Here is a 288,358-nt window from a genome sequence, read left to right on the forward strand (position 1 = left end):
TTTATGCATATGAAGGTAAAATGAATTATCAGCTATTTCAGTGTAGGTTTGTTTATTTCATAAGCTATAAAATATATTATTACCTAGATGATAGATAGATAGATAAGTTAGCCCATTAAAGCTAAAAGGGCCATGTTCAAATTCCACAGCTACATTATAATCTTTTAACCTTTATTAGCCAAGATCATCTTCATGTCAGTATCAGACACTGGGTCATTTGATCCTTTCTTAAAGCCTGTTCGATCCAGTGAGACGCAGAGTGCCTTTTCCAAGGTGCTCCGCTCTCAATTGCTGGTGCTCAGTATTTTGCAAGACAGCACTTAGTATCTCACAGGATCATGCTCTGGGGCATCCTTATCAGAGCTAGAACAGTTTGTTTCCAGCCACAAAAAATAAAACCTATGGAGTAGTATATACTGTACTGAGTATTTGAGATGCCACAGCCACCTGCGAGGAAGTAAGAATTCTGAACTGGCAGGCTTCATTCTTCCGTGAAGCCTATGCTAATACACTCCCCAGAGAATATTAAAATCCTCAGCAATGACATTGTTGAGATCTTTACTAATTACTGATAGTTACATTGTTGTTTTAGCTGTGTCAGTCCCTGGATATTTGAGAGACAAGGTGGGTGAGGTAATATCTTTTATTGGACCAACTTTTGTTGGTGAGAGAGACGAGCTTTTGAGTGACATGGAGCTGAAGAGCTCCGTGTGGCTCAGAAGCGTGTCTCTCTCACCAACAGAAGTCGGTCCAATTAAAAATATTACCTTGCCTCTTTGATAGTTACAATGACGAACACAGCAAGACAGACACAGTTTAGGCCCAATTATCATTGGAGTCTCAAGCCAGCCTCTGTGTGAGCACTTTCCTGACACTAAAATTCTCAAAAGCAGGCAACGTGTTGTAATATGTGAAAATTCTACCACTGGTTATGCCCATTTGGGGCACTAATATGTGCATGCAGATTTCTGTGCACAGAGAGATGGAGAGGCCGGGGTCTGAAATATCAGACCCTTTATGCTCTTTGCTGCATGATTTTTATGAATGTTGTATCATTTCTTTTGTGTTTTCCATTGTCTGCTTATGTGCCATCATTCAACTTATTCTAGTCAAAACTTTTTTAAAAAGGGAAAAGTAAGGCCAGAGGACTTGGCAGAAGGCACCACGTCTGCCAAAATTTAGCTTTTACATTCAATAACCATTCCTGGATCCCAGGACACGGTAGGCACCCTGATTATAACCAACTACATCTTTACGTTTAAAGTTCATTCCTCCTAGCTCCTATAGTGACATCAGTTTTGTACAACTGCACAAAAGGGGGAGCCAGGAAGAAGGTACAAGGAACCTTTCGTTAGAAAATAATCTTTCTTGCACTCACTCTGTTTTCTAAGCCTCCCCCAATACCTTTGAGTTATTTTCTTTGGCAACAGAGATTTTTCTCTTTCAATAATTGCCTGGCTTGTGTTACAATACTCCTTTGTCACTTTCTCTTTACATCATCCCTTGTACCTTTCCCTTGTACATGAGCTTTGTAAATAGGCTTTACTGCCCTTCGAGAGGGCTTAATTATTTAACATTAGCCCAAGTGAATTTGTGCTGAACTAGCACTTCCACAGTGATCAACACGAGGAAGTGCCAGTGTCGTACTTCAATGGATGGAGCAGCAGGAGGGGGAAAGAAAGAAGACAGAAGAGGAAAGGAGCAGACGTGTGTGTTCACCTCCATCTTTCCAAGGTTGCTGTCTTCCCCTAAGGACCTCGCTGGTGGTTAATAAATGACTTTTGTGCACAAGTTTTCACCTGCTAATACACCTCACATATGCTTCAATCATTTACACAGCGCCCGATTCAAAAGATTCCCATGGATTTTAATGGACTTTGTTTGAGTCAGGTCCATAGAGAGAGGGTACCTGAAACTTTGCTGTGGTGGTGGGAACTGAAAAATGCTCTTGTCGTGGCAAGTGCAGTACTACTAATAAATAGCACTTTGCCTTTATATGGTGACTTTCATTCCAGGACCTCCATGCACTGTACAAACACTCGGTGAGACAGGGTATGTATCAGTATCCCCAATTTACAGCTAATGATACTGTGGTCCAGAGAGGTGAAGCAGCTTGGCCAAGGTCACCCAGCAAATTCACGGTAGAACCCAGATCTCCTGCCTTCCTCCCCATCCCTGTGCCTTAACCACAAGATCATCATTCCCCTTCAGAAAATGACAATCATTCCAGGTTAAAGTGGCACGTAATCCACCACGCTCATTAGCCCTTAGGGGATATGAAGCACATGTACTGACATTAAGTGAGGTAAACTGGGGAGTACGGCACATGTCTAAAGATTACAGCTCAGATGTGGGAAATGTACAGCAGCATCCCAGTGCTGCACAGTGTGTGATTTTACACCCCATGATTCATTGACTTGCGGTAACCAGAAACTATTATTGCTATGGGAAACAAAGGAAAACAGAAGGATCTTGGGAGAACACAAGCAGGTTAGCCAAAAACAATGAGGAGAACAGAGATCACTGCAACTGTGATCTACAGAACAAACATGTCTGGAAAGCACTTTAACATTTGTAGCTGCATGACACATGCAATGAGCTTAGATTTGGACAGGTATTAGATCAAGAGGCAGACAGCAGGTTTCTCAGCTCCGTATGTTTTGTGGCTATACCAAGTAATGGGTTTTGTACAGTGTTTGCTAGTTACCCTGTAACTGCAGCAACCAAATAACCCACATTTAGAGGAGTTAATTGTAACTTGTTCATCAGGAAGTTTCTTTTTCTGAGCTAGTAGGAAATCCTTAATTTTCATGACAATGGAAAGAAAAGCAAGTGCCTGGTACAAGATTCAAAAGCATCTATAGGAAACTAACTCCCAATTTAGAATATGAATAGGGGTCACAAATTACCTGGGATAAACATTTAGCCAGTGTTTGACTGCTTGCAGACTAATTGATTTTGCCAAGTGCACTTACATGAAAGTCAAAAAATGAGTCTTTAATGTTAGTTTCACTTCAGCATAAATGAAATATTTTGGAATTGTTTTAAAAATGGATGCTCAGTCCACTCAATATGTTCGTTATACGCATTTTATATTTATAGTTTTTAAATTTTGTGTCATTTTTGTCTGATGTGGGAATACTTAAAAGAGAAGCTTTAAAGGAATTAAAGCATCACCTGGAGGTTCTATAACAACGTGAAGACACTTACCCCCTCAAACATCTATTTCCACGCAACTTGCAAAATGTTGTTTGATTGTAATATGCAACACTCACTGCAACTGGCAGAAATTTCTTTCACAGTATGTATGCTCAGCGTAAAAACAATACTAAACACTGCTGATGATTTCATTTATCATAAACTTTTGCAATGACACTTCTGTGAACTTTCTTTGAAATTTTTTTCATAAATATTGGTCTATAGCTAAGCTATAAGCATAGTATGCTCTGACGCTCTCCATCTGAGGAGTTCAGAGCACTTTAGAAACATTAGTTAAACTTCAAGACACATCTCTGAAGTGCAGTAAGTGTTGTTTATATCCATTTTGCAGGCTGGATTAATAAAGCAGCGAGAGAAAGAGCAAAAGCCTGATCCAAAGTTAATTGGAGTCCATAGAAAGACACCCCATTTTGGATCAGGTTCTAAATGAATTTCCCAAAAACACAATAGTACTAGAACCCAGCAGACCCCCTAATCTTTTGCTCTAATACTAGATATATTAATTTTTTTAAGATACCTTGTACTTGTATAATAATACAGATAATAATATTTTGCATATAGGTAGTTAAAAATAAAATATCCACCCAAATTTTCAAAACTGGTTCTTTTCACAGAGATAAAGATTTATTTTTTTTTAGTTTTTTTTTTCCAAACAATTTTCAGGGATTTTTTTTAATTCAAATTTTTATTGAAAATGTTATCAACATGATTAATGAATCTTTTAATCCAAAATTTGATCCAAATTTAATCCAAAACTTTTCAAAAATGGCTTTGTAAGGATGAAAAATATTAAAATGATAAAATTTCAATACAAATATCAATTTTTTAAAAAAGACAACTTTTAAAAATTATTTTAAAAAAGAAAGACACACAAACCACATTTTGAGTAAAATCTTTTCATTCAAAAAATTTCAACAGCTCTGGTTGTTGGTTTTGCTGTGATCATGAACATATTTCATAGCAAGCAAATGACACGGATTCACTGATAACATGCCTGCTCAATATTTTTTTTTATGTCAATTACAGACTTAGAATAACTAAGAGCATCCTATTCTCTAAAGGGAAAAAAGTTGTGAGTTTGCAATCATAAAATCCTCCAGATGTTTACGTTTACTTCTCACTGACATGCTTCCAATCTTCCCACCAATATCTCACTTATAAGCAAAACTCCCACAAACGATCCTGGATTATGCATATTTCGGGCCCAATCTTGCAGCAAATAGCTAATGCAAATAGCCCCAGTGACGCTTACTCACCTAACGGAGCACTAGTCAGGTTGGCTGAAGGTTTTCTCTCTCTTTATCACCAGGTAAAAATACCTTCTTAAACCTCACATCTTCTAGCAATGATTTCTCCAAGATAGCAATTCCAATTCAAGTCAGATATGTCTGTGTGTTTTAATTGTCTTGCCTCTGACTGTTTTAGCCTCCCCAGACAAGCTGTCCCAGAGAACTAGTAGAAACTCCTAGAAGTAAATGCTGTGGGATTCGCCTTTAAGATTATATGCCTCTTGGGGAAGATACTGTGTATTTTATACAGTGATACACTCCAAACACACTGGTGGTTCTCTATTATAATTTGTATCGTGGTAGCTCCCAGAGGTCCCCATCAGAATTGGGGCCTGTGCTAGGCTCTGTACAAAACACATAGACAACAGTCCCTACCCCCAGGATTTTACAGTCTGAATAAATAAATACAGACTACATGTGCGTTCAAGAACACAAAGGCAGCTAAGGTTTACAACAGATGTGTAACACACGAGCAGCATCTACCAAAGCCATGTTGGCATACAGGAAAATGAAGGAGGCCTAACTGAATGGAAGTGGCAACAGTCCTAATTCAGGTAGATGAGAGGGGTCTATCTGCTTTGAGTGGTTTGCTTTGGAGGGTGCTTTTATGTAAGCCTATCAAGATAATAATGAGCTTACTGCGTGTTTGCAGCATTTAAAGGGTAGCTGGCTATTTGTTCACATTTATTGCAGGTTGTGTCCTATCCTTTACAAAATTCAACTGCCCAAAGCTATTTATGTAAAACTTATCCCCAAGCCTAAAAACTCCCCATACTTCTTGATTTAAAAAAAATTTTTTTTTTTTGGGGTTGCTAAACCCTCATTAACTCCACTCACGCTGTCTCACTCTGTCTGCCCCGGCTTAAGTAGTGCTTTTTTAAAAAAGCAACCAATTAGCACCTCATCAGCTCCAATTAGAGGAGACAAAAGCAGTGTAAAGATAACTCAATGAGAGGGGGTGGCACAACATCATGTAATCACTTAAGACAGCATTGAGCATTCACTGTGCTAACTGTGCTGGGCCTATTCACCTTTTTTTTCTTCCCTTTAGATGCATTTAAGACTGTTTTGCTGGGAAGCCGGGCCTCCCAGGAGTCTCATCGTTCCCCATTCAGGGGCTACCTGTTTACAGCTCACAGAGCAGAAGGACCTAAACAATCCTATATTGTACGCTTAGTGCTTCCTTAAACTTAGGCCTCAATAATGGCATGTTTTCAGTGGCTGGGCAGAATAAGTTAAAGGCTGGCTTTATACTCATTAAGTGTTCTAGTTGTACTGTCTTCTAATTACAGGGGAGGGCAACAATATATTTTTTGTCAATGAGAGTTCTTTGGAGCAGTTAATTTGGTGCCTGTACTAAATGCCCCAAACATTAATTAGTGTGGAAGGAACCCTAATTTCCTCAGTAGCTTTCCTCTCCATTTACTCCCCTTGTTTTCACATAGGCTTGGATGAGCCTCTATAATGAAATTACCTCATTAATGCCTTTATTCTTGCACAGCAACTCATTCAAGATCTACCATTTAGCTTTAATTTAATGCTGTCAAAAGCAAAAGGTGCATTCATGGCTTTGATTAGTGAATTTTTTTCTCTCTAAAGGGCGGACAGATTTAAATTATTAAGATGGCAAGTAGTGAGTTATAATTGGATACAAGCAGCACTTCAGCGAATATTAAATGCTTTCAAAGCCTGGCCTATGTAGTCTGCTGACTATTAACTGTGTCCAGCAGGTTTTTCTGTGGTTTCTGAATTAACGGCATCTTAACTACTGTGAAGCAAATTAAGTTTAATTTTTGTTTATAAAACCAGGGGCGATGCCTTTTATCCGCATGACATTCAGTTCAGTTTTTCCCATTGTCCTAGCCTGACTTCATCACTTGCTACTACTGGGAATCTGGGGCTTCATCCTGTACTCCTTATACATACAAAACTCCCACAGTGCCTAATGGGAGACTTGCCTGAGTGAGGAGTACAGGATAGGGCTCCTGAATTGCAACTGCCACTTAGCTCTTGATGCACCCTATAGGGTAACCAAAGCCAAATGAGCTTTCAGGTGGAATCCACCTATATGACATGCAAACAAGCCTGCGTTTCCTTTTTAAAAGTAATGATACTTAGCACTTATATCAGGGGTTCTCAAACTGGGGGTTGGGACCCCTCAGGGGGTCGCAAGGTTATTACATGGGGGGGTTGTGACGTTGTGCAGTCTATATGGTTTTATAAAAACATGATAATAAGTGAATATAATGTAACTGGGATAGTTTTAGAAAAATATGGTAATAAGTGAATATAACATAACTGGGATATGCTTCATGCAAAAGGTCTCTTGTAAGGTATCATTACAAAGCTTATAATCTACTAAGTGTGATCATCCAATTTGTATAAATGTACCACTCTTGTATCTAAAACTAGAAATATAAAATATAACTCTGAGGGCCTATTGTAATTATGTAAAGTGTGGGCCATTAATGATGGTTTGGAATCTTGATGACTCCCACTGTCTGCAGATGGCTGTGTTTACCTGTGAGTCTTCCTGTATATGTGTGTGCTGGCAAGTGGGTAATGAAGTCTTGCAGTGACATGTGATCATGTCACCTGAACTGGAATTCATCTTTAACCTGGTGCTTTTCCAGTGAGGGGGGGTGGAAACCCAGAGGGACAAAGGGTTCCCGCCTTATGCAAAAGATATATAAAGGGGTGGAAGGGAACAAAGGAGGAGAGGAGCCATCATGAAGAATCTCCTAGCTACCACCTGAGCTGGAACAAGAGCTGTACCAGGGGAAAGAATTGTGCCCAGGCCTGGAAGGTGTCCAGTCTGAGAAAAAACTTACTGAAGCATCTCTGAGGGTGAGATTATCTGTATTCAGTTTGATTAGACATAGATTTGTGCATTTTATTTTATTTTGCTTGGTGACTTACTTTGTTCTGTCTGTTACTACTTGGAACCACTTAAATCCTACTGTCTGTATTTAATAAAATCACTTTTTATTCAGTAATTTACTCAGAGTATGTATTAATACCTTGGGGAGCAAACAACTGTGCATATCTCTCTATCAGTGTTATAGAGGGAGAACAATTTATGAGTTTGCCCTGCATAAGCCTTATGCAGGGTAAAACGGATTTATTTGGGTTTAGACCCCATTGGGAGTTGGGCATCTGAGTGCTAAAGACAAGCACACTTCTGTGAGCTGTTTTCAGGTAAACTTGCAGCTTTGGGGCAAGTGATTCAGACCCTGGGTCTGTGTTGGAGCCAGACGGGAGTGTCTGGCTCAGCAAGACAGGGTGCTGGAGTCCTGAGCTGGCAGGGAAAACAGGAGCAGGGGTAGTCTTGGCACATCGGGTGGCAGCTCCCAAGGGGGTTTCTGTGATCCAACCCGTCACAGGGGTCACGAGCTGTCAGCCTCCACCCCAAACTCCACTTTGCCTCCAGCATTTATAATGGTGTTAAATATATAAAAAAGTAGTTTTAATTTATGGGGGGGGGGGGGTTGCACTCAGAGGCTTGCTATGTGAAAGGGGTCACCAGTAGAAAAGTTTAAGAACCACTGACTTATATAGTGCTTTTCATCCATAGATCTCAAAGGACTTTACAGAGTTGGGTTAAGCAAAAAGCTAGCACACTTAAAACTGCCTTCACCAAACAGGAGCACTCCACCAGAGGAGTAAATTGCATCATGGAACAAGCCACTCAACTACACTGAGAGAAGCTGCTTCAATACAGAAAAAAAAAAAAAGACAAAAAGCCCCCCACAAACTGCACACTCTTTGTTGTCACCTACCACCTCACACTGGAACTCATATGGGGTATCATTAAACAATTATAAGCCATACTTGATGGGGCCTACATCCTTAAAGAAATCTTTCCCAACCTCCCTCGTCTGGCCTTCAAATAATGCCCCACTTCACCAAGCTCAGCATCAGATGCAAACTCCCCACAAATGAGGACACACCAACTCAAAGCAGCACCAGACCCTGCCATAACAACAGACTTAAAACCTTGAGACAGATCCCCACGACTACAATGATCAACACCCCTCAGAACACACCTTTCAAGATCCACGGGTCCTACACATATCTATCACAACATGTGGTGTACCTCATCCAGTGCACTAAATGCCCCAAAAACAACGATGTGGGTGAAACCAATCACTACCCTCTCAAACTCACAGAGGAAAATGATAAAAGATAAAAACATTGTATCACCCAGGGATGAACACTTCACAAAACAATCACTCTCTATCTGACCTCTCAGTCCTCGTCCTCAAAGGAAAGCTTCACAGAACCTAAAAATCATGGCCTCAGTAAAGACATTGGATTTATGGCTCAATACAACAATCTGTAACCCACTAACCCCCTTTTTTTGTCTGGTGACTTCAGAGGTGTTAACTGCCCACTTCACCTTGAATGGTCTCTTGCAACATGTGCTAATGCCTTTACTTAACAATCTGTTCTACCTTGTATCTAGCTGTGACACTCTGAGGCCTGGTCTACACTGCAAAGTTAGGCGGATGTAAGCCACCTTGCGTTGACCTAGTTGTGCATGTGTCTACACTTGTATTTATTTCCCACCGATGTAAGTGCCCCGTTACACCAACATAGTAACACCACCTCCCGGAGCAGTCTTGAGCCAGGGTAGATTTATAGAGGTCAACGCAGCACAAGTGTAGACACTGCGTTACCTATATCGACCCCAACAGTCCTCTGGACGCTGTCCCACAATGCCTCACACTGACCGCAGTGGTCACAATTGTGAACTCCACTGCTGAGGGTTCAGGTAGACCTCAGCCAGCCCACCCCATGCCCAACTTTAAAACCCCTGCAATTTTTTGAAATGCCTGTCCCTGGTTGTCCTGTTTGGTGAGCACACCTCTATCTGGTCTCCATAAGTGTGTGCAACTGCCCAACTGCCCATGCTGGCTGGATGCTCCGGACAAACTCCGGCCTGGAGTAGACAGGAGATATTGGATCTCCTGGCCTGTGGGGAGAAGAGGCTGTGCAGACACAGCTATGGACCAGTGATATAAACTTCAACATCTACAAGCAGATTGCCCAGGGAATGCAAGAGAAGTGATATGACAAGGATGAGCGGCAGTGCCACGTGAAAGCCTAGGAACTGCAGCAGGCATACCAGAAGGCCAGGGAGACCAACAGTTAATCCAGTGCCAAGCCGCAGACCTTCTGCTTTTACAATGAGCTGCATGCTGTACTTGGTGGAGACCCCGCCTCCTCCCACCCACACAAACCACTGTGGATACCCCTGAGATGCCTAAGTCACAGGCCTCTGTTGGGAACAGTGAGGAGGAGGAGATGGACAAGAATGAGGAGGAAGCGTACAGGGGACAGGCGACTGGGCAGGCAGGGGCCAGCTGTGCTACAAGCCAGGACCTATTTTTGACTCCACCACAGTCCAGTCAGTCCCAGCAGTCAAGCATGGGCAAAGCCCAATGCAGGGGAAGGAGCCTTGGGTAAGGGTGTAAATAAATTTTCCATTACAGTGGTGGCACCCCCCTAACTTAGCAGGACACAGGTATTGACTTTCCATTAATTTACTTGTGCTAGAAGAGAGAGTGATACCATGAAGAGAGGTAGAGTTGCTATCTGCTTTTCATTCCCCTCTAGAATTGAGGGGGCGGGGGTCGGGGGCAGGCATGCGGCGCACTTTGTTTATGTACATAGCGATGTCTCTTGAATCCTGCAGAGAGATTTTGATGACACTTCCATGGAGATATTCTGCAATCCTCTCCCAAAGGAGCCTTACTTCTTCCTCTGCAGGAGGACCGTTTCCCATGCCAGTTGATGATAGCTTCGACAGGCACCATTGCTGTAAACAGTCTAGTGGCATACAGGCCTGTGCTCTCTGGGACCATGCTCACCCTGGCTTGAGCTGAGTGTGGCACTGGGAATCAGGAACTCCAAAGCAGAAGTGTCAATAAACTTGTTTAACACTTTCGGGGAGCAAGGGAAGGAAGGCAGCTCTAAATCTTGAGTTTCACGTTCTGTTCCTATTGTACTGACAATAGTATGTTTGTGTGTTTTATCGGAAGATGTTGCCATGGCGGGCATGAAGGGTACCCCTCCACACCAGCAGAATGACTCTCCCAGATAAGGATGAGGAAAAAAGAGGACATGGGAGGACATGTTCTGTGAGATCCCGCAAGCTAGTGCTGCATCAGACCTTGAACAGAGGGCCTGGAGGGTGAATATTGCAGACTGTCTGGAGAAGGAAAGAGTGGACAGGAGAAAGGTGCAGGAAAAGGAGAGGGAAATGCTTCCTGTGCTTGCAATGGTCATGACAGTAGTACAGAACTGTGCAGGCTCCATGCTTCTGTCAGAGATGGCAGATAACGACAAGTACCACGCCGATTCATTGGAAATAGGTGCACAAATTATGGGATGAAAATAATATTGTGGGATGTACAACACTGAATTATGGGAAGGTGATCCCTTTCTCCCGGTCACCACTGTGCAAGTCGTCTCTGCCCCACTGTGATTGGCCAAAACTACCCAAAAGACAGTGTGCTGGATGGTGGCGGGTTGCATACTGGGATACCTACCCATGGTGCACCACACTATGCATTGATACAAGCACTCCTGGTGAGTACGCGCACCGCCAACACAAGGAGCCATGTATACACATGTACAAACGATATACTAACTGTGGCAGCTGTATGCTGATGTAGCTTGGGTCAGCAAAACTTTGTAATGTAGACGTGGCCCGTGTACCTTTCCGAGATCTGAAGAAGAGCTCTGTGTAAGTGCCAAAACCTGTCTCTTTTGTTCCAATAAAAGATATTACCTCACCCACTTTGTCTCCATCCTATCCCAGGACCAATACAGCTACAACAACACTGCAAGCAAAAAGCTTTGTCAGTTTCACCAAACACAAGCTTCAGAAAAAATACTGATTGTGACAAGGAAATGACGTACTTAAAAGTGTTATGTGCTAGTGACTGTATATTTACAGTAAGACTTTTCTGTGCACAGAAAAGAGTGAAGTCCAGGGATGTTTCGCATTACATTTTATCTGTGTGAGGTGTATGCTCCTGTTGGTACTGGACTGGCATACCTAGAGACTGAAGGCCTGTATTTATCCACAGGCAAACTGTGCATGGATAGCATGCCCTTCCAATGTGTTTCAACTCTGTCCTAGAGGCATCACTTCTAGGCATAAAAGGATATTTGAGGATCCATGTGACAGTAATGTTTCCTTTTTATTTAGTGGCCTGATCCCAAGCCCACTGCCCTTAATGGAAAGACTCCCATTAACTCCAGAGGGCTTTGGATCAGGCCCTTGGTCATTAATTTGCTATTAATTGTTTGATGTTTATATGCTGCTTAGACAATGTGAAACGCTGTATTTCCTAAGAGCTGAGTCTTACTGTTTTATTTTCTCCCTGGAAAGAAGGCACAAGAAGATTTGCTTCAAAGGAAATCTTTGGTTTCGTTATATAAAAATAATAATCGAGTTTAATTGTTGCTGCAGTTTTTTGCCTACAAATCATTTGCAGGTGAAAATTAGGTAATTTGGAACACCTGAATACCTGATTTCTGAGCGAAACGGTAATGACAATAAATTTTGTCTACAGTTAAGTGTGGATGCAAAGTCACATGCTCATTCATTTGTGTCAACAATTTGTGGTCACAAAAACAGAGGGCAGATTTCAGAAATCTGGTCCTTGATCTTTAATCCATTGCTCATCTTCCCTCTTTTCTTCCTTTCTAAATCATCTAAGATGCTTTAAATGGAGGAATATTTACTTTGATGCTTTAGTGCTTAACCTGGCTCAACACCATCCCCCTGCTTCCCACTGAAAATTGTCAAAATTGCACACAGAAGAGATCATAATGGGAAACAGATAGGTAATACCTTATCCTATGCTAATCATTACCTGCTGGGACCCCCCAGGCATCCAAATTGGGTAATGGTCAGCTGGTTACTACCCTTGAAATCTAGCCCCATTACAAGGGCCTGCCTGTTATTTCTGGGGCGAGATAAGGGGGAAAGAGGTAGAGGAAATGGATTTGAGGGCCAGGAGCTTTTTATTTCCTGTCTTCATTACAGATTTTTCTCAATTTGGTTTGTTTTTTTAAATGGCTCCTTTAAGCCACATATTTGTGCTCTCTGATGTGCACTGGGGCGGGGAGCGTGAATGAGGGGCTCAGCTCTCTTCTAGCCCTTTTCAGTGATGCAGGCTTCCTCTCCGGAGCTCCTCATTGATAGATTGCCACTGGAGAGAGGACAACATGAATCTCAGCAAGGGCTTGCACAGGATCACACTGGCTACAAATTGAAATACTGCACAGTACATTACCAGGAGCCACTCAACCCAAGGAAAACCATCTGGCAAAGGAGTTCCATCTCAGCTGGATGTTCACAACACATGAAAGTCCCCGAGCATGTTCAGATATGAGCTCTTATAGCATGGTGCTGAGTAGGGCATTAAATCCCTATTTAGAAGCTATATACCAATTTTCCAGTAGACCTCCAAGCACTGTATTATCGACTAGCTAGCGAATAAAAGTTACCTTTCAAAAAAAACCTGAAAAGTGTGGCTGTAGGGAGCTTTGTGGGCAGGGTTGGGAATTTGGGGAGGGAGGAGTCAAAATGTGAAAGGCCATTAAGGTCTATAGACTGGATTAATGTCCAACACTATATTCAAAGTTGAATGTGAAAACAATGCAGTGAAACCAAGGCAAAGAAAATAACTTGTTGAAAATGTGGCTGCCCATTTCTTCCAAAGGTTAGGCACACACAAACACATCAGTACTGTTCTTCAGGCTCTCCCCTGATTCCTGGTTCAAAGCCTGGGTCCTGATCTTCAAATCCCTTAGTGGAACAAGTGCAGCTACATTAGAGGCTGCATCTCCACCTATGTATCAGCACCACAATTGTACTCCTCTGGGACAATGCAGATCACAGAGCCCAGTGCGAAGAATGTAAGAGCCAGGGGCAGGCCATTCTCCTTTGAATACATCGGCTGCAGAACAAACTTCTAGAAGAGCTGAGTCTAATCCAGAGAGTTTGACCACATGTAGGTCATGCTGCAAAATCTTCCTCTTTGCTAAAGCCTTCCTAACATAAGCAGATGGTGTTCACAGCAACAACCACTCCCTTCCACCAGCACCCATTCTCTCCCGCTCCAAAATCCCCCCCAAAACAAAAGAAACAAAACCAAAACCCAAAACCACTCTACTGCAAGAAGAGCCAAGCACTCTATGAAGTCCATCAGGGCCCTTGTTATACCAGGCACTTAGATTCTATGGCCATGGATGCCAGTACAAAACAGTAAGAGGAAGAAACAGAGCAGTGGAGTCAGAAATGCAAGAAATGTTATCCTATAAAGTAAGATATGCACCCCTCTTAAAACTTTTGGATTTGGTCAACTAACTAGCTTTCTCTAAGAGGACTATTCCTTTGTCCAAACTACCCTAGCCAGTTGAAAAAGGTGAATTGTCCAAGGAGCCTGATGAAGGTACCTGTCAGGTAACCCATCTGTAAATATGGCTCCATCATCCAAAGGGGAGTATTCAAATTTGCGGTGGAGATGAGGGACTTGTTCACTAAAAGAGCAAATAGTTTGATGTAGATCCAGTGGCAACACTGAAGGGAAGTACATTGTGCGTGTGAGAATGATTTGATGGAAAACGTAGTCTCTTACAATTGATGATCCTGAGCTTCAAGGTACCAGATCATGCAACTCTCATGACAATGTAAAGGCTCACAGTTTACATATTTTGAGAAGTGATCACACCTAGACTAGGACAGAGGGTTGAGTTGATGGTAGAGCAGTAGATCTAAGCTTCTTCTTCTTATGTGGCATCTCCATTACTGAAGGTTTGCAATCATGGTAGCCGATTCTGTATGGTCTGCTGTTAATCTCTTTGTGGATAAATAATCTTTTTATCCACACAGGATACCACATCGCCCATCCAAGATTTTTTTTTCTGCCTGTGTTCTTCTGCCATCAATTTTCCTGAAAGTGCCTGTAAGCATGCATCACCCACTGAACCTCTTAGGAATATGTCCTGCAAATAGAATCTCTTTTTTTCTTCTTCATACAATCTGTCACTAGCATTTGCCAAGTTCTAATAATTTCACATACTTTTTTGTTGGTTATGTGATCTATCTATGATATTTTCAGAATTCTTCTGTAACACCATAAATGAAAGGATTGTAATTTCTTTATTATTGATTGTTCTTTCATTATCAATTATGTCCATGTTTCACAGCCATAATTTAGCACAGAGCAAATGTAAGTTTTTAAGAGTTGGCATCTTGTCTTCAGATTTATGTCCCTTCTTCTCAGATGTTTATTCTTCCAGAATTCTCTTTCGCTCTTGCTATTTTGATGCTGACTTCAGTATCCAATTTTCCATGTTCCATAATGATGCTTCCTGAATAGCAAGCCCTAAGTTACTGTGAGCCAAAGAGAAACAGGAAGAGAGGAACAACCCAAACAAATAAAAGCACATACAAATGACATTTTTGAGGAAATAGAAGATTAGGAGGATGAAAAAGTGGGCAGATTTTTAAAATGAGGAAGAAAATGGTTAACAACAGGCTGAAGTAAAAATTGCAGAATGAAGGTATAGGGCAGACCTCAATAAGGGAACAAGTAGAGGTGGAAAGGAAAAGATGTAAGTAGCAGTGAGGCACCATAGTGCTGGCAGAAATACAGTTTGCAGACATGACCCTGGGTCTCATGTTGGCCTCATGGCTGGTACTGTAGGATAGAAAGCATCAGGTATAGATGAAAACAGAGCAAAAGCTACAGTGGATCCAGTAATGTTAGACTGTAGTAGAATAAACATATTTGGAAGTAAAAGTTTTGAGGAATTATGAGCTGTTTGGAGCAGGGGCTATCTTTTTGTTCTGTTTTTGTACATTACCTTGCACAATGGGATTCTGGTCCATGATTGGGTCTCCTAGGTGCTACAGTAAGACAAATATATAAACTAAACTAACTAACCCTAAAATAAATAAAATAAGAATAGGATGTACTCTAAAGAGCAGGACTTTCATCCAGAACAATACCTTGACCAGCCTTTGGGATGGGTAGACAATAGCAAATTGGAAAGTTGGCCCCCAAAAAATCAATGCTGATCATGGGAAGGTTTTAGATTTGTAAGGCAATAAGAGTCATTTTAAAGGTAATGTAGCCCATATTTGGGAGACAGGCAGCGTACTAGTGCCCTCTTCTGTTCATGGGTAGCCTCAAAAGAAGAGACAAAACTGTAAGGAGACCATACGCTGGGGAGGGGGAAAATAAGCATGTGAGGATGCGAAGGGTAACTTTACAGGGGTAATCAGAGGAGAAAGTGACAAGTATAAGAGTGGATGAACAAACAAGGAGGACATATTATGAACAGTAACAGTGATCATTTAAAGGCCTCAGGGAATTAGAAGAAGAACAAAGAGGAAAATCAGGTTAAATCACAAAAATGTTAGATGCAGTTAAAGTCTTCCTATAGCAGCTGCCTGGCAGGGCCAATCCTCCTTGTTTCCAGATGCTCATGGGGTTCAGAGTTCGGGGTGGGATGGGATGGGGGGAATCACTCCTTTTCAGCTGCAAGTTTCAATGCTTGGTTTCAGCCCAGAGGTGAATTTTTAGTCAAAATCCCTTCACTAGGGTGACCAGATATCCCGTTTTGGGGGACTTTTTCTTATATAGGCGCCTATTACCACCCACCCCCTGTCCCGTTTTTTCACAGTTGCTATCTGGTCACCCTACCCTTCACCCTTTTCGGAGTTATAGAAAAGTGAAAAAAAAAAAAAAAGAATGAATTTGATTTAAAATGGGGGGAAAATGGTCAGACCCTTTTAGCTCAAACGTAACTCAACACCAGCTGATCTTTACAATTTGAAATATTCAAAGAGGCTGGAGTCTCACTGAGATCTAGGCTCTTTCATTGTTTCTTCTTTTCCCCTCCAAGAAAGAATAGCAGTTATAAGATTTACAAACTCAGAGCCTCATCAAGTGGGTGGTAGTAACTTTTCCTAATGCTGGGAGCTATGATGCTATCTGTGGTTACAAGTTATTTACATGATACATCTGTCCCTGTGAGCCTATTGCTGTAGTCCCCAGGTGCTGTTAGGGCCACCCAGAGGATTCAGGGGGCCTGGGGCAAAGCAGGGGAGCTGCGGCGCTTGTACTCACCCGGCGGCGGTCCAGGGCTTCAGCGGCATTTCGGCGGCGTGGGGCGCCCTTCAGTCGCTCCACGTCTTCGGCAGCACTGAAGGACCCCCCAGTGTCGAAATGCCACTGAAGACCCGGACCGCCGCCGGGCCAGGGCTCGCGGGCCCCGGGGCAAATTGCCCCACTTGCCTCCCCCTCTGGGCGGCCCTGGGTGCTGTAGATGGATAATTGAAGCCAGCGTTCAGAAGAGAAGGTCAGATCTCCATCCCACTCTTTAGTATAATCACTAAGCACACTTGAGTGCACTTCTGGTCTCCCTCTGTGGAATGCTAGAGTAAAAGGTGAGTCTTTCAGCCTGAGGGATGGGATCAGACTAAAATGCCACATTTATCCAAATGTCCTTCTCATTGGATGGTAAGGTTGATAATGCATTATAAACAGGGATAGTCTGCACAATCACAAAATGTTCCTATTTGGACTTACTTAGCTCTCTTTCACTCCTCCCCAAACTGCTAATGCTCGAGAAAGTGATAACCTACAACTATCTGTACCTATTTCTGTCTGTAACTTAACATGTCAGATATAGATGCTTCACAGAGGATTAGGCAGCTGCCTTACTTATCACATGTGGTCCATGCACTGATTAATTCCTACATATGACCGGTGTATATGTAGAATACCTGGTCAAGTGTTCAATTCATTTGGATCAAAAGAGCTGTGGCACAATCAAGCATTTAGTTGAATGAGCAATTCACTTTGAATAGCACAAATATTTGGATTCAAGTGTATGTCAGTAACGATCAATTGAAATCTTAATAATGAAAGCCTGTGGGAACAAAATGGGTATAAAAGAGGGGAAAAGATTCTTTGTGGGGGGAAGTCATTGCAGAATGACTACCCAAGAGGTTTCCCCCACTGCAAATAAACTGGTTAGTTAGGTTCTGAGCTAGAGCAGAATGGGACACAGAGCTGGCAATGAATCAGTCTGGTCAAAAGACACAAGCCCAACCCACCTTAATATCCTGTCCTTTGTTTTGTTTGGTTTTAAAAGTCTAGGATGAGAAAAATGATAACCTCTTTATGGTAAAAAATGTAAGGAAGTTGCAGGACCTGCTGGTACCACTGGGTAATTTTAACTAGCCAAGCACTCACTGGTTGAATGGCCCCTGGGGCCTGGTTAGGGGAAGCAATTATTCTCACATGCTATTTGGGAGGAGCTAACTCACAACTCAGCCTTGTGAAATACATCGGAGTTAATAATGGCAGCAAGTGTAGGCGCTCCCATGATTAAAAGTGCCCTGTGCATAGTTAGGCGGGAGGCTACGTTTGGGGGCAACAGCTGGCTCAGAAAATGGGCTCACATTAATGTTGTATTGTCCCTTTCTTCTCTCTCCTTTGCCCCACATTCAACTAGGGTTTTAATTTACCTACAGTAGTTAGGAACTGTCTATCCAGGTACTCATTCAGTATCATAGTATCAAGCACTTACTTTATATCTGCAGGTGTCATTTTGGACATTTGATTGGTTCTGTTTTAATATTTACTTTTTGTATCTTCTCTTGATTGAAGAGATGGTCTAGCGCGCTTCTCCTGTTCATTCCAGTCAGACGGATTAATTGAGACCACAGGAGAGGGAGTTTTCCAGTTCTCACATGGGCGTGGCTGCTGCAGCAGCAGCCAGGAGCAGCAATTGCAGGGTTCAGCCCTGTCAGTCGCTGGGCTGGAGCATGTGCAGAGTAGGTGGAATCTTTGGAGCATTTAGCTGCCATACTCCAGCGAGATCATGTAAAAACTGAGATTTTTTGGAGCTTCTTAACTTGGCCCAATTAGGTGTCTTTTTTCACAAGAACTACAAAAGCCCCCCTGAGACCAGAGAGATCCTCCTGCCATATCTGAAGTCCCTGCTGGGAAGCGTGGAAATACTAGAGGGTTTCAACAAAATGGTTGTAAGATTTATTTTTTGTAACATGGGCCAAAAACAATGTGTTCCCCCTAATGTCATTCTTGGAACCAGCTGAACCAAATTTAGCTGAAACTTTCCAAAATAATTCAGCCTGAGGCAGACACCGAGCATGGAAATTGGTTAAAGTTTGTTAGAGTTATAAACAACTGAAGACAGGGTCTTATTCTACAGTGGCAAGGGTCAGGCAATCTTAACTAAAGGCATCGCTACCTGCTTCCACTAAAATAAACAACCCCAACTAGTAACTGTAACCCTGGCTCTCTCTTCTATCTTTCCGTTGTCTGTTATCACTTGTAAGATGACTACATTTAGATTGTCGTCTCTTTAGAGTATGGACCATGTAGCTCACATACTTTATGCACTATATAAATAAAATGAATAATAATAAATAATAATAATTAATAATTCCTTATACCTTTGATTGTGTACACTCTGGAACTACTAGCACTGTAGCACTATGTGTGGAATTGGGGACAAAGACAGAATGGACATGAAAAAACAACGAGGAGTCCTTGTGGTACCTTAGAGACTAACACATTTATTTGGGCATAAGCTTTCGTGGGCTAGAACCCACTTCATCAGATGCATGGAATGGACAATACAGGAGCAGGTATAAATACATGAAAAGATGTGAGTTGCCTTACCAAGTGTGAGGTCAGTCTAACGAGACGCTTCAATTGACAGCAGGATACCAAGGGAGGAAAAATAACTTTTGAAGTGGTAATGAGAGGGGCCCATGGTATGGCCATGGTAACCTTAGGGCAACTTAATCTAGGAAATATGGACAAATGTTGAAATTTTCCTAATGATTCAACTGTGCCATCTGCTGGGGAACCATGAAAATACAGCACGGTAATGGATTTTTAATACAGAAGGTAATGAGGAACTCTATAGCGTCTTCAACAGTTATTTAGCTGACTCTGCATGGGCTGATTATTTTCACCCAGTAATTTCTTCTTGTATTTTCATGTGCACCTGGATATAAAGCATTGGTCACCTGTTGCTTTTCCCATTATGCTCCCTGCCTATGGAATCTCCTTGCTCTGGCGAATTATGCAGAGTCTTCTACTGTTCTACAGCTTTAAATCAGCTGACATTTTATTTAGTTAGTTCTGCATTAGTTTATCAAAGGCTTGATCCCACAATGCCTAAGGTCAAGCTTGCCAAATGGCTCTCTGTTTGCACTGTTGAGAAGTGCTCAGAGGTACCTGCCCAAAGAGCACCCTATAAAGGGAAGTGATTGATTAATCATAGAAGCTAGAGGTAGAAAAGCCTGTTAGGTCCATTACTCTAGCTATATAAGTAAGAAAGGTGACAGTCAAGGAGAGTGAAAATACAGTGCCTTCTTCTGAGCTTCCTGCCCCCAAAACCCATGGATCCATAGCCTCACCCCAATAAGACTAACCCCCCCAAACATTCCCTTTTACACAGCTGATATGGAGGGATTATACTATAGCAGGACAGAATCAAACAGCAGTGGCTGGAGGTCAGGGAGCTGAGAGATTCCAGCCAAACTGAGGATCCTTCCAGGCAAAGGGTAAGGTAGGGGCTGGGGACACTTGCACTGTAGCTGTGTGTGCTGACCCTCTCCTCTGGCTGGAGGATTGTGGCTAGAGCCTGTCAAGCCAGATCCTGACAATGAATTCATGTATACTGAGAAAGAAAATAGAAATGGGGGAAGAGAGAGAGAGCAATGGACTCATGTCATACAATGTGCATTATTGTTGCTTCTGCTGAACTATTGAGCCAGTGCTGTGGATGCGAGCAATTCTGAGTGGCTGAAATAGACAATGGAACATCCTTTGTACACAGTCAAAAATCTACAGATTAGCACACACACGCACACACACGCCCCCGGTTAGGTCTGATGCCAGCTGCCAGGCACAGATGTTGATTGTGCTGTAGTTTATTATTCACAGCTCCTGATTAGACATGCCCCCTTTAAAAAATGTCTTCAGTCCCAAAATACATGAACAGTAAAAAATATCTTGCTGGAGTGAAATATCATTTCCTTCCCCCGCCCACCCACCCACCAAATCATGGCACCGATTTACAGCCACAGCGAGCCCAATCTAAAACCAGTGGAAGGGAAGTTTTCTTTCTAGTTACCCTCTTTCTGACTGGGGAACCCAATTCCAAACCAGTCTGTTCCACTGAAATGGATTTATGAGTCTCTTTCTGTGCCAAAGCACAAGTTGTACCTTTGTTTGGGTTTTTTTTTTTAAAAGGACATTATTACATAAAACCAAATGTAACACTTCATTTGTCACATGTCTTTAATTTCCTGCCTGTCCCCAACGTTTAAATCAGTTTTTGTGATACCATCTGGATTTCCCAAACTGTGCTCCCCAAGGTAACTTAAGTTGTGGCAGCACATGACCAAGTTTTTCGTTTTCTCTGGGAATGTGTTTTTGGTCTTTTGAAATTTTTGATGCTGTGTATCAGGAGGATAAAGAACTGCTCTTGATTTTATTACCTCTTTCTTGACAAGTCTCTGATCAGATACAGTCTATATGCCTTTCCAGATGACACCTAGCTCACAAAACCAGAAACCAAAACAGTAACATACAGGATACTACCCATAATCACACTCCATAAGCAAGTCAACATGGACAAGATGAATTTGATCAATTCAAACACGCTATAAAGTGCATAGTGTTACTTTATAGGAAATATGGTACAACTGTACATTAAAGCAAGACATATCAGAAATCAAAAGCATTTTCTACCTTAGATTGTTTCTTCTAAAAATTCTCACAGTTCCTACCACCAGTCCAGCTTCATCAGTGGTACCTACAATGGAAATGGTAGTGTAGATGTGGCCACCTGTATTTCAACCACCAAGGCCTAGATGCACAAAAGGAATTAGGTGTTTGTGACACTGCACATCACAGCATCTAACTTTTAGGCACATAGAAAATCACTGCAATTCACAAAGCATGAGTTAGGCGCCTAGGTTTCTCTATAATGACTGGGGAGAGATAGGTGCTTTAAATTGTGATTCACAAAATCCAGCACATTAGGCAGGGACCTGCCTAAGCTAGCTAATGGGAGATGCTAACCAGAGGGGTGTGCTAAGGCCCACCTCTCTCACGGAGATCGGCGCCTTAGTCCAGGTCATGGGTGGCGGGAGAACATGCCCTTAGGGGAGGCTAGCCCCCGGTCCCTCCCTCTCTGCCCTGCCTCTTCTACCCCCCCTCCCCTGCCGGAGCCCGGAGCACACTGCCCCCTCCCCCCCTTCCCCACACACACACGCAACCCCAGCCTCAGCACTGGGCAGGCGGTGTAGCTGGAGTGCCCCCAGCCCCCTCCCCCCCTCCCCCCCCCCCACACGCAACCCCAGCCTCAGCACTGGGCAGGCGGTGTAGCTGGAGTGCCCCCAGCCCCTGGGGGGTGGAGTGTGGGTGGGGCCATGCCAGGCTGTTTGGGGAGGCACAGCCTCCCCCTGCCTACGATACCGGCCACCCATGGTCCAGGTTGCAGGGAGGTGCCCATCTCTGCTTGCAATTCCCACCCAGGATCCCTCTTCTGGAGTTAGGAGCCAACACCATTTTTGCAAGAAAATGGGGGAGGATGGAGGAGGACCTCCCTTATAACTTTTAGCCTAGTGGTTAGGACAGTCAACTGGGAGACCCCCAGTTCAAGTGCCCTCTCTGCCTGAAGGGGGAAAGGATTTAGCAGGGCTCAGCCACCTCTCAGGTGAGTACTCAAACCATTGAAGCTGTGCACTCTGGATAAATAATTAAAGGGTAATTGGAGCAGGGGACTAGATCCTGGTCATCCACATTCTGGGTGAGTGCACTAACAACCGGGCTATAGAGGTGCTCTCTCTCTCTGGATCTAATGACTCCTTAATCATTTATTCACAGTGGAACAGCTTCAACAGTAGAGACTGAGGGTGCCCAATATCAGAATATCCTGCAGCCCAGTGGTTAGAGCACTCATGTGAACAAGTGGTAGATCCCTGTTCAAACCCCTTCTCCTGCTCAGATGGAGGTGAGACTTGAACCAGGGGTCTCCCACATTTCAGGTGAGTGCTGTTGTGATAACTGGGCCTACAAATTGTGAGTTCAACTGTTGTGAGTTCAACTGTAAAAAGTGAGTGAAAGTTCATCAGCTGTCATAATAACCTATAATAACAAATATTAGTGAGAAAAGGTACACAAGGGAGACACACAGAATTAGCCCAAACCAAAAGGCCTCCCTGACTAACTCAAGAACTGTGTTAAGATTGTGCCAGTAAACAATAAAAGTGTGGGATCCAGAACTCACTGAACCAAAATTGGTGTGTCGGAAACTAGGCCTAGTTGGTGGACAAAATAATGAGGAGATGGGATAGTCCACTCATCACTCCCTTTGTGGGTCCTTAAAGAGACTGTGGGGACAAAAATTAGCTATGGGAGTGGCTTCCTGGGACTCCAGACCTTCTTGGTCCTAACCCTGACCACACCGGGCAAGAGAGAGGGATCCCGATGACATTGTCCCCTCCTCTAGCTCCAGCTGAATCCTGAACACCACCTGGGATGAAATGGGATTGGACTTTAACAACAACAAGCTCCAGCCCATTTCAACTAACTTCTTCTCTTTTCCCCAAAAGGACAGGTGTTACCATCTTTGATACCATCTAAGAGACTGTCAAATAAGCGGATTTTTCCTTCTAAAAACTCTCTCCAGCTAGAGGCGAAGGGCACAAGGGAAGTTGTTAAAATGAAAGCCTTAGTTAATACTTTACATTTCAACATAAGAACATAAGAATGGCCATACTGGGTCAGACCAAAGGTCCATCCAGCCCAGTATCCTGTCCACCGACAGTGGCCAATGCCAGGTGCCCCAGAGGGAGTGAACCTAACAGGCAATGATCAAGTGATCTCTCTCCTGCCGTCCATCACCACGCTCTGACAAACAGAGGCTAGGGACAACATTCCTTACCCATCCTGGCTAATAGCTACTAATGGACTTAATCTCCATGAATTTATCCAGTTCTCTTTTAAACGCTGTTATAGCCCTAGCCTTCACAACCTCCTCAGGCAAGGCGTTCCACAAGTTGACTGTGTGCTGTGTGAAGTAGAACTTCCTTTTATTTGTTTTAAACCTGCTGCCCATTAATTTTATTTGGTGGCCCCTAGTTCTTATATTATGGGAACAAGTAAATAACTTTTCCTTATTCGCTTTCTCCACATCACTCATGATTTTATATACCTCTAGTATATCCCCTCTTAGTCTCCTCTTTTCCAAGCTGAAAAGTCCTAGCCTCTTTAATCTCTCCTCATATGGGACCCGTTCCAAACCACTAATCATTTTAGTTACCCTTCTCTGAACCTTTTGTAATGCCAGTACATCTTTTTTGAGATGAGGAGACCACATCTGTACACAGGAAGGACAGAAGAGGTTGTGCGGGGCAGGGAGTGGCACTATATGTGAAAGAAAATGTAGACTCAAATGAAGTAAAAATCTTAAGTGAATCCACATGTTCCATAGAATCTCTATGGATAGCAATTTCATGCTCTAATAAGAATATAACATTAGGGATCTATTATCGACCACCTGACCAGGACAGTGATAGTGACGATGAAATGCTAAGGGAGATTAGAGAGAGAGGCTATCAAAATGAAGAACTCAATAATAGTGGGGGATTTCAATTATCCCCGTATTGACTGGGAACATGTCACCTCAGGACGAAATGCAGAGACAAAATTTCTCGATATTTTAAATGACTCCCACAAGGGGAGAGGCAATTCTCGATTTAATCCTGAATGGAGCGCAGGATCTGGTCCAAGAGGTAACTATAACAGGACCGCTTGGAAATAGTGACCATAATATAATAACTTTTAACATTCCTGTGGTGGGAAGAACACCTCAACAGCCCAACACTGTGGCATTTAATTTCAGAAAGGGGAACTATGCAAAAATGAGGGGGTTAGTTAAACAGAAATTAAAAGGTACAGTGACTAGAGTGAAATCCCTGCAAGCTGCATGGACACTTTTCAAAGACACCATAATAGAGGCCCAACTTAAATGTAGACCCCAAATTAAAAAACACAGTAAAAGAACTAAAAATGAGCCACCGTGGCTTAACAACCATGTAAAAGAAGCAGTGAGAGATAAAAACATATCTTTTAAAAAGTGGAAGTCAAATAAATCTTAGTGAGGTAAATAGAAAGGAGCATAAACACTGCCAAATTAAGTGTAAAAATGTAATAAGAAAAGCCAAAAAGGAGTTTGAAGAACAGCTAGCCAAAAACTCAAAAGGTAATAACAAAATGTTTAAGTACATCAGAAGCAGGAAGCCTGCTAAACAACCAGTGGGGCCCCTGGACGATCGAGATACAAAAGGAGCACTTAAAGCGATAAAGTCATTGCGGAGAAACTAAATTAATTATTTGCTTCAGTCTTCATGGCTGAGGATGTTAGGGAGATTCCCAAACCTGAGCCGTCTTCTGTAGGTGACAAATCTGAGGAATTGTCACAGATTGAGGTGTCACTAGAGGAGGATTTGGAATTAATTGATAAACTTAACAGTAACAAGTCACCGGGACCAGATGGCATTCACCCAAGAGTTCTGAAAGAATTCAAATGTGAAATTGCAGAACTACTAACTATGGTTTGTAACCTGTCCTTTAAATCAGCTTCTGTACCCAATGACTGGAAGATAGCTAATGTAATGCTAATATTTAAAAAGGGCTCTAGAGGTGATCCTGGCAATTACAGACCGGTAAGTCGAACGTCAGTACCGGGCAAATTAGTTGAAACAATAGTAAAGAATAAAATTGTCAAACACATGGAAGAACATAAATTGTTGGGCAAAAGTCAACATGGTTTCTGTAAAGGGAAATCATGTCTCACTAATCTTTTAGAGTTCTTTGAAGGGGTCAACAAACATGTAGACAAGGGGGATCCAGTGGACATAGTGTACTTGGATTTCCAGAAAGCCTTTGACAAGGTCCCTCACCAAAGGTTCTTATGTAAATTAAGTTGTCATGGGATAAAAGGGAAGATCCTTTCATGGATTGAGAACTGGTTAAAAGACAGGGAACAAAGGGTAGGAATAAATGGTAAATTTTCAGAATGGAGAGGGGTAACTAGTGGATATTTTGTACCCTGGAATGATTGTGTCCCATTGATTGTCCTCACTCCACCAGGTTTCTGTGATGCCTATTATATCAATATCCTTTAACACGAGACACTCTAGTTCACCCATCTTATTATTTAGACTTCTAGCATTTGTGTACAAGCACTTTAAAAACTTGTCACTGTTTATTTGTCTGCCCTTTTCGGATGTGGCGGATTCTTTTTTATGTGAATGTTTCTCGTCTGATCTGGCCCCTACTTTATCCTCTTCCATCCTCTCCTCCTGACTAAAACCTAGAGAATTTCTATCAATAGACTCTCCTCTAAGAGAAGTCTCTGTCTGATCCACGTACTGTAATTGTTTTCCCCTTCTTTTCTGTAGCTTTAATAAATTGTCAAAGGATTTTAATGGTGTGTTTGCCATGGTATTAAGCAGGCTGAGGTCTCTGTATATCAAACCCCAAACCTTGTTTGAATTTTTTTATTGCTGGACAGCGGCTGGGTTATGTTAACACCTTTAGCCCATATATTCCATCTAAATTAATACAACAGTCCCTTAACCACTGAGCTAAAAGTTATGAGTGATCCCCTGCCCCTTCAGGCTCAGGGGGCCCCTACCCAACTGGGCTCCACATGTGACTGAGGCAGCCAAACACCTCTCTTCCTCTGCTTTGTGAATTGCTCTGGAGCTTAGGTGGGAGATAGGTTGTTCAGATGCCTAGAGGAAGTCAGAGTGCTCATGCCCAGAGGCCGAAACGTAGACACCTAGGGAACTTTTACTGCAAAAATTTAGGCTCCAAGTGAGTTTAGGCTCCTACGGGGTTTAGCGGGAATTTTGCGTTTCACAAGGATGATGAAACTGGGATTTAGGTGCCTAAATTCTTTCATGCATCCAGGCCTGAGTTGTCTAGATCTGCTGTAGATGACAGGATGTTAAGGCAGTGCTGATTGGTCTATTATTATTATGTGCATTGTGGTAGCACCTAGGAGCCCTAGACATGAACCAGGACCCAGTTGTTCTAGGCACTGTACAAACACAGACCAAAAAGGCCCCCGAGTTTACACTCTACACAAACGGTCCCACTGTTGCCACCATTGGTGGAATTGAAACAATGGAAGTGATGGTAGGAATTGTCACATCTAATGTCGACACAGACAATGAGGGGATGTGGGATCCAATTTGGTGAGGTGCTGAGTACCTATTTGCAGTGAGGGCCTAAGTTCCCTCTAAGCTGCACGGCCACGCAGCAGGCTTTCAAGGGCCGTGCAGGCAGAGAGACGCACCCTTCCCCTGGCCCGTTACAGCCCCGCTGGAGCTGCTGCGGCCCTGGAGAGGCACCCCTCCCCTGGCCCAGCCCAGCCAGAGCTGCTGTGGTCATGGAGAGACAGGCATCCCGCCCCCGCCCCGGCCCTGCCAGAGCAGCCATGGAGAGGTGCCTCTCCCCCCGGCCCCGAGCTGCTGCGGCGAGAGAGGACTGGGGGGAGTCCTCTCTCCCTGCCGCAGCCCCAGGGCAGCCTACACCCCAAACCCATCATTCCCGGCCCCATCCCAGAGCCCGCATCCCCAGCTGGAGCCCTCACCCCCCCTGCACTCCAACCCTCTGCCCCAGTCTGAGCCCCCTCCCGCACCCCAAGCCCCTCATCCTTGGCCCTACCCCAGAGCCCACACCCCCAGCCAGAGCCTGCACCCCAACCCTCTGCCCCAGCCCTGAGCCTCCTCCCACACCCTGAACCCCTCGTCCCCACCCCACATCACCTCCATATTGGTGCACATAACAAAATTCATTCTGCACATGGACATAAAAAATTAGAGGGAACACTGGTGAGGGCCATGGCTGCTGAAAGGGCTCAGTATCTCACAGGAAGGTCTCACCACCTTGCAGGATCCAGTCCATTTTGAATGCAAAGAAAGAACATAAATGCAGATTCAAAACAAAGAAGGGTCATTAGGATACTGAGATTTTGTGGTCTCCCTCCTGGAGCAGGGATTTGAACAGGGCCCAGCCACCTCTCAGGTGAGTGCCCTAACCGCTAAGCAAGGGGATAGTCTGCTATGGGGTTCCCTCAGTGTCTCCTATTAAAGTTGTTAAATAGCATTTGGGCCAGTGATAGAGTTTGAAAGACTCTATACGAGCTGTTTTGTGGCATTAGATGGCTTCTGAGCATGCCTACCGGATCAGGCCCCACACTTGAGTTAAGTGGCCAAACTCCTATCTTTCCACAGTTCATGGATCACAAGCAGAGGCCGGTCCCTTCCTGCCCAGAGTTAGGCACCTATCTCCAGGAGAGGGGCACACCCCCCTCTAGTCAGCATCTCCATTGGCTACCTTAGGTGGCTCCCCACCCAGCATGCTGGTTTTATGGCTCACAAGCTAAGGCAGGGGTTCTCAACCTTTTTCTTTCTGTGCCCCCCCGCCCCCAACATGCTATAAAAGCTCCACAACAACTATTTTTCTGCATGTAACAGCCAGGCTGACATTAAGGGGTAGCAAGCAGGACAACTGCCAGGGCCCCACGCCACAGGGCCCCCGCGAAGCTAAACTGCTCAGGCTTCAGCTTGAGGCCCGGTTGGCAGGGCTCGGGGCAGTGGGGCTTTGGCTTTCTTCCCTGAGCCCCAGTGAGTCTAATGCTGGCCCTGCTTGGCGGCCCTCCTGAAACCTGCTCATGGCCCCCCCAGGGGGCCTCGCACCCCTGGTTGAGAACTGCTGGTCTAAGGCACCTGTCTCTCCCCATTCATTGTATAGGGAACCTAGGCCCATAAGTCAGGCTTTGTGGATCACCGTGTTGTTCCTGTGATTTGTTAGGTCCTGTGACGCTCATAATCTCAATGCCTTAGTCCCTTTGTGGAGCTAGGCCTTTATGACTTCCCAGCCATGTAGGAAGCACCCCCTCCTACTTCTTCCTGAGGGCGGGGTCTTTCCCCTCTGGAAGAAGCCATGCAGGGAGTGTTTGTGGATGTGCCACACACAGAGATCCAGCAACTGTGCCACAACACGCTCCTTGAAATCCTTCTGGCAAAGAGTTGATAACTCTTCTAAAAATGGCGCTCTTTTCATGCCTGGCTGAAATAGGAACAACTTCTGTTTGGTCCAAAAACCAAGACTCAGCTAAAAAAATTATAAAGTTAAGCCAGTTATGGTTTACTGTTAGCTATGGAGGAAGTGTTTAAGGCCCTTAAGCATTATGTAATGGGCTTGGGGAAAATACTATGCTAAGGTTTATTATAACATTCCTTTTCTCTTCTCTGTACCTCAGCTTACCTCTCTACTGGGGTACAGAATAGAGTTTAGTCTTTTCAGGACTTATGTAAAAAATACAGAGTTAAATCTCAGAGGACAAAAGTGACACAAAAATCTCTAAAGAAAAACATTTACTAAATCCATCCAAATGTGTGTGTGTAAATGCAAAAGTTTACTTATAACCCATGAAACAATTGTGATTATTGCCAATAACAACTTTTTAAAAATAACACTTTCAGGATGTCTTCCTCAAGTTTTTTCCTACCCCACGTTTCAATGCAAAATATCAATTATGCCCATGCACAAACATATGGTCCCCTAGGACTCTTTTCTGGGAGGATTTACCCACTTCAGTCTCTGAGTTGTGGTCTCCAAAACCTCTGTAGAGCTGCAAGTTCCTTTAAGTTTCTACACTCTTCTTCAAATTCCCCTTGAATCTCTGCAATAATTGTCTGCAATTTGCACAGCCTGCATCACATTCCAGTCCTCATCTTCATCTACAGTGTGAAGGAACCTGCAGTCAAATCCAACAAAACTGGAAAGTCCCTGGAACACAACACTTACAGCCACTCCGTCTGTGGTTGCGCCATTACGGAATCTACAGTTTGGCTCCCATTCCTGCTATTTATAAACTCCTCCCCCTCCTGCTGAGTTCCTATTGGTTCCACTCTCATAGAGTATCGCTGGGTGTCTTCTGCCAGAGTGCTTGCCTACAATGGAAATCACTTAAGTGGCTTCAAACAGCTAATGAATATGCCTAATGCCTACCACATGCAATTTCTGGATCATTCTGGTCTATCCAGCAGAGTCATCCCATCCAGCTCCAGCAAGTGTGCGGGCACACAAAGCACCACAAACAAAAACATGAACCAAGTAATAAATGAACGTCACCTCTCAAGTGCAAAGACTGGGAATAGTACTGTTTTTATTCTTTGTAATTGCTGAAGGATCCAGCCTGGCCCCACTGGGCTAGTTGCTGTTTGCACACATAAGGAGACACTCTCTTAGTCCCATTTACCATCTAATTTATCCGGTCAGCCTGAGTGAGAATTGAATGTTTTAATTTTCTCAGTTATTGTTGGCCAACACAGAGAAACAAATTCCTGCAGCAGATGATGGATACTTGGAACTTCATTAGCTCAGCGGGAACAGCATGCAGATCCTTCTGCTCTTGCAGTTTGTGCCCCAGCCACTGTGCTAGACGGAAATCTCCGTTAGCTGCTAGCACTATCAGTAGCTGTGTTTCTTCCTATGCCATACCAGGGACCCTGTACTGGGAATTTGGCATGATCATGGCAACTAAGTCTGTATGGGCACAGGTCCTTGGAACACAATGCAGAGGTGTCAGGGTGTGCCTGCAGAGTCAGTTACAGGCTCAAGGCCTTAGTCATTGCCCTTGGTTGTTGGTGTGGTAATTTCACCCAGCCTCGGGGGATAGAAAGTGGGTAAAACCAGGATAACGTGATATCACAAAAATTGTATGCGGGCCTCTGGGCCCTGTGTAACTGCTTTTGACTCACTCTTGTAAATGGCCTTATCTGACACCTCCTAAAGCATGCTGGGAGTACACACAAGATAGTCCCCGCCTCAAAGGGATTACAGTTTCAGTTCAGCTGTGAGAAATAAAGGGTTAACAGAACAGACGGGAGGCCTTGTGAGGGGGGAGGGCATGACTTACAGCAATAGGATTGCACTGTTACCCAGCAAAGGTTAGTGCACAGCACAGTGAACATGTTTTATTATAGCAGCTTTGCTGAGTCCCTTGTTCTATACATCATAGCACTAGCTGTGCTGGGCAAAGTAATTGCTAAATGTCATGCTGACAGACAGCATCCCTTTCAGTGTTAAGTATGCATGAACTAGTGAAACAGTTCAGCACACAAACCACAGCCCCACTCTTCCCCCAGCCAGAGCCTGTTTTTGCCAGGGAAAATGTTCTTTCTTGGTCACAGAAAAATAAAAAACAAACAGCAATTGAAACGCAAAAATACTCCTCCCTCCCAGCTTGGGGTTTCTTACCCAGCCCCAGGAGTAACAAACAGCCTCACCCATCCTTTTCCTGGAGCAGCTGCTCTGATGGGCTCTCCCTGAAACACCTGTATGAGCCTGAGTGGCTGTTATTTCCCTGTGTGCCAAGGACAGCATAAAACCTCTGCATCCTGCCATCACACTGGGAAGGTGAGGGATGAGGGTGGGTAAATGACTTTCCCAAGGTCACTCAGGAAGTCGGAACCAGGATTCTGACAGAGCATTCCTGACTCCCAGCCCCCCACTCTAACAACTGGATAATAAATATTCCCTCGGACACTGACATTTTTCACGGTATTTTAAACTATAAGCTTCCCCTAACATAGCTCCTCTGTTCTGCTACACCACAACAAAATGCAAACCACGTTGGATACGCCAACTATAACAAAGAGACCCTATCACTAATTCTGTTTATTCAGACATAAAGCAAATTAATTTACATTAAATGCTTTCATGCACACTGTGTGAACCTTGTATAATGAGCATGACAAGCCTTAGGACTTCAAGATGCTGATAGTTTAGTTAACAAAACGCAGAAGAAATCTGAACATAGTTTTTATGTGGTTTTAGAATGGTGTTTTGAAGCCACTTCATTGTAAAATGATTTCCAGCTGTTATTTCCTCTTTAAATAACGTAAAACAAATTCAATTTGTGCAACTTTCACATTTCTAGACTTTCTAAAAGGAAAGTACCAGCATCTGGTTCTCTCTATTTCTTTTAAACATATGTTTGTCAGGTTTGCAATATACTTTTATGGTATATAAACAGCATAATCTGCAAACAGAGGAATGACAGACTGTAACTGTGCCATCTACAACTCTGGCAAGAATGTATCTGAGTGACATGGCCAAATTCTGCTCTTATTTACTCGCACGCATGTATATAATGGGGAGCAGAAACAGGTGCAGCATGTGTATTGTTACTAAAAAAAAATGTGACAATGTCAGTAATTAAGATGAGTCAGAGCAGTTCCAGTGATCCAGATTAAATACTGAATTACATTAAAAAAAAAAAGGAAAAGGAAAAATAGCCAAGAAAGTACTCCAGAATGTCTTTAACTTCACCTGCTGAAAGACAGCCCCTTGCCTTATCTACCAGGCACATCTATTTGTAAAAGCAAATGCAAACTACTTTGGGATCATTAGCAGTTTGATGTAACGGTTTCTGACCCTCAGAAAATGACTGGTATGTGTAATGTGGCTGTGAAGGGAGAGATGCGACAGTGCTGTAGTCCGAGGCTAAAGTCTCTTCAGGTGAGCAGTTAATTGCATAGCAGGTGACCATAGGTAGGTTGTGTTCTGAGGTTTCACAAATGATGGAACAGTCTGCGTGCTGGCTTAACAAGTCAGACTACTGCAGTGCTACATTCTTTGTTAAAACAGGCCTGTGATTATTGACAACTTGTCTTGGGACCCTCAGCCTACGTGACACACTAATTCATGTGGTTTATGTACCCTAATGGAAATTTTAGTAGACTGTAGAATCAGTCAACTTGCCTCTGCTGGTGTCAACTGTAGGAGTAGTAACAAGTAGCTTAACTCATTTGTTCAAAAACTTTTTTCCCCAACTTGAACCAATGGAAAGCAATTGTAAATTTCGATTTCTGGTAAAAGGGCCAGTTTCTCTCACTTCTTCTTGTTTATGGCCTGAGGAAACGCGTCTGTTTCTCAATAGGCAACGTGTTGTGCTGTTAACGTGACGTGTAGTGCTACCAAGCAATGGCTATTCATTTGCTGTACTTCGTGCATAGTTTAAGCCATGTCCTTATCTATCAGAGTCAGTAGGAGCGGTGTGGCTAATTCCCAGAGCAATAGCCATATGTTTTTGCAACAAAATCTGCTATCACAATATAGATGTTTCCCCACTGGCCTGTGTAATGTCAGAGTTCATAAATAGCACCTCAACTTCATAGCACTAAAACAATCAGTGTGAATCTTAACTAATAGCCACGATCACCATGACCTTTTCTGGGGGCTCTCAAGACAAACCTGGAGAACTGATTTAGACTGTGTCTATAATGAGCTTTCTCTTACTCATGCAACAGTGGAAGTTCCTAACAGTGGTAACTGTGGCAGGGTGCTACTGTAAAGTGCTGCCAGCATTTTTATCACCATGTCATCTAGACCTGTTCTGAGAAGGTGCAGACACTATGGGGTTACTTACCTCAGGAGCCAATCTCCATTACCATTATGAGCAACAGCTGGGCTGCACCAGTGGTAGTGCACTAGTGAGTGTGATGGTGGCAAACTAGGTGACAGGTCATGCCAAGGTCCACACATCTCAACTAAACACTGACAAGTACATAGCTGGAACCAGTCTTGCTTACCTGTGGATTAGTATTGTTAAAATAGGTATTAGAGTTATAAGAATGTGCTTAGTGTTTAGACTTAAGTGAATGCTTGTGAGTTGCTCTCACTTATAATATCTGTGACGTTGCACCCCATAATGCTTTATGGAAATATGCTTATGAGTGTATATATGACATAACTGGAATATATTTTATGCTACATATGCCATGTAACATATTTCTGCAAAGGTTATGATCTACTGAATATATTCATCCTATTTGTATGCATGTATCATTTTTGTATTAGAAATTATGAATATTAGCTGTGTACTTATTTGATTTTAAGTAGCCTTAGTAAGGCATTTGGTCAGCTTCTTTAGAAAGGAATTTGCAAGTTAAGTGCCCAGCCAAGAAACACTTAACGGACAATGGATCCTGTAAGACTCCAATCCACATAAGAAGTCTACCTGAGGACGTTCAAGGTAGCATGTAAACAATGACTGCCACTTGTAAGGAACTGAGTCATGCATGGACATGTGATTTGCCCATGTGACTCCAAAACTCCATCTTGTAGCTGAAATTCTACACAGGGGGAAGGAGGGGTGTCCACCCACAAGAGGAAGTCTATTTAAGCCCCTGGAAACCCCTCCATTTTGTCTTCAGCTGGCTCAAGAGATAGCCTCTCCACCCACAAAGGATACCTGAAAGAAACTGGAAAAAGGACAATAACCACGGGGGTGTGAGTGATTGCTGGACCCAGACTAGAAGGAGGCTAGTCTATAAAAGAAGCTTACTGGAACATCTCTGAGGGTAAGATTTCATCTGTAATCACTTTCTTACTGTATTAGGTTTAGACTTGTGTTTTATTTTATTTTGCTTGGTAATTCACTTTGCTCTGTCTGTTATTACTTGGAACCACTTAAATCCTACTTTTTGTATTTAGTAAAATCACTTTTTATTTATTAATTAACCCAGAGTATGCATTAATACCTGGGGGAGCAAACAGCTGTGCATATCTCTCTATCAGTGTGACAGAGGGCGAACAATTTATGAGTTTACCCTGTATAAGCTTTATACAGGGTAAAATGGGTTTATTTAGGGTTTGGACCCCATTGGGAGCTGGGCATATGAGTGTTGGAGACTTCTTAAGCTGTTTTCAGTTAAGCCTGCAGCTTTTAGGGGACGTGGTTCAGATCTGAGTCTACACTGCAGCGGGGGTCCGACCTAAGATACGCAACTTCAGCTACGTGAATACCGTAGCTGAAGTTGCGTATTTTAGGTCGGCTTACCTAGCGGTGAGGACGCGGGAAAGTCGACCGCTGCCGCGCTGCCGCCGACTCCGCTGCTGCCTCCTGCCGAGGTGGATTTCCGGAGTCGACGGCAGAGCGATCAGGGATCGATTTTACCGCGTCTTCACTAGACGCGGTAAGTCGATCCCCGAAAAACCGATTGCTACCCACCGGATCGGCGGGTAGTGAAGACAAAGCCCCAGGGTTTGTAACAGGCAAGCCTGTCTGGCTCAAAGCAGGCAGGGCACTGAAGTCCAAAGCTGGCAGGGAAAACAGACTCAGAGGTAGTCAAAGCACATCAGGTGGCAGTCCCAAAGGGGGTTTCTGTGATCCAACCCGTCACAACATCTGTATCCCATACTGTAAGGCCATATTTGAGCATTTGCATTGTAAGCCTCTGTAACCGTGTAAATCACCGGACAAGAGAGATACATTAACTAGCTTGAAATGCTGGCCTACAATAAAAGGTGTTATGACCTGACGCTCAGAGAAAGCCCTTCAGCACCAGACAAACTATTGTGGACCATCAAAGCAGACAAAAGACTTTATTGATTGCTCTCTCCCCCATGAAGAGGAGAGTGCAAGTAAATTCCTCCCATCAGCTGAGCTGGCAGCTCAGAGAACGGGAAAGGGAATTAAAATCCCTGACAAGGGAGAGAAGAGATAAAAGTTGTATCTCTATGCTGCTTAGATTCTCAAGGGCAAGGTTTTCTAGGCATAAGCAAGAGATCCCCAATACTTAGCTTGGGATAGCCCTAAAGGATGTATAGAGCTTGCTTCTTATAGAAGCTATTACTTTTTGAAACTTAAGATTGGAACTCATTTACAAGAGTAAAGCAGGCAAACATATAAACCCACCAATAACTCTCTTATTCCCTTTTCCTAGTTAATAAATCTGTATATAGTTTATTATAGGATTGGGTGCAAGTGTTGTCTCTGGTGTGAGCTCTAAGGTGCAATTGACCTGGGGGAAGTAACTGGTTCTTTGGGACTGGGAGTAACCTGAATGCTGCGGTGATATTTGGTGACAAGATAGATTTGGTGGCAAGGGGACGATCTATGATTCCATGGTTAGGTTGTTATAGTGCCTGAGGCATTTACACTTAATAAATGGTTGGTGAAATCAAAGTATAGAACTCATGGCCAATTTGGGTTTTGGGCCCTGCCTCTTAACAGCTTGCCCTTAGGTTGGTACTTATGCTCTTGAGCTACTGCAGGACAGCTTGACAGTGGCAACAGTGTGGAAACCACTATAGGACCCTTAAACACATAGCTCTACCTTTTAAAGATCAGCAGTGTGGATATAGCAGTGTATACTAATTCATTAATACCAATACAGTGTGGATACAGCAGTATCATACTCCCATTTCTTTGAAACTCTTGCTAGGTGGCTCTACTCTGAAAAGTGATTCTGTAAAAATGACTTCCTGAAGTTTCATGTTAATTGCCCTCCAGAATGTGGAATAAAAAGATAGTGGTGTGTTTCCCCCTCCCCTCCCCCCCGTCCCACCCCACCCTACCCCATCAGTCCTGCAAACTGGTAATGGAGAGTTAAGCTAAGTTCTTTCTTTCTTGTGCATCATCGCTAGTTATAAATGTCCTGGCTTTCACTTACACCTGTGTATCCTCATTGTCTTCCATTTTTGCATGGACACCTGTGCATTCCCCGTGGCTTCACCAAGTTTGCACAGGTGAAATGGACTGGAATTTAGTAAATAGTTCGGCTGGTGTTGCACAAGAGGGAGCATGGGCCAGCTCACTCCTTTGTTAGTGTGTTGGCTCTGCAGGGCTAGCCACAGTGAAAAGCAATAAACATTGTATTCCTATCACTAACAAAGTGCATAGACCTCTGAATACAAAAAAGGGACCAAGAAGCTGTAAGAAGGTGCCATGATTAAATAACCACTTTTTAGAACTGAACCATATTCTGTTGAGTTAAGATCAAAAGTGGAAAACACTATATAAGAGCTAGGTATTAATGAATTAGTATTATTAATGACCTCACAGGAACAGTCTCCTGCTGTCTCCTCCCAAATAACAGTTGACAAAATCAAACAGGACCATGTGTACATGTATGAATCCACGTGCGCACACACATATGTTGCCAACTGGCCACATACATGGAACTCCAACGGGAACTAGTTTCCCAAAAGTATAGATTTCTGTCCAGGGACAGCAGGCCCGTTCAGTCTGCTGGTAGAGAGAATTGTTATAAATGAACAGGTGTTACATATTGCTGCAAAAAGCAGCTTTATGTTGGGAATAATATTCATCAGAGGTTGACAACCTAGAAGGTCACAGTGCTACCAGGGTATGAGTGGTAAGGCTGGGTAAAAATATTCCATGAACACTATTTTTTGATGAAAAATTGTTTTTTGACAAAGTGAAATTGTTCACAAAAGGTGTTTGCTTTCCATGGAAAATTTTGACACTTTGTCAAAAAACTGACCACCTGAAAACCAAAAGGGGCCCAAACCCCCAAATTTTGATTTGGAAATACTGCCATAGAGTCTCATAAGAGCTGGGACTGCCGCGATGCACTGTGGCAGCTCAGCAAGAGGGGAGACTCTGGTGCATCATGGGAGATGTGGTCTGCTCAGGTAGTCCAGTCCATAGAAGATAAGGGGGGCATGAGGCACCTGAACTATAACTCCCAGGAGACACTTTGGTGGCATTTCTGATTTGAAATATTCAGCATTGATCTGAAAGATTTTGGCTGAAAAATTTCAGGTTTTGATTTTTTTTGTCTAACAGTTAAAATTTTTCATGGAAACCCCCCCCCCCCCCATTTCCTGACCAGCTCGAATGAATAACATTGTGCGCCATCTGAAAAGATTTACTAAATTTCTATTTTGATACAGAAGGGCCTGTATAACATACGTTGTTACATGTGAAATAATAAACAGGAGTCTGACTCATGTTTCAGGGGGCTGATATTCTTTTGTAACTCCCAGTCATTTTGTTTTTACCAAACAAAATCTGGAAAGTTTCAGGGAAAAGATTTGTAACAAAAACAACTACCAACAGCGTAAGAAAAATATCTTTGTTATTAAGAATACATCATATAATCATAATCATTTTTATACACATTTTAGTATTTCATATACTTATTATAAATAACATGAGTGGTGTACAAAATGCGTAACTGGAACAAAGTTGTGAGTCTTGGCAAATTAAAAACAAATTCATGGACCCAATTCTCATCTTCCATTGACGTCAGTGGGATTCTAATTTATTAACTATGAAATACAACCAGGAAGTGACTTGATTAGAGACTCTTTTACACTGTGATACCAACAAGCTATTACTTGAATGTCACTTCAATTTCTTTTTTTTTTTTCCCTGGTTTTCTGATTTACCACGACTACACTGGAAATTTTCAGGCCATACTTTTTGCTTTACTATTCCAGCTTTACAAGAATGGCTAATCTCATATTAACTTTGTACACTGTTGGGAGAGTCAAAAATTTCTTCCAGCTTTGTTGATCTAATTTTGTTAAAAACTAATACCAACGCATTAACAATAAGAATTCTGCCCATTACTACACATCTGAAAATGTTTCAATTAAATATTTATTTCAAATATTAATAAAAGAATGAACTTTTTACCTTAGTATCCTTCTCTTTTAAACTTAGCACATTTTTAATTCATCAAAATAATATTTATTTCTAATAAAATTATACATGGTATTTAGCTAGATGAAACAAAGTTGTCTTGTGCATGAGACTAAGTAATGAAACTAGCCAGAAGGGTGGCTGTTACTGTATCCATATGTTGGGATCTTGGTTTTTTTTTTTTTGGTTTTTGGTTTTTTTTTTTTTGTTATTTTAAGAATTATAAAGGAGTAAGTAATTTACAATTTAAAAAACCTCATCTTGAATCTGGAATCTATTTATCTTATCTGGATTTTCAATGCTTCAGGTAGGTCACAGAAAATACCTAATACCTTACTTTTTTATCTGAGGATTTGTGTGTGTGTACATGTATATAAGTCTCTGTCTCGGAATCTTAAACTGAACAATTTCTGCTCTAACGCCTTTATTGTGAAAAATATCATATGGTTAACTGAAAATATAAGAAGAAAGGTCCATCCAAAAGATATCTGCTCTGTAAGCACACCTAGGGCTAGATCATCCCAGAAGAAGTCGCCCTGCCAGAGGAACTCCGCCTGCAATGTGAAAATGGCAGACCTTGCTCAACAGCACCATCCCCGAGTCCCTGGGACCCAACCAAGGCACGCTCGGGGGTTGGGAATCCATGGGGGGATCGGGGGGAAGAGAAGAAAGTCCAACATGAGACCAGAAGTACTGGTCAATTAAATCTCCTACCCCAGAAACCTACTGGGTGTTTGCTCAAGAAGTAACACCTTAGGCCGCATAACATTTTCCATGGTTACCCTCCTTTTAAGGATGCCCCAAGGGGAGTGGCCAAATAGGGAAGCCCATTCAGCACTGCTTCCCCAGAACTGGACTGCCACAGATGATGTGGATAGAAAGCTGGCTAGATCGTCGGGCTCAACAGGTATTGATCAACGGCTTGATGTCTAGTTGGCAGCCGGTATCAAGCAGAGTGCCCCAGGGGTCGGTTTTGTTCAACATCTTCATTAATGATCTGGATGATGGGATGGATTGCACCCTCAGCAAGTTCGCAGATGACACTAAGCTATAGGGAGAGGTAGATACGCTGGAGGGTAGGGATAGGGTCCAGAGTGACCTAGACAAAATGGAGAATTGGGCCAAAAGAAATATGATGAGGTTCAACAAGGACAAGTGCAGAGTCCTGCACTTAGGACTGAAGAATCCCATGCCCTGCTACAGGCTGGGGGCCGACTGGCTAAGCGGCATTTCTGCAGTAAAGGACCTGGGGATTACAGTGGACGAGAAGCTGGATATGAGTCAACAGTGTGCCCTTGTTGCCAAGAAGGCTAACAGCATATTGGGCTGCATTAGTAGGAGCATTGCCAGCAGATCGAGGGAAGTAATTATTCCCCTCTATTTGGCACTGGTGAGGTCACATCTGGAGTATTGCATCCAGTTTTGGGCCCCCCCCTACAGAAAGGATGTGGACAAATTGGAGAGAGTCCAGCAGAGGGCAACGAAAATGATTAGGGGACTGGGGCACATGACTTATGAGGAGAGACTGAGGGAACTGGATTTATTTAGTCTGCAGAAGAAAAGAGTGAGGGAGGATTTGATAGGAGCCTTCAACTACCTGAAGGGGAGTTCCAGAGAGGATGGAGCTGGGCTGTTCTCAGTGGTGGCAGATGAGAGAACAAGGCGCAATGGTCTCGAGTTTCAGTGGGGGAGGTCTAGGTTGGCTATTAGGAAATACTATTTCACTAGGAGGTTGGTGAAGCACTGGAATGGGTTACCTAGGGAGGTGGTGGAATCTCCATCCTTCAAGGTTTTTAAGGCCCAGCTTGACAAAGCCCTGGCTGGGATGATTTAGTTGGGGTTGGTCTTGCTTTGAGCAGGGGGTTGGACTAGATGACCTCCTGAGGTCTCTTCCAACTCTAATCTTCTATGATTCTATGCGTGGGAGAGGCATGGATGGCCTTGGCCCCTGGCAAAGCCCTATACACAGGTTGTGGGGGCTCATCCCCATGCCTGTTCCACTGGGGACAAGGGCCTGCAGAAAACCTTGTGCCCAACCAATGGAGTGACATGATGGAAATTCCACAAGGGGAACCTCACTAAGGCTCAGATTCAGGAAGGTACTTAAACATGTGTTTAGTAATCCCCATAGATGTCAATGGGACTATTTGCCCACTTAAAGTTAGGCATGTGCTTAAGCAACTTCCTGATTCAGGGTCAGAGTTCTCCTCTCATGGGTACTGCTGTACACCAGGGCAATCTGTCCCTTTGGGTGTCCAGAAGCTTTAATTTGTTGTTTTCCTACAACTGAAAAAGCAAAGCTTAAAACTAAAACTGATGCCTTATTTTAGATCACATTTTCTTTGGGGGGAAAAAATCTTGATTGATTTCCAAAACATCCTGTTCAGTAGTTTGTGTTCCAAAAAACCCTGCAGGTTATTAATGTATGGAGAATATCAACCTGATCCAGCAGTTTAAGTGCATGACATAATTGTATGTATGGGTACATATATAGTTTAAGAAAGTGACATATACATAGTTGCCTACATGAAATTAACTAAGGGCAGGTCTACAATATAGGGCTAAGTCGACCTAAATTACACAACACCAGCTACGTGAATAACGTACCTTAGGTCTACACCATGCTGGGTCGACAGGAGAAACTCTCCCGTCGACTTACCTTATGCTTTTTGTTCCAGTGGAGTACCGGAGTCGACGGAGAGTGATTGGCAGTCGATTTAATGGGTTTTCACTAGATCCAGTAAATCGACGCCCGGTGGATCGATCACCACGCGTCGATTCCCCGGTAAGTGGACACAAGCCCTAAGTGGGCCATATAAGACCATCTAATGAGGGTGACCAGATGATTTTATAGGGACAGTCCCGATTTTTGGGTCTTTCTTATATAGGCTTCTCTTACCCCCCACCCCCTGTCCCGATTTTTCACATTTGCTGTCCGGTCACCCTACATCTAATGCTGGTTTAAGTCTTCCATTCTGATGACTCAAAGATTATTCCACTTCTGGACACACCTTCTTTCCCAGAACCCCAATCGCCATTGCTTCGTTCTCAAAATATTTCAATCTGCAGCTCACAGAACTCTTCAGAGCATTGAAGGTCCATGGGCTACTGTAATTAGCCTAATCTTTACCGATTATGTAGTCAGTTCTTTTTAATATGGGATATACACTCAAGAAAACAGGAATGAAGAAAAAACGTATTCCATATGATCTGCAGAAATATACCCATAGGACGGAATTGAAAAGGTATCTGAGGAACTGACAAGTCCCCCAGAGAAAATTTGCAAATTTCACAAATGTCAAGATTTCTTGAGATTCCCGGCTCCTCTGCTGACACACTGCAGGGCTAATATTAAGAGTTTGAACTACATGGTTAATATAATATGGGCATGTCTATACTGCAATTAGACACCTGCGACTGGCCCATGACAGCTGACTCGGGCTAACTGTGGTGTAGACATTTGGGCTCAGGGTGCAGCTTGAGCTCTGGGACACTCTCACCAAGCAGGATCCCAGAGCCCAGGTGCCAGCCTGAGCCTGAATATCTACTCTGCAATTAAAATGCCCCTTAGCCTGAGTCCTGCGAGCCCAAGTCAGCTGGCCTGGACCAGCCATGGATTTTAATTGCAGTGTAGCCAATGTGGACAGTACTACTGGTATAGGAATTATAGTAGTTGCCCTCAGGAAGGGAGACATGAAAGGGGACCCACCCCCCAAAGCCCCCAACCAACCCACGCATCTTGGAAAGGTGCTGCTTATATCACTGTCCATACTTGCTCTAGGAAGAACATACAAGCCCTGAAGATGAAGTGGAGCAATGAGGGGTTTTCTTTTGCATTTGTCACAGGGAAGCTGTCTTCTTACCACTACAAGTACTGTAGTAAGAGGAGCCATGCAATAAAATGTTTGTGCTTAATACACTGGAAAAACTGTTTAGACTATAATGGTGGCAAAGTGACTGCCAGGTTCAGTAATCTGCCAGGAGTGGTAATATACATTGTAGATGACTCTGGGTACACTAACCTGTTGATCCAACTTTTCAGTATGGAAAGGTGTGAGGAATGGGTTCCCTATTAATTCTTCAATCCTGCTTTCAAACAACAATTTTCTCTCTGGCCCCAGGGCAGCGATGTGACTTTCTCCAGAGTTCACCCATGCCATCCCAAGCACCAGCTACAGTGTTTGGTCATATGTACTCCTTTAACCACTCTTCTTCATTATATACTGAGTCAAAGATTCTTGTGACATATTACACTTAGAAGAACACCAGTTACCTTCAACTCATACAGCCGATGCTTGTGCTACAATCTGTAGAAACAAATTGGATGAAAATTCTTTTGCAAACATTAGGCCTCATTCTGATTTCATGTACATCAGTGTATCACCATTGAATTCAGTGGGATGACTTTCACGGGTGTGAGTGAGATCAGAATCAGTTAGTGTACCCCTAGTCATCTACAATGTATATTGCCACTCCTTTCATATAACTGAACCTGACAGTCAGTTTGCCACCATGAGGGTTAGTTGATTTTATCTGTGTGAATCAGCAAACTTGTCTCATTCACACCAGTTCTTCCTCTTAGTAAGTTTCCTGCTCCCTTGCCCACCCCCATATCACGTATAGACCATATTCTCTCATTGCACAGCCAGAAATCTGTTGCTGAATAGATCTTACTGCCTACACTGGATGAGCAGTGGGGTATTTTTAAGGGACAAGCAGGAGTAGTTTTAGGACACATGCATCTCCCAGGTTTACCTCAGACCTCATTGTATGACACTTCAGACTAACGCTTAGCCAACTAATTTCCATTACAATAATGTCTACATACACAAAGCACAAAAACTGACACAGGCTGGAATGTATGTAACCACCACTAGTAGATGTCCCTGTAAATAGAGAAAGCTACAGGACATGGGGACAAGAAAAGAGAAAACTGGAAAATTATATATATATTTTACATCATCAGTGCATTTTTATACTGTACAACTCTGAACATCTCTCCTTGCTATAAACCTAGCTAATGATGGGCTGTTTTGTGCATCCTAGAGTCTTTGGGTGCAATTCTTTGCTTATAGTCCTCTCCAGATCCAAAGTCTACTGTGTCATGGTAGTTTGTAAATTCCTGAGGTAATGGAAACTCCTCTGCTGATGAGTGAGTCCTGTGTCCAAACACTCGCTCCTGAAGTTCAGCAATATCATTTCTGATGTCTGCCATCATCAGCAACAGAAAATCGAATGAGCCTGGTGGGCCCTGCAAACATGACGTGTGATCATTAATAATACTTATTACTTAGTGCTTTGATATTTTCAGGAGCGGCACCAGGGTTTTTGCCGCCCTAGGCGGCAGCGCTCCTCCTCTGAGCATTCGGCGGTGGGGGGTCCTTCCGCTCCGCATCTTTGGGGCACTTCGGCGGCGGCTCCCGGAGCGAGTGAAGGACCCGCCGCCGAATTTCTGCCGAAGACCCGGAGCGGAAGGATCCCCCGCCGCCAAATTTCAGCCGAGGATGGCAAAATGCCACCCCCCAAATCCTAGGGTCGCCTAGTGGAAGCGCCGGCCCTGGATATTTTCCGAGCACTGCCCAAAATTTAACGTAGTTATGCTCGCTGGGGTACTTTGACAAAACGTTGCTTGGTGTTGGCTGTCTGAAATAAAACTTCTCCCCTTCAATCAACCTGGAATAACTCAGAAAAGCACCTTCAAATGGCAAATGCATTTAGCACACAGGGCTCCATCCTGCAAAATGCTGAACACTTCTGTGAGTAGCCAAATGCCTTCAACCTCTACGGGTATCAGCCCTCATCATCTCAGAAGACAACTTTGCACTGAGCAGGCACAGAGCATAATTCAGAGGAGATTCTTTTCCTCATGTTCCTTCTATTTTAAAAAATAATGACGTACTTTTTATGAATGGAAGATTTATAATAAAATACAATCGATAGGAGAAACTGAATTTTAAAATGAATCCGTTTCTCTACTGTGACCCAAATGCTGTTTTTCAATGACTAAATATGTTTCCATCTGTAAAAATGTTTCCATCTGTTTTTATCTCATTTAACAAAACCATAACGTTTTTTAAGTTCTCTTCACATGGATAAGTGCACAGTAGCAGATAAGTGCCTAGTGAGATTTTCAAATGCATGCCAGTGCCTAACTCCATTGGGAGTGCTTGGTCTGCTGCAGAGGGCTGAATTTCACCCTGACTGAATAAGTATATAGAGTCATAGACTTTAAGGTCAGAAAGGACCATTATGATCGTCTAGTCTGACCTCCTGCACAACGCAGGCCATAGAATCTCACCCACCCACTCCCGTAATAAACCCCTAACCTATGTCTGAGCTGTTGAAGTCCTCAAATCATGTTTTAAAGACTTTAAGGTGCAGAGAATCCTCCAGTAAGTGACCCATGCCCCACGCTGCAGAGGAAGGCGAAAAAACCCCCATGGCCTCTGCCAATCTGCCCTGGAGGAAAATTCCTTCCTGACCCCAAATATGGCGATCAGCTAAACCTCGAGCATGTGGGCAAGACTCACCAGACAGACACCCAGGAAAGTATATGAGAACAAATACTCTGCATTGCATCTCTCTCTTCCTCTTCTTCTTCTTATCTTTATTTGTTAATTGCACCAAATCCCAATTAATCCCTTCTTATTGGCTGGTGTTCCTTTTAAGCAAACTGTTTGCTAATGCTGTCCCAATCAAGCATCTGTTTCTGCCATTTACTATTATTAAGCTAACTAGTTCTATGGGAGATGTCCCAGGATAGTGCCTTCTAATGATGTACAGTACACCACGATGGCATGGCGATGCAGCGTATCCACTGAAGAGAGAACAGGGTACATAGACAAATGTTAGGCTTGATGACATTTAGGTACAAAATACTGATACAGTAACAGAGACATAGAGGGATTGCTTTCACCATAGGTATCTGACTGTGACATTGTTACTAGATCATGTCCTTTCTCTACTTGGGAAATCCTAGTTGGCTGGCAGTGATACTTACAGGTGGCCCTTTTGGTCCTGGTGCTCCTCTCTCCCCCTGTAATAAATACCATTTTAATTAGCTGTGATTAAAGCAAGCAGAAAATGACATAGCTTTGCCTCAACTGAGGCACTCATTCATCCCTGTGGATCAAGAATCCCTTGGTAACTATAGGCTTCATCCAATAAGGTGATGTAAACTAAGAGGAACAGGTAGGACAGCTTCCATCTAGCCTACGCACTGAGGATTGAATCAGGGACCTCCAGAACTTCAAAAAAAAGCTCCTAAAAGCTTGAGCTAAAGAGCCAACCCTCCCTAGTTCAGTCTGTAATAGACTCATATCCCAGGCACACTGGGGGACCTGCCACACTCTCTGACCAGTGGGTTACACAAGTGCTGCAGGCTAGTAGGCCAGCTAGAACATTTGCCCAGCATATGCCATGAGGGAATTAGCAGCTGGCTGTGAGAGCTAGGGGTTGCGTGGAAACCTCAGACACATTTCTTTGTCAGAGGCTGCTCTTCACGGCTGTCTCAATTCTCACTTCTATGTACAGCTCTGAAGCCTGTTTAAATATCCTATAAGTGGCTGCTATGCACCCACTTTGCAGTCACTGGATTTAAGAACCGTTGCCCTGGCTACATGCTCACCCACTTTCCCCCAGTTCAACGGGGCTTGTTCACTGTAGGTGTAGAGGTTTTCACATATTCCTCCTCACTAGGCAGAAGCACTAGCACAGAGCAATTACTCAGTACACGCATTATTGCTTGTGTCTCCATGCTTTCCACAACCACACTCAGAAACTTGTAAACATACACCCTATTAAATACCCCTGAAGGCAAAATTTCAAATCTTGGCTGGCACAGGGATCTACAGAAGCAGTCAATTTCTGAAAGGTTTGTAGAAAACAAGGTTGACAAAAGGGCACCAGTAGCTTTCCAATAGCCTGAAGTTATTTTAAAAATAATAAATAGTAATTGTCAGTCAAAATTGGTGCTGGTTCTTAAGGCCATTCACTGATTTTTATGATTTATAGAGTTCATCATAAAAAATACAACCAAGGAGAGAGTATTGACCACAGAGGAAATCACATTTCACTAGAGGAGAAAGACTTTACTCACTTATTATAACACCGTAATAATTATTTGATTGAAGACCTGATGTTTTGGGTCCCCAGCCACATATAAAACTAAGCATTTGTTACCATTTGTTATACATGTCAGACAAAAGCTTTCCAAATACAATTAGGTTTTTTTCTGAAGGTATTCAGATCAACAGGAAATGCCATGTTTGCACAATCTCTTAAGATAGAAAATCAGACTTAAAAAAGCAACCAAAAAAGAAGCCCTAGGAAAAAAGAGATCAGAAGGACATAGGCCCTGATACTCAAAGGTATTAGGTGACTAATTCCCATGGAAATTAAGCCCCTAAATACCTTTGCATACCTGGGCCATAGTCACCAAGAGAAAAGAGTGAGGAATTAGAAGACTTGGATCAATCAGATGGAAGAGGCAGAAATTGCATCAGAGGGAAGACAGAGATCAGAAATCAGTATGAAGAACTAAATACATTTCATGCATGTAACAACAGAAGTGAGAGAGACGTGAGCACTTTCTACTGGAATTTTAGGAAGAGAAGTTTCATATCATAGAAGTAATTAGAGCATATAAAGATAAATTGGTTGATTACTTCCAAAATGGCTGTGATTATCTTTTCTAAAATATGTTTTTATTTATGGCCCAGAGACAGATATCGCCACACACAATATGTATAAGTTTAATAAGATGGCCATCTCATTATAAAAACAATTAAATGTAGGAGCACTTATGTTCCAGCTGTTAAAAATGAAATTATCCACATGAATACTTTTTTTGAGCTCCATCTTTCCTTGAACACACAATTTGGAAGCACGTGCTAGAAAGTTTACATAAAAAAATTATAGTTTTCTTAAGATACCCCAAACTTGCCACCATGCAATGATTTCAAACCTGTGGGCCAGATCCTGAAGTAAACTGAAGTAGTGCCATTGACTTCAATAGAACTATATTGATTTACATCAGCTGAGACTATTATTAAGGACCCAGGGTAAAATTTTCAAAAGCACTTAAGTGACTTGAAGCCTAAGACCTATTTTCAAAAGTGACTTAGGCATGTTGCACCCAGAGTCTCTTAAAAAGTCAATAGGTCTTTGGCTGCTAAGTGTCTGTGGAGGATTTTCGGGGAACCCCATATGCCTTACTCTGAATTATAACCTATTGCTAAGCTAGCAACAGCAGGCCGTGGCAGGCCTGCTTGATATTAAAAGTATATGCTTTAAGTTATAAGCTTGTGTGACACAATGCAGGACCTGTATGGCTCAATCAAAAGGCCAACAGGAGAAAAAGGGAACCAACGCCTACTGGTAGTTGGGTAACCTGACCTAAGATAACAGTAGTTTAGCTATGGAAAAATTAATAAAGCAAAAAAGTCTTGTACAGTAAAACCGCAAGTAGGTGGGCACACAGTTAAAAAAGGGCTTGTTGTACAACTCTATTAGCAAATCAAACGCATTAGGTAACTTAGTACTCAATAAAGTAATGCAAGAAAGGTAATGCAAGAGGGGGGGGGGGGCCGTGCAGGAGCCTCTAGCAATAACAGGAAAAGCCCTAAATGGTATCAGGTCCGAATCGCGGCCCCAGAGAGGCTCTGATTGGTTTGCTGATAAATATACCAAATAAGGCTGATAAGATTTGTAATGCTTTATTACGCGTTGCGGTTTTTACCTTTATAAGCTTGAAATTGTGTAATTTATGCAAGGCGGCTGACCCCCTTGCATGGGGACACGCCGACCTTCCCTTTATGCATAATTGTATTGTGTAACCTAATAAAGGTGCAACAGTGTGTCTGACCCAAAATTAACGGTGTGGTCGATTTTTCCACGACAATTTGGGGGCTCGTCCGGGATCCACAGATGACATCCCTGGATCGGAGGACCGCGGGCAGTTCTCTTCCAACCCCGGGGCCCATCTAAGAGGTAAGAGACCTTTTGAAATCTCTGCTGTTAGGGGCCTGGGAGAGGACTGGTCCGTAGGCTCCGGCTGGGGTAAGTCACAAGCTGGATCCAACCTTGGGACAAAGTCAGACACGCTTGGCGCCTTTGTTCGGGAGTGTGTTAGTTTTCTAAGGTGTTTTAGACTGGGCGGGTCTCAGTCTCCGGGTTTGTGTCAGTTTCAGTCTCAGTCTCCGGTCAAGTTAGGCTGTGTTACAGTCTCAAGTTTCAAGTTAGGCTGTGTTACAGTCTCAAGTTTCAAGTTAGGCTGTGTTACAGTCTCAAGTTTCAAGTTAGGCTGTGTTACAGTCTCAAGTTTCAGTCTCAGTCTCCGAAGTGTTGGGCTGGGTTACGCGCCCCAGTCTCAGGAAGTGCCGGCCGCCCCCTCGGACCACGCTCCTTTGGTCCGAAGTATCCTGATCGCCTATTAGAGCTGGGCGTTCGGGGTCCCGGAGCCGACCAGGTTGGGAGGGACAAGGGGCAGTTTCGCCCTGGCGGCTGTGCCAGGAAATGTGCCTGTGTATGTGAGGCCGAGCGGCCTGTGTGTGTGTGTATAAGGCCAAGCGGCCGGAGTGTGTTGGTCGTGGAAAGACGCCCCAGACCCCCTGCGAAGCAAGTAATTGCTCGTGACCGGGGGTGTTCTGAAAGCAAGCTCCACGACCCGCTTAAAGAAAGATTGAAAAGCTTCCCCGACTGGCAGGCCTTGGTAAGTGGCTAACCAGTCAGGGTGCTTGTGTGTTCCCCATCCCGTTACCCCTTACCCCTCCACTTCCCCATGACCCAGTGACCGCTCTTTGAGCACTGCCTTGTAAAAGGCCACGGGGTCCCTTTTTGTTCCCCCCGGAGCAATAAGCTCCCTTCCCTACCTCGGAGAGGAGGGAAGCCCCAGGAAACCGTACCGTCGGCTCAAAAGCTACTGCAGCACCGTTGGCTTGAAGGCTGGTGCCCAGGGCTGAAGAGGGACGTACGGGGACCACGGGTTGTCCAGTCAGCCCGCCCCCCTTGTCCGCTTTCCTGTAGGTTCACCAGAGGAAAAATGCCTGGGAACCTGCTCCCTTGTGTTCCTGCCATGAAACAAGGGCAGGCCTGAAGATGGGCCATTAGTGTAGAACTGTGGTAACCCCCGAGTTAGCATCCTGGTGTAATTGGCTTGAGTGAAAGTGAGCTGTAAAAAAAATGGGGGCCAAAGGATCAAAAATCCTGCCGGTCCCACCCAAAGGCACGCCTGCTGCTTATATGTACGTACATTGTGGATCGTCGACGTGTAAATATTTAAATAAGTGGAACTGGTACACTAGAAATAATCCAAAACTGCAGTTTCCCCTGGAGGGTAGCTTTGATCTTGACAGGATGGTGCACCTTAGAGAAGCCCTTCTTGCCAACACGGTGCCCCAGGGTCAGTTTAATGCGTATTTTATGTGGTACAATAAGATGGGAAAGGATTTGCTGTGTAAACTGAATTGTACAATTGTTTGTACCCCAGACGGGGTGTTTCTGAAGGTGCCCGATCCTGCACAGAATACAGTTTTAGCTCTGCTGCAGGAAGAGCAGGCTCCGGTGGGGGACACCCAGTCCAGCCCTTCCTTGTTGCAACAGGAATTGCTGGCAAAGGTCTCACCCACGTTATGGGCAAAACATGCCAACCAGGTTGGGCGCATTGGTTCTACCCAACCGGTTAAAATCCGTGTAAACCCAGCGAAGCCCCTCCCCAGAATCCGCCAATATCCATTATCCAGACAGGCGAAGGAGGGTATTCGCCCGGTAATGCCCAGGGTTTATAATTGGTCCCCAATTTCTTAACTCATGACGTATTGTTTGTACCCTGTTTGTGGTTTAATGAAATAAAAAAAGCTGGTAAGCTGTTGCTGGTGTGTTGGTCTCCGGACCACACCCCAGTGCGCACTGGTTTGTATGTCAATAAACTGGCCTCAGGCTATAAGTCTGTGAACTAAAATGACTGCGTGGGGTCCCACCGGACCGGAGGACCGTGGACCGCTTCCACACCGATCCCAGGCGCCAGGTAAGAGACCCTTGTCTCTATTTGGGCTTCGGTGGGGAGCTGCCCATAGGCTCTGGGTTCAGGTAAGGGCGCGCTGTAATCCGAACCTTTTGAGGTAAGACTCATTTGCCTGACGCCTGTTCGTTTTGTGTGTGTCTGTTCTGTAACTTGTCTGTTTAAATTTTTGCATCATGCTGCGCTCTCTTAGGCTATAAGCTAGGGGGGAGGGCGTAGGGGACTGTCTGTTTTGTGGTGTGTACACGAGGTCTTAGACCCAACGGTTTCCTTGGAACAGCCTCGGTGAAATTACTGGGACATCCGTCTGGCAGTTAAACACTTTTAGAGTGCCAGCCCAGAATAAAAACAAGTTTCGGATGACAGGAGATTATTCAGGCAGGAACAGAGGCTAAATAGGCTAAGTGATCTCTCTGGGATATAAAGGAAACCACCACTGACTCAAGAACTAAGTGGCCCGAGGACTAGAGGTAAACAACTGAAAGGGTTTCTAATCTTGATAAAAACAAAAAGTATGCCAAACTCCTATGCTTTGCCTTTTTAAGCTTTCTATATTGTTGTTTGCTTAGCTTTGTGGCCATATCCCTCTGGGCAGTGGTGATCTCAGAGGGAGGTGAGGGACCGGCTGCAGGAGCACCCCGGGAAAGTGGACCCCATAGTGAGTAGGGGCGTAATCCACCGAACCTGTAGGACGCGGGTGGACCCCTTAAGCGAGGTGGGGTATAATCCCCTGAGTAAAGTAAAGGGGGGGCGGAATCCACTGCCTGGACTTCAACAGGAGTTGGGGCGTAATCCAGGAGGACCCGGTGCAGCCGAAGGGGCCGGAGTAGCTCCCACTAGCAATAGGCTGGTGGACCACACTAGCAATAGGCTGTGTGAACTGATAAGACCTGCGGTCCGGGGATTGGCAGGACTCCCACCAGCACCAGGCTGTAGGGCTGGAAAGGACTGTTATAGCAAAGATCCCGAATTAGGTGTGGTGTGATTGTAGGTCGTAAGGTGGTTCCGGGACCTGCTACGGGCGGGGTAAGGGACCGTGAAGTAAAGTAGCGGAGACCCCCGTTTTGTGTAAAGTAGAGTAGTAGGTCCCCACCCTTTTCTACCCATTTAAGTGACAATTGTGTCCCTTCTCGCTCGGAGAGCGGGAAGGCCCCGGGAAACCGTCCAAGTACTCCTAGGCAGTGGTGCAACCCATCCCGTTCTCTTAAAGACGGGCCGGTGCTCCCTGCTGGGGGAGGAGTGTACGGAGACCACCTCCTTGCTCGGAGAGCGGGGGGGCCCCTAAGGAATCCGTCCTAGTACTCCTAGGTAGTAGAGTATCCCATCCCGTACTCTTGAAAACGGGCCGGTGCTCTCTACTGGGGAAAAAGAGTACGGTGACCGAAGCTTTCCTAATTTTTGTGTGATTAACCTACGACCAAAAACCCTTCCCCGAATCTTATCTTCTTCTGGAGCAAGAACTCGCGTGTGGGTTGGATCACTGTGGAGTGAGCTCCCTCCCCTTGCTGTGTGTGAAGGGGAGCCCCTGAAAATCGTTTGCCAAAACCTGGGGCAATTGGGCATCCTACCCCGTTCCTCTCAAGGGCGGATTGGTAACTCATTGCCGGACAGGGTGCATGCGAGGACCTTCCTTATAAATCCTCCCCAGTGGTGTGAATGTTAAAAGGGGTAAGGCTACACCCAGGTTTAAAAAGGAGCATAGGGGAAGGATTGCTCTCCCCCGGAAAAGAAAGCAGAGCTTATTGCAGTGTTTTAATTTATGTAATATAAATTTTAGTGTTGTTTAATTATTCTTCAAGCATAATAGCAAGTGTTTTAGTGTTGTTGTGTTGTTTAACCACTCTTTAAGTATAATAATAATTGTTTTATTAAATAATTGGTCCTCTTCTACAAAAAAAGTTAATAAAAACAGCCCACCCTCCTTGCTAAATTAATAGTAAAACAGTGCCTGTGCCCATAAAAAAAAAAAGGATTGGGCCCAAGCGGGCAGACAACCGCAGTTTAAGAAAGTCAGGAGAGGGGGGGTTAAGGGGTTAACTCTGTAGTTGCTGGTAAAAATTAAGTAATTGCAGAGTTGGCTTCTTGTCTTTTTCCTTTCATAATAATAATTGCTTAAATAATAGTGTAATGTAAAGTCTATATAATTTTATAAAAACATAATAAATCAATGTAATGTAACTAAAATAGTTTAAAAAAAAAATATGGTAATAAGTAAATATAACGTAATTAAAATATGTTTTATGTAAAAGGTCTCTTGTAAGGTATCATTACAAAGCTTATAATCTACTAAGTATAGTCATCTAATTTGTACCACTCTTGTATCTAAAACTGGAAATATAAAATGTATCTCTCTATCAGTATTATAAAGGGCAAACAATTTATGAGTTTGCCCTGCATGGGCTTGTGCAGGGTAAAACGGATTTATTTGGGTTTAAACCCCATTGGGATTTGGGCATCTAAGTGCTAGAGACAAGCACACTATTGTAAGCTGTTTTCAGGTAGACTTGCAGCTTTGGGACAAGTGATTCAGCGGGGTCTATGTTAGAGCAAACTGAAGTGTCTGGCTCAGCAAGACAGGGTGCTGGAGTCCTGAGCTGGCAGGGAAAGCAGGAGCAAAAGTAGTCTTGGTACATTGGGTGGCAGCTCCCAAGTGGGTTTCTGTAATCCAACCCGTCACAAATGGCATAAGCGGTAAAACTATGAATAAATGTTAAAAAAAAAAATCTTGGTTTCTTTGCAGCCATTCCTTTGGGAGTGTCTGTAAGTAATCCAGGCAAAAAGTTATTAAAATAAAATCATTTAACTATAAAAAAAGGTTAATTAAATTTGTTAAAAAACACTCCTGGTGTGTATAATTTTTGTTTTATAAGTTTAAAATAAGTTAATGTTGTTTTGGGGTTATAAAACCAAGGAAAATATTTTTGCCAAACAAAATAAACTAGTGTTGTTTGGTTTAGTATTTAGCATTTGATCCTTAAAGTAATTTAGTGCTTTGCAAAGTTTAAATTGTTTTAAAATAAAAATTTTTAAATCTGTTTTAAATATTTAAATTAATTTGTTCAAATGTTTAAAAGTTATAATTATAAGTGTGTGTTAGTTTTGGTGGTGTATTTTCTTGCAGAAAGGGCAAATGCAGGATCTTGAATAAAGGTTTTGCAACAGTTTTGCATTGGTGGAATGTCATGCGGGGGCTGTTGTGAAGCTTTTGCTTAAAAATTTTTGTATCACGGTCTGGCATATCTGAATTAATTATAAAAAAGCTATGTGCAGCTTCACAGATCCAGTATGTGTGCAGCTTCACAGATCTAATATGGCCAAATACCCTTTAAAGGCCACTCCCAATCAAGGGACCAAATTTAGCCCTCATGAAAAATTTTACCAGGGCACCCAATGCAACTACCAACAGTGCCCTGCTGGCCTAGCTCAAATAAACAGTCATTTAATAAATGACACAATAGTCCGGCACTAACGAAATGTGTTAGGTCTTTTTATACACAGCAGTCCTGCCACTCGCTGAAACCAGAGACTGGGTTTGCATAAGGGTCCATCAGCAAAGAACTGCCCTCGCCCCGTGCTAAGGGACTCTTGTCCGCTGACCAATCCATTAAGCCTTCGGACCTTGCTAAGAAAACAACTTCTTCACCTGAGGCCATAATAAAGCCTCCAACCAAGCAAGGTGATTGTGCTGGTAACCCCTCCCTTGCAGCCTCATTGCCGGACAGCTAAGTGAACTGAGACTACGAAATCTTGAAAAATAGCTTGCGGAAGCTAGCCAAAACTACCTGAAAATAAAACTTTTAATATTTTTTAGCCTCTTCTCCTTAACGAACTTAGGGTGGGGAGGGAAAAAGTAATTTTTTTGTTTTGTTTTTGCTTTTCTAAATCTTGGCCAATCAGTAGCCTCCGGTTTAGCCTGTGTCGTATTGCAGTGTATTCCGGCTCTATATGGTTGCCCATTGTTGTAGTCCCCGTTCCCCAGCTACCCCCCCTTGTATCTTCTCCAATTCCCATACAAATCTGTCTGGCCATAGCCTCAGGGAAATTCAAGTCTCGGAACAACAAATGTGGTATAGCACATCCTACCAATAAAATTGTTGTTTACAGTGGTGAATTGTGCTAAATGCTACTATAAGAACCACCACTTTCTTATTTCCCTCTTTGCTTTCCAAATAACTACCTAGTACCCTGATTGTTTTCAGAGAGCGGCCATTCAACTGGCCCAGCTTGTGCAGTGGAAAAGTTTTTGTTGGGGAAAGGGAGGCGTAGTAGAAGAAATCTTACATAACCTAACTAGAGTAGCCGCTATTTGGACAATAAATAAAATCCGGGATCACAAAGAACGTCTGGGAATTTTGGAAAGGGCATCAGGCCTCCTTACTGAGGCAGGGTTAACTAACACCTATACCAATATAAAAGCCCTCCATGCCTTGTCAGGACTGGGAACCACAATTCAAACCCTTCTATCAAAATTAATAAACACCCTTGCCTTAGCAAAAAAGAACACTGTCTGGGATTCAGCTTGTAGTCAAATGCAGGATTTCTTTAACGGTCCCTTTTAAATCAGCGGTGGCCTAAAACCCTTACCACTACTGTGGAAGTGCCACCCAAGCTATAAAAGTAAAAAAATACGTAAACATTGTCAAAATAAAGCTGTGACTCTGTTGCATGTACCTTCCAAGCTTCGGAACCGGTAAATGGCACCTGGGTTCCAGTGCACTTACTTGTGCCAAAACCCTGGGCGAATTGTCTATGGGACTGAGTTATCCACCGGCAGGTATGAAAAGTCAAACCACCCCATGAACCTAGCCATTTCATCACCACTCCCTATGATTTCGCTGCTCATCATATCTGGGTGGGTATCGGAACCTTGTGGTCATTATGGCCCTTGGAACCCCCACAGCTATTTTGCCTCCGCAAATTGTATCCTGGGAAAATAATCAATGTATTAAATATGGCCTGTTAAAAAAAAAAAGCAATTAAAAAAAACCCCCCAAAAAAATTATTGTTTAGCAAAAAAAAAAATGGGTGTGCCCTGCCATCTCAGCCCCAAATCCCCATTCCATACAGTCTTAACTTAACCACTGCACAAGGCAGCCGTTTATTACCTGGCCTGGTATGCCCCAAATCTATGTGTCCCTCAACCCAGCCATCCCTCTTACTAAAAAATTGGCTCAGATTGTACCCAGCCTTTTCACTTTTATAGTTGTAAAAAAAAAATTTTGCTTGGTATTATTTTAGCTGCTAGTTGTAAATTGTTAATTGTCTTTTTGTGTTGTTTATGTAAAGTTTGTCCTATATCCCAGCCTCAGCCACAACCACCCCTCAGGGCCCTGTTCTTTTCCACTGATGTTAATAATCTTCCAGACCCAACTGTTAACCACCTTAGTATAAACTTGTGTGCTAAGTATTGCCCAATGACCTCCATTCTAAATAAGAATAGTAATGCCTACCTGAAGACCCTGAAACATCTTCCCTAAAAATCTGCCATACTAAGGACTTTCGTGGGTAATGGGGTAGGCCTAAAAGCCTGAACCAAAAATCAGTTTGTGAGGCTATGCCCAGTCAAAAGTACCAACAAAAAAGGAAATAACCCCCCAGCAGCACTGGTAAAATATGTTCATGGCTAATAAAATATAATAACCGCTTGTGTAAAGCAATAGGTAACTTTAGCTAAATGCAAACTGACTCATGCAATTTCTCCCTTGCATGATCTATGACCTATTCCGTAATTCCAGCTATCTGTAAACTAGCCCCCCCCTTAAGCCTTTGCTGAAATCCCCCGGAAAATAACATAGTCCAAGTCTTAAAAAATGTACCAAAACTAGGGCCGAGTACCACCCCTGCGGAAACCACCAAGCGCCCTTCTACCCAAACAAACACCCACTCCTCGGAAATTAGGTCAAAGGGTAGGGAGGGGGGTAAAAAAACTGACCCCAACCCCAACACCCTAGCTTGTGATCACCCCAAACCCAGCCTGTGATTTGCCCTCCACCACGCCCTTACCCCTTGCCCCTCGCCCCTTTACGGACTTCTGTGTTGGAACCAAAAAATCCAGTATATAACTCACTGAAAATACCCTACTGTAACGAATATAAAACGCCCCTGAAAAAAAGACCTAAGGTCCAAGCTTTAATAAACATTCATATCGAGGAAGTTGATGCTGTTGAATAGCATCAAGAGGAGGGAGTTGTGGAGGATTTTCGGGGAACCCCATATGCCTTACTCTGAATTATAACCTATTGCTAAGCTAGCAACAGCAGGCCGTGGCAGGCCTGCTTGATATTAAAAGTATATGCTTTAAATTATAAGCTTGTGTGACACAATGCAGGACCTGTATGGCTCAATCAAAAGGCCAACAGAAGAAAAAGGGAACCAACGCCTACTGGTAGTTGGGTAACCTGACCTAAGATAACAGTAGTTTAGCTATGGAAAAATTAATAAAGCAAAAAAGTCTTGTACAGTAAAACCGCAAGTAGGTGGGCACACAGTTAAAAAAGGGCTTGTTGTACAACTCTATTAGCAAATCAAACGCATTAGGTAACTTAGTACTCAATAAAGTAATGCAAGAAAGGTAATGCAAGAGGGGGGGGGGGGGCCGTGCAGGAGCCTCTAGCAATAACAGGAAAAGCCCTAAATGGTATCAGGTCCGAATCGCGGCCCCAGAGAGGCTCTGATTGGTTTGCTGATAAATATACCAAATAAGGCTGATACAATTTGTAATGCTTTATTACGCGTTGCGGTTTTTACCTTTATAAGCTTGAAATTGTATAATTTATGCAAGGCGGCTGACCCCCTTGCATGGGAACACGCCGACCTTCCCTTTATGCATAATTGTATTGTATAACCTAATAAAGGTGCAACAGTGTGTCTGACCCAAAATTAACGGTGTGGTCGATTTTTCCACGACAGTGTCTAAGTCACAATCATAGAAAAGTAGGGCTGGAAGCGACCTCAAGAGTTCATTTAGTTCATCCCCTTGCACTGCGGCAGGATCAAGTATATCTAAACCATCCCTGACAGGTGTTTGTCCAACCTGTTCTTAAAAACCTCCAAAGACAGGGATTACACAACCTCCCTTGGGAGCTTATTCCTGAGCTTAACTATTCTTAGTTAGAAAGTTTTTCCTAATATCTAACCTAAAACTCCTTTGCTGAAAATGAAGCCCATTACTTCTTGTCCTGCCCTCAGTGAACATAGAGGACAATTGATCACTGTCCTCTTTAAGGAGTGATATGGAGAAGGAAAGGGCAGATACTCAGCATAGAAGAGGGGATAAGCATTTTCAAGAGCCAGGGAACATAAATAAAAGCATAAAACAAAGAGTGGGATGAGGACACAAGGGATTTGTAGGTGGGGAGGATTCAGCAGTGCATAGGGACTGAGAGAGAGACTCTGAGGACATCAGTGCAAACACGTGGATGGTCTTGAAAGTGAGGCTAAGGAGCGTGAACTTGATGTGGAAACAGAGAAAGATGCGGAAGGGCTTTGAAGGGGAGGGGAACGTGGTCAAATATTGGGAAAGGAAAATTATCTTAGTATTTGGAATAAACTGATCTGCAATAGCAATCAGTGAGATTGATGATAGCGATTGGGGGATGTATGCATACAGGAAAAGACTAATACTTCTGGCCTCACCTTGGTACCATCTCTCCCTGGTGCCCCCGGCGGACCCTGCAAGACAAAGGAATGGTTTTCACTAGAATGGAAAGGCTTGTGTGTGCTTGTGGAGGGTGGGAGGACACACTGCATGTTCTTGACAGGAAAGTAAAATACTGACCACTGGGCCCCGTCTGCCCTGCTTAATATGTGATATGTCAGGCGATGGTCCAATGGGTCCCATTGATCCTCTAGGACCTGGTTGGCCTGGAGGTCCAGGTGAGCCAGGAAATCCTGGACTTCCTTTTGGTCCCGGGACCCCTATAAATTAAAAGTGATCCAGTGAAGGTTAATACCCAGTTAGAGATTTTCTGTTAGTATATCAATGTAAGCAGCAAAGTATACAATTTCCCTAATGGATTCCCCTTTTCCTTTCTCTCTTTTCTTTAAAATAATACTTCACTGATTAGCTGCAGTAATTCCACAAAACCAAAACACAGCAATAAGGCAGTCAGGGACAATGACATTATTCAGAGCAACAGCACCTTTCTTCACTTTCATCCCAGGATCTCAATGTGCTTCACAAACATTAATGAAGGAAACCTCATGAACAGAACTAGACCACAACTGCTATCAGACAGGTGATCAGGGATATCAAGAGTGGGAAGTGAAGGGAAAAGCAGAAATGTCTCAATACTAACACAACACAGAGCAAATGGGCAAGTTAAACTAAAGAAAAACCTCTTGTAAAAAAGGAAGCATCAGCAAACTTGCAGCAATGGAGGTGTGACGTTGCACTCCATATGCTTTATGAAAATATGCTTGGAATGTGAATATAATGTAACTGGAATATTCTTTATGCAAAAAGTCTCTTGTAAGGTATCATTCAAAAGCTTATAATCTACTGAGTGTGTTCATCCTATTTGTATGAATGTATCATTCTTGTATCTAAAACTAGAAATATGAAGTATTACTCTGAGGTCCTATTGTAATTATGCAAAGTGTGGGCCATTGATGGTGTTTTTCCATTTAGAAGGAGGGTGGGGATCCAGAGAGACAAAAGATTCCCGCCTTGTGCCAAAGCTATAAAAGGTGGGTAGAACAGAACAAAGGGGGCTGCCAGTCATGAGAAATTGCCTAGGTTACCACCTGAGCTGGAACTAACAAGGACTATACCAGGGGAAAGGATTGGGCCCAGACTAGGAAGGAGTCTAGTCTGTGAAAGAAGCTTATTGGGACATCTCTGAAGGTGAGATTTACCTGTATTCAGTTTCTTAATGTATTAGGCTTAGACTTGCGTGTTTTGTTTTATTTTGCTTGGTAACTTACCTTGTTCTGTCTGTTATTACTTGAAACAAATTAAATCCTACTTTTTATACTTAATAAAATCACTTTTGTTTATTAGTAAACCCAGAGTAAGTGATTAATACCTGGGGGAGCAAACAGCTGTGCATATCTCTCTCTATCAGTGTTATAGAGGATGGACAATTTATGAGTTTACCCTGTATAAACTTTATACAGAGTAAAACAGAATTATTTGGGGTTTGGATCTCATCGGGAGCTGGGTGTCTGGGTGAGATAGGTGACTTGCTGAGCAGTTTTTGGTTAAAGTCTGCAGCTTTGGGAGCGTGGACCAGACCTGGGTCTGTGTTGCAGCAGACTAGTGTGTCTGGCTCAACAAGGCAGGGTTCTGCAGTCCCAAGCTGGCAGTGAAAAACAGGCTCAGAGGTAATTCCAGCACATCATGTGACAGCCTCAAGGGGGTCTCTGTGACCGAAACCGTCACAGGTGAATTTAAGGCTCTACAGAGGAGAGGCACAGAAACAATTAGGACTTTCAAGTTTAGCCCACTTTTATTGGTGATGTGTTGCATCTTTCTTCTACCTGATACATGAACAGAAACGTGTACTGTTCTTACATTCCACTTCATATACTCATCAGCTACCAGGTGACTGTTGACTCAGTACAAAATATACTTTTAAGAGGCGAAGCAAGACAAATTAAGTATATATAGGTCAAGAGAAACATTGCCTTTCTTTGCCTCTCACAAGTAGACATCATGTCTGAAACAAACAATGTTCACATAATAAGCAACACTAATATGGTATTTGGCTGAACTGCTTTATAACCAGCAGATGATACATTCCTCTTCATAGTGCATGGACATGGGGAGCACAAGAAATTAAAGTCAAACAATGAAGTGGAAAACAGAACTAAAAATGTTTATGATTAGGGTTTGCAAAGGAGCCAGACACCCAACTCCCAGTGTGTCATTCCATTTGAAAATTCCAGCCTACTTGATCACTAATCACATAGGAAATAGGTTAGCAGAGATAGTTTTCAACTAGAAAAAGATAATTCTACAGTACCTTGGACAGCGCAGGTCATTGAGAAACTAGATGGAAGAAGTATAGAGACTAGAGTCAAGCCTTGTTCAGAATGATTTCAAGAAGATAATAAACAGTACATTGCAGTCAGAGTCTTAGCCAGAAGAAGGGTCTAAAATGATATTGTCTTTGCACTGATGACATACCGTAGACTGAAGACACTCTCCTCCAAGAAAATAAAGCAAAGATTTCTTCTACTCAGAGAATAAAAGAGACAGTAATGATAGGAATCAATTAAGTAGATAAGAAATCAAACCAACTAAGGAATACAGCTAGAGCTCTGCAAAACTTCCCAATGAAACCCAGAACCAGATAAAACTCTCTTGGGTTTGTTACTAATCCAAAATTAGACCTAAGTTAATCGAAGTTCGTGAATCTTTTAGCATATTTGACTTTAGCTTGAAGGTATCAGAGCTGAAATATAGTTTTATAAACGTTGTGATTTCTCATGGTTTCAACCCCAAATGAGACAAAATGCAGTGTCAGTGGAGTTTTGTTTCTGTTTTCTAATGCGTTTGAATCCACAAATCGGCACTAAACCAATGAATGAATCCATGCAAAAGTATCATAGGAAAAAGGTTTGTTTGAACCCTTGCAAATTAAAAGCACATTTCCTATTGCGCTAATGAGAATGGGCTAAAGTAACAGGCATTTCTGAAATGAGGTGAGGACAGTTTCAGGCTGAAGAAATGGTGACTGAAATATATGAGACACTCCAGGAAGATATGGGGGGGGGAAAAACATCTATAGGACTAGTATGTTTTAGATGTGAGGAAATGTTTGATGAAGAGAAAATGGGAAAGGCATAGAAGGCACTGTCAGATTGTGATGTGGTGGATTGGCAGATAAAACCAATTTTAAAAGAAAAATGTTGCACACTTAGAATCATATTAAATGAAAAGCTTTTTGTTCATATCACTATTTTATATTTGATTTCTCCTGGTTTGCATCTTACCTGGAGGGCCTTGGTGTCCTGGTTGCCCGGGGGGACCTGGTATATAGGCATTAGATGCAAGCACCTTTTCACCAGTGATTTGTTTGCTAAGGTCAGCAGCATTGTTTGGTAGCAAAGCAACCTGAGGGGGGAAAAAGATAAAGGGTTGTAGATCCACTCTAGTTCCCCAATTTCAATTACAAACCTTGTTAAGTTTCTCTGGAAACAAAGTGAGTGAAACTTTAAAGGTCTCGATGCAGATGAAGTATTTACTACTAATATTCTCACTATTATTTATATTATGGCAGTTCCCAAAGGCCCAGTCAGGTTTGGGGTTCCCTTGTACTAGTTGCTGTACAGACACAAACCAAGACATATTTCCCTGCTTCTAGGTGCTTACAGTACCAGGCCCCAATCCTGCAATACTAGACTGCGTAAGGGCAGACTGCTGTGCTAGGGTGCAGCCCCCCTGATGACTATGGGGCTCTGCCTGGGCACAACTGCCTGCTCACATGTTGTTCATTGCAGGATCAGGACATATTTTAAGACAACAGCCAATAAGTGAGTGCAGCAAACGATGCAGAAGGAAGGGGGCAGAAGGGGAAGAAAGAGGGCGACAGCAATAAGATCTCATGGCTACACAGCCTGGCAATGTGCATCGCTTGATGGCCCCAAATCACTGAAACTTTAAAAAAGTGAATAATTCAAAATATTCCCTATCAAACCATAACCCTGTTGTTGTGACCCCTTTATGTTTGCTCTGCACACCCTAGCCCCAAAGAAGTGACCCGTTGGCGCATGGTTGATTATTTCTGTATTATTAATTTACTCATTCATTTATGTGTTTGCTTCCCCCTTCTGCATAGACTCCCCCCATCTGTCCCTTTATCCAGCACCGTTAGTTCATTTAAATATACGTGAACTGTCCTCACAGCTCCCTCAGATGGTTTGCCTCACCCTGTACAACCCCTGCCCCCATCTGCCCCACATGGGACTGTGAGGTCACTATGGCCCTTAGTGTTTCTCCACTCTCTGCTGCTGTCTGGGGGTGGTGGCAGATAGCTGCAGCTACCAGGGTCCACTGATCAGTTCAGCATGTGCTATGATATCATGGCAGACTGGGGCTATGAAGATGCCGATGGGACCTGCCCATCATCTCTAACTCCCCTTCCCTTTCCCATCCCTGTCACAACCCAGGGTTCATCTCCACTGCAGCTGGCAACATGCTTCCCAGAGCCGGTAGACAGACACACGCTAGTTCTGCTTGAGCTAGTGTGCTAAAAATAGCAGTGTAGCTGGGGCTAGCACAGGTGACTGCTCCGAGAACAAACCCGCCCAGACCTCCTGGGTATGTACTCAGGCAGCTAGTCTAAGCCGCCACCCATGCTATCCCCTGGCTACACTGCTACTTTCAGCATACTCCCTTGAACAGAACTAGCATGTGTTTTTCTACCCGCATTGGGAAGTACCCTCCCAGACACACTGCAAGAGTCAGTCTCCCAGTCCCACAAAACAGCTCATAGAGCTCCGAATGGCAGATCACATCAGGGCTACAGAAGCTGTACAAGGGTTGTCGCCTAGTGCTGCTGGAAGAGGGCAGGAGGCTGCTGGGACCGTGTGTTCCCTAAGGGCTGGTCCATCCCCTCCCTGCTGGTAGCCACCACTGCTGCTGTTGAGTTTCTCCTTCCTGGAGGTTGCTGGGGCCTTCTGAAAGGACCACTTCCCTCTCCCACTGTGAAATTCTGTGGAAGAGTCCAGATGATGTGGGGCTGCTGGGAGGGACAGGGAATTGCTGGGGCCATGTGCCTCACTGCCTTTCTTCGGGGAAGGGGGGAGGAAGAGGAACTGAGTGGGGGGCAACTCAATTAGGCCCCTCTTCCTGCTCTGTGGATGGTTTTGCAGAGGTAGGCCTCTCCTCTACCTTCCAGCTAGAGATGTGGGAGATCCCAGAAGTGGGAAAGAGGGGATCCTAGGTGATGATTCGGGCCCAAATTATCATATATCCGGTAGGGAGAGACCAATGGTATTTACTCTGAAAGGCTGGTGAACAATGCAAATGGGGAGAAAGTAGAGAAGTAACAACAAATTTCTTTAAATTGGATGAAGTCTCATTAACTCGCCAGTCTCATGAGGAAACATCTCTCCTTCTGCCTTGCCTGCACTAAATCTCTTCCTTTCCCTCTCCCTCTGTTGTTCTTTAACCCTGTAACTGTAGGATTTAACTCAGAAAAGTGTTCTGGATACACTCTGTATGAAAGTAGCTGAACAAAACAAAGTTGGACTGCATGACGAGATGCACACTGTGTATCTGAAGTGCTGTTATGCATAAAACACTAGGCACCCTTGTCTAGATAATAACATTTAACAATGAAATGTTTTTAAAGATATTCTGAAAACCTTCTGTCCCCCAAAAATTGGCCCAGGGGAGACAACAATCATCCCTACTGATCTGCAGCCAAGAAAGTTACTAGCTGTGAGTGACCACAGGTGGAGTTGGGAATTTTGCTCTACCAAACCGAATTTAAAGAATGTTTTAAAGATACTTGGGGCAAATTCATTCCTGGTGTAACTCCGTTGACCTCCTGGATGAATTTGGCCGACTGGCTATTTCAGTGTTTGATTCCTTCACATTTGCATTAGAGAGCTGTATTCTAAAGCATAATGATTCTTGTTATCTGGCATTAATTTGACCAGCCACGTGGAATTCATTGAATTGGATGGTCTCAAGATTTCTCTAGTTATTGCTATTAATTGTTGACATATACTCACCTGCCAATGGTATAAACCTAAGGCTGTTAATGTAAGGAGATGGTAACGCTATGTGCCTGTAATATGCAGCAACTTTTATGCAAGGATCTCCATCAAGGGATGGAGGCATTTTGCAAGTATTAATGACTTAAGCCTGGGATGGAACTAAGTGTTAGTGTCTATTTTACAGCTAGGTATATTGAGACAAAGGCAGGTCAAATGACTCGCCATACGTCAAACAACAAGTCAAAGCCACCAGGGCCCAGGTCACTTCCTCTCCTCTCCTTCTCACTCATTGTAACGCCCCAGTATCTACAGCCCTAAGGCTGCAGCCAAGGCAGAGAGAGAGGAAATAGGACCAAGTATCCTAATTTTGTTTCTTTAAAGAAAAGAAGAGAACTGTATTTTCAAGGAATGGGAGTGTGTGTGTAGAAGGATTTGCTCATCTGACACTGGTCAGACCTCACCTGATGAGCCCCTGGCTCAGCTCCTTGCTTGAGGCCTGTTTTAGGGCTGTCAACCAGGGACAGTGATTGTGTAACCCAATCCAGTCTCTCCCTGTCTGTTAATCAGCCCGCTAAGCCTTCTTGCTGTTCACGCTCAGTGGCTTCACTGATGTCATTCCACAACATCTGGTTGCCACATACGGCAGCTGGGCTGTCTGGAGTCCAAAGGTTTTTCTTTACTGCAGAGCTAACGCAGGCTCTTACTCGGGTGTTGTTCCTAATCTGGCTCCCGTCCACACACCACACCTCTCAGCCGAGTGTGGTGGTGCTTTACACCTCAGCTAGCTTGTCTGTCCTGGGGCACAGGCTAAAACTCAAGTGCAGCTTACACTCTGGGAAGGGGGAGGAGTTGAGTGGTCAGGGATAGATCTTTCCCAGGAGCCCCAGAGGAAGCGCAGATGCTGGCAGGGCTTTGTACTTTTATCCTTTGTTTTAAATTAAAATATTTGCACTTCCCTAATTAATTAATTTATGGCTTGCAGGTGTGCCAGCCACTATTTTAGCTATTACCCAAGGATTGAACCTTGGACCTCCAGAGCCAAAAGGATGAGTTGCTACAGCTTGAGCTAAATAACAAGGTTCCGTGGGAAGGGGTCTGTAACAGACCCCCAGCCTCTGTGGATTAAGCATAAAGAAGAACACATAACACACACTGATCAGGGGGTTATACAAGCTTGTTATCTTGGGCTGTGATCTCTCATAAGGCGTGAGTGGGGTCGTGCTACCACTTGGTTGGGAAGCATAGAAGAACCATCTAAATGCTGCAGGAAGTGACAGTGGTGACTCTGTAAATGAAATTCTTCTCTCTGTGTAGGCATTAAACCAATGCCCCAGCACAGTTTTGGGGCTGCCAAAGATGCCATTTTTAGACTGAGAGCTAGAACTAAGTCTTGACCACTTGTGATCATTAAAATTTCCCTACCACTTTTGGCAGGAGGGTTCTAGGTGTCAGAACCAGCGTCTCTATAAATTCAAACTAGTAAGTAAAATTCTGCCAATCTCAAGTTTCACCTGGACTAAGCAGCTGTGTAGCATTTATATGCACTGTTGAAAAGCACGGAATGTTTCACCCCATTGATGGTCACGTTTGAGTGATGGATTAATTAATTTCCCCTATATAGATTTTATTTCAATTTGTGGCCTGGAGGTTACTTTGGGCTCTTTGAGGATCCCAACTGCTATATAAATGCCACTCATTATAGTCATTACAATGACCAATTCTTCAGTTTATGTTCTGAACAGCCAGACAGGAATCAATGTGTGTAACTGCAAAGGATCGACATGAACAGAATATAAAAACGTCTTCTGTTGCTTGGGTAAAAAAAAAAGACGTACTGTCAACAAGCTTTTTTATTAAATAATTTAGTAAGTAAAAAAAAATCACATATCTGCAAAGCCAGCATACACACGTGCCTCCTCACTGAGTCAGCTGGACCTGAGACATGCACTAAACATATCAAGTAAGTGAGTCCCGGGTCTAGTTCACTAACTTTTATATCTCCCAGCCAGAAATTTATACAAATTAGTGCCAAACCATGTGTTTTTTATGTTGACCATTATCCTCTTAGGGATTAACTACACTCACTGACCTAATTCATATTTCATTTTTTGGATGGACTAGGCTACTTGTCCAAAATGACCTTGGTTTTCTCCATCCATAACTCAAAATCCAACCTTTCCTCACACCCTTCCTTTTTCTGTCTCGGTGTAAAGATTTGTGTGGATATATTTTTAGGGAATGGCAGTGCTAGAAACAAGCTCCTCACACCATCAGTGTTTCACGTTACATATTGTAGCTTTGAGGGGTTCCTATGAGAACTGTAGACTAGTTGATTTTGACATGGTTTGACTGGACTGATGTGTAACACTGATTTCTAATAAAGATGCTTACATATGTCTGGGTGAGCAGATGTGCATAAGGTACTATGCTGCACTGATTCCAAGCACTGGATTGCTGACTTGATATATTTTTTATAAATGTTGACAACTCATTTTGCTTTCTTCAACTTGCTCATCCCAGTTTCACTGGAGCTATCCTGAATGCTGCAAGGTTCAGGGTCAGCACAACTTTGCAGTTAGGATGTTGCACTAGTACATCATGGTGACATTGAGTCCCACTGGAGAAACCATTCAAGGTGGCATCTCTGTCTTGATCCAGCCCTACTACTTCTTGGTTCTGCCATCTGTGATGCCTCAGCCTGTAGTGGATTGTTATATGAAATACTCCTGGGAGAATTCTGCGCCACTGCACATGTGCAGAATTTATGTCCCTCGCAGATTTCTTTGCTTCCCTGCAGAAAAATGACTTTCTGATGGGGAAGCCACAGGAGTGGTCATGCAGCTCTCCCAAGCAGTATATTTTGGGTGCCAAGAGCAGCTGGCAGAGAGGTGAATCACTGTGGGGCAGGACTGGGGAAGACCCAGCTGGTGGCTCCTATCCTGCGCCACCCTCAGTTGCTAGTCCCGGCGGGGCTGGGGAGGACGGGACTTCTTTTTCCCCTGCACGGCACCCGGGGCTATGTCAGACCCACTCCCAGATTTCTCCCCCGGTGGTAGAAAGCTCTGCAAACTCCCCCCACTCCTCTGCTTCCTGCTCCCATCGCTCCTCAGCTGCAGGGGAAGGGATCACTGTACAGGGAGCTGCTCCCCCATCCACCCAACCTCCACGCATCCAGATCCCCCTCATAACCAGACCCTCCCACCAAGCCTCACCCCCCTACACACCCAGAACCCCCAGACGAGCCCCACTCGCCCTGCACCTGGCCCACCCCGACGAACCACCCGCACCTGCTGGGCCGGCTCCAGGCACCAGCCTGGCAAGCAGGTGCTTGGGGTGGCCACTCCGGAGAGGGGCAGCAGGTCCAGCTATTCAGCGGCAATTCAGTGAAGGACCTCCCGCCGAATTGCTGCCGCAGATCGCGATCGCGGCTTTTTTTTTTTTTTGGCTGCTTGGGGCGGCCAAAACCCTGGAGCCGGCCCTGCACACCTGTTTCCCCACCCTACTGAGCCTCAACCAGCTGCACCTGTATCCCCACCCCATTGAGCCCCACTCTCCCAGCATCTGGACTCACCACACCCCGACCCCCTGCCGAGCTCTATCCCCCCCACAATCAGCCCGCCCCCCCGCTGAGCCCAAAACACCTTCACCTGGACCCCCCTGCACAGTCCCATTACCGTTGCACCCAGAACTCCCCAACAAACCCCTTTGCATCCAGATCCCGCCCCACACCCGGATCCCTCACTGAGCTGCTCACACCCAGATTGCCCCACCCAGAACCCTCTCAACCCCACTTGGATCCCCCGCCACTAAGCCTCTTCACACTTGGATCCTGCCTTGCTGAGCCTGCTTGCCTACATCTGGTGCACCTGGCATGGAGGGGCAGGGCCCTCAGGAGTTTCTGAGGCAGGCCTGGTCCTTGTGCTGTGTCAGGGTTGGGTACAGCTTCACCGCTGAGTCAGTGTCCCGGGGAAGAGCTGTACAGTGACCTCCCATCTTTGTGCAGTCAGTGGCCTGTGCTCCCCAGTGCCATGCTGGACCCTCCACACTTATTTGACAAATAAAATTTGCAGAATTTTAAAATATTGTGTGCAGAATTTTTAATTTTTTGGCACAGAATGCCCTCAGGAGTAATGAGATAAAGGCAACCTACATAGGCAGGGCCTAGGCATTAAAGTTATTGTACATGCCTCTGTTAGAAGGCCTTGTTTTCTGTTTGCTAACCTTTTCCTCTGTGCATACGTGCCTTATTCTCGTACAACAATTCTAAGTCCAGAAAGTCACTCCTGATCAGCCAGTATGTTTTGCAATAGACAAGACTTAATTACCAATAGAGATAATCACACAAGCTTAAGTGTTTACAATACCCACCAAATCTGAGAGCAGGATACTTAGTACAGGATTTGATGCCAGGTTTCTCAATTGGAAACAAATAACTGGGCAACCAGCCCATTCAAAGAGCCATATTTACTGTAAATAATTGCACATAGTAGCACACAAGGACTTGTCATTTTTTTTAACGTTGTTTGTTTACAGCCAGCATTGCTATTTTATAAGCTGTTCTCATTAAATTAATATTACTTCTAACGAGAGCTGGTTGGAAAATGGAATTTCTGTTCTGTGGGAAACTGCAACATTTCAAAATTTGTGGTTCCGAATCAGAAAGAAAAGCTAAAATTTCCAACTTTCCCACACAACAGAAATGCCTAAAAATTTTCATTCTAAACCATCAAAACATTTTGTTTCAATAATGTCAGATTACAAAATAAAAAATAACATATTAAAATTAGAATATTATAATATAAAAGTTGAAATGAAATAAAATTAAACAGGAAAGTCCAAATGAATATTACCAAAATGTAAGGAGAAAGTCAAAATGAATCACTTAGACCTCCTTCCACCAAAATGTAGTTGAAATTGACATGTTCCTGCTAGGGCCGACTCTACCATTTTTGCCGCCCCACGCAAAAAAAAAAAAAAAAAAAAAAAAAAGCCGCTCGAACTGGCGAAGCAAAAAGTAAAAAAAGCCGCCCGGACTGTGCCGCCCCAAGAATGGACGGAATGCCACCCCTTAGCATGTGCCACCCCATGCACGTGCTTCCTCCGCTGGTGCCTGGAGCCGGCCCTGGTTCCTGCAAAAGTTTCCACTTTGACAAAACTACAATTGTACTGGCTATACCTGTTCTGTGTAGGCTCAAGCCCTAAATGTTGTGTATTTGGAAGGAATTAAAGGGGAAAAGATGATGCAGCTTGTCAACACTGCTAGGTTCAAACCCTTGTATGTGGAACTGGATTTCATGGTCTTATCCTAGTCCATGGTGGGCATCTGTCCATATCTCAAAGCTATCACTGAATTTGAGATGATTAGCAATCTGTTTGGATGAGGTCAGTGGAATAGCAATTGCTGCCATTCACACATGATTTTAAAACTTTACACTCAGTTTCATGAACACAAGCCTCATGTGGCTGTGATTCATCAACATTGGTATGTTTAAAGTTACCCTCTAAGGAATCATAGAATCATAGAATATCAGGGTTGGAAGGGACCTCAGGAGGCCATCTAGTCCAACCCTCTGCTCAAAGGAGGACCAATCCCCAACTAAATCATCCCAGCCAGGGCTTTGTCAAGCCTGACCCTAAGAACAACTGCGGTTGTTTCTAGTCTCTAATTTATACTTTTAAAATATATAATGTAACGATGGGACTGACAAAATGTTTGTACCTTTTGCTTTAGTTGTAAAACCGTCTGCTTTATCTGGTGAAATTCCTTACAAGAGGCACAACAGGTTCCTGCTTTCACCACGTTGTCAGCCTTCTCAGAAAGCCCGGCTAAAATTAAAACAATTTCCAATACATTTTAAAAGGGCAGAAAACCCAAAGAAAAGCATACAGCAATTGCAAAAGCTACTGTGCCATAGAACAGCCTTTGAGGTTTTTAGACTACCCAATAGTGTGAAAGGAAGAGAGGCTCATGCCATTACCAACTTTTCAATTATGAATCACAATGTAAGGCTGAGCAATTTCACAGAGGCAGTGCAGCCCACATTTTAAACGCAGCTGTTTCCAGTTAACAGTCCTAAATCCCCTTTTCCTCTTTTATATCTGAAAATGTTTACACTTGTACTTTTATCTGTGCATTTACACTAGGCCAGCCCTATAGATCTGAAATTATTTACAATCCCCTCCAACGGCCACTTTTCATACATTGTAAATTACACTCAAACCCCATGCAATGTGACAGTCTTATTCAATTTACACAAAACTGGTCTTTATCAACACTGATTATTCTGCTGTGCAATGGGGCTGCAAGAGCGAACAGGGCTGAGAATTGGGATTCGTGGTAAAGGTTTACAGCCAAGTTAGAGAAAAGGTCACTATAATCGTTAGGTATGTAGGAATGAATCTGTTGCAGCATCGGCAGAATAACCCTGAAAATAAGCATTGCAACCTTATTATTGTTGGCCTCACACAGAGCTAATCACTTTAGCATCACAAACAAACAATTATTGTTTTAATAGTTGTCCCACATGTAGGCTTGCGTAATGATCAGCCACAAGAGCCAATAGTAGGGTTCAAACTCTGGACCTTAAGAATCGTGGTACAGACTTCTACTACTGGAGTTAATGGAGGAACTCTAGTAGCAATAGTAGGCTGTTTGCCTCTAAATGGACCAGCAGCAGCACACTTAGCTATTGTGTTATACTTGCTCATTTGAAAACATCCCTTGCCCGCGCAGCTTCCCGCCGCCCCCATTGGCCCAGGACGGCAAACCGCGGCGAGTGGGGGTTGCAATCGGCCGAACCTGCCGCATCAGCAGGTAAATAAACTGGCCCGGCCCGCTAGGGTGCTTACCCTGGCGAGCCGCATGACAAACGTTGCCGACCCCTGGCTTAGATGCTTATCAAGTGCCTCATCTAACACTCACTGAAGCCAATAGGAATCTTTTCACTGACTGCATTGGGCACTGGAACATCCCTCAAATACTCCTCTGAATTTTATTCAGTCCTTTTTTCGGCTTGAAATACCAGGCTCCTTTGTGAGCTTTCCAGTGCTTCCTAATAGTGTACAAGCTGGTAATACCAGGAGAACAGCTTCCCTCATCGTATTCTCCCCAGATTCATAGATTTAAGACCAGAAGGGATCATTACATCATCTAGACTGACCTCCTGAATAATGCAGGCCATAAAATTCACCCAGTTACCCCCTGCGCTGAGCCCAATAATGTGTGTCTGGCTAAAGCATATCTTTGAGAAAGGCACCTAATCTTGATCCGAAGACATCAAAAGATGGAGAATCCACCACCTCCCTTGGTAGTTTGTTCCACTGCACGGTTATAAATTTGTGCCTTGTTTCCCATTTGAATGTGTCTGACTTTAATGTCCAGCCAATGGTTCTTACTATGCCTTTCTCTGCTAGATTAAAGAGCCTTTCAATACCCAATGTTTTCTTCCTATGAAAGTACTTATACACAGAAATCAAGTCACCTCTTGATCTTCTTTTTGATCAGCTAAACAGACTGAGCTCTTTAAGTCTTTCCCTGCAAGGCATGTTTTTTCCAGACCTCAAATTCTGCACCTTCTCCCAACTTTCCAACATCTTTTTAAAAATGTGAATATTTTGGTGCCAGTATTTCTAGACAAAAGCAGGAATTACAGAGGCATGCATCATTTTAAAAATAAAAAGATAATTAGGTTTGTCTGTTTTTAAACTACAGTAAAAATGTTGGTTTGGAACAAGTATTAAACCAAAGTCCCTTTCAATTTTTATTTTATCCCAATGAGTTCACCCCCGCCCCCGATGACTGGACTGTGTTGAGAAATGTTGCTGAAAGCAACAACAGTCAGAGAGAAAAATCTGCCAGATTTCTCTGCTGTCTTTAAACCCCAAGCAATCCCATTGGAACCAGTGGGATTGAGTGGAGTATAAGAAACACTGAATTCGCCCCTAGTTCTAATATATAATCCAGTTCATCAGTACAACCGATGTATAGAAAAGGCCCGTGCATCAACAAAATATGGTTATAATAGTTGACTGCGGCTATCAGTGAGGTGGTCTAATAGTTGGAAAGGATCATGCTGCAGAGAATTGTGTGAATCTGGTTGGATCCATTAGTCTCTGTGACCATCAAAACACAATCCAATACGCTGGTGAGAAGAAGGATAAGAGATCGCCCTACTTCTGCTTCCCAACTTGTGCAAGGCAGGATTCCCCTAATTTACACCCAACGGAGGTGATGTTCTGACCATGAAAACAGTCATCCATCACTACCTTGTGACCCCAGACATCAGATCCAGAATGTGTCCACTTCTGAATAGAACCAGAATCCATCTGGGTCATGCCCAATGGTCAAGGAAGCAATGAGATTCTGAGGCAGTCATCATTGGTGCAGATACTGAATTCAGGCAGAGTCCATCTTGTCAACCCCAGGGTTCACCATCACTTCAGTGGGACATTTAAATAAATGGTTTTCATTGTATAAAACTTGAATCTGGGAGCTAAACTACTTGACAGAGTCCCTTTGAACCTGTCCCATCTTATAGGGCCTCCTACAGTACAAACAATTAAGTCCAGCTCACATGATGTTTTGTTGGCCTTCTTCAGAGCCTTTTACCTCGTTACTGGTGAGCCCTGCAGCTGCTATTGATAAGAAAACTGCTTGGAGAGACAGTATGTTTCCTTAGCATATGCTGGAAGTCACGATCTTGCTTATGCTGGAAGAGAGAGAGATACTGCCAGGAGGAGATCTCTACAGGGAGCTGTTCTGAATGCATTCTTTGCACAGAGATTGTTTAACTTATCATCTGTGTTGTATTATCTGGGCTCGGACTGCAGAGAAGGTTTAGTTTGTCCTCTTTTGAGTGTGTAACTGTATTGTCTCTGCAATATGAAAAATGATTGCTGAAGCAGCAAGGCTGCAGCCCCTTTTGGTGCCCGATGTACAAATCCACAACATATTTAATCCAATCCACTGCTAGTAGGATAGGGCCAAAGAGTGTAATTCTTCTGGCATTGCAGAGGAAACACATTATTAACAACTCTCTGTGTAAGGCATGTTATATTTGGAATTATGGTGAAAGATGTCAAATTTTTGTCTGTTTTTATGTTGTCTCATACAAAATATTATCAGAAAATCTGCCTTAGTGTTCCAGCGACCAATATAATGTGACTCTACTGTAGTTCTATATAAGGTTATTACAACTTAAATGTGTTGCTGTTTTATAATGGTGCAGGAACTTACATTTACCACAAGGTGGCACATAATTTATAGACATAGAAGTCAGCTGCTGAAAATCCTCTTGTTTTGCATTCTGGCCAGTATTTTGCAGGCTAGTGTGCTTAATAAAAAAATAGCTAGGGCCAAATTCTGCTCTCATTTAGATCTGAAATCAGTGAAATTATTCTAGATTTACACTGGTGTAACAGAGCAGAATGTAGCCCTTAGATTCTGTATGCTGCCTCTCCAACTGCTGCTGGTAACTGTTTGAGACTGTCCTACGCCACACAGAAGACATGGTTTATAGTGAAAAGAAAACTGTGTTACAAACTGCTGTTTGCAGATAGTTGAAGTTCATTTACAAATGCCTAGAATATTTTGAACAGTCAGTAATCCCGAATGCTATGGACATTCCTCTGTCAGAAAGCTTGAACTACAGAGGAAATGTTAATTATAAAAATATCTGCAAGGGTATTAGTGACAACACACATGTTTTGTTAATGACATCTCTATAAATTAAACAATTATAAATGTTTGAAAGCTACAAAGAGCAATCACAGATTACTGGGATGTTCCAGATACATGTTTTCAATGGGACAAATAAAAATTACAAAATGTTTGTGCCTATTGTGCAGCTGGGGTTTGGAAGAGTCAGTGATATAAAATGTACTTTCAGTCATTAATAGGTGAACCAACTGTAACCTATCGTTCATCAAAAGATGTTTTCAGTTTTTTCTTTTTTTCCCCTCTGTTACTAATTTTTTATATCTGTGGTTAATTTAAATTACCCAAACTTTATTAATTTAAGGGCATTGGATGATGGCAGATACGTTTATACTTAATACCAATGTTCAAATAAAACAAAACAAAGCCCAAAAGCTCAACATTCTATATTTATTGGAACAATTTCTGATCTCTGTTGCAACAGTGCCATCCCATTAACGTCGGTGCCATGGAATTCAAGAGCTCTAGAGTCACAGATGGAATTTAGCCTACTGATTTAGATTATTAAAACATAAGTTGAATCTCCAGGTATGATTTTGGTGTGTGCCTGAAAGCTCAAAAGTACTAACATTGGGCCATCTGCTAATGTCCTTGGCCTCAGTGTAAATACAGACTAAAACCACTTAAGTGATTTTGGCTTTATGGAGGTCAGAATCTGGCTCATTTTCCTCTAAGTGAGATTCCCACACTGGACTAAATTCTATTTTTAGTTACTCCTATATAAATTGGATTGGCTTATTATTATTATGTTAGCTGCAAGTATTTTATGTGTTTCAGACAAAGTGGTCTAAATTAAGTAATAAGAGCAAGATTCGTTATTCACCCACTCTTCCCCTCCAGGGAGAATGTTTTCCACATGCTTCAAAATATTAGCTTTTCATTTGCACTCCTCTCACATGCAGACATGACAGTTCATTTAATGCTAATTACAGGGAAAAGGTACTTCCAGAACAAGCCATGGGAATTGCCCCGGGAACTTAAGAGTACAGTATCTCAGGGACAGTAAAAGATTTATGCTCGCATAGATTTTTTTTACATTGTTACATAGTGGTCTAGTTGATGAGAGCCTAGGTTTGCCATGAATGTAAAAATATTTTTATCAACACTATTTCAAGTCCACCGACTGAGGTACAAATATCTTCTGTATGGATCACATCATGCGACAATACCTGGTTGCTCCCTCCCATGGCTAAAGGAGAGGAAATCACTAAGAGGTTCTCCTACAGGGGTTTTCTTCCCAAACATTCCATCAGCCAGAGGGCGGTGTGTTTTGCCCCCCTGCAGAACAGACAGTGAGATGCCAGTCCCAAAACCCTGTGGAGCCCCTGTTCAATGGGAGGCCAGGGCCATCCATAGGGGTTTTCTAGACAGTGACTGTCCCTAGGAGCACCATGGACAGAGGACTATGGAAGCATGGTACAGCCTTTGGATAGTTCACTTGCTTTTTAGTAATAAGTCAATGGGCCGAATTCAGTTCTGTTACGCCAGTGCGCCTGAATTTGGCATTGGCTGTATTACATTTCCACAGCTCCCTCTCTATGATGGGTCAGTTTTCTTAGGCTATATTTGGCCCAGGATATTACTGCACGCTAGTATATACCTTTGTCTCCTTTGGTGCAAGTCCTCCCATCATCTTCCCGGATATAGCCTTCATGACATTCGCATCTGTAACTGCCCATGGTGTTGACACAGATTTGAGAGCAGAGAGTCTCATTGCTTGTGGCGCACTCATCGATATCTGAAGTTGAACAAATGTTGAGAATTCCCCAAAAGTTACAGAGGTTCAGAGATCAAATAAGATATTTCCCTTAAGGGTTCCATTATTAGAAGGGATTCTGAATGGATGGTCAAGCAACCACAGAACTTCAGGGGGCCTGGGCCACAGCTTCACGTCAATTGTATTATAATTATTAACTTGCATGGCCCTTTACACATGACCACCACTTGACAGGTCTTTGCATCAAAACTTGATCCTGCAAACCTTGGCTCATGTGAATACTCACCCATGCAAGGTAGTGCTATTGAGTTAGCTGGGAGTGGGATAAGTCCCTGAATTAGGAGTTGCAATCTGAATTGAACCTCAGAGGTTTGCTTTCATTATTTAATATAATTTCCCTGGTTTTCAGTTTGATGTGAGAATCATGCCCTGTTTCATTGCCAAAGAACTTGAATGCTGCTCAGAGACTGCATGGGGGAGGAATTAACAAGGGGGGGAAAAACATATACAGCTATTTACTTAGATCAATTAAAAGCATACTCATACTAAAAGAATGAAGGGAAGTAAGAGGAAGGGTTTAGCACCATTCAACTTCTTCTTTGAAGAATTTCTAAAAAATTGAAAATTCTGCCTGTAGCAGGACACAGCCTTAACCAAAGATAAATGTGACATGTTCTTCATACCCACCTAGGCAGTAGGGTTTCTCTCTATTCCTGTGTCTCTCCCGGTCATACCGGTATCCAGGATAACACGTACAAAGGACACGTCCAAAGTTATCTGTGCATTGCTGTTCACACGGAGCTTCTGCACACACATCGTAGTCTAAAGAGAGAAAAGTGTGCTTAAGGGAAACATTGATTGCAGGTCCATTTGTTTAGGACAACCATATCATTTGATATTTTATCTCATCTTATGTTATTGTTCATTAACAAAGTCCTGCTACGTTATCACAGCAGATGGAAGAAACACAAGGGAGATTGTCACAACATGTAACTAATGTTTTATTGGGGAATTATAATTCCTAGTCACAGCTTTTCTAGGGGTCTAATAATTTAAGAAAGGGGCACTTTATTTGTGTTTGCACCAGCACCTTGCACTATGGGATCCTAGCACAAATGAGGCTCCTAGGTGCAACAATATAATAAAATAATAATTAATATGCTGCTTTGGTTTCACAGAATTAGTAATTATTCTCAGGGAAATATTAGTTGCATAAAAGTAATTTGCTTTTTTTCCCCTCCCCACATTCACAAGTGATGGAAGCACCAGCTGCTGTGTAATATACTATACAATAGCTTATGGATAATTCTGTGGCAAATACATTGAGAAAATGTTTCAGAAAGAAAAGTTAGTTAAAATAAACACATTACCTGCACCAAACCAACCCTAATTGCCTAAGCAAAGAGCACATGGTTAATAAGGTATCACCGTTTCTAATAATATAAATGTACAGACTAGCATCTGTTGCCTACCCTCTTACCGGAGTGTAGTGGAGCGTTTCCACCTGGGCCAGCTGGCCCTCTGGGGGTGTAGGCTGAAGCCCAAGTGAAGTTTTCATTCGGGCTGGTAACCATTCACTTTGCAGTGAGGATGCAGGCTAAATCACGCCAGTGATGATAGTCATCCAGTACCTTCCCACAATTCCCCCCAGAAGCCCAGAACCATAGACAAATTCTCCCACAATTCACTGGGAAAGAATTACAGAGCGGCTCATCTTACCATAGCACAAAGATCCATGGGATATGCCCCCAGAAGTCTGAGTGACATATACTGGTGAGTGCAGTACCAGAGAGGACACAATGATTTAGGTAGGGCTTTAGAGTCTGGATGGTAATGCCCTGGCGAGGCTAACAAGGGTGCTTAGACCCAAGTGCCAATCACACAAGTTAACTCTGCAGTAAAGACATTCCCTCAGTGTGAAGGCTGATTAGCTGAAGAAGAAGGGGAAACTGAGAAAGTGGCCGGGCCCAAAGCAAGTCTGGATAAGCACTGCTGCAGGCCCTTAGAGTTTATATCAAAATTCATGACAATATTGCTTTATATCATTTAAAAAAAACTTCTAAACGTTTAATTCAGAGTTTATAAAAGGGCCAGTCCACTGTTTTTAACCTTTTTTAAAAATATATTATTTTTAATTGTCGCTTGCATTATTTTGGCACCAAGGAGCTGTAATCATGGTCCAGGACCTCACTGCGTCAGGCACTGTACAAACACAGAACAAAAAGACAGTCCCTGCCCCCAAAAGCTTGCAACTTAAGAAAATGTAAATCTAAATAAAATCTAAATGTTTTTGCCAACATTCCAACACGCTTTGCATGTATACCATACTTTTAAAATTATTGAAGAAATATTCTGATTCATACTAGTGATTGGCAGCCACCTTGTGAATTGCTGAATTTTCCAAAAGATCAAATGTCATAACAAATTACTGATAGATGGCAATGCTGGTTAAACCCTGTCACAGTTTCAGACTTAACTGCACTTTGCCCCCACTCCTGGTCTTTCTTGAGGGCACCCTCTTAAGGTCTCAGGCTCTCAATCATCACTTGTGTCAGACAGAGAGCTACATCTTTCTCCCTCCAGACCGGGGGGATGAGGCTTGTAGCCCCTCTGTACCTCACTGTGATTTCCCCAGTAGGTCTGACAACGCCTGGCCCCTGGGGTTAACCTCTCTTCAGGGGCTACAGCTGTGTACACCAGTTACCAGCCAGTCTTCATACAGCAAAATACTTTTATTCTTAGAGTAAAAGCATTACAGAAAAAACATAAAAATCAATGAAAGTTCCTATATACATGGGAAAAGCTTACCCAGAGGCCACCCATCCATCCTATGGGGTCCCAGTAAGCCAAAGTCCTTCCAACCCTTCGTCAAGGGTTGGGACCCCCCTTGGACAGAGGACCCTGTCCGCTTCCTGAATCAAAGGAAGGCCCTTTGCCAGTTCAAGCTCATCCTTTTATACCAAAAGCCCTTTCTTTGTTAGCTAGCCTCTGGAAAACCCCCGCTTGAACCAGTATATGCAAGCCAGGAGGCGGGGAGGGGAGAAGCTCTCTTAAAGGGGGAGAGGCGGAGAAATAGGAAGGGGAGTTGTGGCATATCAGGTAATGTGTTTTAGCGGGCCTGATCAATTCATTGTGCCCCAACTCACTATGTTTATTATCTGTATCTAAAAGGTATCACATAATATGTCATTGGAAACTGATCATTAATATTATTGCATGATGTATATATGGGGTGTGTATTAAGAGTTATGGATATAGGCAGGAATGATGACTAAAATTTGCTTAAGCCAGGCACGTCAGGGGGAGTTGGTAAACAGGTCTGCCCTAGATGAAGGAATGCGTATTTGCTTCTCCGACCAACAAATGACACATTGGTGATTAATACCATCGTAAAATGTATGTGTTAACACTATGTAAGGAATTATGGATTTCTATTGATATTAGTCTTTACAGTCTGTGTCTAAACAAAAGGAGAAAGAGGTCTCTCTCAGATAGGGGGGAACGTCACAGCTATATACCTGTCTCCTATATCAATTAAGCATGGTGGAATCAAAACAATGGACGCCCTATTTACATACAGGGTGATGGGAAGCTCACAGAAAGGGGAAAACAGAATGAGGTCATCCTGCCTCTTGAAACGACGTCATTAAACTTTGGAAGACATAAGCAAAGACGGAAGCCATCTTTGGCATCCATCACTAGATGGACACAAGGCAACAGAGCTCTTGCAAGCTGAGAAAGATGGGTCCTTCAGCCAGGTGGAGGAGTTGAAGTCTCTGCAAACTGAATATAGATGAGAAATCTGCTTAGGCAAAGTCCTTTCACCTAGGAAGACAAGGGAAGCCAGCATCTTGTACTGCTGTGGAAGGTCCTGACTCAGGGAAAATCATCCATGGCTGAGAAGAAGGAAGACCGGTGAGAGAAAGCATCTTGAACAAAGCCTGTACCTTACTAAATTTAGTTGTAGACTTTTATATGCGTTTTCACTTTTATTTGCTGGTTTCCCTTTCTAACTTTATTCCTTTTACTCGGCATCACTTAACCTATGTCCTCTTGTTAATACATTTGTTTTATTTTAACTATAAACCAACTCAGTGCTGTGTTTGAAGAGAAGAGATTACTCATCTTGTGCAGTAACTGTGGTTCTTCAAGATGTGTGTTCCTATGGTGCTCCACTTCAGGTGTGCGTGTGCCTCTCAAACCCTTAATCGGAGATTTTCTGTTGGCAGTGTCTGTTCGGCCCATGCATGTGCTATACGACCTCATGGTGCACACCAAAGTATATAGAGCTGCATGGGTGAACGGCACTCAGTTCCTTCTCTACCCAAATGTCCAACAAAGAATGGTCTGAAGCAGAGAGGAGGGCAGGTAGTGGAGCATCCGTAGGGACACACATCTTGAAGAACCAGTTACTGCACAAGGTGAGTAACCTCTTCTTCAAATAGCGTCCTTATGGGTTCTCTGCTTCAGATGCCTCCTGGGCAGTATCCCCACATGAGCCCCCTCCCCCCCCTTGTTTGACAGTCTCTTAGATGGTATCAAAGATAGTAACACCTGTCCTTTCGGGGAAAATAGAAGAATTTAGTTGAAATGGGCTGGAGCTTGTTGTTGTTAAAGTCCAATCCCATTTCATCCCAGGTGGTGTTTGGGATTCAGCTGGAGTCTGGAGACAGAGGAGGGGGCAATGTCATCGGGGTCCCTCTCTCTTGCCCAGTGTGGTCAGGGTTAGGAAAAGCCATGATGGTGAAGCTCACTCTCATAGCTAATTCCCCCCCATACACACAACCTCTTTAAGGACCCTTAAGGAGCTTCGGAATTGAGTCTAAGACTGAACACAGTCTTTGATCCAGGCTACAAGCATGTGTGCTTTGCTTTAGCTGAGCCCAGAGAAGGAAGAGAGAATGGAATTGTCAACCATGAATAGTAAGACAGAGAGAGAGGAAGTTCTGGAGAAAAGATGAAAAGTTCTATTTTTGACACGTTTGGTTTGAGAAAGTGGGGCAGAAGGGAGATGTCAGAGAGGCAACTGTAGTAATAAAAATAGTACTTAGCACTCAGTCTCAAATTGCTTTTCTAAATATTATTATCCCCATTCTACAGATGGGGAAGCTGAAGCACAGAGATGTACGATAACTTGTCCGAGGCTTAGATATGTATAGAACCCACTCTCATACCACTGGACTGCATTGCCTTCTATCTGGATATGTGGGAATCAGAGGGTAGAACAGGGAAGGGAGAATGGATGGAAACGACAGGAAGGAGGTTGAAGATCAATGACAATGCCATTGCCTTAGGGAGGAGAGACTATTTAAAAAACACCTGCCCCAGAAGGAGAACCAAGTCTTTCTGCTGCATACATAATAGAGTAGATGGAGCAGGGTCTGCCTGAGCTCCCAAGCCCTTCCTTGTACTCACTGCTAGTTGCACAGGAAGACGGTACTACAATTGCTTTCTTGGTGTTGTGATTTGCCAGTAATGGCTAAAAGGCAAAGATATACTTTAATAAGGAAACTAACAACCTGAGACATCTGTAATATACTTATGTGCCTGTGATGAGATATGCATTTCAAGCACACTCATACTGCCAAGATTACGATGGAACGATGTGCGGGGAGCGGTTACATTTTAACAGAGTAAGTTAAAAGAGTGTTTCTCCGAATCATAGTGTTTCTAGTTTATACGCTATTGCCCCAGACAGTTTCAGCTGTTTCCGCTGTTCCTTTGGTCTGTGAAATTCAAGGTGAAACTCAGGTCAGGTTGAGAGGGGGCTAACGGAGGATACAAAGAGGGCTGAGCTGGAGGTAGAGAAACCACAGCCAGCAAACAAGTGAATTTAAAGGAAGAAATTCTCCAAGCTTGTTAAGATCCAGAGCCCAGGGAGAGCTTAACTAAAGTCAATGGAGTCACAATTAAAAGCTACTTTCAGGTTCACCTAAATCGGAATAGGTCAAAACTAGAAACACCAATTCTCTTTTGTTGTGGCTTTTTTGTTATCCATACCCCTGTTTCTTCTCCCACAATCTCTGTGATGCTTAGTCAATAATCACTATAAACACCGGATATTTTACTGGAGACACCATCCTAAGAAAGCCAGAGGATGGATTTGCAGAGAGCCTGAGTTCTTTCCATTCTATATGGTCTCTGTTTCCGTCTCCCTATATTCTACAAAACCAAAAATTTCTTCAATCCAACACCATGCTTCTACTCAGTCTCAGTCTCTCACACTGTAGCTCACCAGTCCTGCTATGAGCTCCCTACACAAACACAAAGGCAAAGCCCAAAATAAAAACCATGAACATAAGCAGACCAGACCAAGTTGAACTGATCTCATTCAAACATCACCCATTGTTGCAGCAGCTCTGCTGGGTTTTGTGCTGGGAGCACTTTGAATTTCTCACCACATTGACAGTATGAGGATCAATATTTTTAGGAGGTGGCTATTTTTTGTTATCTGATAACAAACAGCTCACTCACCCAGGGGCAAATGGCAGTAAGATCCACAACTGGAAGGAACTTGTTGGCCAGAATTTATAAGCCAAAGAACAAGCAGTTCACTGGGTTTCTCAAGAACGACATTACCCTGCCTCTATTCCCTTCAAAATGTTTACATCTCATACTAAGGAAGCTCACTGACCAACTCCATGGTCCCAGTATGGCATTGTCCTTGTACAGATGTGTTACCCAGCACAGCCTTTTTATTTTCAGCTTAAAGAGTTTGCCTATAGCAAGAGGATTTTGCAGCTTTGCAGTCAGTCTTAGCTCTGCATATATGGCTTGATCCTGCATCAGGAAAGTCAGTGAGAGGAGGAGACATCTTGTGTGACGCAGTTTTGTGAATAACTGTTTTAGGGACTGATCCAAAGCCTACTGAAGTCACTGGAGAGACTCCTGGTGATGTCAATGGGCTTCAGATCAGGCCCTTAAAATTCATGCCTGTCATCCAGTAGCATTGTGTGTTGTGTCCATGAGCTACAGATTCACTTGCAAATGCATCTCATTCTTTTCTAAAAGATGATCCAGATGTTCCAAGACCTTTGAACTCAGGAGATTCAAAACCTGTATTTACAAAATATGGTTTAGCATCACTCACTAATGCCTGTAAGAGAACACTCCCTTTCACCACAGCATGAGCTACGCAGAATAATTCTCATTGCCTTTAGGGACAGCCCTGTGTAAGAGGCAATGTCTAAGCTGCACCACCCCACGAGTACCCTGGGGAGACACCCCTCCGAGGCACTATCCTCTCCCAGCCTCCGCACTGCTGCTGTTGAGAGAGAAGGAATAATTAGCTGCTGGCCTAGCTGCACTGACTAATACTCCTGGGTGAAGTGGCTCTCAACACACATCCAAGGGCAGAATATGGCCCTGTGTGTACACTAATTCATATCACAAGATCTATACAACCAGATGTATGTAGGGAGAGCCAAGACCTGACTTCCTAGTTAAAATATTTTGAAGACACATAATTTTATTGTATTGCTATTTCTGGTAACGAATCCCACACCAGGGAAAACCAAGCCTATGGTTAACTCAGTATTTTCTCCCAAATTAACAGCACAGAAAACAGAAGAAATGAGAAATGGCTAATGGCACTGGGATGTGAAGGGTAAGAACAATGAAATCACATACCTTCGGGGATGCATTGTCCAAGAACAAATTTATAACCCTTACAGCATTTTTTCCTGAAAGACAAAAATAGAATAAAATAAAGTAAAATAAAAATGCTGTTTAAAGGAGATATGGCCTTTAAAAACAACATTTATAAAGGGTTTAAAAGTTCTATTTGAGAAGCGATCTCAAAAATAAATTTAAAAAGCCATTAATTCAAAAAACTGATTAATAAACTGGTGATTTCTATTCCTGGGTATACAGAGAGATTTGAAATGATCCATACTAGCACAAACGGTGCATGGTAACCTTCAGAATGAAAGGCCTTTTTCCATCCTAGATGCATACTGATCTCTAAGTGGAAAAGTAAAGTTCTTAGGCTCCAAAAAGCTCTGAGCATCCTGTCCCTCTTCTCTGCCGCAGTCAGGGCTTTCTGTGTCTCTTATTTACGCTGGACAACTGCGCTTTTAAAAGGTGAGTGTTTGGAGAGAAGTGGGGAAGTTTGTGGACAGCGCCTCAATTACCAAAAAAAAAATAAAAAAAAAAATCATGGAGGGCATGGAAGTTTGGACGAGAAGATACCTGTTGAAAAAGACCTGGTACTATTTTGTAAAGCAAGAGTATTTTGGATCTTTATTCAGTCAATTCTAAGGCAGGGTCCCTTAGACAAGATTTTCAAAAGTGACTAGTGATTATTGGTGCCTCAGCTTCTTGGCTTCTACTTGAGACACTTTAAAAGGGCCTGATTTTTGGAAAGCGATGAGCACTCACCGTCTGAAAATCAGGGCTCTAACATTGTGCACCCAAACACTGGGCAACTCAAAATCATCAGTCCCTTTTGAAAATCATGGACAACTTATGTTTTTGTGTGGAAAGCACATGACATACTTCTGGAGCTATATATATAAACAACCATGATCATAACTTTCATGACATGCCATAGAGTGTTTCCAAGCATCTGTCACTCTAAAGTAAACCGACTGAAGGGCCTATATCTCAGCTAGTCATACACACAAGATTAAATGTTATAATTCATTTCCCACATTTCAAAGAACTCTGAAAAGATGACTGATTAAATAAATGAGATATTTTAACTACAGAAAGATTAATAGGGCGCTTAGAATGTACTAGAAACAGGGACACTTAAATATTAACACTTCTATATGGTCTGAAATTTCTTGAGCTGTTCACTACATGAGAAAGTTCTGGATGTAGGGAAAACATGTGTTTCTTATAGGCTGGTGTGAAATCACATTTAAACATATGGTGTTATTTCTCTGTTTCTATTTTGTATGGCACAACTACAATAAGCCTCCAAGTTTCTTGATAGCATTTCTGAATACATACTAATGGATACAATCTTTACAGTCCTCTATTAGAGCGATACTAAGGGCCGAGACTGAGTGATCTTTTCTATTGCTTGTGGACTGCCAGCACTGCTTACCCAGAAGTAACCTGTCATTCAACCTCCTGTGGAATTAAATTTAAATTAAGTGGCTTAATCTGGTTTTTGAAAGCTTGTGGATTTTAGAGATATGGACTCTAGAATGTTTTGCAGACGTGCTGAAGTAAAATGTCTGGTAAGCTAAGAAGTAATCACTCTTCTGTTTTCCTCCTTAAATGTATAATTGACCTAGGAGAATGCTAACGCAATGGAAGTCAATGACACAAATGCATCCCCTAGGCGACCCAGAGTTCATCACAATATATCATTATGTTGCATTTAAAACAACTATCAGTTGCAACTGACCATTTAAAACAAACACTATATTATTCCAAACTATGTAAAAACAAACTTTGGCTGCACATTTTATACACTTTCAAAGATTAGCCAGAATATAAATTAAATTTAATGAAGTTTGGATGGCTGCAGGGGAAGCTTTGTCTTGTTATGCAAACACTGGTCCTCATTAGACTTCACTACAAACACTGCTGTGAAGTTTTATCTTCAAGACAAACAAATGAAGGAGGAAAAAGTTCAAAGGTGCATCAGAGAGGCTGTTCAGATGCTTCAAGCTATGCAGACGGCTTTCCAAATGCACAGTCATCTCCTTTCCTCTTCAGGATAGGGCAAGACTGATAGCACCATCTCCTTGTAGGCAGCAGTATAGGCACATACCAGTGAAGAAACCAGCTGGTAGTGATGGAGAATGGAATAAACTACTCAGATGCTTAAATCTACGCACATGCCTTGCTGGATCAGGGTCAGAATGCTCAGTACCTTTCAGGATTGGGTCCTAGCCTCCTAAATCAAATACTTGTGGGTTTTTTGCAAGCTAAACTGTGTAAGTCTAAAGCAAACGTATCTTCCCTTCTGGATTACTGTATTAGCTTGTTCCCCTGCCCTTCCCACCCCAGAATGTGCCAGATGCGCAGAACTCTCATTGACTGTGATGTCTATAAAAACTTGACAACAGTTAGGCTACTGGTGTGCTGAGACCACAGCCGATCATGCTGACCAGTACTGTCTCATTGTTTCCTTATACTCTCCCATCTTTTTATCCGTCTGTATCCAGCTATTGTCTCTTGTCCGATACTTAGATTGTAAGCTCCTTGGGGCAGGGACTGTCTTTGTTCTGTGTTTGGACAACACCTACCACCATGGGATCCTGGTCCATGACTAGGGCCCCAGGTGTTATGGTAATACAAATAAATAAAATAATAATAATAATAATAATAATGAGGGGGCAGTGACTCTTCATGCTACTGGGGGTAAGGGAGGTTCTCCGACATAAGACGCATTGTGACACTGGACCAGACCCAAAGTCTATCTAACCCGTATCCCATCTCTGTTAGTGGCCGGTTCCAGATCTTGTAAGGAAAATGCAAAAACCCCATGATAGGCAGATGTGGGACAGTTTCCCCCTATATAGGTCATGTCCTGATTGCTAATAGTTAGAGATTGGTTTACGCCCTGAAGCACGAGATTTAGTATTTCTTCCAGAATGTCCGTTGTCATTCATTATAACTACTGGGTATTCTTGGTATCCAGATAAACAGCCAATCCCTTTTTCAATCGTGTTAGGTTCTTGGACTTAATGACACAGTGAGGCAATGAGTTCCACAGCTTAATTCTACAATGCGCACACACACACACAAAAAGTATTTCCTTCTCTCACTTCTGAATTTCTCACCATTTAATTTTACTGAATGTCCCTTTAGTCTTGTTTTATGAGACAGGGAGAACAGAAGTTGCTGATCTCCCCTCCTCTGGATTATTCCTGCTCCTCTTCATGGTAGCTTTAAGTCCCATATGAGGGAATGGCACAAAAAGGACCTAACCAGGCCTCAGAAACTGCATTATCTCCCCATACAATCCCTTAGCAGTAAATTCCCAGTTCAGAATATAGACTTCTTTTCTTGATGCCAACTCCTTTTTTGATACATGCATTTCTAAATAGCAAACATTAATTTGACATGATTTTGCAAGGGGATCTGACAAGTTAGGGTTCATACACAGAAAATACAATACTATAGTACTTGCTGCCCTGAACATCATATTACATCTCTAATTCTAAGTATAACAGCCTGGGATGTATTCTTGATGACCTTTACATTCTTTAGGCCAACTACATTCCTGAAAATCAATTTATCAAAATAACTGACACTTAAGTTGATTATTAACAGAGGTACTTTAGTGGTAAAACTTATTTTCAGAACCTGGCTGACATTTCTAATCAACATTGCATAATTATGATCTCATTATACATAATGAGAGGCAAGCAGGCTGCTACTGATCTTTTTAAGCACTGAACAATTTCCTTCATGACGATTGCTAGGTAGTTGTACATTTAAGTGTGAATCAAATACAGTGGATAATATTTAGCTGCCTCAGAATGTGAAAAAGTAGTGGATCTGCTGTGAAATTAGCTTGGTTCATTATTAAGTTCTGTTTCTAAACAGCGGTAACTGTTTAGCACACCTGCCTTTCACATCGTGTAACAGGGTGGTTTACCTATCAGAAAATGTTATATCAATGGTTTCCTCTCAGTTTCCCAGGTTTCCATGAGCTCAGTGATGTAGTGTTCATTCAGGAAAAGCACTGTTTTAAATAGGAGTTTCTCCTGAGTGAAGACTGCAGGAAGTCCCCATCTCCCAAAATCTGGCACCTGAAGTATTAAAAGAATCACAGTATCAAGGAGGTGTCATAATTCTACAGCTGTCAGCATTCTATAACATTCTAATTGAAAGTGTGTACATGGCCTTAGATGGATATTATATTCATCCATTTCCAGGTATCCATCATTAATGTAGCGAGAGGCCACATCTCATAGAGCTGGTCAGAAATTAGTATTTTTCTCGATGGAACATCTTGATGAAAATAAAACACATTTTCATCAAAATTCAGTGGCAAACTTTGCCTTTTCCCCCCAAATTGCTGGAAAATTCAACCAAAAACTGTCAAAAATCAAAACACTTCAGGTTTTCAGAGGAAAATTTTCACATTTGGGGTTTTCCAGTGAAAAATCCAAATTTTCAAGGCTATATTCCTTGAAAATTTTCATTTAATCGAAAACCCAATTTTCCATTGAAAAAAAATTCATCAGAAAATTCTCAACCAGACCTCTACTCAAAGAATGTCATAACATGAACTCACAACAACCTGTGCAATATCTCACAGATCAGAGGTTCAGCAAGAACTGCAAGTGAACCTGCTGTGCTTAATAACACAAGGGAGCCTTTGTAATATGTACACAGAAGGGATACTTAGTGTGACGGTCCTAAGTGCTTCTTTGATCTTCTTGAATTTCAGAAATATGCAAGACTCTAAAAGTAACGCAAAAAAGGAATAATTAACTTCTATACCTGGCTGATGAATTGTTTAGAAGTGAACCAAACTGCTACAAAAATCCTTGGCTTTTAAAAATTATATATATATATTATATATATATATATATATATATATATATATATATATATATATATATAATCCTAATGAGCTCCTGCACTCCCTGCCAAATCCTGCATGGACAAATAAGGCCCATCTGTAGTGCAAGAGTGCTCAGTACCCAGTAGCTGTGGGTATCTAGATTTCACATACACAGACGATTTATGCAGTTTGGGACAACATGATCTAAAACTGAAAGAACACGCTTTGTTTTTATTTGGGATACATACCAAAATCTTGAGTAACAGTGAATGGTGTAGACAGCAGTTCAGTATCATACGCGTATCATAAGCTTTGCCATGGTTTCTAGACCAAGTCCTCTTTTACAGCTATCTGAAAAGATAAATGCAGCCAAGGCAGCATTTACTATCCTGGACACCTTACCTGCAAAAGTGGGACTCCTCTCTCTTCCTCTGCATATTCCTCTCATCGATCTAGTTCCAACTGTCATTGCAGTCAATGGAAAGACTCCCCGTGACCTCAGTGGGAATTGGATTGAGCCTATAATCATCAGAACGAAATGAGCTGGGACCACATCACCATACTGAGGCAATTTCCCTCTTCTGAAGAAGTCTTTCCATTGATTTCAATGAGATTGAATAATATAAGGAGCAGCAGGTTCCTGTTATTATCTAAAACAGGGGTAATCAATTATTTTTTGTCAAGGTCCAAATTTCTTGGTCGACATATAGTTAAGGCCCAGACTCCAGAGAATATAATAAAAAAAATAATGATAATAAGTAAATAAAAAGATTTTGGGGTCTGTTCAAAAGCATTTGGCAGTCCAATTTGGCCCGCGATCTGCCTATTGACTATCCCGGATCTAAAGAATCTTCCTGGTACCTGGGACCACAACATATGTACTGTGTTCACACTAACTCATTGACCAGTTTATTGGAAAGCAAAATGAGAATTTTGACTGAGTAAAGATCAGGAAGATCCCCCTGGGACAAGGAAACTGAAGCAGTCAGAGACCTGAGAATCAGCTGGTGTAGTAAAAGACTTGATTTCTTGAAAGTCAGATTTCCACTGATAAATGGATTTTGAAAGATACGAATGAAGGTCATTGTTCTGACCAGCAATTGCAGTTAGTAATTCAGTCTAGTTGTGCATTACTGTTTTCTCTAAAACAAAATGCTGCTTGGCTCTCGTTATTAACATTTTTATCAGGAAAGAAATCCTTTTTTGGTTGCTGTTAAGGTGAAGCCCTTGATAAGACTGAAAATGCATGCACTATATTACTCATTCTCCAAACACATGCCACAGGCCAGATCCTCAGCTGTTAAAAATCAACATAGCTACATTGACCCTGTGATTTTGAAAGCTTTCTGACATGCTATTTGGCTGTCCATTACTGAAATGTATTATTATCTGATTCTCTCCATCTCAGCTATTTGAAGTGTTGTTTTCTCCTGGTGTTTTTATGGACACAGGGAGTTTTATGATGCGTGAGTAGAAATTGTGTTTCTTGGCCTCCTAACTTACAGAGGACATTACAAAAATGACAAAATGATTAATTACTTTGCAGAGCTACTGCAGAACTCAGTATTTTCACATGAAGGAAACTGGCTGCATATCCATCGATAAAGATTAATCTAATCAATTTCAAAAGGTGTGTTAAAAAGAAATTAACTACAAAACTCCTTCAGGAAGACAAAGTCTCACTAAGATCGAAAACCCAATTTTCCATTGAAAAAAAATTCATCAGAAAATTCTCAACCAGACCTCTACTGCATGCAGATCTGGTCACCCCATCTCAAAAATATGTATTAGAACTGGAAAAGGTCAGAGAAGAGCAACAAAAATGATTAGGGGTATGGAAGAGCCTACATGAGGAGAGACTAAAAAGACTGGGACTTTTCAGCTTGGAAAAGAGCCGACTAATAGGAGATATGATAGAGGTCTGTAAAATCTTGATTGGTGTGGAGAAAGAATAAGGAAATGTTATTTATTCCTTCACATAACACAAGAACTAGGGGTCACCCAATGAAATTAATAGGCAGCAGGTTTCAAACAACCAAAAGGAAGTACTTCTTCACCCAACACACAATCAACTTGTGAAACTCATTGCCAGGGAAGCTGTGAAGGCCAAAACTATAACAGGGTTCAAAACAGAACTAGATACATTTATGGAGGATAGATCCATCAGTGGCTATTAACCAGGAGGGTCAGGGATGCAACCCCATGCTCCGAGTGTCCCTACCCTCTGCTTGCCAGAAGCTGGGAAGGGATGACAGGGAATGATGGATCACCTAATGATTGCCTGTTCTGTTAATTCCTTCTGAAGCACTGATATTGGCCTCCTGTCAGAAGACAGGATACTGGGCTAGACGGACCATTGGTCTAACCCAGCATGGCTGTTATTATGGGTTCTCAGACTTTTTGGGAAGCCTCAATGTTGTTCTGTGGGGAAATATATAATATTGGGGTCTTTGCCAACACCAAACATAACCAGGCCTCAAGAATGGTATTTTTCATGTATACACAATATATCTTAAATCTTGATGCTGAACTATCAATATTAGTTCCATGGAAATGTCATGTAAAATAGCCATAGTTCTATTCTGTGACATAGTTCAACTGACATCACCAATCAGCAGGACGGCTTACCACAAACAGTTTGATTAAATTTAGCTTAATGATGTCTAAAAGTGGCAGGCAAAACTGGTATGTGAACTTGATCAAAGCAAGTTTAGAGCACAATGTAAGTATGTGACTCCAATAATGCTGAGAAGTACGTACTCTGCCTACCTTAAAGAGCCATCAATTAGATTCACTAGGTACCTCCATAAAGTGGATGTATATCACCTTCTTGAAGATAATATGGATAAAACTGGAATTTTGGTCCCCCCCCCCCTTCTATTTATGGTATTGGACCATATTTTCCTGTTTTTAAATGGGGTTTAATACAAGCAAATATTGATACAATTTTTGATTAGATTGTCAGAAAATAATGATATGATTAAATAAAAGTGTGTGACTAATATTGTCTGCTCAGACCTGGTTTTCATATTCTTATGTGCTGTCAGATTTATATGCTATCTCCCTTCCCTCCTCTTTTTACAGCTCTGTTTAATTTATTGACCTATACTAAGAAAGTGATTTTGTTTAAATGCACAGGTAAAATTGATTTGGATTTCAATAAATCAAATTTATAACAACAGGTGTGACATTTTGGGAAAAAAGTAAATAACTTCATTTATATATATAATTAAATGATTAGAGAGAGAGAGAGAGAGCAAAGCCATGTTTGTTCTATATATATATTGCTTATTTGCTACATATTCATTCTCACAGGGTGGCAAGGTAGGATTTATTCTTATGTGTTTTCTTCTGCAAAAAATATTCATGTTCTAAACCTCATTTGAAGACATCCAACACTGAGCCCACATGACATTTAAAATAAGAAAAGAGAATAAAGTTGTTTTTTCACCATCTCCGACTTCCAATTAGAGGACTCGGAGCCAAATTTCTTTCCAAGCCTGTAAACAGCATGTCTTGCTGATGGCGCAGGTTCAGTTATTTATCTAAACAAAGGTGAGCCAGAGTACAGTGCTAATCATTGCACATCTGTCCAGTGTCTTGGAATTCTTAAACTTCCATGACTCTTCATTTTGTGGCTCCAATTTCCTACAAAAAAATGCATTCTCGATAGAAAGCCATAAATTCCATTTCAGTAATGAAAGTAGTGCCAAAGCATGCCGTAAGGAACGCTGTGCTCATTAGCTGGCTGCTGTTCTGTTGCTAGGTCACTGAAGTCAAACAGAAATAAGTTGTTGGCAAGTTGTTAGATTTACTGAATCCAATCCAGTTTATAAAGCATCTTTCATCAAGAAGATCACAAAATGCTGTATAAGCAATGCCCAATAAAACCTTTTTTTAATAAACAATAAAGGCAACCACACAGTTCGCATATGCATGCACACCCAAACACATCATAGACATGATACAAGGAATTCAGATTTTAAAAGTTAGGTTTCCAAATGAGACATAAATATTGAGTGAAGTCAATAACATCGTCCAAACTGGGGAGGTTGTTGCATAAGAGCTTGACCCTGTTCTCCAGAAAGTCGATGGCAGTTTTGCCATTGACATCAATATGATTAGAATTAGACCCACAGACCAAGATTCAGGACAGTACTTAAGCATGTGGTTACCTTTAAGTATGTCCCATTTATTTGCACAGAAGGGAATTGCATGCTTAAATGCTGTCCTATAAAAGGATGTTTTCCTAATTTGCAGCAGAAATAGAAGAGATCTTGGGTGAGATCCTGGCCCCACTGAAGTCAATTGACTTCAATGGGGCCAGGGTTTCAACCCCTGTGACATTGTGCAGGCTATGTGGTTTTATAAAAATATGATAAGTGAATATAATGTAACTGGGATATGCTTCATGCAAAACGTCTCTTGTAAGATATCATTACAAAGCTTATAATCTACTGAGTGTGATCATCCTATTTGTATAAATGTACCACTCTTGTATCTAAAACCAGAAATATTAAATATAACTCTGAGGGCCTATTGTAATTATGCAAAGTGTGGGCCATTAATGGTGGTTTGGAATCTTGATGACTCCCATTAACCAGGACCATTGTCTGCAGATGGCTGTGTTTACCTGTAAGTCTTCCTGTATATGTGTGTGCTGGCAAGTGGGCAATGAAGTCTTGCAGTGACATGTGATCATGTCACCTGAACTGGAATCCATCTTTAACCTGGTGCGTTTCCAGTGAGGGAGGGTGGAAACCCAGAGGGACAAAGGGTTCCCACCTTATGCAAAAGATATATAAAGGGGTGGAACAGAACAAAGAGGGAGAGAGAGAGCCATCATGAAGAATCCCCTAGCTACCACCTGAGCTAGAACAAGAGCTGTACCAGGGGAAAGAATTGTGCCCAGGCCTGGAAGGGGTCCAGTCTGAGAAAAACTTACTGAAGCATCTCTGAGGGTGAGATTATCTGTATTTAGTTTGATTAGACATAGATTTGCGCATTTTATTTTATTTTGCTTGGTGACTTACTTTGTTCTGTCTCTTACTACTTGGAACCACTTAAATCCTACTTTCTGTATTTAATAAAATCACTTTTTACTTATTAAATAACTCAGAGTATGTATTAATACCTGGGGGAGCAAACAACTGTGCATCTCTCTCTATCAGTGTTATAGAGGGCGAACAATTTATGAGTTTACCCTGCATAAGCTTTATGCAGGGTAAAACGGATTTATTTGGGTTTAGACCCTATTGGGAGTTGGGCATCTGAGTGCTAAAGACAAGCACACTTCTGTGAGCTGTTTTCAGGTAAACCTGCAGCTTTGGGGCAATTAATTCGGACCCTGTGTCTGTGTTGGAGCCAGACGGGAGTGGCTGGCTCAGCAAGACAGGGTGCTGGAGTCCTGAGCTGGCAGGGAAAACAGGAGCAGAGGTAGTCTTGGCACATCAGGTGGCAGCTCGCAGGGGGGTTTCTGTGATCCAACCCGTCACAACCCTCACCACCACATCTCTCTGCTCCCACACAACATTAGAAGGCCTTGTTTCAGAAACAGTTATTTGATTTTGACTTGTCAAAGAAAAGGAACGTGTGACATTTCTCTGGGATACCCAGTGTTGTGAGGCACCTTGTCCCACCTCTCCTTAGTACAAGGAAGTCTTATCTATGCTTGCTATGGGTCAGCTCCCTGGCAACACAAGCATTACCTTCCAGGCCTTGGCAGGCTTTGCTTGCTCTGCACAGGATAGTGATAGGCTAGGGTTACCATACGTCCATATTTTCCCGGACATGTCCGGCTTTTTGGTTCTTAAATCACCATCCGGGAGGAATCTTTAAATATCTAAAAACGTCGGGGATTTTGCCATTATTATTTTTCCCCAAAGAAGAGTTGATCATTCAAGAAAGAGAGTGAATGTTGATCATTTTAGAAAGAAAGTGAATGTTGATCACTCGAGAGAGTGCCTGCTTTTTCCCACGCTTGCGCCACGAAACAGCTGTTTTGCGCGGCTGGTAGGGAGGGGGAAGAAGGGGGAACGTGGCGCACTCAGGGGAGGAGGCGGGGCCGGGGCAGGGATTTGGGGAAGGGGTCCAATGGGGCAGGACAACCTTCAGACAAACTTCTTGTAAAGACTTTCATGCCTTCTTAAAGAGAAATCAACCACTGCTGAGAAAAATGCGATCTACAGAGAAGTATGTGTGGGCACATGAGGAGAAAGAAAACTGACAAACTGGTGAAAGGAAAGGACTCACTACATATAAAGAAGTACAGTAAACTTTAAATAATTAAACTTCACTTTTGAGGCCATATCACTTTTTCTTATATATATTCAATATAGACGACATGTAGCGCACAGCATATATAACAGTAAAATAACACATTAATACAACACGAGTTGGTAGATACTGGTGCAAATACCCCCCCCTCCCTGGAGTGTCCTCTTTTTTGAATGTTCAAATATGGTAACCCTATGATAGGCACACGTCAACCCCCGAGTCCTCTGAGCATCCCTCTGGTCGGCTCAGCTCCTGTTCTACTGAACACTCCCAGAACTCTTAGGGTATGTCTACAGTGCAATAAAACACCTGTGGCTGGCCTTTGTCAGCTGATTCGGGCTCGTGGGGCTGTAAAACTGTAGTGTAGATGTTTGAGCTGTGGCTGGAGCCTGGGCTCCCAGATCCTGTAAGGAGGGAGGGGTCCCAGAGCCTGGTCTCCAGCCTGACATGAATGTCTACAATGCAATTTTATAGCCCCAGAGCCCGAGTCCCATGGGCCCGAGTCAGCTGACACAGGCCAGCCATGGGTGTTTTACTGCAGTGTAGACATACCCTTAGATCTGCTATTCCCAAAGGCATTGAGTGGCTATGGGCTACCCAGGGAGCTGTCCCTGAGGTCTGACAGAGAGGCAAGCTGTCACAGAGAGAGGCGCTACAGAAGAATCTCTAATGAATTAGTCCTTCCAGACTCTCCATAGGGAAAAAGACTAGATACTTAGCAAGCAGGCATGTGTGTAGGCTGGTTTATTGGTTTAAAGATGTATGTTTTCTTTGAAATGTTTTCATTCCAAATGAATATTACTTTGCTTTGAGGACGCTGTTTGGTCACTGATTACCACTGGCATTGCTGCAGAGTTTGAGCTTAAGTCAGACCTGCTGAGCTAACTGCAGTTAATACCAGAGGATTGCAACCCAGGATATGGTCTGAGAGTGGGAGAATCACTTGAATCCCCCCTGAGCACAGGTGATGGCCTGAGATCGGAGAAAGGGGTGCACATTCAATGAAGGGGTCAGAGGTATAGTTCACCCAGTAACTGTGACACAAAAGAATGAATTTAAATTCCTGATAATTCCTTTACTCCTTCGGAACAAACATTTTCATTCAAATGTCACTTGAACAAAATTTTACCAGCCTGATATTTAAAATGTATTAGCCTCTGCTACTCTTTCATACCGTACTGGGAGTTTCTTTTTCAGTCACATCTATTCCTGAGAACAAAAGGACAATAAATTTCCAGTATTCTGCATTTACCAAAATCAAAAAAGCCCCCATTAATCTGTATGGCTATGAATCAAAAACCTGTCAACTCCCTTCAACAATATGCTGCTTGTAAAGTAAATCAGACTGGCGAGCTGCTACCTTGCTATTCCTGCTTCAGAAAAATCGCTAGTTGTCTCCTGGGCACTGTTTACATATTGTCTAATGACGGACGGTATACATTTGATTTTTTATGCAAGGACTGAAACGGTGCACACACTTTGTAAGAGTGTAAAAAGTATAGTGATCCACTTTTATTCATCATGAATTGCAAAACATTGTTCACCATAAATTACCTGGATTTAATGTACACATTTTAACACAAAATGCTTTGATACGACTAGTAATGGCTAGAGATATAGGGTGAAATTCTGAAGACAATGGGAATGTTGGAACTAGGATTTCACCCATCCTGTATATACCTTAAACAAGACCTAAGACAAACCAGACAACTTACCTTTCTAATCATGCTATATGCATGGCAGACAAATGCTTGCTACATGGTCACTAGTAGAGTTGCTTGAAAAGTCTTAAAAAGTGGAAAATACCAAAAAAAAAAAAATAATAAGTTTCTCAATTAAAAACAAAAACCATTTTTTTTGAAAACCTGAAAATATGTTGGTGTTTCAGTCCCCTCCCACTTCCTTTATCTCCAAACTAAAGTTCAGACCAGTCATATATATACACATTATGCTTTAAAAGGGCTAATTTCACAAAGCTGAAAACAATTTTGAGCCAAATCAGCCTGGAAGAAGAATTCAATCAAAAAAATTTGAATGATAATTGGGAATCACTGAAGAACACCTTACTAAATGCTCAAAAAACCACAATTGAGGAAGAAGGTTTTACTGGTTAAAAATCTGACATCCTTTAGAGAGGAAGTGAAGGCAGCTGTAAAAAAAATTTTAAAAATGGAAGAAAGGGGAAATTGACACAGTAGATAATATAAATGAGAAGTTAGGAATTGTAGAAAATTGATAAGGGAAGCCAAGGGACACAAGGTGACCTCTACTGTCAACAGAGGTAAGGACAATAAGAAGAGTTTAGATAGATAGATAGATAGATAGATAGATAGATAGATAGATAGATAGATAGATAGATAGATAGATAGATAGATAGATATGGGGGAGTGGGGGGGAGGAGAGAGAGCAAAACAAAAAGAATCCTGATAATGGTATTGGTCCATAACTAGATGGAAATGATAACATGAGCAATAACAACAGTGAAAAGGCAGAAGTGTTCAATAAATATTTCTGTTCTGTATTTGGGGAAAAACAGATGATACAATCTGATCATATAGTAATGATAATACTCTTTCCATTCCACTAGTATCTCTGGAGAATGTTAAATAGAACCTAGTAAAGTTAGACATTTTTAAATCAGCATGTCCAGATAACTTGCATCCAAGAGCTTTAAAGGGCTGTCTGAGGCTCTCCCTGGACCATGATTGCAATAGGTCTTGGAACACTGGGGAAGTTCCAGACGAAAGTTAATATTGTGCCAATTTTTCAAAAGGGGAAAATGGGATGACCTGGGTAATTATACGCCTATCAGCCTGACATCAATCCTGGATAAGATAATGGAGCAGCTGATCTGGGACTCGATAAATAAAGAGTTAAAGGAGGGTAATGTAATTAATGCAAATCAACACAGGATTATGGAAAATAGATCCTGTCAAACTAACTTGATATCTTTTTTTTGATGAGAGTACAACTGAAGTCTGGTTGATAAAAGTAATAGCATTGATATACATGGACTTCTGTTGGTGTTTGACTTGGTGCCACATGACATTTTGGTTAAAAAACTAGAATATAAGATTAGCATGGCACACATTAAATGGATTAAAAATGGGCTAAATTATATGTCTCAAAATGTAACTGTAAACAGGGAATCATCATTAAGCAGGTGTGATTCCAGTGGGGTCCCACAGGTAGTAGTTCTTGGCCCTATGCTAGTTAACATTTTTATGTGTGACCTGGAAGAAAACAAAGTCATCAAAGATAAAATTTGCAGCTGACACACAAAATTGAGGTGGTGGTAAATAATGAAGAGGACAGGTCACTGATTCAGACCGACCTGGATCACTTGGCAAGCAAACAACATGCATTTTAATACAGCTAAATATAAATGTATATATCTAGGAACAAAGGATGTAGGCCATACTTACAGGAAGGGGGACTTTATTTTGGGAAGCAATGACTCTAAGAAAGATTTGGAGGGCTGGGGGTGGACAGTCAACTGAACATGAGCTCCCAGTGTGACACGGTGGCCAAAAGAGCCAATGCGATCCTGGGATGCAAAAACAGGGGAATATTGGGTAGAAGTAGAGATCATTTTCATCTCTGTATTTGGTACTGGTGTGACCACTACTGGATTACTGTGTCCAGTTCTGGTGCTCACAATTCAAGAAGGATGTTGGAAAGAATTCAGAAAAGAGCCACCAGAATGATTAGAAAATATACCTTATCACAATATAGAATCAAGGAGCTCATTTTATTTAGTTTTACAAAGAGAAGTTTAAGGGGTGACTTGATTACAGTCTATAAGTATCTACATGGGGAACAAATGTTTAAAAGGGGCTGTTCAATCTAGCAGAAAAAGTTATAATACAATCCAATGGCTGGAAGTTGAAGCTAGACAAATTCAGACTGGAAACAAGGAATACATTTTTAGTGGTGAGAGTAATTAACCATTGGAACAATTTACCAAGTGTTGTGGTGGATTCTCGATCACTGACAATTTTTAAATCAAGGTTGGATATTTCTCTAAAAAGATATGCTTTAAGAATTATTTTGGGGAAGTTCTATGGCCCGTGTTATACAGGAGGGCAGAGTAGATTGTCATAATGGTACCTTCTGGCCATGGAATCTATGAATCTCTCTTTCCCCCATCCTTTTCCTTTGGCAAAATAGGAAAAAGAAGAAAAAGGTGGAGACAAAACAACCCCAGAAAATACAGAAAATTTAGAATGAAACAAAAATTTCCCTCCAAAATTTTAGATTAGAAAAATTGCATTTTTCAAACAAAAAATGTTGACCAGCTCAGATGAATATCGAAATAGCAAAGCAATGAGACTATGGAAAAATTGTTCCATTAATACATTTTCTAACATCAAAAGCAGCACATAAAGAACATGGAATTAATTTCTTAATGTGAGTTAACAAAATCTCTATAGAGACAGCAAAGAAGAAATTATTTCAAGTGTGTTTCACTTATCCAGATGTTTCTCTTTTCTGCTTCATTTTTCTCAGGGAAGACCTTTTAAAGATGAAACTGATTATTAAGTACACAGACTTAATGAATTGGATGAGAAAAGAAATAATTGTTCAAGTGACCATGCCAGATGAATGTTTATTACCCAAGGAGATGATAAAGACATATGCTACAGATAGAAAAGTCATTATTTGGCTGGAGTACATTTCTAGTCTATGAACCACTTCCAGGATAAAGAAGTGATTTGCTTGTAAAATAACACTGTATGAAAGTTTGGTGAATTATATAGTGTTATTATACTGTAGTCTCAATGCCATGGATTATTTTTAGACTTGCTCAGCTGCAGGTTATTTGCTGCAGGGTGGATTATGCGCAGTGAGTCGTGAAGCGGTTGAATCATTAGACAATCATTATTAGTATGATTTATTTATACAGTGCCTTTGGAGAGCATGAGAGAGTCAAGGTAGGTGAGGTAATATTTTTTAATTGCACCACCTTCTGTTGGTGAAAGAGACTAACTTTTGAGCTCCACAGAGCTCGTCTTCAGGTCTCTTAGCGTATGTCTACACTGTAATAAAACTCCACACAATTGACTTGGGATCACAGGTTTATAAAATTGCAGTGTAGACATCCAGGCTTGAGCTGGAGCCTGGAGGGCTCTGGGACACCCCCCCTCCCCAGGGTCTCAGGGCCCGTGTTCCAGCTCAGGCCTGGACATCTACAGTACAATTTTATAGCTCCTGCAGCATAAGCCTGTGTCAGCTGACATGGGCAAGCCACAGGTGTTTTACTGTAGTGTAGACATACTGTTAGAGTATGTCTACACTGCAATGTAAGCCCAGGGTTAGTAGAACTTGAGTTATCAGACCCTGGGTTAGTTAACCTAGAGCTTGAGCGTCTACACTCACTTGTAATCCCAGGTTAGGAATTGTTGAACCCTGGGTTCCAGCCTGGGGCTTCAACGTCTATACTACAGTATGCAGACCCAAGTCCAACCAGCCATATTTCAGACTTCCTAGTGCCCTCCCAAAATGTGGTTGCTGTAGCCCTCTGTTCATGGTGCAGTGAGAGAAAATTTGACTGTCCAGAGGCCAAAGAAAGTCAGCCCATGGGATTGTGGGATACTTTTGGTGGACTCCCAGACCACAAGTCCTGTGGGACTGCTTTTACATTGCAAAGCAAAGCAAAGGGGCTTGAACTCTGGGTCCCGGTTTGACTCAGGTGAGGACCCTCCATCCCTGTGGGGTCCTGGGACTCTGGGTCCAAGCTCTGGGTTAGTACAATTTGTGTGTAGATGGACAGGAGGTTAGGCTTGAGCCTGAGTTTTAACCATGGGCTTACAGTGTAGTGTAGACATATCCTTAGAGTCTTCTTTGAGACAGACTGCTGCCATTCACAGGAGCTTACACACAAGGCAGGCAGCTGCAATGGTGAAGAGTGAGGATGGGAGCAGATAGCATTGCAGTCAATAGATAATGGAAGGTGAGGTGAAAGAAGTGGCTCTGAAATACAGCACTTCCACTATATCCTTTGTTTAAAATGCAAGGAGTAGGGGGTCAATCCAACTCCCTTTAATATCACTGAAGTCGTTCTTTGACATTAATGTGATCTGGATTGGGCACAATCTTCTCTCAGTGTATGTGCATAACTCCCTTAACTTCTCTTGTTGAGAAGAGTGGTGGTCCTGACTATATTTTTCTTTTTAACTAAGGCTTGGGCTACACTAAGAACTTATGTTGGTATAACTACATCACTCAGGGATACGAAAAATCCACACTCCTGAGTGTAGTTACATGGCCTTAACACCCAGTATAGACAGCGCTATGTTGACGGGAGAAGCACTTCTGTCACCATAGCTACTGCCTCTCTGGCAGCTGATGGAAGCTCACCCATCAGAGTAGGAGGCATCTTCGCTAAGTACTAAAGCACTATAAGTGTAGACAAGCCCTGAGTTAACCAGTTTCCTGTCACTTCCTCCAGTTTCCCTGCTTCACAGAGTCCACATAAAACAGCCTGTGAGCCCGTCCACTTTTTGAATTTGGTGCCGACTGCCCATTACTCAGATACAGTGTGTGGTCACCAATGCCATGATCCAACTAAGCCATCTGCAAGCAGAACCCCAGCAGGAGTTGGAGAGACCAAGTCAACAAACAGCTGATGCAGAAAGCTGCTGCCCCTCATGGATCTTGCTGCTGAAAGGTGAACTTGGTCCTGAATAGCCTCCCTGCCAGGGTCCAATGCAAGCCCATCATCTAGTCTTACTGCCAGCTGTTCCTCACCTCCTCCCAGAGTCTTGTGCCACAGGTGAGAATCCAACCCATAACAACTTCCGACCCCATTTTCCTGTAGCTATCTATCATGGTGGGCCAAGCATTCAGAAGCCTGACCTTCACCACACCTGGCTCCCAGAGGAAGAGAGGGTTGTAGAAGTGGCCTCTCTTTCCTACAGCAGAGCCTGGAGGGAAATTCACTATATTTGGGTGATACCTACCCTCTCTCTCCCCTTATCTGAGATGCCCGCCTTGCATTCACTCCCTCTGCCAACTATGGTGTCCCTCTGGGATTCTCCCCTTATTCCACACTTCCTTGCTCTGCCCCAGCATTTGAATGTCATCTATTTCCTCTCATCTTCCATACACAGTACCTCCTCTCATCCCATTGTCTGAGGGTGGAAGGTAAATCTGCTTCTGGCATCACAGCTGCTTGCTTTGGGGGTTGGGGGTCACGGTGAAGAAAAGACCAACTATCTTTCCCGAAAGGAAGCACTCAGAGTGGAAGAATGGAAACCCAGCCAACAGAGCAGTAGAACTAGCGGTGGAGTAGCAGCACGAGAGGCCTGCAGAACTTTTAGCCCCAAGATGCCAGAATGGACAAGTGCAGGCAAAAACTGTTTACTAGTCCCAGCCCTCTGGAACTCACAAGGGAACCAAGGACAAAGGTCAAAAGCTCAAGACTGTCCCATCCCATCCAAATAGAAACTGTTGGCAAATCTATGCTGGCTTCATGGCTCTGAGCTGTTGGGGGCTGTGTGTCATGGAAGGACTAAAAGTCTCGAGAGCATTCACGGTTGGGATCAAATTTGCACAACTTCTCTGCCTGCCATTTGGCTCAGCAGAATCAAAAACAATTCTAAAAAAAATAAAAAAAATAAAAAAATTCTTTATTCATTTTAAAAAATAGAATTCCCATCTTTCCTCTGTAAGGAAAGCCAGACAGCTAGGATCTGTGACTTCCAGGGCTTGTGCTACTTGGGAAGCAGCAGATATTTTCAGCTGCATCAGCCCATTAATTAGAGAAACTAAAGCATACAGATTTGGCACACAGTACGTTTTCTGGGCAAGTATGTGTTTTACTTGGAGAAGGTACTTATTGGGTTTTTTTTAGTTTTTGATAAAGTATGAATAAAATTTATCTATAAAAATGAACATCTCCAAGGAAAAATAATGGAGTGTGTCATTTTTAGGCATTGAGCCCGCTGGGTAATATTCCTACAAATAGTCATTTAGAAGTCTGGGATTTTTATCCTTATTCTTATTCTGCAATTTAAAATGCATCCCAGATTCTTCTTTACATTCTGGCCTGAACTGCCGTGTAATGTTGCTGTGCATTTCAGCCACATTCTACTTTAGGAGTGGATGCATTTCATTAGTGAGTAAAGTGATCCCTTTGGAGATAATATGGGTCATTTTTCTTTGTAAAGTTCTTTGGGTGGAAGGTATTCTATATCTGAAATTATTCAATTTTAGATTTTATGGAGAGTCAAAATAATACATGCAGAAGCACATTCAAATTTTACATTGTTCCAGGGTTGTTGTTGGGTTTTGTCGTTATTTTATGCAGTTGCTTTATCAACTCTGTTAATCACTCTAATTAAGAAGACAAAACGACAGTCTTGTGTTGCTACTTCTTATTTTTTGCTACTTTTTTTTTTTTTTTTTTTTGCCACTGTTTTATTGGAGCTCCCTTTGTATAGTAGAAATCTGTTTGTGGCTGTCTGGTACATTTCAGTGTTAGCACAATATTGATAACAGATTTTTTTTCTTGCTACTTGAATGGGTTATTATAGATGTATTCATGTATTTACTATTTTTGTAATGCTTAAATAGTTATGTTTTAATACTGTAGTGTCTTTATATCGTAATTGGACTTACTGTGTACACACTGTAGCTGTCTGTATGTGTATATTTTAAACCAAAACACAGACATTCACCTGTCCTTTACACCAGTGTAAATCAGAAGCAACTCTACTGAGGCTGGTTGACTAGATTCTGGTCACAGGTGAAAATTCAGAGCAAATGTGCCAAAGTCAGAGGATTTGCTCTGCATTTACACTGCTGTAAATGCGATTAGGATCTGCCCCAAAAGAGTTTCAATGTATATTAAACCAAAGTGAGCTCAGAATCAGGGCTACAGATCAATTTAATATGAGCAAGTGTTAGAAAATATCCATAAAATGGGTTTTGATATGCATTGATGTTTGTTGTTATAAAGTATTCACATTATTTTAGGAGAGGTGAGAAGAGGCATTGAGATAAAATCATTGGCTTCTGACCTCTCACTATGCATAGCATTTTACGAGGCTTGGAAAGGGCTTACTTAGCTTAACGGGGTTTGATCTTTTTCATTTTGTCTGGGAATGTGTTTTTCTTAAGAATTTCCCCTCTCCCCACCCCGACTGTCTTATTTAGTCAGATTTTCCCTTCATTATAGACCTTCCTGTATCGTTCATAACATAAAACTTTGCTGGTAGAGAAATATAGTTCGCTTGGCTCGATGGATTCATCCACACATGCAGAGCTTCTTTTAACTCACTTTCAAATGTTTGTTTTCCTCTGGTGATTGGTTTTTGTTCTGTCTGCCTTTCTTCTGTGAGCCATGACTAAGGGATGCTTCCTGCTGGCAGCCCGGTTAGAGATGTACTTGATGCATGCCACATGTTTGTTTATTCGTGTGAATGCTTCTCTCTCTCAGAATCATCACCACGGAGTTACACTCATGTTTCACTCTATATGTATCTGAAGAAGTGGGTTGTAGCCCACAAAAGCTTATGCTCTAATAAATTTGTTAGTCTCTAAGGTGCCACAAGTACTCCTGTTCTTTTTGCGGATACAGACTAACACGGCTGCTACTCTGAAACATGTACTAGTTTGTAGACTAAATTTTGTACATCTAGACAAAACTGTCTTTTGAACAGCCGAAGATGTCAGTTTTCATTTACATCCACCACCACGTCAGGTATTTTCCTTCTCTGTCCGCATGTTTAAGCTATGAATGGTCACAACTGCTTTGGATGTTTTTAACTGCCGTTTTCATCTAAATACTGTCTTGGGCTAATGGGCTCTCTCAGGATCTCTTTCACTGAATATAATACACCCCAAATTAATGACCACCCCCAGGCAACTCTTAAGAGAGACTGAGAACCCTCATCTCCCATTTACGTCAATAGTGCTAGGCACCTTGTGCAATTCAGCCTAAACCAGTGTAGACCAGCCCAAAGTTGATCGGAACACATACATTAGTATAGCTGAAAAATCCACACCCCTCAGAGATATAACCACGCCAACCTAACCCCAGCTGTAGACAGCACTAGGTCAAGAGATGAATGTCTTTTCCTGATTGTCCAGCTTGGCAAGCACACCTAGCATCGTTGCGTGAAACAGCCCAACTGACCATGCTGGCTGGATGCTCCGGACAAGCTCCCGCCTGGCATAGACACGAGATATTGGATCTCCTGGAACTACGGGGAGAAGATCCTGTGCAGGCATAGCTATGGACCAGCTGTAGAAACACTGACATCTACAAACAGCTTACACAGGGGATGCAGGAGAAGGGGTATGACAGGGACCAGCAGCAGTGCCCGTGAAAGCAAAGGAAGCAAGGCAGACATATCAGAAGGCCAGGGAGGCTGACAATCAATCTGGTGATGAGCTGAAGACCGTCTGTTTTGGTGGAGCCCCCCCACTCATCACCATGGACACCTCGGAGGAGCCCAAGCCACACGACCTTGGCATGAACAGCAAGGATGAGAAAGGAGGAGGATGGGGTCATGTGACCTAGCGATCCAGCTATGCCGCACACCAGGACCTGTTTGAGACGCCACCACAGTCCAGTCAGTCCCGGAAGTTGAGTACGGGAGAGCCAGATGCAGGGGAAGGAACCTCTGTAAGTATGTAGTTGTATTTCCCATTACAGTGATGACGCCCCCAACTTAACTGGACACAGATATCAGCTTTCCATTAATTTATTTGTACTAGAGGAGGTAGCAGCACAACACAGAGAGGTAACATTGTTATCTGCTTTTCAGTCCCCTGCAGAGTTAGGCAGGGGTCTGAGGGGAACCATGTGTAGCAGTTTGTTTATGAATACAGGGATGTCCCTTGAATCCTCATGAAGGATTTCAATGAAACTTTCAGAGGCACTCTGCAATCCTCTCCCACAGGTTTCTAGGGATGGCAGCCTTATTTCTTGCTCCACAGTAGGACACTTTCCCATGCCAGTCAGCGATAACTTTGGCAGGCACCATTATAATAATAATAATAATTAATGGAGATATCCCATCTCCTAGAACTGGAAGGGACCTTGAAAGGTCATCGAGTCCAGCCCCCTGCCTTCACTAGCAGGACCAAGTACTGATTTTGCCCCAGATCCCCAAATGGCCCCCTCAAGGATTGAACTCACAACCCTGGGTTTAGTAGGCCAATGCTCAAACCACTGAGCTATCCCTCCCCCCTGCCATTGCAGTACATAGGCTAGCAGCATAAAGGCCTGGGGAGCTTCAGGACACCAGCAGCAGCTGTGTTCTCTTTGTTACCCTCAGGAGTGAGAGATCAACTAAAATCACCACCGCCTGTGGAAAACGGTGCCAGTATTCAGTACCATTGCTCTCTACTCATAGTTCATGCGACTGAGCAATTCCCTCCTCTCTTCCCTCACCCTGGGTGGGCCTGATTGGTGCTGATTGGTACAGTCACGCTGTACACAAGCACTCCGAAGCAGAAGTGTCAATAAGTCTGTCTTGTTTAAAGCTTTACAGTAGCAAGGGAAGGGAGTTCTGAATCTTAACTGTCGTACTCCATTGAGACTATACTTAACTTTGTGTGTTATCTGCAGCTGTTGCCATTGTGGCCTTGAGGGGTTCCCTCTCCATACCCATGGAATGCCTGAGCCAGATAGGGAGGAGAAAGAAGAGGACTCACGATGATATGTTCAGTGAGATCCTGTCAGCCAGCGCTACATCCAGGGCCGGCTCCAGCTTTTTTGCCGCCTCAAGTGGCGAAGAAAAAAAAAAAAAAAAAAGAGAGAAACCCGATTGAGCCGCCACCGAAGTGCCACCAAAGAGGACGAGAGGGAGTGAAGGACCCACTGCTGAATTGCCGCCGCAGACCTGGACGTGCCACCCCAATAACGGACAGAGTGCCGCCCCTTTCTGTTGGCCACCCCAGGCACCTGCTTCCTTCGCTGGTGCCTGGAGCCGGCCCTGGCTACATCAGACCATGAATAGAGGCCCTGGAGGATGAATATTGCAGACTGTATGGAGAAGGAAAGAGCTGACAGGAGAAACACCCAGGAGTCCCAGCAGGAAAAGGAGAGGGAGATGCACCAGGACATAATGAGGCGTCTCCAGCAGCAAACACAGATGCTGCAGACTCTTGTGGACCTATAGGTTCAACAATCCCAGGCTCCCTTCTTTTTGCATTCCATGAAGAGTGCACTACTAGAATAGGTAGCAGTACAACAAAGAGAAAAGCAGGGGTCTGGGGGGAACCAGGTGGAGCAGTTTGTTTATGAATACAGGGATGAAGAACTTCAGCGTAGCACCTCTCTACATCCTCCTTTCAACAGTCTCTGTGGCATCAAAGGCGACATCCCTACCTCGACCCCTCCACACCAGAGGACATTAAGGTTAACCACAGCTTTGCATACGCTAACCGTGGTTCTCACATGTTAGTGTCTGTGTAGCTAAAATGGACATGAATGACCTTTCTTGTTAAGTTCTGTTACATTAAAACCTTGATAAATTTATGGATTTGCTTTTAATTTGCACAGAATTTTTTAGGTGCTTTCATTGCTTAATAAAACTCTATTGTTTTGGAAAAAATTCACCTTTAATAATTCCCAACATATGAACAGAATGCCTGGCAGCAGTGACAGCACCCACTTAGCTCTTATTGTACACTGACAACTCATAGGATCAGAGACAAACACGGTGTAATAATCACAGATGTACAGGAAGCAGCACAGAATTAATAGGTGCATGGTCAGTGTTATAGTTATAGATGTGCACCAAGCACCACACAATTCCTAACAGGCCTTCAAGCTATAGGGCCAGGTAGAGCACAGTACACCACAATGCATTACTGTGGCTCACTGTTAAAGTGCTCTTTCAAAGCCTCCCTGAGCCATGTAGCTCACACTGATCTCTTCTTGGGTCTGGCTGTCCAAACTCAGCAGCCAGCTGTTCCACCTCTGTGGCAACTTTCCCCGCTTTGCTTCATGGTTATTATGCAGGATGCAGCAGGCAACTATAACCATTGGATATTTTTCACACTGAGATCCAAACTTGTGTGTAAAAACACCAGCACCCCTTCAGTTACACATTCAACTGTCATTCTGCACTTGCTGAGCTGGTAATTGAATCTTTCCTTGGTACTACTGAGGTGGCTGGCGTACAGCTTCATGAGTCAAGGGAGTAAGGGGTAGGCTGGGTCCTCGAGGATCACTATTGACATTTCAACAACGCCAGTGGTAATCTTCTGGTCAGGAAAGGAAGTCCCTGCTTGTAGCTTTCTGAACAGTCCTGTATTCTTAAAGATGCGAGCATCTTGCAGCCAGCATTGATGTTGGTGAAACGTCACTGGTGATATGCCAGCGCTTGCATCACCATAGAAAAATAGCCCTTTCTGTTGATGTACTCAGTGACAAGGTGGTCTGGTGCCAAAGTAGGGATGTGTGTGCTGTCTATTGCCCCAATGCAGTTCAGGAACCTCACTACTGCAAATCCATCCATTATGTTCTGTACATTGCCAAGGGTCACAGTCCTGCCTAGCAGGAAATGATTAATGGCCCTGCACACTTGCATGATAACAGCTTCCAAAATGATTTTCTAACTCTAAAATGATTTCCCACTGACCAGTAGCAATCCAGTGTTGCAAGTTTACACAGCGCTATCACCACTCACTTCTCCACCGTCAGTGCAGCTCTCATTTTGGTGTCCCTGAGCTGAAGGGGCAAGCTCAGCATACAGATCCAGGAATGTGGCCTTGTGTATCCAAAAGTTCTGTAGCCACTGCTTGTCATCCCAAGCCTGCATCATGATGGGATCCCACCCGTCAGTGCTTGTCTCTCAGGCCCAGAAGCAGCTCTCCACTGTTTGCAGCTCCTCCGTGAACACCACCAACAACCGTGAATTAGTTTTCTCTACGTCCCACAGCAATGTGCCCTCTAGGAAACAGTCACGTGCCCTGCAGCCTTTCTTGCAGCTCTGCAAATACTGGAGGATAGTGCATTCTGTGTTTGCAATGCTCATGACAATAGTGCAGAGCTGTGCAGGCACCATGCTTCTGTCAGAGATGGCTGTCAGCGACAAGTCCCATGGAGGTTCATGGGATTTTCAAAATAGGCCTGAAATTATGGGACAGAGATGGCTTTATGGGATGGAGAAAGCTGCATGATGGGAACTTGACCCTGCAGTCCCAGTCACCCCTGCACAACTAGTTTTTGCCCCATCATGCATTTCCAAACCTCCCAAAAAGACAATGCACTGGACAATGGCTGGTTGCACACAGGGATACCTCCCATGGTGCACCACATTGTGGATTGAAACAAGCAAATATTTGCAGCGCTGACACAAGGAGCCAAGTATGCACATGCACAAATGATAAACTATCTGCTGCAGATTTATCCCAACATCATTTGTGTCGGCAAAAGTTTGTAGCATAGACACGCCCCAACATATTTTTGAGTTTGATAGGCTAGGGTTACCACTAACACTCGCAATTTGTATTTCACAGGGGATTAATCTCACCACAAAGACCAATATCTCCCAAATATGAAAGAAACCCTCCTACAACATGGAATAAAAGTTGGAAGTGCTCTAGTGTAACATAACACAAGTGCTATTTTAAACACTGGGGTTCTTCTGAAACTGTAATAAGTAAGAGTGTAATAGAAAAGCTACAATATTAATGAAATCTTGTTGACATTCTGTTTCTGGATATTCCAGATAATTTGTACCTGTGATATCTCACAGATAGTCTCAGAAATATACATCATACCTATGAATAAAGTTCTATTCATATACTACACGGAAACATGCACAATCCTTGTACATGTTTTCCAGTGATATGCAAGACAGGTTTAAACTTTCCAAACTCTAGCATGCTGAAAATCTGAGGACCAAGCTGTCTGACAACAAGGCATACAGCTGTTTATATGAACAGCTTACACATGCATAAGCTATGGCAACCAAATTGCCAAAACTGGCCTAGATAATCATTTTGAATGATAGGAACATTTTTTTGGTTGCTGGAGATTTCCTTCAGCCTTTCCTACCATTGCACAAAAATGTGATTAGTAAGCAACTTTTCCTTATTAGAGAAGGGAACTTTTATTTATTTATTTATTTATTTTACATTCACAGAATGGTTTAACCAAAGAGAACATCTTTTGCCTAGTTAAAAGGGGAACATGAGGAAGTGTCCTGCATAAAGAATTGGAGATAAGTAAAAAGTTCTCTACAAGGGAGTATCAAGAAGCTGCTCACATAGTTTGGGCTAGCAGTCCTCCAATTAGGTACCTTTTCTCTCAGAGCACCAAATCATGTTTGTGTGTTGGGCACGTTCAGAAATGATATATGTACAAAAACCCTCAAACACTTAAGAAAACATCAGCCATCAGCTATTTAGATTTCTTGCTTTTAGGTCCCTTCAAGAGGCTCGTTATGCAATTCTACAGCTAACAATTGTAAATCTTGGCAATTTGTGGACAATTCTGATTTCATGGACTGTGTCCTAGATTTTCAAGCACCAATAGAAGTATCTGAAGCCCAAGATCTAGTTTATCAGGAGGGTAGCATTTGCATTTGAACAGTCCTGCATATGTTACTTGTACCAGTCATAAGAACTCTTATCTACTAGTAATGTTAATTATTAAGGCTGTGTGTCTGTCGCGGAAGTCATGGATTCCGTGACTTCCCATGACCTTCTGCAGCGGCTGGCTTCGGGGCTGCCTGAGCAGCTTGGGCAGCCCCTGGGCCAGCTGCACCAGCCCATTGCTGGGGCAGTCTCGGGCCACCACACCCCTCTCACCTCCGCGGCAGCAGTAGTTTGGGAGGGGGCTCAGGCAGGAAATAGGGGTGTGGGGCGGTGCTTACCTAGGTGGCCTCCCTGAAAGCGGCCGGCATGTCCCTGCAGCTCCTAGGCAGAGGGGCCAGAGGGCTCCCAGCCAAAGGGAGCTGCGGAGCCGGTGCTCGTAGCGGGGGCAGCGCGCAGAGCCCCCCTGCCTTCCTTCCCCCTAGAGGCTGCAGGAACATGCGGCTGCTTCCTGAGAGCCGCACGGAGCTGGGTAGGGAGCCTGCCAGCCCTGCCAACCCATCCCCCCTCCCCCAGCACCAGCAGGGGTCCCAGGCCGCACACCACCCCAGCACCCACAGCGCCCCCCCACGGGCTGCCCCCCCAGCACCCATGGCACCCCCGGGCCACCCCCCCAGAGCACCTGCGACCCACGTTTTAGTTAGGGGTTTATAGTACAAGTCACGGACAGGTCACGGGCTGTGAATTTTTGTTTATATCCATGACCTTTACTAAAAATACCCATGACTAAAATGTAGCCTTATTCATTATACCAGATTAAAGGCATAGGTTTAATGGAATTATTCCAGGGATTAATTTAGTCCATTGTTTTAAATGTCTCTGCTATGAGATTTAATTGAAGAAAACACCACTTTCTTATACAGCATCTATTTAATGATGTACTTGCTTTAAAAAAAAAAAAAGACTGATTTTTTAAAATTATTAAAAAAAAAAAAAAGTGTTTTCCTGTGACTTTGTTCATGCTACCCTGCTCTTTTTCCAACAAGGGAGAAACTTATCATGATTCCTATTCTTCAAACAGTTAAACATGTGACTAGCTTGTAACTTTATGCATGTGAGTTAGACCAGTTTAACGCAGCGAGACTAGTCATGTGCATAAAGTGCTCACATACATTTCAGGACAGAAGCCAAAGAGATTGACTGTACAGGACAAATCATGAAACTGAGTATACTCAAAGATCGGAGAATTTTTTTCCTGGTACCTTCTTGCAGTTATAATGCTCTTATCTGTTACTTGTAACTTCAGTAGTCTAAACTTTCAGACAGTAATGCGATTCCCAAGACAGTGTCCCTTTAATAAGTGTAATATAGACTGTGAAGGAAGTCTGGAAGATAAGAAAGTCCTGTATTTTTCCTACTATCTGGCCTGTCACTGAATTGTTATATGACCCCGGGTCACTTGGGTAAGTGATTTAATCTTCTTGTCCCTCCCTTAAAAGTGGGTTAACATTGGCCCTCGCTGAAACAAATACACGCTGCAGCCGAGTGGAGCTAATTACATTAGCCTATGTTAACTCCAAAAGACAATAAGCCAAATTCAGCCCAAGCGTAGGTCAATGTCAAGATGGTCAGATTTACACTTTTCTGCCCCCTCAACATGCCCATCACACTCATTTAGACTCCCTCTAAACTCACTCATTTGCCCACATGTAACACATATACCTAACCCACACGTTACTCTGACTTAGGTCCACTATTCCCAGTCACACACCAACATACCACTATGGTGTTATGTTTTACCCAGAATATACAGACTCAATAACTCGTTTCTTATTTTGTTTACAATAAAAAACAATTTATATCTAACCTGGCATGTTAATCTAACTTGATAAATTCAGGGCGGATAAATCCATCAATGGCTGTTAGCCAAGCGGGTCAGGGACACAATCCCATGCTCCAGGTGTCCCTAAACCTTTGATTGCCAGAAGATGGGACTGGATGGGCGGGGATGCATCACTCAGTAATTGTTATGTTCTGTTCATTCCTTCTGATGCATCTGGCACTGGCCACTGTCAGAAGACAGGAAACTGGCTAGATGGACCATTGGTCTGACCCAGCACAGCCATTCCTATGTTCTAACAATCTAAATCTGATTCTGATCAGTGATTTTAAAGTGCAAAATTGTTTCTGGCACAAGCAAATAAATCTGAGTATAATTTTGCATGTTGCATACAAAGTAGAATCTACACAGAGCGATGGATAACGGCCTATTGAAAGGAATATTGTGCAGATTCCCCCAAAGAAACTTCACTTGTTACCTTTACAGAATTTATTTTCTCTCCTCTCTTATTATTTTCTGCTGTTAACTTAAATTACCTTGTTTATCACCATTACTGCACTGCTGGGCATAATGTGTTTGGCATTTCAGCATTTGCATCATTTACATTCCTAAATCTGGAATCTCAACCAGATGTCTGACTTCTCTCCAAGACACTGTCTGTGTTCATGTGTTTGTTATTGAAATGAATCACAGAACTAACAGAAATCCATCATTTATACTTATCACAACTGCACAGTTAAATGACTGACAGAGGATACATTTCTCTGCAGATCCATACAATAGTAGCCAGCTTTGACATTGGTTTCCCTTCTTGTCCAGACCCCTCAGTTACAAATTAAGCCCTCTCAATTTAGAAGAAGTTCCAAACGTATAGGGAAAGCTGAATATTGAGCAGAGTATTTCATTGCAAAAGCAAGAGAATTTTGTCCTGAGTAAACAAGCAATCTAGAGATAGCAAAATTAAATAAAGCCCTGTTAACACAATAATCCCTATCAAGCATTCGGACTGGGCTCCTTTGAGCCAGGTCTGCATCTATTCTCTTTTTTGTACAGCTACCTCCTTAATGCTAGCACTCAATAAATCAGGGGTAGGCAACCTATGGCACGCGTTCGGCAGCACGTGAGCTGATTTTCAGTGGCACTCACACTGCCCGGGTCCTGGCCACCGGTCCGGGGGGGGCTCTACATTTTAATTTAATTTTAAATGAAGCTTCTTAAACATTTTAAAAACCTTATTTACTTTACATACAACAATAGTTTAGTTATATATTATAGATTTATAGAAAGAGACCTTCTAAAAACGTTAAAATGTATTACTGGCATGCAAAACCTTAAATTAGAGTGAATAAATGAAGACTCGGCGCACCGCTTCTGAAAGGTTGCTGACCCCTGCAATAAATGATATATGTCATCACGTTCAACTGGACCTACAAACCGAGTACAGAAAGTACTATCTACTGGATTTTCTGTGTAAGTACAGCTGGTCAAGGTTTTCCAAAATTTGATTTTCTGAGAGGGAAAAAAAAAGTGGGGACATTTTTCATGAAAACTGTTGTGAAAAGGATACCCTGGTTTGGACCAGATTAGTGAAACACATACAATGCCTAATCTCTGAAAGGGAGCTCTAGCTACTACAACATTACAAATACATAATAATGTCAGTGGTTTCTATCACTCCAAGAGCTGTGTGCCACATAGCACAATTAAGATTTGTACAGGCCAGTCCATAGTGCTTAATTTGTAATGAAAAAGGTACTGGGGCTCAAACAATTTTTTTACATTCATAACTGATGCAGCAAGCCCAGAGTCCCAGGGCTATGAACTGCCAAGCCTAGAGGTGCTGCGGCTCAGCCCTGGCAAGCCCTGGCATAAATTAAGCCCTGCCAGTCCATAAAAAGCTTGATAGCAGACTCCACTCTTCACCTCTCCCAGGTTCAACAGTTTTATTATTAATTACTTGTATTGCAGTAACACCTGAGTTACAGTCACTGACCAGCCCCCTATGTACTATGTGCCATACAAACAGCAAGAGTTTGCAATTGAAGTATCAGACAAGAGACATACAGTTGAGGGAGTTAATACACGATGAAGATGTTCTCGATCTTTTAATTTCTTGTTTAATGAAGGCGGAGGAAGGATGGACACAAAGCCTTTGGTGGTATTTAGTAGCATCACTTTCAGCATCAACACTACTGTTGTTCTTCAGGGGGCGTTAATCTACTCAGCATCTGTCCACTGATAATGAACAAGTATCAGCAACACCAGACCTTACGAACAGCGCCTTGCTGGTGTTACAGAACCTGGCTGGCCCGTGTGGAGCATTTAATGTGACTTAGTGTCATAACTGCCTCACTGTTGCCAAAGCCTGTCCCCACAGCAGGGAAAGACTCCAGCAGCGGGGAGAAAGCTCTGGCAGTGGGGAGCTGCTGGGGCCTTTCCCCACTGCCTCCCCCCTACCAGAGCCTTTCACTGTCGCATGTAGCTATGCACCACAGTGTGTATGCAGCCTGCTTTTCACTGCAGCATGTAGCTACATGTAGTCTAGCAGCCCATACCACCAGTGTAGACAAGGCCTAAGTCAGAGCTCCTTATTTTACTGATAAAAACAATTTTTTACTGTTAACAGCTAACAGTGCAGAGTCACTGATCCTGAGTGAGAATGGATACTCTTAGGCATTGCACACCAACAACACATTGTCAGCTAAGCTCTAATTGCACTGTATTCATCAGTGATGATGATAAATCAGGGCTTGTCTATACACAAGTTGCACTGATTTAACTTAAATCAATTTAGTTAAACTGGGGCAGCTCTTATGTTTCTCATATGGCTTAAAACTAATTATATCAGTTTAGTTGCACCTATAAATTTACTGACACAAGCTTAACCAAGCTAGGTTTGAATCAATATAGGAAGATCCACACACAATGTTGCACTGGGTTAACTAAAATCGTTATAAAATCATGCCTTTCATTACACTGCTGCAACTTTGTATGTAGACCAGTCCTCAAATGGAGCAAAGCCTAATTTTGTTTAGTTTGTAGGACTGTCAATCTGGAAGAAAGACTTATCCAGCTACATCACTTGACAAGGAAACTACTGAGAGAGAATAAAAATGGAACCCCACAATGTTCTTGAGCAAGTCACTTCAGAACAGAACTGAACCTTGCACTCTTTTCCAGTGTTCACATGGCAGAGAAAAATTAGAAATAAGATGGATAAGAGGGTCTACCAAATAGTAAGAGACAAGGGCACTGTTTAGCAATTTAAACACAGAATTAGGAGACAAGAATTCCAGAAAATCCAGAAAGTCTGCCATTGATTTGCTGTGTGGCATTGGGCAAATAACTTAATCTCTCTGTCCCTCAGTTCCCCATAGGGATAATCATACTTCCTTACCACACAGGGATATTGTGAAGGTTAGTTGTAAAGGGCTTATTATCAAACTTCTTCTAACAAGGCCATGCTAGAAATGAAAAGCTGCCAATAACTGATAAATAACTAGTTATTTTGTATGTTATTGTGCATGTATCGTACGATCAAAATATTAGAGCATCATTAAATTACCCGATAGGCAGAAATGAACCAGTAATGACTAAGTAGGACATTCGAATACTGTCCTCCTCTACAATAATATAGTATGTATTTGCTTTACTAAGAGCTGAATTGAAAGCATTTACAAATTCTGTTCCTACCCATCAGCAAATTCTAAATATGTGAATTTAATTCTCCCAGAAGAGGCCAGCTGTAAAAGAGTAATTAATGTGACACTGTCACAGCTGGCAGCCCCCAAGTTTGACCTTTGCTGTTTCTTATGCAGCACCCACTGGTCAATTTAATGTAATTCTTCAGATATTTTTCTAACACAAGTTCTTACATGCACTTGTTTCTTTACAAATAAAATCTCCAATAATCATGGCCAAACTTACAGCAATGAGATAGCACCCACATGTCCTGGAGAGAAAGGGAACAGAAGAGCTCTCCAGGCAACGTAATTACTCCAGCTCTTGGAAGCGGTGGTAGCTATGACCGGTGCTTAGGTCGGTGTAACTTACGTCGCTCGAGGGTGGCTTATTCACACCCCTGAGCGACAGAACTTATACCAACTTAAGTGGTAGTGCGTACCTAGCCTCAGCTGATGGAAGGAATTCACTTGCATGGCTCATCGTCATGGCTAGGGGGAGGACTAGTCTGTCTGGTTTCGATGGGTCTTCCTTCTTGGGCAGGATATAACACCTTCTATAGGAGACCAGCATTTCACACTAGTTATTGTCTCTCTCCTGTCTGATGTTTTACACTTTACAGAGGCTTATGATACAAAGGCTTAAATAAGACCTTACAGTATGGGATACAGATGTAATAAGTGAGATTAATGCATGCAGTAACACACAAGCATTCAAATACAGTCTAAACATTCTTATAATTCTAATATCTATCTTAACAATACTAATCCACAAGACTGGTTCCAGTTATGTACTTGTCAGTGTTTAGTTGAGACATGGGGACCTTGGCATGAACTGGTCGCCAACATCACAACTGGTGCTGGCCACTTCCCACTACTTGTGCCACTGAAAGAACTGCCAGGCTGCGCCACAAACTTTCCATTCTCAAAGGTCTCCTGGGAGTGTCTAACTCCTCCCAACCTATCCATTAGGACAGTAGGAGAAGGAAAGCTCCCCCCCCCCCCATCATCCCAGCTATCATGCTAGGCCTTAAGTGTCACTGTGTGCTCTGTAGCTTAAGTACAAACTGCTGCAGTGGGAGGAAGTGGGTGTATTGCAGGAGAGTAAGGGCGAGGCCACTTCCTAGCCACAAAAGTCTTTCTGGAGGAGCCAGCTGTCCTGCCTTGTAGCCACCCAGCACTCCCCAAAGGTGGAAGAAGGGCACCGCATGAAACAGCAGGACATTGAACTTGCCTGGAAGAGGCACCAGTAAGAAGTGGGATTCTGGGAATTGTTGGGAGGGAGGAAAGGAAAGGGTGGGCACTGGGAGGGAGCCCAGCAACCGAGGGGGAGATATTATAGAGGAGAATGCAAATTTCCCCTTCCTCCTCCAAGGTTTGCAAAACTCTATTGAACCATGAAGCCTGACTCAGCTCAGAGCACGTTCAGGGTTTGATATAACTGTTTTGGACATCTCTAGCAAACACTTGGCAGCTTCAGGCTTCTAAAAGGATTACTGTAAAGAAAAATGAGCAAATAACCAGCAATAGTTTGACAGCTTCCTATAGCTCCAATGTGATATTTCTTTGCCTGTACGGTATAAGGGCAAACGGTGGGTAAGTTTAGACAGTGAAATTCTGTATTCAAAAGGAAATCCATTTTAGATGTAGCCCCCACTTTAGTGCTGAGAAGCAGGGAGTTCTAAAGGATGAGTTAGTTCTCAAAGTCGGTATTCTTGATTCTGATGAAACATGAGGATGGATGTTTGAAACATGTCCTTAGAACCAGCCATATGGCGACTGATCCAACTCTCATTTTAGTCAATAGAAAGAGTCATTACTTCAGTGGGAGCTGATCGGGCCTATATTGCACTTCCATATAGCACTGACATAGTTAAGAAAACATTTGAGATCTTATAAAAACGACAACCCCACATTCACCAGATAAAGCTCAATAAGTTTTACAACACAACCTACACAAATGTCAACCGTGCAATTTCTGAACAGATTTTTGTTGTTGCTTTTTGACAGCTACAGCAAAGCATAGCAAAATTATTGAACTCTCTCTCATAAAAAATGGGCAGTAAATTTCATGCTCAGCTCTGTCCATGAAGAAATGTTTATTATCTGTTGCCAAAACCCACAATCACCCTAACGTTTTCCCCCATCTTAATTTCCATTCCGACAAGCCACTGATGAATCTGTTACCCCTCAGGACATCTCACTTAGAATAAACAGTTTTATAAACAGTTCTTTATATCTGCTCTCATAATTCCTAGAGAAAGGCCACACACGAGTTAATAAGCTATTGAGAATGACGCCATCAGAAAGGGAGCTCCAGTTTGTTAACCAGCCCATGTGTAATTGTGTTTTATGAAGAAGAACCACAGTGAATTTGTCAGCTTTCCACTTCTGGGCTTTGGGACACCCTTGGTCTCTAGATACCCATGGAGGTGCCATAGCTGGACAGACCTATGAGAGGAAATCCTCTCATGGCAGGCTTGCTAGGAGTGTCACAGATTCCACCCCATCTGATCACTATGGCCATGCTCACTGCCTCCTTAACTCCAAATGAGGGGTGTATTCCTGCATCACAGCTACAGAGACTTAACTGGCCACATGGCCCAAACAGGAATGCCCCAGCTGACAACTATGCAGCAAGAATCTAAGGACCCTTCAGATGCTGCAAGGGACTGCCACTCAGGTCCGGCTAGGAGGTTCTTCCTGCCAAGCCCAGCCTCACAGGGTCCTTCCGTAGGACTCCACTCTAAGCCTCCCGTGGCAAGGCAATGGCATGAGCAGCACAGAACCTCTATAGACCCAGGTTCCAGCCCTGCACGTTCTTACAGTCTGCTTTATGGACACACCTGCAAATCTTGCGACGCAGATCCATTAAGTCTACGTAACATTAAATGGCGTGCCTCACTCAGCTCCTTCCCATTATATCCAACAGGCAAAGGGTGAAAGTGGTCCATTAAGTGAGGCTCCTCAATGCAGATGTGCTATAAATACATAGCATGCAAATAAGATCAGTCCTTAGGATTGACCATTTTACCAGCTAGGAAATTACTCTTTTGGCTTTCAAATGACAAAGATTTGTAGATCAAATTATTTTTTAGTCCCACGTTTGGTTTAATTCCTAATGAGAGAGGTTAATCTTCTCTTACAGATACATTTTGTGGCATACAGGAGGTTAAACTTCCCAATTTAAAACATATGCAGCCTGCTGAAAATATATTAATGAAACCAAAGCGAGAGCAGATTACATTAGAGATTGCTTTTTATGCCCACTTACCCTCCCACCCCACATCTTCATTAGTAATTTTATCTTGGCTGGCTTTTTGCATTAGTCTAACTAATAATATAGCAGCACATAATCAGACCACCATCTGATGTGACTTGTAACAGGCACTGAGATTAGAATTTTGAACGATCAACAGAGGAGAGAGAGTCCCATGAAGACTGACTCTTCCAGTTCCCACCAGCCTGCAGAAAGTAGTTATGGTTTGTGAGTTTGAGTCAAAGCATTTTTGTCAAGGCTTTTTTCCCATTACAAGGCTCTCCCCAAGTCATTACTTTCTAGACTACTGAAAGAGAGAGAGAGAGAGAGTCAACCAGTTATGGATTAAAGTTCATCATTGGAAATATTGGCAGCTTCTCATTTAATAAATACATTATGATACAGGCATGACTTATTCAGAAAAATCCCCACTGTAATTCTGGGAATTATATGTGTACTTTGTTGTATACAGTGAACTCCAGAGTTAGGCTTATGCCACAGAGTTTGGATATGCCCCCTGATTCAGATCCAAACTTCCCCAAAGTCTGCAGGTTGTGATTCAGCTAATGTGCCCTACTTCCATTGTAGCACCATCTTTGGAAGCTAAGAATGTAGTAGTAATAATAATCAAGACCAACTCTACAAGATTTAATCTTCAGTGTGAAACCTTCCCTCCCCATCCCAATTTGCCCCAAACTCTTCTTCCATACCATTGGAGAGGGTGGGGAATGGAAGGTGAAACAATAAACAACATGAACAGGTCTGGGATATGTATTCTTGGAGAGTAGGGTGAGATGTCCCGATTTTATAGGGACAGTCCCGATTTTGGGGTCTTTTTCTTATATAGGCTCCTATTACCCCCCTCCCCCCCGTCCTGATTTTTCACACTTGCTGTCTGGTCACCCTACTGGAGAGAGTAAGAGAAACAGCTGACAGAAGTTTCTTGTTGAACAGGAAGTGGGGGAAAACATGTGAAAGGCACAATAAAAGGGAAGATGTCTCGATCCCACACAAATGTCTTGATCATCACAAAACTCACTAAGCAGTTAAAACGATACACCCGATGGTATAGAGGCGTGAGGGTAGAATATCACAGCGGCATTTCAACCTGCCCCTCAGGCATCTGTCACACCATGTCAAGGGCTCCTTGTGTATATCAACACCACTTAAATAGGCCCCAATAATGGCAATTTGCACTTTGAGGTCCTCCAAAGAAAGGCAGTAGAAGAGCTTTGCAAATATTAAATTTCACTATGGTGCAAAAGTTCCACAGTATATATCCAACTGTAGAATAAATGTAACTGAGTCCCAGCAAGGTTAAAGGCCCAGCCCTACATTCCTTCCGGTTGCTGAGCAACCTCATCTCCCATTCACATCAATGGAAGCTGAGGGCCTCAGCATATTCAAAGTAACACTCAGTACACCAGAGGACTGGAATATAAGTGACTCAGATAAAGTCATGCAGTGAATCAGTGTCAAGGCACTAGTCCACGAATCCTAACCCTGCACACCAACCATTGTTTCCCTATTATCAACCCCTTAGCACAGCAGATGCAGTGGAGAATCAGTAGTAGGGCTACCATATGTCCGGATTTCCCCGGACATGTCCGGCTTTTCGGTCTATAAATAGCCATCCGGGGGGAATTTTTAAAAATCTAAAAATGTCCGGGATTTCCCCCCGGTTGGCTATTTATAGACAGAAAAGCGGCGGCCAAGCGCCGCTGGGCACCCAAAGCCCCTTCCCGGCTCCCCCCATCCCCTGCAGCCTTACCACGCTGTCCAGCCCGCAGCTGTCTTCCCCCTCCTCCACTCCCCTGAACGCTCCGCCCACCTGCTCCTCCCCCTCCCCTGCTTCCCGCGAATCAGATCTTCGCGGGAAGTCTGAAAAGAAGCAGGGGCAAGCGGGAGGCAGCAGCAGGTAAGCTGGGGCGGGGGGCGCGAGGAGGAGAGCTCCGGGGAGGCGCGGCCCGGCCCGGGCCGAGCGGCGCCCGGCGGCTCCGGCCCAGCTCGGGCCCCAGCGGCTCCGGCCCCGGTTCCGACCCCAGGGCGGCGACACCGGCTCGGGCCCCAGCAACCCCGGCCCGGCCCGGGCCCCAGCAGCGCCGGCCCTGGTGCCGGCCCAGCCCCGGCCAAGCACCTCCGGCCCGGGCCCGGGCCCCAGCAGCGCCGGCCCGGGACAGGGAGGGGGGGTTGGATGGGTCAGGAGTTTGGGGGGGCGGCTGTCAGGGGGGCAGGGGTGTGGAGAGGGGTTGGGACAGTCAGGGACAGGGAACAGGGGGGGTTAGATGGGTCTGGGGTTCTGGGGGGGCTGTCAGGGGGGCAGGGGTGTGGAGAGGGGTTGGGACAGTCAGGGACAGGGAACGGGGGGGGTTAGCTGGGTCTGGGGTTCTGGGGGGGCTGTCAGGGGGGCAGGGGTGTGGAGAGGGGTTGGGACAGTCAGGGACAGGGAGCGGGGGGGGGTTAGATGGGTCTGGGGTTCTGGGGGGGCTGTCAGGGGGGCAGGGGCGTGGAGAGGGGTCGAGGCAGGCAGGTAGCAGAGGGGGTTGGATGGGTCAGGAGTTCTGGGGGTCCTGTCAGGGGGCGGGGAGCAGTTGGATAGGGCATGGGAGTCCCCGGGGGTCTGTCTGGGGGCGGGGGTGTGGATAAGGGTCGGGGCAGTCAGGGGACAGATAGGGTCGTAGGGGGTTCTCAGGAGGGGGCAGTCAGGGGACAAGAAGCAGGGCGGTTTAGATGGGGGTGGGGTCCTAGGGGGCAGTTAGTGGCAGGGGTCCCAGGAGGGGGCAGTCAGGGGACAAGGAGCGGGGGGGGGTTGGGGGTTCTGGGGGGGGCAATCAGGGGGTGGGAAGTGGGAGGGAGTGGATGGGGGCGGGGCGGGGCAGGGGCAGGGCTAGAGCGGGGCTCCTCCCCCCGTGTCCTCTTTTTTGCTTGTGGAAATATGGTAACCCTAATCAGTAGCAATCATTATTTGTTAACATTCTATTTAAGTTTTATTAAGTCAGCCAGCACCTTGGTATCTTAATGCCGTATCAATTGATATCAGTGGACCATTAATAGCACAAGGTGGCATGTTCTACATGAACTTAGATCTGACATTTGCAGCAGCAGCTGCCAAATATTTAAAACAAAGGCAGTTACGTATTTGAGTGCATTTGGGAGCCAAGATAAAGCAGCCCTACAAGTGTTATGACAAGAAAACTTTTAGTAAAGATGAAGCAGATAGCCTCCGTTTACAAGAACCCTTTGTGAATGGAAACTGTAATTGAATTTGAAAGGAAAACTGCATGGACAGAATCTCTCTCTCATGAAAGCAGCAATAATTTTGATGTCACACTGCAAGGTAAATGATCTTTCTCCAGTAAAGCAGGATTATGGCTGCATACTTGTAGCATACCTGACCTTGAGAGTGCTCTGAAATGCAGAGAGTGAATAATATCTCCCCCTTGCACTGTGCTATGTTTCCCTGGCACAGCCTAATGAAAGCTTATGGAACAACTAAGTGAGTTTACAGAATAACTCAAGCCATTTTTCTGGTATAAAAGCTTGACAGTTTTTTCCAATAAGGATGGATACCAGCCTGCTTCTGCTGTTTCATTGTCAGCAAGAAGCATGTGAAGTAGGTGATGGGTTCTGCTCTTAATACCATGTTTCATTACTCAACTTATAGGTTTAAACTACATGGGGATTTAGAAGGTTGCTCCAATATTTATTTTGCCACTAAACATTCCATGCAAAGACCAGACTTTGGCTTGTATCTTAGTCCACCTGAATGGTAAGTTAGATTTTGCAACTACTAAAAATGACCTCAGATGAGAAAGACAACAGTGGACTGTGTGGGGACGGTGGGGAATTGTATGTAGGTGTTTTGCCAAGAATCTTGTCCATTATCATAGGGTTTGTTCAGAAGCTATAAGAAACAAGCCCTGATGCTTTACAGTCTCATATTGACACGTGATTGGGAACAGCAGGTAAAACTCCTGTGCTCTCCTTACCACAGAGATTCACAGCAGCCATGGAAATATACTATTGGCAGAAAATCTAGAAAACAGCCAGCAGCAGCAGCAACACCAGCAACTAGAAAAATGCAGCCTTGACCTGACTGGCCTCTAAGTGCTACCACAATATAAACATGAAATAAAAACAACCACCAAAACACCAAGAGAGAAACAGAATTTCAGTCAGAGGTCTTTCCCCAGCAAGCTCTCAGATCAGAGCCATTCAGACAGAGAAGCAATATACACAGAGCCAGGATGTTAGTCACACTTAATTACAGGTGGACATATAAATCCAGGTGAGCGTCAGGATCCTAGCAAGGACAGTCAAGATCAAGGGTCAGAGAAGATTTAAACCTGAGGCTGGGAATAGCGGAGGAGTTTGTAGTCAGTTTCCAGGCCAGGGTCAATACCAAGGGCCAGGGTCTGAATCAGGTTTCAGGATCTGGGTCAGGAGGTGAAGTCCAAATCAAGCTGAGATCAAAGCCAGGAGTTCAGGAACAGGAATGGTTGTGGCAGCTACAGAAAATCCACACTGTTGCCTGGACACTTCCTGGAATGCCCCTTGCTTTTATATAGTGCGGGGAGCCAATCAGCAGTCATGAGGCTGCTACTTGTCAAACCCCTTGAGGTGGGACTTCCCCTAATCTGTGACCACAGGGGGTCATGGGTAGGGTGACCAGATAGAAACTGTGAAAAAAATGGGATGGCGGTGGGCGGGGGGAGTTAATAGGTGCCTATATAAGACAAAGTCCCAAAAAATGGGACTGTCTGGTCATCCTAGTCATGGGCAGTGGAGTGCACCTTATAGTTGCTGCTGGATGGCAGCCTGAAGCCTTTACCTGGCAGCTCTGCAGGCCTGAGTTCTAGACCCAGGGGGTTTTATAATGAGTCCTTCTTCTCTTTAGTCAAACCCCCATGTGCCCCTGTAACCAGGGCCAGCTCTAGGTTTTTTGCCGCCCCTCCGAGAGCGCAACTGCCCAAGCAAAAAAAAAAAAAAAAATGTTGCCCCTGGAATTGTGCCGCCCCAAGCACGTGCTTGCTTTGCTGGTGCCTAGAGCCGGTCCTGCTTGTAACAGAGGAAACTGCAGGAGAGAGATAATGTACTAAATACAATTAGATGTTTTACACTGTAGCATGCCCTCCAATAAGAGCATAACTATCACGAAGAGTACAGTGGGCATGACTAAAAAGCCCATCAAATCCCACATAGCTCTGAGTTCCACCACCCAAAATCAGTGCCAACACAGGGCACTGGACCAAAGGTGTTTTCACAAAGTCCTCCCAACCCCTTGTCATCAAACACGGACAACAGCAGCCAATAATCCCTGCATGTGAAACCTTTGGGTTGGTTAGAGTTTAGTTTCCCACAGGGCCGGCTCTGGCTTTTTGGCCACCCCAAGCAAAACAAAAAACAAAAACAAAAAAACGGGGTGGCCAGAACGGCAAAGGAAAAAAAAAAAAAAAACCTGCGGTGCAGCCGGAACGTGGGTGCAGGGGGACCGGCTGGGGGGGGGGGGGGGGAGGGAGGGGGGGAGGGAGCGGGCGAGAGGGAGAGAGAGAAGGGGGCGGCCAGGGCTACAGCGGTGCAGCCCCTCCCGCTGCACCGCCTCCTGCCGCCTGCCGTGAGGGCTCCGCTCCAGTTGGCGGGGAGGGAAGGAAGAGGACTGCCCTGCAGGGCGCTCCGGTCCTCCGCGCCGCTGCCCCCTACAGGGCGGCCGGAGCGGAACAAAAAACAAAACAAAACAAAAAAAAGCAGCCATGCCGCCCTAGGATTGGGCAGAATGCCGCCTCGAACAATCTGCCGCCCCAAGCACCAGCTTGCTCAGCTGGTGCCTGGAGCCAGCCCTGGTTTCCCACTTCTCTCTTAGTGCTTCCCCACAACTCCTACAGAAAAGCACATGGAGACTGAGAATTCAGTTGTTGAAGATTTTCAGCAAGGGCCGCACAGAGTCAACCTCCCCACAACAAAATCCAAATAGAACAAGAGGAATGAACTTAATTCTTAAGTACCAACTTCATAAAGATAAATAATAATAATAACAATAGTAGCTTAATTTCCACTAAATAAAAAGGCAACTTCATAATCCACATACATTATCTTTACAGTTATACCTGAATATACACATGATAACCAAATTAAATCTCAGCAGATAAATCCCCATGGAAACACAGTGAGAAGTAACTTAGAGTTCCGAAAGCTTAGGTTGAGTTCACCTGAGTCTCAGTTAGAGTCTCTCTCATCAACTTCATACAGTCTGCTGAGACAAAAGCACTGCAATAATATCATCCTTCCTCTTGCTGGCAAAAATCTCCAGTTGGAACCCATGCAGATGCTTTCTCCTCCTCTGCTGGACTGGAATCACTTAGTTTCTAGTCAGCTAATTAACCAATCAGTATGAAATATGTAAACGAATAACCCTATTACAAGAAAAATACAAATCTGAGAATAGCAAAACATAGACGACTCTTTCCTCATCGTCACATTTATATGAGAAAAGACTTGGTGAACCAGACTGGCTACGACAATTTGACTACAACCATTTGGCTAAAGTGAAATAATGGTCAAGGTATACACTTAAAAAGAAAGACATTAGTTTGCCCTCCCCATTTCCCCTTTCTATAACTAAGACTGCCAGAGTTTCTCTGTTGTGAAGTTAACAATATCACTAGCCTGCTGCAAAATGCTTCAGAGTTAGGGGAAAACAGCCTGCTTTCTGCTCCTTTGGCTGAGCCTCTCCCAGCCCACTCCCGTCATATGTCCTGTTGGAAAGCAGCTGCCCTGACTACTTGCCCTCAGTAGAGTCTATTTTGCTCAATAGGCTCCCTGTCGCTTGACTATGCCCAACACTACCACACCAAATTCCAGAAACACATGAGCCTGGAATGCTACTTGTGCATTGGCCTAGCAACAATGACCCAGACACAACTCATTCCTCCCCCACGTCTCCTCTCTAGATCTCTTAAAGAGATGTCTTCCTATTAGGAATGTGTGGATTACATATATGCACCACAGAGGAACCAATATGCATAGCTTACACAGGGGCGGCTCCAGGCACCAGCACACCAAGCGTGTGCCGGGGGCGGCCTACCGGTTGCCGTGAGGGCAGCAGTCAGGCGCCTTCGGCGGCATGCCTGCGGGAGGTCCGCCGGTCCCGCGGTTTCGGCGACAATTCGGCGAATGGACAATGGACCTCCCTCAGGCATGCCGCCGAATCCGCATTACCGGCGGACCTCCCTCAGGCATGCCGCCGAAAGCCGCCTGACTGCCGTGCCTGGGGCAGCAAAATACGTAGAGCCGCCCCTGAGCTTACATTGCTATATGCAATGTAATGATGTCCCAGGCAGCTGTAACTGGGACCAGAAAATACAGACTAATCTCTTACCAGCACTCCCATGAGTCAAACCTTTATTTGAAGGTACTGAGCGCCCACTTCACCCAGCAACTCCCAGGCTCCACCCATCACTTAGCAATCACCACGCACATCCAGTGTTTTTCTTAACCAAGTTCCAGTCTCCACTTGCTCTTGAGACCTTTGATTGCAATAGATTGAAAATGCCACATACACTATACATATTTTAATCAGTGTCCCATTCAGGAATGCCAATTTTGTAACAATTTTTAAAAGCATCATCCAAAAATAAAAGGTAAATCAATTAAATATTTGGAACCAATGATTAATTAAGTTCAAATTTCTGCTGATCTGAATGCCATGGATGTCCCCGAAACGTTTCAGATCAACAAGGTGGTGCTGTATGTTAAATGAAGTCACAAGGCAAGATATTCCTACATAGTAAACGCTAATAGGCAGCCACTATTCAAGACTTGAAATTTCACCAAGGATCTCCCTGGCAGTCACTTTCAAAAGGATCATCGCTTGTTGCAAAAGGGAGTTTGTTTAATTAATCAATTACTCCATTACTTCCAAAGACATGCTTTAAACAATGGAATAAATCGTTCCATGCTTTTCCTGAGTAAACTCTGCCACATACAAATATCCATGGTGCAGAACCATTACAAAAATTAGATCTGTAAGTCCAGCAGGGTTGAATAATTGAGGGAGAACATTGTCAAGAAGCATAACCGCATGATAGCACAGGAGCCAAAGAAAACAGGCCTGCTCGGGGGCTTTCCTTTGCATAAATGAAAAACAGAAACATCAAAATCAAACCCCACAGGTAGGAGGCTTTCACTACAAACACTTTTCTAATTCCAGGTGGTGTTCATTATTTCTATCATTTTCAATAATTTATAGCAGCTTTAGATACTCTAAAGGCACTTAAACATCTGGAATATACTCTGCGCTGTTTCACACAGTGATGCACTCTGTGTTGAAAGAGTTGGGTTTGAACAATGAGAATGGTCTTTTAAGTCAGTTTTTACAATGGTTTTTTTCTTCACATGTAAAATGTACTGTGAGACGGTGCCATCTCCTCAGCAATAAGGAAGTGAAAGCTGGGAGCAAACAGATCAAAACTTAAATGCTAGCAGAGAAAGAGAGACATAAACAACTGCTGCCAGTGGCAAAATGGCCACTACTACTCAGCTCCACAAAATTTACAAAGGACAACCCTAGAAAGGCATGACGGGGAAAAGAACCAATGAAAGGACAACCATACACCATGGTGGGGACTGGGAAGTGACCAGAGTATTCCTGGGGAAGAGGCTGTTTTGGTACCACTGCCTTGCCCACCTCCACCATATCACAAATATATTCCATGAAATACATATGGGGCTGATCTCAGTGCTCTTGAGATCACCTGTTTGCAGGCTCATCAACATGCCTACTTTGCATGTGCACTGTTGGATGCTGTCAAGGCTGTATCCCCACTTTGAACTTTAGGGTACAACTGTGGGGGCCTGCATGAAGACTTCTAAGCTTAACTACCAGCTTAGATCTGGTCCGATGCCACCATTCCCAAAACTAATTCCCTTCCCTGGGAAGCCTTGAGAAACCTTTCACCAATTCCCTGGTGAATACAGATCCAAACCCCTTGGATTTTAAGACAAGGAGAAATTAACCATCCCCCTCCTTTCTCCCACCAACTCCTGGTGAATACATATCCAAACCCCTTGGATCTTAAAACAAGGAGAAATTGACCATCTCCCTCCTTTCTCCCACCAACTCCTGGTGAATACAGATCCAACCCCCTTGGATCTAAAACAAGGAAAGATTAACCATCCCCCTCCTTTCTCCCACCAACTCCTGGTGAATACAGATCCAACCCCCTTGGATCTAAAAACAAGGAAAAATCAATCAGGTTCTTAAAAAGAAGGTTTTTAATTAAAGAAAAAGGTAAAAATCATCTCTGTAAAATCAGTATGGAAAATAACTTTACAGGGTAATCAAACTTAAAGAGCTCAGAGGACCCCCCTCTAGTCTTAGGTTCAAAGTACAGCAAACAAAGATAAAGACTCTAGTAAAAGGTACATTTACAAGTTGAGAATACAAAGTAAAACTAAGACGCCTTGCCTGGCTATTTACTTACAAGTTTGAAATAGGAGAGACTTGTTTAGAAAGATGTGGAGAACCTGGATTGATGTCTGGTCCCTCTCAGTCCCAAGAGCGAACAACCCCCTAAACAAAGAGCACAAACAAAAGCCTTTCCCCCCCCAAGATTTGAAAGCATCTTGTCCCCTTATTGGTCCTTTGGGTCAGGTGTCAGCCAGGTTACCCGAGCTTCTTAACCCTTTACAGGTAAAAGGATTTTGGAGTCTCTGGCCAGGAGGGATTTTATAGTACTGTACACAGGAGAGCTGTTACCCTTCCCTTTATAGTTATGACAGATGCATAGACAAAAATTTACACTTTGGAATGTCTGAAAGAGCCAGATACTCAAATATACCATTAGCGTTGTTACAATGCTAAACAATCCAATAGTTTTAACGAGCTCACTGCGGATTTAAATGCAAAACATACAACTGTGATGGCTAAAAATCACTAGTGCTGCCACAGGTTACTGCTAAAATGACAAGTATGAATTCTCCACCATTTCCTACAGTTGAAGGTCAAGGGGGAGCCGAACGGGGCATTCTGAAGTAACAGACTGGCCCCATCTGTTACAAATAAAGTTCTGTCTTGGCAGTGAAAACACTACAAAAAATAAGTCTGTTGTCTGCGTTTACTAACTGTAGGGACTGATCCTACCCAGGCTGAGCACTCCCAACTTCCGTCAAGTCAAACAGGATTTGAGGATGCTCAGCCACTTTAAGGCCCTTAGTTTGTGGTGGTGAACTCCCAGAACACACAGAATCTAAGTATGTTTTCTGCAAACTGCCTACATCACCAAGGCTGAGACACAGTGTGCCCCGGAATGTATCCCTTCCTCTTCCACTTCAGCTTTAACTTGGGCTTCTGCCTTAAACTTCACACTAGCTGGGATACCTGTGGTCACTGTGGCATTTAGTGCTTGGCTGTAAAAGTGTGACAACGCTGACAGAAGAAAATCAGTGTAGCAAAAGTTCAAGCAATTTGCATGTACACACACCATTTGTGCTGCTGGCCACAGCTGCAGCTTGTCTCCAGACAACGATAAAATAGGAGTCATGTTTTTAATACCAGAATGTGAGAAGACCTCATATCACCAAGGACAGGAGAAAGTGAACTGCAAAAACACTTCTCCCACGACATTCCTTCTGAGTGATGATTAATGAAAGCACATAATCAGCTATCGTGCAATTATTGGATATGACATGCCAGCGAAATACATGTTTGCATAACGAAGGAGAGAGATGAAGGCAGTTTCCCTGAAGGCTATCAAACACAGGACATGGACTAGTAGTAAGAAAGAATAGCGATCATCTATCCTGGGTGCAATTTGGATGCTTATCATTTTTCTACTTCATCTTGTTTTAGATCCTTACCATTGAAATATAAGACTAAAGCCATGTCATTTCTCCTCAACTTCATATCTTATTTTCTGACATAAAACATGTATGTTTCTTTCTGGCATCACAGTCATTTATGTTTAGGTCCCTCCTATAGATTCAAAACATACAAAAAAATCAAGGAATCAAATGATTTTCAAGTCACAGGAGAATTCTGAATAGTATAGCAGACATGAGGCAAAAGCTGGAAATACACTTTAAAATAAATTAGCAAGAGTATAACACCACTACTAATACTTTGGTGAAATCCTAAATCTATTAAATTCCTTACAGCAGAATTGCACTAATGACCGGGAGAGCTATTGTGAATGATCAAGTAAGCAACAACAACCCAACAAAAGCAGCAGTTTTACTCTATGTCAGAATTAGATAGGGGTAAAATGAAAACCTTTTATCTGAACCACAAACCCAGAATCTTTGGTAACGGAACTTAGATTTGAACCCCCGCTTCTGGCTGAATTTTTCATTGAGAATAACAAGCTTTTCACACAAAAAGAAAATAAAGTTTTGCCAGCTGGGATTCTTCGAAAACCTGTACAGCTCTACCCTAAACTCTCTAAACCCTACAGGCTTTCTTGTCCCTATGAAAAATAATTACTATAAAGAATATTTCCACATGAAACCCTAGGGAACAAATTATCATACTTCTCTGGAAAAAACACTATTCTTTTCCCTTTACAAAAATGTTTTTGTGCTTGCTTCCAAGAGGTAGGCAAACAAGCAATATAGCCAATAGAAATAGTGTTTGGTATTTAATTTAATATCATATGCTGAGTTTCTGCTTTCTGGCATCATTCACAACATGTCCATTTTAATTTTGGAAAAGTCCACTAAAGTTAATCATCAGATCCATATGGCACTCTTCTAGTGTGAATTCCAAGCTAAGACACTTTAATTAGGAGTATATTAACTCAATAGGCATGTATGTACATGTTAACATTCATCTGCATTCATTAGTACAAATGTTTGTATAAGCACTATGAAATACTGCCAAACAAATTAAGTTTTAAGTGTCCAGAAAGTATGGCCTGTATGCAATAAAACAAATGTTTTAAACAGGATGCATTAAGTTTTTCATGTTGGATATTAATGTTGCTGGGATTTTTTAGAAATAACATAGTAAAAACAGTAACTAGAAAAGCCTTAAAATTCCAAATAGATATTCATATATTTTCCACTGTGCTGCAAAGTGCCAAAGATACTTTCCGACACTGCTAAGGTTATCCATTATACACACACACACACACACCCCTTTAAATACTAGAAATCACAAAATACCCCAGCAATGGGGTGCACGATATTTACTTTAAAAAACAATAAGATGTGTTTCTTTATTGTCTGTCTCAATTATATCTGAAGAATTCTTGACATGGGCTTTTTAAAAACATTGGCTTTCAAAAATGCGTGACCTCAAATAACTAACTGAGTGCCAACAAGAAGTTCTCAAGATAAAAAGTTTAGTTCAACATTTATACCTGGTGGTAAGTTTGACTCCATTATCATCAATGGAAATACATCAGAAAATAGTTTACCTCCAATGCCCTTGTATTATGAATACCAGATTTTTGACAATACACCACTGACTGTGAAATTGACATAGTCAATATGGAGGGCAGAAGCTAAAAAGGCGATTAAAACAAACCAAAACCTAAAACCCAGCTTCCGCCTGGTTAAATATTTCAAACACAGAGAGGAGACATTTTATTAACTTTTCCTATCACTCTTTAGAATACTGGCATTTTCCAGCCTTCCAGCCAAAATAGCAGTAGTAGTATGTTTTTATTTATTACTTAGATTGCTGTAGCCTCCAGGCTCTGCTAAACAGGTTCCAAACGCAGAGGAAGACATTAGCCTTGCACCAAGTACTTTACAGGACTCAAACAGGTGTCCTCATCCGGTCAAAACTAATGCTGTGTGTGTAACCTGTGCCAGTCAAACCACTCTCCTCTTTTCTTGATGTAGCAATTGTCTTCCCATTCACTACAGAGATACTGAAAAGTTCCAGAATCTTATTAATTCTATGCAAGCCAGTTCTTCTGGAGGATAATACTGAATTACGTGGCACCTGAAATTCTGAGAGTGTCTACGCTGCAGCTGAGAGTAAACCTCGCACCCTGCGGTACACAGACTCATGATAACAAGGTTCACGCTAGCATGCTAAAAACAGCAGTGCGGATGTTGCAGCTCACGCTGGAGCTCTCAAGACCCCCAACTACCTATGCTTGAGACCCTGGAGCTCCAACGTCCACACTGCTATTTTTAGTGCACTAGCTCTCCAGCCCCTCTTGCATGAGTCTCTCTCTTTCCAGGCTGGGAGGCAGGCTCCCAGCTGCAGTGCACACATATCCTGCATGACTCCAAAGAACAGCAGGGCAAATCACTGGGGTTTTTTGGTTTTCTGGCTGTTCCAAAAATGGAATTTAAAAAAATAATAATTTCAGGCTGAGTGAAATGTTTAGTTTAGGTTTTGAGCTTTTAAAAAAATGTTTAATTTTTTTAAACAACATTTAAGTACATTTCTAATGTACCGAAGAAGTGGGCTGTAGCCCACGAAAGCTTATGCTCTAATAAATTTGTTAGTCTCTAAGGTGCCACAAGTACTCCTGTTCTTTTTGCGGATACAGACTAACACGGCTGCTACTCTGAAACCTAAATATATTCTGATAACAATATTAACTCTGCTGTAAATATATTAATTCTGTCTTATCATATTTGCAATGTAACCAGATCCAAAGATTGTGCATGAGGAGATGATCGGATAAACTATTGGTAGTGAATACCTTATCAAAGCAATCTGCTCAGGAATTATACACAGACTATGGATTTTTGCAAATTTAGTTCTTCATATAAGCTTTGTGAACATATTTCAACCAGTGGGCTTGTTTATAAATAAAGCTGGTTGAAATTTTTTCAGTGGAACAGTTTTCTGTCAGAAAATGCTGTTTTGTCAAACTAGAAATGCTTTGCAGGAATATATCTACTTCAACTAAAATTCTGACAGAAAAAATTCAAAATGATTCAAAATCATTTTGCAGTATTTCATTTTGGTTTTCTCATTTCATTTTGACTTGCAATAACAAAATCATTATACAGTATTTAATATTTACATATTTAATACTTGATATTTTATATTATAACATTTCAGCTTTATCATCAAGGGCACAGTGATGTTTATGAATTAAAATGTTTTGGAATTTCCATTCTGCAAAATATTTCAAGATTCTGACTTTCTGCCCTGATTCAAGAGGAAAATAAATGTCTAAAAGTCAGCATTTCCCTTGGGTCAGAAATTTCATTTTGTCATCAGCTGTTTTTGTGAACTATTTTTTATTTATGGTGTGTTTCTGATCATCTGAGTCCACATGATTCCGGTTCAGCTCCCTGACTGAACAACTGAGGGCCTGCTTTTCAGAGGCACTGAGCACCTGCAGCTCCCACTGACTTCAATTGGCCTAGTGGGTAGAGCTGAGTGAATAGTTGATTTTTTTGGTTTAGGAGCTGAACTGAAAAATCTGGGGGGGAAATAGTTGATTTTGAACCACAACTGAATTTCAACGTAAAAAAAATAATTCTTGAGTTTTTTGCCAAATTCAACTGAAATTTGTGATCGTTTTGATGCCCTGCCAAAAAAAAAAATGCATTTTGGGGGCAAATTTACTATTCACCAAAAAAATGCACCCAGCTTTACTTGTGGGTGTTCAGCACTTCTGAAATTTTATAAAGAACGAGTATTTTAGTGCAAATAGTGAATACCTCTACTTGCATGTGAATACCCTTGTTGCCATGGAAATCTGGATGTTTGAATGAAAAACAGCCACTCTCTAAAATTTGTGTGACCAAAAATAAAATGAAGAGCATCAGTTTCCTGCAGACAATCCGTTCAGTTCCATTTACCCAGGAAATATAACATATGCAATTTTGCTCTGAGCTCAAGCACATGCTCCAGCCAAGCAGCCATTCTTGTCCATTAACTGTTCACAGGGACCTCTTTGGCCAGTTCATGTTTACTGAATTTTTAAAAAAAATATTTTAGTACATAAAGATCTATTTCCAGAGTTTAGCTTTTTTGTCTATAGATGCTTCATCAGCACACTGGAGCATTTTGCAGCCACATACTAGTTTTCATGTTCTTTGCTTCTAGATGACTTTTAAACCTGGGAGAACAGTGACAGTGAATTAACAAAAAGGTTATTCACTATAGTCCCAGGTCAGATGAGGGAGCAGCAGCTGAATACATATCTCAGGCCTTTGCAATCTTACATATGAAAGGGAAGTATAATTTTAATAAACACTTGCAGAAAAGCAAACTATTTCAGGTCACCTCAGGGTTTTGGGGGTATTTTTTTTTGGCAATGTGTTCAGATTAAGACCTGGAATTAAGTAATTTAGTTAACATGTTTTAATTAAAAAGGCATTAGGCAGTTCAATGCTACCAGCTGTTCATGAAGTTGTGCCTTCAACCACTCCAATGTCTCTTTCTTTTAACCAATGTTGGGCACACAACCAAGGAGTAGGCATCGACACTTCACTTTATGATCCACCATCTGATTCATGGTATGAAATTAATATAACCAATAAGATTTCTAGATAAATCAGTGAAGTAGCTGGATTTTAAGGGGGCTGCATAACTGAGTAATCAATTCCATGGTCCAAGTTGAGAGCTTGTCACAAATGGCATTAGGAAAGGACAGCTCTGGGCAATTGTCCAGGTCTCTTCATCCTCTAAAGCATCAAGTAGTAACTACTTGATGGACCAATCAATGGTCTGATCTGCTAAGTAAGTCCTCTTTTCCTAATGAGGTCTCCATAACTCCCAACCCTTGGCATCAGAAACTAAGTATCTGCTGGAACATTTTTTCTTTTCTACCTGCCCTCATTGAATAGCTGTGGGTCTGATGTGAGATGCAATGCCTCTCTCTCATCAGTGTTTGCAGAATGAATTTTTGGCTCAGTAATTTTTCTGCACTGCAGTACTGCCCGTAATGGAGCAAGTCATTCTGCATGCCTACAGGGGAGGCTGGACTTGGTGATACTGCTCAATTCAGGGCCGGCTCCAGGCACCAGCGAAAGAAGCGTGTGCCTGGGGTGGCCAATAGAAAGGGGCGGCACTCCGTCCGTTATTGGGGCAGCACGTCCAGGTCTGCGGCCGCAATTCGGCGGTGGGTCCTTCACTCCCTCTCCTCCTCTTTGGCGGCACTTCGGCAGCAGATCAATCGCTCCACTTCAGTCTTCGGCGGCAATTTGGCGGTGGGTCCTTCACTCCCTCTCCTCCTCTTCGGCGGCACTTCGGCGGCAGCTCAATCGGGTTTTTCTTTTTTTTTTTTTTTTCTTTTTTTCGACAACAACAAATCTGGCCTCTAGCCTAAGTGAGAGAGATTTTATCCCAATCTTTACAAAAGGAGAATTTAGTCCAATCTTCCAAAAATCTCTTTATTTCTCAGTCTTCTTTCCCTGTAAGCAGCTGCCTGACAGCAGTGGAGGTGGTGGGTTATCTTGACCTTGTCTCTTTGCATACATATAGGCCTCAGTTGTGTAGGATGCAATTTGACCTAAGAATTTCCTAAGATTCAGCCAGTACATCATGCAGCAATGGATTTCTGCTCTGAGAGTTTTAGATCCCTGCTCATTCAGAGCCACATTCTGATAGCCTTATTACCATTTAGCAGCACCTTACTCCAATGGCTTGTGGGTGACTACCTTGTGGAGTAAATCACTACCCAGTGGGATTGAGAGCATTAGAATCTGGCCTCTAAGAATCAGAGCAACCACAGAGAATACATAGTTCCCCTCTCATTGGGCTATTACTGATATCATGGGTATTTTGTAAGTGGATACTTTTTCTAGCACCATATAAAAGAAGCGGTGGGAATGAAACAGAGTTGATAGATTGCGAATGGGCCTGACTAAAGGCCTGTGCATTTAAAAAGGAAATCAAACCCTTGTGCCCTTTCAAGGCTGGGATTGTCTCTTTAATGTGTTTGTACAATACCCAGTACAGTGGGACCCCAAACCCAATCAGGGCTGTTGGGTGCTACCACAAAATAAATATTTACTGCTACCACTTGGACCAACTCCCGAACTCCTTACTTGATTTTCTCTTGGTCCTTATATAGGCTGAAGTCTGAATTCAAATTTTGCCTGAGCAAAGACTACTAAAAATGGAGGACTAGATTATGGAATTTAGTAGGTGCCTACTGATGTTCTCTAGCATGCGTGGAGAACATGCAATTTTCACTGTTCCTTAGGATGCAAAAACCTGTTCCTTGCAGCATGCCATGCAAAGGATGAGAGGCTGTTTCTTCATCTCTTCCCTACCCCTTTTATAGCAATTTGCGTCCCTATGGACAGCAGTTGTCCCTGGACTTTCAAGGGTGGCACTTTGTGGTCTCCTCCCCAACATACATGAACTAGGCCAGGGACAATCTGGCCTCACATAAGAACTTCAGGATTTAGCCCCACAGGAATAAAGCTTCTTCACTTGTTGTGGAACAGCACAAAAAGTAGAGACGGGCCCTTCATGATCTTAAATACCTCAGGGAAGTTCCCTCTAGGCCTTCTGGTGTTAAAACTATGTAATCCCAGAGTTTATAATCTCCCCTCACATGTAACTCCTGCCCTTCTGCTAACCACCTGCATTTACTCCGGCCTGGTCCTGTTCAGTCTGAGCCCTAGTCAATGATCATGACCCCATTGTGCTAAATGCTGTACAAACACAGAACAAAAAGGCAGCCCTCGTCCCACAGAGCTGACCGTCCAAATATAAAAGAAGAAAGGTGACCCACACACACAGTTCTCTACTTGTACTTCATATAAAGCCTAGTATTTCCAATTTAAATCCAGGGGCATCATTTGCTATGGAGCTGGGGGGGGGGCAGTTTCCCATTCCATCCCTCCCAGCCCCAACTTCCTCGCTCCGCCGACTTTTCATAGCTCCTCACCAGCCAGCATTGCAGTTTCTCCCTTGGGCCAGCAGGGGACGCTGTGTAGCAGACCAGGCCAAATTTGAGTGGCGTTGCAAGCCAGTGTGTCAGGTTACAATGCCACTCACTCAACTTTGGCCTGGCCTGGCCACCCCTCTGTCATGGCAGCTTCACCAAATCTGCCACCCTAGGCCTACAAGGAGAGGGGCAGCAGGTTGTCATGTGCAGCCTCTGTCACTGCTGTCCCTCACATCCTGCCACCTGGAGAGTAAGCAGAAGTGGTGGCTTGGCCAGAGCTGTGGGCGGAGCAAGCCGCTCTGATCCCTGCCCCTGGCCGACAACTGGTGAGACTTCTCCCCCCCTCCCCCAAACACACACCTCATCTCCCCAAGATGGCACCAGCATGCAACCTCCCCAACCCCCAGAAGGATAGGACCAACCTGGTGACCCCCTCCCCCCCATTAGCAACCTCACCACATTTTTCTGAAATGACGCCCCTATTTAAGTCCCATTTAAATCAGTGAATGAAGTCAACATGACGTAAGCATGTGCACAGCTGAACAGGGCTAGACTTTATCACATGCTTAAGTGCACTGTTGAATGTGGGCTGAATGCCTTTTAGTGCAATACCCTTTAGTGACTAATATCCGCCAGCAAAGCTTGATCAGCCTTGTTCCTACTATTATTAATTATTAAGGACAATATTTTGCCACCCTTACTCAGCTCGGTATCTGACTCTATAAGTAGTCTTGCTGAAATCAATGGAAATACATATGTAGCAAGTTACTACTCAACATGAGTAAGTATAGCAGACTAGCCCTATTTGTTCTGGGCTACCAATGCGCTCAGCAATGTCTAAAACACAAAGACACAGACAGTCCCTGCTCCAAGACACTTGCGGGGGAATTGGGGGGAGGGGGGGGGACAGGAACTAATGCAAAGCCAAAAGCAGCAGGAATTTGGAGGATTTTTTAGAAAAATGAAGATGACTTAATTCTCATTGGCAATGCAGAATCAGAGCAGTGTCCAACTCTTACCTTGGGTTCAGTCACCTCAGGTTCTTCTTCACACCTGGCTGGTATGATATCCACAGAGTGACCAGAAGTTCATAGTGGATTCCAGGGACACTCATGGCAGGCGTGTTGCTGGTGGGGTGAGGGATGTGTGCATGGAATGGTGTGGATAGGTGTGTGGGGAAGAGAGAAAAGTGACCACTCCTTCCTGTCCCCTCCCCGCTGAGCAATGGTTCTCCTTGATATCCTGTGGATTTGACACTGTGCAGAGATCACCGGTGCAAGGACTCAGGCAGTGCATATGTTCGCTGGGTGGCACTATGGAGGGGAGGCCAGCCTACCAGCATGTAGGGTGACCAGACAGCAAGTGTGAAAAATCGGGACGGGGGTGGGGGGTAATAGGAGCCTATATAAGAAAAAGCCCCAAAAATCGGGACTGTCCCTATAAATCGGGACATCTGGTCACCCTACCAGCATGTGACCTGCCTAGGGGCTACAGCTGCCTAGAGGATGACAATTCCATTTCACAGCAGCTTTTGAGGTTTCCAGATCTGTTTTGGTTCCACATTGGAATGAAAACCAAACCTTTTGGAAAGAGAATTGTGTCTAAATGTCCATTTTCAGCTCAAAACTTGAGCTTTTTGATTCAGGATGGTGGTTTTGGGTCCAGGGCTTTGTGGTCACTTCTGGAGAGAAACAGACTCTCCCAGTTTATAGCCGGCTAGCTATGGCACTGCCTTGGGATATGGGAGACCCAGCTTCAAGTTCACGCTCAGAGTAGTGTCTGATTCATAGTGATCTGAGACGAAAACGCTGCTCTGAATCAGGCAGAGCAGGGAATTAAGCCTGGATCTCCCACAGGCCAGTGCCCTAAACCCCAGGCTATAGTATGTCAGTCTCTGTCATATCCAGGGTTATGTTTGGAACAAGGTTCCCCACAGCTATGCTAATGGTCAGATTGTGCAAGCCGCTACTCACATTGGTGCACTCTTACTCACATGAGTAGTCATGCTGACATCAGTAGAACTACTTGTGTCTAAGTGCTCACCAATGGGAGTAGCTTGCATAATCTAATCCTAAATGTCCTGTTTGCTGCTCCCGCCCACGTCCTTCCACCCCCCTCCCTTCTCCTGCATAAACTCAAAGTTAAAATACGGTTGGGGAAGAAGAGAGAAGAACCAGATTTTTGATAGTAGATTTTGGCATTTTGATGCTTTCACTAATCCCTTTGCTCAGCTCTAAAAGTAATAAAACATCACTACACACGAATAAGTCATTTCCCTTGTTTTTTATGATCTATAGCACCAAATCAGGCTTATGATCAGAACACTGCTGAGTATAATCCAGCTGAGGCAGTATTATTGTAGCTGTCAAGAATTAGACTTTTTTTAGAAGCTGGAACCAATTGCTAGTTACAATGAAAGAGGAATCTCAATACAAATGGCTCAGGATTTCCTGTTATTGCAGATTGATTTTTGTGATGCAGGACTAGTATCCTTCACCCCCCCCCCCTCAATAATTAAACACATGTGAAGTGGCATTCTTTCCAGTCCACAACAATGACTTTCTCGGGGATTGTTTTGACAATGCTTTCAAGTGAAATATTTTTCATAAGGAAAATTAATATAAATCAGTTTGTTTCTCAAAGTCATGGTTCCACAATGATATCATCTTGCACCAATTTATTTTTTAAGAGGATACATTATTTGAGAAATGTCAAAATGCGTAACTCCCCAAAAAGTTATTCATCTTGATCGGTTTCATTTGGTTGAGATCATTGGGACTTGCTTCCAGGCGTACTGTTGGTGCAAAATACTTAAATATAAAATAAATCATTTTATAACTTGAGCCTCAACTGTATTCTATTGCATTAAACAACAAATGTAAGTGTAGCTGTGATTCACTCCAAGGATATTCTATAGTACAGTACAAAGGTAGATCTCTGCTTAGCCAGTAATACAGTTATAAAATTGTTGGGTTTGATAGGGAAAATGAGCTGTGTTTATTAGTGTCTAGAAATTCACTATGGTTCCAATCTTCCATTTACTTCAATAAATCCTGTGGCAGGAAACTGTGACACAATGTTCCTCAAAGTAGCACCCTGGAACCCCTATCTTCACCACTGTCATATAATTATGAGATGTTTTGTACAAAGCATGCCTCCTGAGATATCACTTTAAAAGTCTTCATCTGTTGAACATTAACATCCTGTTGGATTGTATATGCTATCATTGTATGTGAAGTTATGAAGTTTTGCTATATTACTGAAATATGTAGTGAGGTAGGGAACACCCATAGCCAGCCTTTCAGGTACAACAAGGGAGTAGCCAGACACACCGATGGCTCACTGAAGGGAATCCACTCTCCCAATGACCATCTTAGAGACAACACGTATGCAGTGGAGACTGCTTGACCCACATCATAGCAAAGGAGCTTTCCAGCAAACTGGAAGAAACTATAAAGAGGGGAAGTGACATTATGACTTGGCCTCACTCCCTTCCCCCACTCTCTGGAAGAAACATTTGGAAGACAAAGACTTTGAACTGGAGAGGGTGGTCCCGAGCTGGAGGAGAGTCCCAGCCTGTGTAATGAGGAACTATACCATCGGTCAGGGTGAGACACTGCTTGATTCAAATCCTGTTTAGTTTATAGAACTCAGACTGTGAGTTTACTTTTATTTCTTAGGTAACCCACTTTGATCTCTATGTTTGCTACTTATAATCATTTAAAAATCTATCTGTAGTTAATAAATCTGTTTTATATTTTACCTAAAATTGGTTTAAGTGCTTGGGAAATCTCAACTCAGTTTACAAAGGCTAGTGTGTGTCCTCTCCACATCGAAGGAGGGGCATACTGGATAATGAATTTACACTGGTCAGGCTTCTGACCAGGGCAAGATGGTAGAGTTCTGGGGTGCAAGGCTGGGGAGCTGAGGGGAATTGGCTGGAGCCTCTCTATTGTTGGTTCATGAGTGGCTGGAGGAAGCATTCATGTTACTCATTTGGGTGCATCCCTGCCTGTGGACATCTGTGTAAGTGCAGTACCTGTCAGAAGTTTGTAGCTAGACAACATCATCACAGAGTGAGAGGGATACCCCATGTTGGTGGGACAGAGGGCTCGGCAGTGCCACAGTCCAGGTTTCACCCTGGGAACCCCATCACAGAAATACACTGTCAAGAACAATATTTTCTAAAATGTAGTGCTGTGACTGCTATAGTAACAAAACAATTTCAACTGAAAGAGAAAACTTAAGACCAGATGGATTCTTACTCACATCAAGCAGCCAACCCACTCTGCAATAGCCCACCAAGTGCTATTCAATGTGAATAAGGCCTGTAGTAATTCGGGTCCAATTTTACAAGGTACAGAGCATCCTTGTTTCAGTGGAAGCTGGGTGTGCTCAGCATCTCACAGAATCAAGGCCCTAAAGTCTCTTGGGTCTCCACCTTTATGTTACAGACCAAAATTAAATGCACCCCAGTTTGCTCTAGTGCACATTTCCTGGGCTTAACTAGAAGCCCATCCCCCCTTGGGCACAGGGAAGATGAGAGTGTGAAAGTGAATATATTAAGCAGATTCAGCAGTTCCATAACAACACTAATGGGAAATGACCATGCACCCCACACTTCAAAGGAGGATACACTTCTTTGGCCTCCTTCCCAACAGAAAATGACGGTGTGCAATAAAGAAGAGGCATCAGACATCTGAAGCCTAAAGTGAGCTCTTTGTATTTTCATTTTTGCTTTTTATTAAATGTGGCATAACATATCTTTTGTTACTTCCACTGAAGCAATTCATTTGTATCCCCAGTGGCTTCAAGTAAAGACAGGACTTCGTTTTTACCTTGGCTAAGCTTTTCAACCCCGCGCCCCGCCTTTTCAGTTTCTTTTGGTGCCAAATGACGAATGTTCACTCAGGCTTCAATGTACACCTCCAAGTTTACAAGGACCTGTTTGTTAAAATCTCCACGCGGTCTTCTGAGAATGGCTCACAAAAGCAGCTCTCCCCCTGGGGATTACATGGTACCTTTGAAGACTGCTTGCCTGCATTTCTGCTCTTTATTTGACAAGGTATTTTAGCCCTCTGAAATGACAGAGTGCTCGGTGTTGCTGAACAATTTATGGACCAATTTATTATTATTTATTCCTTTTACATAACAAAACGCCTTAGCTTTCACCTGGCAATTTTCATCCAGAAATCTCAAAGCGGTTTGCAAAGGCAGTATCGTTATCCCTCTCTTACGCGTGGGAAAACTGAGGCACATAACAGTGAAGTGACTTGCCTAGTGACACCAAGCTGGCCAGTGGCTGAGCCAGGGATAGAACCCAGGTGTCCTGTGTCTGACGAAGTGGGTATTCACCCACGAAAGCTTATGCTCCAATACATCTGTTAGTCTATAAGGTGCCACAGGACGCTTTGTTGCTGAGTCCAAGGGTACGTCTAGACTGCAGCTGGGAGGTAGAATTCCCAGCTCAGGTAGCAATACACGTGCTAGCTCCCATGGAACTAGCTCAGTATAGCAGCATGGCCACAGAGACACCGGTGGGTAGCCCATGTCACCAAATGTGCCGCTACGGCTATCCTGCTATTTTTAGCATGCTAGCTTGATCCAAGATTGCACCTCCCAGCTACAGTGTGGACATACCTCTCGCCCGTTGTCCCATTCGTTGAACCAAACTGCCTTCCTCCCCCAGAGATGTGCATGGCATTTTCCATAACAAATGAAAACAGAGCTGGGCTGGTTTCTCAAAAGTGCTGAGTGCTTGTATCTCCTACCAACATCAACAGGAAGTGCGAGTGATCCCTTATGAAAACTCAGGCCCTGAGTTCCTGTCCCAAAGAGCTTACAGTCTAATACAGAGGTCCGCAAACTGTGCGGTGCACACCCTAAGGGGGTGAGGAGGTACATTCGAGGGGGCGTGGCTGGGGTCTGGGCCAGCCCCCCGCCCCCGGGAGAGGGAGCGCCACCCAGCTCTGCTCCTGGCCCTGAGCTCCTCTCCCTGCGCTGTGCTCGGAGTCCCGGATGCCATCCCTATGCCCAGGGCTCCGCTCCTGTCCCGTCTGCTAGCCTTGCACCCTGCTGGGGCTCTGCTGCCGGTGCACCCCCACCCTGAGCTGTGGCCCCAGTCTCGGCCCCCTCACCCCTGTCTGCATCCCCCTCTCCTGGAGCTGCAGCCCCGCTCCTGCCCCTGGCTTGGACGGGGGCGGGAGCGGACAGGAGTAAGGGGGGCACAAGGTAAAAAGTTTGGGGACCACTGATCTAATATGATCATGACAAGAAAGTGTCAGGTGAGGATTCCAAGGGTTGGAGAAGAAGGGTTGTCCCAGGTCCAAGCCACGTGTCTCTTCACAAATGCCCTCTCTCCTCACCCAGTACCACAACAGAATCACGCGGAAGGTAGCACATAACGGTGTATGTCTCTTAAGGTGAATGTTCTCTGTGACACAAGGTGCTCAGTCGGTGCAGGTAGCTGTGATTTCCACATTGCTATTTATTATTTTGGCTGAATCTGGCCCCGTGCATTTAAATTGCTTCCATGATACACACTGCACTTCAAATAATGCATGTTAAAAAAAAGACTGGAAGAGGCATGGAATCTTTTTTGGAAGACAATTACATATTTCAGTTGCAAACACGTGCTCGGCTCTCATTTTTAAGCCCACAGCCACAATAATTATTTTTAGGCATGTACTATAGACTAATATTTAAATGGTTTTTATTATATTGTACCTAGGAAATAAAATCATTGCACAGCAGAGCTACTTTCACACCAACATTCATCAATCATTCAGACTAAAGCCCGCTCTAGCTGGCTTAGCTCCTGTTTTTAGAAATTTACCCAAAAAAGCAAAAAAATCCAAACTTGTCTGTGGCCAAACTGGAGAGAGACAAAGTACTTCTGATATGAGGTGATCTCATAGAGGAAGACAATTTCCTCCCATTTGCAGAACTACTATCCAAATAGCATCGCCAAACTGAAATTTCAGTTAAATTCTTTAAGTATGTTCAACTGGAAAAGTGTATTAGAAAAAGTATGCAATCTAGCATTGCTGTTATTACTCATACAGCATCGAAGGCAAGCGTGTGCCTTTACAATATAGATGACAGATTCCCTGCCCCAAAGAACTTGCAATGTAAGTAGAGGAGAAAACCCAAGAAAGAATAATGTGCTTATGCACTTAAATAGTCACTGGGCCTTGGAGCTGTACTAATAACACTGGTCTACAATTTTTGAGAAGTCGTCTGCTTCAGAGATAAAATGTGCTATTTATTATGTATTTTGATGTGCTGAATTCAAATATGACAAAACAACTGATTGGCTACTGTTTCTAAGATATTTAAGTTTTTACATTTTATGTCTATGTATATTGTGTAGATAGTAGAGTTTTAATCATAAATTGTAAACCTAGGTCTTTTCATGTGTTTATGGTTGCTTTACATGATAATATTTCACCTGTCCTGTTTATGTAACACTTTAAAAATCAGCAAAAGGGTTATATAAATACAATTTATTATGAAACAAAAGGCAAAAAACTATTATGTACATAGTTTAGTCCTCTTCAGTGTCTACTCGGCGCTTCTTGGCTTGTCTCTTGTATTCATTAAATGGAGCATCTCTTGTCACTGTCCAGCAATAGTCTGCAAGCATTGATGGGCTCCATTTGCCCTGATAGCGTTTCTCCATTGTTGCAATGTCCTGGTGAAATCGCTCGCCGTGCTCGTCGCTCACTGCTCCGCAGTTCGGTGGAAAAAAAATCTAGATGAGAGTGCAAAAAATGTATCTTTAGTGACATGTTGCAACCAAGGCTTTTGTATGCCTTGAGGAGGTTTTCCACCAACAACCTGTAGTTGTCTGCCTTGTTGTTTCCGAGAAAATGTATTGCCACTAACTGGAAGGCTTTCCATGCCGTCTTTTCCTTGCCACACAGTGCATGGTCAAATGCATCATCTCGAAGAAGTTCACGAATCTGAGGACCAACAAAGACACCTTCGTTTATCTTAGCTTCACTTAACCTTGGAAATTTTCCACGGAGGTACTTGAAAGCTGCTTGTGTTTTGTCAATGGCCTTGACAAAGTTCTTCATCAGACCCAGCTTGATGTGTAAGGGTGGTAACAAAAGCTTCCTTGATTCAACAAGTGGTGGATGCTGAACACATTTCCTCCCGGGCTCCAATGACTGTCGGAGTGGCCAATCTTTCTTGATGTAGTGGGAATCTCTTGCACGACTATCCCATTCGCAGAGAAAACAGCAGTACTTTGTGTATCCAGTCTGCAGACCAAGCAAGAGAGCAACAACCTTCAAATTGCCACAAAGCTGCCACTGATGTTGGTCATAGTTTATGCACCTCAAAAGTTGTTTCATGTTGTCATAGGTTTCCTTCATATGGACTGCATGACCAACTGGAATTGATGGCAAAACATTGCCATTATGCAGTAAAACAGCTTTAAGACTCGTCTTCGATGAATCAATGAACAGTCTCCACTCATCTGGATCGTGAACGATGTTGAGGGCTGCCATCACACCATCGATGTTGTTGCAGGCTACAAGATCACCTTCCATGAAGAAGAATGGGACAAGATCCTTTTGACGGTCACGGAACATGGAAACCCTAACATCACCTGCCAGGAGATTCCACTGCTGTAGTCTGGAGCCCAACAGCTCTGCCTTACTCTTGGGTAGTTCCAAATCCCTGACAAGGTCATTCAGTTCATCTTGTGTTATGAGGTGTGGTTCAGAGGAGGAGGATGGGAGAAAATGTGGGTCCTGTGACATTGATGGTTCAGGACCAGAAGTTTCATCCTCTTCCTCGTCTGACTCAAGTGAGAATGATTCTGGTGCATCAGGAACCGGCAGTCCTTCTCCGTGGGGTACTGGGCGTATAGCTGATGGAATGTTTGGATAATGCACAGTCCACTTTTTCTTCTTTGACACACCTTTCCCAACTGGAGGCACCATGCAGAAGTAACAATTGCTGGTATGATCTGTTGGCTCTCTCCAAATCATTGGCACTACAAAAGGCATAGATTTCCTTTTCCTGTTCAACCACTGGCGAAGATTTGTTGCACAAGTGTTGCAGCATATGTGTGGGCCCCACCTCTTGTCCTGATCTCCAATTTTGCAGCCAAAATAAAGGTGGTTTAACCATAGTGGTTATACTGCGCTTTTGTGATGCAAAAGTCACTTCACCACAAACATAGCAGAAGTTATCTGCACTGTTCACACAAGTATGAGGCATCTCTGCTCACTTTGGCTAAACAGAAATGTGTCCCTTTGCAAAATCAAACACTGACAAATAAGAGAGCATGACACTGTATGATTTCTAGAGCTGATATAGGGCAATTTGTTCAGCAGAGTGATGTAAGCTTTGTTATGATTGCATCATCCATGACTTCTAGGAATAACATGATGCAATTCCTATCATGTATGACGCAATACCAGCTTCAGATTGCATCATTCATTGTTTTGCCTAAAAAGCAAGTACTGTCCAAACCCAGTCATAGATTTATTCATAGATCCAGTCAAAGATGTATTTTAGTCATTTCTGGTTTAAATTGAGATCCCTTCCCTTTATAACTCACTTATCCTCCGCCATTCCCAAGTCAAGGGTCGTATATACTGACCCAATAGCATATCTTGAAAACTAGAGCCAATCAACAATTTTAAGCATCATTTTCGTTCTCAGTGACCTAGAATTAGTAAAGTTTGACTACATTTATTTCAGAAGCATTTTGGCTGTAGAGCAGTGTAACCTATTGCATGATAGGGTCCCTTCAGCCTCTTGGAAATCTTTAGGGGAATCAACAAAATAGTAGATAAAGGAGAAATGGTAGCTATACTTTAATTGATTTTTAAAGGCCTTTATTAAAGTCCCTTACTAGAAGCTGTTACAGAAACTTAAGTAGTGATGTGGTGAGAGGTAAAGTTCTGGCATGGAATAAAAACTGGAAAAGAGAAACACAGAGTAGGGAAAAGTTGCCAGTTTTCAACATGCAAAGAGTTTAAAAGTGGGGTAGGGATCTGTATTAGCTGTTAATAAGTATCTGTCTTCAGTTCAAGAGGAAGTGGTGACGAGAAAGATGGCAAGATCTATGGATGACAAATTATTCAGGTTGGTTAGGTCTATAGGCACTTCAAAGGGGTCCAAGAAGGCTAACAGATTGGGCATCACAATGGCAGATGAAATTCAGTGGAAACAAGTGAAAAGTAATGCACCTCCAGCAGGAACCATTTCATTTCCTAATACACATTAATGGTTCTAGTTTAACTGCAACCAGCCAGGAAAAAGATTCAGGCATCACTGCGGATAATTCAGGGGAAATATGGGGGGGATAAAAAAAACAGCAAAGAAAATAGACTAATAGTAATACTAGCACAGCATTGTGTAAATAAAAGGCTAGGCGAGCTAAAACACTGAGAAAAGCTGGCCCTTATTTAGGGGTCTAAATGGAAGCTGAGCTTTTCTGTAAATCTGAACCCGGATATAGATGCTGAACCAATCTCGCCCTGAGCTATTCTGAAACTTTGGTCCATAGTCTGTGTAATAAAAAATGTGAGACACTTGCTATCTAGGTATTTTCGTGGGCTTGTTTTTGTGCAAGTTACACTAGACACACAACACTGCAGCTGCAAGGTACATGGGTGGGCGGGCTGGCCAAGGAATGGCAGCTGTCAAAGATATTAACCCTCTAGTTAGGCAGGAATTAGTCAGTAGCAGGACTCAGGAAAAGCTCTCAAGAACTAAAATAAAAGGCACAGGGATTATCCCTACTATTTAAAATAAGCATAACAAAACCAGATACTGATGACCAAATAAATAACAGAACAGACATAAATCTGCCATGGGAACAAGGGCACTGAGGTGGTTTTAGCACCTGGATTTTAAGCATCTAAAGCTCCCTAAAACACACACTTGGTAATGTGGCAGCAACACTGACAGGGTGAAGGTGACATAACTGGCAACAGCTGCTGAACTCATCAGTCTGTTAGGAAGGGAAATTCTGTCTCTCCTCTCAAATCACCCGTAAGACACATCAGGAAACATGGAACAATTAATCTGCCCATCCGTCTCCCACCTATGTGACATGCATAATTTATTGAATGCTTCCTTTTATTTAGATAATTTAATTGGAGAGTCATTATCTGGTAATTTGGTCAAAAGTACTTGGGTGGCTAACAAGTCAGCTGAGTGATCCCTTTCCAGTTCAAAAAGCAGACTTGGTGAAAGCCAAGCAAAGGGAGCTGTGGGCAACACACTTAGCGCCTGGCATGTCACATTTTAGGACTGATGTTTTTCTATTCTATATAGATTCTTACACTGCACTTATCACCATCGTATCTGAGCGCCTTCCAGTAGTGCATTAAGCAATGTGACTACACGTGTCCTGTGTTGCTTCTCCTCAGCTCTTTCTTTTTCTCGTGCATTTGTCAGTACAGGTCCATGCAATCTTAGGGCACCGTATAAACAATAAATGACAAGAGAGCAGGGTTTTTTTGACAGAAATGGGTGGATTGCCACCTTTAGAAATAGACTGCGCCACTGGAGCAATGCAAAGCAGCCAGAACAGGGCTGAGAATCTGGTCCTCTGCCGCTACATAGCCATCCAACTACCAGACATCCCCAAAGCAATTTGAAGGAGGTTTCATACGGACACAGCAGTTTACAGACTGATGAAACGCACAGTTGCTATCTCAGTGGAAATAGCCTCCACTACATGCAGAATTAGATCTTTGTGTGTGAAAACAAGCATTTGTGAGCATAAATCTCTCTCTGCAATTATAATTTGTTGGTTTTTCTGGACTGAAATGTGTACACCCATAATATTTTCAGGCACATTTTCTTGGGCTCTTTAAAAATGAATTCATTTATGTGAAAATGAAAAACCTTCTATTTAATAGCATGTCTATTTTAATAACAGCTCTTTGGCCCAGAAATCAGACTAGAGACCCATAAAGGATTAAAGATGAAGATTTTATAGTAGAGAGTTTTGTATTTTAATTACTTTTACCTAATACATTTTAAGAATATAAAAAGGGATAATTACAAAACATGCCTTATCTACCCAAGAAACAGGGAAGGAGTCTCCACATAGACATATTCAGGCAGTTTTTGAAAAGTGCATTAGGTACAGCAATCAAAGATGCTGTTCCAATTTATCAAATCAAAACAATAATGTAATGTTATGGTTCCCACAGCTACCACAAGTTAAGCGCCTTTATGCATATGTAGCCTTTTTTGATAACTGTTTATGGTGTTAATTTTACTGCCTCCATCTATGTGCAATGTGGCCATGTTTCAGTTGCTATAACTTTAAATTTCCTAACTATATTGTGGTTAAAGTCTCCACATTACAGTAATATTGACAGTGACTTCCCTTGTGGATTTGTTTTGTTTTGTGTTTTGTTTTGTTTCAGATCCTGTTTAGTAAAAGAGAAAAGCATTCTGTAATATGTACCGTGGCTCAGGACAGGGAATGAAAACAACACTATTTTGTCTTCATTGTGAAAAGAGAGTGTGTTTTTACCATGAGATAACTAACACACATTACCTATCCCATTGTAAAATCTTAGTGGAGAATAAGGCATTGTAGTTTTACTGGGAGAAACTAGGCAAGATCAGCCATGGGCAAGGGATATAATGTTGACCTTCCTTAGCTACCTCACAGTAAAAACTACAGGGAGCTTCTCACTGTGGTGGGGCACACTCTCCCATAGAGTGCTCCCTTATGACCAGGCATAATGTTGCCAGTATCTTTGGTCCCAGTTCTTCCTGCTTGCCTCTGACTCCAGGTCTTGTGTGGCTCAGCCCTCTGGCCAAGTCACAAAGTCCTCCATGAACTTAGCTAATTTTTTTTTAAACCAGTTATATTTTTGGCCTTCAAAATATCTCCCCACAACAACTTCCACAGGTTGACTGTGCGTTGTGTGAAGAAGTACTTCCTTATGTTTGTTTTAAACCTGCTGCCTTCTAATTTCATAGAGTGACCCCTGGTTCTGGTGTTTTATGAAGTGGTAAATAACACTTACTCATTTGCTATCTCCACACCATCATATCCCTTCTTATTAGCTCTTTTCTAAAATGAACAAACTGGGACTGTCTCAGTCTTTCTAAACTCTCTTCATATGGAAGCTGTTCCATACCCCTAATCATTTTTGTTGCCCTTCTCTGTGCTTTTTCCAGTTCTAATCTATCCTTTTTGGGATGGGGTGACCAGAACTGCACGCAGTATTCAAGGTGTGGGAAAACCATGCATTTATATATTGGTAATGATATTTTCTGTTTTATTATCTATCTCTTTCTTCATAGTTCCTAACATTTTGTTAGCTTTTTTGACTGCCGCTGCACATGGAGCAGATGTTTTCAGAGAACTAACCACTCAAGAAAGAAATCTTAGAGTAGCTGTGGTAATTTAGACTCCATCATTTTGTATGTATAGTTGGAATTATGTTTTCAATGTGCATTACTTTAACATTTATCAACATTGAATTTCACCTGCCGTTTTGTTTCCAGTCACCTAGTTTTGTGAGAGCCCTTAGTAACTTTTTTCAGTCTGCTTTGGACTTAACTATCTTGAGAAATTTTGTATCATCTGCAAACATACTTTACCACCTCACTGTTTACTCCCTTTTCCGGATCATTTATGAATATGTTGAACAGCACTGGTCCCAGTACAGACTTGTGGGGGACCCCTGTATTTACCTCCTTCCATTGTGAAAACTGACCATTTATTCCTATAATTTGTTTCTTGTCTTTTAACCAGTCACTGATGTGTGAGAGGACCTTCCCTCTTATCTCAGGACTGCCTACTTTGCTTAAGAGCCTTTAGTGTGGAACCCAGTCTAAGGCTTTCTGAAAGTCCAAGTGTACTACGTCAAACAGCTAACCCTTGTCCAGAAGATTGTTGACCCCCTCAAAAGGATTCTAGCGGATTGGTGAGACACGATTTCCCGCTACAAAAGTCTTATTAACGCTTACCCAACACATGTCTATCTGTGTGTCTGGTAATTCTGTTCTTTACTTATAGTTTCAACCAATTTGCCTGGTACTGAAGTTAGGCTTATTGTAATTGCCAAGATCACCTCTGGAGCTTTTTTTAAAAATCAGCATTAGCTTAGCTATCCTCCACTCATCTGGCACAGAGGCTGATTTAAGCAATAGGTTACACACCACAGTTACTTCTGCAATTTTGTATTTGAGTTCCTTCAGAACACTTAGGTGAATACCAGCTGGTTCTGGTGACGTATTACTGTTTAATTTAGCAATTTGTTCCAAAACCTTCTCTATTGACCTCAATCTGCCACCGTTCATCAGATTTGTCACCTAAAGAGGAATAGCTCTGGTGTGGGAATCTCCCTCACGTCCTCTACAGTAAGGACTGATGCAAAGAACTCATTTAGCTTCTCCACAATGGCTTTGTTTCCCTTGAGTGCTCCTTTAGCACCTCGATCACCCCACTGACTGTTTGGCTGGCTTCCTGCTTCTGAGATACTAAAAAAAAATTTTCCTGTTAGTTTTTGTGCCTTTTGCTAGTTGCTCTTCAAACTCTTTTGGCCTAACGAATTATACTTTTACTCTTGACTTGCCAGAGTTTATGTTCCTTTCCATTTTCCTCAGTAGGATTTGACTTCCAATTTTTAAAGGATCTCTTTTTGCCTTTAACTGCTTCTTTTACTCTATTGTTTAGCTATGGTGGCATTTTTTGGTCCTCTTATTGTTTTATTTTATTTTGGGTATACATTTAGTTTGAGCCTCTGTTATGGTGTTTTTAAATACTTTCCATGCAGCTTGCAGGCATTTCAGTCTTGTGACTGTTCCTTTCAATTTCCATTTAACTGGCTTCCTCATTTTTGTGTTGTTTCCCTTTTTGAAGTTAAATGCCTCTGTGGTGGGTTTCTTTGGTATTTCCCCCCCTACAAGGATATTAAATTTAATTACATTATAGTTGTTATTACCAAGCAGTTTAGCTATGTTCCCCTCTTGGACCAGATCCTGTGCTCCACTTAGGACTAAATCAAGAATTACCTCCCCTTGTGGGTTCCAGGACTAGCTGCTCCAGGAAGCAGTCATTAATGGGGTCTAGAAATTTTATCTCTGTATCCCATCCTGAGAATACACGTTTCCAGTGCATATGGGGATAGTTGAAATCCCCCATTATTATTGAATTTTCTGATTTTGTAGCCTCTCTAATCTCCCTGACCTTTACACAAATACCATCACCATCCATGCCAGGTGGTCGGTAGCATATTCCTGCTGCTAGAGTCTTGTTGTTCAAGCATGGAATTTCTTTCCACAGAGATTCAATGGTACAGTTTGATTCATTTAAGACTTTTATTATATTTGACTCTATGCTTTCTTTCACATATAGAGCCACTCCATCATCAGCATGACCTACTCTGCCATTCCTATATATTTTGTATCCTGGTATTACCGTGTCCCACCAAGTTTCTGAGATACCTATTATATCTATATCCTCGTTTAACACCAGGCACTCAAGTTCACCCATCTTAGTATTTAGACTTCTAGTATTTGTATACAAGAACTTATAAAATTTGTCAATATTTAGTTGTCTGCCTTCATGTGATGTAACTGAATGGGACTATTTTTCATTTGACTGTTTCTCTTCAGTTCCTATGTGTACTTTATCAACTTTTATCTTCTCCTCTTACTAGGATATAGAGCAGGGGTTCTCAAACTGGGGGTCGTGACCCCTCAGGGGGTCAGAAGGTTATTACTTGGGGGGTCGAGAGCTGTCAGCCTCCACCCCAAACCACGCTTTGCCTCCAGCATTTATAATAGTGTTAAATATTTTTTAAAGTGTTTTTAATTTATAAGGGGGGTTGCACTCATAGGCTTGCTGTGTGAAAGGGGTCACCAATACAAAAGTTTGAGAACCACTGATATAGAGAATCCCTGTTCATAGATCCTCCCCTAAGGGATGTCGCTGTCTGAACCCTGTGCTCCTCCCTACCTGTCAGCTTTCCCCCAGGCAGGGCCAGCTCCAGGGTTTTGGCCGCCCCAAGCAGCCAAAAAAAAAAAAAAAAAAAAAGCCGCGATCGCGATCTGCGGTGGCAATTCGGTGGGAGGTCCTTCGCTCCGAGCGGGAGTGAGGGACTGTCCGCCGAATTGCCGCCAAATAGCTGGACGTGCCGCCCCTCTCCGGAGCGGCCGCTCCAAGCACCTGCTTGCCAGGCTGGTGCCTGGAGCCGGCCCTACCCCCAGCCCTTAGTTTAAAAACTTCTCTATGACCATTTTAATCTTACATGCCAGCAATCTGGTTCCATTTTGTTTTAGGTGGAACCCATCCTTCCTGCATAGGCTCCTCCTTTCCCAAAAGGTTCCTTGGTTCCTAAGAAACCCGAATCCCTCCTCTGAACACCATCATCTCATCCATGCATTGAGACCCAGCAGTTCTGCCAGTCTAACTGGCCACGTGCACTGGAACTGAAAGCATTTCAAAGAATGCTACCATGGAGATCCTGGACTATAAACTCTTACCTAGTAGCCTAAATTTGGCCTGCAGGACCTCTAAAATTCCTACTGTTAAAAAAATCCCTGAGATATAATATTGATGGGTGCAGAATAAGGCATAGAATAGAACTGCTGTATGCACAGAACAAAGGAGGCTGGGGTGAGGAAAGCCTTGGGGAAAAGCTCAGGAACCGTCAAGCATCCATAATCAGAAAAAAGTGATACCTTTTGCCTGCCAAGAATGTATCTGGACAGATGCTGACATTTTCACTTGAGGTGGCTGGTTTAGCCCATCGCCTTATTGTTTCCATGGCTATTTGTCCAGAATTTTGAAGAATTAGCTACACATAATATGTGGTATAAACATGATGATCTGTGCAGATTTTGCAATAGTAAATCTGAAGATGGCAACAACAAAAAAGAAAAAACAAACAAACAAAAAAAGAATTAATGGTATAAATTTACCAGATGGTGAAATATAGTTTTTAGTTAATATGTTGTGTGGACCAGCTCAGTGTTGGTTTTTCTTGAGTTAATATCATAGAGCATCTGAGGTCTTTAAATTTCTGTCACCAGGCAGTGCAATTGAAGCTTTCTGCACTTTGTGATATAGAGAATTTAAATGACACAGACCTCCTTCAGCTGGTCCAAAAGTAAAGTGGCCTTTTCTTTTTCCTAAGCTTGACATGTTGGCTGCTGAATATGCTTTGCTCCTTCTAGAGGTGTAGAGCTATAAATGGACCTTTACATCACTAACTGAACAAATGAAAGTGCCTGCATGCACAGTAGTTTCCAGTGTTTTCCAGACATTGCCACATTAGTCTCACATTTTAAAAAAGGATAATATTAATAATGATTAAAATATCTGATAAAATCCTGGCGACAAAGCAGAAGGATACAATCCTCATTCAATCTAACCAAACGCGCGCACACACACACACACACACACACACACACACACACACACACACACACACACACACACACACTTGAGATCCTTATCTTTGCATGATTGCACAGGGCAGTATGGGAGAGCAAGACTTGACAAAGTAGCCTCAGGTCTATAGCTGGGTGAAAATTTTCAGATTAAACTTTTTTTCACCAAGAAATGCATTTTCGGGTTGACCAAAACATTTAGTTAAATTCACCAGACTGTTTTAGCTGAAGAAAAAATTCCAAAAAAAGCTAAAGCATTTTTCTTTGACATTTTCAAAATGAAAAGTTTCAATGCCTCAAATTTGACTTCCATTTTATTTTTAAAAATGTAAAAAAATAAATAAATCTCAAAAACAAAACATTTTATTTCGAGTCAAACTAAATGTTTCGTTCGACTAAAAAAACTTTTAAAAATTTTTTTGGTTCAGCCACCGAACAAAACAGTTTAATTATTTGCACAGCTCTACTCAGGACCTCTGCTCTTAGTGTATTGCAAAATTCCTGTTCTTTCTCCAAGAGGACAAAACACTCCATCACTCTTACAGTGCTTCCCTCTGGTGGTCCATCAGTGGAATGGTATGGTTTGCCAGTGGCCTCAACAGAGGCCCTTTGAGCCTCCTGACTGGAGGAGAAGATGCCATGGGGAAACGTACTACCTCAGAGAGGAGAAGAGGAACTAAATGAAGATAACATCAGAGGACAAAATAAATATGTTTGCTTAGAGGCTCTAAATAAACACACACACAGTGATGTGCCAACACAATAAAAAAAATGCACAAGACAAATTAAAAAGCCCATCCCGGTTAAAAATGCTGCTTCTTGTCTCAGTCTTTATCTTGTAGTAGAATGAAGCTACAAAACAAAAGCCTTCTTTTGTAAAACTAAAACCAGAGACATTTGGAATTTTGTGAGGGATCTGACAACATATGTAATGGATGGGTTCAACGCTGAATTCATGCCAACAGCACAGATCACAAAAGCTTCATCTCTATTTGTTTCAAATAAACCTTGCCGAACGTGGGCTGGTTCTCTTTATTTGATTGAATATCAAAAATAAAACCTGTGCTAATATGATACATATGATAGAAAGGTTTTGGAAGCATTTCAACTTTTGGAGGCTAGTCAAAAGTTTGAAATTAAAAAGGCTAACACTTCAGAAAACTGCAGCACTGGGGCTGGGGATAATCATTCTTGGCTTTAACATGATGACTGAAAAAAAAGCAGAAAGCTTCTCCAACTCACTGCATGATCTGGCTTCAGAATCCTAGTCTTCTAGAAAGCACACACACATTCAACTGTATAACTAACATCTGCAGTTCCAGCCACGTGAGATTCCTTTTACTGTACCTTGCTAAAAAAAAAAAGGGTAATATTTATGCCAAGCTATGAAAAAGGATCACTGTTGATTTAGCTTTCCTCGCTCACATAAGGAATGGAGTATGGTCCACTGGCAATGCATCCTTTAAGGCAAATTCACAAACGTTAGTGGTGACTCATGCTCTACCCATCACAGTTGTTTGCATACCCAGTGCACGCAGCTCTCCCATTTGTTCACAAATAAGCTTTGCACATGCAAAATAAGTTGTTATATACAAATTTACTTCTATGAAATCTCTGTTTTTTAAAATTCAAATTTCCATGGCCTGTTTTGAAGGCACAAATGTGTGGTTCTGTGTGAAGGGTGCCAGTGCAAATGTTGTGGGCACACCTTAGGTGCCAGTCTGAAAATTTGGTTGCCAATTTCAATGGTGATTTTTTTTTTTTGTGATGATATGGACGCTGTTCTTCCAGAATCTAGTGAGACCACAAATTATTTCACGGACAGTAGCCCAATGAACAGCTAAAAAGAGAAGTGATTTTTCATCCACAACTGACCAGGGCTAGATTTGACCTAAAGTATCAAGAGACCATTTAAAAATCTTCTGAGATACCCAGTCCCCTCTTTGCTGCATATTAGCTTTACAGGGTTTATGGGATGATCCAGGATTACTAGTATGTACTACTATTTAAGCAGGCTGAATTCAACAAGTTTAATGAGGCTCAAGATCACAGCAGGATGGAGAGACTGTCAACCAGCACTTTGAACTTCCTCATCTGGGTTTAATTTTGGTCATTTATCTAAGGTCACAGAGGCCTGTTCACACCCCTAGCACGCATGCACAGAACCCAGGCAGCATCCTGCCTTAATTGCTCAGTAAGCATGAGAGGCTAGTACATGCAGAAGCACTCCGGACACCAAAGCAGCATGACCAAATGAGTCTGGAGTATGGGGAAGCCCCCAACGCTATCCTCAGGGCATCTGCTAGTTTCCAGCAATAGGCAATGGGGAAGCACATCAGCAGGTTAGGATGCTGGACAACATCTCCCCACAGTGCTCCCGAAGACTTGCTGCCTGCCCCATTTCTACACAATTCGCAGGATGTTTCCCCTGGGCTGCTATAGCTCTGCAGCTTCTCAGGTGAGGAGCGAACAGCAGGACTCCATTTTAGAGATGGTAAAACCGAGGCAGAAAGTTGCCAAGACCACCAAAGGTAGCCCATGTATAAGCTGGAATGGGAACTGAGAAATCCCTCTGCCCTCACAAGCACACATCTCCCCACTATTCACTGTGTTCTGAGGTAGGGTTACCAACTTTCTAATTGTACAAAACCAAACACCTCCGCCCCACCCCTGCCCTGCCCCTTCTCTGAGGCCCTGCACCTGCTCTCTCCATCCCACCTCCCTTCGTCACTCGCTCTCCCCCACCCTCACTCACTTTCACCGGGCTGGGGCAAGGAGTTGGGGTGTGGGAGGGATGAGGGCTCTGGCTGGGGGTGTGGGCTCTGAGTGGGGCCAGAAATGAGGGGTTCAGGGTGCAGGAGAGGGCTCTGGGCTGGGGCAGGGGGTTGGAGTCTGGGGGAGGGGTGAAGACTCCAGCTGGAGGTGTGGGCTCTGGGGTGAGCCCGGGGATGAGGGGTCTGGGGTGAAGGAGGCAGCTGGGGAAGGATGTTGCGGGGGTGCAGGCTCTGGGAGGGAGTTTGGGTGTGGGAGGGGACTCCAGATTGGGGCAGGAGGTTGGGGTGCAGAAAGGGTTTGGGGTGCGGGGACCCGGCAGCGTGTACCATGGCTCCCGGGAAGCAGGGCCAGCTTTAGATCGATTCCCCCGAATCGGGCCCCGTGCCTAAGAGGGCCCTGCGCCCTAAAGAAGAGCACCTAACTTAGGTGCCTTTTTAATTTTTTTACTCACCTGGCAGCGGTCCAGGTCTTCGGCGGCAGGTCCTTCACTCACTCTGGGTCTTCGGCAGCATTTCGGCGGCGGGTCCTCCAGTGCCGCGGAAGACCCGGAGGGAGTGAAGGACCCGGTGCCAAAGTGACGCCGAAGACCTAGACCGCTGCCGGATATTCAAATTGGGCCCCGCACTTACTAAAGCCGGCCCTACCAGGAAGCGTCCACCAGGTCCCTGCAGCCCCTAGACGCATGGACGGTCAGGGACGCTCCGCGCACTTCCCTTGTGCTCACAGGCGCTGCCCCCGCAGCTCCCATTGGTCGCGGTTCCCGGCCAATGGGAACTGCAAAGCCAGTCCTCTGGGCAGGGGCAGCACACAGAGCCTCCCTGGCCTCCCACGTGTCTAGGGACTGCAGGGACCTGACAGCCACTTCAGGGATCCCCATGGAGCTAGGGCAGGCAGGGAGCCTGCTTTAGCCTTAGGCCCCCACTGGACCGTCAACCAGAGCTGCCAGGGTCCGTTTTCGACCGGGCGTTCTGGTCAAAAACCAGATGCCTGGCAACCCTATCCTGAAGCAATGCATTTGAAGCCAATGGGAAGGCTCCCATTGACTTCAATGGGTGCTAGATCAGTCCCAAAGCACTATACCCAACCACAAGAATTCAAAAATCATGAATCAGGCCCACCAAGAAACATGAGGCTGCCTTAAAAATCATGAGGTTAACGTAGGGTTCTTTTTATTTACCACCTGGTGTTTGAGCCTTTACGGTTCACATTTTCAACCCCCCCTCTGCAACCATCAGGGCTAGAAACCCTTTTTTTTTCTTCTTTTTAAATGAAAGCTGAGATGTCTCATAACAACATGACTCCAGGAGATGGGGCTTTAAGAAAAGCACCAGGTACCATAAGATTTATGATAAAATTGTGAGGGGCAACAACACTGTCATAGTCATGGCAGGGACTTTCCTAATTGTTCTCAACAGCACAGGTTCCACATCCCATGCTAGCCTCCTTGTATTCAGCAATCTGCCAGCTGGTATCACAATCATGTATCAATGAAAAGCTTTCAATCATCCACAGACAATTCCGACGTTGCTTTTAGCACACACCCGACTCAAATCATTTTAAATCACCTCTCTGAATTATGCTACACTCTGGCCATTTAAATTGACTTAATTGTTCAGAGTAAAATAAACCATAACCCTAGAATAACATTAGAAGATTAGAAAAAACGAACATCAGAAAATGAGAAGATGTATCTGTTTTGTCTTAACTGCGTAATCCACTTCTAGTATGAATTTGTAAAAGACAAATCTGGATGAAGATCTTTTAAATAAGCCAAGAATAATAAAAGGGAGTAAAAGAATGACAGCCTGCTTTACTTAATCCAAGACTTTTAATCATATCTCGGAGTGTTCTCCCATTTTGAAGCGTTGTGTTTCTTTCTTTGAAAACTTTTATGATTATTTTAAAAGTATTTCATTTTCAAGCAGCTGAAAATAATTAGGAAACTAAAACAGATTGTCAGATCGTTAATTATGCATGTGCTTCAAATGCCCATAAAGATCAAACATTTAAAAACAGGACTATAGTGGAACTGGAAAAAATCTGTATATAAAGAGAACAGAACTAAATAACTGATGAACACATTTAATCTGAACAGTATCTGGAGAGTCAGGCTATCCAAGTGGACTCCTTGTCCTGATTAAAATCAATTTCCAGTTATCAGAAGATGCTGTTTTCAATATTAGTGCTGTCGTCTAGGAATTTGCACAGCTGTGTTGAGCTCATCATGTAGTTGGCAGACTTGGACTTACAAAGGGGCACACAATATGCATTGGGGTAGATTAATCATGCAACCTGCCCATGGCTCGTGGCAGAGGCACCTGTGAGATGTAGAGTCAGCATGAGACATCCACACACAAATACATATTCACTTCATCCACCTGAAGACATTCCATTTAAGCAGGGATCATTTCACTGTATATCATTAGAATGAAGGCTCTCATATACTGCAATGCTGGTCACTGTATAGCAGGGGTCGGCAACGTTCGGCACGCGGCTCGCCAGGGTAAGCACCCTAGCGGGCCGGGCCAGTTTTATTTACCTGCTGACGCAGCAGGTTTGGCCGATCGCGGCCCCCACTCGCCACGGTTCGCCGTCCCGGGCCAATGGGGGCGGTGGGAAGCCACGGCCAGCACATCCCTCGGCCCGCGCCGCTTCTCGCCGCCCCCATTGGCCCAGGACGGCGAACCGCGGCGAGTGGGGGACGCGATCGGCCGAACCTGCCGCGTCAGCAGGTAAATAAACTGGCCCGGCCCGCTAGGGTGCTTACCCTGGCGAGCCGCGTGCCGAACGTTGCCGACCCCTGCTGTATAGGAACTAAACAGATAGACATAAATTCCTTGGGAGAGTAAAAGTGCTCCTTAATTAAGTATGACTCGATTATATGACTTGTACCATGCAACATAAATAACTAGCGATTCTTAAGGCTTTTTTCAAACTTTGGCACACAATTTTAGATTCTGCCCATCCCCATCAAATTGGCATTTAGGCCTAAGCATGTGCTTAAGCGTGCGCTGAATTTTAAGCATGTGAGCAGTCCCAATGACATGAAGCACATGCTTAAGTGCTCTGCTGGATTGGAACCACAACTTTTTTCCCAGCAAAAAATGCAGCATCGGCAATAACAAAATGTTTTACCAATTTATATTTGTTTTGCCAAATTGTTTTGGTTGGGGGGGGAAAAAACCTAAAAAAAATCAAAGCCCACCAACATGTGTTGAAACAAAACTTTTCATTTCAAACTTTCCTTTAATTTTATTAAAAATCAAAACTATTTTAAAATGGTCAGAAATGAAACAAAAATTTCAATTTTGTAAAACAAAAAAACCCCCCCACACACAGAAAAACTCCCCCGAACTTTTCATTCAACCCCAGATTATTTTTTTTAACTTTTTTGTTCATAACATTTTTTGAAAAATGTTATAATTTCAACCCAAAACAATTATTTTCTGATTTTTTGGACAACTTATTTTCACAGCGTTATTCATCAGGAATGTTTGGGCATCTGGAGTAGGGCTGGTTTCCCATGTTTGAAAGCTGGGCTCTCAGTAGTAAAACCTTTTGAGACAGAAAGTTGATATTTCTTTTTCTTTCTTTTTTTTTTAAATTGAGACAGAATTTTTCGCATCCCTTTCTCACTCCAGCCCCAAATTGTCATGAATTTAAATCTCTGCTCTCCTTTGGACTATACTCTGATTAGAAGTAGATTCTGCCCTCTGATATTCATTTTCCAATTAAGTTCAATGGATCCCAGTGCAGAATTTCTCCTTTAGTTTACTTGGCCCTTCATGTAGGCAATCTGACCTTTCATGGACATAACACCAGCATTTGGTCCTTTATGTCTTTCAACCAAGATTCGTGAATTTGGGTATCCAATTTGCTACACCTTAAAGTGGCCTGGATTTCAGTAAGGCCCAGCACCCACCCTCTAAAAATCAGGCCCATTTCAATGACACAAAGTAGGTGCTCAAAAATCAAGGCAGCCAAAATTACTAGTCACCTTTGAAAATCCTGGCCACACTGAAATGACACAAGACACCTTTTACAGAACATCTAATTTGAAGTGCACTACAGCCTTCTCTGGGACACACTCAATTTACTAAATCTTTTGAGCAGACACAATAACACCATGTGAAACATAATATCGATTTACGAGTTTTTCCTGATGTGCCTGTACTATATTTTAGTTAGTAAGCCAACTCTGGTTTTAGATTTACAAAGATTAAATTGCAGGATGATTTCTTCTCTCTCTCTCTTTTTTTTTTTTTCATTCACTTCTGGGGTTAAGTCAAAAGGTCTCAGCTGTGGTTCTTATGTCCGCTAGCTTCTGCTTAACCTTGGAAAGGTCCTGAGGTACTCAACTGCTCAGTGCAAAATATGGGGCTAGACTGTTGTAAAGACACACACAGACTCAAGAAGCCCAGTGCCTCTGACAGTGATAGGAGGATTTTGGGCCACAATAGCCCTGCAACACCCTCTTATGTTTTACACTCTCCTTTCCCCTTGCACCCTTCTCCTGGCTGGTGTGGACAGGAGAGGGAAATAGGGCTACACCCCTACCCCTCACCACCCACTTTTGGAGTCTAGTACCTGGTGTTTGACTTGTGCAGTCCTTGCATGCAAGTACTGTGATCATGACGAGCACCTAGGCACTTTGCCCAGCCACCTCTACATCATGTGTAGACTGTATTTATACAGTCTGAACTTACACCCTTCCTGTAGTTTCAAATTCTGAGCAACAAAAATTACAGTATGATGATAAAGTTCAGCTCACACCTTCTCCTCAAGACTGGCTGTTCCTCCCCTCAGACTACTCAGCCCACAGCCTAGACCCTCTCTCTAGAAAGCCAATAGAATCCCCTCATCCCTTTCTCAGCAGAATCAACACCCCCACAGGGTGAGGTATTTCAGGCAAACCCTGCCAGCCTGTACCCCCCCAACATCCTTCCCCAGCTCCTTCCCCAACACAGGAACATACGGGGAGCTTTCCTTCCCCACCTTGTGCAGCCACAATCAGGCCTTCATTGTTCTCCTAATTTTAATCCTGAAGATTTTTATAGATACCTTGGTGGGATACTTTATCTTTAACAGGTAACAACTGCTGGGTATCATAATTTACACAGGGTTCAATTCTCACTCAATAGGAGTTTTGCCTGACTAAAGGCTGTGCAAGGACTTCAGGATGCACCCATACATTGCAAAACAGTCATGTGGTGATGAGAAATAAACTAAACTATCATTTAATAATAACAATGCACTACTTTGTACAGTGCCTAGCACAGTGGGATCCCAACATGACTCAGGTCTCTTGGAACACCTACAAATATAAATATTTCATAATACCAAATAACAGCGATGAGCCAGATTCCCCATAGCCCTACACCTCATACAGTCAATTACACCCATGCAAGGTAAAGCACAACTAAATCAGCATGAAAGTGATTTGCATTGATATAACTGACCACAAAGGTGCAGGACAGCAGAGAATCTGGTCCAAGAGTAACTCTGATGGAGGCAACAACATTAACATCCACTTAGCTGCAGCTGGGGGTCTGTTAATGCTGTGGAAAGAGGTACTGAGAGTCAAATTCTGTTCTCAGTTTCACTGGTGTAACCTGGAGTAACTTTAGTAAGGTCACTCTAGACTTACACCAAAGAACTTTGGCATATGTCAAAAATACACTCTGCATATGAAGTACTTTCTTGTTAATGAAAGATATATCTGTGACGTTCTGTACCGCGTGGGAACACCCTACACCCCCATGTTCATCCTTATAATATGATTATGTGCGGGTGTCTTCGGAAGGCTCATGATGTACTGAGCATTGTTGTTATGGTAATGTTATAGTAATTGTTGTTATAGTAATGTTATAGGTTATAATCTCATGTATATAGTTATGAGGCTGAAAATGTGTCCTCATGGCTTAAAGCAAGCCCAGGCAAAAACTCCCCAAGAGCAGAGGGGCAGTTCACACCTCATCAGGGCATGTATGGGACAAACCCAGCCCAGCGTCACAGGAACAAAGGACACTAGCCTAGGCAATAACAAAGGATCTGTTGGACTCCCAAGTGAGTCACCCCCCTTCCTTTGGTCAGTTTGGGATTGCCATGGGGTAATGCTCACCTGACTCTAAGGGGGGGGGGGCGGCAAAGCCAAGAGGGAAGAAAGAACATGATAAAAGGGAGAGACGTTTGCCATGTTCTTCCTCTCTCTTCCACCTCCCGCTACAGACACCACACCAAGTGACTGAAGCACTGATCAAAGGGGAGCCTGGCTGAAGGGCAACCAGCCAGCCTGTGGTGAGAAGCATCTAAGTTTGTAAGGGCATTGAAAGTGTTAAGATCAGCTTAGAATTTGTTTTACTTTTATTTCATTTGACCAAATCCGACTTGTTGTGCTTTGACTTATAATCACTTAAAATCTATCTTTATAGTTAATAAATCTGTTTGTTTGTTCTGCCTGAAGCAGTTCGTTTGGTTTGAAGCGTGTCAGAGACTCCTGTTGGGATAACAAGCCTGGTACATATCAATTTCTTTGTTAAACTGATAAACTCATACAAGCTTGCCGCGTCCAGCGGGCTTAACTGGACACTGCAAGACGGAGGTTCCTAGGGTTGTGTCTGGGACCAGAGATATTGGCTAGTGTCATTCGGTTGCACAATCCAAGCAGCTTACATACCAGAGGCTGTGCATGAACAGCCCAGGAATGGGGGTTCTCACAGCAGAGCAGGGTAAGGTTGGCTCTCAGAGTCAAGGATTGGAGTGACCTAGCAAATCACCGGTCCAGATAACACCAGGGGAATGTCACAATATCCGTGTGTGGTTTTTTTCAACCTTTATACATCAAACTTTGTTTTAATTTACTGCATGCTTAAAGAGGCTGTTATGACATCCTATAACAAATTGTCTTCAAATAAAGTAGTAAACATTCTTTACTCCTAAACGATATATACCATATGTTGGCCTAGCCATGCATTCCTTGTGGCCAGCTAAGTATTTATAAAAGTTATTCTCAATTTCATACGATAGGATAACAAACAAACCTTTGGTGGGGGTAATTTATAACAATGTGTCACTGGCTAGTTTAATTTCAAAACACTTGAACTTTTGCAATTTTAAATAAGGCCCAATTTTGTTGGACTTTTCCCTGCTTTTTTAATGATTTATTGCTGATACCATATCACAGCTGTACAAAGAAACATTTTGCATCCAAAAATAGTAGCAAAATAGCTAAGTTGTCATAGGAATTTTGGTTAAACTTATACCTAGTGCATCCCTCCACTCTGGAGAATAGACAAGATGCCATTTGTTAAAATTGATAAACACTGATCATTGCTGTGACAATTTGGGAAATTTGTCTATTTAAAAGTTATGAATTCTGGTTGATTTTACAAAATTGCTCTATTGTTGAATGCCTCAGTGTATACTGAATAAGCCATTTGCTAACAGGGTTTGTGTCATGTACCTCCCCGACCTGGGCTAGGTAGGTGCTACAGGAACAATGAAGAGTCATTAACCTGAGTGATCTTTCATTCGAGTAGAACTATCTTGGACCAATGGGATGGCTCCCCAGGTTGTCTGCAGGGGGTAGGGTTGGAGCAATGGAAAACCTCCAGCAAAACAGAAGGGGGGGAAAGGGTGTTAAGAGCTTCTCTTTAAAAGGGCCAAGATCACCTTTTGACTACCAGACCTGAATAAGCAAAGGGGAGCTAGAATCATGAGTCACAAGATAGATTAGTCAGAACCATAACCAGGAAGAGAAAACTGAGCTGGAGGAGTGGGGTCCAGAAGGGGACCCAGGACCCCGAAAGGCACTGACTAAAACCCAAAGAATGTTCCAGAGTGGTGAGGACTTTAAGTGAGGGAACCGTGTACAAGTGTTTATTATTTTGCCTAGATTTGTGTATTTCATGTGATTTGTCTATAAGGAAAGTGTGATGGGTTTAGAAATTCCTCAGCAAAGTCTGTGCATTGCTTGCTTCAACTATCACATGTCCCTGAGAGGTTAAACCATAAACAGAGTACACACCGGGGTGAAGGTCTGGGGACAGAGTGCTTGAGGAGTCAGTACTGGTCCTGTGGGCTGAGGGCAGTCTATTCCCTAGAAGTGGTACCAGACAGAGAGACAGTTCTGTGCCCAGGAATTGTGTCGCCAATACCTGTGACTGGACCCTGGAGCATTTAGAAGCACATGGCTCCAGCACATGGCTCCAAACCCGTGCTGAGAGAATTTTTTCAGATAAATAGTTTATTCACCAAAAATATGCAGTTTCCGTCATGTTGAATCTATTACTGAATTTGACCCAATTAGTTTTGACCAGCTTCAGAAAAGTAAAAAAACAGAGAGTATGGACATGAGATAGGCAAGTGCCCTGACCACAGGGCAAAAGGTTGATATGTAGAAGACACACATTTGAATTCCCACTCTGAAGCAGGGAGTTGAACTCAGGTTCCCTATCTGTCCGGTGAGTGCCCTAACCCTCAAGCTTTTGGCTAGTCTGCTCTCCGTTTCTCCTATTGAAACTGTTCAATTTTTATACATATTTAACTATTCACTGGGCCCCCAGCCTGCTGATGGAGGCACTCACTGTGGAGGTAGGAGATGTGGAGTCAAATCCCCCCTTTAAGTCAGCCAGAGAGAACATATGAATCCACAGTTCCTAATGACCAGGAAAGTCCCCAGAACAGCCTATAGCTTGTTGGTTAGGCTGATCACGGGGGGGGGGGACGGACAAGACCCTCCTCCAGAGTAGGGATTCAAACCTGGGTCTCCCACATCCCAAGCAAGTGCCCACTAGGCCAGATGGACACACACACTCAGAGTTTTCTGATGCTGACTACAACGAAATGGACTTTTCTGATCTGTTGACAAATTCTGAATGTTTTTAAAACTGATCCAAATATTTTTTTTCTGATTTTTCAGTTTGCTCTCCACAGTAGCATAGATAGGAATGGAAATTTGGGTGCACTCCAACTTATGGTGGATGGGCAACATCCAAAACCTGAGTACCCGCCTTCAGGATGCATGACTTAATAAAATAAATAAATCAATAATAAGCCTGTTTGTTAATAAATATACTTAAACTTGGCATTCACACAGGCTCAGATTTGAGTGGGAGCTAAGGCCCATGCAGGCCTACCCATGGCTGTGGCCCTGGCTGTCTGAACAAAAACAAACAAAAAAATCGTTCACCCAGCTCTAGTCCAAACACCACCCCCTTTGGCGAGTGTCTAGCCAGGGGGCTGTACCAAGTCTGTGACACTCGCATAACACTTTTAATCAAACAAACCGAACCACCCTGTGGTTCAACTAATACATTAGAACAGTAGCTGGAGCAAAATTCATGCATATGCGGAAAGACAGCTGTCCCAGTGCGGCACCATTGTTATACTCCACTCTGATTTCCTATTTAACCACTGGGTCCTCCAGGGTAATGCCACAAAGGGGTTCATTTTGGGATAGGCTCTGGGTCGTGGAACACAGGGGGAGGATTTTAGCAGAGATACTCTCTGAGATGGCCACTCCAAATCTCACACTGCTTACTCTTGTTCCTGGGAGGAATAACGTGTTGGGAGGTCTCCATGGGCCTGTGCTCAAGTCAGAGTACTGGTCTGTATCAAAACTGATTTTGCAGTAGTAACAAATCCCAGGATGGGTCATCAGGAATGGGGACTCAACCCGGGACCTCTGGATCTTAAAGCATGAGCTGCTACTGCCTGACCCACTTCTGGTAGACAAGACTGTAGCAGGTTTATCAACCTCTATCTGCAGCTCAACCATCACTAGGAGGGGACGGAAGTCCAGATCCACAAAGGGACTTAGGCACATAAAACCCAGATTTAGGTGCTTAAGTGCTAGTTTTTGGCACCACTGCAATCCACAAAACCCCTGCTCAGATGCCACCTAACCATGTTGACACCTAAAGTCACTTGGTGCCTAAATTTTCACTGTAGAATCCCCATTGGCACCCTAAGTTTCTGCCTCTCTGGGCATGGATAATGCTGCCTAAAGCAGACATCCAGCTGCCTACCTCACACCTAAACTCCAGCGCAATCCTCAAACCAGCAAGAGGTAGGCAGGGCAACGTCTATCTTGACTGTGGGGCCCGATCCAGTTGGCATGCTCTGGGCACACCCAACTCCACACACAATGCTTAAGTCCTTATGTGGATCCAGGTGAGAGTGCCACACTGTATGGATCGTGCAAACAAAATTGTGCAAACCCATTTTTACACACTCAGCTTGGGGCTTTAGTTTGGCCTGTACAAAATAATCTTCTGACACAAGTCCACCAGCGATGCATATGTTGTGCCCTCTGTTCAGTACTGGCCTGTTGTGACCACTCCTTTTTTTCCTCTTGCTCTTCCCTGAAATTTTCTCTTGGACTCGTGTATTTTTTGGTTTTGTTGTTTACTGGTGACCACAACGAATAAATAAAATGTGCTGAAATCCATGGGATAGTCAAAGAGTAAAGTACTTCTCAGTGTGAGTAAGTGTGGTAGAATAAGGCCTTATATTTGCAAAAAGATTGTCCTGTGTACACCTCCCATTACCACTCACACAGACCACCTTCCCTCCTGCTTACAATCAGTGGGGCAGCTACTGCTATTGATTACATGGAAAAATAGGATTGTAGATATGTGAATATGTAATGGGATTTGACAGCTAGAAACAAGGAGAGTCAGCATCATGTAACCAGGCAGATCTCCAGAGACGATATGTCAGAGAACCTCTACTTCTGGGGTTGTTCATTTGAGTTAAACAAGTGCATTATGCCGAGGGAATTTCATTTGCATTGGACATGGTACGTTAAAGATTTATGTTAAAATGTGCAAGAGATTATTTTGTTTTCTTCCTTTATTTATTTTTTGTTGCCTGGAATACTCTTTGGGAATTCTGAAACTAAAAATTAACTGGAAAAAAATGGTATAATTGTAGCCAAATAAATTTGGGCATATGCTGTTAAACAATGAACTTAGATGTGTACAGATTACATATCCATTTAGTCAAAAGTGCAAGATTATTATTAGACCCTTCAGATTGCATGCATCCCAATTTAAAGATTATAATCTAAAATGTTTGGAAAGGTTTGTGCAGTCTGGTTTAATCTGATTTGATCAAGTAAATGGCTGATCTTTTTCTTGAGCATCATCCTGTATAATATACCTACACATATACAGGAAAGAAAGGAACTGCATTCCTCTTAGGCTAATGCTCCTTGTATCTCAAAACTTTGCTTGGGAAAATGGAAAAAAAAATAGAAATATAAGAAAGGTGACTTCATTTTGAACAGAGAAAAGTACGAGTTGCCAGGAAGAGAAGAGCTCGTCTCTGTTTCGTTGGAGGTGGGTCATAGGGCAACAGGTGGAATGAAAAGCCTCAAGCAGAAAAACCTTTATGTCATGCTTCTTTAGAGGTTTCTTCAGGCAGGTTTAAATCATGGACCGTGTCACACAGTGTTGGCCTTTGACTCACACTAACTTCTGTCCTGGGGCACTTTACCACACAGGCTTTTGAGATTTTAGGCCTATAAAGCTCTACAATATGTGCTCAGTTGAAAGTATTACTACATAACAACTTCACTGCAGGACAGGGTTACAAAGGTTGAATCTAAATCCTGATTACCCAGAGTCTGAACACTTCACAAGCTTTCCCCTAACGAATCAAGATATACAATTTTACAGCGCAGCATACAGTAGGCCACATCAGAACAGTCTTATCACAAAAGATATTTAATTGAAATGAGACACTTGGACTAATTAGGCTTTTTAATAGACTAATTATGGATCATACGACTTACTGGGAAGCAAAATGTAGCTCGGATTTATTTAATCTTTTATGATTAAATCTCTTATATATTCTAAACTTTCTAATTAAGCCCTTGGCTCCAGAGCTCAAATTAAAATTAAGTGGAGTAGAGTTACATTTTGGTGGGTCTCCTTACACTCCCTAACATCTGATAAAAGCCCTTGGAGTAAACAGTGCCTCTAAATTACAAGCCAGGAACATGCCAAATTTGCACAAGATGTTCTGCACAATAACCACTGTCTTACTATTACTACGATTACCTCTCTTTGTGGAGCTGTAAGATGTTTCGGTGCATTAAATAGTTGATTATTTATAGCTCCCAAGGAAATTCTCACTTTTCAGATGGACTCAAATGCTTAACTCTCAAAAGGGGTAAATCTCTCACTTCTACCCCCCCCCCTTTTTTTTTTTTTTTTTTGCTTTTGGTCCTTACTGCTTTCTCTCCTTGCAGGCATTAGCAGCAGGACAGTTAGCAGCCACTCTGTTCCCCTCTAGGGTGACCAGATGTCCCAATTTTATAGGGACAGTCCTGATTTTGGGGTCTTTTTCTTATATAGGCTCCTATTACCCCCCACCCCGTCCTGATTTTTCACACTTGCTGTCTGGTCACCCTAGTTCCCCTCCCATATACACAGTGTTGTGTGACATCCATCACTTCTAGGAAGTGCTAGGAGGGGGATGAATAGTAACAGCGAAGACTATTGCTGGGGAACAATTCCCCTCTGAAAAAGGATACTAGGACATCAGATAAAATAAGCGTAACTTCATCCCAACTCAGTGTTACACTCCGACCTTAAATTCGGGGTGGGGAGGGGCAGAGTGGGGACATTACTTCCAACTATATGTGACACATTCCAGGAGAGGATTCCAAAGCAGTATTATGATGCTACTGAGCAACCAGCAGAGCGCTGAGGTGCATTTCCATAGTCCCCGTAAGTAAATGAGCTTATGGGTAGAGCTGAGAAAATAACTGAGTTTTTGTTTCAGTGCACTGAAAAATCTGAACAAAATTCAATTTGTTTCAACCTGAAACTGAATTTGTTTTCAGTTTTTCTCACCAAACGAAAAAGTGGGGGAAAAAAGTGTGTTCAGGTCAATTTGAATCGATATTTTCTAAATGAACCATTTTGCCTTTTTTTTTTTTTAAAAAAACGAACGAAAAGAAAAGTCTTCTTTATCAGCTTAAACTTTCTTTTTTTTTTAAGTACATTCTTAGCCCTCATCGTTGAGCAGGAAAACGTGAAACGTCAGCCAAATGTACCCCAAATACTGAAAAAACAAAGGGCACATAAAAAGCACCCTCTTTTTTATTTTAAAATCTCATTATTTATTGGGGGCCTGACTCATGATTTTTGAATGCTTGGGCCTGCAGTACTGAACAGTGATGGTGGATACTACACATATCTAAGCATGGAGGACTTGCAACATTTTCTGTATTGAGTGAACATGAAGAACAAACTAATTAAAGAAACCATAAAGGTTCTTTGGGGTTACACCATGAACAACCAATTAAACACCCACTGTCTCCACTCCTGTGTAACCTAAAACCTCTAGAATAAGTCCTCTGACTGCACTGACTTCCTCTACTACAAATAGGTTTTCCCCTCCTGCAGTTCTGCACTAACAGCACTATTTCCTGACTCTCTTTGACTCCTTTGCCCATTAACTACTTTTGACTCTTAAAATCCTCCCCCAGTCCTAACCCGGGTTCCCTTTCCATACAAGATTTCCCTGAGTTTTTCAGAGAAAAGAACAAGGAATGCCACAACTCCCATCTTATCTCCTGTTCTTCATTAACACTCCATCCCAACATAGCGTTCCCCCTTCTGTTACTGATGCATAGGTTCGTTTATCTCTAACCCCTGCAACCAGCCCCTTGGCTCATCTCCTTCCAGCTACTAATTCCTCCATTCTCATCCTTCCTTCTCATTCTCTTCTGGCCAGTTCCCTTCAAAGTACAAGCATTCTTGTATCTCCCTCATCCTCAGAAACTCTACCCTGGATCCTACCTGACTTCCCAACCACCATGCCTCTACTCCATCTTCCTCCATAGTTGCGTCATTTGAGGCTACATCACTGTCCTCAACCTAAAGGCCAAATTCTACTCTGAACTATGGGTTCCCACTCAATTGAATGACATATATGAAACATGTTGGTGGCCTCAGTCTTGTTCTTAATGGGGGAAGATGGTGTTTATGGCAGCCACATAAGTACATCCACAGGACTTCAATTTTATTTATTTATTTATTAGAGTTGTGGATGCTCTAAAAAAATGAGGCCATCTATTTATGTGCCTAAATATGATTTTTGGCAAATAACTTTAAGCACCAAATTTGAATACCTTGGCTCTAGTTCCTGCTCACACAACAGCATTTCTCAATCATGTTCTTCCAAGATGCCTGTGAAAACACCTTTTTTCAAACTTCCTCCTTTAAGAAACAGGAGTGTTGGAGATTACAAGGATGCAATTTCACCATAAGTGAAAATTAAATGTATGCAATTCCCGCAGAGAAAAAAGTGTTTTGCTTTAATCACAAAGCTACTGAAAGATAGAATTATGCTACAGTTTTCACTGTTGGTTTATATGTGAATCTCTGGTAAATGGACAATCAAAACTAAATACTGGCTCAGTTTACTTGGGCACGGTAGTTGGAACTCAAGTATTAAATTAGTCACATGCTTAAGTATCTACTTGAATTGGTACCCTTTTAATATCATTTAGGCCACCTTTTTCTAGGCCCCTCCCTTACTAGGGTGAACAGTGCTGTCCTGAAGAGGGCTGCTCAGATGCCTGGGATGCTGCCGGGCAACTCTGCTGCCCCAAGTACAGAGCTGGACGACCACCTATCCACAGGCCGCCTGCCTGCAGGATTGGGACTACGACTCCCAGTGGTAACCTCCACCTGTCCCCCATCGCCGCAGGATTTGGGTAGTATGATGATGATGATGTTTGATGATTTGCACAGGACCTGTGTGTGAAAGCTTTTGAGTGGTAGAGCCGTTGCACGGGAGCAATCCCACTCTCTCGACCTTAGAAGCCAGACACCAATGGTACGAAAAATCGTCACGACTGGTAACTTCTTTGGTTGCAGTGGATGGCCTTGACGTCTTTCGTGCCTCGTCAAGTCCTTCGCTTTCCACAAAGCGTTGCAGACCCGCCTTCTTGGCCGTTGGATCTTAGTGATCTCTTTCGCCCAGTCTGCCGGAGCTGACGTCGCATGCAGGGTAGGCATATCCCTAATTCACTGAGGGTTTGAGTCCCATCAGTTACACCCACCTGGTTTGGCCGGCCTGTCGAAGCCGTTGCCTGGGGTGTGGCCGCTGCGCATGCTGCAGCTACTTGGAGCCACAGGTGAGAGCTGAGTGACAGGTGGGGACCAAAGTGGACGGACTACCCCCAAAGGGTACGACAAGTCCCCACATCAGAGATACTACCCCTCCCATCGGAAATACTGGCTATTAGGAGGTTCAAGATGATGCGGGCGATGATCTTCCCTCCAACAGAGAAGAGGGATATGCCTCTATAGTTTCCACATTCTGCTTTGCTGCCTTTGTTCTTGAAAAGAGAGACAATAGTAGCATCGCAAAGGTCCTGTGGTATGTTTTCATCCTCCCAGATGTTGATGATCACGCTGTGGAACGCTGCTAGTGCTGCTGGACCTGCTGCTTTATATATCTCTCTGCTGGTATCCCATCTTTTCCAGGAGCTTTCCCTGAACTCATCTGACTAACAGCTTTCTTAATCTCATCTATAGTGGGCGGAAAGTCAAGATCTGTCAGAGCAGGTTGTTGTGGAATTTCATTAAGGACATTATTATTCACGGTTGATGGTCTATTGAGAAGGTTGCTAAAGTGTTCTCGCCATCTTTCGTTGATGCCTTCTTTATCTTTAATCAGCATTGTGTTGTCTAATGAGAGCAATGGGGTGGTCCTTGGTTTAGAAGGTCCATAGACGGTCTTAATAGCACTAAAGAACATCTTTAAGTTGTGGGTCTCAGCATAGTGCTCAATTTCTTTGGCTTTGCTCTCCCACCAGTTGTCTTGTATCTGACGGAGGTCTTTCTGTGTTTTGCTCTGAAGGTACTTGAAATGCTCCCGTTTAGAGATTGAGGAGGGGTCATTCTGCCATTCGATAAAGGCTTTTCTCTTTACTTCCAATGCTGAGCATATTTCTTCTTGGTTCTCATCAAACCAATCCTGATGTGTTCTTTTCTTTGGTCCAAGAGATATTATTGCTGTGTCAGTCACTATCTGCTTGAACTGGTTCCACTTTTCGGTTACAGTATCGATCAGTTGTCCGTGGGATGTCAGTTTGTCATCAAGACTCTTCTGGAATTTGTTGAAACATTGAGCATCCTTCAGTTTGGCTATATTGAAAGCAGGTCGCACATGCTTAGGGCATTTGTGCCGAGAAGGAACGATGTAGAGTTGAAGAGACGTCCTGACTAATCTGTGATCTGTCCAGCACTCTGCGCCTCGCATTACTCTGGTAATCAGTACGTCTCGGATGTCTCGCCTTCTAACAATGGCATAGTCTATCAGATGCCACTATTTGGACCTAGGGTGCATCCACGTCGTTTTGTATTTGTCCGCTTGTCAGAACAGAGTGTTGGTAATGGTCAGGTCATTTTCAGAACAAAGACTCAAAAGAAGTAGTCCATTACTGTTCATTTTGCCAACACCATGTGGCCTGATTACTCCTTTCCAGTTCTCGCTGTCAGCCCCGACTCGGGCATTGAAATCTCCAAGTAGGAGTAGTTTATCTGTTACAGGTGTGGCCTTGATCAGTCTGTCGAGATCTTCATAGAATTGTTCCTTTGAGTTGTCAGAGCATGTTAGAGTGGGTGCATATGCACTGATGATGGTGACATGACGTTTGGCATTTAGTGGGAAACGTAGCTTCAGCAATCTTTCATTGATACCCACTGGAAGGTCTGGGAGTTGATGCATCAATAAGGTTTTTATTGCCAGACCAACTCCGTGTATTCTGTCCTCTGCCTCAGTCTTACCCTTCCAGAAGAAGGTGTAACCACCTCCTGGTTCACTCAAGAAACCTTCCCCAGGCAATCTTGTTTCACTTAATGCCGCTATATCGATGTTATAACGGACTAGTTCTCGAGCAATGAGGGCTGTCCTTCTCTCAGGTCTTGCAACAGCTTCTCGATCCATGAGGGTACGAACATTCCATACACCAATGGTAAGTTTTCTCAAATATTTCTTTTGGTTTCGGCCGCAGATTGGGTTGAACTGCCAGCCGCGGCTTGCTGGCCAGTTGTTGTAGGGCAGGCAATTTTTAGGCCATCTACCTGAAAGTCAATGTGGTTTTCGACCTGGCCGGAGCACAGTCGACATGGTGTTTGCTGTCAGATAAATACAAGAGAAGTGCATTGAACAGAACATGCACCTGTATGCTGTCTTCATAGATCTGACAAAGGCGTTTGATACCGTCAACAGGGAAGCCCTTTGGACCATTCTAACACGACTTGGCTGCCCAAGAAAATTTGTCCAGATTAAACGCCTTTTTCATGACAGCATGACAGGCGAAGTATTGTCTGATGGAGCCACATCAGCCCCCTTTAACATCACCAACAGCGTGAAACAAGGATGTGTTCTCGCTCCTGTCCTATTTAACCTGTTCTTTACATGTGTCCTTAACCATGCACTGAAAGATCTGGACCGAGGTATATACTTGAAATACCGGCACGATGGTTCACTTTTTGACCTCCGTCGCCTGAATGCAAAGACTAAGACAGTGCAGAACCTCCTTCTTGAGGCACTCTTTGCTGACGACTGTGCCCTCATGGCTCACACTGAAAATGATCTTCAGCACATTGTCAACAAGTTTGCTGAGGCCTCGCAACTTTTTGGACTAACGATCAGCCTCGGAAAGACAGAAGTTCTCCATCAACCTGCACCTGGATCAAATGCTTCTGTCCCGAGTATCTCCATCGACGGCACTCAGCTGAAAGTAGTGGAGAACTTTAAATATCTGGGTAGTGTCATATCCAGTGATGGATCACTGGATAATGAGATCAATGCACGAATATCCAAAGCAAGCCAGGCACTTGGCTGTCTGCATGTCAAAGTTTTAAATCACCACAACATCCAGATGTCAACAAAACTGCTTGTGTACAGAGCTGTTGTTCTTTCATCTCTTTTGTACGGGTGCGAAACATGGACACTATATAGGCGTTACATCAAGCAGCTCGAAGCATTTCACATGCGTTGCCTCTGCAACATCATGAAGATCCGCTGGCAAGACAAAGTGCCCAATCTTGAGGTCCTCGAGAGAGCCCAGATGACAAGCATAGAAATGATGATCATGAAGTCACAGCTACGTTGGACCGGTCATGTCAGCCGCATGGATGCCAACAGAATCCCCCGCCAGCTTCTGTATGGTGAGCGCTCCCAGGGCATCCGGCATATAGGTCGTCCACGGAAACGTTACAAGGACACCATCAAAGCCAATCTGCAGTACAGCAGTATCAAACCTAGGGACCTTGAGGACACTGCCAGCGACAGAACACAGTGGCGTGCAACAGTCAGAAATACCTGCATCGCCTTTGAGGAAGACCGCTGCCGGCGTCTACAAGAGGCACACGAACGATGTCACAGAGCATCAGCAGCGCACAATCCACTGACCGCAAACTTCCCATGCACCATCTGCAGCAAAATGTGCACCTCTAGAATTGGCTTGTACAGTCACCAGAGGGCACACCATAAGACCAACAACCGATGATCTGCACAGATTTGTCATCATCGGATTCGATGGACTACCAAGAATATCATTTAACAGAGAACAACTGAATTCAAGACAGACTTGACTAGAGATAAAACAGAACAAAAAGCTATGACTCCTATAGCAACGCAGAGGTTGCATTTCTCATTGTACGTGCCATTTTCCTCAGTATCGGTAACATTAGAGAGTAAAAGCAGCAAAGAGTCCTGTGGCACCTTATAGACTAACAGACGTATTGGAGCATGAGCTTTCGTGGGTGAATACCCACTTCGACGGATGCATATAGTTAGTCTATAAGGTGCCACAAGACTTTGCTGCTTTTACAGATCCAGACTAACACGGCTACCCCTCTGATATTAGAGGGTAAGCATTTTTTAAAAAACAATCTAAATTTGCATTAGAATTACTGCCCAAGAGATCATTATAAACTTTCTAGGATTTGCCTGCAGTACGAGAATTAGTAGATTGTCTAATGGACATAATCTTATCCAAAAGTAATGGGGCTAACCCGTCACAAAAATAATCAAAATTAAAATAAATAGTACATTTGACAGGAGGATTAAGAATTTATTTGTAGACTCAGCTAATTGCCTGGGATTATCAAGTATTTTTGGTAATATCTCAGTGGAAAGTTGATCTTGCCGTTTCAAGTGTGACTCAAGACCTTGTCAAATGGTTTTTCAAAATTGCACTGCGGATGTGGGGCCAAGATTTTCATCTCTGCAATCATCCAGTTTTCACTGCTGCCTTTAAAAATCTCTAATATTGATATGGTATTATACAGAGGTGTCGTATAAAATAGAATAGAACAGGGATAGCTCAGTGGTTTGAGCATTGGCCTACTAAACCCAGGGTTGTGAGCTCAATCCTTGAGGGGGCCATTTAGGCATCTGGGGCAAAAATCTGTCAGGGACAGTAAAGGCAGGGGGCTGGACTTGATGACCTTTCAAGGTGCCTTCCAGCTTTATGAGATAGGCATATCTCCATATAATAATAATAACTAATAGGTCTAAACTTGAAGTCATTACTCAGGAAAAATTTCATTGAAAAGTAAATAAGGACTTTGGGGAATAGCCCAATAATAAATCAATGTCACCAGGAAAGATCACATCATGAGCCAAATTCTGCCCTTGACCACACCTCAGATTCATATTCCTGTAACTGAGAGGAAAAAGAGGCCCTATTTGTCTTGAACATGAGCATTCTGTCGGTCAGGACAGCCATTCTTCTTCATCTCCATAGGAGAAAAAAGGTGCCACAAAACATCCAGTGTAGAACATGTGAACATAGACCAAAGCCAAATAACTAATTACACTTTTTCTAAATCACATTAAAATGCAACATAGACTGTATACATTCAGGGGTTTACTATGTTAAAGTACAGATATGATTCCACTGAAAATCTACGGTAGCAAGAACTATGGATCTTTTTCCTGTAATAGAAAGAAGACTTTTGCATCATTACCGTTAATAGCAGAACATAGTCTCTGCCTGTCCTAGCTGAAAGTAATTTTAACACTGCTCCATATATTTCATCTGTGCTTAGTGGTCTATTCTGCCCTCGACTGCATGGCATGTGTTTTCACAGAAAAATACAGGTACATTGTTGTTTGTTTGTTTTTTTGCTTCTTACAGGAACATAGCAGTTTGGGGAAATACAGGAGACTATTTGAAACATTTCTGTCTATTAAAATATATTGCAGAAATGAAATATTCCTGAAACCATTATTTTAAGAGTAATATCACATGTTCTATAATCAAGAGAAAGTGAAAAAAAAGTGTTTAAAATTGCTAAGTCCAAGATGGGTGCAGGGATGCTAATTTTTAATACTGATTATTTTTCATCTTTTCGGAGTTTACAATTTTGACCTTTAACCACATCTACCTATTTCTTTAAATGCTTATTTTGAGTCACCAAGTGCTGAGACGGTTCCTATGTAAAATACATGATTTAATATCAAATGTTTTCATGTTCTCCTATGTCAACAGTGCAGGTAAAGACCCAGGACTAGAAAGACTTATGTTGGGATAGGCAAAGAGCAACCAACAGATTGCTGGAATATGGCCCATGGACGCCAGTACGAACTAGTGGTGTGGGCTTTGCTGGACTGGAGCTGCTGCTTGGTGCCTGTTTTGACCACCACCAAGTGTAAATGGATTCAGGAGTGAGGCTGTAGGCAGATGGAGACTACTTGAAGAAGAGGAGTTCTGAACTCTACAAGCCAGACAATTTTTAGCTGGGAGTATGGGGCTGGTCATACTCCGGATACACACTTTGGGTTTTGCTAATTTTTAATCTCATGTAAGTATCCGGCTATTATGTTTTTTCCAGTGAAAAGGTATTTGTGGTTTCACATTCCCAAGGACTCTTGAGTGCTTGTGAGTGGAGAAGAACCACCCGTAAAGGTGCGCGGGGGATTAAAATTTTAAATTCCTAAAACCAGGGAGTGAATAAGGTTTGAGGTGGGGGCTCCGAGACAATTTTATTTATTTTTAAAAGGTATCCCTGGACAGCATTGAATCCAGCCTTTACTATGGCTAATGAGACATGGCACAAGGTTTACAATCATACCATAGTGTTATGAAAACTATACTGTGATTGCTTGCATGGAAAAATAGCATTAAAATACATAATGTAGTTTTAGCTGTCTTTTAATGAAATGTAGCAGGTGGAAACAAGGAGAGAAGGCACCTGTGACCAGTCTGCTCTTTGCAGAACACCACTGAGATTTCATACTGTCTCTGGTTTACTGTCCTAACCCAGACAGTAGCAAGTACCAGATGCTTCAGAGGAGGTCCAGAAACCCAGTAATGAACAACCTGGGAACAACTTGCCTATAGGTTAAGCTTCTTCCTAACCCCCTCAGTTAGTGGGTGCCTATGACTTGAAACATCAGGGTTTGTATCCTAAAGTCATTGTGGATGCTCTCAGCATCCATCTAGAGGTCCAGCCTTCTCTCTGAATTCTACTAAGCTCTTTGCCTCAATGATACTTTGTAGCAATGAGTTCCATCGTTTAATTATGCATTGTATAAAGCAGTATTTCCTTTTTATCGGATTTTAAATGGTTGCCTGCAGGTTCATTGAATGTCCCCGTTGTTCTCATCAGTAAGTCCATAGTTTGGACAACCTCTTACCTTGGATTGTCCCCAGCTACTGAAGTTCCCATTCAGGAAGCTATTGGAGTGATTTTTCATCTCTTGGCTGATTGCAGGGAAAGGGATGTTAGAAGTTAGAGCTGCCTTAAAATGTAATTCTAAACTTCTCATATGTGGTATATGACGCAAAAGGCATTCCATGCATGGCTTGTCTGAATTTTACTTTTGAGGACAAGTTCAAAATAATGTACCTAAAGTTATGCTATTACAATAGGATTTACAATAAGGATTTGTAATGAAGTAGACTTAAAAAAAAATTCCTAAAATGCCCTATCTGCATTCTACAGAGTTTCCAGTACTATGAACGCATAATATCATGTTTGTATAACTGTTTTACTTTTTACCCATTACACATAACTACTGTTCATCTTAACAGAAGTTCTCATCAATATGAAAATATGATGAAAATAGAAAAATGGCTCTGTATCACTCTGTATACACATCTTGCTAATTTCCCAGAGGATGAGGAAATTTCATTACAATACAGTTAAAAAAAAAAAAAAAAAAAAAAAAGACAGCATACTAAGACATTTGGGTTTCCTAACAGGAGAGCAATTTGTACAAAACGGCAAATGCACAGCTAGACTGTGGCTATGGAAAATTATTTAACTCCATGAAACAGTGGGATGCTATAATGCTGTAGAATACATGTTGTTTAAAGATCATGGCAAACCGTTAAATGTGAGCACTGCCATGAAACCTGTTTTCACTCTGCATTCTCTCACTTTTACTTGTTTAGGAGGCAATTCGATTTTTAAAAAGCCACATCTGATTATACAAGTTCTTTTTGTGACAACATAGGCCATTCACAGAAAAACTCGCTGTTTTACCATTGTAAAGTGTAACACACAAACTAAAAATAGCAAATGAGGGCCCGGCGCTTCTGCATCTGGGATTGGAGACCAAGGCTGTAAAAAGAGTGGGGTGGTTTTAACTCCACCCCTAGTGTGCAAGAGTCCACACCACAAATCCATTAACAAATACAGTAATTTGACCCAAACAGCAGGTCAGTACCTGAACAAGCACAAAGGCTGAATGTCACTTAGAGAGAGGGTGGTCCATCTAGGTCACGACTCAGGTCAGTGGGTAGGCAATTTAAGGAGGTGTGCAACTGCCTGCACACGATGCATGGCCGAAGCGTTTCAGACTCCCAGTTACTCCAGCTCTTTATGAAAAATCATCCAAAATGTAAGAGACACTAAGGGGCTGATCCAAAGCCCACTGAAGTGAATGGAAAATCTCCCACAGACTATGATGAGCTTTGGATCAGGCTCAAATACAATATTGGGGCTTGCCAAAATAGAACACTTATTTCTTAAAAATCTATATAACAATATTCTTAAATTAGATTGTAATAAGGAATCATTCCAAAGATATTTTGCATGATGCACTATTAAACTGCCATTTATAAATGGACTAAAATTATTTTTAAAAAACTGTAAAAAAAAAAAAATCAATCAGTGCCCTTTTTATTTAATACGTGTTTACTAAAACTATGGCCATTCACTAAGTGTAATGTTCCAACCACAGCACACTCCAGGGGCTGAGCAAACCAAACTGAGCAGAGTCAGCCAAAAGAATGTGTGTTCCCAACTCCTCAGTAACCTTTATCCGCACGCAAAAGGAAAGCTGAATCAATCAATCAAAAAAGCTGCAAAGGGACAGATTAGCAGTACCTTAAATTGCCACAACCTGGGTATAGGCCTGAGCCTAACCTGGTAGTCCTTGCTTATGCAAAACTGCCACTGCAATCAATGAACATAACATAAGCACGGCCACACTGGATCAGTCCAAAGGTCCATCTTGCCCAGTATCCTGTCTTCTGACAGTGGCCAATGCCAGGTGCCCCCAAGGGAATGAACAGAACAGGTAATCATCAAGTGATCCATCCTCTGTCACCCATTCCCAGCTTCTGGCAAACAGAGGCTAGGGACACCATCCCTGCCCATCCTGGCTTATAGCCATTGATAGATCTATTTTCCATGAATTTATCTAGTTCTTTTTTGAACTCCGTTATAGACTTGGCCTTCACAACATCCTCTGGCAAAGAGTTCCACAGCTTGACTGTGCTTTGTGTGAAGAAATACTTCCTTTTGTTTGTTTTAAAACTGCTGCCTATTAATTTTAATTTGGTGACCCTTAGTTCTTGTGTTATAAGGAGTAAATAACACTTCCTTATTTACTTTCTCCACACCAGTCTTGATTTTATAGACCTCAATCATATCCCCCCTTAGTCATCTATTTCCAACCTCAAAAGTCCCAGTCTTATTACTCTCTCCTCATACGGAAGCCGTTTCATACCTCTGATCATTTTTGTTGCCCTTTTCTGAACTTTTTCCAATTACAATATATCTTTTTTTGAGATGGGAGCAACCACATCTGCACGCAATAGTCAAGCTGTGGGTGCACCATTGATTTATATAGAGGCAATATGATATTTTCTGTCTTATTATCTATCCCTTTCTTAATGATTCCCAACATTCTGTTTACTTTTTTGACTGCCGCTGCACATTGAGTGGATGTTTTCAGAGAACTATCCACAATGACTCCAAGATCTCTTTCTTGAGTGGGAACAGCTAAGTTAGACCCCATCATTTTATATATATAGTTGGGATTATGTTTTCCAGTGTGCATTACTTTGCATTTTGGAGGGAGGGGATTAAGGTTGGGGGACTGTGGTTGTGGTTAAGGCACTGCATTGAGAGTCAAGTGACTTCAGTTCAACTCCCAGCTCTTTCACAAACTTCCTGTATGACTGGGCAGATCACTAGCGGGCTTTACACTGACTTCAGTAGTCTTTGGATTGGGTCCTTCATTTCTCTATGCCTTACTTTCTCATCTGTGAAACTGAGATGCTCCAGCCCAGGGATTGTGAGGAACTTTAAAAAAAATCCAACAACAAATAACAAAAGCAATAATACCTGGCACAAACCAAGGGCTGCAAAGTAGAGAGGTACAGTAGTTGCAATGCCAATGGAATTGTGCCTTTATTGATGTCTCAGTCTCTCAGTGAAGACTTTCCGTTTCCTCTTTGTTTTCCCAAATACTGACCTTTCTTCAGAAAATGGACATGCTGAAATGGAGCAAGCTTAGAAAAAACAGTCCCATCTTTAATTTTAGCAAAAAAATGCCAAGCCTCAAATTAATCTCTCTGCAAAAAAGCTCTAAAATCATTTTGTACTTTTTCTTGAGCCAACAATGAGTCAAAGTCATAGTCTGGATTGCAGAACTGATTGTGTTTCATCTACCACACGAAAGGTCTTCCAGAGTTGCACTAGATTTGTGGTCTGACATTCTAAAACGTGCCGCTTTCAACTATATGCTGAAATCTGATAAGAATTACCTTCAAGATGCTGCAAATTTCAGATTCTATTCTAATCTCACTTACCTAAAAAGTTCCACTCCCTCACTCACATGCATGCAGTATGTGCAGCATTTGGGCCCCAATTCAGGAGACTATGTGTAACCCACACACCTCCTGAGTGTGGTGTTCTGTCCCATCTAGCAGCACAGAGACCACTTAGAGAGAAAGATAAAATGAGTCTGTTCTACAGCCTTAGTTAACAGCCAGTTGGCTCTACTGCTCATGCGGTAGAGGTTCATGCACTAAGCTCCAGAAGTCGCCAGTTCGATCCTGCCTGCCAACGACCGGGGTCTGTAGGTATTACATATGCACATGCTTAAACTACCTTGCTGAATCAATGCCACAGTGAGATAAACTGCAATACAGGCCCCATTATCTGAACACATAATTAAGCCCACTGAGTACACTTCAGCCACCAATATTCCTTTTGGTTTCCAAAGAAATATGTGGCACTTCTCCAAAATATTATTGGCATAAGCAAAACTCAATTATTGTTAATCCCCATTAAAAATTCCTTTGATTTTTATTATATGGTCTGAAATCATATGCTTTTAAACCACATGTAAAGCATATGAAATGTTTTTAATTTTCACTCTTGATAAAGTGTGTGACTTTAAAACTTTTGCCATTTAAATCTGTTCAACTTGTTTACATTTCACAAGCGTTTTTAAAAAAAGGGATTAACTTTAATCACATGAATGCTAAATGCTATTGTGTGGGAGTTTTGTATTTTCAATTAAATGACTATCAATGACTTACAATTATAAACATCAGATCATAACCTCAAAGTCTGCAATATATCTTCAAAAACATTTCCGTTGTGTGGTCTGAATGCTAAAACTTCACTGGCAAAACGTCAGTGCAAGCTCAAGTAATTTTAGCTTTTATCCCACAGTAAATATCACTCTTCAGCTTTATTCCTCAGAACAAATCAATATTAAGGCTTTGTCAGCACTTAAAAATCTACATTGATAACAGCTCTCAATCGCCCAACCGTTTTCAACACCAATTGATGGGGTAGTGTTGATGGTAGCTAGTTGTTGGCGCCCATTGTCACAGACAGCCAATTTTTAAGTGACGACAAAATCTAAACAGGCCAGCTCAGTAATGAAAGTATAATGTTTTCACTGGCTCGAATACACAGTCAGAGAAATAAAATATTCAGCCTCAGTTGTCCTTTGCTCAGTACTATCCTTTTACTTGGAGCGTCCTGTAAATCTTTGGGAACACCCTAAACACTTGCCTTGATGTTTACACCTGTCAAACGATGGTGAGCTGTTCTGATATTCGCACCTTAGGGCCTGCTCCTCACAGGATGAATGTCTCCTGTAGCAGCCTGTTAGCACAACACTTCTGGGGACAAAGTAAGCTACACTAGAGTAGCAATGACTACATACTGCAGTGTGTTCACAGCCCCTGCCCAACTTCTGTGCAATGGGATATACCCCCTGCCTGCATAGCTGGAGAAGAGAAAGTGCAGGAGATGTGACGAAGGTCTTAAGGATAAAGAGCAGATGCTCCATATGCTGTACTTTTGAGCTAGCCGTTATGCAGCCTTTTGGGAGTCTAGCAGTTACCTCTCCTCTTAGATCAAGAGTAACTGCTACACAATTACTTCTGATGGGGTCCATATGCAGCACATCCCTCAGACCAGGGAAATGCCCCCCACAGAACTGGCACACCTACCTAATCCATTAGTAGCTGTCTTTTAACGGTATCCACTGTAACTCCATATCACTCAGGCATGCAAGAGTGAAATCAGGAAGGCCAAATCACACTTGGAGTTGCAGCTAGCAAGAGATGTTAAGAGTAACAAGAAGGGTTTCTTCAGGTATGTTAGCAACAAGAAGAAAGTCAAGGAAAGTGTGGGCCCCTTACTGAATGAGAGAGGCAACCTAGTGACAGAGGATGTGGAAAAAGCTAATGTACTCAATGCTTTTTTTGCCTCTGTCTTCACAAACAAGGTCAGCTCCCAGACTGCTGGACTGGGCAGCACAGTATGGGGAGGAGGTGACCAGCCCTCTGTGGAGAAAGAAGTGGTTCGGGACTATTTAGAAAAACTGGATGAGCACAAATCCATGGGGCCGGATGCGCTGCATCCGAGAGTGCTAAAGGAGTTGGCGGATGTGATTGCGGAGCCATTGGCAATCATCTTTGAAAACTCATGGCGATCGGGGGAGGTCCCGGATGACTGGAAAAAGGCTAATGTAGTGCCCATCTTTAAAAAAGGGAAGAAGGAGGATCCGGGGAACTACAGGCCAGTCAGCCTCACCTCAGTCCCTGGAAAAATCATGGAGCAGGTCCTCATGGAATCAATTATGAAACACTTAGAGGAGAGGAAAGTGATCAGGAACAGTCAGCATGGATTCACCAAGGGGAAGTCATGCCTGACTAACCCAATTGCCTTCTATGATGAGATAACTGGCTCTGTGGATGAGGGGAAAGCAGTAGATGTGTTATTCCTTGACTTTAGCAAAGCTTTTGATACGGTCTCCCACAGTATTCTTGCCGCCAAGTTAAAGAAGTATGGGCTGGATGAATGGACTGTAAGGTGGATAGAAAGCTGGCTAGATCGTCGGGCTCAACGGGTAGTGATCAATGTCTCCATGTCTAGTTGGCAGCCGGTTTCAAGCGGAGTGCCCCAAGGGTCGGTCCTGGGGCTGGTTTTGTTTAATATCTTTATTAATGATCTGGAGGATGGTGTGGACTGCACTCTCAGCAAGTTTGCAGATGACACTAAACTGGGAGGCGTGGTAGATACACTAGAGGGTAGTGATCGGATACAGAGGGACCTAGACAAATTAGAGGATTGGGCCAAAAAAAACCTGATGAGGTTCAACAAGGACAAGTGCAGAGTCCTGCACTTAGGACGGAAGAATCCCATGCACTGCTACAGACTAGGGACCGCATGGCTGGGTAGCAGTTCTGCAGAAAAGGACCTAGGGGTCACAGTGGACGAGAAGCTGGATATGAGTCAACAGTGTGCTCTTGTTGCCAAGAAGGCTAATGGCATTTTGGGCTGTATAAGTAGGGGAATTGCCAGCAGATCGAGGGACGTGATCATTCCCCTTTATGCGACATTGGTGAGGCCTCATCTGGAGTACTGTGTCCAGTTTTGGGCCCCACACTACAAGAAGGATGTGGAAATATTGGAAAGAGTCCAGTGGAGGGCAACAAAAATGATTAGGGGTCTGGAGCACATGACTTATGAGGAGAGGCTGAGGGAACTGGGATTGTTTAGTCTCCAGAAGAGAAGAATGAGGGGGGGATTTGATAGCTGCTTTCAACTACCTGAGGGGGGGTTCTAAAGAGGATGGAGCTCGGCTGTTCTCAGTGGTGGCAGATGACAGAACAAGGAGCAATGGTCTCAAGTTGCAGTGGGGGAGGTCTAGGTTGGATATTAGGAAACACTATTTCACTAGGAGGGTGGTGAAGCACTGGAATGCTTTACCTAGGGAGGTGGTGGAATCTCCTTCCTTGGAGGTTTTTAAGGCCCGGCTTGACAAAGCCCTGGCTGGGATGATTTAGTTGGGAATTGGTCCTGCTTTGAGCAGGGGGGTGGACTAGATGACCTCCTGAGGTCCCTTCCAACCCTGATATTCTATGATTCTATGATCTGAGGCTAGATTTAAGCAACTTTTGTCCACTCCAGGTGCCTTATTCTGTCTTCATTAAAAAGAAGCCTATTCATAGTTTTTGTACCTGGGAGTACTGTACTCAAATTATTCTTCCAACTCCATACAGAATTATCTCACACACATCTATTTGTTCTGAAAAACCAGGGTCATTCCCAAAAGATAACCCAAATGCACTGTTCCACAACTGATTAACCCAGTTTTTTTTAACCTAACATGTCAGATATCAAAAATATGAGTCAACAGTATGGCAAAGTTTCCACTTGTAATGTAATAGAAAGTATTACAAAGATGAAGTTCTAAATTGTGTATATCTGGTGCAATAGGACACTTGCATAGATTCTCATACAACTTTCATGCCCCTTCATTGTTTTCAATACTGTATTACATAAACATCTCTCTCTCTCTCTCTCTCTCTCTCTCTCACACACACACACACACACACACACACACCCCTACCTACCTGTTAGCGGCAATGCAGCATTTTGTGACATAGATCCTACAAATCAGTGGAGAGGGAAGTTGGACCTTTTAGATACAAATGTTGCTTTTTAAATTAAGTTTGTTAGTGCTTAGATCTTAATTGTCATATTACAGACAAGTGCATGTCACACCTCTGTTTTTCAGCTGCATTAGGTCACCTAGACTGTACCATGACTCGTTTTTACGATGTCACAGTCCAGCTATCATACCACAGCAAGAAAGCCTGTGACAAGTCTCTCGGTTCACTGACATAAACATACCACAGTTTTGGGCAAACTCAACTCACATTTTTAATTAATCTCCATTATGTTGTGTTACAGAAGTTTACACAGGTAGCTATACTGTCAGCTGGTGTAAGCTGACGAAGGTCCATTAATGGAGCTATGCCACTTTATGCCAGCTGGGAATCTGGATGCTATCCAACCAGAAGAAAACTACATCCCACTTTGCTCATCCCAGAGTTTTTTGAAAAGGTACTTTATTAATGTCTATATATAATGCTCAGTTTACTCATGCTGATTCTAATAATTTAGATCACAATAAAAACAGAAATATTTTAAAATACATTACAGTGTTAGCCTATATTTCAGTTTCCCTTTAAATAACATGAACAATATCCGTGCAAGATTACATCTGTCACAGTTTAAAATACTATTTCATGTCTCACTGTAATCCATGCATTAGTTATGGATATTGGGAATTGTCACAAATCTTTATACTGTTAAACCCCAGTGATAGATTTTTGCATTTGGATCTCTGATTTAGTCGACAGATGTGTGAGATCACATATATTCTGAGACCTACCCAGGCCTCTCAGGAGGCTGAAGAACACAAATTATCTCAAAACTTTTCCCTCCAGATTTGCCTGTTTCAGATGGTTCCAAGCAACTAAATGTTTCTTATGGTCTTCCCCTGTTTTTGCTCAAGTTGTACCCCTTAGGAGATGTTTGCACAAGACAAGAGCACAAGACATGGTCATATTGAGACCTGAATTAAATACAGATACTGTTACTAACCCATAATAAGTAAATAGACAAACTTAGGCACCCAGACAGATGTACGTGGCCCCCCCTTTTTAAGATGCCACAATGAATATGTATTTTTGTTTTTCCTTAAATTAGAGATCATAATTCAATAATACAAAATTGATTTGAACCAAAATGCCTTAAGCAGCAGCACCACCAGATGAGTTAAAAAATCAGGCCAATTTTTTCAAATTGCTGTTGCATCCAGATAAACTGCCTGATTTTCATTTTTGTGAGCATGCACAGCTGCTGATGAGGTCAATCAGAACAGCAGGTACTCCGCACCCCTGAAGATCAGGCCACTTATTAAGCAGATTAAATATGAATTTGTTTTAGTTTAGGAACCCGAAGTTTTGAAACATTGGCCCCCAGTGTGCACTCTTCAGAAGTGTCTAACTGTGAAAACACTCCAAAACGTGTGACACGCAACTATTTTGTGCTTACTTTTCTATTTGATTAATAGATTAATAGAAGGAACCACTATGATCAATTAGTCTAACCTCCTGCATAGCACAGACTGAAGAACATCACTGAGTAAATTCCATCAGTGGTTGGAAATACTCGTCAAGCCATGAGTGAATTTTACTGGTCTTCCTTATTGCTATACACGATGAACTATTTAAGTTACTATGTGCACATTCTAGACTGAGTAACCATGTGATTACATTGCTGTAAATTTAGTCCTTCTTTGCCCTATCCCCTCATCACAGTTAGTCATCACCCCTCCGATTGTGTTATGTCTCAAATTTTGTTTGGAATTTTGTTCTGTGAAGTAACTAGAATGCCTGTGGGCATTGTCAAGGCCCACAGTCTGCTAACTTTACTAATACTGAGTAATCTTACTTTGTGACAAGTCTCATTAAAATCAACAGAAGGGGGGCAGAAACAGGCCCACAATTATATTTTTACTCCAGTATTTGTAACTGAAACCTTGACTTCTAACATAACATTAAAAAATGATTTTCTGCTCCTCCTGTATTTAAGTACACTGCTTCTGACTACATTTTCCCCAGGACTTGTTTATTTTTACTTTATTCTATAGGCCAAAGTCTTCATATATAGTAAGACACTCTGCTCATCAGAAAATATTCCATAATTATGCAATTTCTGTGCAAGATAGGAACCATGGATCCAGCCTCCACATCTGGCCACTGATTCAGCTCAAAATTATCTGTCCTTGCAGAACTTTATGTTTTTAAAGTTAACTTTCCATCACTGTGACCCGGGAACACAGACACATGGAGAGGTTCCAGGAAGAGGCAAGCTCATTCGAATGGATTAGCAATCCTAATTAGGATTCTTGCTGTCCTGTAGGATAGACAGGATGTATTTTCCTTCTTTGTGCCCTTAAGCAAACTAAGGACCTGACCCATCAGCCCTCGGGACACACCATTTCTGTGTGAGAGATAATGCTCCTGTCCCCAGAGTATCAGATTACCACTGGTATCAGTCAAACTCTTCATATTACTAGCAAGCTCTCCAGTCTCAACCATCACTTCATTTTCAGCTTTTATTGACATAACTGCTGCTCCCTCTGTTACTCCAATTTTAAGGGTCACTGGAGAGTTAGACTCCAGGTCATTCGACTGCACCACAAAAGGTCCATGTTACTATTCAATGGACAAGAATCTGTGACCCTCCCCGAAGCACTGTAAAAACAGGGAACAGAACAACTAACCTCTCATTCTTCAAAGGGGGGGGGAAACAGAGCTAATACCAACAGGCTTTGCACCCAATTTGAATGGGCAACATACAGGTTAAATGCTCTCTATTGTTTTGCCTGTATCCTGAGCCATCCAGTCCCAAAATTGCTATATTTGGTGACTCAAATAAAGGGCGAAGTTCTGCTCTTTTACCCACATCTATAGAAACAGTCTCTCATGTTATAATTAACATTTGCTCTGTGCAGTATAGGTACAGATTATCGTAAAGAGATCCCCAGAGCACGAGAAGAAGAATATAGCCCAAATACCATATCCTTCCTTCCAACCCAAACCACTAACATAAAATAGAACTGTTGAGTAATTTTCAGAATAGACATTGTCAAGTAACATTGTTTCCCAAGAATTAATGCCTGTGAATGACATTAAGGCTCTAACTCCTTTTAGCTTTTAATCATTCCACACACAAAATTTAACATGATTTAGGAACACAACGAAAAGTCTGACATTTTAAAAAGGCACATCATCCTTTTAGTATAAAGAATAATCATTTCAGAGGAAAATTTAACGTCTGGGCTAAGGCCATGTCTACATTACAAACTTTGGTTGATGCAAGTTTCATCAGCATAAAGCTGCTGCAGCTAATATAGTGCTTGTGTACGTCCATACTTGACTCCTTGCATCGGCGCTGCACATACTCACCAGGAGTGCTCGTGTCGCTGCATAGTGTGATGCACCATGGGTAGGTATCCCAGAGTGCAACCCACTACCATCCAGTGTACCCTCTTTTGGGAGTGTTAGCAAAGCATGGTGGGGCAGAAATGAGTCCTGCAGAGATGCCTGGGAGCAAGGGGACAACTTCCCAGTGTGCAACTGTCTCCAGGCTGTAATGTTATCTATATCCCATAATTTTTGCACCTTTTTTTAAAAATCCCATGAACTCATGTGGCATTCCTCACTGTCCACCAAGTCTGGCAGGAGCATGGAGCCTGCCACGCCTCTGCACTATTGTCATAAGCACAGGACACACAATCCACTGATACTTGCAGAACCATAAGCAGAACCAGATCAGCAAGGAACATGACGATTTCCTAGAGGGCAGATTGTTGTTGGACATAGTGAGAACCAATTCAAGGTTGTTGGTGGTGTTCAAACAACTACAGATGGTGGCCATTTCTGGGCCTGAGAAATAAGCACAGACTGGTAGGACCGCATCGTAATGCAGGCTTAGGATAATGAGCAGTCTCCCTCTCCTTTTCCTGCTGGGACTCCTGCGTCTTTCTCCTGGCTGCAGCGTTTTCCCTCCGGGACCTTTGCTCATTGTCTGGCTGGCAGGATCTCATTGAACATGTCATCCTGAGTCCCCTCCTTTCTCCTCCTTATTTGGCTCGGGTGTTCTGTGGGTATGGAGGGGGAGCCCCTCAAGGCCACAATGGCAGCAGCTGCAGATAAAACACGCAGAAGTACCATGGCCTGTATAGTCACAACAGAAAGTGAACGTTAATATTCAGTACTCCCTTCCCTTGCTCCCATAAAGCTTTAAACAAGGCCTGGTCTACACTACGCCTTTAATTCGGATTTAGTGGCTTTAATTCGAATTAACTCTGGAACCGTCCACACAACGAAGCCATTTAATTCGAATTAAAGAGCCCTTTAATTCGATTTCTGTACTCCTCCTCGACGAGAGGAGTAGCCTCAAAATCGGTATTGTTAATCCGAATTAAGGTTAGTGTGGCCGCAATTCGATGTTATTGGCAATTAGATGTTATTGGCTACCCACAATGCAACGCTCTGGAAATCGATGCTACTATGGTAGCTTGGACGCACACCACCGAATTAATGGTGCCTAGTGTGGCCGAATACATTCGAATTTATAAAATCGGTTTCCTAAATTCGAATTATATAAATTCGGATTAATCCTGTAGTGTAGACATACCCCTAGACAGGCTAATTGACACCTCTGCTTCGGAGTGCTTGGGCACAGTGCCACTCACAGCACCGGGGTGAGGGAAAAGAGGAAGGAATCGCTCGGTTGCATGAAACGATGAGTATAGGACAATGGCACTGAATACTGGCACCGTTTTCCACAGGCAGTGGTGATTTTAGCTGATCTCTCACTCCTGAGGGTAACAAAGGCACAGAGCACAGCTGTTGATGATGTCCCAAAGCAACCTGGGCCTTTATGTTGCTAGCCTGTGTACTGCAGTGGTGTCTTCTGAAGTTATCTGGTGTGGGAAAGTGTCCTACCATGGAGGAAGAACTAAGGCTGCCATCCCTAGAACCCTTCAGGAGAGGACTGCATAGTGCCTCCAAGAAAGTTTCACCAAGATATCTCAGGAGGATTCAAGGGGGGGACAAATAAACTGCTTCACATGGCCCCACCTTGCCTAACTCAACAGGGGAATGAAAAGCAGATAACAACATTACCTCTCTTTGTTGTACTGCTACCTCTTCCAATATGAGTAATTTAATGAAAAGCTGACAGCTGTGTCCTGTTAAATTGGGGGCGCCATCAGTACCTCACTGTAATGGGAAATACAATTACATCCTTACTCAAGGTAACCTCCCCTGCATCAGGCTCACCTGTGCTTGACAGCCAGGACTGTGGTGGAGTCTCAAACAGGTCCTGGCTTGTGATGTAGCTGGATCCCGTTGGTCGCATGTCCCCCGTCCTTCTCTTCTTCCTTCTCCACCTCCTCCTCCACCTCACTGTTCATGACAAGGGCCTGCGGCTCAGGCTTCTCGGAGGTATCCATAGGGCCATGCGGTGGGGGGGAGCTCTGCCAAGTCTGGCATTCAGCTCTCTGTAAAAGCAGCAGGTCTGCCACTTGGCACCAGATTGACTGTCAGCCTTTGTGGCCTTCTGATATGTCTGCCTCAGTTTCTCTGCTTTCACATGGCACTATTGCTGGTCCCTGTCCCTGTATTCCCCAGGCAGTCTGCTCATAGATGTCCACGTTTCTACGGCTGGCCTGTAGCTGTGCCTGCATAGCCACTTCTTCCCATAAGCCCAGGAGATCCAATATCTCTGGTCTACTCCAAGCTGGAGGGCGTCTGGAGCATGTAGCCAGTATGGTCAGCAATGGAGAGCTGCTAGGTGTGCTCACCAAGATGGACAATCAGGAAAAGGCATTTCAAAAATTTGCAGGGCTTTAAAGTGGAGGGGGGCCTTCTGGTCTCTATGACCCCTGGGCAGCAGAGTTCACAACTGTGACCAGAGTGATCGGTGTTCAGCGTTGTGGGATAGCCACTGGAGGACTAATAGGGTTGATGTAAGTAATACAGTGTCTACACTCGCACTGCGTTGAACTCAATACATTGACAGTGGCTCAACTGTAACCAGGCGTTTCCATGGGTCGGAGACAAATTCAAGGGTCGACACATCCACAACTAGGTTGACGCAAGGCAGCTTCCATTGACCTAATTTTATAGTGTAGACCAGGCCGTAGGCACTATGAAGTGTATATTAACAAGCTGGACTTGTATAACAGAATCATGGGAAAGTTTGCAAAACATTCTATTTTAAAGACAAGTCTGTTTCATAGCAAATATTTTCTGTTTCTCCTTTCCTTTGCTAGGAACATTTATTCCATAGCAACAATGATACCGTAGACCAGCATTGGAGGTTCATGAGAAGACAACTGTCACAGGAGGTGGACTGCAACCTGGAACTCACTTCCACAAGAGATAAGGGTGCTCATACTCGCTACTTGCAAGAACAAAACTAAAGGCCTGACCAAACTCCCAAAGAAAACAGATGGTCCACTGGTTAGGGCACTAGCCTTGGACTTGTGATACCTAGCTTCAATTCCCTTAGGGTTGCCAACCCTCCAGGATTGGCCTGGAGTCTCCAGGAATTAAAGATTAATCTTTAATTAAAGATTATATATCTGATTAAATCTTCAAGAATACGTCCAACCAAAAGTGGCAACCCTAATTCCCTACTCTGCCACAGACTTCCTGTGTGACACTGGACATATCATAAGGGGCCTGTTTTCCCTGCAGAGTTAGCTCAAGGTGCAATTTGAGTATTGTCCCTAACCTGACTCCTGTCCACACCCAAACATTTTCTATATATATAAAATATATTCTATATTATATATTTCTATACAATTCATCAGTTGCTAATCCAATCACCCAGTGCTCTAATGAGATCACTCTGGAGAGTCATTTTGCAGTGTGGCATCTTGAAGGCCATATTCACACTACAAAGTTTGGTTGATGTAAGTTATGCACATATATTGTACATGAGCTGCACACTTTGGGGCTTGCATCAGCACTGCATATACTCACCAGGCATGGTTGCATGGATGGAAAACACAATGCACCAAGGGTAGGTATCCCAGAGTGCCTTGCGTTTAGGGTGACCAGGTGTCCGGTTTTCAACTGGAACACCTGATTGAAAAGGGACCCTGGCGGCTCCAGTCAGCACCCCCAGACAGAGCCCACACCCCAACCACTTGCCCCAGCCTGGAGCCCCCTCCCACACCCTGAACCCCTAATTTCTGGCCCCACCCCAGAGCCCGCACCCCCTACCCCAGCCCAGTGAAAGTGAGTGAGGGTGGGGGAGAGTGAGCCACCGAGGGAGAGAGAATGTAGTGAGCGGGGAGCAGGGCCTTGTGGGAAGGGGCGGTGCTAGGGTGTTTGGGTTTGTGCGATCAGAACATTGGCAACGCTACCTGCGTTGCTGTCCTGCACAATGTCTTATGGGACATATTTGCAGTGCTTTGTAGGATACTAACAATTCACCCATGAATTTCCAGGACCCAGGGGTCAAGTTCCCATAATGCCACTTTTTCCATCCCATAATGCTTATTTCATCCCATAATTTCTGCAGTTTTTTAAACCTCCCATGGTCACGCGTGCTACTTTTCAGTCTCCACCATCTCTCCAGCAGAAGCAGGGATCCTGCAGAGCTCAGCACAATTCTAATGACCGTTGCTAATACAGGATGCACAATTCTCTTGTATTTGCGGAACTTCAGCTAATACTCTATAACCGGGTGTGCGAGGAGGAAGAAGAGGAGATGTTTTGATGCCCATGAAATGCCAGGTTGCTGCTGGCTTTCATGGAACAGCTCCATATGGTGGAGTGGAGCTTTTGGGCCCGAGGAACAAGCACAGATTGGTGGGCTCACATTATAATGCAAGTCTGAGATGACGAGCAGTAGCTGCAGAACTTTCAGCTGTGGAAAGCCACGTTCTTGGATTGGTGTGATAAGCTTGTCCCAGCCCTCCAGAGCAGGGACACCAGAATGAAAGCTGCACTGACAATGGAGAAGCAAGTGGCAATCACGCTCTGAAAGCTTGCAACTCTCGATTGCTATCGGTCAGCGGGCAATCAGTTTGGAGTTGGAAAATCCACCCTGGGGGCCGTTGTCATCCAAATGTACAAGGCCCGTAAGCGTATCCTGGTGCACAGGACTGTGACTGTCAGCAATATGCAGGACATAGTGGATGAATTTGAAGCAGTGCGGATCCCAAACTGCAGTGGGGCAATAGACGGCAAACATATCCCTATTCTGGCACCACCCCAGCTTGCCAGTGGGTACAGAAATAAGTACTCAAAGAAGGCAATCAACAGGGAAACTGTGTTAGAAAAGCACAAGCATCCCCATGATTATAAATATGCCTACAGAAAATACTGGCATACTTTGTCTAAAGTGATGGTTGTAAAGAATATATAAAACAAACATTACTCTCTGGATATATACACACCAGTTTTTCAAACACACAAACCGAGTTGGCAAGCTCCCTACTGCAACTTTAAGCCAGACATGTAATTAAATTTGTTTACATCAAGCCCATGTTAACTATGCATATACTTATAATTATTAACTAGCTGTGTTTCCACCTTGATTAGAGACGAGCTAGCGCACAAAAAGTGTGTTCATTCCTTTTTTGTTCCTTTACTATGCAATGTTTATTTGTTGTTTGTTGTGAGTACACATTAGAAACATCAGATCTTGACTTTCCTCAATTTGCTGAGGCTTTGGCAAGCCACACTATGGACACTCACAGAAAAAGTCTTTTTTGTTGTAATCAATATTTGCTCTGTGCAATGGAGGACTGAAGAACTAGTGAGATTATGACATCACAAGAGGAAAGACAGGATGCTGAGCAACTGGGATGGGAAGCAAAATTTAGTCAGGCTTTTTAAAACTCTATGGTTTTGTTTTGGTTAACACAATTTCAACTCACAAGTTTGCCAAACACTTAGGAGAAAAGCTGTCTTTGTGAAAAATTCAACATCCATCCTTTTCAGCTGAGTGCTAGGAAAGCTCATATTCCACTTTTCAGGTCTTCTATATAGTCCTCAGGACAAAAACAAGATGACGCATTATTCCTAATATTTCTTAATTTAAATACATTTAAAAATAAATGTACATATTTATACATCCAGGGCCGGCTCTGGCTTTTTTGCCGCCCCAGGCAAAAAAGCCTCCGGCCGCCCCCCCCCCCCCCACGGAGCGCGGCAGGGGAGGGCGCCGAGCCCGGCCGCGGGCCGCTCTCCCCAACCAGCCGGAGTGCCGGGGGAGGGCGGCGAGCCTGCCGCGGCTCCGCTGGCGGCCGGAGTCCCGGGGGGAGGGCGGCGAGCCCGGCCAGGGCTCCGCTCTCCCCGGCGGCCAGAGCGCTGGGGGGAGGGCGGCAAGCCCAGTCGCGGCCCCGCTCTCCCCGGCGGCCAGAGCGCCGGGGGAGGGCGGCGAGCCCACTGTGGCTCCGCTCTCCCCGGCGGCCGGAACCGGAGCACCGCACCGCCCCCCTCCAGGTGCCGCCCCAAGCACAAGCTTGGTGGGCTGGTACCTGGAGCCGGCCCTGTATACATCATAAAGGAACCAGCAAACAAAAATTCCTTTTAAAGGGGAACTGCACAGTAACATAAGTTATAATTTTAAAAGTTAGTTGCTTTTTCATCCATGTTAAACACTAATATTAATATACCTATACTTAAACTATGCAATTTTGTTGAGAGAATTAAAATATGTAGTTCAATACATCTTTTGCAGGAAGGGTTATTTTCTGGGAGCCAACGATTTGGATTTTTCAAATTCAGGATGCATTCCACATGGTCTTTTTATAAATGGGTTTTGAAGAGTTGAAACTGAAAGTTATATAAAACCTATTGAAGAGGCAAGTTCATTAAAAATAGCTTTTTAGGAAAGCAACAATAGTTGTAGAATCTTGCAGTATCCCTGTTCATATAAGATCAGAGCTGAACCGGACAAAATGGATTATAATTGTGCCACAGTATACATCTCTAAAACCGTCTCACATGGGGATAACAACTCTTCCCTACCACACAGGAGTGTTATGAGGACAAATACATTAAAGACTGTGATAAGCTTTGAGAGCTATTGATGAAAAGTACTATATAAGAGCTAGGAGTTAATATAAACCGGTACACTGCCCACCAGTGCTAATCCTTCTGAGGCCCAACATATTGCAGCATAAAAGCAGCTTATTTCGGTTTAAACTGAGAACTGTTCCCAACTGACACACCAAAGTGAAGAAAAAAACACCCTGAGACTGAGAGGAGAGCACTAATGGTTTGCACCAGTGGAACTATAAAGGTTTATAGTCACACTTTAAATTATACCAATGCACTTTCCCAAGTAGACAAGGCCTCAGTCGTGCCCTCTTTACACACACGAACCAAGGTGGCAAGGCGGCTTCTTCACATTCACTTTCTGAAAAAGCTCAGCAGCTCTCTCATTAAGAGTATGGGAATGATTTAATTTAAAAGGAAAGTCAAACCCTAAACAGCCCTGTTCATTTTCCCACATGTGAAAGAAATCAGGAAAGTCTGCAACTGGCAAGAGCGATTGATATATGGTATGGGAACATCCGATTTGGTTCAGACACGTCTCTTTTTATTAAGTGGAACAGGGGTTCATTCTCTGAGCAGATGTTGTGACTCTTGCTCTACACTCAGGTCCATTTCTAGAATTTTCTACCTGATTCACCTCAGCAGATCATGTCAGCCAGTGTAACACCGTGGTATTTTAAAAGCTACAGATGAGATTATGTAACTTTGCCAAACTCTGCTGCTGGTGGCTCTCTCTCTCCTTCTGGAGACTTAACCAGTCCCTCTGGACTGCTGTTTTTTTCCACTGAATCTCATTTTGAATACAATGAAAGTATTTTGAAGCAACTAAAAGATAATATTCATTTCAATACAACCAAATGTAAAGTCAGACATCTAGGAACTGCTGACTACGTTGCTTTGTGCACAAAGACATTATGCAAAGGCAAACCAGTTTTTTTAAATCCTGTTCTGGCCACATTCAAAAAAATCGCTCAAAAAATCTTTGGTGAGGAAAAAACCCCCTGCTGAAATTACAATAATTGCTGGGTTTAGACCATTCATTTTTAAATGAAAACTGATACACGCTATCCTGAAAGACCTGTACCTCAATGTACTGTTGACCAAGCGAGTTTTAGGAACCTTTTCACAAATTCTGAATTCCAGAGGCCAAATCCTGCCCCAATTTACACCATTCACTCATTTAGGCCAATATAAATCTAGGGAAATTCAACTGAAGCCAGTGGACCTACTCCAGATTTACACTGGTGCAACAGAGCAGAATTTGACCGTGGATCATTATTTCTTGCTTTTAGTGGTTCAAAAACAATAGTCAGGTCTAATTATCAGCCAGCTGTTTTAGAATGGGTATTATATGGAGAACAAGCTCCCATGACAGTGACTTTTTCATTGCAGAAGGGCAGCAGTGACCACAGCGAAGGTTGCAGCAGAGTTTCTGTTTAGAGACAATTTTTCTACACAAACTTTTGGTCTGCAGCAAGCTGGGGTGTAAATCTATCCCGCTCTAGGTACGCACACGAAGCATGCAGGTGGACCCTGCTGCCACACACTAAAAGTTCTCTAGTGCACTTTGATCTACCCTGCTTTGAAATGGGAGCAGATCAAAGTACACTAGGAACTTTTAGTGGATGGCAGCAGGGTCCACCCTCACACTTAGTGCGTGGTAGATTTACACACCTGCGTGACATGAACTTCGGGCTGATCTGTACTGAAAAGTTACACCAGCATAGCTATGTCTCTCAGGGCTGTGAAAAATCCATACCCTTGAAAGATGTAGTTAAACTGACCTAATCCCCAAGGTAGATGGCACTAGATCGACAGAAGAATTCTTCTGTCGACCTAACTACTGCCTCTCCGGCAGGTGGATTAACTACTCTGACAGGAGATCCCACTGTCACTGCAGTGAGTGTGACAGGTTCCCCCACGGGGTGCCACCTGCAACTGGGGTACCGCTGAGCCCCCCTGACCCACCACCCTGGACCCCCTCTCACACTGTGCTGCTGTGACAAGCTGCAAAGCTTTCCGATCTTGCTCTTTCACCAACATACACACAGGTAGGGACACACCCAGCTGCAGAACTTACAGGCTGCTGTGATCAGCTCTGCATGGGAAGGCTACAGCTAAGGAATTGCCCAACTGCTCAAGAGCACACCCGCCTCTGAAGCGTAAACCCAAAATTATACCGTCTTGTGCTGCACAGAGATCTGTACAGCGTAAGCTCTTGAAATTCGCCCCCTCCCTCAATGTGGAGAGGAAATATACAACAGCTTTTTTCCCCAAGTTATAACTCCCACACACTGGTTTGTGATAAAGCAAAAACAAATTGATTAACTACAAAAGATAGATTTTAAGTGATTATAAGGGATAACAAACAGATCAAAGCAGGATAGCTAACAAATAAACAAAAACTCAATCTAAGCTTAATATACTAAAGAGATGGGATATAAATAGCAAATTCTCACCCTAAATGATTATTTAAGCTGGCTGCGGGCTCTCAAGGAGCAAGCTGCACTTGTTTGCAGCTTAAAATGCCAGGTATTCCTTTCACAGGCTAGAAATTCCTCTAGCCTGGGTCTAGCACTTCCCCCCAGTTCAGTTCTTGTCCCTCAAGTGTTTCCAAGAGTCTCCTTAGGGCGGGGAGTTAGTGAAGAACCCAGATGATGTCACTCCCCTGCCTTAAATAGCTTTTGCATATGGCGGGAACCCTTTCTCTCCAAGCTTGATTCCAACGCCTTTCAGTGGAAAAACACTGGTATTCCAAGATGGAGTCCAATACCAGGCAATCTAGTCACATGCTCCTGTAATGTCATAGCATCCATGACTCGGAGGCTGTTTATAGCATCCTCAGGAAGGCTCCTGGGTGGAAGATAAACTTCTTCTAAGTCCTATTGTTTTCTCTAATGGCCCTTCCTAGCCAGCCATCTAGACTGATTGCATTCTGCTTAGTGAGCGTTCCCCAGGGGTAAACACATTTGTAATACAGATATATAGTCAATATTCCTAACGTCAAATACAAAAAATGATACATGTATACAAATAGACTAATCATATTCAGTAAATTATAACCTTTCCAATTATATCTTACATGACCTATCTTGTATAAACTACAACATAGTTATGCCATAATCATATCATAATAATACCTCTATGAAGAATATGGGATGCAGTGTTCCAGTGAGTGTCTACACTGAAGCACAGCAGCTGTGATGCTGAAGCATTTCTAGCAAACACATAGTCTACATGTCATATAGACAAGCCCTAAGGGCAGTAAAATACATGATCTGGTGTAAGCTATAAAATTGAAAGTCATTGTTTCTAATCTCAAGAACAGTGTTAGCCCTCACCCTACTACACACTGCTAAACCACCTTGCAACATCTTAGTATGTGACACCCAATTAGACATCCTTATCATTAATAAAGTGGTTATACATTAGTCTGAGTGCTTGTCCATATGGAGACCTAGTGACTGGCAAGCTATGGTGTGAAGGTACAGCACGCTACAGCCACAGACTAAATCAACATGTAGACCCTAGTGCCATGCACTAAAAGTTCCGTAGTGCACTTTGACCTACTGTTGTTTCGAAATTCTTCCATCAACCTCACACTGTCTACACTGGGGGATATGTCGGCTTAACTATGCCATTCAGAACTTTTGGACCTGGCCTCAGTCTCTTAACTAAGATCTGCCTACCTAGGCATTCATAAGGCACTCTTCATTATACTGTCTAGGTTCAAAGTGTCATAGCAAACAATTCTCTATCACGAGACTGCATTCCCTTCCAGAGGGATGAACCCAATAATTGAATAGATCTTTTCCAACTCTAACAATTATGATCCTAATTTGCCAGTTGAAATTCCCCTTTTCTGAGATACCTATTGATTTTGATACAGTGCTATATGTTACAAGAAGGAAAATTAAGGACAGATGCCATCGGAAACAACAGTTAACATACATTACATTGTCAAAACAAATGGCCTTACAAGAAGGCTTACTATGGACCATCAAATTATATCCCATTAATTGTCTAGGAGCATTTAATAGAATGGAAGGCCTGGCCTACACTTATAAGCTGGTCGACATAGCTAGATCGGTCAGAGAGGTGGAAAAAAACATACCCGTGACCAGTATAGCTCTGCCAATCTAACCGCCAGTGTAGACACAGCTATGTTGACGGAAGAATATTTCCATCGATTTAAATACCGTTGTTCGAGGAGGTGATGTTGCTATGCTTAGGGTATGTCTACACTATGGAAACCATACCGGCATAGCTATGTTACCATAGCTATGCCTGCATAACCCCATAGTATAGACAGATTTTTTTCTGTGTGTAGGGACACCGCTTCCTCAAACAATGATAGCTACATCAACGGACACATTCTTCCATTAACATAGCTGCATCTACACGGGGGCTAGGTTGGCGTAGCTACGTCGGTCAGGAGCATGGCTTGTTCCACACCACTTACCGATGGAGCTATATTGATCTAGCTTTTAAATGTAGACCAGGCCTGGAAGTAAAAACCGCCTCTGTCAGTCCAGGCTGTGTCTACGCTGTGGAGTTACGCCAGCATCATCATCGTTAGTATGCCAGCATAGTCTGTGTAGTGTAGACATACCATAAAGAAGTTTTACTTTCCTAAAGGGAAATTCAGAATAGGCTGTGTGAGCAAAAGTACTAAAGCAGTAACGTGAGACAGAGGGATAAACAACTGCTGTTGAAAGCCAGTAATGCCTGTGGTCTGAATCTCACAAGCATCTATCTCACAAAGTCTTCTGAAGACAATCCATTTAGTAGAGTAAAGCAGGAAAATAAGCCACCATTTTTTCGGTCTGCGAGGGGGTGTTGGGTTTTTTGGCTCCTACCAATAATAAAAGAATTTTGTTGTGATCACTTGCAAGTCACATTCTTCAATAATTTTGGATGCCAACTGAGATATGCATACATAAAATAGATGATTTTATGTAAAAGGCTAATTGTGAAACTTTGTACAATGATACAATAAAGAACGCTTATAGTATGAAAGAAATGGAGGGAAATATTACAAATGGAAAAGTGCCCAAGGAAGCATTCATTTTTATTTTGTCTTCAAGAAGAAGAAAAAAAACTGATATCTATTAAAATGCCTATAATTGAAGGATTTTTCTGCAAAACATGTTTATTTCTAACAACATTTAACTTATATCTAGGTTTATTCATCACTGACCCACCTTTCCTTGTGTGAGCAGATCTTATTCGTTCAAAAGTAAGGATCGCATCAGTAAAGCTTAACATAAATATGAATATGTTGAGGAACCAGGATTACTCTGGGAAAAGAGATCAGACTGGTGACAAGAAACCTTTTGCATTCAGTTATTGAAGTCTGGCTGCAGAAAGGTCACTTGCCATTTGTCCAGCCCTCTCAGCCACACATTTCGTGGTATTTCGACTTCATTTGGCCTTAACTTACCTCCCTAACAGTCATACACAACAACTGCAGCAAACAAGCTGTAAGAAAAGACATAGAATGATAGATTCCAGTTTCTTTACTCTTGTTAATTAGCACAGCGTCTCATTAAGTTAGTGAGGCTACTTCTGGAGTAAGGTGTCTGATGACCACGATTAAAATTCATGTTCCTCAGGCATTTTCCTCAAATACCCATCATGCCTATCAAGAAAGCAACTAACCGTATTTCTGAGAATTCTCATCTCTGTCATCTGTGACTTTTTCTAGGTTAGCCAGGATACACAGGCCCATGTACTACACTAGGATATGAGGTTATTTAAAGTTGCTTTTCTCATACTTAATAATTTCACAATTGAAATGACCTCATGCAACATGTTCACCCAATAGACCATTAAAGTTTTATTTCCAAGAGCTGAAGATTAAGACACTATTTAAAATCATGTTTTCTGTATTTGTCTTAATCCTTCCTTCCAAAGAAAAGCACTACAGAACAATGCCACACCTTCTGCCATACAGAAGATCTCCATAATCTTGAATATAATTCCATCATCTACAATCAACAGGAACTGATCACTAAAAAGTGCCATCCCCATGTTTATTCCCACAGATATATTTTGTTATCCAGGAATCACTTGTAAAAACCTTAAAGAAAATTAGAACAATTCTCTTTCTATGGAAAAGCTTTTAATTTTAATGGCGAAAAGGGCATCTCTAATTCTAAAAGTATCTTTTATTCGTGATACTTTTCAAATACCCAGCAGACTACATTACAAAGGAAGATGTGTAAATAAGTGTTTGTCTGTATGAGAGAGAGAAAGCAATTCTTTCCCTTTGACTACTTGTTTTCTGCTTCTTTTTTCAGTCAACACAGCTATTTTTACTGGATATATTCCAGTGAGGTCTCGTTAGCTTATTCCCACTGTGGAAATTGTCTGGATAGTTTTGTAACATAAGAAAACATCACAGAAATCTAATTTGTGTCTCTGTGGATGTGAAAACTGTACTAAAAAAAATGCAACCATTTTTTCCCCATCTCACACAGCAGTAGTTCAGTGATCTTGTATGATTGTAAATCATTATAAGCAGATAACTCTAACAATCATTCGAGGGGTTAATTAACAAGGACCCTTTTGGTATAATAATAACAACAACATCTTAGCATCTACATGGAATTTTACACTTTCAAAGCACTTCATAAATTTACCTGTGTATCAGTTTATCTTTACCTTCTCTACAAAGTAAGGATAAATCCCCATCCCTCTATTTTACAGAGGGGGATATAATCAGAACCAAATTCTGAAGTAGTAGACCCCAATAGGGGTGACTGAGGGCAGAATATGGCTCAGAAATGTTAAATGACTTGCCCAAGGGCACCCAGCAAGTCAGCACAAGAGCTAGTAGTAAAACTCAATTTCTGGCAGGTAGACCTATGCTTAAACAATACTACGTCCCAAGACCACACTGCCTCCCTGTGATACAAGTCTGGAAGGGCAGCGTAATGCACCTCTTTTAAGCAAATTTAATAAAATTGGTACCCAAACTGTCTTTCCTGGTACAGGGGTAGGGTGGGGAAAAGAAACAGCACACTTACACAGATGATTCAGATACACAAACACAAATCAGGGGACATTCTGAAACATCAGTGATGAGACATATTTAATTTGTTGCAACAACTTTATATGTATTTATTTTACTTAGAATGTTATAAAGAATAAAGGGCTAATTCATTGTCTGGCACAAATAGGCATAGCTCCAATGAAGTAGGTGGATGCCAATTTACACCTACTGAAAATCTGGCCCTCTAACATTTTAAGTGACCAGCCAGGGACCAACATAAGAAGGGCCATACTGGGTCAGACCAATGGTCCATCTAGCCCAGTATCCTGTCTCCCATCAGTGACCAATGCCAGATGCTTCAGGGGAATGAACAGAACAAGGCAATTATAAAGTGATCCATCCCCTGTCATCCAGTCCCAGCATCTGGCAGTTAGAAGCTAATAGCCATTGATGGACCTATCCTCCATGAACTTATCTAACTCTTCCTTGAATCCAGTTACGCTTTTGGCCTTCACAACATCCCCTGGCAATGAATTCCACAAGTTGACTGCAGTGGGTGAAGAAGTACTTCCTTTTGTTTGTTTAAACCTGACTGCCTATTAATTTCATCTGGTGACCCTTGCTTCTTGTGTTATGTGAAGGAGTAAATAACACTTCCTTATTTACTTTCTCCAATACCATTCATGATTTTATAGACCTCTATCATATCCCCTTTAGTCATTTTTTCCAAGCTGAACAGTCCCAGTCTTTTTAATCTCTCCTCATATGGAAGCTGTTCTATACCTTTAATCATTTTTGTGCCCTTCTCTGCTTTTTTTCAATTTTAATATATCTTTTTGAGATGGGGCAACCAGAACTGTATTCCAGGTGTGGAGGCACCATGGATTTATAGTGTCATTATATTTACTGTGTTATTACCTATCCCTTTCCCAATAGTTCCTAGCATTCTGTTCACTTTTTTGACTGACACTGCACATTGAGCAGATTGTGACGGGTTCCCCCCGGGGTGCCACCTGGCACTGGGGTACCACTGAGCCCCTCTGACCCACCAGCCTGTGATCCCTTTACACTGTACTGCTGTGACCAGCCTGCCAAGCCCTCTCCCAGGATCCAGCCTGCACTTTAACCAGCACACATACAGATAACATACATACACATAACTACAAAAGATAGATTTTAAGTGATTATAAGGGATAACAAACAGATCAAAGCAGGGTAGCTAACAAATAAACAAAAACACAATCTAAGCTAAATATACTAAAGAGATGGGATATAAGTAGCAAATTCTCACCCTAAATGATGATGGAAGCTGGCTGCAGATTCTTAAGGGGCAAGCTGTGCTGGCTCACAGCTTAGAAACCCCAGGTGTTCCATTCACAGGCTAAAAATCCCTTCTGCCTGGGTCCTGCACTTCCCCACTCTTCAGTCTTTGTTCCTCAGGTGTTTCCAGGAGTCTCCTTGGGCGGGTAGTCAGTGAAGAACCACAGTGATGTCACTCCCCTGCCTTATATAGCTTTTGCATATGGCAGGAACCATTTGTTTCAAAACTTGGTTCCCACGCCAGTCAGTGGAAAAACACCGGTATCCCAAGATGGAGTCCAGCACCAGGTGACCTGGTCACATGTCCCTGTAGTGTTACAGCAGCCATGAGTTGGAGACTGTTTATGGCGTCCTCAGGAAGGCCCCCAGGTGGGAAATACACTTCTTCTAAGATCTATTGTTCTCCCTAATGGTTCATTAACTTGAATGGGGCCTTCCCAGCCTGCCATCTAGACCGAGTCTTTTGTCTAGGGGGCAATTCCCAAGTGTAAACACATTTGTAACACAGTTATATAGTCACAATATTCCTAACTTCAGATACAAAAATGATACATGCATACAAATAGGATAATCATATTCAGTAAATCATAATATTTTCAATGATATCTCACATGACTTATCTTGCATAAAATACATCAGAATTATGCCATAATCATAGCATAATAATATTTCTATGAAGACTATGGGGTGCAGTGTCACACAGATGTTTTCAGAGAACTATCCACAATGGCTCCAAGATCTCTTTCTTGAGTGGTAACAACTAATTTAGACCCCCTCATTTTGTATGTATAGTTAGGATTATGTTTTCCAATGTGCATTACTTTGCATTTATCAACACTGAATTTCATCTGCCATTTTGTTGCCCAGTCACCCAGTTTTGTGAGATCCCTTTGTAACTCTTCACAGTCTGCTTTGGACTCAATATCTTAAGTAATTTTGTATCATCTGCAAATTTTGCCACGTTATTGTTTACCCCCTTTTCTAGATCATTTATGAATATATTGAACAGCACTGGTCCCAGTACAGTTCCTTGGGGGACCCCGCTATTTACCTCTCTCCATTCTGAAAACTGACCATTTATTCCTACCCTTTATTTCCTGTCTTTGAATCAGTTACTGATGCATGACAGGACCTTCCCTCTTATCCAACAACTGCCTACTTTGCTTAAGAGACCTGGATGAGGGACTTTGCCAAAGGCTTTCTGAAAGTACAAGTGCACTGTATCCACTAGAGCTCTCTTGTCCACATGTTTGTTGACTTCCTCAAAGAATTCTAGTAGGTTGATGAGTCATGATTTCCCTTTACAAAAGCCACGTTGACTCTATCCCAACATAGTGTGTTCATCTATGTGTCTGTTAATTCTGTTCTTTACTATAATTTCAACCAGTTTGCCTGGTACTGAAATTAGGCTTACTGACCTGCAATTGCCAGGATCACCTTTGGAGTCCTTTTAAAAAAATCAGTGGTACATTAGCTATCCTCAAGTCATCTAGTACAGATGCTGCTTTAAGAAATAGATTACATAAGACAGTCAGTAGTTCTGCAAATTCATATCGGAGTTCCTTCAGAACTCGAGTGAATTCCATCTGGTCCTGACGACTTATTACTGTATAATTTATCACTTTGTTTCAAAACCTCCTCTGTCTGGGACAGTTCCTCAGATCTGTCGCCTAAAAAGAATAGTTCAGATGTGGGAATTTCTCTCATGTCCTCTGCAGTGAAGACTGATGCAAAGAATTCATTTGGCTTCTCCACAATGGCCTTGTCTTCCTTGAGTTCTCCTTTAGCACCTTGACCATCCTGTGGCCCCAGTGATTGGCAAGCTTCCTGCGTCTGATGTACTTAAAAAAAAAATTGCTGTTAGTTTTTGTGTCTTTTGCTAGTTGCTCTTCAAATTCTTTTTTGACCTGCCTATTTTATATTTTTACACTTGAGTTGCCAAAGTTTGTGCTCCATTCTATTTTCCTCAGTAAAAAAAAAAAAAAAAGCAAACAAACAAACAAAAGAAAGAGATTGGGCTTCTAATAAAAACAAAGTAGAATTATACTCAGTGAGAACCCAATCCTGCAAAGACTTACACACTCTGAGTTAATATATGCATGTGAGTGACGTCATGGGATACTGACATACAGAAGTGTCTGCAGCAATGGGGCTTAATTTAAGACCAGATGCAACAAATAAGTTTAACAAAATTTGAGAAGAACTGACCAGAAAACCAGGATTTTCCCAGTGAAAATTTTTGTGGGGGGGAAAAAAGTCCCCTAATGAAATTTCCCCAACAGGAAATTGAGGTTTCCTCATTGGCATAGGTGGCCTGGCCTAAGGATTAGCATTAGGAGCTGGCCAAGGGTCTAGGGACCAGAGGAAGGGCAGTATGGCCTGGGAGTTAGTTTCTGGCACAGACCAAAGATCCAGAAAACAGAAACCACTCACCCGGAATCAGGCCAGGCTGGAATGCCAGATCAGAATCAAGAGACAGACTGGAGGCCAGGGATCAAGAGTCAGTTATCATGAATCAGGCCAAGTCAGGGTACCTGGAAGTCAGGTTCAGGTGACAGAACCGGAGGGCAAGAATCAGTTACAAAGAGTCAGGCCTAGTCAGGATACCGGAAGTCAGGATCAGAAGGCAGGAAGAGGTAAACACCAGGCAAGCAGGACAGAGCCCAGTTGTATGGACAACTTCCTGTTTCCTCCTCTGGCCTAAATAGAGCCTTCAGCCCAATCAGGAGCCTCAGATCTCTTCCATTCAAAGCATAGGAGTGAGGCTTGTGTCCCAGATGGGCTTCACGGACCCCAGCCCCAGCTGCTGTCACAGTTGTAGGATGGAGGATTGAAGCGTGATGACTCCGAGGACCCCCATGAACCATCACATTGTCCCCAAAGGGCACCCTCTGGTTGCTGTGGGTCTGGGCTTCTCAAGGTGGTTCTCATGGAAGGCTTGTATTAGAGCAGGAGCATGAACGTTTTCTGCTGACTCTCTCATACGCTTCTGAGGATCATAAGCCTTCCCAATCAACCAGGTACAGAAGTTTACCCCACCACTGTTTAGAATCCAAGATCTAATGGATGACGTATTTCTCATGGCGTTGTATGCACGCTGGTGGGAGAGCTGGCTAGGTCCTATGTGGAAACAAATTTTCAGTATGTGGTTTCAGAAGGGATATGTGAAATACTGGGTGGATCTTGAGGGATCAGGATAGGTGTGGTTCATTGGTGACCAGGTTCAATAAGGGCCAAGGAACTGGAAGACTAACTTATGTGAGGGTCTCTTCATGTGGATGTGCTCCCTCCACAGCTATACTGTTTGTCCCACTGAAAGGTGGGGCCTGGTTGACAGTGTTGGTCTACATGTCACTTGTAGTCAACTTTCACTTTCTTCAGGTGGCCGATGAATCCTCTGCACCAACCCTGAGGTTGTTGGGTTAGGTTAGGAGAGCTCATAGGAAGCTGTGGGTGGAATCAAAGATTGGCAAAGAAGGAGCTTTTCCCTGTGGAAGCATGATCTGTGTTACTATATGCAAACACCGCATAGGGTAACAGTGAGGACCAATCATCCTGGTGGTGATTAATATAATATCAGAGGTATTTCTCTAAAACCCCAATTGACTCTTTTTATATGGCTGTTGGACTAGGGGTGGACGCAAAGGAGAGATGCAGCAGGACTCCCAGAAGACATAGGGCCTTCTGCCAGAATTGGAGGTGATGCAATCCAGTGAGCCATGGAAACGGATCCCATCTCTTCAGCAGAGGGCATACCAGTGCAGGGCACAAAGTGGGACATTTTGGTGAAGTGGTCTACCAGTGTCAAGACTGTCATAAATCCACTGGACTGTGCGAGCTCCACAATAAAATCCAATGCAATAGCTGCCCAGGGTCGGGACTGGGTACCAAGAGGTTGAAGTAGACCAAACGGTGTGTGGAATGGCATCTTAGCTTGACCACACACTTCGCAAGATACTGCGAAGGCCTGTATGATGGGGCACATTCAGGGTCACCAGAAAAGATGGGATGTCAGCTGCTGAGTCTTAAAATAACCCAGGTGTCCTACCAGGGGGAGCTGTGTCACACCTATAAGGCTGCCACTCCCGCCTGACCTAAGGGAAGATAAATGAGGTTCTTCACAAAAGTGACCCCTTCTGGAGGTCATGCAGTTCGCTGTCGATGGCAGCTAATTTGTCAGGTGGAATTTCTGAGGCAGAGGTATAATGGATCGCATGACTAGGTTCTGGTGAAGGGCAGCATTCAGGAAGTCGCAGGGCTTGAAGATGCGGGCCAGTTCCTGGCTAGGTTCACAGAGTTCAGTATCAAAGATTTGGGACAAGGCATCAGCCTTACCATTTCTAGTTGCAGGACAATATGTGATGGTGAAGTTAAACTGTGAAAAGAACAGAGCCCATTGGAACTGCTGTTGGTTTAGTGCAATGGTTCTCAAACTTTTGTATTGGTGACCCCTTTCCACACAGCAAGCCTAAGAGTGTGGCCCCCCCTTATAAAGTAAAAACACATTTTTTATATTTAACACTATTATAAATGCTGGAGGCGAAGCAGGATTTGGGGTGGAGGCTGACAGCTCACAACCCCCTAAGTAATAAATTTGCGACCCCCTGAGGGGTCACGACCTCCAGTTTGAGAACCCTGGTTTAGTGCCTTTGCCCTGCACATGTTTTTGTGGTCAGAGTGTACTTCAATTGGATGGTGAGTGGCTTCCAAATAATGTTTCCACTCCTCAAAGACCGCCTCAATGGCTAGGAGTGCCTTACCCGGGATCTCATAGCTCTGTTTGGCAGAGATAAGTTTCTGTGAATAATAGGCCAATGGGTGCAGTATTTGTTTGGTTCCGTGTGGCTGGGAAAATATGATCCCCAATTGCCATACTAGATGTATCCGCTTCTATAAGAAAGGCTTGCATGGCATCTGAGTGGGCCAGTATTGTCACAGTGGTAAAGGTGAGTTTCAGCTGATTGAATGCACTCTGGGTTTCGGGGACCACTGGAACTGGGTATTCTTCGGGAGCAGAGTGGTGAGAGGCCCAATTCGTTTCAAGAAAAGTGGGATAAACAGCCAATAAAAACTGGTGAACCCTAAGAAGCATTGCAGATCAAGCGTTGTCGGGGTTGGGCAGGGGGGGCGTCCAGTCACAGATAGCCTGGACCTTGCATGGGTCCATCTTGATCCTTCAGGGATCAGGATAAAGCCTAGAAATTCTGTGGAAATCTGGACAAACATGCACTTCTCAAGCTTATCATAGAGTCTGCTGCCGTAAAGGCTTCAGGGCCACTCGAATGTGACCAGTGTGCTTTCGGGGTTGTTTGAGAAGACCAGGATATCATCCAGGTAAACCACTACATACTGGTCCAGTATGTCCCATAACACATCGTTCGTGAAGTGTCGGACGGTTGATTCGTCCAAACAGCATCACCACGTATTCAAAATGACCATAGTGCATTCGGAAGGCGGTTTTCCATTCATCACTTTCTCTAATTCGCACTGGGTCCAACGTAGTAAAAATATTCAGGCAACCCCCACCTCAGGATCCAGTAGCTCACGAATCAGGGGCAGCAGTTGCCAGTTTCTTACTGTTATTTTATTCAGGGCATGGTAATTGACACAAAATTGTCAGAAAGCGTCAGAAAGTTTTGTTTTGTTTTTTTAATTTTCCCACAGGAGAACCATTATTTTCCAATAGGAAAATTTCAGATTCCAACAGGAAAAAAATCCCATTTTCTGATTAAATATGAAAATTGACAAGAGTGGAGCTAACGTGGGGTTTCATATACTTTTTTCAAGTTTATATTCCACAAAATCAATTGGGTAGAAGCTGTGCTGCGGTAGGAATGTGTTTGCCTTCTGAAGGAAGTTAGCTGACCTATTTAGGTCACAACACATTATACACCAAAACAACAATGTTTATACATTTAACTAAATTTATACACAGTTTTCCGGTTGACCGAAATGTTGCTTACTGGGTATGTATACAGGGAGAGAGCTATCACATGCAGTAAACATCTGTTTGCACCATGCTATTTACAGTCAGTAGACTCTGCAGTGTGGAGCCAGTGTGGGGACAAAAAGTCTCATCATGCTCCCGTTCCCAGTGGGAACAGACTTCAGTGGAAAAGGTTCCAACTAACAGAGGACTCAGTCCTGTGTGGTGCTGATTGCCTTCTACTCCCACTGAAGGCAACAGGAGTTGACAGCACTCAACCGTTTACAGGATCAGGCCCTTACAATTTTGAAAGATACTCCAAGTAATTTATAAACTTTGGGTCCTTCCCTGAAACTCTTACTAATGCAAGTGACTCTAGCAATCCTTTGTCATTGAGCTTCAAGTCTCTGACTTACTCTCCTCTTCACACCCCTCCGCCTGACCTACTAACCCCTACCACTGTCCTGTGACTCCACTTTCACCCCATTTTTCCTCCACATGAGCCTTTCCCTCAGCTCTGGTTTCTTTCATCCTTGGGGGGGGGGGGGGACATCTTTGACTTTACCTGTCTCTCTTCGTCTCCCTCTTCCCCGCCAATCCTTTGGGCAAGCTGCTGAATTAGCTTCCTTACTTGAGACTCACCACAGGACACACTTAAGTCCAGCTTCCAGACTACCCACTCCACAGACACCACTCTCACCAGAGCCTGCATTTACCTCTTTCTGCCTAAGTCGTCTTCTCCTTTTGGAGCTTTCTGCTGCTTTTGATACTGTCGATTGCTTCCTCTTCCTTGATATCTGCCTTCTCTTGGCTTATGCACCTCTGTTCTCACCTTTCCACATGCTCTTTCCCCTCTCCATGCTCCTTTTCTTTGGGAGTTTCCCAGGGCTCTATTCTTACCCCTTTCCTCTTCTCCCTTTATACCTTATCCTTGGGTGACCTCATCCATTCATATGTGATTAATTGCCTCCTCTATGCTAACAACTCTTGTATATATTTCTCCATTCTAGATCTACCTCCTGTACTTGCATCTCATTCTCTCTGACATCACATTTTGGATTGTTCACAGCCATCACAAGTGAAACATGGCCCAAGATTAGCTTACCATTGCCTCTGTCCTCTATTTTTATGAGTAAGGGTTACTTAAATAGTACAGTGATGGATGCAGTTCTCCAACTGATAGTGAGATAGAAGGCCTTTCTTACATCAGTATGACTATTTATTTATTTTTTAAGAAATATATTATAAAGATACAGTAATTTCCTCTTCAGCTATTTTCTGTTTATAGCATAAATCATTTTAACTTATTCCCTCTCAAGGGCAATGATCTTTAAAATAAATGTGTTGTCAACATTTCAGAAAGCAACTTTCCGAAAACAACACTGCTTTCCTTTCTGCAGCTATGCAAATAAACTTTACAACGCAAGCTGGGTCATTAATGACTAAATCATTTTGCTGACTAACCGAGATGTCTTATTTACAATATATCTAATGTGACCATAAAGATGTTAACATTCAGTTGAGACGTTAAGGCTCCATGCTACACCTTTGAAAATTATTTAAAATGTATCTGTTAGGTCCTGTGCTTCTTTTTTAATAAAACAATTGTGAAACAAAGATACTGAACAGATGCAACAACTTGTAGTTTACTGAGTATTCTGAAATGTCGGCGTTCATCAACAATTCTTGGTTAAAGAGTAGACCTAAACATATTCTAGCATCAACTGTGCAAGCTGAGTTATTGGCCACTACCTAGAAGAATTAGATCTTCAACCTTCACCTTCAGCGAGAGGTTAATGAGACTGCAGAGCCAATGTGAACACTGCTGTTTTACACTGGAGGCTACACACCACTAATTTCCCTATAGAAAAGACTTTTGTCCTTTATACACTTGCAATCCCAAGATGAATATTCTCCTCCACCCATTTAAGCTTCCCCTTTGGTGTAACTTGTATTTAACTTATAATAAGCCTATTCATTCTCCAACAACAATCCTTTTTAAAAAAATCAAATTATTCCTTTGGACTTTGCCTTTCTTGCCTATTTAAAATATTGCATACGACAATGTTCCCAGCCTACTTGAAAGGAAGGGGAAAAGTCTTTTTGATGTGGATTTACTAATGAATTGCTGCTAATACCGATACAATGAGCATGGTCTTTATCTGTGCCACCTAATTTAAATTCCAGTACAAACTTATTCATGGAAGTGTATGCATTTAGCTTTCATATGTAACAGAAAATATGTTGCCTGATTGTAACTAAACTCTTTACTGTATAATGTTTCAGTTGCTTATATGATCAGCAATGAAATTTACTGGATAAGATGGATAAGCCTGTATTAGTGAGAAGGATTCCTAATGCAGAACTAAGATCTGAGACTACTGTCTGCGACTAAAATTGGAATTTTTTACGACAATAAGAAACAATCTTCTCAACAACTCTCCTGAATCAGCATCGTGCAGGTCCTGTTCTCTATCTGGTTTGATTATAATTGGAATAACTTAGAAGAGAAAGCAAAGAACAGTAATGGAACCACATTTGCAGCTATTGCGTTTATAACAGACACCAATAAATAGTTTGAAAACTAATCAGTTAAAACTCAGGTAAAGAAAATGGGCAGTAGAGGAAGAAAAATGATAACCAGAAATTTGAAAACAGGTGGGCTAACAATCATCACTGTAAATATCCATTCATTTGAGCTGTGGGCCCAATCCTGCACCCCTTAGTGGGAATAAGTTTTACAGACATTAATAGTTCAATTGACTGCACTGGAATAATTCATGGAAATAAGTAGAATAAGTAATGTAAGTAAAGGTTCTAGAATCAGACCCTTTACTTGCATCTTCATATGTACATTAATATCAAATGAGTGCAGTGCAGTCACTGTGATTATAACAAACTCCAAGTGAAATGATACTGATATTGAAGTGTTATCAGTGAAACAAAGACAGGGAGAAAATCTATGAGAACTCTGGGGAAGAGGTAGAGGAGACAAAAATAAAGGATTAAATGACAGCGCTACAAATTTACACATGTGGGGCTTGAACCTATGCTCCTATTCACTTTAACAATGCAGGATCAGGGCCATGTGAACCATGCAGATGAGTGCGTGTTTGCAAGATGAGGACACATGGGGCAGATCCTCAGCTGGTGTAAATTGTCAGAACTCCATTGACTTCTCTATACATCTATTGACTGTCTCTCCTCCACTCCCACCCGTAGTCCTGATATGATTTTAATGGAGCCAGGATGATTCACACCAGCTGAGATTCTACCCCATAGTTAATTACAAAAAATTAAATGGAAAACAAAAAAATAGGAGACACGTTGTTATAAGAAAATTGCACTTTTTAGTTCAGTTTAAATATTTCTTTTTAAATTAGCTCCTCCTGATTCCATGGAATCAAAATGAGGACTAACATATTTTCCTTCAAAGCTAGCTAGTGGGTGGTCATCAAAGGATTGCAGAGCCAGTTTGCCTAGGGAAGGCAAGTGACACTTAACCTTTTGTTCTCTAACATCATGGACCAGCAAATACAGAAGAGCAAAGTAAGCCAGATTAAGCAAAGGGTGAGTGGGACAATGTACGCGCCTGTCTCTGATACACTCTCACTACTCCCATGTACCTAGAATATACAGTAGGGAAGAGACATTTTTCAAACTGGTAAAGGAGAGAGAGAAAGCAAGGAAGAAATGACAAGAGAAGATGCAGCATTTACTAGATTTTTTTAATTCCAAGTATAGTTGGGAGTACAGGGTTCTTTCTTAGAAAATATTATTTTTTATAAAACAGAGGCAATCTGGAAATATTTTAATTGGAGCTAGTTAGGAAATGATTTCCCCCACCACACACACACAAAAATTAGATGAAAACAATGACAAGATGAAATTTCTCTTTCCCATTTCCTGTCTCTACTCATCCCCTTTTCTGCCTGTTTTAGTTCCCGTCTTCTGTTTCTCTTCCTGGTTGTTCCTTTTCTTTGCCCTTTCCTACGTCCTTTATCTGTCTTGTGTATTTAGATTATAAGATCTTCAGGGCAGGGATTGTCTATCCAGCACAATGGGGCTCTGATCTCAGTTACACCCCCTATATGCTACAGTAATGCAAATAATAATTAATAACAACTAGATCACACTGCCTCCCTATTTTATTTAAAACAAGGGATGTGATCAGATTTTTTTAAAGACAAAATAGTCTGACCCTCGGGAGCATATATGATACCTATTATGATCTTAAAAGTCACATTCCCTCTGGTGGCCTATATTTACTACATATTTTGTATCAACCACAGTGGGCCCTTAGGCTACTATTTTGTTGGTCTGGAATCTTTGTGCTAGACGACATGCCCCAAAAGTCAGTTCATATTTAACCCTATAGTCTGTAGATCAAAACCCAGTGCACCTGGGTTTCATTACTGATCAAACCACCAAGGAGGGCACTTATCAGATAGTTCGTGGCTTGCCAATTTTAAAATTCTGAGAACTCCTTTGATGTGACCATCAAGAACCTCCTGTCTACACAAATAGCTATTTGCCAGACCTCATCCTTTGTAGTAACTCCTGCCTCAATACATTATTGACAATAATTACACCAACTCACAGGAAGATCATAATTATATTGGTCCATTTCACAGTGAACTGACTATATTGAGGGGGAAGTATAAATAGGAGCGTATATACAAGTAAACCCAAATAGGCATTGATTTTTGCTGTTACTCTAGAGCTATTAAAAACATGTATTTATGGGACTTTGAGGCTTCTCTCTTCAGTTATCTTAACAAAACATCATTGCTAAGGGTAATAACAGTTTCGGGTTGAGAATTTCAATGGGAATTAAGCACCTCATTTCCAGAGGCTCTTTTGAAAAACCTGCCCTTAGCCTCCATACTGCAAACCATTATGATGCATTCACATTTGGGGTAGACGGGAGGTTATTAATAAAGGATAAACAACCATTAGCAAAGTGAAAGGTTGGCGGCAGGGGGCTGTATTCGGAAAGCTGGTGGAGTACACGGTGCTGAGCTGGGAGGTGATTTGTAGAGCTGCACAGAACTGGTTACACTCTTGTTCCTAAGGGGAGTGCTAATTTCCGCCCTGCAATAGCTGCTAAGCATGTCACTGGCGCACTGTGGAGCAGCAGATACATCCATTGCTCCAAGAGAAAAAAGCCCTTTGCGAGGCTCCTCCTGTCACACTCCCTTAGGAAAGTGAGAGCACTTGCATTGTGTATTGCGTGATTTAGACGTCTGTGTGAGATTCCGACTGAGCTTAGCCCAGAGGGCTGTCATCCAACCTGGACTAGACTTCACAGAGAGTGTAGTAATCCTTTGCTCTTCGGCAGCAGAGTACACATTTTGACACCATTTGTGGTCTTAATGGGTTTGCCAGGCAGGCAACCTCAGATCCATAAGATGATCTTTTACCAACAGTTCCTGAAGAAACTCGCCCCCTTTTCTGTGTAACAAATTTGGAAAATATGTATAAGTGTTACCACGTGTGAAAGTGCTTTTCTCTATGTCTTAAGTTTTTGTATATTGCCAACAACCACAATAGCTAAGTGTTTCAGAGAAGATTTGGGGAGGTTCTGGTTTTTGTGCAGAAAATAACTTTTGGAGTATTATCCAAGCTATCATCTGCATCCATCTTTGATTACCTTTGAGATGGATCAAAAGTAATCAAAGGATTGTCCAGTTTTGAGGAAGGATTGTCCAGTAATTAGGGCACTAGCCTAAGGGCACGTCTTCACTACCCGCCGGATCGGCGGGTAGCAATCGATCTATTGGGGATTGACTTATTGCGTCTAGTGAAGACGCAATAAAATCAATCCCCGATGGCTCTGCCGTCGACTCCGGAAATCCACCGCGGCAAGAGGCGGAAGCGGAGTCAACGGCGGCGCGGCAGCAGTCGACTCGCCGCCGTCCTCACAGCCAGGTAAGTCGACCTAAAATATGCAACTTCAGCTATGCTATTCACGTAGCTGAAGTTGCGTATCTTAGGTCAACCCCCACCCCGTAGTGTAGAACTAGCCTAAGACTCAGAAGACCAAGGTCCAAGTCCCTGCTCAGTCATAGACTTCCTATGTGACCTTGGGCAAGTCACTTAGCCTCTCTATGCCTCAATCTCCCATCTATAAAAGATATGGATAACAGTACTTCCTATCCTCTCAGGAGTGTTGTGAGGATATGTACATAAAAGACTGTGTTTCTCGGATGCTACGATAAAGGGTGGGGGGGATATATTAGCGAAGGCACACAGATATATCCTAACCCTCGGTATTGCATCTTGTAAGCAGCAAGTATATCATCCAAAACTATATAAACCTCAGACTTGCAAGAGATCATACATAAATGTCACTTACTATAGTATTCTGAGACTGCAAACACTGATTTTCATAAACATTCCCAGTTAAACTACATGGTGACAGCATACCGATTGTACTGTGCCTTATAAAAAATGAGCCTGTGACCTTGGTATGGGACACATTTTTAATTAAAAAAAGAAATAAAATACTGGAAGACTGTATTGCTAATTGTCAATGGTAATTTTAGGCCTGGTCTACACACAGTTTTTGTACGAGCATATGTTGGTTAGGGGTGTGATTCTTTTACTGACACATTTATACCAGTACAACCACTAATTTATACCAGTTATGCCCGTGTAAAGATGTCTTATTCTAGCATAGCTCATTCCCTTTCCTGAACAAGTAGAAGCACCTTTATACTGGTATAACTGCATCCACAATAAGGGAGGGTTGTACCACTTTAACTATACCAGTCCAGTTAAAGCAGTACAACTTAAGTGTTTAAACAAGGCCTCTGTCACTAGCTCAAATGTGTTTCCAATCAGTAATGGTGTAAAGTCATCATGACCAACTACCAGCAATTCAGGTACCTACATAAGATGTGTGCATGGTATTGGTTTTGTTCCTATTGACAGAGGTCCACTTCATAATTCACTACAACAGTTGACACCAATCAGTTCCCTTGGTAGTCTCAGCAAAGATGTCAAGCCGAGGACTGAATGGGCACAAAACTTTTGTTACTGGGGTGCTACTTCAAAATAGTAGTGAGGATAAATGATTAGGTGGCATGGGGAAGTTTATTCCACTGCCATGGTTTACCTGTTTTGTGAAAAAATAACATGCTACATTTTCCTATAAATTATCCATATTCACAAGCACTAAGTTCTGAGTAAGAACAATTAAAAAGCAAAGATAGAAGAAAGAGATGTAGCTATTAGAAGCACTTCTGCATTCAGCATGACCACGATTATACTTATTAGTGCTTGAGAAAGCGCATTGTGCTACTGATTTTAATCCAAATTACTAAAAGTCAGATGCTGAAAATAGCAAGTCTATGGGCCAAATGCTAAAGATGCTAAGCACCTGCAACTCCCATCCACGTCAGTGGGACTCAGCACATCTCAGGATATGGTCCTATGTTTTTGTTATGGTGCCTAGAGGCCTAAGGTTTTATATATATATATATATATAGTAGGCTATTATGCATGACAGATTCATTGACGTATCTAGTTCTGAAATTCACATTTTCAAAATGATGACTCAATAATATTCAGCATTCATTTATAGTCACACTCACAATGTGCTAGGCACAGAGGTACCAGCACTGTCCCAAAGAGCTAGCAGCCCATTGCACTTTAAAGTATGTGAAATAAAATCTATTAGTTTATGGAAACAAACAATCTTGGCAAAAGCATTGTTACAGATGTTGTAGCTGTTTACTTTTCTAAAACAAAAAAAACCCACAAGTAAAATATAACCAAGAACATCTCATCCTCGTGAATTCTCAGCAAACTTCCAACATGCAGTACATTATCCTCCAAGATAACTGGGGCTTATGTATTCTTTTGCCCTAACTGGATAAATGTCATTTACAATTTAATATTGCAACGAGAATCAGGGTTATGTTGATTCTGCTGAAAGTGATGACAGCAGAGTTTTGGATTAGAAAGGCAATGGAAATGGTGTCTGGAAAGCAAAAAAGAGTCTTGAGATAAAATATCACCTTTGCTTTCTCTGGCTGAAAACTTCAAAAAAATCAATGTAGTCAAATTAACTGGGAAGTAATGCAACATGCTCTTCAGGGACTCTGGGAACTAAGAACTGAACATGGTCTCAGGGGGCATATCAGTGAAAGTACTGCCCTTTGTGGAGCAGTTCAGTTCTAACTTACTTGCAATAACTTTTATCCTTTAAGAATGTGTAAAATGATACAGTCTATAAAATTGGACTTTGCTAGCAACAACAGCATTCAATAGAATAAAAAGATGACTTTTTTTAGAATGTGATCTTCAGTTAGCATCACAATTAGCTAGCTTATAGGCATACATGTATTTCTGCCTTATGTTTGAATTATCTTTTTGTTATAAAGTTTAGAGTATCCTTTTCATGGCAGAATTCAACACCTGCAATACTATACTGACTACAGGTATTTTTAGCTGCCAGACAATTATGAGATAAGAAAATGGACAATATTCCATAGTTGTACAATCATTATATCCGGTTTCAAAAGCCTGCATGGATTTATTCTAGGGAAAGACTGGCTAATCTGATGGATATTGTTAGTACTTAAGAGCCTGATAACTTTTGAAATCATCACTCTCTTCATATATATTACCCATATTTTAAACAAGACTATAATTATTATTTAGCACCTACTTTTAGCCCAGCATCATGCTTCACTCAATTGTACCACCAACCTCTCAGGAGACAATTTATCCATGATAATGATTAACACATCTAGAGCACTTTCCTCCCAAGGACTGCAAAGCATTTTACAAACTTTAATTAGTTAGGCCTCATCATTACACCCCATGAAGCAGGTACATTGTGCACATTTTACAGATGGGTAAACCAGGACTAACAGTAGTTTCAGGCATGATTCTGGTCCCATCTGAGTCAATGGCAAACTTCTCATTGACTGCAAGAGGGGGAGGACTGGTCAAACACAGAATCCAGGAATTCAAACGGCCAGTCCTTATTCCAACCAGTAGATAGATGTACTCTCTCTTTATTGCATGGGTGCATGTGCACCAATATCAGCACACATTAGTAAGGAAGAACACAGCATGTTCTAACATGGATGCTTTGTAAATTCAGTCATGCAAGTTTAGTGAGCAGTTTGAGCTAAAATTTGCTGTAGCGATATACAAGGCCCAGTCCTCCGAGATACCTAATACCCTCCTCTCCCATTAAAGTACAGAAACTGGAAGGCACTCAGCACCCTTTAGCAGATGCTCAAGCACACAAGGTTGGACGCGAAATAAGTATCTACTGCATCTGGTGGTTTCCATGACTTTGGGACAAACATTCTCTCATTTTCCCCATCTGTTGCTAAAGTGTATTTTGTACTGGACTGATCTTTTATTCCTATAGTTTAAATTACTACATAACTGTAATGTTTGGTAAACATTTTTTTTATTAGCAAATATCTCTACTAAACCTCTAGATCAGTGTTTCTCAAACGGGGGTCTGCGAGGGTACTCCAGGGGGTCCACGGGCCCCGCTGATCAACTCCTCCTCCTCCCTCCCACTGCCTCCTGCACGCTGGGGAACAGCTGTTCAGCAGCGTGCAGGAGGCACTGGGAGGGAGGAGGAGGAGCAGGGACGGAGCACACTTGGGGGAGGGGATGGAAAGAGGCGGGGAAGAGGAGGGACAGAGGTGGAGCGGGGGTGGGGTCTTGGGGTAAGGGATGGAGTAGAGGTGGGACCTGAGGCTGAGCAGGGAGCTTGGGGGTCCGCGAAAAATCTTAAATCAAAATGGGGATCCTCGGGTTGCTAAAGTTTGAGAATCACTGCTCTAGATTATCATTCTGGAATATATCTATTATAAACCAATCTCCACTGTATCACAGAATTTAAACATTGTTGTCAGTAGCTATCGGTGTGGTGCTCTGCTCTTGTTCGATGATGATAACAGTCGGCTGCGTGCGCGTTCCCTCTGTGTGCTGCCCCGGCTCTGCGCAGATAGCTGACACAGCAGAACCCGAGAGAACCCCCAAAGACCACAGACTCTAGTAAGGTACAAAGGAACCCGAGCCAGGTTTATTGTCAAACGAAGCACAGTAATAGTTTCCCATAGACTCTACAAGACATACTACGAATTTGTGCCCCCTGGCAATGGACACAGCTCAGTCAGTGGTGGGACACTCCACTGCCCCCTAGGCTGGACAAAGATGCACACTCCGGGACCTACTTTTATACAGTTACAGGACAGATTACTCATCCCTACTGATGTATTGAGGTACAGCCCCTTGACTCACTGGGGGCTGTCTCCTCCTTTGATCATGTTGTTTCAAACAGATAGATCTATCCATCATGCTGTCCTTTTGACCCTGTCTTTAAGATGCACCTTCCTGTTCCTTGTTATCTTTGTGGAGTGTCCTGATGCCATCTTGGCACAAGTTCCTCTTATTAGCACTTACATGTGGATGCACCTGCTTCTAGCAGCCCTCTTCTCGCCAGCTTCTGTGAGTGGGGCCTGCCTCTGGCTCACAGCCCAGCTTTTGCTTAGCAATGCCTGGAAGTACTTTGGTTCAGGCTTCAGGCCTCAGACTGGGCCTCTGACACAAGAGTTTATGTTTCAGGGCCTCATCTTACTACAAACATCATATAATAATTGTCTCTCACTTGAAAATACTATGCAGGACTTACTTGATTGTGAGGTTAGGTGTTGTTTGTTTTCAAAAAGGAGGACAACTCCAACAAGTATTCATACGTTTCCTAAATTGCCCTCCGATGTTCTCTGGTATGACTGTGGCATTACATTAAATTACAGGCTAAGCCTCCTTAACTTGGAAATAACTATATTTACAGAACTATAATACTAACCACTGCCACATTCTCATGGGAACAGAGCTATTCTATCTTATGATAAAGTGGGTGCAGGGTGTCCCATTTAACATTGTTTCTTAGGCCAGGTCTACACTACCGCGGTAGTTCGACAGCTGGCAATCGAACTTCCGGGTTCGATTTATCGCGTCTGGTCTGGACGCGATATATCGATCCCGGAAGCACTCGCCATCGACTGCGGTACTCCAGCTCGGCAAGAGGAGTACCGCGGAGTCGACGGGGAGCCTGCCTGCCGCGTGTGGACCGCATCTGAACCGCGGTAAGTTCGAACTAAGGTATGTCGACTTCAGCCACGTTATTCACGTAGCTGAAGTTGCGTACCTTAGTTCGAATTTGGGGGTTAGTGTAGACCATGCCTTAGAGGAACATACAGTTGGTCACCACAGGTCACAGTGACAAACTCCATTCAATCATGTACCAGATTGCTACTGAGCATGAGAATAATATAGGTCACCACTGTATGACATGAAAATGAGCAAAGCAAACTATCCACAAAAATACCTATAAGTGGTGAAAAAAGTTTACTGGGTGGTCAGGTCTGCTGCTAGGGCTAAACCAAGATGTACAAAATGAATGACTTATCAAATACAAGCCAAGTAACACACATGTACCCTGGAGCAGTGAAGGAACTTTGCTAATACCGTTCTAATTTGGCATACCAATAAAATTATTAGGGGTTAAGCAGATTAAATATGCCATATGCAAGTATCTGAGAGGGTGGAGACATTATAATAATTAAGGGCCTGTCTTGCCTTCCTTGTGCTGCTCAGATTCTCATTGCTTTCAGGTGGAGCTCTGGGTGGCTGAGAAATGCAAGATCAAGCCCTGTATCGTATTATAGGCTTAGCAATGACCAGAACTTATTGTGTATGGATACGAAAGCTTATTATTGGTACATGCGACTTTATTTATTGTTAAAAAAAATAAAAGTAAGGCTTAAAAATACTGGCCATGCTGAAGCATCAACTGCTATTCAAATCTGTTCCTCTATTCTCTTATGGAAATAAATAAAAGCACCATCTAAAAATAAATACAAATCAAACTAAGCCAAAGGGCCAAACTCTGCACATACTAGAAGAAGAAAAAATACATCTAGTCATGTACAAGGTCACTATGATCACAAGTGAATAATATCGAAATATTCTCCTTGGCTTGGCCCTGCTTTTGGCTCATCTTTAGTCATAAGCTCACAATCAAGCCACATCTTAACTCAAGCCTCCATTGGCTTGCTCAGTATTAGTAGGTGTATCCTGCCAGTGCACTACAAAGGAAACACATTAGCATTAACTGGAGAATATTCATGTATTTTAAATTCTTCTGAGATTGGCTGGTAGCATAAGCTACTACCATAGTGACGCCTCTTGCTTCTCCATCTCAGGTTAGGGGTCAAAGCATGCACCACATTGGTACCACTTGCTATTACTGATCAGTGGTAAAGTCTGATAGGGATGACAGCCTCCTCTGCAAGGTAGGATGAGTGTGGTGATGCAGCACAGGACAGATGTTCTCTAAATGGAAAAGCAGAGCCCAGAAATGGGGACGCTACCCAGCTATTCAGACTTATTCTCATTGCCTAGGGCCAAATGCTACACCGGAATGGGAGTAAATGGGAGAGGTTGCGATGAGGGGCTCTTCTTCCCCTCACAATCCTGAAGGTTGGCAAGAGATGACTGTACACCACTTCCACTGCTACAGTGTTGCAAATTCTAACAATATTAGGTAATTTACTTAGAGCCCCAGCTCCCGGAGACAAGTGATTACATGGGAATGACAGCATTAATTAAAAAAACAAAAACAAACAAAAGGACATCCTAGCTAGAGCTTTTTCCATCCTGTGAAAAACGTTGAAAGTTTGAAAAACAAAATTCTTCCCACATCAGGATGAAATGTCCAAATTTCAAATGTTTCCACAAAATAAAATTCTGAAAATAAATTCATTTTGTTTTGATAAATTAAAAAATTTTCATTTCAATTTCAACCCTTTCTATTTTTTTAATTTAATATCAAATAAATTTCCAAACCAAAAAAAAATCAAAACTTTTCATTCCAAAAATGTCAAACAAGACATTTTTAAATGAATTTTTTCTATTTTGTTTCTAAACAAAATGTTGTCAAAATCAGTGCAACGTTATGAAAAATTTCAATTTTTTCAAAATGGCATTTCCTTACAGAAAACAGTGAAAATACTCATGTAGTGGACAAAAGCTTGAAAACATGACCCAAGTGAGCCCTAAAGACTCAGAAACTGGAAGGCAAGCAAAAAGAACCCAAAAGTTACTTTAAAATAAAACCTCCTGATTTTAAAGGCAATCTCATTACCTTTTCAGCTTGATTCATTGCGATTTTTTAAAGCTTGGGGTAGGCAATACTATTATTACAGACATGGACTGTGACGCTGCTGATATCCAGGCAAAGTCTTGCCCCACTACACACAGAGCAGAACGACATTGCTATTGCTGCATTTGGGACCCCTCGAGTGTGGGAGAATTTTACAAATTGGAGGATTCCTATACAAATTGGAGGATTGGGCCAAAAGAAATCTGATGAGGTTCAACTAGGACAAGTGCGGAGTCCTGCACTTAGGACGGAAGAATCCCATTCACTGCTAAAGGCTGGGGACCGACTGGCTAAGCGGCAGTTCTGCAGAAAAGGACCTGGGGATTACAGTGGAGAAGTTGGATATGAGTCAACAGTGTGCTCTTGTTGCCAAGAAGGCTAACGGCATATTTGGCTGCATTAGTAGAAGCATTGCCATCAGATCAAGGGAAGTGATTATTCCCCTCTATTCGGCACTGGTGAGGTCACATCTGGAGTATTGCATCCAGTTTTGGGGCCCCCACTACAGAAAGGATGTGGACAAATTGGAGAGAGTCCAGCAGAGGGCAACAAAAATGATTAGGGGACTGGGGAACATGACTTACGAGGAGAGGCTGAGGGAACTGGGCTTATTTAGTCTGCAGAAAAGAAGAGAAGGGGGATTTGATAGCAGCCTTCAACTACCTGAAGGGGGGGTCCAAAGGGGATGGAGCTAGGCTGTTCTCAGTGGTGGTAGATGACTGAACAAGGAGCAATGGTCTCAAGTTGCAATGGGGGAGGTCTATGTTGGATATTAGGAAAAACTATTTCACTAGGAGGGTGGTGAAGCACCTAGGGAGGTGGTGGACTCTCCATCCTTGGAGGTTTTTAAGGCCCGGATTGACAAAGCCCTGGCTGGGATGATTTAGTTGGGATTGGTCTTGCTTTGAGCAGGGGGTTGGACTAGATGACCTCCTGAGGTCTCTTCCAACCTTAATCTTCTATGATTCTACCTTCAGGGAGGGCAAACACACCTCAGTAAATGGACCTCACACTGCTCATTCTGCTCCTTCAATCTTCAAACTCTCCACAGTCAGGGGTTGCTCTCTCAATAAGGCTGTCTCATCTATCTGACAACTCTGCCTCTGAACCACTGACACTTTAAATCCCATTCAACAGCCTTCCTTTTCTCCACTGCTTATTACCATCTTTCTGTAAAATGTTTTGGGGTACTGTGTGTTAAGGAATTGTATGCAATAATGGGCTCTATTGTACCTTTAAAAGGCAAAGCCATGGGGATGGGAGGAAGGAAGACAGGAGATTCAGCAATGGGTTGGGGCAGGGACCAGTGAAGAAAAAAGGACTGAGTCATGGCACCATCCAACCCTTTCTAGAGTGTGTGATGACATACTAACGCTCTCTGGGGACAGCAGTGACTGGACCGTGACTTCCCTTTGGCTGGTCATCTACATTGGTATATTCTGTAACCCCAGATGTAGTTATGGGTTCATAGATTCATCGATTCCAAGGCCGGAAGGGACCATTGTGTCATCTAGTCTCACCTTCTGCATAACACAGGCTGGAGAACTTCCCCAAAATAATTCCTAGAGCAGATCTTTTAGAAAAACATCCAATCTGGATTTAAAAATGGTCAGTGATGAAGAATCCATCACAGCCCCTGGTAAATTGTTCCAATGGTTAATTACTCTCACTATTAAATATTTACACTTTATTTCCAGTCTGCATTTGTTTAGTTTCAACTTCCAGCCACTGGATCATGTTAAACCTTTCTCTGCTAAATTGAAGAGCCCATTATTAAATATTTGTTCCCCGTGTAGATATTTATCAACTATAATCAAGTCATCCCTTAATCTTCTGTGTATTAAGCTAAATAGATTGAGGTCTTTGAGTCCGTCACTATAAGGCACGTTTTCTAATCCTGTAGTCATTCTCCTTCTCTAAACCCTCTCCAAATAAACATCCTTCTTGAATTGTGAGCACCAGAACTGGGCACAGTATTCCAGCAGTGGTCACATCAGTATCAAATAGAGCAGGGGTAGGCAACCTATGGCACACGTGCCGAAGGCCGCACGCGAGCTGATTTTCAGGGGCACTCACACTGTCCGGGTCCTGGCCACCGGTCCGGGGGGGGGCTCTGCATTTTAATTTAATTTTAAATGAAGCTTCTTAAACATTTTTTAAAACCTTATTTACTTTACATACAACAATAGTTTAGTTCTATATTATAGACTTATAGAAAGAGACCTTCTCAAAACGTTAACATGTATGACTGGCAGGCGAAACCTTACATGAGAGTGAATCAATGAAGACTCGGCACAGCACTTCTGAAGGGTTGCCGACCCCTGCAATAGAGAGATAAAATAACCTCTTTGCTCCTACCCAAGATCCCCTTGTTTATGCATCCCAGGATCTATAGCCTCTTCTAGCCACAGCTTCACACGGGGAACTTAGGCTCAGTTGATTATCCATCACAACCCCCAAATCTTTTTCAGTCACTGCTTCCCAGCATAGAACCCCCCATCCTATAAATATGACCTACATTCTTTGTTCCTAGATGTACACATTTACATTTATCCATATTCAAACACACATTGTTTGCTTGCCACAGGCACCGACTTTTCAAAGTGCCGGGGGGGAGAGGGCGCCATCCCTGGCTCTGCCCTAAGCCCCACACCCCTTCCACTCCTTCCCCCAAGGCCCCGCCCCCACCCAGTTCTACCCCCTCCCCATAGCACGCTGTGTCCTCGCTCCTCCCCCCTCCCGCCCAGAGCCTCCTGCGTGCCATGAAACAGCTGATTGAGGCAGGCAGGAGGTGCTGATCTGTGGGGCCCGCCAACGGGCGGGAGGCACTGGTGGGGGGTGGGGCTGAGCTGATAAGGGGGTTGCCGGTGGGTGCTCAGCACCCACCATTTTTTCCCTGTGGGTGCTCCAGCCCCAGACCACCCACAGAGTCAGCGCCTATGTTGCTTGCTCCCAGTTTACCTATTAATCCAAATCTCTCTCAATCAGTAGTCTATCTTCTTCATTATTTATCACTCCCCCAATTTTTGTGGCATCTGCAAACTTTATCAGTGATGGTTTTCTTCCAGGTCACTGATAAAAATGTTAAACAACGTAAGGCCAAAGCCATTCCCACTGGAAACACATCCACTAGTGACAATTCCCCATTTACAGTTAGAGTGGAGACAGAACCTATGTGCACTGCAAAACTACATTTTCAAACCACCTATATTTATACTAAATAAAAGGCATTGTGAAAAGAAAAACAATCTGTCACCAAAAGAGGTTTTTAAAAACTCCCCTTTGTCTTCTATCATTTATGGATTTCTTTAATGCCTTTCACTAGCACTAAAGTGCTTTCACCATATCGCATGCTCCCTATATGTAATAGCAGATCACTTAGCACACACACACCAATGCAGTTACTTCTGGAAGTGGCTGTGTAGAGGGAAGTGCCTCTCATAGGCTAAACATCTTGTCTGAGAGAGACTAGATTACTCAGAGAACATTGGTAATTAGATATTCGTTTGCTTGCTGGTTATGTCTTTGTCAAAGGCTCTGGATACATTTATAGAAGTTAGAAACAATTCTAGTTTTGACAATTTCTTGCAGACAACTGGATATAAAAAGGACATTCCTCAAATTTACAAACATATAATAAAAAGTGGAAACTCAGAGACAGTATCTCTGATCAATAACTACGGGAAGGCCATCCTTAAAGACATAACATCCTTCCCATCAACTTATCTCAGGCAAAGGCCTAAGTAAATAGATGGATTTATGAACCATACCCCAAAGGTTAAACTCAGGCTCTTTCAGATCAACAGGGAAAGTGAGTTCCACAGTCCAAGACCACTCCACTGAGAACATCTGGCCAGCACGCCCCAAACATTCAAATCTAGGGGTTGCTAGCTAGGGTATGTTGGCTAATTTTAAATGCAGCCCTAGTTAGTGCATGGCAAGAGGAAGTGTTGGTTATGCAAATCATGCAGGGTTTCATAGATCAATATCATTCCCTTGAATTGCACTCCTGTGGAATATGAAACCATTCACTTCTAAGACATATGATATAGCCTGGCACAGATGAAAACCAGCAATGATCGAAAGCCATAATTATATGATGGTGTTTTCAGTGGGTTCATAATAGACAAGTATCTATCTAAAAAAAAAAATGTTTGTCACTATTGGTCCCTTTCTTGGTAGTCACAGCAGAGAGGTCAACTATGAAATGGACCCAGGGATTGAATTATCCCCTTACGCCTGTAGGTTGTTCACTCAAGGTTAAGATTAAGACAAATACTACCAGAACAATGTGGTTGGAAGCCTGTACTGCTATTTCCCATGCTGTACCTTTCTGTGGAGGGAGAGTGGCTATAATTTAGCAAATGTTACTAGTACAGAGGGGGTTACCTGTTACAGTCCCTAACTCAACGTCACCACAGCAAGTGCTGAATACGCTGCCTCCCATTCACTCCACAGAGCGACTTCCCTGAGTCTAAGTGCTAAGCAGACAGCTGCTGAAAGACTTTGCAAGGGAACATGACAGAGCCAATCAAACGTTAAACATTTCTTTCTGGCTGACTTTAGATACAACTTTTATAAACAACATGCAACCGTTAAACCAGCTATTCATCTTCTCGATAGGACTGTCATGAATGTTTACATGTGTACGACTATCAGCGCCCCATAGCCTACAAACTCCAAATACACACTCTTACACACACACACAAAATACACACTCTCACTATCACCACACACTCGCTGATCACAACAGTCACACAAGTGCCATAACACCACATTCATCATAACACACATGGAGAGACTGTCAGGCATTCTCATACAGACAGGCACCCACTCATAGGACTGAGCCAGGTCTGGGAACTTCACTACACAATATCTGGTGCCACACCAGCAACTGTGGCCACTCTGCCTGGCACAACAGTCCTCGGGAGGCTGTGTGTGTTTGATGACGACACTACCACAATACAACAACCACACAAGTGCCATAATACACCAATCACAACACACAAAGACAAGCACACACTATCACAACACAACCCCCTGCCACACAAGAGTCATCACACCTACCAGAGGCAGCAGTCACACTGTGTAACAAGCACACACTCTCACAACACAGTAACTACAGAATACAACACACAAGTGTCACACACACAAGAAGATGGTCATATATTCTCATACCAACAAGCACACACCAGCTATCACAACACAATGTACTTCCCCACAAACACAGGAGGCGGCAGTCTCATTCTGGTAATAAGTACACACACTCTCATAACACAGTGACCATACCATACAAGACACGGTGTCACACACTCAGGAGGTGGCAATCCCACATGCTGGTACCATACACACACACACACACACAGAGAGACAGAAGGAGGCAATCCCGGTAACACACACACACACAGGGGCAGTCCCGGTAACACACACACACGGAGGTGGCAGTCCCATGTGCTGGTAATACACACACATGCCGTGCTGGTAACGGCACACAGAGGAGAAGGAGGCAGCAGTCCCGGTAACACACACACACACACACACGGAGGCGGCAGTCCCACGTGCTGGTAATACACACACATGCCGTGCTGGTAACGGCACACAGAGGAGAAGGAGGCAGCAGTCCCGGTAACACACACACACACACGGAGGCGGCAGTCCCACGTGCTGGTAACACACACACGCACACACACAGAAGGGGGCAGTTGTGGTAACACACACACACACACACAGAAGGGGGCAGTCCCGGTAACACACACACACGCCCGCGGCCCCGGCCCCGCCTCGCTCACCTGAAGCAGGTGGCCAGCTCGCCGCTGGGTTTCAGGCACGGGTACCGGCTGGTGGCGATCTTGTTCTCGGAACAAACCTCCCTGCGGGAGAAGCCGGAGAGAAGAGGCGGCTTTAGCCAGAGCCCGAGGGGGGCCGGGCGGGGGCGTCCCGGACTGGGGCTGCCAGGTGCAGCCCGGGGCTCACGCGGCGCGGGCTGGGAGCCGGCCCCGGCGGGGCGAAGCGGGGGACCCACCTGTCGCGCTCCTCGGGCTCCTCCCGGTAGGTCCAGGTGTGCCCCAGAGCCAGGAGCAGGAGCAGGGCAGCCAGGCTCCGGGGCAGCAGCCGACGCCGCCCAGCCCCTCCTGGGCCGCCCTGCAGCACCATCGGGCGGCCTCTGCTTCCGCGGCTCCCTCGGCCTCCTCGGAGAGCAGCGCCGCAGCCCTTGCCTACCCCGCCTGCAGAGGAGGAGAGCGGCCCCCTGCGGCGGCACAGCAGCGGCCAGATGTCAGCGCGGGGGCGGCCTGGAGAGGAGTACCCGGGGGCTGGGAGTCCTAGCCAGAAGCACGGGCAGTGAGGACAGTGGTAGCCAGATGTTGCAGAGGGAGCAGGCAGGGGCAGCTAGGGGACGAGGCAAAGGCTGGTGGTGTCTAGATGTTGCAGAGGCGGCAGGCAAGGTCGCTAGGGGAGCTCGGGAACCAGGCAGACGCTGCAGTAGCCAGATGTTGCGGAGGGGGCCGGCAGGGGTAGCTAGGGGGGGTCGGGGATGAGGCAGACGCGGGGATAGCCAGGTGTTGCGGAGGAGGCAGGCAGGAGTAGCTAGGAGCTTCAGCAAGAGGCGGGAGAGAAGTTCCCTGGAGCCTGTGTCCCTGTCCGCAGGCAAGTGCGGAGGCAAGCCGCTCCGTAGTTGAGTGGCTGTCGGGGAGGGGGGGGGGTATATTTAGGGGGGGGGGCTAGATGGGGGGGAAGAGAGTCAGTTTCCTAGCGTAGGGATCTCCCAGTGCTGCTGGAGACGCCGTTCTTACGCTCCTGTGTTACACGCGGGGAAATCGCCCTTGCCGTTGTCCGTTTTTAATGACTCGCGATCCAGACTTAGCCCTGTTCTCTTTTCTGCCCAGCGATCCTACCGCCGAAGGAAGAGAACGAAACACGTGGGGAAGAGGGGAGGGCGGGGGCGAGAGAGACTTTGATGGGGAAAAAACGAAGGGTCCGAGAAACCGAAAGACTCGGACAGAAAAACCCAACAATCTAAAGCTGCCCTAGGCGGTAGGAACGATGGGAGGCTGAGTGTCGGCACATGGCTGCCTTCCAGATCCAGCCTTATCTTACATTTCTCTCTCACAAGGACAACGTAGCCACAGGATCTCTGCTACAAGCGTTGTTTACCCTTGTGCAGAGTTACCCCTTCCACACCATTCACACAAGGGAGATCAACTGATAAAATAATGCATCAGCTGGGGCCCCCTGCACCATGTCATCCTGTTTTTATAGTTAAAAACCCTTTGGGGGCAAATACCATAGAGGAACAACCCCCCCAAATGAACCTACCTTTGCAAATTGGGAGGAGAGCTGAGAAACATTAAATGGGCTTTGATAGTAGGGGTCCTGACTACAACAATGAAAAGCTTGTGGACAAAAGCTAGTGCTTACAGCTACAGTCCTTTCACCTGTAGTGCTGGAAACAATTTACAGAAGTAGCATTATAACCCCATTTTACAGCAGGAGAAACTGAGGAACAGAGTTTAAAGACCAGATTGTGACCCCTTTACTCCCACCACTAACCCTGCTGACCTCACTACGATGAATAAGGCCATCCTGTGAATAAATTGTCCAATACCACTAAGGCAAACTGGAACAACTTAATTTTAGGGCCTTTCAGAAGTTTCCCCTGAACTGCCAACCAGACTCTGCTTTACTATAACCACCTCAGGAGTAAACAGTTTTGTTCTATTATGTACACTAGCAAAACTGCTTTTCTCAATGTGTGCTTTTATGTTTTGGGAGTACTTGATGGTCCCATCTCACAATTATAATAACCTGCTTCTGTATCTCACTAAAGCATATATGGTCCTTATTGGGAGTTTTAAGTGTTTCTTCCATTCTAGTTCCTTATGTACAAAATAAGGAGTAGGCAGAGACAGAGCCCAATCCTACCGCACTGAAGTCAATGAGTATTAGGGGTGTTCCTGGCAGGGGTAAACCCTAAACTTCTCATTCAGCCTCACTTAAATTCTGAGATAACAGGGAACAAAAGACAGGAACCTGGTGCTTGGATCTCGGGGCTTTGTAAGCACCTGTCTCCATATAATGTTCCTTCCCTTCCCTTCCCTTCCCCTCCCCAAGGTGGATAGTATCCAATAACAGAGTTTGAAAGGAAGAGAAGCTCGCACTGCTACACCCCATACCCTGTCTACTGTGGAGTAACAAAAGAACTATTTTCTAGTGATGCTAATCCAGCATTTTTCACAAGAAGTAAAATGCTCCCCCCTAAATTTTGATTTATTTTTTTTTTAATTTAAAGAGATGGACACAAATGGGAGGACTTTGCCACATCCCCTCTAATCATAACACCACACTTCAGATAAGTTCCAAATTTCACACCTTGGGAAAGTCTCGGATTTTTTTTTCTATAAGATAGGCTAAGTGGGATGTATAGATTTTTGTAAATCATTACTGTAACTTTTGTAATATGTAGGCACTGTAATTCAGTACCTATGCTACGGTTATTGTTTTATGTTTGTCACCCATTTATGTAAGAATTTTTGTAGTATCAACAATATTGTTTATCTTTAGTAAAAACTAGCATCAAAGGCCCCGTTCTGGCAAAGGCTTACATTTGCTTCATTTGAAATGTGAGTAGTCCCACTGGCTTTAAGGAAACTACATACATATGAAGTTAAGCATGTATATTACATCTTTGCAAGATCAGGGCCTAAAAAATACAGTATGAGCAAGATTTTAGTTATCACCATGATATATAAAACTAAACAAGTTTAAGTAAGTTTAGATACTATCCAAACACAGGCCTTTTTGTTTTTCCAATTAGTAATTTTATTACCAGCTAACACATAAAAGATGTTGTTTGATCTCTTTGCTTTGTTTCATTTTTAAATGGACGTACAGCCAAGCCCATTAGGAGCACAAGGGTTACATTTTTAAAAGTGTTAAGTGTGCCATTGGTTAAGAAAACACTGAAGTGCTCCGATTGCCCCAGGCAGGAATAATCTAGAGGTTTTTGTTTGTTTTTTTAATACAATAAATAGGCATAAAGTGCTTTTTGGTGTGAGGGATGCTTGTCCTTGCATCGAGGCAAACTTTGTTTTGTTTCGACTTGCACAACTCAAGTATGTATAAAGTTGATAAAGCTGCGTATGAAATTTTGGAGCAGTCTCAAAAGGAGATGAGGAATTCAGCATAATCGTGGTGCATATTAACAATTTTCTTGATGTTGTTTATGCAGGAATACAAACATTGTTGCCCTATGTGTTTTTACAAATGATAATATTGATTAAATATCATATAAATTCATGTTTTTTCTTGGATTTCACAAGTAGTTTGAGTATTTCATAAACAAGGTTAATCAACCGCACATTAATAAAGAATCTTTCATATGCCCACATCTGGAGCAGGAGGGCACAACTGTCTAGGACATTGCACCACAGCAGGGTGCAGTGTAATATGCAAGGACACCATTGCATGCCCTGACTCATCCGAAATACATCTCTGAAGAGATCTCGATGCCTTGAGTTAATATACTATTATGCTAGTGCCTAAAAGCTCCATTGTAAGAGCTCCATTGTGCTGGGTACTGCCCCTAAACATTTGAAATCATAAAGGGTGATTATGATCTATAAAGATGACTTTAAAGTATTCCTTCCTCTGCACAAAAAGGGTGCCTCCCGCCCCCACACATACCTTAGAAATAGCAAAACTTCCAACAAGACTTCTAGCAAGTCTGGTTTTGCTAGGAGTCTTGCTGGAAGTTTCAGAGATGTGCATTGTGCATTTTCTTAGCCCTTTATTGAAAGAGTGAGTGTGCTGATATTTAACAGAGACATCTTGTCAAACGTCTCCCATGTGTGTGAATTAAAAAGATGTTAAATAAAGAACAAATTTTAAACAGTCTGAATAAAAATCACCACCGCTCTCATCTGGGTTTCATTTGCACCATGTATCTTTGCGGTCATAATCCTCTGTACTCCAGTTATCATTAAATCCTTCTAGTGAAATCAGGGCAGAACAGACCTGATGTTTAAACAAACAGGAAAAAGTTTTTGGAAGACATTTCTCAGGTCTTCCTTCTATATCAAAGAATCCATTAAAGGTGCACAAGCCATTTTTTGCCTTTTGCATATTACTTTTCTTATAAGAAAGGCCTCTAAACTTCATGGTGTTGAACTAACCTAACTTGTTCAGATTTCAACATATGGTTCCAAGGAGTATTCCAAGGCCTGAAGTTTATACATCTAAGTTATCCCTCTGTTGGGTAACTTGGGAATTACCATGCTATTTCAGACTAATAGCCCATCTAGTACAGCATCCCATCTCTGAGAGCAGCCAGGACCAGATGCTAGAGAAGAAGGTGCAAGAAATCCTTATTCTCTAGTGAATAATTATGCAATAACTAGTCTACGGAGTGGGGGCAAGCAGTTCTTCCTAATCAGTTAGTGGCTGACAGAGAAGGGAATAATAAGCAGAGGACTAGTGGAATGGGGAAGAGAAAGGCAGAGCAAAGAAGACTGGAGAGAAGAACAACTGGCAGAGATGATGACATGGGATAAAAAAAAAAAAAGGAGAACGGTTGGGAGGATAAGCAGAAGAGCAGCAAGAGGAAGGATAGAGATGAAAAACAGAAGGGGGGGAGAGAGAGAAGCAATGGGGGAAATAGGAGAAAAGAAACTGAGGAAAGAAAAGCAAAGGGGTGAGTGAGACTGACATGGGTGGCCACATTCAGCCCTGGTGGAAGCAGATGTGAATTCATTGCATTCAGAGAGGGCAGGAAAAGGAAGTGAGACAGAAGGAAGTGGGGAACAATTGGGAGGGGATGACAGAGCAGAAGTGAGGTGGGGAAAGAAGCTAAAAAGTTGGTGGTGCAAAGAGAATGATATAGAGGGGTGGTGGTGAGGGATCAGAGCTACAAAAAGGGAACAGGAAGCAGAGAGGGGAGTACTTCTGGCAGGGAACAGTAGTTACCCTACCCATCTATTTACTTCATCTATCTCATTTCTCACACACCAAGACAGCAAGCTCTTTGGGGAAAGAACTTTTTCTTTTACTTTGCCTTGTACAGTGGGATGCAATCCCTGACTAGGGGGCCTCTAGCTGCTATTGTACAAATTGATATTTAATAAAAACAAGTAGGCAGAGAAGCAGAGTGGGGAAGGCGCTCTTGTCATTATCATTATTATGGAGTTTAATCCAACTTGGGGACAAGGAACATTAAACTTTTATCAGACATTTTCATTAGAAATCCTTTAATACTGGTTGAAGGTATATTCAATTAGATTTGTGTAGCTTTACCCCATCTGATGGAGAGGTAACTTCGGAAAAAGATACTTCAGAAACATCTATACAATGGACAACATCATGCTTTGCCTCTAAAGTCAGTCACAGCTACTGAAAGGAAATACATAAGACTGCTTTCTCCCTTTCACAAATACTTACAGAGCTCATCTTAGATTACTAACAAAAACAAATGGCTTTTGAAAATGTCCACTAAAACAATAGCACTGCTGACCAAGCAGAAAATAAGTAAACAGTAGCTCTAATCCACCAAAAACATACACAACAACATATATGGCACATGAGAGGACACTAAACAGAGCAGACATTTTCTCTCAGGTTAGTTTTGGGTTTCATTTTGTTATAAGAGATTAGAGCTGAAGAATGTGAAATCTTTCACGGTATACTGGCTATCAGTCACCAATGGCCTCTGAGATGTGCATGTGCTTCTTGTCAGTCCTGGCCTCTTTGACAAGGCTTTGGTCATCATTCTAAATTTAGAAACAGTAAAACAAAACAGTCCCCTTTGATTTAATCCTTACAATTATTAGAACAAGGTCTCTGTGAGGAGCTGTGAAGTTTTCAAACCATTCCGTCCAGTTGTATCATTGCTAGAGTAACCATCACTTTGGCATGTAGTTTTATATGCAAAAGAAAATGCAACCCTGGAGATTCTTGCTCACATGCATGGGACAGAAATGACTGATACAGTTTTAATCAGGAAGGAGTTTTTCTGCCACCCATATACTGGCATGGATCTGAGGAGCCTTACTCCGTTTGGTTCCATGAGTAGAGCATAAGGCCTGGAATCTACAAGAGAGCTTACTGAATAGTCAGCATCAAACCAGGAATTTGGCAGCTTGGCCTTTTTTTGGTTTGCAAATAATTCACAAACCAATTTTGATTTCTGTGCATGAACTCAGTGTTCACAGAGCAATACAGATTAAACACCATTAATCAATGTGTTTGAAAACTGCAAGAAAGATGTACTTGTGACTAAGGCATAGGAGGCCTGGATTCAGTTCCCCATTCTGTCAGACTTCCGGTGTGACCTCGGGCAACTCACTTAATCTCTGTAACATCTGTACCTTTGATCCACCTTGTCTATTTAAACTATGCTTTCCAGGGCCAGCGGTATTTCTATTTGCATCGCATAATAGAGCCCTGCTCTCAGTTGTGGCCTCTAGGTGCTTATGGTAATACTATTAACAGTCCCTTCAATTATTCATTATTTGCAGTGTGTGGTCCTGTGGTGTATTTTCTGCTCCTTGATTGGACGACAACCCTTGTAACAGGAGAGCAACACATTGATTAGGGGGAATGGATACAAATATGTGTTATGTCAGTTGTAAATAAGGCTCATGCATAGTTTATTCTACTGAAGAATTTCTGAGCTAGAAATAGCAATGGCAAGTTAAATGGACTATTGGGAATATGGAAAAATCTTAGAGATAAGTGATATGAGAATTAGGCTCAAATGTTCACTCAATACAAGACAGGCACTTTAACACTGAAGCACACAACATCTGTGTCCAGTTTTCAAAAGTTTGGCTTGAATGGTTTCATGAGTCACCTATCTTCTGTGCACACTATATCAGTGTCTGCTATCCCTCAGTATCACTCTACTTTGGAGGTTTCCCTTCAATCGCATTTTAACTTTAAAAACATGCTATCCACTTGTTTTTACATTACATGATGGGAGGCAAATATATGATCTAATCCAAGTTTTTATTGTGAACACTCTAAAGGAGGGCACACCTCAAGACAGACCCAGGGAGTTAGTTATTCATGACTGCAGTGGTGTCTGTTGGGAGGCTAAATATATTTCCAATATATTCATCCTTAAAGAATGCTTTTGATAAAAACCTGCCATCCCAGGCAAAATATTTTACACATATCCATTGATTTTCATTTGTGCATCTCCCAGCACATCACAGTCGTTAGGCTTAAAAATTTTCTAAAGTGACTAATGATTCTGGGCCCCCAATTTGAGACACCTTAAAAGGGCCTGGTTTTCAGAGGGTAGGTCTTAAGAAAATCTGGGCCGCTTGAAGGTGTCAAGTTACACACCCAGAAATTAGGCACCCAGGACCTAAATACTTTTAAAAATCTGGCCCTTAGTTACTTTGGAAAATGTGGGCCTAATAAATGAACAAGATCCTGAAGCTCAGCGGGGGTTGAGGAGCAGCAGCTCACAGGTATTTCAGTGTTCGAATGCAAGATGACAACACGGTCATGTTCAATGTACAAATTTTAATTTCTTACTTGTCCCTGTTTTACCGGGAAAAAGGAGATTAACACACTATTGTGCTGATTTCATGTGTTCTTCCGGAGTTGCATAGTCAAAAACTTGCATCACTAGGGTTGCCAGGCATCCGGTTTTTGACTGGAACGCCCGGTTGAAAAGGAACCCTGGTGGCTCCGAGTGGCACTGCTGACCAGGCCATTAAAAGTCCGATCAGCAGCGCAGCAGGGGCCCAGGGCTAAGGCAAGCTCCCTGCCTGCCCTAGCTCTGCGCGGCTCCCAGAAGCAGCCACCAGGTCCCTGCAGCCCCTAGATGCGTGGGCAGCCAGGGAGGCTCCGCGCACTGTCCCCATCCCCAGGGCCAGCTCCGCAGCTCCCATTGGTCGGGAGCTGCCACCAATGGGAACTGTGGGGGCTATGCCTACAGGTGCAAGGGCAGCGTGTAGAGCCTCCCTGGCTGCCCATGTGTCTAGGGGCTGCAGGGACCTGGTGGTCGCTTCCTGGAAGCCATAGTAAGCGCCACCGGCCCCTGCACTCCGAACCCCTGCCCCAGCACCCTCCTGCACCCAAACTCCCTCCTGGGGCCCACACCCTCCCCCCTCCTCCCCCAACACCCTGCCCCAGCCCAGTGAAAGTAGGTGAGGGTGGGGAGAGCAAGCAACAGAGGGAGGGGGGATGGACCGAGTGGGGGCGGGGCCTCGGGGAAGGAGTGTTCGGTTTTGTGCCATTAGAAAGTTGGTAACCATCATCACTACATAACTCCACTGTGAAAGGCAGCACTAAGCCACACCTATGTAACCAGCAGCAATATTATGGCCAGATTGTCGCTTCGAACCACTCTCTGTTTTGGGTGGGGGCTGCTGAGAAGGGTTGAGAGCCCAAGAAGGAATTCTAGCTGTGCACTGCAGTTTGAGAGGACCACACTCTCCACTGCATGTGAATGGAGAAAGGCCTAGATCCACAGAGGGACTTGCACGTTGCATCACAATGCCTAACTTCTAGGCACCTAGAAAAATCACTGGAACGATGGGATCCACAAACCCTGAGTCAGGCACCTAGGCTACCTGTATAATGCATGGGGAGAGACAGGTGCCTAACAATGGGGTTGACGCAAGAGCCAGCATGCTAGGCAGGGTTTGGAGTTTAGGATACTAATTCTCTCTGTGGAGCTGGGCCAGAGTCATCCCAATCATCAGGCATGGCTGCACCTGCCTTCTTTGGCAAGACAAGCGCCATAAGAAGTCTCTACATCTATTGACAGAAAGTTATTTTCCGTCTGCACATAAACATGGACAAAGATTTAACCCAAATGTAACAAGCCTAACTCTAGAGACTGAAAATAAACACAGGGCATTTAAACTGAAAATTAGATTTGTTCAGAAAGTTCTAAGCATCTAAAAACATGAGGTTATAATAGCAGTCTGACCTAAACGCTAAATATGCAATATATTCACTAGCAAGGGAATAATAGTAATGTTTATCCCTCTTCATCTCCAAACAGTTTAATTACTCCAGACTGCATGCTGCCTTTCCAGCTTAATACATAAACTATCCCCACCCCCATTTGTATTCTGAATGAGACAGCTGTTCCTGGAGTTTATCCATTCTAATCTTCAGTGAAACACATGCAACTCGTCAGAGAGATGGGCCAAATTCTCCCCAATGACTCTAATTTAATGGCATATGGTACCAGGACAACAGCAGACTATGGCCCTAATTCTACAACATGTGACAGCTCAATTACTCCTTATTTATTTACTCTTCACTCTTTGCAAAAAACACCCCCAGCACTCAATCAAATGTCAAAGAAAGGGGTCAGAAGGCAAGTGACTTAAACTACTTCATTTAAACAGTCCCTTCCCATTAAAGCCAGGACATTTTTGTCAAAAGATAAAAGGCTATTTTTCCTGTAAGGAGTGACCACTGCAAATAAAAATCAGTTACAAATCATCTGAAAATTAGTTACTATCAAGTTATGATCATGTTCATTCTGGAAAGCTGAATCTTCTCTGTCACACTGTAGATTCAGTAGCAAAAGCAGTTTGTGTACTTAAACTTTTAAAAGCACAAGTTATTTACTGTAGCCAATGATCTCTACTTTAGGAGGAACATTGTTTTCTTTCTAGCCAGAATTCCCTGAAATGCACAATTGAGGTTCAGAAAACTTAAAACAGTGGTTTTGGGGATTTGGAGAAATGGAAAACTGATGAGAGATTTAAAAAAAAAGGGGGGGGGGGATTAACCTGGAAAATGTTGATCTGAAACAATCAATGATGCATAAGACAACTTCAAAGTTTGAGAATAGGCAGGAAGCAAACAGTGCACGTTGGGAAAAGATTTTTCTCATATCAATATGTGAAGAAAAAAAACATTAGAAAATTTATCAAAGTACAAGTTAAGATAAATAGAAAAAATAAATCTTACCTTTGAGAAGGACCTTTCCCCTCATAGATGTCAATTTCCATCTGCCCTGAGTTCATGCTAAAGTGCCATAATCTCCAGTTTGTGATATCCCTATCTGTCGCTGTGGCCTCACAATCAGCCAGTCTTACAGTAAGAGATTATTGGTGCTGTGTGTGAATAAAGCAAAGATTGGGGGGGGGGGGTTAGATTTACTTGTTTGCATGAAGACCAGTCATACACTATGCATATTGAAGCTGGGCTTGATCCCCATCACCTCCAACCCTTCCTAAAATAGTCACCATTGAATGTATGGTCTTTGTATGTACTAGTCTGATGTTACCTTTTAGCGGCTGCCCCACAGGTGCCATATACGTCCTATCATTAATATCAGCTAAAGGATTTCTCCTTGAGTTCAAGTGGTTGAGGGCTGTGGAGCTGGAACTGAAGGACTGTGTTTCTGTTCCTCATTCCCACTATGTGTGCAATTCATATTATAATTGTTTCTTTTGCCAGCTGAAGTGATTTGTTAAAGACTGGCACCTGAGCTCCCGTGACTTTCATAGGTTTGGGACAAACTTTTGTAGGTCAGAAGGGACCATTAGATTATCTAGTCTGACCTCCTGTTTGTCCATTGGGGGTAATGTAACATACTGCCTTGATGGTAGGAGTCTGGGATGTTACCCTCTAGCATCAAGCTCACAAAGAGGATAATAAAGGGACCAATTACTATCACCCCTTAGAGTGTTGGCTCTGTGATAGAATTTATATGCATACTTGGGTTTTACAAGGTTTTGTTACATCCAGGACAGATTTGTTGCAAAGTTTACACGGTAGTATGCCAGGCTAAGCCTAGGTGCCTATCTGCCAAGGAATGAGGCTATAGCAGTAGCTAGCGTCCCCACCGCCCCTTTGCTGGGCAGGGGGAGCAAAAAAGGGGCATCAGTCAACTGGTATTGTCAGGGTGGCCAGGGCAGATGGAGCAGCTGATGATTGAACACCTTCTCTCAGTGCCTCCTGCCAATGAAAGAGTCTGTGGAGATCCAATGGGAATTAAAGCCCTGCCATGCTCAGAAATTCAAACAGTCTCACCAGCCGGCCTCACTTGGGCCATTTCACACACAGCCCACCTACTGCAGAGATGTGATTTTAAGCTCCTTGTAGCCTATGTCAGCTTTACTGATTCTGGCCTACCAAGCATACCAGACAATGGGCAACACTGAGATCCCACCCAAGGCTGAATACCAGTTACAGACCCCGTGACTCTTCCCTGCCTGCCCACGTTTCCTCAGGCATTTCAGATGGAGCTAGTTGCAGGGAGAGAGAGAAAACAGGGTTTGTGTGGGGTGGGGGGAGGGGGATTCATTGCTGATTGGAATTGGACGGTAGCACCTGGCAGTGTCTTAAGGCTGTAGCCATTGTTATTTTAATTGGTATGAATTTGAAGTTATTGTGATAGAGCTCCAAGGTCTGGTTAGAGCTTATTGATTTATCAAAGCTAGCCAACTCTACAAATAACGATCTGTTTGTGGACAACACAGTAGCAGAAATAAAGCAATCCTCTCACTTTGTGAATTGGGTCCAATTCTCTACTACCCCTTACCTCTAACCCTCACTTACCTCACAGCAGACAAGCACAAGACCATGTCTACACTAACAAGCTCACAGTGGTGGCACCATTGTACTGATGCGGCTGCGCCGCTGTAAGATCGCTCGTGTAGCCGCTCTCTGCGGATGGGAGAGAGCTTCCCGTCAACATAATAAAACCACCTCAACGAGCGGCAATAGCTGTCAGTGGGAGAAGCTCTCCTGCCGACGTAGCGCTGTGCACACTACTACTTATGCTGGCAAAATTTACGTCGCTCAGGGATGTGTTTTTTTCCACACCCCTGAGTGACATAAGTTTTGCCGACAGAAGTGGTACTGTAGACATGGTACTACTCCTGTGATTTAGTAGCATTTTACAGCTACTTTGCACTAGTCTAAATGCCAGCATGAGATGCAGGGCAATGGAGAATCAAGCCCAATGTTGCAGGAAGGAGGGTCTAGAACAGTGGTTCCCAAACTTTAACAACCTGTGAACCCCTTTCACTAAAATGTCAAGTCTCGCAAACCCCCTCCTAAAAATAAATAGTTCTAGGGATTTTCTCCTTTACCCGAGTATAAATTATGCAAGCAGTGATCTTGGAAATATAAAATTTGTTTTAATGACATGCTTATTACACACTATTATTAATTATTATTTATCATTACAGTATTTTTATTACATTATGAAAATGGCAAAACTCTTCCAAGATCTCACTTTTGTAGCTTGTATCACTTTGAATAAGCCTGTTATGAGACAAGACTCCTATGTTTCATCAAGGAGTATCAGAAGTGAAACAGCATGAAGGTATTTAAGAAACCAACTCAAAGAGTTCCTCCTACACAAGCATTCAGGTCTTGAGCAGTGCAGGATAACAACACATGTTACAACAAAGATTAAACTTGTTCTTCATAATAATTTTAAAAACAATACTAGCTGCCTATTTAATTTTAAAAACAGCAAAAAATATCCACCTCCCTTTCCATTTCTTATAAGGAGTCTTGAAGTTTAAATCTCCTCAGTGTGATAGATATGCTTGCTTTGATCTGCTTAGCTCTTGGAAGTTCAGGGGCTCCAGGCTGCTGGTCCCGTGCTGCCCAGGGTCCCTAGGGACAGCTCTGTCCACCATTAGGGATTCCCCCCCCCCCGAACCCCCTGTAACATTTCACAAACCTCCTAAACCCGTTTGGGAACCACTGGCTAGGGCACTAGCCTGGGATTTGAGAAATCTAGATTCAATGTCCCGCTCCTTCACAAACTGTGGGTCACTGGCAAGTCACTTCATCTCTGTGCCGCAATTCCCCAATTATAAAGTGGGAATAATAGCACTTCCCTACATACATAGATACATTAAAGACTTTAAGGTGGTCAGGTACTATGGTAACGGGGACTATAGCAGCAACACTTTACCCACTCTGGCTTCAGGCTAGCCACAGTCTCATTTTCCCCTTCAATTCCAGGGCCAATCACCTGCCCACATTTTCCTCTTCTTCCCAGGAAGGACTCACTGCCACCTCCTGAGTCTTTCAGGCCCTTGTTCCAGCGCACCCTTTTAATAACTGAAACAAACATAACACTTACAATCAGTACAGGCTGCTAGAGACCTTTCACTCTTTTCTCCTCTGCTAGGCTAGTCACAGAGAGACCAACCTCTATACCACAACCCCTTTCAACTAGGGCTTTTCAGCCATTGATAGAGAACACTGTCCCCGTCCCCCACCCTTCTCAGATGGGTCTGATAAATTGAAAAGGGCAGGTTGACCTGAGGCTCCCTAGTCCTTAAAGGGGCAGGCCCCAGCCTGCTACAGGAGCCATAAGTATCTTAGATAGACAGCAATGAACATTTCAACCTGCTATTTAAAGGTCTTTTATTCATTACCTCTGTTAGAGTCCTAAAAGAACCACCAAAATGGAGGCACAGAACTTAAACTAAATGGCCCCGCACATGCTACCTGTCCCTGGCAGCCAGCAAACACTACATGTCTGATCTTTCACCTTTTCCAAGGCTGCGATTTAAGAAAGAAAGGTGAAAAATACAGACAAAAACCAGAAAACCAAATCTCCTCTTTCCTCCCAAACGGGTGGGAATGATTTAAATGCCGAGAAGAAAGATTTTTCCCCCCCATGAACCGCTGTATAAACAAACCCCACAAAAGTTCAGTCAGCATTTCCCTTTGTAAAACTACCTACATATAATAAAGGAGTGTGCACTGGAACAATCATGATTGCAACTCATTTTTACTGAGCAGCGGAAGAAACTCGAATAAAGCTAGCCGTGCATGTCTTGGCACTTAGTTAAAGTTGGCCTAAACTGCCTCTGTTTACTCACCCGCCTTTCAGGCAATGCTTCCAAAATGTTTCTCTGGAATATGTTCCTTGTGTCTGCAGGAGCTATTTATAATCTACAACACTTATTTTTGGATTACACTCATCTAGGTGGCTCCTTGCCACTAGAGAAAAGGGGTTTAAATGAATTCCAAAAACGTGTATGAAGTATTGCACTTGGGCTGAAGCACTTCCACGTACAGTGGCCTGGCCACGTGCACTGAATGGTCAGACCTGGTGTGAACAGGCACAGCTCCGTTGACACCAGTGAACGCTCTCTGATGTGTTCACATGGGTTCTGGTCTCTTAAGTGCCCTGCCCTTCTTGGTAGGGATCTCCTCAGAAGAACCTCTCTCAGAGCATAGGCTGATATGTAGGAGCAACCAGGAAGCAGCTCAAAATGCTTTGTCTGTTTTGGTTATGTAGAACAGTGGTTCTCAACCTATTTACCATTGTGGGCCGCATCCAATACTACCTGTATGGCCCTCAGGATGTCACATGGGCTGCAGCTCTATGCTGATTGGGCCTCAAGTGGCCCGCGGGCTGCAAATTGAGAACCACTGATTTAGAACTTGTCCTGGATGTAAGCAAGCTGTGCGTAGGTTTCAGCAATGCCTACTCCTGTCCACCCCACCCCAAGAAAAGGACATGTTAGAAATGCTCCCACTTGTTGTCTTGTCATCTTAGACTTAGGCTGTAAACTCTTCAGGATAAAGCTTTTATTTTGTTTTTACAGCACACAATGGGGGTCTGGCCTCTGGGAACTCTCAAGACACACATAATAATAACAGATTCACCCATCTGCAACTAAGTCTGAGCAAGAGAGATTGCTATTATCAGCTAAAGGTGAATAGGAAGCGTCATTAATATCATGTTGTAATAAAGGTGTGCCAACAATTGGAGAACTGATTTATATATTCATTGTGTACAGACCTTTAATTACAATGGAGTTACTCCAGATTTACACCAATATAAGTGAAATCGGAATCTTGCCCTATAACATGTGTACACTGCAAATATAACTTGCCAGTACACATAAATACATTTGTTTGTAAATGTGCAAACACTGCAAAGACTACTAGATATCCATACCTCTATTGGGTGGCAAATCCACCTTTTCTGACGTGGAAGAACTTGCATCCAAAAGGTGTGCAGTCTAGTCAAGAATCCTATCAGTTGCCCATTGTTCTCATGGCAAATCTGAAATCATTGCACTGTACATATGGAGGCAGTGCTGCCTATTGGAAAAGCACCAGACTGGGACTCGCCCACTGGCTTACTGGGTGACTTTGGGCAAGTTACTGCCCCACTCCCCGTGCCTCAATTTCCCCACTGGCAAAAAGAGGATAATGATGTTGCCCTCCTTTGAGTTCTACTGATGACACGTGCTGTATAAGAGCTAGGTATTATTGTTGCATTTCAGACAGACTGTTCTCACCCTGGGTTTTATTGCAAAATGTGTTTCTTTCTGCTATGGAGTATTTGCAACAGTGATGGGCAAATCTGCAGTCAGTTATTTGAGTAGCTGGCAAGCTGTAGTATTCACAGCACTAGCTTCAGTATCTCATGGACCCATTCATGTTATATTTATACTGCAACAGTGAGATTTCCTAAAATTCCCAGAGAGCAGCAACACCAAAAGTCATATTACTAATGACGTGACAACATATAGAGTTACATCTTGCTCCTGTTGAAGTCAATGGCAAAACTCCCTCTCTGACTTCAACCAAAGCAGGGTTGGGTTTACAGTCTTATTATTTTCAGCAAGACAGGTTGTCAAGTTAGCAATAGAACTTTTTCAAAACGTAAAGCAAGAATGTGTTTTGAGTGACTGAAGCTCTGTGTTACTCTGTAACTAAAGCCCTCAATTTAAGAGACATTTTTGCCATTTGCTCGTAATTCTCAGGAGACGGGAAGGTGAAAAATGGGCCAGTCACTCAGATGGGCCAGTCCCACAGTTTTTTGTTATATTCTCACCCCTATTAGCTGGCATGCAGCCTCTTCCCCCTCTCCCTGCAGGCTGCCCAATCTGTGTGCAGTAATTTGGATGAGAAAACACCGGGGCTGCATAATTTAAACAGCAGCTATGTCAGTCAGTTCTCTAGTGTCAGTTACATGAAAACATTCATGATTTTTCATACACACAGAGAGACCCCATATTTCCAGCTTGAATGATTTGTTTTAGATTAAGGGAAACAATAAAACAAGAATGAATAAAACTAAAATCCCATGGGAGAGTACAGGGCGCAGAGAACACATGATGTATTAACTTAGTTTCAAAATGGCAGCTGCTCCTGTAGACTCCCTAGAAATTTAAAGGTGCCCTCCATAAAAAAAATAAAGTTATATCAGTAACACAGCCACACACCCCACAGAAATCAAGCTATTGTTAGGGTTGGGTCAAACCTTGTTATTACAGGTCAGGCATAACCACCGCCATATATTCAGGATAAATGTAAAGAAGCCATTGTAAGCAGGCATCTGCAACAGTTAAACAGCCTCCGCTCCAAACACAGGCCCACGTCTCCAGCCAAAACAAAGGCATACCCAAGGCCACTCAGGAATTTTAACTATGTTGGCAATGTATCATGATCGGTAGAACTGGAGTCAGATGACCCATGTTCCCTGGCGGGGCCGTTACTGAGACGCAGCAGGGGAACAGGTACAGGTGGAGTTAGGATGGAAGCAACTCAGCTCCATGGACAGAATAGTCTGCAGGGTTTAATAAGTTCAGCTTAACCTGCATTCAGGTTTCCTTGTGAAACGGGCAGGGACTCAGCTGGGCATTGCCTGGGTAAGGGGGCATGTGGGTGAATGAGAGGCAGCCAGCAAGCAGTACCAGCAGTGCTGGCAATGTGGCCCTAGAGAAAGCTAAGAGAGAAAGAGTTTGGGGCATAGAGTGCTGGCTGGAAAGGCAGGTTTGGGACAGTGAGCAAAGCAACTGGCTCCTGCTGTTTAATTCCTACTGTGTTCAGGGAAACAGGACTTTGGAAATAAAGAAGATTGCACCAAAGAAATACCCAACTCTCATCAATTTCTCCTCCTAATTGGAACAACCCACAACATCCTGAATGTCACTAAACACACAGGTCAAAAGGCATAATATTCTATACTACACGGGTAATGGCAAAATAGAGTAGTGTGTTTGGGACTCTCAGCCTTTGGGCCCAGTCCCCTTCCCATTAAAATCCATGAGAGTTTCGCTAGTGATTTCAATGGGACCAGGAACAGGTCCCTTTTTCTCTCCAAACATTGTAGTTTGATTTCTGGAGCACTGGGAAAAATTGTGGCTAGAAAACTTGGTCACCATCATTTGTCAGTTTCCCGTTTAACATGTGCATTCAAAACGGCAGGCCAAATTCTGGTGCTATGTGCACACTAAAGAAACTGAAACAAGTACCAGGAGCAAAGGGTAAAAGCTGTCTTTCTGACTTCTGCCTGCTGAGAGAAGTCACAGAGTCTGTGCTCTGCAGTGTGGGGATGTAAAGTTCCATGAGAGGGTAAGGGTCACGATGGGACACTTGCCTGGCAATAAATCATGGCCTTATGTAAGGCCCCCTGGTGGTTATATAAGATGAGGCCTTATGTAAGGCCCCCTGGTGGTTATATAAGATGAGGCCTTATGTAAGGCACAATTGAACCAATCGGTGTGGGGCTGTACATGTGATAAGCACATGATTCTCCTTCTTGTCCAATCGGTGGATGGGTGATTGTAGCCTAATTGTGTTGTGTAATGTTTAGAAAGACTATAAAAGAAAGCTTGTAATAAACAGATTCAGAGTTCAGCTTGCAACCACATTGGGCGTGTGCTTTATCCGCTCCGCATGGGACCCCACACTGCAGGTACCTCCATGACTTACTGTCAAGAGAAGCAAATTGAGCATGATCAAGATCTCAGGGGCACTGTCCATATGTTTATGGCCATGCACGTGTGGCTGCCCTTACCAAACAATGGCCCCTATGCAAAGCCTCACCACCACATATATAATTTCTGCTTCTAACAGGTTAGGCTTCCCTCACTCGCGATATGTGTATGCACCTGGGGGCATTACAGCCACTTCCAAGAATGATGTAGAATTTGGCTTCACCTTTTCTCTCTTTGGCATATGCAATTGCAGAGATTAACAAAACACTATGACATGGCACATATCAGAATCAGTGGACTAAACATTCAAAATGGTGCACACCATTTGTGCAACTCCAAGCCAGCATTTTCACACCAAAGTGCATATGAGAGGTGAGGTGCAAGGAATTAGGTGTGGCATGCATTTTTTACTCCTGGGGGAATTCTGTGCCACTGCACATGCACAGAATTGATGTCCCCCACAGATTTTTTTTACTTCCCAGCAGAAAAATGACTTTCTGACAGGGAAGCAAAGGGTAGTCACAAGAATAGTCATTCAACCCACCCCAGCAGTATGTTTCAGGTGCCCAGGGCAGCCGGCAGAGAAGTAAATCACTGTGGGTCAGGGGGCAGGACTGGGGAAGACCCAGCTGGTGGTGCCTACCCTGCGCCAGGCTCAGCTGCTAGTCCTGGCTGGGCTGGGGACAACAGGACTTCCTCTTCTCCTGCACAACATCCGGGGCCATGTCAGACCCACCCCCAGATTTCTCCCCCAGCTGTAGGAAGCTCTGCAAACTCTTCCTCCCTCCCCCCCACTGCGCTTCCTGCAGCCATCGCTTCTCTGCTGCAGGGGGAGCTGCTCCCCCATCCACCCATCCCCCATGTATCCAGACCCCCTCATACCCAGACCCTCCCACTGAGCCTCACTCCCCCCCACACCCAGAAGCCCCCCAGTGAGCCCCACTCCCCCTGGACCACCCTGAGCCATCCACACCCAGATCCCCACTGTACGGAGCTACACTCCCCACTGAGGCCCCCACACCTAGACCCCCCGCCGAGCTCTATGCCCCATACCCAGACCCCTGCCCCCACAGATCCCCAACCACCTTCACCTGGACCCCCATGCAGAGTCCCATTACCATTGCACCCAGAACCCCCCACAACAAGCTCCTGTGCATCCAGATCCCCCCCCCCCAGACCCAGATCCCCCACTGAGCCACCCGCACCCAGATTGCCCCACATAGAAACCTCTCAACCCACACCTGGACCCTCCATACTAAGTCCCTTCACACTTTGATCCTGCCTTGCTGAGCCTGCCTGCCCACACCTGGTGCACCTGGCACAGAGGGGCAGGGCCATGGGATGTTTCTGGGGCAGGCCTGGTCCTTACACTGTATCAGGGTTGGGTGCAGCCTCACCACTGATCCATGTGCTGTGTGTGGGGGGGGGGGAAGCTGCAGAGTGATCTCCCTCTGTGCAGCCCAATGCCATGCTGGAGTCTCCATATTTATTTGACAAATACAATTTGCAGAATTTTAAAATATTGTGTGCAGAATTTTTATTTTTTGGTGCAGAATGCCCTCAAGCCTAATTTTTAAATGTGAATCCAGGCACATGCAGTATTGCACAGCTGGATCAGGAAAACTGGAAACGAGTGAGGCCAAAACTAGGTGTACAAATCAAAGCTTAAAAACAATTTGGATGCACACATTCCATTGTAGAATACTGCGACTAAAATGGCATATTAAGTTACACGTGGCAAGAATGCCTGTAGAGAGGCATGATCTGAAGATAGGCTTGCAGCCAGGAACTGTCGAGTTATAATCTTGCTGTGACATAGTGTCAGAGGGTGACAATCTAATATTTCCATAACATGGGGGAAACACTTGGTATTGTAAGCATTAATTTATGTTCATAAAACCCATTGATGGAGTTGAGTACTAAGTATTACTAATCATCTATATAAACTGCTGAAATTTCTTTATGGCCTTTAATTCAAAGTACATATGTAAACTAAATGGTTATGTAGCTGCTAGCAGTTAATATTTGAGTGGAGAAAGGGTTCTATAGGTTTTGGGTAGTGACTAGAAGCAGTCTGGAGTATTTGTGCAAAGCAGGTATTTTCCAGTACAATTATCCAGGGATTTCTTTCTCCACCAGTAGCAACGGGCTTAAGGTAAGGAGTTTTATGGAGTAGCTATCATAGAAGATTTCCTGATTGTCCCATAGGCACAAAGTAGATTTGGTGCATTATACAATATTTTAGCATAGGTGCTTCATATTTCTCACATTGAAACACACCTTTGGGAGGGAAGAAGAGGGTGAAACAAGTTAGCAACAACAACATCCTCAGAAATCAGCTAGTTCTTGGCACTCCATGAAAAATAAATAGCCGTGAGAAAGCAGGATGACCTGCCCTTCACATGTGATCACCTCCCCACCCATATGGAATGGAGAGCTGTTCCTAAACCTCTCAGAGGAGATGGGGAGTGAGCAGGCTGACAAGTGAGAGAATGCACATTGTCTCCATTCTAGGCCCCCAGAAACACCTTAGATAATAAAATCAATACTCAACAGCCCCAGACTGTGTTTCTTTCCTACTCTCAGTAGCCTGTGCTGTGAGATCAACAGTGAAAGAGGTTTTTTTTTAAATGTAATGTTCATGAATGAAGATGCCAGACTGACCATTCAGGAGACTAAAATCAGAGCATCATCCCTCTGCCAAGCAGTAACTGATGTTGAGCCCTTGTAGATCAACTTCCTACTGGAGAAATCCGTGACATGGTCTGTGCATTTTCTTAGAGTAACTTGTTTGATTTACACAAATATCAGTCCCTGAGCAGAGGGGGTCATGAACAGCACCCAGGCAATTCCCTCTTTCAGGGATCTCAGCCCAAGCGCTGGTGCTTGGTTTCCAGGGAGCTGTGCCTCAAGAACTGAATCTAGATGAGTGATTAAGGCAAAGAGCAAATTCCCTTACTGCAAGTTGTCACAGCTCTTCCGAAGAATCTGCATCAGAAAAACAACACAGCATTTCTTCCAAGACTAAAAACTTGCTCAAACACCGAGAAAGAAAATGTGTAAGACTATGTAATTCCATCATCTGGTGACTCATGCATAGGAATATATTTATCCTCACAAAAGGAATAGCACAGCAGTGGGGATGTATATTTCCTCCACTCTGCTATGCCAATGTACCTGTGGCCTGGCCTAAGGGGACCAATGTGCACTGGATCCATTACATACTGCCAAATATCTTCTAGTTCAGTGTCTAATTCAGAGATTCAGACTCAGATCAGCATAATTTCTCACAGCTATCAAAGACAATTTTAAAAAAAGGTATTTTTGCAGTATAAAGTTTACATGTCCAAAGTTTTAGGCTTCACTCAACAATTCTGCAGTTAGTCCAGCTCTCATTGGGTTCAGGAGGCTTTTTTCCATTGATTTTAATGGAAGTTAAAAATCAGATGTTTTTCTGAAAGCTCTACTCTAGGAATTATTGTGGGGAAGTTCTAGGGCCTGTAGTATACGGGAGGTCAGATTCGATGATAACTATGGTCCCTCTTGGAATCTATTAATCTATGGATAAGTTTGATGAGGCTTCCTGTGAGCTCAGGTCAGTATGTGCAATGCTGTCATTCAAATATGGTATCCGTTTTAAATAGTCTTTTAAATATTCCATTTTGAAGTTCAACTTGGGCCAAACACATTAAACCTTAACTGATGGCTTCCTTTGCAAACAACCAGTTTTAATTGCTTCCTTTGACCTTGAGATGGCAATTAATATTTAATTCAAAACGATCAAAGTTACATGAGATTTAACAGAACTTTGCTCTTTATGGAGTTTCAGTGTCCAAGGGCGGAACTGGATTTCCTAACTGCATGTCTGTACCATCTGATATTGATGTTGGGCTCTGTAGATCTGGAACGCTTGTCTCCTTCATCCACAGAAGTTGGTCCACTAGAAGATATTACTTGACCCATCTTGTCTCTCTCATATCCTGGGCCCAACATGGCTACAACAATGCTGCAAACAAAATATAAACATAAAGCATTCATAAAACCAGCACAATGGACATATCTAGACATTTTAACAACTTCCCTTCCATTTACTGTCTCCAGTTTCTACCGTACATAGGGAATAGTCCAGCTAATACTGATCTGCCTTCATCCCAACATTCCACTGTCTGAATACCAAGAAGGACAACCAAAGGAACACTGCTATTTATCTCTGCTGCTTCATTGGTAGAGTGTGTCATGTTCAGTGACCACACTAAGCCAGTAGGGTACTCGAGGGTAACATGCGCTTACCCATTTCTCATGTGAGGAATATGGGATTTAGGTTTGTTTATCCACTTTTTTTATTTTTTACCATTGCGCCGAGTCAAGCTTAGAACTCCCTCAAACTCAGGTACATTCACCAGAAGTGATTACACTAAATAACAGAGGGTAAAACAATAGGTATGCATATACATTTCTCTATATTAGTGTTTGAAAAAGTTGACAAACTTGAAAAAATCTTGGGCAAGGACTGCTGCTTTTTCTTCTCTCCAGCAATGCAGGGGTTTTCTAAAATGCTAACATTTTTTACTATTGTACTTACAACATACCTTTAGGAAGAAAATGATAGAAAACACAAGCCATTTCTTGTTTTATGTTTTCACTCTTGCTAACAAAGCCACTAGATGTCAGTATATCCTAAGTTATTCACAGCCAGTATTTTTCTTGTGCACCGATAGCCACGATACCAGAGTTGCTACCTGCCAGGGATCATCCTTTTTTTTGAGGGAGCTGCCCTGGAGGGTCCTCAGTGCACACTGCCAGCTGGCCAGTTTAAGCATTCAGGATCATCCCGAATGTCCCAGTTTTCTGTACCGCAGCGGTGGCCCCCCAACTGGTGACGTGAGAAAACGGATCTCATTAGGCGTGGCAATGCAACCGTTCAACATCACCACAGCGGATACAGTAATACTATTTAAACAAAAGTCTTTGGATAAGCCGAGTAATACAATATGAAAAAACACAAAACAAAATGCAAAAAACATACCCATAGAGAAACACAGGATATTCAGTGTCCTAGGTGTCAGCAACATGGGTCTGGATCCTGGAAGGTGCTGCATGCCCTTCACTCCCTCTGACTTCACACAGCCTTTGACACGTGCACAGGCTAGAAAGAATTAGAAAAGCAATATTTCAGCTATTTAAAGCTAAAAACCAGCTGTTACAGAGAGTCATTATTTGTGGTACCGTAGCACCTAGGAGCCCCACTCATAGACCAGGACTCCATTGCGCTAGGTGCTCCCCTGCCCCAAAGAGCTTACAATCTAGGTAAGGAGTTAGCCTCATTGGGATGGGAGGGACCTGCATAGTTCCATTAAGATTTAGGGGTAGGGTGCATAATTTCTCTATGTTCTGGACACATTTGATCACTGTCCATTGTAATGCAAATTACACGGACTCATGGAAGTTTACTGTATGGCAAAAAAAAGGAAGCATTTGAACAGCATATTTATAGAATGAAGGACGATTGTGCAATTCTAACTCTCTTTCTAGAAGTTATTCCTTAAATATGGGTTGGCATGAGTTAAATACTGCCCCAACCTAACACGGCCTTGGGAAACTTCCCATCAGATTTCATGTGACTTCCATGGGCAGCCAGCTGTGAAAGTATGTTGTACCGATTGCAAGAGATCAGATACATTTTGTAAATGTTGATAAGACTCAAGAAGATAAATCCCTCTTAATAGGACAGTAAGGGTTTAAAATGTGTACAAACTCAAAACACCATGGAGCATTACAGCAGTCGGTAATGGCGCAGTCATGCCAGGCAGAGAGTACTTCTAGCTCCTATGGGCTTTAGAGCAGTGGTCCCCAAACTTTTCACGTCATGTCCCCGCCTTATCCAAATCCCTCTGCCCCTGGGAGCCAGAGTCGGGAACCAGGGCCATGAGCAGGGCCACGGCTCCTGTGGTGGGGGGGCATGGACAGAAGTAAGGGGGCCAAGGTTGGGTCCAGAACCACGGCTGGACCGAGACCCAGCGACCAAGGCCGGGGTCGTAGCTGGGGGCAGGGCCAGGGGCGGAGCCACGGCAGGGGGCCGAGGCTGGGGGAGGGAGGGACGCAGGGCCAGGAGCGGAGCTGCGGTCAGGAGCCAGGGCTGCAGCCAGGAGTGGAGCTGTGGCTGGGGCAGAGCTGGGCTGGGAGGCTCTCCCTCCCCGCAGGCCCAGGCCCCGCCATGCCTCCTCAAATGTTCCTCCGCACAGTTTGGGGACCTCTGCTTTAGAGAGAGTTGAGGAAGCTCAGCACCTTTTAGGGTGTAGCGCCATAGGCCTGATTCTGCTCCTACTGAAATCAATAGTAGTTTGTAACTGACATCAGTGGGGGTAGGACTGACTCTTCAGTGAAGAGCCCTTTCCAGTTCTCTAGCAGTCTTACTGCCTTTGCTTCAGTTACATCACTCATCTGAATCAAGAGGGAAAAACAAGTTTCCCCCTTCTACCTATACATCTATCTAATCTCTCTCAATGCGTATGTAGAGGGAAACATTTTTTTCACTCTTGATTCAGATGAGTGATGGATTTGAAGTATAAAATAGATATTTTACTCACACACTTATTTGTATCTCTCTCTCACACACGGGTATGTTGTACTGCAGTTACCAAGTACACCTCTACCCCGATATAACGCGACCCGATGTAACACGAATTCGGATATAACGCGGTAAAACAGTGCTCCGGGGGGGCAGGGCTGCGCACTCAGGCGGATCAAAGCAAGTTCGATATAATGTGGTTTCACCTATAACGCGGTAAGATTTTTTGGCTCCCGAGGACAGCGTTATATCGGGGTAGAGGTGTACATCCATTTAGCTGGTACAACTTAAGCAATGGCAGTGCAAATTTTGAAAGTATTCCACTTTAGCCCACCAATGTCCCACCAACTTGACCTGACGGGATCACATTTAAGGGTATGTCTACTGCTACAGCAGCATAGCTACAGTGCTGCGGCTGTAGCACCAGGCTGAAGACATTTGCTTCGGTGACAGAAGGGATTTTCCATCGCTGCAGTTAAGCCACCCACTGGAGACGTTGCAGTTAAGCACCCCCGCAGTAGCTGTGTTGACAGAAGAATGCATCTATCAGTGTAGTCGTGCATACACCAGGGCTTAGGTTGACTTAAATTCATCTATCGGGGACACACTGTGCGACGGAGCTAGGTCAACCTAAGTGTTAGGCATAGACCAAGCCTAACAATCGAAGTCTCCAAGAGCTACTCATGACTTGACCTTTTGCAGTGCCAGCCCTGTGTGGTAACTAGTGACATCTGCAGTGTTTTGTGCACTGTGGAAATGAGAAGGTTAGATACGGATTTAAATGGTTATACTCTTTTAGTCTTAGTATTCTTATGACCTTACAAACGGTAAGACTAGATTGTTCAGACACTGCCATCTGTGTTCTGGAGTGCAGAAATTTATAGGTAAAGCATATTAGGGCACTAAGAGACTTCAGTCCCTGATCTGCAGACTGTCAGGGACTTGAACATCGGAATAATCTAAATTGTGGCCCCAAATAACTGCAGGCACTAAAATGCATCTGGAAAAACGGAGGCCCAGTTAAGGCAATGCTGAAAATTTGGCCCTTTATCTTCTTTTAATACAGTATTTCCCATTTTAGAGTGAACATGTTAAATTAACAAATAATCCTTTAACTAAGGGTCTTTGTGAATATAAAACATGGCATAGCATGGACACTCTACACAGAGCTACCATTCTAACTAGAAACAGCTTCCATTACTTCAAGTTCTTCACGTATTCATGGATAGGTCAATTGCCCTTTCAAGTCATTAGTAGGGGGGATCTGACATTACAAATAAAGCACATTGTCAGCAAACTACAGGGGCAAAAAGATCATGACTGACGCGGTGATAGGTGGTGTGATCTAGTGGTCAGGACACGACTGAGCCAGGAGATCATGGTTCTAATCTCTTCACTCACCTTCTGTCTGATCTTGGGCAAGTCTGTGGCTCTCTTTTCCCTTCCTCCCTTTGTCTGTCTTGTCTAGTTACATTGTAATCTGTTTGGGGATGCAGGGACTGTTTCTTACTACACCTCTACCCCGATATAACATGACCCGATATAACACGAATTCGGCTATAACGCGGTAACGCAGCGCTCTGGGGGGCAGGGCTGCGCCACTGTTGGCTAAGAGAAAGATAACGGCGTTGCTTGGCAGCATAGTTCAGCTAACAACTCCCAGTGCGCAAGCCAACAACCCTCCCCTCCCCAGTGAGCAATCAGAGGCATGGGCAGGTACAGGAGGCACCAGCCAGCCCGAGACGGCCAGGAATGGAGTCCTCTAGGTAACAGCTCATCAGCTCCCCGCGGCAAGGCGCCTGCACACGCGAGCGGACCCGTCTCTACCTGCACAGAGCTCGTTATTTTGCCACCACGTTGGACACACTTCCGGAGCGGCCACCTGCAGGGCCAGCCTCACCCGGCTCCCACATCTACCGGCAATCCGGGGCGGCGGCGGCAGGGCGCAGCAGAAGGGCACAGTGGGAGAGATGTGGGAGCCGCCGGCACAGCGCCTCGCCCGAGCCTCGCTCCACCCCTCAGGGCCCAGCTCCCAATCGAGGAGTCAGGCCGCACGGTCCCTGCTGCCCACATAGCAAAGGCCGCGGCCAGCCGGCGTGGCCCTCAGCAAGGAGGCAGGACCGAGGAGCCACCTCTCCCAGCAGGGAGGAGAGAGAGGACAGAGACCAAGCCCTTGCATGGGGGGATTGCCAGGGGGTGGGAAAATAGGACTTCCCTGTTCCCTGCCTAGAGCGAGATTGCAGCAAACAGCCCGGGGGTAGCTGGTGTGTAACTCAGACCTGCTGAGGTCACAGCTGCCGCCATGCTGGCCCCTCAGCCTAGAGTGGGGTTTGTAAGAGCTCTGAAAACTAGCTGGGGACCAGAGAGCTGGGGATCGGTGTCTGTCAATCGAAGGCCAAAGCAAGTTCGATATAACGCGGTTTCACCTATAACATGGTAAGATTTTTTGGCTCCCGAGGACCATGTTATATTGGGGTAGAGGTGTATGTGTTTGTCCAGTGCCCAGCACAAAGGGCCTACTAGGCACTGCCATAATGCAACTAATATAACTTCTGGGATAATTCTGGATCCATACTATGCTAGTCACAAGGGCCCCTTTGGATCTCTTTTGTGATTGCTTTATTATTAACTGCTAAGGAAATGAGCTTCAGTATCTTATGATTATTTAAGACCTAACAGGGAAAGTTAACACAGCACTTGCAGCTGGTGAGATGTAGAATTTACTACATTTATATTATTGTGTGGGGAGAGAGAGATATAACAACTTTCCCTCTCTATGAGGGAGTAAATCCCCTGAATGCCCTGTCAGCCACGGTTCTTTTCCGAAGTGCTTGTTTAGAATGTCTGTCTCCTCTCCATTTCTACTACACTCCTATTTAAAGCAATAGCTTGTCATTTCAGTGGCAAATATTAAACACCTCTTTCCCACTTTTATAATAGCAAAACCATGTCCATGTCAAGTATCAGGGGTAGCCGTGTTAGTCTGTATCCACAAAAACAACAAGGAGTCCGGTGGCACCTTAAAGACTAACAGATTTATTTGGGCATAGCTTTCGTGGGTAAAAAACCCCACGAAATCTTATGCCCAAATAAATCTGTTAGTCTTTAACATGTCCGTGTGTCACTGAGAAGGCTATATGAAAAGCAATGTTAGATCTAAAGAAAGGATGAGGAAGGAGACTGTGTCCATATCCATAAGAGGGTTAGCGTTTGGGTCTGCAGCTTGAACTGTAATCTTTCAAGGCTAGGATTTAATAGAGATAAAGTCTAAGGAGATTTAAGTTGGTTTTGCCTACATCTAAAAATGGATCTAGTCACTCTTTGAATCTGGCCCAGAATCCAGACCAAGAGCCTGTTCTCACCTGGGGATCCAGATCCGAAATAGGGTTGCCAACTTTGGTTGGATGAATTCCTGGACATTTCATCACATGACGTAATCTTTAATTAAAGATTAATCTTTAATTTCTGGAAACTCCAGGACAATTCTGGAGGGTTGGCAGCCCTAATCTGAAAGGACTCAGATGGGAGGTTGAAGTTTGAGCCTGTATCCAGTTATGGACATATGACATTCTAGCCAAATATGAAAAAAGTAAATCAGGAAGTTTTGTTTGGTTTCCTGGCAAACAGTCGTATTGAATTGTAGTGCAACAGGAGGACACTGGGTCTTAGGAGCATGTGATCACATCCCAGTGCTCCTGGTACAGCCCTGGGCCCTTTAAAATTGGGAGCTATAGTTGTAGGGCACATATCTTCTCTTAGCCACGTGCTCTATGGGAAATCACATGTAAAGCTTCTTGCCTCAGAGGAGCAGAGTGGGGAAACCCAGGGTCAGGGAAGGACCAGGGAGCAGGTGGTTCTATGCCTGTTGAACAGAAGGCTGGAGCAGGAGATACCTGCAGAGAGCAGGAGTTACTTGGAGAAAGCCTCAGCTAGGAAGCATCATGAAGCCCTGCAACAAAGGCTGTAATGACTGAAGCCCTGGAGACAAGGGCTAAGCAAGACCCCGTGGGGCAATGAGACTGGTTTTGAATCTTTGTGACTAAAGAAAAGCTCTGAGAAGAGTTGGGCCAGTGTTTGGAGCATGATTTTGCTTTTCTCGCTGGTGAACTAGCCTACCAGCTTAAACTGTTAACACACCCCCTGGTTTCCAAACATCGTACATGGGCTACATACTGCCTACCATCAAAGCAAGAGCACAGAGTATTATTTTCATAGCACCCAGACTTGTATCCACCTCTGACTCGATATCAAAGGAGGTCTATATGCAAGCAACACTCTAAACTGAACAGAGCCACAGGCAAGATTTAGTCTTATCCACTGCACTAGTTAATGTTATAAACAGAGGCATGTTATGACATCGCAGTGTTCCAGGCCAGCTACCCAGCTCACTGTAGATAGTTTGGTAATACACACATTGCCACGCCGGTCTCATTCCCCAGTCTCAACCCATCTCTAAATAAAGGCTGGGAGGCTGTAAACTGAAAGACTTTAAAGTTTAAATTATAACCTGAAGGCTTTAAACATTTGTGAATCAGGAGACAGGGAGTACTGAAAGCCTTGTTTTCTTTCAGTGCCGTATTTTATAGGCGCTCCTGGCAGACCGTTAAACATCCCCACCTCACTCAGCCAGCTTCAAGAGAGGAGCACACATGGATTTTCTTAAAAGCCTTTTGGAACATTGATGCTGAACCATAAAACTCTTTAGAAAGTCCTGAGCCCAGTTCATAAAAAGTATGAGCCAACAGATGTCTAGAGAAAAGCATTCAATTTTTAGACTTGAAAGCAAAGGCTAGCTGAGCAATTTGTCACTTTGTTGGCTAAAAATATACAACCTCAAACTATTAACTTCTGTTCCAAATGACACTTATGTATGAATGGGGCGCCTGCTAACATGGTTTTATTGCAAAAATTGACTGGAAAGACTAAATTTACCTTTGGGTATATGGCAACTTTTGCTAGCCAGGTTGCAGGGCCAGTGCTGTCCCAAACAGTGCTGGCCAGAGAAGAAGTGAAGGTAGGGAGGCCAGGGGATGTGCTGCCTACAGGGCTCATGCGAAGCCTCCATTGGAAACTAAAGTTGTCCTTTCTCTATCAGAAACCACGAGGGAAGGTGTCTGTGGAACACAGCTTGCCCTGGAGGGAAAGCCACCTGATGAGCAAGGCCTCTCTTGCCTGGGAAGATGCCATTTGCATTTAGGGGATGAATCTAGCTCCAACAATAATAATAATCATGAATGTCCACTCATTGTATGTGTTCTGGTTATTGGGTTCCCAGCAGGGCCGGCTCCAGCATTTCTGCCGCCCCAAGCAAAAAAAGCCGCGATCGCGATCGGCGGCAGCAATTGGGAAAAAAAAAAAAAAAACCCGCGATCGGCAGCGGCAGTTCAGCGGCAGGTCCTTCGCTCCTAGAGGGAGTGAGGGACCTGCCGCCCCCGAATTGCTGCAGGTGCCGCCCCTCTCCCTTGGCCGCCCCAAGCACCTGCTTGTTAAGCTGGTGCCTGGAGCCGGCCCTGGTTCCCAGCTCAGGTCCCGTAGATGTTTCCTGCTGGGCACCCAAAACAAAGTCAAAGTCAGTAAATGCTCTTGAAATGTTTGGCTTTATTGTCATTTGGCTAGTGACTGCTCAAGGCACAAGCAAAATCAATGGGTGGAAGATCTGTTTTAAGTTAAATTTTCAGCTTGGTCAACACTGCATAAGCAAGGTGCATCTCCAGTACTGCACGGCATCAAGAGAGATCATGCCTTCCATGTTCAATTATTTTCCAGTATTTTGTTGCCATGAGAATTATTAGAATAACTGAATAACAGCAACTATCCATAAACTCTGTATGTGTGAAAAAGCAAATCTGGGATTCATAACCGCCAGTTTATTACATGAGAAGGACAATAGGATATCCAGGCACAATACCTTCCAACAACAACATAAGGTTGAGGTCAAACTTTTTGGATCTCGGCTATGTTGGCATTTGTTCCTACAAGAAAATAATAAAAAAATTCAATAAGGTTCCCAGAGACCTTAAAAAGCAAAAACATCTGTTGACGCTCTGAACAGCTTGTATGCTAAGTTCAGCAGCAGAAACACTAGCAGCTTGACCAGGTCCGCCCTTACCACTGAAATGCCTCTGTGCTCAATGGGAAATTATAGACAGTTTCAGGGGACATATCAATAATTCAGATAGCCAAAACACACAAACAAACAAGAAATAGTGCTTTCTTCCGTTTCTGTCAGGAGACCAGCAAGACGTGATGATGTTATTGATATCTTAGTTTGGGGTTTGCAGCATATTATTTATCAGAGCTAGATCTGTAAATCCATGTAGCATTATTGACTTCAAGTCAATAGAGTGACGCAAACTCACACCAGCTTGGGGGGGAGGGATAGCTCAGTGGTTTGAGCATTGGCCTGCTAAACCCAGGGTTGGGAGTTCAATCCTTGAGGGGCCACTTAGGGATCTGGGGCAAAATCAGTACTTGGTCCTGCTAGTGAAGGCATGGGGCTGGACTCCAGGTCCCTTCCAGTTCTAGGAGATAGGATATCTCCATTAATTTTTTATTTTTTTATTTTTAGCTGAGGATCTGTCCCATGGTATTTATATATTTTTTTCAAGATGATTTTTAGCTAAACAACCCACAGGACGGAGATTCAGTAAATCTGTTTTTTGTTCTCAGCACTATAGTTTTCTGTGAAAAAATCACAACCTTTCAATGCCTCAGTTTCTCATCTGTAGAATGAGACTAATGCTCCTCTATGTTGCAGGATCTTGTTTAACTTTCAGACCTTTTGATGGACGTTGCATATAAATACAAAGTATTGCTTTTGACACAGCTCTGCCAACTACAAATCCTGAGCAGCAAAAGCCTTCCTATGCCAATGCCAAGATCACCAAGTGTCCTGAAACTGCTCCATCACATGCCGTGGATTTGTAAGTAATGTGAATAAGTGTCCACTGGGAACTAGGGTAAGACCACGAAATTTGTTTCACTTGTGACTTAAGCTATATCAATCATCTGTCCAGAGAGGAAAAGCTGATGCATTGACCCATTGCACTATTTAGTCCTTCACATGTTTGATGTGGGAAACCTCACTAAAGTGAAGTCCCTTAGAAAAGGAAAGTCTTTACAGAGCAGATTTCCATGGAAGCACAGATTCCCAGTAACAGAGCTTTAGTCTATGTAGCACCTTTTATATAAAATTGACCCCAAAATGCTTTACAGAGCTAAACACTATCAAAGGGAAACAGAAATCAAGGCATGCACACACCAGGGACTGACTATACATTGGTCCCATTCTCTTCTCACCCACATACTGGTCCAAATCAGGAGTGACTCCTTTTAAGTCAGTGGACTTCTGCCGTTGTACAAGTGGGGTGAGTGGAGAATCAGGCCCATGATTTCAGATGAGAGTTGAGAAGAGATAGGATTGGAAGACACAAGACTGACAGGAGCACAGACCCTTGGGAATTTGTATTTATTGTTTAGTTTCACACTATTTTACGTTCACCAGTATTAAACGTAACTTCTATCTACAGTACTGCAGATTGCAGTCTTTTTTAAGTAGCAGAGGGTTGGACTTCAATTTGCAGATATCAGGTGAAGTCACGCAGGAGCTCAGGATTTGACACCTACAATGGTATTTAGCTAGAAGACCACAGCTGAACCCCCCAATTCTAGTGAAAAGTGCTATAAGATGTGATCAGGACTATGGTTTTACTACTCACCCCAAAGAGGCTTCCAGCAGCCATATTGGTTCAATGCTGATTCAAAGGGAAATATGCCTCATACCCAGTCATCAACATCACCTCTTGTCACACTTGAAATTTCTTTGGTCTCCCCTCCAAGTACCTAACAGGTCCAAACCTGATAAGTTTAAGGTATCTTCAATCTGACATAGTTCTGTAGAATGACTGCCAGGAAAACTTCATTGCAGACTCAGTTTTTGATTGCAGAAGGACCCACCTCACCCCTATTTCTATTATCACTTAACAGAACTTTCTGATCTGGACAAGGATGGGGGCATGGGGGTGGAGGGGGAGGAAGAAGCAGCCCAGAAAATATGGAGGAAAGAGAGGAGCATGGGGAATGCTGCCAGAAGAGGAAGAATAAGAGAAGCACAAGTAGATTACAATTCTATCAACGCTGAAAAAATGGCTCTGTGTGATTCTGGTGGGGTAGTTGGTGACCAGAAAGAGCACAGTAGCCAGTCACAACAAACTATCCCATCTCAGGTCAACACATTAAATGAACGAGGCAACCCAGTATTCAAGTCCATGGATGAGAAATGTGCTTGATAAATGTGTGTATGGGGGAGGATAGATTGCAGCCCCTACTTCCAGCACCAGTGTTCCATTTTGACATCAGCATCACCACTCTGTAGAGTCCACTCTGCAGATGTCCTGGGATTTGCAGGTTGGTTTCCCAGTGGAGGAGGCATCAGTGATGTGAGTCTGGGTATACTGTAAATGTAATGTCTTTTATTTATGCATAAATACCAGTCCCGGAACATAGATGGTCAAGCAGCATGGAGGCCAAACCCATCTTCCAGGAATCTCAGTCCAACACCAATGCCTGGTTCCCAGGGGGCAACTGTCTCATTGACTCTAATCAGAACCCAAGGCAGAGAACAAATTCTCCTGCTGCTTGCACAGCTTCCTTTGTCCCAAAGCTGCCTCTGCATCACAAACCTAACATAACCCAAACCTAAACAACAACGCAGCATGTCTTCTCAAGAGTCAAAACGTGCTCGCACACTATTAAAACTCTTGGAAGACTATACACCACCACAGCCTGGTGATACAAAAGGGACATACTGTAATAGCACGTACATGTAGAATGCATATCACGATCCCACTCAGCTCTGTCTCTTATCTTGCTGCCAAGGAGTGGGGGAGGAGACAGGAGCAGTCTGTATGCTTGGGGGAAGGAGGAGACAGACAACAGCTATGTTTACAGGCATTTTGCTGAGACCCCCACAAAGCACAGGGGCATGGACACCAGGTGAAGTCACCACAGCTCTCTGGGAGCCAACAGCTTAAGAATCACTGAACTCAAACTGAAGGCTGCAAACTCAGGAAGATAAAAATCCAAACAGCTCTTTAGCATTGTCTCTCTCTCAGTGCTGCAAGCCTTGCAATATTTTAGTGTTTCTTAATGCCCCAGCTCCTGGAGGCAAGTGATTATGTAAGAATCTCATCTTACATGTTTTTAAAAATGTTTCTAACTGCCATGGTTGCAGAGAAAAGCCTGGAAATGTGACCCAATTGCACCCTAAAAGCTCAAAAAACAAATAAAAAGAACTGAACATTTTAAAAATCTCATGATCTCATGAATTCTTGGGGTCTATTTTGACATGCTTGGGGCTGGCCCTACTGCTCATGACATATTTGGATAGTGCCTAGCACACTGTGAGCTCTACTGTAATGTAAGCAATCAATAATCATATCACCAAGTAGTTGTGCACATCTCTAGATAATTGGTCTTGTGACAAAATTAGTGCTGTTATTTTTAATCTAGAGTCTTGGTGCATGTGTTATGTTCAGAGCTTCCCATTATTGATAAATACCAGAGCTTTTTGCGGGCAATCTTGCTGACACACAAATTAGCATCCATTTTGGATTTTTTTTCAATATACATACTTTCCATTTGACCTTGACCTCTTTATTCATCTGACTCTGTCCCCTTTTGAAATTGCACATCCTGCTTTTGATTAACAGAAGAGAGGTCAGATGGAAAGAAAAAAAAAAGGAGAAGAGTTTGATAAATAACAGAAAGTGGATCATTTATAAGCACACTACATTTAAAGCTAAGATGTGACCTAAAATTAAAAAAATAGGATAAAGGACAGGAAATAGGAGAGGAATATGTTCTCTCCTTTCACGTGTTATGATTTCTAGCTCTCTTTTATGATTGTTTCGTTGGCGTTATAACGCCAACATGATTCAGTTCTGTAATGCATGCTCATGAGTAGGATTACTCATAGGAGGAAGCACTGCAGGAATGCAATGATCTTTAGAAATTGCCTATGCCCACATAAGAAGTAAAATGATAATTTAGCCACTACCATAATGTAAATGTTAAATCATCATCATATCAAAGCTAAGAAAAATTGAACTCATTACAAAATTATCTTCCAGATCAATCAATTTTTGTTTCCTGGTATGTGATGCTGTCCAAAGTTAGTGGTACTAAAAATAATGGTGAAATACTCATCCAGGCTTATGAAAAAACATGGGGTGGGATGTTCAGAAATGCTCGTCATTGCCCTAACGCTGCTCTCTAAAGTCAATGGGACCTTTTACCATTGACTTCAGTGGGAGTGAAGTTAGGCCTGTTTTGAATGCTGCTGAAAATCCCACCCATAACACATAACGCAATCAGCAGATTACATGTACAAAGAAACGGTTACAAGAGTATTAATTAGAGCAGGTGTACAAATTTGTTTAGAGGAAGTGAGGAAGAACTAGCCTTTCTGTATAGAAAAGCTCAACAGAAAGCTGGTTCTCATGAGATCAACAGCACTATTTGATAGGGCTTTTCAGTCTGGAGAATTGAACTAAGCAATGAAGAAGCACCCAGTGCTAAAAAGCCAAAAGAGAAATGTTATGCAAGAAGGTGAGTAATCTTGCAAAGGAGCAGACTGACCAAAACAGGAAATAGCTCTGATAAAGAAGGGACTTCAACAGTCTTTTGAAAACAGGAAGGAAGTTGCTGAAATGGATAACCAGCAAGTTATGAATCACCAGTCCTATGAGGTCACCACAGAAAAGGTTCAGTCTCCCACCACCTAAGATGCAAAGGCTCCACAAGGCAGGCAGTAGAGTGCCATTGGGACAATGCTCACAGAGGAGACCTTGAACATATCTCCATGACTGTCCATCCAGGGGTCTTAAAAACAAAACAAAACAACCCCACCAACAGGACCAACTATAAATACCAAACCAATCCACTATTTATAAGCAGGCAGAGTAGGATTCACACGTTGAGTGTAATAAAGTACAATCACAAAAGCATACGCCTGTACCCAGATGTGTTGTTGCATTCCACACAAGCAGAAGACTTGATATCAAGCACAAAATCTACACCCTACTCACTACAGAACTTGCTTTTTCCAAAAAGAAATATGGATTAGAAACGCCCTTAAAGTTTCATAGGCTGGAGGCTCCTTTCACCAGCTGCCCATCAGTCATCTCATGCTGCCACCTGCCTCTCTGCTGTGATCTCTGTAGGTCAGTCTCTTAGTGATTTTTAGCTCTCAGCAGGCTGGGAAGAAATGCTGCCCCACCTCAAGTGATTTCAGCTCTCATTGAACACTTAAGATAACAAAAGGCTCCTAATGAAGCCTATTTAGCTCTAGCTTTAAACAGTGGGGAAGAACAGGTTAAACCAAACCTGGGACCCTTCGGGGAGTCCACACCACCTGGCTGAGACACCTGTCCCCACCACTTACTTTCACAGGGGTCTGGCATTTGAGCCCCTGGCTTAATGAGGTCCTTTCATCTGAGGATGATCCCCTCATTTGAGATAGATTAAGCCCAGTTCTGCTCACCTTTATTCATACAATAAAGACAACAATATCAATAACAGCATTTCACTACCCCTGCATTCAGTACTAAAGTGGTTTGTAACCCAAAGACCAGCCAAAGTTGACCACTTTGAGCAACACAGTTCTATCTGCTGGATATCTAAGCAGAGTATGTGTGTTCATGTAAATACAGTTTGCTCCTGAAGTCTTTCCCCCTCCCAGCTAGCTGTCAAGGGAGAGTTCATTCAGACCCTGCTTACATCTGCATAAATGCCCAATTCCTGCAGGATTTCATACTGATTTCCTGTTTTAACTGAGTTTGCTTCCAATTATGTATGTATACAAAAACCACTTCTGTCTTTTGAGAGGGTTCATGATAAGCATTTAACACTGATTGAAATGAAACCATACCGTGTGTCACCCTGGAAGTCATCGAAGTAGAAGGCAGTATCACGATGTAAACATCCTTCATCACAAAGATCTTGGTTATTGGCATATGATAGACATGAAAACAAAGCATATCAAGCATCTCTCTGGCCTGGTCTACATGGAGAAATTGACCATCATAGCTATTCTGGAATAATAATAATAAAAAAAAAATCCCCAATAGTCAATCTATTCTGGGGGGGGGGGGGAAAGTCACAGAATAATTAGTGCAATTCCAAAGTAATTATTACAGAATGAAGTCACTTTTATTCTGGAATGGAGTGTCTATCTGGGGAGTGTAATGTGGTATACTAGCTCTATAAGAGTAGAGGAGGCCAGAAGACCCCATTCCAAGGAGCTGGAATGAACAAAGGCCCAAGAAATGGCCCAGTAGCAGAAGAGAGGAAGTGCTCCTGGGGAATTAGGAGTTGGATTGGGGGGAAGGGAGGGAAATCCAGGATACTGTTCCTTTAAGGGCCCGGGATCAGGAGCTCTGTAGTGTGGGGTAGGGCAGGGCTCCCATCTCTTCCAGCCAATTGGGATGAGCTGTCTGGAGAAGGCCAGTATATAGACTGCCTCCTCCCACAGAACAGGGGACACACTGACAGAAGAAGGAAGCCAGAAAGGGCTGGAACTATGGCTTCCAGTGGAGCAGACTGACTGACACACACACAGAGCTCTGCGTGTGGCAGAAGAACTAGCGCTTAATGTGAATTTTTGTGTTATCGATATGGACATTATTTTGGGGACTCTCTGAAGATTGTTTGAACCTTTTCTGTTATTAAATGAGCCCTAGTTGGGGGGAGGAGTGCTGTTATCCGCAAGCGAGGCTGTGTGGAGTACTTAGGGAGCCTGCAGGTGAGGGCTAACAGGGATTGGGTGCCTGCAAAGTGACTCTAGCCACAAGGGGAAGCTAAGTAAGCGACCACCCCGATACAAGGAGCTATTGTGGAATATAGCTAATCTGGGCCATTGCAGGGCTGGTCTCCATGGGGAAGAGTCTCTCTTTTTCTTCCCTGGGTATTTGGTATTCTCCCTGTCTCAAGATAATTTGTAAGCAGAACTCTGAGGAAGAAAACTGAATCCACCTGCTACAAAGGCCATTCAGCATCAGGGTCCCTGAAAACACAGACAAATGTGTCCTGTAGCTTCCAATCCACTGTGCCCTCTGACTATTGGGGAATATATATTTTTTATTATTATTCCAGAATAGCTATGCTGGTCAACTTCTCCATGTAGACCAGGCCAGAGAGATGCTTGAAATGCTTTGTTTTCATGTCTATCATATGCCAATAACTGAGATCTTTGTGAGGAAAAATTTTTACACCATGATACTGTGGTGTATGTGCTGTGGCATGCTGTATTGTTATTTGCACTTGGGGCAATACTCATTTTTTAAAACGGGCTGGCTTTCACGTAAAAGTTACATCTCTCTGTTGTGTTTTTTAAAATTAATTTCACAATGGGGCCTCATCCTGCTTGTGATAGGGATGAAAGGGTTGGGACTCCAGGGCAACTAACTAACTCCTGTTATTGCTATTTTAGAGGTGGGGAATTGACACAAAGATAGATGAAGTGACGTCAAGTCAGTGGCACAATCAGGAATTGAACTGTTGTCTCTCAAGGCTCCATCCCATGCCTTAGCCACAAGACTATTATGACTGTCAAATAAAAAAAAAACAACCAACCAAACCAAAAAAAAAAAAAAAAAAAACATGAGAAAAAACACATCCCCAAATAGTTTAAATACTCCCCACCCCTTTTTTTTTTTTAAATTGTGTCCAAAAATGTCATGAGAAAGTTTGAAAAACGTCATCTAGCTGTAGCAATTATTCACTCCACCCAAACGTGTGATTGCTACATGTACATATTTCATGGGCACATGTTGTACCTTCCTGTTTTCTAAAACTGGAGCCTAACAAAACATGTGACTTGGGCTGGGGATAGAGGTAGAGATACCACTAATGTGGAAACTGACTTAAGCGGCGGTGAAAACGTCACACTATGTTGATTATAGAGAATTAGAACTCAACAGCAACCTCAACTTTCCTCATTTTTGATGTCCTTCCTCAATTTTTATTTATTTACGTTTTAAGTCAGACCTTCCAAATAACCCCATTTTTTTTTTAGTTTCCCTTCCTCCCCACCCGCCTATTATAGCAAGGACTTTATGACAAGACCATGCAGAATGACAAATCTAGGACACATGGTCTATGACCACTCTAATTCCTTTTCACCCAACTGCATCATAACCTAAGTAAGGTGGAAGAACCTGCACCTTTCCTGCTTTGGGCAAGAGTTCAGGATGACAGTGGCCTCCAAGTTAAGCAATGCATTCAGCAGGTATCCATTGTACATCCCCAGTGTACATCCCCAGTGTACATTTTCCTAGACAATAGTTCATCTTGTTCCACACAGTCTGTGTATAGGAAAAAGCCACATGCTAAGTTAAATGACTTACAAGCATGGGTGGCTTGGACCTGATGATTATGTTGGACCTGTTGATTATGGCACATAAAGATAGTCTATAGGTCTCAATTTGGATGGAAGGGGAAGATGCTGCGACTGTCCAGCCACAGCCTGTCTAAACAGCAGCTCGGAGTTCAATGAACTCTGATAACTTAATATATGGAGATATACCTATCTCATAGAGCTGGAAGGGACCCCAAAAGGTCATCAAGTCCAGCCCCCTGCCTTCACTAGCAGGACCAAGTACTGATTTTGCCCCAGATCCCTAAGTGGCCTCCTCAAGGACTGAACTCACAACCCTTGGTTTAACAGACCAATGCTCAAACCACTGAGCTATCCCTCCCCCCCTTGGTCCAGGCAGACTGAGTTGGCATTAAATAAGAACTGACAATCAACATTCCTACCACATACAGGCAAAATAGTCTCTCTCAGTTGAAGTGGGATGTAAGTTTATCATGAAGAGTTGAGGATAGGTCCATCAATGGCTATTAGCCAAGATGATCAGGGATTCAACCCCATGCTCCAAGTGTCCCTAGCCTAGTTTGCCAGAAGCTGGGAGTGGATGACAGGGGTTGGATCAATTGATGATAGTCTTTTATCTTAATTTCCTCTGAGGAATCTGGCATTGGCCACTGTCAGAAGACAGGATACTGGGCTAAATGGACTATTGGTCTGACCCAGTATGGCCATTCTTATGCAAGAGTTCCACTTCTTGCCACAGTCAGCACCAATACGTTCTTCTGGTTTGCTTGGTACATTGACCTAGACCTTTCTATTCCCTGATACACACTGGGGTCTCTGCATCCCAATAGTAGCATGGCACTGACTGAATGCTAAGTGAGATGAAGGAAAGAAGGGAAGTCATTGTTGTCAAGGGAATGAAATAGGAGAAGCAATTTGCCCTCATCTCTTTCTCTAAGGGTATGTCTATACTACCCGCCGGATCGGCAGGCAGAGATCGATCCAGCGGGGGTTGATTTATCGCGTCTAGTCTAGATGCGGTAAATCGACCCCCGAGCGCTCTGTCAACTCCTGTGTTCCAGTGCCGCAAGAGGTGCAGGCAGAGTCGACGGGGGAGCGGCAGCACTCGACTCACCGCAGTGAAGACACCACGGTGGGTAGATCTAAGTACATTGACTTCAGCTACATTATTCATGTAGCTGAAGTTGCGTATCTTAGATCGATCCCCCTTCCTCCCCCCCCAGTTTAGACCAGGCATAAGATAATTAGTCACAACAGTAAGGCTGCTGGTCAGCTTTCAAATTCCTGCAACTGAAAAGACAGTGGAACTGAATATGGCAGAGAGGAAAATAAGGAAGCCAAGATGCCAGGGCCGCAGTGTTCCAGTGGTACATCAAAAAAATTTCCACACCCCCTTACAAACTCGGCTTTTGAAAGGCCAAAGTTTCATCAGAGATACTTTTTAAAAAGTCTTTGTATTTGTGAAAGCATGAGATGATAGTGTGAGAACGGCTCTTAAAGCTCAGACTTATTACAACTTCACAACCCCCAGCTGGAATGGGATGCTACTCCTGGATAGAAAGATCTGCCTAGTGACTAGGTCAGCATTATGATAATTTTGCATAATATTTGCTATATAATGCTTGGTAACTGTACAAGATTGCATTTAAATAACGCTGTATTTCTTGTCTTGCAGTCTAGGAATGAGAACATATTACAGCAAAGGAGGGGTGAACAGTCATTGTTCATCTTGATCTGAGTTGTTAATAAAATAGCAACTTGCAGTTCTGTCAGACCTTCCATCTGAGGATCTCAAAGCACTGAGCAAACGTTAATGAAAGTTCACAATCCGGAAAGGTAGGCAAATATTCAAAATTTACAGATGAAGAAACCACAGAACAGTATAAAAGAAAGTCACAAGTGATTTGCTCAAGGTCACACAAGGTATTTGTGGCAGCAGTAGGAAAAGAACCTAGGTCACTTATTCCTCCAGCCCTGTCCTTTACCATCTTTCTTCCCCTTTTTAAGCCTCTTCTCACTAACGAGGATACTCTCACTCTACATCTGCAGAGGCATCTGTTCCTTTTTCATCTTCACTGAAATCTCCTCGTGCCGGCAGAATTGAGAAAGCTGGGGACAAGCAAGAGCCATGCATAATGAAAGGAGACGGCTACAAACACCCATAACATTCTGCTCCCACTTCAACCAGTGACCTAAGATCAACCCTTGAAAAGAAACCTACAATGGCATATTGAATACTCCTTCTGTCTGGAATGAAAACATGCCGTGGAAGAGTCATTAAACCTGAATAAACTGACCCAGAGTTCAATAAACAAGCTGTAAGAGATAGAGATAAGGAGTTGAAACATCCAGAACAAACAAGAACATCACAGTACAGTGACTACTCTGAGCCAGAAGGAAGTTACTTAATGCACAAAGAAACAAAGCAATTTCACTTCTAAGTATTTGCCATGCTGTTTTCACTTAAATACTTATAGATACTGTATTCCTACTTCATAGAAATACAGGGACAAACACATTTACTCTGTTACAAATTACAAAGATTATGATCACAGATTTAAGGTGCTATTCTCTCACCAAGACCTGGGATTAACTCCTGTTAGTATAAACAAAGTTATGTGCATTCCGCAGGGAAAGAATATACACTGAAAATACCTAGCTTACGCTTGCACCTCACAAAAGAACACATGTTCATAAGGCAGCTGCTTTCTAAGAGTTTTTGATTATTAGCATACAGTAGCACCCAATCAAGAAGAATGACCTATTATTGTGTTAGGCAGGGCACAAAACACAGAGACAGCCCATGCTTGCAATCTAATTAGAGACAAGAGACTTGCCTAAAGCCACAGAACAGATAAATGGCAGAGCTAGGACCAGAACCCAGCTCATTCTCACTAAGTCCAGTTCCCCTGGAGCCTATGGAAAATATACAGAAATATCTTAGAACGGGGTGAGCAAACTACGGCCCACGCCAGCCCGCGGGATTGCCCCCCATGGCGCTGCCGGCCCGGCGCCACTCTCAGGTGGGATTGCTCCCCAGGCGAGGGGGCAGAGGGCTCCGCGTGCGTAGCCCTTGCCTCCAGGCACCACCCCCCGCAGCTCCCATAGGCCTGGAATGGGGAACCGCAGCCAATGGGAGCTTCGGGGGAGGTACCTGGAGGCACCCCTCCTGCACCCCAACCCTCCTTCCCTGAGCCTCCTCAGACACCCCGCACCCCTTCTCTGCCCCAATCCCTTGCCATGAGCCCCTTCCTGCACACTGCACCCCCTCCGATACCCTGCACTCCCTCCCACACCCCATCCCCCTGCCCCAGCCCTGCATACAATTTCCCCATCCAGATGTGGCCCTCGGCCCAAAAAGTTTGCCCACCCCATCTTAGTATCTGACATTGATGTTGTACTCTTCATCCCAGAACACTCTGTAAGACTGAGTCATGCTGTGATAGTCCAGGTTTACATCAGTACAACTGTATGATTTCATTGGAATCACATTAGCATAAAACTGAAGTCCTACAGTGGTGAATCAGTGTCTTTGATTACAGGGTTTACTTCACCCATAAATGTGACAACTGGCAGAGAGCATAAGAGGTGCAAAGGGGCTTACGGGGATCCCCTGAATCATGTATATACACAACAATGCACCAAAGGGTGGCATGTGAAGTCTCTACTGAGAGCCAATAGCCCACTGATTATCTTAATCTTTGCAAAATATAAGTGTGGATAATATTTAAGAAGTTATGTTTCTATACTGAAAGTTATGTTCTTAAGGTCTGCACGTTAAGGCAGGTCACCAGAAGGTGATCAACATGCTCCTGTCAGGCAGGAGGGAAGAGATGCTTCTCTCTCTCTCTCTCTCTCTCTCTGGGTGGTCCTGTGCATATTGTCTGCTTCACAATGGAAGCCTGTCTACAGTCTGAGCTGAATGCTAATCAAGAGATTGTGAAAACAACAAGAAAGGAGCATACAGGGAAAAAATGAGGGGGGGGAATCCTGTTTACAAGTAAAGCCAATGGATTATTGGACTGTAACTTGGGGTACAGGGAGACACCCTTCATCCTTCTCCAAGGAGACCAACTGCCAGCATGATCTTATGAAAGGATGGTCTTAGAGATGAAAGGAGATGCCCACGGTCTTATGAAAGGAGGGTCACAGCCAGCCTGGCTGGAAAATGCTGCAAAGACTTTGATAAGCTAAACTTCATTAGACAGGGGAATTATCCTCTTAGTTAAGTCTAGGCTGTAGAATGCGTGTTATGATTTTATTTTACATATAACCATTTATTTCCAATACTTTTACCTGCTACTTCTTGAATCTGATCTCTTTGTTAAATGAACTTTTGCTTATTTTCACTAATCAACATAGCTAAGTGCTGTGTGTTAAGCAGAGTGGTGATCTAAGATGTAACTGTTAAGCTGAGGTATACTGTTCCTTTGAGAGCAGCAAATCAGTGACTGTCAAACAGGGGCTGGACGCGGATTCTTGGAGGGCCTGGGAGTTGCAGCATACCGATAACTAACCTGCAGAGGGACAGCAGAGCCTGCGTAGGCTCACAGGGGAGTGCTTGTGTTGCTCATGGCTGGGAGAGTCAAGGAGCTGACGCTGAGCAGGCACAGACAATGCTCCCTCATGCTACAGCAGGTGGGAGCAAGGTTCCTCAAAAGCCTGGGGATCCCTGGGAAGTGTTAAACCCAATGAAATGCAGCCATTTCTGCACCAGCAACAGCACTGCACAATTATTTCCCACATGAATTGAAAATGTAACCCTATAGTTTGCACGACAGCCCTCTTTTGACATGTTACATTATTTGTGACTAGTCATCTAACATCACTGAGTGATGTAAGCATGTCCTTCTCCCAGTCCTGGTGGCTCCCATGCTCATCAGGGCAGAGTCTGGCCCACAAAACTGTGCTTGCACCTTTGGAAAGTCACCAGGGATATGATGGAGATACAAACATCTAAAATGGGGGAACCGGAAAAAGAAGAGGCACTCTCTTAACGGAGAAAGCTACAGGTATCTTCATATCCAAAATGGACTGATCTTTGGAGAAATCAGGGGAAGAAGTTAAAGCAACCCCAAAACAGCTTTACAGTAGAACCTCAGAATTACGAACACCTCGGGAAGTTGTCTGTAACTCTGAAGTGCTTGTAACTTGAACAAAGCACAGTTTGGGCTCCAGATCCAGCAGATGACACTCTGGGCCAAGCTTCAGAAGCAGCTGAGCTCCCTACTCAGCCCCAACATGAGTTTGCAAGCTTGTCCCCCGCCCAGCAGAAAGGGGGAGATGTGTGCATCCTGTGACATTGCACCCCATAATGCTTTATAAAAATATGCTTATGAGTGTAAATATGACATAACTGGAATATGTTTTATCCTAGATATGCCATGTAACATATCTTTGCAAAGGTTATGTTCTACTGAATGTATTCATCCTATTCATATGCATGTATCATTTTTATATCTGAAGTTATGAGCATTGGCTCTATGCTTGTATTTAAAGTGTTTGCTGTAGAAAGCATATAAGGCAGATTTGATCAACATAGTGTGAAGGGGTTAGTCAAGTAATTGGGAGTACCTAGTGTGACAGACCCAGACCAGTGGGGTACAGGAGTCTGGTAGAGGGCAAATATACTGGTCAATGGATGAGTAGTTTTCTGTTCCCTAAGTGACCAGAGCAGGGGCTGCACTAGAGTAATCAGGAACCTGCTAGAACCAGTTAAGGCCGGCAGGCTAATTAGGACACCTGGAGCCAATTAAGAAGAAGCTGCTAGAATCAATTAAGGCAGGCTAATCAGGGCACCTGGGTTTTAAAAAGGAGCTCACTTCAGTTTGTGGTGAGAGTGTGAGGAGCTGGGAGCAAGAGGCACAAGGAGCTGAGAGGAAGAGGGTGTGCTGCTGGAGGACTGAGGAGCACAAGCGTTATCAGACACCAGGAGGAAGGTCCTGTGGTGAGAATAAGGAAGGTGTTTGGAGGAGGCCATGGGGAAAGTAGCCCAGGGAGTAGTTGTAGCTGTCCTGCAGCTGTTACAGGAGGCACTATAGACAGCTGCAGTCCACAGGGCCCTGGGCTGGAACCCGGAGTAGAGGGCGGGCCTGGGTTCCCCCCAAAACCTCCCAATTGACCTGGACTGTGGGTTCTCTCAGAGGGGAAGATCTCTGGGCTGTTCCCCAACCCACATGGTGAATCTCTGAGGCAAGAAAATCTGCCAATAAGCACAGGACCCACCAAGATAGAGGAGGAACTTTGTCACACTAGCTAACAATGGACCTTGGGAGATGCTAATCCATGTCTAAGCTTTCCTGGGAATGTTCAAACTAACATGTAAACAATGGCGTCAGCCTGCAAAAAGTTGAATCATTCATAGACATGCGACTTGCCCAGGTGACTGCAAAACTCCATCTTGTTGAGGAGATTTTGCACAGGAGAAGAGAGGGTTTTCCACCCACAAGAGAGACTATATAAGCCTCTGGAAACCCCTCCATTTTGTCTTCAGATGGCTCAAGAGATGGCCTTTCCACCCCAAAGAGATACCTGAAAGAAACTGGAACAAAGGACAGTAACTATGGGGGTGTGAGTGATTGCTGAACCCAGACTAGGAGGAAGTCTAGTCTGTAAAAGAAGCTGCTTGGAACATCTCTGAGGGTGAGATTTACCTACATTTCTGTATTAGGCTTAGACTTGCATTTTTATTTTACTTTGCTTGGCAACTTGCTTCGTTATGTCTGTTATTACTTGGAACCACTTAAATCCTACTTTATATATTTAATAAAATCACTTTTTACTTATTAATTAACCCAGAGCAAGTATTAATACCGGGGGGGGGGGGTAAATAGCTGTGCCTATCTCTCCATCAGTGTGTTAGAGGGTGAACAATTTGAGTTTACCCTGTATAAGCTTTATACAGAGTAAAATGGATTTATTTGGGGTTTGGATCCCATTGGGAACTGGGTGCTGGAGACAGGAGCACTTCTTATGCTGTCTTCAGTTAAGCCTGCAGCTTTTGGGGGATGTGGTTCAGACCTGGGTCTGTGTTTGTAGCAGGCTAGCGTGTCTGGCATAACCAGGCAGGGTACTGAAGTCCCAAGCAGCCAGGGAAAACGGGCTTAGAGGTAGTCTCAGCACATCAGGTGGCTGTCACAAGGGGGTTTCTGTGACCCAACCCATCACACATCCCCCTCCCCATGAAAGTGGTGCAGACCCCAGGGTTGCTTCTGCTCTGCTGGCTTCCACTGCCTTGGGCTAGCAGCCCCAGTGTCTTGCTGTAAGTGGCTGCCCCACGTGTGGGGATAAAGAAAGGCAGCCCAGATGTTCCTACCTTTAAGATGTAATACAGGCATAGTACAGTATTTTGGGGGTGGGGGTCCTCTGCAGCTGCCTGATTGGTTACTTCCGGTTTCACTTGGTGTCTGGTTGACCGGTCAGTCCATAATCCTGGTGTATCTTGTGAGACTGATGCTTCTATAGGCTATCACTCGGACCTGGCCAGCATTAGAACAGTGATATTTCACTCAGCTGAATCAGTTCTTAAGTAATGCATCCAATTCCTTTGGTAAATACATCATTTGGGAATACCGGGAACCGCAACAAGCATGCGGAATGTTTGTTCAGAGCCTCGTTCCAGACTATTCACTTTATAGATTCCGAGGCCAGAAGAGACCATTGTGATCATCTAGCCGGACCTCCTGTGTAACACAGGCCATGGAACTTCCCCACCGTAATTCCTAGAGCCTAGCTTTTAGTGAAACATCCCATCTTGATTTAAAAATAGTCAGTGATGAAGAATCCCCCACAACCTTTGGTCAGTTGTTGCAATGGTTAATTACCCTCTGTGGATGAGCGGGCTGCCTCTGTGTGCCCTCGTGAGGCCAAGTGCCTCTGCTCTTCCCTTTATTCTCCCTCTTCCAGGCCCTTTTACAGAGACCCCACAGACTTGCTTGTCCAATCACCAAGCCTGGTTTTATAAGGGCCTGGGGGTTGTTCCCCCCCCCCCCCCCCCCGACAATAACTCAAACGTTAAACTCACTCTGCCAAAAATCTGTCCCAAGGCATGGCTCTTCCCTCACAACCAGGGTGAGCTGGAGGTTTCCTCCTTCTTGTCCTTTTTTAGGAGTTCTTAGCGGGTAATGTGCCTGGGGGTTTGGCTTGGAGCTGTCCTGCTCAGAGCTGACTCCCCAGAATCAGTTGCCTCAACCAACTGCTTCAGCTATCTTACAGGGAACCAGCTGCTTATGGTTCCCTCCCCATGCCAGGTGTCTCTGGTTAGCTCATTTAGCAAGCCTGCTCCAGGTCTCCTGCAGGCAACGTCCTCACTCCCTCTGCTCTCTCACACCCTCACGGTCAAAAATATATGCCTTCGTTCCAGTTTGAACTTCTGTAGCTTTAACTTCCAGCCATTGGATCACATTACACCTTTCTCTGCTAGACTGAAGAGGCGACTATCAAATATCTGTTCCCCATGTAGACACTTATAGACGGTCATCAAGTCACCTCTTAACCTTCTCTTTGTGAACCCTCTCCAATTTATCAACACCCTTCTTGAATTGTGGCCCCAGAACTGGACACAGTATTCCAGCAGCAGTGCCAAATATGGAGGAAAAATAACCTCTCTAATCCTACTTGGGATTCCCCTGTTTATGCCTCCCAGGATCACATTAACCCTTTTGGTCACAGCATCGCACGGGGAGCTCATATTCAGCTGATGATCCACCATGACCCCCAAATCTATTTCAGAGTCACTGCTTCCAGTGCAGAGTCCCCCATCCTGTAAGTATGGCCTACAGTCTTTGTTCCTAGATTCACACGTTTACATTTAGCTGTATAAAAAACATACTGTTTGCTTGTACAGTTTACCGAGCGATCGAGATTGCTCTGAACCAGTGACCTGTATTCATTACGAATTACTCCCCCAATTTTTGGGGCAAGAACTTTATCTGTTCCCATGCAGCAGCCAATGGACGAGGGTGTCTTCTTATGGCAAAACTCCATGTAATTATAAGCTGCAGGTAGGATCCATGTCAGAACCTTCCGTGCCCCAACGGCTGATTGCAGTTTCTCAGATAAGGTTAGCTGCAGCACTGTGGGTGTCCCTTCCACCTTGGTGCCTCCGATAGCTGCCTCGGATCAGCCTTGATCACAGGATGAAATTTGCAGTTGCCTCAAGTTATATAAAGAGAATCCCCCACAACCACATTTAAATCCCTCATTTGAGGTGTTACCCAAGTGGGACTTGGGTATCTACCCATTCCCAATCTCAACAGAGTAGACTGCTGCACACACTAGGCATCTGTCTTGGTGGGCAACATAATTAAAGATACTCCTGGAAATATAAAAAGTTAGACTAGAGCCTTTATTATTGAATCAGGGTGTGAGCGAGGGTCTCAGGGGACTGGTAATCGGGTACAAAGCCCTTCACCTCTAGGTCATCAGTTCTTGTCCAGCTCATGCTGGCAGCAACCAAAAGTCACGAGAATGCTGCTCAGCATCCTATGCTAAAAGACTTCATTATCTGAATCCTATCAGACCAACCTCCACCACATGCTTTTTCAATAGTCTCGGTAGAGGCCAAGGGGACAGTCTCTATGCCAAGGCGTGTTTCCTCTAGGTCAGGCTTGAGGCAAACTGCAGGCCAATGTCATTGCTGCTGCCTGTGGAGTACCTGATCTGTGGAGAAAAGAAGATTTCAGACTCCAGAGCTGTCATTCTGGCAGAGCAGTGGGGCTCTCTGCTTGGTGTCCCTCTCCAGTTCCCTGGTTTTATACCTCTGACCCACACTCCCGTTCCTGTTTAATTCTCCTTCTCCCAAGTGATCAGTTTTCTACGAAGCTCTGTGGCCCCTCCCTAGACTGGGCCCTGAGCTTTTGTCCAGGTGGCTCTGCCCACCACCCCGGGAATGAAACAGGCTGCCAAAGCATTGGGCATTGTCTGGGATTCTCCGCTTGGTGCCCCCTTCTAGATCCCTTGTTTTGACCCCGTGATCTGCACCCCTCATTCCTGGTTGTGTTTTGGTACCCCGCCCTCTCCCCTGATTTGTTGGTTTCTGGGCCTTGTAGCCCCTCCTTCCCTGAGGGGGTAGCCGGGGTGCTGGGACAATTTGTATAGTTGGGGGGGTGCTGAGAGCCATTGAATCAAGTTGTTAACCTTGTATATGATGGAAACTACTTGAAGCCCGGGAGTGGGGCAGCATTCCCAGCACCTATGGTGGCAGGACTTCCATTGCTTTGCTGGACTCTGCCTACAATCCCAGTTATCACGTAAGCGACCATTTTCCACACGCATGAAAAACATACTTGAAAAAAAGAAAAGAAACAGCCATGGAACAAGGAGAGAATTAAAATATTTGCCGACACCCTACAGTGTCGAACATAGTGGAGGTTGGAATCGCTGTTTACCACCCCCCACCCCCTTCCAGCATTCTAAGAGCACCATCTTTTGGTTTCATACATAACACACAGCTTTCAGCTCCCAGACTGTCAGGGGCCCACATTACAGAGTGCTATGGCTGCCAGGAGCTAACCTTACCTGTAACCCAACACTCTGAGAGCAAAGCTTTGCTAGCTTAACTCTCCTCATTTGATTTGCAATCTTTCAGCCTGAATAAACTGGGATGCACAAGTCCCTGAGGTGTGGAGCCACTCACTCACTCAGCAACTCCATCACCTGTGCAATGCCTTTTCAAAATGAATAAAATTAAAGATAAGATTGCAAACTGGCTATCACAAATTCCCCCTCCCTCCCCTTCCATGCATTCCAGGGCCAATGAAGTGTTTAGTAACATAACTCAAAGAATGTAGTCATTTTAACCCTCCAATGTACATAAACATAACATTCCTTTGAACCTTTTCTAACCGGCCTACAGACAGGGAGCTAATCAAAGCCAAAGAAATTGCATGCTGAAAGGCAGTCATAAATCCAGCCTTTTTAGAAATGATGAGGAGATAGCCCGGTCGGCTGGAACATGTTGTGCGACTAGTAAGGAACCAAGGTCTGATGAGTAAGGTCTGAGGCGAGGAAGTAAGAAATGCAACAACAACAGACGGGGGAAATAGAATTTGCATATGCTTAAAATAAAATCTCCTCTTAAGATTTCAGTTATGCTTTTATTGGAAAGGGGCCCTTAACACAGCCATGTTTGTTTTTACACCCTTGCCTTACACACATACACCCACACACACAAACCACAAAATAGTATTTAAAGTATTTGCTTAGCATAACAGACGGTGGTGAAACACTGAGCCCAGTCCTCAGTTAGTGCAAACAGGTGTAACCTATTGACTTGATTTACACCAGCTGCCTACTTGATGGATCAGGGACACAAGCAAAGTTGATGCTTTCATAGGCAGGGATAAAGGAAAGATATGCTCCTTTATCAGTTCTAATCCAATTAAGTTTCAGTGAAGAAGGTATGTATTTAATAGAAATCACCCCCTATTGAGCATGTTAACCTTTCAGTCACCTGTCCTAGCAAAGCACATTTGTGTACGTCTGTGATACCAGGACTAGATCCCTTTAGAGGATAAAAAGAGAACCTGTACTAAATAAAAGATAATATGTAATGAGGTGAGAGGCATAAATAGAGGGGAGTGATTCAAGAGCACACAGTTGCTATTCTAGAGGTGAAAAGTTAGGAAATGAGATTGTAAATTGACTCGGATCTCCCTGGATTATGACAGTGGGCCTTGACCTTCTTAGTGCTAGACAGTTTAGCAGCCACCTATATCAAGGAATGCATTCACATGTATCTCCTCAATCATGCCCTGGGATTCTGAACATTAGAATGGAGGTCACTTTAATGAAAATGAACACTGTTGAAATCAGCTGTCGGAAGGCAAGCATGGCTGGGCAGCAGTTTACCAATCTTCATGGTTTCCACTTGGCCTCTGAATGACCCTGTGACTAATAATGATATTTTATTTTTATAAAGCACAGTGGTCTAATCCCCAATGTGCATAATAAGCAATATAAAGCACATAGAGAACCACAAAAGCAGCCATCCACGGGATGGAGGGCAACAACCAGGTGTCTAGCAGGGACATAATGCACAGCATAACAGCTGGCTGTGGTTAAATTGTTTGGCTAAGGGCACCACAGCAAACGCCTAATCTTGTGGAATGAGCTTCGAATCCAATGGCCACACAGAGCAGACAAAACAACTTTGTGTTTCAGAAAGTGGAGGAAGCAACCAGGAGACAGCTATTTTAGACTTGATTCTGACCAACAAGGAGGAATTGGTAGTGAAGCTGAAGGTTGGAGGCAATGTGGGTTAAAGTGATAATGAAATGATGGATTTCATGATTGGAAGGAAAGGAAGGAGCAAGAGCAGCAGAATAAGGAGAACGCACCTCTAAAAAGCAGACTTTAACAACCCCAGAGGACTGACTACAGAAACTGGAAACAGGGATGAATTGCTAAGGAGGAGTACACAAAGGAATAGCACAGGCATGTAGGGAGAAAAAAAAAATTCAGAAAGTGTAAGGCACAAAATGAGCCACACCTGGCAAGGGACACAAAAAGCAATAAGAAGAGGTTCTTTAAATACATTAGGAGCAAGAGAAAGACAAAGGAAAGAAGCATAGGTCCTCTATTTAGCAGGGAAGGAGAGCTAATAATTGAGGACATCAAGAAAGTGGAGGTGTTTAATGCCTATTTTGCTTCAGTCTTCACTTAAAAAGGCTAATGGTAACCAGATACCCAGCACAATTAATATTAACAACAAGGAGGAAGGAATGCAAGCCAAAATAGGGAAAGACCAGGTTAAAGAGTATTTGATAATTTAGATGTATTCAATTCAGCAGAGCTTGATGAAATTCCTCCTAGGGTACTTAAGGAACTAGCTGAAGCAACCTGAGAACTGCTAGCAGTTATCTTAGAGAACTCATGGAGGACAGACAAGGTCCCAGAGGACTGGAGAAGGGTAAACATAGTACATATCTTTAAAAAGGGGAAACAAAGAGGATGTGAGGAATTATAGACTAGTCAGCCTAACTTCTATACCTGGAAAGATATCAGAACAATTTATAAGCACCTAGAGCATAATAAAGTTATAAGGAATAACCAGCATAGATTTCTTCAGAACAAATCTTGCCAAACCAACCTAATTTCCTTCTTTAAAGGGGTTACTGGCCTAGTGGATGGGATGGGGGAGAGGAAGCTGTAGACATGATATCTTGATTTTAGTAAGGTTTTTGACACAGTCCCACATGGCAGTCTCATAAACAAACTAGGAAAATGCAGTCTAGATTAAATTACTGTGAGGTGGGTACACAACTGGTTGAAAGACTGTACTCAAAGAGTAGTTATGAATGGTTCACAGTCAAGCTGGGAGGGCATATCTAGTGGGGGGGGTCTGACGGGGGTCAGTCCTGGGTCTGGAACTATTCAATATTTTCATTGATGACTTGGATAATGGAGTAGAGAGTATGCTTATAAAATCTGTAGATGACACCAAGCACTTTGGAGGACAGGATTAAAATTCAACAAGACCTTGACAAATTGGAGAATTGGTCTGAAGTCAACTATCGGAAATTCAATAAAGACAAGTGCAAAGTATTTCACTGAGGGAGTGGGGGGGGGAAATCAAATGTACAACTACAAAATGGAGATAAGTGGCTAGGAGGAAGTACTGCTAAAAAGGATCTGGGGTTACAGTGGATCACAAATTGAATATGAGTAAACAATGTGATACAGTTGCAAAAAAGGCTAATATTCTGGGGTGTATTAACAGGAGTGTTGTATATAAGACAAGGAAGGTAATTGTCCCAAGCTGCTTGGTACTGGAGGCTTCATCTGGAGTATTGTGTCCAATTACGGGTGCCACACTTTAAGGAAGATGTGGACAAGCTGAAGACAGTGTAGAGGACAGCAACAATAAATGATCAAAGGTTTAGAAAACCTGACCTACAAGGAAAGATTTAAAAACCTGGGTATATTTAGTCTTGAAAAAAGAAGACTGAGTGGGGACCAGATAACAGTCTTTAAATATGCTAAGGGCTGTTACAAAGAAGGCTGTGATTTAATTGTTCTCCATATCCATTGAAGGAAGGACAAGTAATTGGCTTAATCTGTGTCAAGGGAGATTTAGGTTAGATACTAGGAAAAGCTTTCTGACTATAAGGGTTGTTACGTTCTGGAAAGGCTTCCAAGGGATGTTGTAGAATCCTCATGACTGAAGGTTTTTAAGAACAGGTTGGACAAACACCTATCAGGGATGGTCTAGGATTACTTGATCCTGCTTTAGTGTAGGAGGCTGGACTTGATGACTTTGAGGTCCCTTCCAGCCCTATATTTCTATGATTTTTAAGGCCTCCTCTGAATCAGCAATACACAGTAAATTGCATGGAATTCAGCATCTATCAGGACACAACTCTGCAGGTGTAAGGCATCTGGGTATTTCAAACCTGATGCTAAAACCTTTAAGCTACTCTCTCTTCCCAAGAGATCTGGGTCTTTTCCGTCCCCAAGTGACCATGGTAACGCTAAACTCTATGTCCACTTAACTACCACCTTATAGCCTCTCCACACAAAAAAGTTCATGTAAAACTCAGTACTTCTGCCCTGTTGCTGTCACCCACTCAACCTTGCCCAGGATGCTCCAAGCGGACATAGGCACCACATAAAGTATCAGCTGGTGAAGGAGCACCTGGGGAATGAACAATAAGCAGCAAGTATCAGAGGGGTAGCCGTGTTAGTCTGAATCTGTAAAAAGCAACAGAGGGTCCTGTGGCACCTTTAAGACTAACAGAAGTATTGGGAGCATAAGCTTTCGTGGGTAAGAACCTCACTTCTTCAGATGCAAGTAATGGAAATCTCCAGAGGCAGGTATAAATCAGTATGGAGATAACAAGGTTAGTTCAATCAGGGAGGGTGAGGTGCTCTGCTAGCAGTTGAGGTGTGAACACCAAGGGAGGAGAAACTGCTTCTGTAGTTGGATAGCCATTCACAGTCTTTGTTTAATCCTGATCTGATGGTGTCAAATTTGCAAATGAACTGGAGCTCAGCAGTTTCTCTTTGGAGTCTGGTCCTGAAGTTTTTTTCCTGTAAGATGGCTACCTTTACATCTGCTATTGTGTGGCCAGGGAGGTTGAAGTGTTCTCCTACAGGTTTTGTATATTGCCATTCCTGATATCTGACTTGTGTCCATTTATCCTCTTGCGTAGTGACTGTCCAGTTTGGCCAATGTACATAGCAGAGGGGCATTGCTGGCACATGATGGCATATATAACATTGGTGGACGTGCAGGTGAATGAGCCGGTGATGTTGTAGCTGATCTGGTTAGGTCCTGTGATGGTGTTGCTGGTGTAGATATGTGGGCAGAGTTGGCATCGAGGTTTGTTGCATGGGTTGGTTCCTGAGTTAGAGTTGTTATGGTGCGGTGCGTGGTTGCTGGTGAGAATATGCTTAAGGTTGGCGGGTTGTCTGTGGGCGAGGACTGGCCTGCCTCCCAAGGTCTGGGAAAGTGAGGGATCATTGTCCAGGATGGGTTGTAGATCACTGATGATGCGTTGGAGAGGTTTAAGCTGAGGACTGTAGGTGATGGCCAGTGGAGTTCTGTTGGTTTCTTTTTTGGGCCTGTCTTATAGCATAAGCAGCAAGAATACCAGTGCAGTCTACTGAAGCTTCCTGCCTGCATGAAGCCACCTTATATGGGACTCTGACTTTTACCAATATTCACAACCCTGTTAATTGTTCCAAACTGATGGGGACCATATAACAAACCCATGGCAAGCTATCGGCATAGCACTGACCAACCAAAGTGCATATTTAAACAGATATTGTAACATTATCTAGGAATGCCTGCTCCATATTAGATAGCTTGTAAACCATGGGTTAAAGTTAAGTGAAAGCTTTTGGATTTCCCCCTGCCCCCATGTGGAAAAAAAATGCAGATTCAGATTGACTGAAACAGTTCATGAGTTCAGTTGAATTGACTGGATTGTTTCAGTCAAACAAACGTTGTATGTTGGACATTTTCAATTGAAAGCGAGTTTTCATTTCAAATTTTACCTGAATTTTATTTTAAAAAAATTAAACAGATGAAACCTTTTGTTCAATTTGGATTTTTTCAAAAACTTTTTCAGTTTGCCAAAAAATTCACAAAGTTTGTTTCGGGTTGACCCAAAACATTTAATTTTTTTTCCAGTTTGGCCAGTGAACCAAAAAAATACAGCATTATTGTGTATAATTTACATCCACTAGATGATAATATGAATTGGAATAGGCTAGACATTTCACCCAGTAGAGGGCAGTGGTCCCATTCTCACACACACGTCACCAATATTGGAACTTTAAAAAACACAAACAAAAAAAATAAGACATTGTTGCATATCAAAATTCAGGAAATTCCAGACAACCCTCCTCCCCTTCCCCACCCTTTTCTTTTTAGTTTAGTCCAGTTATTTCCCCATTACAAAAATCTACCCATCAACTTGCTGTGAAGTTGATGACACATTCACATGTGCTCAAGCAGCAGCAGTCCCTAGAAAGCTAGTGCAGAAGTAAGTAAAATACCTCATCACCCTGGAGCATCTGTAACACTCCCACATTTAAGGGGATCTTTCCTGAGCGGAGCCTTCCCAGCTCCTGCTTCACAGCCGTGAGCAACTACCAGTACTTTTCCAGGGTCATGTTTTTGCTCACCAACAGCCATCTCCGGAATGAAAACTTGGCTGAATTGAGCACATTAGCCTTCCTGTTACTGCATCTAATCCTAGTTTAAATTTAAAAACAAATATCCAAAGACTGAAATAATGCTTGTCTGTTAAAACAATCTAGACTAAACGGAGTGCAGGAAGGAAATAGCAAAGAGTTCAGTTATTTGCACAATAAAGTTGAGTTTGTGTGTTATTCATATACCGAGGGGGGCTGTTTTACAGTCACTCCCTCTATACTTAGAGTGGCATTTTCAAAAGCCTTCAGCATTGGCCTAACTCTGCTCCCATTGAAGTCAGTGAGAGTTTTACCACTGACTTCAGTCGGAGTAGAAGTGCATAGGCCAGTGCTGTATACTTTTGAAAACTTCATGCATAATCAGCCCAATCCAAACCTCACTGAAGTTAATGACAAGATTCCCACTGACTTTGAGCAGCTTTGGATCAGGTCCTTTGCACTCACTACTTGCTAGCCAAAATTTTCAAGCTCAGGTTCTGAAAAAAAAATTCCCCTTTTTAAAATGTCTAAACATGGATTTAGGTCCTAAACTTCAGTATCCTAATTTTAAAAGGGTAGCCTCAAATTCCCCCTTTCCTTTGTTTGAATTTTAACATGGCAACAGGGGGTTTTGCCAAGTTCACCCCCCCCCCCCCACACACACACACACAGATACATTTTGGAGCTTCAAAGGGGCATATAGACTTTCAAGTCAGAGGAATTTTTCAAGAAGTTGTAAGCATCTCACGGTGGGATGGGAGTGAGATGCAATATCCAGGGCACATACTTGGCATCAGATGTTTTCCTGCCATGCAATAATGGTGGTGGTGGGGGGGTCTTTGGCAAACCTAGGGGAGGAGGAAAACAAACACACACCTGAATATTTTCCACTGGTTCCTGATTAGTCTAGTTGGCATCTAGCTTTTCAAACAATTCAATGGGTCTATTAGGCAACTGATTCCTAGGTTCACTGGTTCCTCCAGTTGAAGCCAACAGAGACCACTGAAAGCTGGAGAATTCTAATAGAATTGACTGGTATTTTCATTAGGGGATTTATTCATTTTTGTGCAGCAGATCAAGCAATGGGGACTAAAAATATTCCTAAATAATGGAAGTTTCTACTCAACTGTAACAAGAGCACAACTAGTGAAACACCATAATTTAAGGGTCACACACTGGATAAAATGCAGAATGAATTTTGTAATAATCCACTTTTAGATGCTGAATGTTTGTTTTCACTAGCGTCTCCTAGAGGATGAGAATAGTAAGTATGTTTACACTCATTTTCCATTTCATTTCTTTATTTCTGTCCTCCTTTGCTTTTCTTGGCTGGGAGATGGCATTTGTATTCTGCAGATCGTTTTGCTGCTCCTTGTGCTCTGAGCAAACCAGCACTAAAAACACTGGTTGTCGTTACACATGAGCTTTCCCACTGTTGCAAACATCGGTGAAGCTATACCTGCACTAAAGCAATGCTGGACTGGAACAACCTAACCAATTTTTAATGATATGATTTCCGCTAATGATAGGGTTACAAAAACCCCACTTGTTTTCCCTACTCAGGTTGATACAAGACCTTGCACATTTCACCCACACATACTAAATGCCACTAGAGGGCGATAAAACCCCAGAAAACAGATTCCTCTGCTTAACAAAAAAGATTTGACACATTACAGATAAACAAAGTAGTGATATTATAGTTGTATAGCTGTTTTGGTATATAGACATCTAACTAAAGGAAAGTTCTCTATTCCAGCACGTCCAGACTCCCGAGCACACAACATGATCCTTCCCATACTTTAAATAAAAAGGGAAGTTTGATGATTATAAATAAAAGTCTGTGGGATACTTTCATTTGTTTAATAAGTGGAAGAGCTGTGTTTTCCCCCCTATTATTTGGCCTTTTACCAAAGATTCTTGATAAAAGTGACGGGGGGCAGGGATGGTTTAGGGTGTAGGAGTGACAGTCTGTTTTTCCATCTCAAGCCAAGTAAGAATGACTTAACGTTGGTAAATGACTACAGATGATTTCCATTTGCCCATAAGTCAACATCCTTGCCTGTGAGAGTGTATTAACTTGGTGTTAAATTCAACCCAATCCATAGTCCTTATGCTGCCCATACCCTTCTGCACAGGAGTGAATTTCACACATAGCTGTAAAGCCACCACCATTCAGGGTAGTAAGAGACACCCTGTTTGCAGTCTCAGCAGACCTGGGAGAAGATGGAGACTTAACTTTTGCCTGTGGACATGGTTTATGTAGGTCAGAGGAACAGACATTGGTAAGGCAGGGAAGTTTGCTACCTGCTTTCTTCAGGACATCTCCATCTCCTCTGTCTTCTAGCCTTCTTCCTCTCTACCAAGCTTTTCTTCCATAGCTTTTCCTTTCCTTCCCTCCAGATACCCCACCCCTACTCTGTCTTGCAGCTGCCCATCACCAGTTACAGCTGCCTTCCTTACCCAGAGTATGTCTCCACTTCCATTCAAAACCCACAGCTGGTCCATGCCAGCTGACTTGGGCTCAGGCTATGGAGCTGTTTAATTGTGATGTAGATGTTCAAGCTTGGTGGGGAGCCTGGGCTCTAGGACCCTGCAAGGTCGGAGGCAGGGCCGGCGCTTCCATTTAGGCGCCCTAGGCGGTTGCCTAGGGCGCCAGGATTTGGGGGGGCGGCAATTCGGTGGCGGGGAGGTCCTTCCACGCTCCGGGTCTTCGGCGGCAATTCTGCGGCAGGTCCTTCACTCGCTCTGGGACCCGCCACTGGAGTGCCCCGAAGACCGGGAGCGCGGAAGGACCCCCCGCCGCAGAATTGCTGACGACGACCGGGAGCGCGGAAGGACCCCCACCTAGGGTGCCAAAAAACCCTGGCGCCGCTCCTGGTGGGAGGATCCCAGAACTCAGGCTCCAGCCCAAGCCCAAACATCTACACCACAATTAAACAGCTCCATAGCCCGAGCCAGCTGGTGCAAGCCAGCTACAGGTGGCTAAGTGCAGGGTAGACGTACGTACGTACACACAGTCATGTTGCTTCCTGAATTGGCTGCTTCCCCAAGCTGAAATCACTCAGTTAGCTAACCAATTAACCAGCCACTCAGTTGAGTATATACATTTAAAAAAAAAAAAAGTCCTATTACAAGAAAAATATAAAACGGAGAATAGCAAAATAAGTGACTCATTCCCCATTATCACATTTAAATAAAAGTTGGTGGGTTATACTAGTTGCACCAATTGAACTAAAACAGTTTGTCTAAAACAAACAACATGCAAAGCATACAATTAAAATAAAAAAATATTTTTCCTCCCAATTTCCCCTTTCTATAATTAACACTGCCAGGGCTTGCCCATTGGAGAATTAACAATATCACTAACCTGCCACAAAGTGCTCCCAATTAGGGGAAAACAGCCTACTTTCTGCCCCTGGTTAAGCTTCTCCCAACCCACACATGGCCTTCTGCAAATAGCTGTGCTGATTTATCCTTATGGAATCTGAGTCCGGCTACAGGGACCCTATTAAGCATGCCCCAAACTACCACACCCAGTTCCAGAAACTTCTGAGTGTGGAGTGCTAATTGTACACCTGCCTAGCAACAATGACCCAAACACAACTCATTCCTACTCACCCACCAATAGATCTCTTAAAGAGATCTCTCTCTATTAGGCACATGGCTTACACTAACATTGAACACCACTCTCCCTCTGAAGCAGTTAGATAACTAGTATTGCCCCCAAGGTATAGATGGATAAACTGAGGCAGAGAGGCTCAAGACAACAGAGAGAGTTTGTGGCAGAGTTTGAACTGAACTCAGAAGTTCCTGGCTTCCAGATCTGTGCTCAGACCACTCTTCCCCCTGATCCACAAAATGGACAGAGCCACAAAGATCTACAATAGAGGCAAACTAAATGTCTATTTTGAAGGATCTGCAAGTTTTGGTCTTATCGAGTTTGAGCACAATTTGCTGTGTATATACCAAAGAATCTGCATAGTATAAATATATCAGAAGTTAGGAAACCATAGATATCCAAAAGTCAAAAAAAGTCTGATACATTTAGACAGTAGATACCTTTAAAGGTAATTTGAGTTTGTTATATAGTTAAGATTTGGGAACAACTGACTTAGTGAGCTACTAGAGAGACAAGGTGG

General features: G+C 43.2%; 1 protein-coding gene across 1 annotated transcript; it reads right to left on the reverse strand.

Annotated features, from left to right (window-relative positions):
- Window positions 1-43,152: 43,152 nt before the first annotated feature.
- CCBE1 (collagen and calcium binding EGF domains 1) lies at window positions 43,153-229,081 on the reverse strand. Its single transcript, XM_065406913.1, has 11 exons — window positions 228,951-229,081; window positions 228,718-228,798; window positions 82,887-82,939; window positions 75,945-76,079; window positions 75,141-75,278; window positions 69,545-69,651; window positions 61,093-61,213; window positions 57,932-58,071; window positions 57,790-57,825; window positions 45,136-45,171; window positions 43,153-43,386 (listed from the first exon to the last, which is right to left on the reverse strand). Exons 1-11 carry the CDS (start codon window positions 229,079-229,081, stop codon window positions 43,153-43,155), a joined length of 1,212 nt encoding a protein of 403 aa, XP_065262985.1.
- Between the last annotated feature and the right edge of the window lie 59,277 nt (window positions 229,082-288,358).

The sequence above is a fragment of the Emys orbicularis genome, chromosome 6, assembly GCF_028017835.1.
Source record: "Emys orbicularis isolate rEmyOrb1 chromosome 6, rEmyOrb1.hap1, whole genome shotgun sequence".
NCBI classification, from domain to species: Eukaryota; Metazoa; Chordata; order Testudines; family Emydidae; genus Emys; species Emys orbicularis.

Bases quoted from the DNA above. Each gene is read 5' to 3' on its own strand.
- CCBE1 (XM_065406913.1), bottom strand. From the start codon at position 229,081: ATGGTGCTGCAGGGCGGCCCAGGAGGGGCTGGGCGGCGTCGGCTGCTG. The intron at 228,799-228,950 runs GTGGGTCCCCCG...CTTCTCCCGCAG, and splicing joins GAGCCCGAGGAGCGCGACAG to GGAGGTTTGTTCCGAGAACA. The intron at 43,387-45,135 runs GTAAGTATCACT...TCATGTTTGCAG, and splicing joins CAGGACCAAAAGGGCCACCT to GGCCCACCAGGCTCATTCGA.